The following is a 288,358-nucleotide window of genomic DNA, read 5'->3' as shown; positions in this document are numbered from 1 at the left end:
ATATGAACTTATACCCTGGTAGAGAGGAGATGCTTATCATTAGGTTGGGTTATATGTAAACCTTTAGGCCAGAGGAATTTTCTCTACACAAAAGTCTACTATGTTATAGTGGCAAATGCATAGAAGATAGGATTTGAGGACTAGGTTTTCTGGTGTAAAATATCAGGACAGTTTGGGAGTAAGACCATGGGAGAAATCAAAGGTCAACTATGGTGTGTCTTTATTAGATCAGAGGCTTAGCTGACAGTATGCAGCCTTGAAATCATGAATAATATACTAGACTGGCAGGTTGCAGGCAAACACTCACTCACAAGGCTTAAAATTTGATACACATCATGTTCTGTCTAATTAGGTCATGTCGATTTTGAGAAGCAAGCAGAGGCACAAATAATCACCCCTCTCTTTCTCTCTCTACAAACACACACACACATACATATAATTATATATATATATATATATATATATATATATATATATATATATATATATATATATATATATATATATATATATATATATATATATATATATATATATATATATATATATATATATATATATATATATATATATATATATATATATATATATATTTGGCATTTCCAAAATTTGATGGATTGATCATTGTGATCCTTTTTTCCAGACAATACCTAATGCTAGATGATAAATATGTAATAGAAACTAATTTGAAATGTGTGATTTTTCCTAAAATGGTTGGTGACTCAACTGACAAGGATGAATGATTAGGTTGATCTTTAAACACTGACTAGAACAAACATGATATTTAATCTTCATTGAGCATATCGATACTTTAGAAATGTAATTCTAGCCAGTGCTGCAAATAACTATAAATAAAGAAACATCCAACCAGCTTTATTCATGTTAGAACATTCATAAAGAAGCAAATAAATGTCGCTCTTCCACAGATTTTGTGTTTGATTAACACAGCACACCACTGACGGAGTAGCTGTAATTGGGAAACTGACACTCAGACTTAACCATTAACCTTAACATGTAAACACATTATTAACAGCAGCTCAGAACATAATGATGCATTCTGTCATCTTTCAGAAGGAAAAGCTACAGTCATTTATTAGAGGCCTCTTGCTCACGGCATCTGCAGTGAAAAGAACAAACAGAGAGGTTCACTTTCCACATTAATATATTAAAATGTCAACGGTATATGTTAGAATGTCAACCCTATTAATGGCATTGCCAGTCTGCACAGGTAAAATGTCAGGGAGGAAACAAATGCAGGACACAATGAAAAAGTTAAGGGGGGTAAATGCTGTGTAAAAGTGGCATTATTATCAGAATTATTCAAATGCAAATCGATTTTCTGAAGTGGGTAGTTGAAATAAAGACATGCCTGTAATATCTACGTGTACAAGTATTAAAATTCACTCATTTTAGAAGCTGGACAATAGTGTTTTCACTGTTTATAGTCAATATAATCAGGCTTACAGCTCTGGTTAAATACATTATGTACAACTATAATAAATTCAAAATTCAGTAATAATCAAGAGTCAATTATGATTGAGAGTTAGCATGCCCAAGAAGTCAATACTAAAGGATTTTCAAAGACAAATAATCAACAGTTGTCTTTCTTGTCTCCTGTTGATTCCCACTGAGAGACTTCAATCACACCACAGGAGTTCCCGACACAACAACTCCTCTTTGCTTCCATCAAAGTCACCTTTTGATTAGCTTGTGGGACAAGTACAGATGTATAGAATCAAAACCTTGAGTTCTGTGCATGTATAGTTATTGGTATATTTGTAAGATGCACAAAAACTGAGCAATTACTAAGATGGAATAGAAAATAATGATTTTGTTTTTTTAGAAAATGTTTTTCAACAAAAAAAGTAAGAAGTGGAATATTTTTGATTATTGCCTTAATAAACTGATGTGACCTCAAAGATTAATTTAAACTCAACAAAATCTTCTTAAGTTATGGCTATGGTGGAGGTAAGAAAAAAAATCCTCATTGGCATAATTATCAGATTAGATGTGTACTTTCATTTTTTTATTTCAGCCAGTCTGTTTCCAGGGTGTAAAAATGCAACATATAAGGTTTTATAAAGCAAGATGCAGACACACAAGGGTTTTTTTTATTACTGTACTAAAAAACCCACCTTAGATATTATGAAGATACTATGCATCTTCTTAAAATTGGTTTTACAATGTATTGAATGTTTTATGACATGACAAATACCAGACAAAGAATGGGCTTTTTTCCCATAGTGAAAAGAAAACATCCATCCATCCATCCATCCATCCATCCATCCATCCATCCATCCATCCATCCATCCATCCATCCATCCATCCATCCATCCATCCATCCATCCATCCATCCATCCATCCATCCATCCGTCCATCCATCCATCCATTTTCCGTCACGCTTATCCCAAGTGGGGTTGCGAGGGGTGCTGGTTCCCATTCCATGCTTTCTACAGGTGAGAGGCGGGGTACACCCTGGACAGGTCGCCAGTCCATCACAGGAAAAGAAAACATGATTAAATTAAATAAGAAGTTTTTAAATTAGACAATCCAGAAAAAGACTGCTAAGCACATACTCTGTGGTTTGTTTAAATTGGTCCTTGATCTACATCATAGCAGCCTCACCTTGTCTTTCCCCTTGAACAGAGCCAGCACTCTCACATCTATATTTACCATCTTCACTCTAATATCCTTCAGTTGTGTCTATCCTGTGGACTAGCATCTGCCATATCTTCAGAGGACACCTCTTCAAGTGTTTTTTTCCAATATGGTGAGGAGGTTAAGGTTGACCCACTGCACCCAGTAATGCTTTCCAATTTTCTAGGGTTTGATGAACTTGGCCCACCTAATTCAGACCCTGGCCCTGAGTTCCTTAAGGAGGCTTGAGGCCAACCATCCAATGACTGTTTTTTATTTATTCTGATTAGATTGAGGTCTGCCTACATCATCTAGAGTTTTCTAAAGAAGTCAAGGTTGGTCCTGTGAGCACTGACACTTTCTCCTAGCTTTATTATACACTGTTCCCATGACTTTTGAGGTACATTCCCTGCCCGCTTAGATCATCCAAAATGTGCTCTTAGTGGTTCATTTCTGTCCCGGTTCAATCGACTTTTAATTACCAGGCTTCCCTGTTTTCTTTGTGGTTGATTTAGTGCCTTAGCACCAGATGCTTCCCATTCATTCCAAGAATAAAGACACACCTGTGACTTTCTTCGTTAAAGACTGCTCAATGATAATTAATTCTCTGTTGTTTTTTTGTTTATTTTTTGTATCATGTTAGCACACTATAGATCCATTTTAGTTCTTCCTATGTTCTCTGGATTTATTTATTTTTTTTTCAGTTCTTTACTAACTTACTTCTAAACCATTCTTCTTGCCTCCTGCCTGCATTTGGGACCTCACCAACAGGGAAAAGATTTGTTTCTTTAAAGTATAGATTTTTTTTTTTAGTACAGCCATTTCACTCTCAAAGAAAGCTGATCAAATAAACCATTTGAAATCCCAAGTTATTGTGAATTATTCCTGTAATTACTGTTTGGAAACGTCTGTAAAGAATTGTTTGGTTAAGATTATATCAAAAACTGTGACAAATTAAGTGAATAATTAAATTAAAAAGCAATAATAGTAAGTTATGACTTGGAAGTTTAGTTTTTTCTGTTCTTGTTCTTTAACATCATCTGTAAAAGAATCATGTTGAGCTTAAATGAAGAGAGATGAGGTCAGAGACAGTAGGGGTGGAAGATGAATGTATCCTGCTTTCTGTGTTGGTTTGAAATGTGGTTGTTGTTAAGACTAAACCAACGGAAGAAAGCGAAGAGAGATAGAAATAAAGAAAGGCAGTTGCATGAAAGTGCGTCTATGCTCCTCCTGATGGACCCACCCAGGCCATTCATTACTCCCCGAACGCCAGCCAGTGTCAGTTATATTACTGCAAAGGCGTCCCTGACTGACGGCCATGAGTGGGGGGAGAAAAATGGCAGCAAAATACTCTTAGATGCGCTGGAAGAAAACAAGGGAGGGGCTGTTGATGGATGGGTCTGTTTGACCCAGGCGGGTTACTTCCAGATGAGACAGCGAGTCAGCTGAGCTTTTGGCCCCCTGCTCACAGCATGCCATCCTTGTCAGCATAAGAGGCATCAAGCTAAGTTGCCCCCATTGGCGCCTCCGTCACTTGTGTCAAAACAGACGGCCTCCATATTCAACAGATAAAACTAGATGTGATGAGAATACAGAAGCTTCAGTGAGTTTATGACAGCCCTTATGTCAGGGCGAGGGCAAATATCATCCCCTCTCCATAACATCCCAAAACAACCCGGTTGATACAGGACAGCTCTGGGCAGATTTCCTTAACATGAACTGTGACTGAAAAATTACAACTTTGAAATAAATATTTAGGGCTTTTCTCAGTGTCTCATATTTCATGACAGTGCATGCTTCATATTTTCCTTCTCATGTGTTTTATGTGGCAGCTATGACAACAATGTCAATTGATATTCGACTATTTTTTTTCTCCTAAAACTTCATATAAGAAAATACATTTTCATCTCAGAGAAAATTATAATTGGGTTACCTTTTCAAACAAAAAAGAGTTTTTATGAAAAGTTATTGACTCTTATACTAATCGTGCCTTCATCTATGAAAACACCTGACATTTTCAGTAACTGCTGATCACTCTTTTGCATTGCTGTGGAGAACTTTCAGTCAAATTATTTGTTAATTTTTTTTATTTACTTTCAGGGGTGGTGAGTAGAATGTTTATTATTTAGTCAAAACAGAGGGTTTAAAGGCAGATTTTAGACCACGCCAACATATGAACTCCAATTTAGGGAATAATTACCTTAATGTCAAAGCAGTATTATCGGTAGTGGTTCTAGACCAACAGGGAATAGGATTGGCTGATATTTTTTCATGGAGGTACAGAACAAAATTAATAACAAACACACAATAAAAACACTAGGACAAAAGAGCGCATCTCTTAGTATATTGAGTGAGCCATGAAGTCGATGTGGCTGAAGCTTCCTAAAGATTAAAATATGATATCAAATAATTTATGAAGAAAATTGTCCAGCCACTGTATTAAATTGGTTCAAGGGATGAATCAGTAACAATCTCGTCTGACATTGCATATCATCATAACGAATTAATTTAGAGTTACACAGCAAAAATCCATCAAAAAAAATGAAAAATATTCTTTTAAAAGTTCATGTGGCCTTAATTTGAGCAGGTGAATAAACACATCTGCCAAAGGAATGATGCTCTTAAAATAATGTAAATAGATATAATGCACCTGAAATAACCAAGTCCATGCATTTGTTACTTCAAGGCTGGACTAAAAAACCTGGAATTTAGGAACCTGGAAAAACTTCCATTCTACTTTCTAAAAGTAGAATGGAAGGCAGATCTTTTAGTTATCAGGCTCCTCTCCTGTGAAACCAACTACCAGTTTTAGTCCATGAGGCAGACACCCTGTCTACTTTTAAGAGTAGACTTAAAACTTTCCTTTTTGATAAAGTTTATAATTAGAGAGGCTCAGGTTATCCTGAGATATCTCTATAGTTATGCTGCTATAGGTTTAGACTTCTGGAGGACATAGGGACCCCTTTTTCATCATCCTTCTTCATTCTATCTCTATTCTCCTACTCTACAGAATCTGTTAGTTCAATCTCTAACGTTATGATCTCTCTGCTTTTTCTCATAGTAGCTTCATCTGGTCTGTTCCTGTTTGGCTGTGACTCCATCCTGGAGAGAAATATCAGCTGTGCTGCTGCCATCAACACCTTTGTTTATAGATGCTGGAGATCAGCCTGTTTTTCAGTGTAGTCCTGTTTCTCTGACTGTGACTGGCTGGATGTGCTCTCTTCATCCTCTGACATGGGAGCTGGCTCGGAGCTCATCCACCTGGCTGTGTGTTTCCTGGACGGGGCCACATGTGCCTTGTTCTGCTGGAGGTTTCTTCCTGTTAAAATTTGAGTTTTTCCTCTCCACTGTCGCTACAAACATAGTTAGTGTGAAAGATTGCCTTTGAGTCAATGAGTCGATGCAGTCAACTGGTTTTCATTAGATAGAAATTTTTAAATCAATTGGACTGTATGATCTGGTGGACTGTAAAGTGCCTTGAGATGATATGTTGTGAATTGGTGCTATATAGATAATCTGAACTGAATTGAAGATTTTTTTTTCTTAATATGGACACAAATGAACTTATTCCAATCTGAAAAAAATCCTTATCCCCTTTAATCAAGGGGAAATAACCCCAACCTACTTAGACTATATTTTTTTATTATTTTAAATTCATTAATGTCCCCATGCATCTCATTCACTGCTCAACTTTCTCGAATCCCTTTCATAAAACAAATAACTGCGCCAGCTAGAAAATGGGTTGTAATCTTTAACCATTTATATGAATCGCTCACTTTTGCTTGAACACAGCATCTCCTCGGTTTAAACGCGCCGCGTAATTTATTCTGACGTCACTTGGTTGACGATTGCGGAAGTGATTCTTAGCTTTAGCTTAGTATCTCTGAACCAACAAGAATAAAATGTGTCCGTGCTAAATGTCTTCAAAACTGACTGTAATCTCAGATAGAGACTGAAGTGCTCATTGTACCCGCTGTCTCCCTCCGTGACACAGAACTGAGGCGAAGCGGAACAGCCGACTGAGATGGAGGTAAATGTTTACTGTCGAGCAGTTAGCTTTAGCTAAGCTGTCAACTTTGTGTGGAGGATCCTGGTGTTAAAAAGACACCAAAACTCAGAGCTGTTTAAAAGTTTATCTGAAAAGAGACAACTTTGAATAAAAGTGTTTCATGTAAAGTAAACGACGTTCTTTGGTTGATAATAACAGTGTTTATTTTCTGTCTTCCACATCTGTAATATTTAGATCTATACTTCAAATATTACGAATTAATAAGAGGCAACGTTTTATTTTCTACTCTAGATAGATCTATTCGAAAAGTAGGGAGGCATCAAAGGATTATAAATGTTGGCACATGTTATGATTTTAATACCATGTGTGAGATGTTGTAAAAAATATTAATATGTGTTTATATATATATATATATATATATATATATATATATATATATATATATATATATATATAATATTATTTTTATTTATTTATTTATTTTTAAGGATCCTGGTGGTGCTGCAGCTGAGGCTGGGACTCCATCCCAATCAGGGACCCCCAAGTCAAAGGTAGATCACAGCTTTTACTCTGATCATATTTTGAACTTTGGACAATATTTCAGTATATCGGTGATACAACATTTGAACACATTTGAATACTTCAATATACATTACAGACTATCATTACTACAATTGTCACTCACTGACATTCTCTGTCTTATGTAGTTTTATGTGTTTTTGTTTTTCTTAAAGTAATGTAATGTTGGAGGAGATTTAAATACCTCTTAAGTTTATACAGGCATCTATTGCGGGATTTCTTGGTCTTTTTGAGGTTTTATGGTTCTATATCAATATGGAAACCATGTTGTATCAACCGAAATTAAGAAATGTATAAATATAAGATTTTGCCATATCATCCAACTTAATTTTCATTATATTTCACCTCTCATCCAAAGGAGCCCTCCAGTTTTAGGGTTTTTACAAGTGAATAACATTTGCTTTCCTCTTTTTCTTTGCTCCATCTATGCAGCTGGACACATTGTCCAAAGATGACCTCATCAAATATGCCAAAAAACAGATAGCCGCCATGCAAAAGATGAAGACCAAATGTGCAGGTATTTCTTTAACTCATGATTGGTTGGTGCTTTTGAGTCTGTGAGGATCAAAGAGACTCAAATTTGTGACATTGCTCTTTGTGTTTTGCCAGATTTGGAAAAAGAAGTTGAATCCCTCAGGCAACAATCCAAGAATACTGATAAAAGTTCAGAGGATGCCTTGTTGATACAGGTTTGTGTCTATAGTATTATCTCCAGATCTGCTGTAAAAGTAAATATGTTCATATTTAATGATAATATCGTATTTGTTGTTTTAGGAGCTGACTGAAAGAATGGATGTTTTACTCTTGGAGAAAGCTGAAATCCAGCAAAGTCTTACACTCTCACGTAAAGAGCTAGAGAAGACTAAACAGCAAGCCAAGGTGAAAAACTACACAACACATCTGAGAGATTTTCTGCATTGTAATTCTGCTGATGAACGCAGGTCGTCATGTTTATGGTTTTTCTATATTTCCAGGAGGATCTTGCAATGCAGCAGAGCAAACATCAAGGTGTTCTGGAAGACCACCTAGGAAAGATCAAAACTCTAGAATGCAGCATTGAGGAATCCAGACACAAACACCTGAAAGAAGTAACTAATTTCCAGAAGTTACTCCAAGAGCGAGAGGAACGAGACAGAGAAAGGGAGAATGAAAGAGAGAGGGAGCGCAAAGCAGAATATGCAAGTGCTGAAGAGAAAGCAGAAGAAGTCAAACGTTCCTTCGAATCTCAACTGGAAGCCCTTCGAGATGAAATGAAGGCGATCCAAGACAGACAGTCTGAGGAGATGGCTCAGTTGGAGGAGAACTACCAAAAGGAGTTGACAAAGGCCCAGCAGGAGGTGGAGAATCTGAAGGAGGACCTCGCTCAGAAGACTCTTCAGCATGAAGAGGAAATCAGAGCTTTGGAGGAGGATTGTGAGATCGAGAGGGATCGTCTCCTTTTGCTCACAGAGGAGCTGACTGAGCAGCTTGCTTTAAAAGGTAAACCGCAAGTGAAGTTACTTTTTTCTGTTTTAGGTTTAACTTATCTGGTTAGGGCTAAGCTTAAACCCCGTTTTTCTTTATTTAGTGGTTCTTTCCTGGTTTAGAAAAAATAGATAAAACAGAACTTTACATTTCAAACAAAAAAGTCAAAGTAATTTTTGGGCGGCTTACGTGACAGACCAACACAAAGTGGTGGTTAATTCTGAAATTATTTTGTATATGTTTTTTTTTTTTAAACAGTCCTACATCTTAGACTGAACACTGTAGTGTGATTACATAGTTAGTGTCTTAACCCTAAATAAAATCAAGTGTGATCAATACATGTACATGGCCTGTACTTATATAGCTCTTTATCAAGTCAGGAGACTTGACCAAAGCACTTTACACTACATTCAGCCATTCACACACTCACACACTGATGGTAACAAGCTACACTGTAGCCACAGCTGCCCTGGGGCTCACTGACAGAAGCGAGTAGGGGCTTGAAACGTCATTCCTTCGATTTCAGGGCAAACTCCTACACCTGACACCACTGTCGCTCACATGTATTTTAGCAAAAAATAATTGTCCATCTGTATGAAATTTGTATCATCATAAATAAAAATGATTGAATGCTTAAAAGTTTATTAAAGAACATTTACGACAGTAAACATAAATACCAAAGATGACGGCAGACAAGTCAAAGATGAAGGAATAAGAACTGAGTTTTATTTCAAACAGACAGTTCACCAAAAAATTTATTTAACACAGAAAACTGTGGGCCTGTAACATCATTTTTATATCCTTGTGGTGAGGAATTTCTCTTACTTTTTATCCTACCATGGGCTTGTATCTACGCGACACATCAGATTCAAAAGACATTCTTAGCTTCAGTTAATCATTGTAAATGATCCTCGCAAACCTGATGCATCCACATGTTAATAAGTGAGTGCTCGTGCCTGGAAAATATATTTCTGCATATTTACTGCCCCATTCATGCAATATAAGGGTACGACTTTTCATGCTTGCCATTCACAAAACAAACAAAGAAAAAAACAAAGAAATAAAACTTTACTAGTTCAGAGATCATGGTTCTGAGAGCTGAGAGGCTCGATTATAGGGTCAGTGGGGATTAAATCACAAGAGCTGTAAATGACATGGTTCCACTGTTATAGACATAAAAATAGTTGGAGAATTAAAAAACTAAAATAATTAGATCCAAAAACAGTGGATGAAAACCACTGTTGGAGGCAAGAGGTACAGTATGTGTAAATTGGTAATAGTAGTTCACCATCGACCAACAAGACACACAATTCTCCAACATCTCCTTTTAATACTCATGCAAACCTGTACTCTCCAGACTACATCTTTCATCCCTTTATCACATTCCATCTCTTTCATACAACATATAGTAAAAATGTTGATTCAATTCAGTTTATTAATATAGCACTAATTCAAAGCACATGTCATCTCAAGTAAAAAAAAAAACAATCCACTGGACTTGGATTCCAGGTTTGAAGACATTTTGCTTCCCATCCAGGAAGTTTTTTCAATTAAAAATGTCAGAATTATGGTTGACTTGAAGCTTTTATATAGTAGCCCAAAAACATGTGAATTGAACCAGAAGAATGGGTTCGCCTTTTAGGAATGGGGAGTCGTTTTGGGTTCTTTGTTAGCCCCCTTTCAGAGGCAAAGCCCAGTATCGGATATTGCAAGCTTTTTGGAATTACTATGACCTGGATGACTTAATATCTACTAGCATCTCATCTCAAGCACTTTACAGAGACAATTCAACCAGATCAAACAGTCAGATTGACTCAAAGCTTTCTGTCTAAGGAAAACCAGTTGATTGCATCGACTCATTGACTGGAAGGCATTCACTGATGGCAAACCTCTAATTTGACAGAGTCATTCAAACCCTAACATTTCACGTTGGATGTAACAACAAAGCCAAGGTGCAACAACATTAAGTTATATAAATGCGAGTCTATGTGTCTAACTTTCTATCAATTTTCTGTTCCAGATGTTATTTCAACAGTAGCTTGATTTCACATAGAATTCACTGACTGTTCTTTGTTGTCGGTAACTCGGTATGCAGTGTCCCCTGTTATTGACACACCAGCTGCAGGTGTAATGATCGGTAGTTCTGTCATCACCGAATAAATATGTAATTTTTAATTGCAGAGTTGCATAATATATAATGATGTAGCCTAATAAAATGGACAATTGCTTCTAAGTAACAACAAACTAGTTTTGAAGAAAAGCTGACTCCTACTTCAAGCCTGGAGCACCCCACACAATTAAAATACAGATGGCTGTAAATACTCTAACAGAACTGATGCAGAGTTGTTGTAAAATGAATTAATTGGCAGATATAAGATTGTTATTCTGTGTTTTGCAGACAGCCACCTGCAAGATGTTCAGGAGGAAGATGAGAATCCCAACCGTAGTTCTGGGATCGCCAAAATGCTGGAGCTGTCTGGCTGCAAACCGGCTGAAGCTCAGAGTGATGGAGCAGAGAGCGACTCAAGCAGGCTGAGGCTGGCGCTGGATGATCTTCAGTCTCAGAACACCATGCTGCAGGACGAGCTCACACTGCTCCGTAATGTGAAGGGGGAGCTGGAGGCAGAGCTGGAGAAGTTCAAAGAGGAGTTCCAGCTGGAAAAAGAGGAGCTTGAGTTTAAAATCGATGAGCTCCAAATGATTAGAGATAGTCCTTCCACTGAGGTTTTGGTGAAGCTTGAACCTGAGCAACCTGAAGTTCAAGCAGAACTAAAAAACACATTTAGCACATCAGCCGGTGACCAGGAGTCCCTGAATGAGGTGCTGAGAAGCAGATGTGAGGCTTTAACTAGAGAAAGAGACTCTGCCTTAGCGGAGTGCCAGAACATGAGAGACATACTTCAGAATGTGGAGACAGAGCTGGGACAGAAGACCAAAGACTTTGTTCAACAGTACATCGCCATGAAAGAAAAGGGAGCCAACACGGTGCAAGAACTTCAGGAGAGGATCGAGCAGCTGAATCAACAGAGAGATGAGCTACTGATGAGGTTGACTGATGTCACAGAGGAGAAAAACATGCTGAAGAATATGGAGGACCTTCAGCAAAAACTAGAGCACCCCCCTGCTGAAAAACAGACACTTTCTACATCCACAGAAGAAGAAACCTTAAAACAGACGGTGGAGGAGCTGACTACTCAGAACGAAGAGATCTTATCCCAGCTGAAGATGAAGGAGAACATAATTCAAGACCTGGAAGAAATGGTCTCTATGCTGTCGGAAGAACGGGATAAATTGCAAGACCAGCTCAAGCGCAAACAAGATGAAGTGCAAAAATTGATTGATGAGAAAACAAAAGAAATTGAGATGTTGATGGTGGAGAAGGAAAGAGAAGCACTTTTACTTAAAGAGAACAAAAGCAAGCAGGTGGAAGGTTTGAGAACACAAATGGACAATAAGATAAAACATCTAAATGAGGAAAGAGAAAAGCTGGAAGAAAGCCTAAAGGAGAAGATGTCAATTCACGAGGAGACGGTTTCCAATTTGGAGCTGAGAATCAAGCAGCTCTCCACAGAGAAGGATGAGCTCCATCAGAAATGGGAGGAGGCTTTATCAGAAATCTCCAAGCTTCAGAAAGACGGGGAGCTTCTGGCCTCCAAGCTGGCAAACCTGGAGGCTCAGCTGGAGGAGAGAGGAGCTGAAAAGGAACAACTAGAGGAGAGGTTAAGGTCAGTCATGGAGGAGGCAGACAAAGCCAGCGCTTCTGTGAAGCTGCTGGAGGAAGGTCAATCTGAAGCGCTCAACAAGTCTACCGAGGAGCTTGAAGAGCTCCGAGTACGTGTCGATGAGCTCCAAAAGGAGAGAAATATGTTGAAGAGAAACCTTGGAGAGTTGGAAACTGAGAAAAGAGGAGGGGAGATGCAAACAGACTTGGAGGCTCACATCAGAGACCTGGAAAAGGAGCGGAACATGTTGAGAGGGAATCTGGAGGAGGTAGTAAAAGATGTAGAGGGACTGCAGAGAGATCTCCAAGATATGAAGTCAGTTAATGAGAAGATTCATGATGAGAACCAGAAACTCCAGGCTCAAATTTCTCAGGCTCAGGAAGAGAAGGAGCAATGGGAAACCCAGCTGGCAGAGAAGGACTCTCTGGTAGCCCAGCTAAGAAGTGAAATAACCGCCCTCCAGGTGGGTGGAACATCTCATCACAACTGGTTATGAACAACCTTCCTCAGCAAAGATATCGTTCTGGTTTAAGCAAAACATCTGAAACCTTTTTCTCTTTTCGGTTCACAGGAATCTAATTCCCAGTCTGCTACCTCAGAGGAAAACGAAGCCAACGAGACGAGCAAGAAATTAGGTGCGACGACTTCTCCCATCCATTTTCTTTAAATCAATAAGCAGTCCTTCAAAATCTGTTACGTAATCAACCTTCTGTTGAACGCTTCCACTCAGACTTTCTGACTTCATCTTCCCACAGGTCTCCTCGAAAACCAAATCAAAGAAAAGGACGAGAGGATCAACAAAATCAAGGCAGTCGCAGTTAAAGCAAAGAAGGAGCTGGACAACAGCAAGAAGGAGGTAGTCTGATTACTTCTATCACATCTAAAAGCTTGATGTGAGACTTATTATTTTTATTAGGAACATGGATGTGGTGTTTCTTTACAGGAAAGATTATACAGTGTGGAAAGTTCTTCATGGTGGAGTTCCTCAGTTTCTCTGAGAACGAAGTCGATGGTTTCTAATTTTTAGGGTAGTTTTATGCATTTAAAAAAAACAAGGGTTAGAATTTCTACATTCAGGCTGAATTCAGATTTCCTTGGATTGGTTATGTTTACATGTGGAGCACACATTATGCTCAGCCAGTTACAGATCTGCCAGTTCTTAGCCTCGCTATGGGCCTGATCTTCAAAGACTCCAAACAAGAAGCACTCCAGGGCAAATTGTGGGCATATTGAGGTGATCTGCAAAGATAGACATGTAAATAGGTTCCATTTTGGCGCTCAATTTAAATGAGAGATCGCATGTTCTTCTGGCAGTTTGAGGGGCATGTAGTTGGAGGTAATAATGATAATGACTATCGTGAAGTTGAGGAGAAACTGAGACTCTTGCAAGAGGATGTTCAAATTTATTTAACGTCCTCAGACGGAGAGAGCTCCGACTGGGGCAACCTCAGTACATACATTTATACCTTACAAAATCCCAACACTCTCTCTCCCATGGAACCACCCCTGCATAAAGAACTTTCTCACACACGAACATTTGGAGGAAAAACAACTTCAGTTCATCAATGCCATTCCCAGTTAGGTTAATTTATCTTTCATTGGCCAGAAAACAGCAGTCCTCCCCTTCATGCCATGAAGGAGGCTGTGTCAACTCATTATTATCTCTCATGATCTTCGTATGGAGCCTGTGAAGCTAAGAACAGACATAGCTCAACATTTTTACTCCACACTATTAAACTATAATAGTAATAATAATGGTCAATATTATTTATAGTGAAAATACCTCAAATGGCTGCAAACAAAAGTAAAAAAATAAACCTAAATTAAATTTAAAACTTCAAAATTTCAGCATTTGATACAGTGGATCATTATACCCTTTTATCTTGATTTTAGTGCATTGGGTGGGAATTTAACGAACAGCTCTGCAGTGATTCAGGTCCTACCTGAGTGATCGAACATTTTATGTCAGTCTGGGAGATTCTGTGTCCTCCACTGCTCCATTTTTATATGGGTTCCTCAGGGTTCTGTCTTCTTTTAACTCTTTATCTGCTCCCTCTTGGATCCATTCTTAGGAAGCTTTGGGTCACTTTTCACCATTATGCAGACAATAGTCTATGTCCCAATGAGGCGATTCAACAAAAACTGTTGAATCGCAAAGGAAATTTTGAGATAGTGATATGTTGTAGATCTTTAGTTGCCAATCTGCAGACTGTTTAAAATGCTACTGCATGAATTTTAACTGGGACACATACGTTTGAACATATATCCCCAGTTTAAGGTTCACTTCTTTTTAGTTTCTAGTCTTTAAATGGCCTTACTTTAGTTCAGCCTACCAATTACTCCTGTCAGTACATACAACAAGGTGTAAACTCAGAGGGGACCCGGCCTTCTTTGTAGCCGGTCCCATACTCTGGAAGGGTTTGCCATTGCATGTCAGGGTTCCTCTTTGAACCTTTTTAAATATCTTTTAAAGTCTCATCTTTTCTTTCTGGCATTTAATCCTCAAAAGAAGGTTGTTGTTCGTTGATTTTATGTGTTTTTCTTTTTTCTTTTTTCCATATTGGCATTATACTTATTTAGTGGATTTTTTTTTTTTTTATTAATTTTAGTTGATTTATTTTTTTATTTTTTTTATTTCTGCTTTTGTGCAGCATTTTGGTCCTATTGGCTTTTTGAAGTGCTATATAAAAAAAGTTGGATTGGATTGGATATTTTCACCATATTCATGAGTGAATTAATTGAAATCTTGGCCTCTGATACTATTGCCAGTGAGCATCTGTTCATTTTGATGTTTATATTGGGGAGAAAATGCAGCCTCTGGCACTTTAGTTCGAACATTTGGCTTTTGGACATCAATTCTCTGATAAGGAAAATTAAGGGCCCTTTACATTAAGATTCTAGTGGACAGGCCTGGTCTATGAACTCTTAATATCTCAGAGTCATTAAAGAGAACATTTACCCAAAAATGGAGGGATTTGAGTTCAGAGATGGAACTGTAAAGTCCTGAGGTCCAGTGTCCTGCAGCTCTTGGACGTGTCCCCAGTCAAACATTTCTTATTTAAATGACTGAACCTCTCGGCCACCTAAGATTTCCATAGAGGGACGTCATGTTTGAAGCTAAAAATAGTTTTAATTTTTACATGAAACACAGGGCGACATACAGGTGCTGGTCATAAAATTAGAATATCATGAAAAAGTAGATTGATTTCAGTAATTCCATTTAAAAAGTGAAACTTGTATATTATATTCATACATTACATACAAACTCATATATTTCAGATGTTTATTTTGTTTAATTTTGATGATTACAAATGACAACAAATGAAAATCTCAAATTCATCATATCAGAAAATTAGAATATTACTGAAGACCAATAAAAACAAAGGATTTATAGAAATGTTGGCCAACTGAAAAGTATGAACATGAAAAGTATGAGCATGTACAGCACTCAGTATTTAGTTGGGCCTCCTTTGGCCTGTATTACTGCAGCAATGCGGCGTGGCATGGAGTCGATCAGTCTGTGGCACTGCTCAGGTGTTATGATAGCCCAGGTTGCTCTAATAGTGGCTTTTAGCTCTTCTGAATTGTTGGGTCTGGTGTATTGCATCTTCTTCTTCACAATACCCCATAGATTTTCTATGGGGTTAAGGTCAGGAGAGTTTGCTGGCCAATTAAGAACAGGGATACCATGGTCCTTCAACCAGGTACTGGTAGCTTTGGCACTGTGTGCAGGTGCCAAGTCCTGTTGGAAAATGAAATCTGCATCTCCAAAAAGTTGGTCAGCTGCAGGAAGCATGAAGTGCTCTAAAACTTCCTGGTATGTGGCTGCGTTGACCCTGGACCTCAGAAAACACAATGGACCAACACAGCAGATGACATGGCACCCCAAACCAGAGAACATGACGTTGGACCACTCACCAGCAGTCCAGTCCTGTTTCTCTTTAGCCCAGGCAAGACGCTTCTGACGCTGTCTGTGGTTCAAGAGTGGCTTGACACAAGGAATGCGACAGCAGAAACCCATGTCTTTCATACGTCTGTGTGTGGTGGTTCTTGAAGCACTCACTCCAGCTGCAGTCCACTCTTTGTGAATCTCCCCCACATTTTTGAATGGGTTTTGTTTCACAATCCTCTCCAGGGTGCGGTTATCTCTCTTGCTTGTACACTTTTTTCGACCACATCTTTTCCTTCCCTTCGCCTCTCTATTAATGTGCTTGGACACTGAGCTCTGTGAACAGCCAGCCTCTTTAGCGATGACCTTTTGTGTCTTGCCCTCCTTGTGCAAGGTGTCGATGGTCGTCTTTTGGACAACTGTCAAGTCAGCAGTCTTCCCCATGATTGTGTAGCCTATAGAACTAGACTGAAAGACCATTTAAAGGCTTTTGCAGGTGGTTTGAGTTAATTAGCTGATTAGAGTGTGGCACCAGGGGCCATCAATTTTGAACCTTTTCACAATATTCTAATTTTCTGATATGATGAATTTGAGATTTTCATTTGTTGTCATTTGTAATCATCAAAATTAAACAAAATAAACATCTGAAATATATGAGTTTGTATGTAATGTATGAATATAATATACAAGTTTCACTTTTTAAATGGAATTACTGAAATCAATCTACTTTTTCATGATATTCTAATTTTATGACCAGCACCTGTAGGTGTAAAGCTTTTTTTTATGCATTTTTTATTTCCAAATTGATCTCTCTCTGTTTCCATTTGGATTGTCGGACTTATAATTTCTTTGTTACTGGCTTAGAAAATCATTTTAAAAGTAATTAACAAAATCTGCAGGGGGTCAAAAAAATATTTTTCTCCCTGCAATAAAGGAACTTCTGAATCATAAAAGGCATTTATTTTTCACTCTAAAATGTTTTTGTATTATAAGCCTAGCTTTATTATTTACTTTACACAGTAACTCCACTTTGTGGTGCAACTCTCTTTTTTTTTTTTTTTTTTTTTTACGTTTCCCTTCCGTTCTCTTTAAAGCTTTCTCACAACTATTCAATTAAGCCGAGGGGAATTTTGTTTTTATATTAAGACGTATGCACTGATTATCCCCCCACTTATATATATATATATATATATATATATATATATATATATATATATATATATATATATATATATATATATATATATATATATATATATATATATATATATTCTTTCTGTTAATTGATTTAATGAATTACTTAGGTACCACATAGAGTATTCTCTTTGGCTCCCACTAACCATTAGTGCCCATATAGTCCCCATTCTCAGGCGAAGTCATGCTACTGTAGTGTTAAACAAAATAAAAAGGATAAACACATTAATAAAAAGGCATCAGCTGAGAACTCAATATAAAACTGAGAGCAACAATGACTAAATGTGTATCTATCTCTTTAATAATAAGTATGAAGCTACATGCACCCTAATTCATTACATTGAGACTCTTTTTTTATCATCATTTCTGCTAGATATTTAGCTTTTCTTAAAGTAAATCTTTCCAAAGTGGTTCATCTTGGAGCAGTTAGTGAGATTTCTCCTTTTGGTTTACAGTGTTTCGCTGAAGTCGGATGTGGATGTCTTTATTCTAACTCTTCATACTTTGATCTTGGTTCGGCAGCTATTTGTTGCATGAGTTACAATCAGCTTAGCATACTTTCCTCAGCAGTGAGATTCTTAATAATTATAAAACCTTTAATTAAATTCCTGTCTCTAAAAAATCCCAGCCTTAAGTTAATTTTAGAACCATCAACAGGGAATGAACATATTTAGTTTTATTTAGTTTTAGGGCTCCAAAATAATCTGTGAACTGTCTCTTGTTATGGATGCGTCAATCTTTCTGAGGTTTTTATGTTTTCAACTATCTAATAAATGTTCAATACTAAAGTTACAACTTATTGCATTTTCTTTTTTGTAGATCGTTACCCTCAAGGAGGAAGTAGCATCACTAAAAGCTGAGCGAGAAAAAAACAACAGTTCAATGAAAGATATCATTCATGGAGCTGAAGGATATAAGGTAGGATGTACTGAATTTGATCCTAATCCTTTTATGTTTGATCAATCGGTGCACTCCTAATGGTGCTGGAGACGCCTTTAAAACACTCCAAGGAAAATGTCTGTGTTCATTAGAACCAATTTACAAAGGTTCCTATATTTGACAGGTTACAAAACTTGGCTTCTCTCAAGGTTCTGGATTTGCTTTTTTCCCCCTTACTCTGATACCCCACAGCAGATCACGTTTAAGAGCAGCTTAATGGGGGTAAAGTTCAGACGTAGAGCTAATTGAGAAAGAAACAAACCTCAACTAATCTTATTAAGCTGAAAGTATTTAAATAAAACAGAATTAGCAAAACTGTGAATCTATAGATTTGCAAAAGCAGACCTAAAGCCACCTTTTTTTTTTTTCTTTTTTTTTAAAGCGAATCGGCTTAAAATAAAACCAACAAATTTGATTCATTTCCTTTTCTCATGCCTTCTAAACACAGTTTGTAGCTAATTGGAAAGCAGAGGCAGAGAAAAGGTGATATGACTCCCAGCGGTGTCCATAAACGCCCTCCAGCGTGCAGCTCCCTTTACAGCTGTGTCTCTGTTAAAGAGGGAAGCGCTCTGTTGTGTCTAATGAAAGTTTTGTCCCACAGCCAAACGTAAATGCATCTGATATGTGTGATGCATAGTGTTTGCCTTCACCGACTTGTTCAACCGACCTCCGGTAATGAATATTGAAGACGTGTGCGTGTGTTTAGAACCTGCAGATAGATTACGACAGGCAGACCGAGCTACTGGATAAGGAGAGGGAGAAGGTGGAGGCTGCAGAGAGACAGATTGCTGAGCTGACCAAGCGACTCAGCAGTGCTGTCACACAGGTAACTGGGATACACACTCAATCACTTACACACGTATGCAACAAACAAAATGCTTTCAGCCTGCTGTAAATCTTAGCTGGGAGACGGTGTCCGGCAATACTGGGAGCATAACTCAGTTTCCATATGATTTACAGAGTCATTTTAGCCGGCTACATGTTTCCCAGATATATCTGGAGCCCGGCACCCACAAATAGGCCATCAGTTGTGACTGGGTGAGCAAGGGAGAAATTGTTTTTGTATATATATACTCTTCTGCCCCCCCTCAAAAGCTCATAACTGTCTCTTTCCAATGAGAGAACAGGCAGGTAAATGGAGCGAGGTATAGCTTCCATCTGTTGTGTTCTGGTGCGTCGCCGTTTCCTGAGGTTTCTTATGAGCCCAAGGTTCTCAGTGGGCTCGCGCGCGGCGAAGCTAGTTAGTGATCTCTGCGTACGTCTCCGTTTACCCATCATTGATTTAGTGTTTGGCTGACAGCTGCCTGGAGACGTTTGCAGCCGCTGCTTGTTGAGGATCCTGTCTGGAGAAAACCCCCACAGAGCTCACTCATGTCAGATTCGCATGGATGGTTTTTCAGAAACACCTTGGTTTGGTGTGTTTGACTACAAGCACGTCTCCCAAAAAGAAAAACTCAACACTAAAGGAAGATAAACTCCTCTTTTATGTCTGTTTTTATTTTATTATTCTTTTTAAGAGATGGTCTGTTGATCTCATAAAAAAAGAAAAACTGTATATGATAGTGGGAATTACTGATTTTTTGTCAGAGAAGAGAATCAACAATGGCTGTTATGATTACTTTGTTTTATTTCTCATCCAGACCTGGAAAAGGTTCAATCTCAGACCTTTCCAGGTATAAATAACTTGCAAAAGCAGAGTTTTCTCTTTCTAGACTGTATTACCTTTCTAGTGGTGTGCAAAATATGAAATCAGAATCTCTAAAATTCAGAATCCATCACCTAAATTGATTCCGTTTATCCATTTGTTCCTATATTGAGCCATTCTTCTATAAAACCTCTGTCCATCTATTACTCATCCATCAATCCATCACTCATCTACCTTTCTTTTATCCATCCATCAGTTGTCTGTCCTCCTGTATTTCATCCATCCATCAATCCATATGTTTTCTGTCCATATTTTGTTCATATATCCATCAGGCATCTGTCTGTATTTATTTCATCCTTCCAGCTGCCTTCCATCTATCCTTCCATCTCTATCCACGTCTTTGAACATCTGTGTTTTGCAGGTTAAGTATTTGATTCAATATTTGCAGTAAATTGATGGAAAACTTTGGTCTATCCATACTTTAGAGCAAAATCAAAATCGGCTTACAATACTGAAAAAAATGGCCTAAATGTCTGGATTTAAAAACTATGATAGATAGAAGTATGAGTGTTATCCTTTTTGCAGAAGGAAACGCTGAGCAGTGAGAAGGAGGATCTCCTGGCCGGGGTGGAGACCATGAGGAGCACAGTGAAGCAGCTGGAGGCCAAGAATCAGGAGCTGCAGAAACAGCTAGCAAGCCTGGATAGAGACCTGCTGGCTGAAAGAGCCATGAAAGAACAGAAGCTGAAGGTAAAGATTAAAAGAGATGGAAGTTCAAATGTATTTAATAATCTTATACATTTTTAGGCCAGCTTTAAATGTATGTCCAATTCAATCAGAAATGCTTCTTTCATAGTTAATAACATATATTTTCAGCTCATAAATCACCAGAATTAGATCATATAAGTCAATAATTTAATCTGATTGAATCTAGCGGGGTAGTGGTATGGTTTACTGACATGCTGAAAGTGATTGCTTACCCCTCCAGGACCTGTCATCTGCCACGAAGGAAGTGGAGGAGCTGACAGCTCAGCTCCACAAGCAGCAGCAGCAGTCTCAGCAGACCGCCCAGGAGCTGGAACAGCTACGCAAAGTACGCAAAAACACAAGTGTTTGTCAGGCCGAGTGTGTCTCGGGTCAGCTCTAACAACTGAGCTAGAGATGGCCGGCCTGAAGCTATGGTGGCACCCTGAGAAAAAGCTTTAGCCTGCAGGAGAAGGAGCTGCTGTTTCTTTTCCATTAGTGGAGACCTACATAGTACAGCAGAATACATGAAAGCTGCCTGGAGCTCTGACTTTGTCTTTGTTGATTCATCCAGTGAAACTGAATTTCTCCTGGTAATGCACTTTTATTTTAAGAAAAAGCGTGATATGTGCTCTTGTCATGTTTGTTCCAAAATTATATTTAAGAGTCCTTGCATTGTGCAGGATAAATTAATTTAATTAATTTACTTTTTTCAGTTTATTTACATGGTGGATAGTATTTCTAAGCATTTAATGAGTAAAAAGCATCTTATCTTTTTAGGGATTCACAGATCAATCAACTAGGGATGCACAATATAATCGGCCCCCTATCGGTATCAGCCTGTATCGGCCTTAAAACTGAATATCGGACATCGGCCACCCCACCAATATTTAACCCGATATTTCATCAGCTTCTGAGTTTCTAAAGTCTAAAAAAAAAAAAAATAATACTACTTCTTCTTCTTCCTCAAAATCTTCTTTTTTACAGGCTTAAAAACTTCTAAAGACGAGGGAAAAAATATTGATACATTAAAATATCACAATATCTTCATATGCTGATATATTGCCATTTAAAAACACCATATCAATCTCTTTTACTAATGAAATATTGCTATATGTCATCGTTATGCTACGAAATCCCCCGAAAATTCACAAAATTTGGCCATATTTTTATATGTTGATATATTGACGCGGTATGGATCTATTTTACCAACAAAATTTCACAAGAATTTGCAAAATATCGCGAGAGTTTGTAACAAAACGATGAAATTTCACGAGATTTTGAAAGTAAAATAGATCGATACCGCGTTTTTAAAAATCAATTTGATATCAGCATATGAAAATATATTTGAGTATATTATTTTTCAAAGTGTCAGAAATGGATAACAAAACTGCTATTTTCAATGACTACTTATTTTTGTCCAGCTTTAACATCGGTATCAATATCGGTTATCGGCTACATGAGTTTTAAAATATCGGCATATCGGATATCGGCCAAAATCCCAATATCGTGCATCCCTAGAATCAACCAATTTTCTCCTGACTGGCTCTGACCAATGACAGGGATTTTATATTTCTCCATTTTAATAATCAAAATTAACAAATTTTCCTTCTTAATTTGGTCTGTAAACACAAAAAAAAACATGTTCTAGTTTAATGTTATCAGGTGAAGGTAGCAGACTGTTGGTTGGCATTAGATTCTCCCAGTCTGATTTATTTAGGTATAACTAAAAGGATTTTACAGTGAAATCGGTATTCAGCTAAAAATTTAAAATAAAAATAAAAAATTAGCTCTTTTAAAATTGAAAAAAAATTTCCCTAAAGTTTATTAATTGATGATTCTTTTTGTAGACTTAAGCAAATATGTTTACGGTAATAAACCTCAGCTGAAGTTAGTTGTACTTTTTGATCCTGCATTTTAATAATTCTTTTATCATAGACTAACAGTGGGAGTCTAATAAGCAGTTATCTATTTGCATTTTATTCTGACATTAAAAATAAACCAAAGGTTTTTTTAAGGTCAAGTACCATATTGTTCTGAGTCTATACTAGAAACCTTGCATGTCCTTGTAGATCTAGGTAACAACCATGTTCCTCTATTCCCAATACAATCAGACAGTATCTCCAGAACATGATTAAATGGTACTCTCTTCAAACAGACTATAGGAATGTAAAATTTAAATTCTGTTAAGATAAATATTTGTAAGTAAAAATGCATCTTTTTATTATGTCTTCTTAGTCATGATGTAGTGTGTTGACTTTGCCACTAGGAGGCACAGCAGAGCTCCCTGCTGGACATGGAGATGGCCGACTACGAACGTCTGGTGAAAGAACTAAATGGAAAACTGACAGAGAAAGATGAGTGTGTGGAGGAGCTGAAAGCCCAGATTAACACCCTCAGCCAGACGCAGGAGACCCACAAACAGGAGATTGGTATGAGATGCATGTTCAGGTTTTAAAATCTCAAATGATGAATGTATTTTTTTCATTAACAGGTTCTGAGTAGTCGTCTGGTTGCCTTTACACTGTCAGGTCAGATTTGGTTTAGAGAAAGGGAAATGTTCCTCCTGCTGCTGAATAGACTTAATTTACTCACTGGATGACAGGAGGTGTCCAGCTCAGGTCACAACAGTTATAAAGATGGACGGATGGAGCCAGGGAAATAACAGCCATAACGGTGGCAAGCAAAAAAATAATAATAATACAATAAATATAGGAGAAAAAAAAAATCTTTATTCAATGTTTATTGAGGTAAATAATAAACAATAAAACCCAAAATGATTGGACTTTAATCGCAAATTAACATGGGAACATGCTGATAGATAAGAATATATTCCCAAAGCTTTACTCTATTTCAGCAAAAGCATTTTTATTTTTTTTTATTAAACCAACCTGTAGGCTTGAAAGGATTGTAAGGAAACACCTCTCAAAGAGTTTGAAAAAGGTCCATGTTTCAAACCTTATCAAAACATCATTATCAAACTGAAGCCACTATTCAAACGTATAGCTCTTTGTGTCATCAGTCTATGTGAGTTTGACTTTGTCAAATGGATTTCTGAAGTAAATGACATTTAGATAAAGTTCTAATTGTTTAGGATGCACCCATTTATTAAATGTAGCAGTCAGAAGCCCTGAGACCTAAAGGTATTGTGGAGGATATATTTTTTGATCAAAATAGGTGGTCCTCCTAGTTGTAAGGCCATCCTAGGTGTTCGTCCCCATTTTTACTTACCGCTGGTGAGTCTGACATAGTGGAAAATTGCAAATCTTTTTGAAAGTAAGCTTGTATGAGCGATGCAAACAGCAACTTTTAAACAGAGCGCGCATGAGGAGAAATGGGCTTGTGCACGCTCTCGCATACGTTTAATAGGCATTCCCTCTCAGGAGTGGGTACAGGGTTGTGCATGTGCTTTTTTTTTAAGTGGAGAGTGCGGCTCCTTTAAAATTTCACGAAAATCCTCCACTGTACCTTTAATATTTAGTGAGAGAAGATTGACCTGAGACTTTAGGATGTTTAGGTTGACAATATTATCTTCTGTTAAAACTGGCCTGTTGCTGTTTTGGCGTTCTGATGTCTCATGTCTCATGTCTGCACATGTCTGATATGATTTTATGCGTCTCCAGAGAGTTTGAAGTCTCAGCTGGACCAGGAGGAAGAGAAAACTATGAAGATAAAGCAGCTGCTGGTGAAAACCAAGAAAGATTTGGCAGATGCCAAAAAACAGGTCTGTGTTTCTGTTATTTTAGACAAACTTTATTGAAATTTTGTTTTGTACAGCTCTCATGACATTTCCATTTGTCAAAGTGCAGCAGTGATCAAATGTAAACATGCAAATAACAAAGGCCTTGATATAGTCAGTTTAATGCAGAGACCGTGACATGATTTAGAGTCACTGTTAGTGTATCCCTAAGGATTTGCTGTTACTGTGCCGCTCTGATGAAAGCAAAAGTAAGGGTGACTGGAGAAGGCCTTGGAAGATATTGAGAATAGTTACTAATATTATACCTGCGTGTATTCATGCATGCAGGAGAGCTCCCTCATGATGCAGCAGGCGTCTCTGAAAGGAGAGCTGGAAGCGAACCAACAGCAGCTCGAAAGCTCCAAGGTAAAAAAAATAAAAAATTCTCTACCTATTTTGTTCAAAGTCTTGTTCCGTTCTATAATTTTTCTCTTTTTTTTGCTTAGATTGAGATGTGTGAGCTGACAGCCGAGCGCCACCGCCTGCAGGAGCAGCTGAAGTCTGCTTTGGAGCAGCAGCAGAGAACCAGCAGCTCCCTGCAGCAGCGCATCCAAAGCCTGCAGCAGGAAAGGGACACTGCAAAGGTGCAAATGTTGAACGCTCTCATTTTTAGTTTTGTTCTCAGCTTTTTTTTACCTAAATGTGGTGTAAAAAAAAAATAAAAAGTCATAATGTCACAGAGCAAAAGCATGACAAATTAACTCAGCTCCTGCTCACGAGAAACAATTGATAAATGAGGCGAAAAGTAATGAATGACTTTTTTCATAATTTATCTCCCAATTGGTTTTAATTACCTATGAACACAGTGTCAGCCGTGTTTCAGTCAGACATTCATCATGTTTTGAGTGCTTAAAATGATAGCTGCTAACAGCCCATTTGTTTGACCCCTAATGTGAAAAGAAAATGATTTAAATACGACCTGAAGGTAATAGTTTAGATTTAAGGGGCTTGTTTGGTGTTCTGATTTAAGTCTGTCTTTTTAATGCAACAGTTATGATTCTTGCCAGTGGCAGCAAATTCAATCAGACTCTAAATTGGGACTTTTATTATAAGAATATGTTTTTGAGTGAGTCTTGTTTATAGTATTTTATTTAACTATAAACACTTATTATTCTCTCTAAAGTTCTTTAAGCTGTAACCCACTGAAGGTAGGATATTGACAACTCTTAAGAATTTCAGTCGAGTTTTTTGCAACACAGTTCTACAGATAAATGAGATCCATTTAGAAAATGTACTTATTCCCTGTATTTAACTAAGGTTTTTATTAGAAAGATTGACAGATTATATTTTAAGCTTCAAGTGTCCATTAGCCTTCTTTATAAATGTTTACAGTACGGATGGTTAACTGCCGACATGTCTGCTGCTCAGTATTGCAGTGAACTCAGGATTAACCCTTTAATGACAGGCAGTTCCGAAGAAACAATATTTAAATGCATAGAAAATGATCAGTTGCCGCCACCCCCCAAAGAAATGTATGAGTAGTGAGGAGATGAGGTCCTTCTAAGAATAGTGACGTTAATTTCTACTCAAAGTGGCCCCATTCACATCCATCGAGATACTTTCTACCACTTAATCCTTGTCAGGGTCATGGTGGGACCGGTGCCTATCTACGGCAGTCTATGGGCGAGAGGCGATGGACAAGTCGCCAGTCTGTCACAGGGCAACACAGAGATGCATAAAGACACACAACCATGCACACGCGCACACACACACGCACACACACACCTAAGGACAATTTAGAGAAGCCAATTAACTTAACAGTCATGTTTTTTGACTGGAGAACCTGGAGAGAATCCACACATGCACAGGGAGAACATGCAAACCCCATGCAGAAAGACCCCGAGAGGGGAATCAAACCCAGAACGTTCTAGCTGCAAGGCAATGTGCAGCCCGCATTATTAACACATACGAAACATTTTTAGAGTTCGTTTTTTTTTTTTTGCTAATCTCAGGTGAATTAATTTGTCTATTTCAGGCTGAGCTTGTGGCCACGACCAGTGAGTTTGAGGGTTACAAGGTGCGAGTCCACAACGTGCTCAAACAACAGAAGAGTAAAAGCAGCACCCAGCCAGAAGGAGACTCTGGCAAACTGGAGAGGTGAGAGCAAACTGACCAGAAGATGAAGGGAAGCAATCAGAACACGATTGTGGACTTCTTCTTGTTTGTTGCACATAACTAACAGTCAGTGATGATGTATGATTAACTCCAGCTCAGTGGTTGGAAATGAAACGGTGAGTCAGGTAGTGGTGTACAATCTTTCATCCTACGTTTTAATAGGTATAGATTAGAGAAGAGAACAGGTTATTAAATTGGTGTTCATGATGCAGTCAGCACTGATTAGTATGTGTCAGACAGAAGTAATAGAAGTGTGTCCTGCAGGGAGCAGTTGGCCTCTCAGGTTGAGCAGCTGAGGAGCAGACTGTCTGAGAGCCAGCAGAGCCTCCAGAGCAGCATCGCCGAGCTGCAGCAGCTCCAGAATGAACATGACACCCTCCTGGAGCGACACAACAAAATTCTGCAGGAAAACGTTACCAAAGAGGCCGAGCTCCGTGAAAGGTGAAGTGTCTGGGTTTGACTTTTTGTTTTGCTTCCTCATTTTATCTGTCATGCTTCACTAGATTCGCTGTCATTTGAAATGAAGGGACATACTCCAAAAGTATTCATATTCTTGGAGTGCTTGTGTGATTGTGTCACATTGTGATCACAAAGTCAAATGTACTTTGTAGGGATATATGCAACAGAACGAAACAAAGAAATATGTAATGGTGAAGTGGAGAGTGAAAGAGTGGAAAATAGATTTCTTTGAAATCAAAATCTGAAAAGTCTGTTGTGCACATGCTTATTAAATCTAATAGCATCAGCTCTGATTGTATAAACACATGATTGCAATGTTGAAAAATAGAAAATAAAGATCCCAAAACGTAAAAAGAAAAAAAAAATAGCAAATCTGAGAGAAGTTGGCCATCCACCTGAGCTAACAGGCCGGATGACAACAGCAATGATCAAAGCAGCTGCTAACAGACCTGTGTTAAGTCCTGAGGAGCTACAGCTCAAGTGGTTAAATCTGTCAAAGATGCCTATTAGTTTTGCTCTTCACATAGCTTGGACACTGCAAAAATGAAATGAAATTTTTTAAAGCAAGTGTATTTACCCTTACTTTTAGCAGGTAAGTGGGATGATTTGCCAATTGAATTGGTATTTTTACTCTTAATATAAGATAATTGGATAATATGCACTCGTAACAATAAAGTTGCTTTTTCTTATTTTAAATGTAAATTGTGTTGTTCCATTGGCAAAAGGTCTTACTTACCTACTTAATTCAAGATCAAATGTACTTAGTTTAAGAATAATTTACTTATATAGATTTCCATTTTTTGCAGTGAAAGAAAATAGCCTTAAAGTGTTAGAAATCCTGTTTTTTAGTAAGCCATGCAGTGGATGCAGCTAAAGTTTTTAAAGTTTTTGTCGTATAAAACAAACACAATTATTGAACTGCTTGGACAACTTGCAAAAGGGCATTTTTTTTTATATTTTCATTCTTTAAATCATTGTCGATATCCCCAGTGTGAAACATGGCAGCATCGTGCTGATGAAATGCTTGACTGATCATAGTTGAAAGGAGGTCAGTGGAGCTAAAATGAAGACAAGGTTCCTCTTCAACCAGGATAATGACCCTGAACAAAATTAGTAATGTTTAGAAGCAGTGTATATTGCTGAGTAAAAGGTCTGGACCTAGATCTAATTCAGATGCTCCTGCAAGGCTTGATAATTCCTCGCCATCCAGTCTGGCTCAGCGTTTTAGTTCAAATTGGAATAGGGAGAAATCCCAGTCTCTAGATCTGCAAAGCCAGTTAATCCAGACCCTAGAAGACTTTCAGCTATAATCGAAAGTCTTCTAAGAGTTCTGGTTCTGTTGAACAAATACGGGAAATTAATGACAATTAGGGCTGAAAGGATTAATCATGATTAATCGACTATTGAAATAATTGTCAACTATTTTAGTAATCGATTAATCCTTAAATTGAGTACAGAGACTGTATAGCATGCCTTTAGCTAACAGAACAGCTCACTTAGAGCAGCAATTATATCAAAATTCTTATTAAAAAAATTATTTCTAAATGCACATTTTGTATTTAAGTTAAAAAAATGTATACAGGTGCTGGTCATAAAATTAGAATATCATGAAAAAGTAGATTGATTTCAGTAATTCCATTTAAAAAGTGAAACTTGTATATTATATTCATACATTACATACAAACTCATATATTTCAGATGTTTATTTTGTTTAATTTTGATGATTACAAATGACAACAAATGAAAATCTCAAATTCATCATATCAGAAAATTAGAATATTACTGAAGACCAATAAAAACAAAGGATTTATAGAAATGTTGGCCAACTGAAAAGTATGAACATGAAAAGTATGAGCATGTACAGCACTCAGTATTTAGTTGGGCCTCCTTTGGCCTGTATTACTGCAGCAATGCGGCGTGGCATGGAGTCGATCAGTCTGTGGCACTGCTCAGGTGTTATGATAGCCCAGGTTGCTCTAATAGTGGCTTTTAGCTCTTCTGAATTGTTGGGTCTGGTGTATTGCATCTTCTTCTTCACAATACCCCATAGATTTTCTATGGGGTTAAGGTCAGGAGAGTTTGCTGGCCAATTAAGAACAGGGATACCATGGTCCTTCAACCAGGTACTGGTAGCTTTGGCACTGTGTGCAGGTGCCAAGTCCTGTTGGAAAATGAAATCTGCATCTCCAAAAAGTTGGTCAGCTGCAGGAAGCATGAAGTGCTCTAAAACTTCCTGGTATGTGGCTGCGTTGACCCTGGACCTCAGAAAACACAATGGACCAACACCAGCAGATGACATGGCACCCCAAACCATCACTGACTGTGGAAACTTTACACTGGACTTCAAGCAACGTGGATGAAGTGCCTCTCTTCTTTTCCTCCAGACTCTGGGACCTTGATTTCCAAAGGAAATGCAAAATTTACTTTCATCAGAGAACATGACTTTGGACCACTCACCAGCAGTCCAGTCCTGTTTCTCTTTAGCCCAGGCAAGACGCTTCTGACGCTGTCTGTGGTTCAAGAGTGGCTTGACACAAGGAATGCGACAGCAGAAACCCATGTCTTTCATACGTCTGTGTGTGGTGGTTCTTGAAGCACTCACTCCAGCTGCAGTCCACTCTTTGTGAATCTCCCCCACATTTTTGAATGGGTTTTGTTTCACAATCCTCTCCAGGGTGCAGTTATCTCTCTTGCTTGTACACTTTTTTCGACCACATCTTTTCCTTCCCTTCGCCTCTCTATTAATGTGCTTGGACACTGAGCTCTGTGAACAGCCAGCCTCTTTAGCGATGACCTTTTGTGTCTTGCCCTCCTTGTGCAAGGTGTCGATGGTCGTCTTTTGGACAACTGTCAAGTCAGCAGTCTTCCCCATGATTGTGTAGCCTATAGAACTAGACTGAAAGACCATTTAAAGGCTTTTGCAGGTGGTTTGAGTTAATTAGCTGATTAGAGTGTGGCACCAGGGGCCATCAATTTTGAACCTTTTCACAATATTCTAATTTTCTGATATGATGAATTTGAGATTTTCATTTGTTGTCATTTGTAATCATCAAAATTAAACAAAATAAACATCTGAAATATATGAGTTTGTATGTAATGTATGAATATAATATACAAGTTTCACTTTTTAAATGGAATTACTGAAATCAATCTACTTTTTCATGATATTCTAATTTTATGACCAGCACCTGTATTTTTCATCTGGCAATGTGCTCTAGGTAGAGCTCCTAAAGTGGAAAGATTTTAGTTACACCTGGTTTAATTTAATAAAAAATCTTCTTTAAGGAAACTTTGGCTATCCGATTATTAATTTAAAAAATAATCGACAGATTCATCGAGTTGCAAAATAATCATTAGTTGAAGCCCTAATGGCAATGTTTTCAGGTACTTATTTATAGAAACAGGGTTGGGGTTTTCGAACCAGGTAGTTTTTGCTTTACAGTTATTAACTACTTTGTATCGATTTATCAAATAAAGTCCATTTAATACTAATTACTGTAGACCTCTCTTACCCTCTACAGGAAGCTGGCCATCAGCTTAAAGAAACAGAGTCTAACTCCTTGTCTCTGACCCCGTCTCCAGGGTTTTGACTTTGCAGTCAGAGAATGTGTCCTTAAGGTCAGACCTGTCCCAGGCTCAGGCTGACCTGTCGTCCCAAGTTGAGACCCAGCGGCAAACTTACCGGGAGCAGCTGAGGAAGCTACAGGATGACCACCGGGCCACCGTGGAGATGCTTCAGGGACAGCTGAGCCGTGTGGAGGAGCAGCTTTTCAACCTGCAGAGCCAAAACGGTAAGAGAAGAAAAAGAAGATCTAACACATAGGAATTATACTGTTAAAATCCTACATTGACATTTCTTGATGTTTGCTGTTTAAGGATGAAGTGAAAGTATCAGTTTATTCATAGTCGAAGGTTTCTGTCTTATTTACTCTTCCTCTCCATGAGAGGCGTGATGAGACACTACAGGGGTGAGGATATCAGTATGTTTATCAGCAGAGAAGCAACAGGAGCTCATTCATCACCTCCCACACAGCTGCCCTCTGGAGCCAAACACCAAATACACAAAGTAATGACTTGGAAAGGCAAGTGTGTGTGGGCTCCTTCTCACTTCAGCTTGGCCAGGTGTTGGCAAGGATCCTCCGCTCTGTTCCCCGCCTCACAGTGTGGCAAACACGTCCGGGTGGCATCTGGAGAGACTCCTCATTAGTGTCACACACATAAAAGCCAATATCTGCCAATTACATGGAGCCAGTACTCGCGTATTTAAGGGAATATTAGTTTATTTCATCACATTTTTTGATTTAATTGCAGCTTGATTTTAGCTTATTTCTATATAGTCCACATAAATCTGATGTAAAGCAGAGCAAACACTGATATTTTCTTTCAACTCTTAGCTATGATTATGCTTCAAAGTGACTCCTAGTTTACCACTTGAACTGAATCCATCCATCCTGTATTGGTATTGCCTTACACAAAAGTTAACAATTATTCTTAGTTAAGGATATTTAATTTGAATTAATTGTATATATTTTCAGCAGCAGAATAACTATGGATGGTCAATAACCTTTTTTTTTGCAATTAAAGGTCTTTATAAAATCTGGGTTGCAGTAATGAGTCTGCTCCTCCGTCTCAATGAGACCCTCTGCTGGTCAACATCTGTTTAACTGTTGAGGTGGGCATACTGAAGGTTGGAAAGTGAAAGGAATGATTTAGTCTTCATGAATCACAGCCTTTTAGTTTGTCCTCCCACTGTCTCAGGTGCACCATCCCTCTTCCTCATCATTGTCCACACATTTATGCTGTGAACCAACTGGATGCTACAGTTTAGCAGGATGAGTTGCTGGTGTTAAATAACATAGAGCTCATAAAAGCTTTTTGGAGGACCATAGAATAGACATCGTTTTCTTAATTTTATCTTAACTTATTGGTATTTATTATACAGGCTTAGGCACTTTGTTTTGCTAAATGTTATTATTTTAATGTGGTTGCAGTGAGAAATTTAAGAATTGTTTTTTTTGTCTTTTATAAAGTGTCGGCTCAGTCCAGCCGTAAGGCCCTGGCATCAGAACTTCAGCGGAGAAACACTGATCAGAACCAAGCAGGGTCAACAATGGCTTTCAATGAGCTTCAATCAATGGCCAGGGAGGAGGGAGAAGGCATGGAGACCACTGAGACGGAGAGATCTTCCCCTAAACTCCCCCCTCTGCCCTCTTTGGAGCAGCTACTCACTTCCCCAGATCCTAAACAAGGTTTGTTACCCTAATGCCCTTCTAGATATCTTGTCATGGTATAATTCCTACTTAAAGCTAATCATATTAGGACTTAATGTAATAGAACACAAGTTAAGGAAGGAAGGAAAGGTTGGTGGATAAAAAAAACGTTCATAGAAAATCTTTCTATATCATATTTACACACCTAGAGACAAATTCCGGTACCTTCTGTGAAAACAGTGATTCAATCCTGCTACATATAAAAAAATAGTGGACTTTAACTAGTCCGTCCTAACACCTCCATTCTGTACATGTCTGGATATTTATACAGAGCCAGACATACTGCCTGTGTAGTTTCCGATTAAAGTTTTTTATCTTCCCATCAACAGGCCTAATAGTTTGGTGTTGGTATCTCTAATCAAAGGATCTTCTTCCACATGCTTCCTGCATCATATGCCACTAGCACTGAACTGCATTCAGAGCTTCTGGCTTCCCCTAACAATAGCTTTCTTCTCCTCATTCTTTTAATAAGATGAGATATAAAAACTGTACAAATAAAAGTAATATGAATAGATGAACCACAGATCGTTTTACCATGAGCATATCAGCCATTTTATTTTTTTGCAAGGTTTGCAGTGAAGCCATACTGTTTTAAATAAAGGCTAGAAACGTTTTGATAAACCTGAGCAATAAGCAATCCTGTTAGCAATGTTTAAGCTGGTGGACCTAGTTTTTTAACTGAATGGCACACATTCACGCAGAACCTTTTAAGTTCCTTATTACACTGGTTCTATCTCTAGAGCCGTTTGTGTGGACGGTGGAGCCGACCAAAGAAGAGCTGATTGAGAAGCTGAGCACTGTCACCCGCAGCATGGAGCACATGAACGGCCTGCTGCATGAAACTGAGGCCACTAACGCCGTCCTCATGGAGCAGATCACTGTATGTATGAATGTCTTTGTTCATGGTAAATATCTGACATTGGGGTGTAAATAATAATCGAGTATCGATTCCGTTTTTTTGTTGGTTTTTTCCTCCGGTCTATTTTTATCTATTTTCTTCTGGACCTAACATGACACCTCTGCTACAATGCCGCTAAACCTATTTTATCCTCCTACCTCGCTTCCTTTAGCCGCTACAACCTTTCCGCTTGCACACACACACTCGCATAAACAGCAGGCAAGCCAGACATGGCAGATTCATGAGTATCGAAAATAATCAAATCGTTGGGTCAGGAAATTGATATCGAATCGCCATGATGGGTTTGATTTACACCCCTAATGTGACAGTGTATGCATGGTCATCTTTAACACAAACTAAATATTTATGAGCCAGCATCTTATTTCGAATACTTTATTTACTTTGACAATAAGGAAAAACCCAAAACCACATAAGAGCTGTAGAGTCAATAAAGAGTCTGATGGCTCAGTAATCTCATCTTAAACTGGTCTGTAAGCGCCAACAGTGATATCAAACAGCCTGGCGTTGTTTAAAGTCCCTTCTTTGTCCAGAAGAAAGTAGAGCCTGTGTCCCTTGATTCTGAGGGGGATGAAGGAGGTGGACTCCTGTCTGTGGGCGTGGCAGGCTACCTGGCTTAGCGGCACAGTTATGGTCCTGCCTCGGCTCGGTCCCAGAGGGGACTGTGTGCATACAGTCACCATCCTCCCGCCTTGATGCAGAACCACTTTACTGACTGATCGCAAGCAGAACAGAGCTCCGAGCCCGACTATCCCGGCTCCTATGGACAGACATACCAGTGTAAACCCGAACCTCCAGGCGTTGGAACCCAGGTTCATCTCAAAGCTCCACATCCCGGCAAGCCCCGTGGTGGTGGGCGCCTTGGCTCCGCCTTTCTCTCCCTTCCCGCGGGTGTCTCTGAGCTCGGTAAAGGCGAACTGAGCCAGGTATGTCCAGAACACGAACTGGCCGCCACAGAAGATCGTCAGGAGCCGGAAGAAGCGGGTTCTGTCATGCTCGAACAAGGTGACGTCTCTGGCTGGCTGGGCGGAGGTGCAATAACCTTGACGGGCTGCCAGTCGGCGGCCAGTTTGGGCGAGAGTCCCTCCGTTCAGTCCGAACAAAGTAAACAATCGTGTGGAAACGCCACTGTAGGAAGTCTCCGACGACTTTGAAGCATCTTGAAATAATCGAGCTTTCCGTTTGACATTACCGAGTAGAAACTGCCTGGAGTATCGCTCCAGAGCGCCGCACAGTATTCGCTCATATCCCATATCTTACTATAGCAGCTTTTTTATGAAATTTTCATGGAAAACAGCGCAGTCTATATCAACAACTACCGTTTTATTTTGCCTTGCTCCTACATCAGGCAGCTCTCTGCAGGCGCCGCCATACTTGTTGTTTCCTCACCTCTCGCGAGAGTATGACGTGTCATTATGAAAACCTCCAAATGTGAAAGAACTGATTAGCAAAAGAGAAATGCAACAAATCCGCCTTGAAATGGCTCTAAGCGAAATTTTTAATAACGTTTGAAGCTTTTCACATTTTTTAAATTAACATAGAAAAAATGTCATACAAGGAAATATTCAGGCTCTTAATTGTGATACTTCTAAAAAAATAGAGGGACTACTTTAAATGTGTAAAGCTGTTTGTTCCTCTGGAGGACTTCAGATGGCTTTTAAAATAAACTTGTTCTACGAAAGGGCAATGGGTGGACTGATAAAATATGGAAGAGAATGAGTTTCATTTGAATCTGCCATTTTTTTGTACACCGAATTATAAACACTAAAAATTTTTTACACATTGAATTCATTTATATCTGGTAAAAATTAGCCTGCAAAAAACTCTACAGCAAAATGTGTTGACCTTGTCACTACCCAATCATTATTTTATATATTTATCATAGAAGCATGAACCGTCCTGCACATGTGCAAACAGATGTACATCTATGTGTCCATATATACTGTAATTATGGTACTAAAACTACTTATTTCTATCCTTAACTCACTAAAGAATGCTAATGCAAATATTTAAAAAATTTTTTTATGAATTTTGTGAGACAATTTTATGCTTTTTATATTTTTTTCGTTAAACTGCTTCTCTGACGTCATCATCAGACATGCTCAGAGCAGTACGGCAAAATATGGTCAAACCATGTTTATCTGCATTTTAGTTGTTTCTTTCTTTAGATTACGCACTATATAGCATAAGGTTAACACAAAATAAAAAAATAAAGCGCAAAAAGACTAGATTTATGGTTAAAACCAAAGCCAAAAAAGTTAGCCACCGGAAGGAGCGTAGGATTGCATTTCCGGTGCAGATCGGGCAGAGAAGAGTGATAAAACAGAAAGGATTTTAAGGCATTTATTTTCTCAGGAAATACATTATTAACTTTTAACACATTATATTTGAATATGTTTACTATTTTTGGGGAGGGAAAACATCATTTAGGTATTTTTAAGAAAATAAAATCGAGGATGACCCGGATGGATATCTGGATGCACATGCACAAATTAGCTGATAGCGCATGCGCAGAACAGATAATGCTTCCGGGACGGATCAGGTAGTGACAGACCTTTTGGTGAACTCAAGCCAAGCAATCTAGACTCAATGCAGTCGAGCAGCTTCTAGCCAATGAAATTAGCTCATTTGGTCACGTGACGCAACAGTTGGGCATAGATGTGTTCCAGGCTCAATGAAGCGGATGAGTTTCTCTTGTTAAAAAAAAAAAGTTATTTACAAAACGTCAGGTAGCTAGTAATAGACAGCCATTAGAATTTTTCATCTTATCGGACTGGGTGACATAATTGAGCCGATCACAGGTAGTGCAGCACCCCTTTCTGCCAAGGCTCTTGGTTTGAACCGGGAGAAGCGGCCAGTGGCGAACTTCCTTTTTTTTCTGACCAAATGAGCTAATCGAGCGTAGGTTCCTTTGGCTTGAGTTCACCAAAAGGTCAACAGATTTGCAGCTGAATTGTTTGCAGGCAAATTTTTTGCAGCTGAATTTTCACCAGATAAAAATTCAGAGTGAGGAATTCGATGTGTAAAAAAATTCAGTGTACAAAAAAGGCAGATTTCAATTAGACTGTTTTACTACCCTAATAAAACATATAAGAGAGATTTTAATGTTTAAACAAAAAAAAAAAAATCTAATTGTTTTCTAGTTCACATCTATCCAGTCTTTTGTGTTGGACATTCCAGTAAAGTCCCAATAAAGCACATTGAATTTTGCATTTGTAGATGACAAAATCTGAAAAAATTCAGGATTTATAAATACTTTTGCAAGGCATTGCATTTTAGCCCCACTGCTTATCAGTGGATGTTCCACACAGACGGGTGTATTGACATACCAGGATCATGGAATAAGCTTAAAAACAAGATGGGTACAGTAAGTTAGAAACTAGCACTGTTGTGTCTCTCATCATTTCTGCTTTAATAATTTGTTAAAAATGAATTAAAATAAAGAATATGACCTTATTTGGTCAGCTGAGCCTAACAGAGACACATTTCCTATCCGAAAAAACAACATAACTAACAGGAGACATTATATTTAGCTGTTTGAAACTTAAATGAAAAAGTTAAAGGAGAAGTTCGGTGTTTTACACTTTAAGCCCATTTTCTGTAGTGTCCAGGATGAAATCGAATGATCGACACCAAAAGTTTGACAATTGCTCCTGTCTCTGCTTTTTGGCTCATTTAGAATCACCCCCTGGCTGCTTTAGAATGGCTAGCATAGAGCATGTCCGATAATGTCCTTAAAACAACCTTAAACGTTCTTTTTTTAAAATATGCTACTCACCGTGTCGTCAGCGCTGTTCAATGACGTTCCAAAAAAAGTTTCGTGAAGAAAAAACGTTCCTGTAGTGTTTTATTTAGCATTTTGTAAATCCCATTGAGTTCTGTAGGAATAGTCAATATTCCGCTGCCACCGGAAACGGAAATGGAGCCTGTTTACACAGTTGTAGTCTTTTCGCTTCACTCTGTGTACTCCGACGTCGAGAATCAAGAATCCACCTTTCGTATTCCATTTTCAGAGTTTTTTAAAGTGTCTAACAGAGACGTTAGCACCTCGACGTCGGAGTACACAGAGTGAAGCGAAAAGACTACAACTGTGTAAACAGGCCCCATTTCCGTTTCCGGTGGCAGCGGAATATTGACTATTCCTACAGAACTCAATGGGATTTACAAAATGCTAAATAAAACACTACAGGAACGTTTTTTCTTTACGAAACTTTTTTTGGAACGTCATTGAACAGCGCTGACGACACGGTGAGTAGCATATTTAAAAAAAAGAACGTTTAAGGTTGTTTTAAGGACATTATCGGACATGCTCTATGCTAGCCATTCTAAAGCAGCCAGAGGGTGATTCTAAATGAGCCAAAAAGCAGAGACAGGAGCAATTGTCAATCTTTTGGTGTCGATCATTCGATTTCATCCTGGACACTACAGAAAATGGGCTTAAAGTGTAAAAAACCGAACTTCTCCTTTAAGCATTTATAATATTACTGATTGCCTTTAATACTCATGTGAATGTGTTTTTTCCTGCCTATTTACATCCATCAGCTGTTGAAGAGCGAAGTCAGGCGACTTGAGCGAAACCAGGAGAGGGAGAAGAGTGTGGCCAATCTGGAGTATCTGAAGAACGTCCTGCTGCAGTTCATCTTCCTGCGCTCTGGCAGCGAGAGGCAGGCGCTGCTGCCTGTCATTCACACCATGTTGCAGCTCAGTCCAGAGGAGAAGAGCAAACTGGCTGCTATCGCTCAAGGTACCTAATAGATAAGCAGTCAGTGTAATATGTCCTGAACCCAAATAAGAAAAGTTGCCTTACACTAGTTATATCACAGCAACCTGTCCACTGCTTAATAACGAGCCACTGGATTATCTAATGCATCTGATGCCTCGTGTCTTCAATATTAACCAGATATTATTATTTTCTGCAGGTGAGGAGGAGGGAGCCGCTTCCCGGGGCTCAGGGTGGACCTCCTACCTACACAGCTGGTCTGGGATCAGATAGACTTGGTGACCAGCCATCCATTAAAAAAAACCAAAAGAAAAAACAGTGGCAGCCCACTTTAGTAACATTACTGAGCTCTTCTCTTCCCAAGAACCTGAAACAATGACGCTGCACAATTAAAATGGTTTTAAACTGGGGCATTAAAGCGTCATTGGGATGCAACAGGCAGGACCAAAGAATGTATAAAAAATGTTTGGTTTTTCTGTCAGCAAACAGTGAGAAGTATTAAACTTATTGAAATTGTCATTGCAGTAGGTAAATATGGTGCATCTTACAGATGTATGCTGCTTTGTTCAACTGGCTGTCTTCTCTGACAAAAGAAAAACAAGTTTGGGACCATTTCAAAGCTTTTTCTGCATGTAATCAAACCTTTATCCTGCACAATTTAACAAAAACACAGTTAAATATTCTGTTAAAACACATTTTAATTCAGATACAATATGCAGACTTCTATGGTAACTGTGCCCCTCTCAGTTATTTGGTCTATTTGCTTATTTTACCTTTGAAAAAGTCTCCAGATCCACTGGATTATAGGGATATCTCTGATCCATAACCCTGGAGATTTTCCTCATAAATTAAGATTAAACCCAGAATTGTGATTTTCCTCTTATGAAGCAAATCTTTAATTTTGATCTAAGCTTTGGCTCTGTGACGCTACATGATGAATATTAATCCTCAGCAGGTAATTAAACCTTTGATGTTTAGAAAAGTAGAGGTTGTTTCCCACTTCAACAAAATCTCCAGTTCCATCTATAGAAGTGCAACCCCAGATCATGATGCTGCCACCACCATGTTTTATTCTGGGCCTGACGATCTCACTTGAAATGTCCAGGTGTTGGTGAGAGATCTACCTTACTGAATAGGTGATTTTACCCATTTGCTGTACGTTTCTGTTGAATTGGGCGGGATAAAGTTGACGTACATTTGGAAGAAATGTATGAGATTAGCTAACGGTGGTGTCATGTTTATTTTATTGTTTTTTTGTTTGTTTTCTTTTATCTGGGCTTGTGTTCACTTTTTGGAACTGAGGTACCAAATTAACTGTGATAAATTTCCTTTTTATTAATTGATAAGCATAGATGCAGCATCTGTTCAGGCAGTTTCATGCGAGGGTTAAAGTGTTTCATAAGCTTAATGCCTGTTTTAAATTATTCCCTGGTTTCTGAATAAAAAAAAGGCAATGATTATATGTAGCTTAGCATAATGTGACCTAAATGTCAGATAAAGGTTTATTTGTGTATAGGTTTAGGTTAGCATAAAACTTTACTCCCTTTGTTACAAATCAGATTTCTATTTGCAGTTTATTTTAAGGACTGTTCTGGAACATGTTGACCTTTGAATGTCTTCCTCCCTTATAGCCTGTGACATCCATCATCATCTCTTGCAGTACAAAAAAAAAGCAACATGTTGGGAAACTGTTTATCTCCACCAGATGTTAGTTTTGTTGTTTGAGAATAAAAAAGCCTTAATTATTATATATGTTATTGTTAAAATAATCAACATTTAGATTCTTTAGGTTTTTACTTTACGTAGAGCTAAAGCGATGAGTTATCAGTGCAGCTCATTTAAATCTGGTAGGTTAATCAGAATGGTGTCATATTCATACTTTTCTCTAACGTGTGTTTCATTCTGAACTCAGGTGCAGGTATCTGTATGAACTGAAGTGTTTGTTGGTTTGTAACAGTGCCTGTAGAAACAGGCCCGTCTGTCCTGCTGAGCCGTCACTCTGTAAATGTTATTGTTTTCTCATTGCAGACTGGATTTAAACTTTCCATCAGATTTGGTTCTGAAACATTAACACTCATGTATTTCCTCCGTTTTAATGTTCTAGAAATCAGCTTGTTTTTTCCCCACTCCAGTGGCAGCTCTTTGGGTGTTGGTCTACCACAACTGAATGTAGTTTTATTTAAGCTTTTATATCGATATGAAGGTTCCTGTAATCAGAAGCTATGAGAGATTATCATTCTACTCAGAACATCTTATAACATCCTGTCATGTTTATTTGGATTAAAAACTATGATTGTAAACAGATTAAAAGCAAACAGATGTGAGTGATGACAATTCTGTTTTTTCAGTCGTGTTTGTTTATTATAAAGGCTACATTTAAATTGCAGGAAGTATTCATGCATTACAAACTAATGTCACATCAGAGCTGCTAACCTTTAGGTATTTTACTTGGATTGTATGATTAGTCATGTTTACTGGGTGGAAAAACGAAGTGAGGGGAAGTTATTTGGTTTTCATCTTTTCCTAAAGACAAAACAGAAGTCTCATAATGCGCTCAAAGTCAGTACTTAGTTGAACCACTTTTTTCCATATCTGGAAATTGAACTATTTCCTCCGGAGACAGATTAAAAGTCCTACTGTTGAACTTGACTTTTGACTAGTACATTTAGATCCATGTTGTGACAAACAGGACTTCCTCTGACTTTTTTTTTTGAACAAGGAATCTTTTCTGTCCACTCAAATGGCGGATTTGTCATTTAGGGACAGCAGCCTTCCTTCTGTCAGCAGCTGTAGCTACAACGTAGTTTTCCACCATCAGTGTATGAATGGGTGAATGACAGGAATGTAGTGTAAAGCGCCCTGGTAAAGTCTCCTGACTTGCAAAAAAGCTCTATTGAAGTAAAGGACATTTACTATTTTTTGGATAACCTTCCACCAGAGTCACAGATCTCCGCTGCTCCTCCAAAGTTACCATGATCCTCTGAGCTGTTTCTCACTGAACGCCTGTTTGGTTATTATGTCAATTTAGGTGGACGTTTATGGATTGGAAGCTTTCCCATTTGTTTAAAACTTCATATTTGGATGAGTGATTGAAGAGTGATGCATGAGATTTTCAAAGCTTGATTGATTGATTGACTTTATTAATCTCTCAGTGGAGAAATGTACTCGTTACATCAGCTCAAATAGTCAAAAGAGGAGAAGAACCTGCCCAAGGAAGAAAAGGTGCATGGAATATATACAGTATTCACACTGCGTCAACATATTTTTTACATCGGGTTATTGCACATGGTATTTATATACCGTAGATGGATATTTATATATATATTATTGCACTGGATGTCAAATATAAACAGGTAATTTCACAGGGTATTAAATAGTAATTGCACATTATACATGATATTGTGATATTGTTTCCAACCTAACTCTTTTTCTAGACTTTTCTTCACTTTAAACCCAAACCTTTCAGCTTTAGATGATTCTATTTGTTCACTAATGTTCTCTGACAAACCTTTGATGGTTTCACAGAACAGCTGGTTTTCCCTGAAATTAAATTAAACTCTCATTTTATTAGAGTAGTTTAAATCTGAAGTCTTGATTGACAAGGATTTTCTGGTGGGCTGATAAAAGGTAAAATCTATTTTGTTTTGACTTATCGCATGAAGTAGAAATCAAATGTATAGAAGCTTGCGAGAAAATATGAAAATAATAATTAGGGTGGTATCAATTATTTATAAATGCAATGTATTGAATATTTGAAGCTAAAAATACATATAAGTTAAGTTGAGGGCTTGATTTAAATCCTTGATTTCATGTTATGGAGGAGAGCCATCTCTCCTGAAGGAGGGGAAATGTGAGAGAGGCCTGCCTTATAAGGAAATAAATGCCTTCCTGTAAGCGTGACGCAGCAATAGGAGGAAATGATGAATAATAGCCACTGGATATCAATGAGGTTAAACTAAACGAGCTTTTTTTATTCCAGATGTGTGCAGCAGCTGCAGCATCATTATCCCCAAACATCTTTGCTGAGGGAAGTTGGGTTTCAGTATTTTTTTTTTTTCATCCTGTTTTTTTTTTCACACTTGTAGTTTTAAACACAGCCTGACATGCATGTGTCTCTTTGAATTTACATTTAATATAATTTTCAAGGATGTTAAGATGTTTCTGCAAGGCGCACAGCCGCCATGTTGAATTTCTTGTTCAGGAAAAGGGAAAAGTCAGATTTTCCCTGCTTCCCCTGCAGAGCAGGAGGCTGGATGAAGAGCAAAGATGCAGAATCAGCTAAACAACCATGGATGTTTTAACACACATCAGTCCTGCAGATGCGAATTTAACTTCCAGCCTGTAAAACCTGTAAAGTAAAGTCAGTGGAAGCGCTCAGGCTCAGCCAGGATAGATTTAAAGTTAATACAAAAGCATAAAAACTGCTTCTGGTTTTCAAAATAAAAGACCACCTTTGCATGACATTCAGACTCGATGGAAAACAGCAAACCCTGCTGCAATGGTTGAACTTTAAAATATATATTTTTAGTAAACTGTTCAAATTTACAGAGTACTTCCAACTCGATAAAATCAGATGTTTTGTTTTATTTTCCTTTGCCGATGTTAAACTTTATATATCCTGAGTGCAAGGGTGTAACTTTGTGATGAAAGTTGGTGGGGGCACTCTAAGGGTGGGGGCTGATGGACCTACAGTTACTCCACCCAAATGCTTTCATTAGGTTTTTGTATTTTCCAAAAATGAGCTTAAACATATATTTATTGAATGCTTTCCTATTGTTGAGAACACACTGATATTGATTTTTATAGATAGTTAGACGGATGCCTTTTAGTGTAATATATATATTGGGCCCAAAAACATGAATGTATTAAAAAATAATGAATAACAGCCGATTCTGATGCAAAAATTGATATATGATATATCATGCATCCCTAAAAGAACAATTTCAATTCCATCCATCCAGAAAAATATGGATATGCTGCATTTTAAATATAGCATAGCATTTTTTGTTTTGTAAACTTGGGGATACATTTTATTGCTTGTTTCATATCCCAGTAAATCTGTTTCACCTTTAAATCTGCAGCTCTCCCTACTTCTCTCTTAGCTCTGTTTAGAAATATTTATGAACCTCTTTTCGAAAATAATGTTGCCAGAAACAAAATTTCAAGATGTAGAAGCTCTGCAGTCTGATTCTATCTGTACAATAATAAAACATGTTAATTTTAACCTGCAAAGTCATGGTCCTCTGAAAGATTTTTTTAACTAATAAAGAAGAACATTAAACTTTGTTTTTTCAAGCTTCTTGCATTATAATACAAACTTGTATAAACTTACAATCTGTTGCCATTTTTTGCTGAAAAAGCTCCAGATGTCTAATAAACAGATTTTTCGGTGGAATCTCTAGTATTTTTAACTACTAACTTTTTTAACTAATTACTGTTAACTTTTTCTCAAGCATCTATCGAAGTAGTTCCTGTTTAATGCTGCTGTGTGTCTCTCCTCCTCCACGTAGTTACTATGTGCACAGTGAAATGTGACCGCAAATCAGATGTCTCAAAGCGGCAGCAGGAGAGAGGAAGGAAAAACAGCTCTGGTACCTTTGGCTAAAGTAAATTAGCATAAAAGGGGAAAAAAGTGGAGATTATTGGTGGGGACATGTCCCCACCAGGCCTTCACAAAGTTACTCCTGTGCCTGAGTGAGTTTTAACACCTTTTTCAGTATATCACATCTTTATAGTTCAGTTAAGAAGAGCCAATAAGTCTTTTTTGGTGTTTTGGTTTATGTCAGGATTTAATGACATATTAAACCAAAAATAAAGCCAGTTTTAGTACCAATTCACAGCCCATGTAATCCCAACCTCTTTACAGAGTTAATTCAGTCAAAATACACAGATTAGTGAAAATTCTCTTAAAGCCCAGCAGGTTGCATCCAGTCACTGACTTGCAGAATTCACTCTTTGATGAGTGTGCATTATCAGTTGGCAGTAGGCTTAATTGAGTTGTTAACTTTGCAGCAATTCCTCACACTGAGAAATGCATCCAGAAACAGTGGAGAGGAAAAATCCCCTTTAACAAGAACAACACCTGCAACAGAAAAAGGCTCGGGGTGAACAGCCTTCCACTGCATCTGAGTCTGATCGAACACAGCATCACAAAGGTAATGTAAACACACTGGACTTCCTGACAGTAAAGAATTACATAAGTCTGGCCTTGAAGTAAAAACTTCATGGACCCTTTTTTTGTTAGCATCAGTCCTACACACACTATTTCTCTTTTTTGAAATTTTCTTGGAGATAAAAGCGAAAAAAATCTCCGGAAACCATCTTTTATTTGGGATTTAAATGACACCCTGGGAGAACATAACACAAATGATTTTGTTATTGGAAATACATTTACTGCAATTTACTACAATTTACTAATCCAGATGAAGTGACAGATTTGCTGCAGATTTTTCAAAGACTCCAGTTTAAAAACAACATTTTATTTGTCTTATCAAATAATACCCTTTTAATGTTGATTGAAATAGTTTCTTTTCATGCAATTAAAAGCCACAGAGGTCAAACCTGACTGGTAACATTAAATAGGCTAAACAATCATCTTGCCTCAAGTAAAAGAAATTCAAAGTTACCAACCGCTGGAAATGCTCATAAAGCCAAAACAAGGGCTGTTGTGAACAGGAATGTAAACCATTTCGAACAAGAAGATAAAATATGCAGATGTTTTTAACCTGCCCAAAGTGGTCAAATGATGACCAAGGACAGCAGCTACAGTGCTGCAAATACAACTTTAAGTTCTTATGCAGACTGTTGAATATAAAAATGAGAATAGTCAAAGTCTAAACTTAAATCAGATTGAGATCCAGCTGTTTACAGAAAGAACACACAACAGGTTTAGGAGGCAACTTCATTGCAAAGTGGATTTCAATAGATTTTTTTCTTTTAATAATATAACTATGTGAAAACTGGATCTTTTAAGATTAAATGCTTAAATTTGGAGTAGTGGTTAGAGCAGTGTGCTTGTGTTCTGAGAAGGTTCTGGTTCGATCCCCACAGACGGCACCCTGGGTCCCTGAGGAAGACCCTCAACCCCACACTGCTCCCTGGGAGCCACACAATGGCAGCCCACTGCCCCCCAAGGGTCAAATGCAGAGGTAAATTTCTCCTGTGTGAGATCAATAAAGTTAAATTATTATTAAATTATTCCTGATACTTTGTAATATTTATATAAGACTTACAGATTCAGGCACACATGTGATTTTTTTCATGATACATTTTTCCTGCAGGTTTTTCCTCAAACTGATCCAGCCCGTTTTAATCAAATGCCAAATACTGTGTTGATGCTTTTATGTTAAAAGTCATAGAAAGGAAGTAGAGTCCTCTGCGTTTCAGAGGAGGTGGAGATGGGCGGGGCCCCTCCTGATTTTTCGCCATTCTATTTATGAGTAGAAAACAGCAGCTCTCAGTAATAGAGCAGTAAATACAAGAGAGGAGCACATCTGGAAAACACATCTGGTCCGAGAGAGCCAAGAGAAGCGATGTTAGGACTCACCGAGATGACAAACGGGTAAGTGAGATGTTTATTCTGTTATTTTCTGAACTATTTAGATCTAAAAGTTATGAAGTTTGCTTTTTTTTTTTTTATCTTACGCTGGAGGGAAATAAAAAGTTTTCAATTTGTCTGGTTAATTAAATCATCACCGAACGACTCTGGATGTCTTTCCTCGCAAAAAAAGACCAAAAAAATAATATTTATTCGCGCAACAGAAAAATATTTAATAACAAACCCTTAAATCCTTTTAATTAATTCATCTTTAATCTGAACTTGACACTGGCGCCATCTACTGTTGTATCAAGGAAACAACCACTTTTTTTTTTACGCTGGAGGGAAATACATTGTTTTCCATTTGTTCGGTAAATTTTACCATCAAAGACCGACTCTGGATGTGTATCCATTAAAATAACGAATCTATATGTGCATTAGAATTTTTTTTTTAATAACAAACCCTAAAAATATTTATGTTAATGAATTCATTAGTGTTAATCTGAACTTGACTTTGGCGCCATCTACTGTTGTATTGAGGGAACAACCACTGTTTGCAACAGGAGTGAGATGTTAAATACACACACATATATATTTATATATTCCTTTATGAAATTAATTAATTATAGCAGATAAAGCATTGCTGAGAATAGCGATGAAAGTTAGATTTTTATTCTTTTTTATATCTGTTCTGTTTTTATCCCCGATGAAGGTTGAAATTGAGGAGTGAAAGACACCAAGATTATAAAAACCAAAAAATTAGGAAAATCTAATAGTGATTGATGCTAAATATTTTAGCTGCAAAATTATCAGATCAGATATAATGTGATATGTGTGAACTCTAACCTACTGAGTTTTCTCTTCTGGCTCCTGGCTCAGCATCAAATCTGATGCTTTCATTTCTAAATACTGGTTTAAACTGAAGTTAATTTGGGGTTTTTTTTACTTATACTTGAAAAACTAAACAAGTCTCTAAGGAAAAACTCCATAGTTTGCAGTTAGTTAATCACCTTTGATATTTAGGCTTTCTGCATTTATTTAAAGACACAGATACCCTTAAAACGTGCACTTTATATAATTGTTTGTTTTTGTCTTAACATGTTAATCAAAACTTAAAGTCTCCTTCTCATAAATGTAGCTGTATTTTTTATGCTGCTGATATTGAATTAGCTTAGCTCTTTAGCATCTATCTGTGAAGAAAGACTGGTGATGAGCTGAAGTATCCTAGTTACAGTCTTTGACCTGGTTGTTCTACATATAGTGTTTCTCTGAAGCATTTTCTCTAAAGAAAAACTCAAATTATAATAAAGAAATGGTTTTAAATATTCTATTTTAAGCTGCAGTTCTAGACCACAAACATAAAATTTAACCTTTTCCCTCTTTTTTAAGAAAATCAGATCCTCCTCCCTGCTAAGGAATGTCCTCTAAAAGTAACTGGACAGCAGTCAGTGTTTTCCAAACCACTTCCTGACGGTCGATCTCTTGGGACGGCCACTAAAAAAAAGCGTTTTCCTTTTAGTTAGTGCTGATTAGTGAGTGCTTTCATTCACCTACAAATTGTAGGAAGGAGAGTCTGTATAAGCCCAAAGATGGCCGCATTCTGTCTCCTTGGATTACATTTTAATCAGATCCTGCACCGTGTTGAAACAACCACAGCTTAAACGGACGTCTCTGCCTCCAGCACAGACTTGTCCTTGTTTGGAAGTTAGGAGATGAGGGATTTCCCTGTGAGCCCTGACTGAATGCATAAAGCCTTAACCCAGACATGGTGCAGCTGATTCACACGCTGAATGTTTTCTTTTATCACCTAGGACAAAAAAAAATAATTTAATGATTAAAATTTTACTATAAAATTTATGTCCCTCTTTTTAATTGATTCAGTTTATATATTTCCCAATTCTAATTACCTTAGTGTTCTAATGTTGCAAAAAAAAAAAAAAATGAAAACCATTTTAGGACCTCTGGAAACCACACAGAAGCTTTGCTCAAGAAAACTTGGAGAGATTATATTGCAGCAACTTCAGGAAACAAAAACAAAAAAGCTGCTGAGAGGCTGAGGTCGGACCGTTCCCTGTCTGACGCGCTCGTTCAAAAAAGGAATCTGCTGAAATCAATACGGTGCTGATGTGAACTTTATTCACATCAAAGGTATAAACAACTTGTCAAACGTCGATTACAACAATTTGCTTTGTGGCCTACAAAAAAAATCCAACAGCCCACTCAACCTCTCTCTACCAGTGACACACAGGTCACTGTGTGACTCCTCCCAAATCTAATTGATCCATTCCGCTACAAACAAACAACCAAACCAACAAATAAAAACAAAACCATAACAGCTATAAACTCAGACAAACAAACATCAAAGCATCTTTATATTTATGGCTCCCACTGATTAAATCTGGCTCCTTAAAAGCAAAGATTAAATAGATTATGCACACAGATTGGATCATTGATTGCAGCATAACTGTCTAGCGGTTCATTCAGATGCAGCTCAGTCAGTTAAAATATCATGATGTAATATAACAGTTATTATAGTAGAAAGAACTTGGTTTTAGTGCAGAAAATCTAACCAACTGAAAATGAGGTCTACTTTATAGATTATCCAGGCTGTTTTTGTATAGATTTTCAGCACGGATGCAGTGGGGTATGGAGCACATCAGCCTGTGGCTCTGCCCAGGTGTAATCTAAACCCTTTTTGCTTTGATAGCAGCTGTCAGCTCATTGTCCACATTGTTAGCGCTGGTTTCTCTCCTCTCCTTCTTAACAAACCTCCATAGAATCCAATGAGGGTTCTGGCTCAGAGACCACATGGTCATTGCAGCAGGTACTGGATCCTCTGGTTGTCTGGGAAGGAGCTGAGTCCTTCTGGTAGAGCAAACCTGAGGGGTGTTTACATTCTTTGCTTGATGGCACCACTGATTTGGGACTCAGTGGACCAAAACTAAATCACAAGATGCTTCCAGTGATCACTAAATGAAAAATTAAATGGATCTAAAGGGACTTTGGTTCCCCTCTCAATTTTTCCCTCAGAGTCTTGTTTATTGATGTCTAAACAAAATGTAAAAATAAATAAACAACTGGAAGGTTAATTAGCAGCACATATCCAGATATTTTTCACCTAACCAAGGTATGCTGCTGGGGAAGCTCTCTGGTTCAGGTGTGGTCATTAGTCGAGTTGTAAAAAAAAAAGAAGGGGGATGGAGGATTTTTTATTTTTATTTTTTATTTTTTTTGGAAACATTATGCATGGTATGATTGTTACATGTCAGACCTTACATGACCTTGACCAAGTTACCTTACAGTAGAACTGCAGTCAGTCCCTGGACTGGCATGTAATCAGCTTCATAGTCATGGTAGGACACTTCTTTCATTTTACTTTGGATAATCTTTAAGTAATGAATCTATTAAGATTTGGAACAAAACCTCACAAAACATTGTAAATTAATATCTGAATCCTTTCAAGTCATTTATTAAAATCAAATTCAATTAATTAAATTGAAACAGCTGAAATAATTTTCAAAATCTAAAAAAAAACTGCTTACAAATTCAAATACATTAGAATTAGCCTGAAAATGAAAAAAGCCTCTATAAAATATAATAATTTTACTCACCTTTCAAATGTTAATTTAGAGTATTTATTTTATAAATTAGACAGTTTATTAGAAAATCAGTATTGCTTCTATTGGCCATTTTAAAGTAAGCTAGGCTACCTGCTGACAATGAATGAGTTAAAACTACTCTAACAGGTCCGTCGAACCATATTTACCACTGATGGGACGACAGGCATTCTGCAAGTCACACAAGGGACCTTGCAGTCTGATGTCAACATTCAATTCATTTATGACCATTGGCCGGACATTAGCATCATATTTCTGTATCTCTATAATGGGTCTGTATTATGAGTTGTCTTCTCAATTCAGAGGGCCCCATGCCTGTCTTTGCCTAGGGCCCAAAATTTCCTAACTCCGCCCCTTCTTTGATTCCCTCCTCTGGGTTTAATCTGTTGTGCAGAGATTTACCTCCCCTGTCGCTGGAGCGCGGATCACCCTAAACTCACGCCCATTGATGAGAAAACTGATAGAAATGTGAATGAAAAGGGAAATTTTAAACATATTTTTAATTTTTTTGGTATTTTTTATACATGGATGCCTTAAAATTGATAGTTTTGGTGGACAGATACGTTTAGATTAATAGGGTTTTACTACTACACGTAAGAGTAGCCTGCCAAATGTTCAAAAGGGAACTATTATTGCCATTAATGTTGATATGTAATAGAAATTTACACATTCAGTGACAAAATGTTACAGGGGATGGTATGGAGGGGTGGTCATTTAAGAAGGGGGATTCCATCCCCCCCTCATCCCCCCTAAACTTTGGTACTGGGTGTGGTTCTTATCAGAGTGATTGCTATGATTAGGGCTGGGCAATTAATTGGATTTACAATATAATGCATTTTAGCAAAATGCTATTTTTTCAAATCACAGAGGAACTCAGTTTTATTCCGTTTTAGCAGGAGTAAGATAAATTAGGTTATTAAATTTCTATGTTCAGCCTTATAGGTCGCAGTAAAATGCTTAAAATTGCTTTGCCGCTACACAAAAGGGAAGAGACAGTTGCAGGAAGTAGAAACTTATTTACACAAGTTTACAGGACAGTTCTGCAACAGCGTCCGGAAAAAACTGAAACCCTCAAGCAAAATGTTGTTTTGCATACACTCTGTGCATACAAAATGACAATAAATGTTGTCTAAGTCTGAGAAATATCTACATTTTTGTGCTTAATGTAAAGGGGAATTGCAATAAAAAAAACAAAAAAAACAATATTGGTTGAAATTAATTCAGCTCAATTCGGTTTATTTAATTCACAACCCATGTCATCTCAAGACACTTTACAGTTCAACCAGATCATACAGTATAATTAATTTAAAGTTTTCTATATAAGGAAAAGCAGTTGATTGCATCGACTCATTGACTTGAAGGCAATCCCTCACGCTGAGAAAGCTTGTAGTGACAGTGGAGAGGAAAAACTCCCTTTTAACAGGAAGAAACCTCCAGCAGAACCAGGCTCAGTGTGAGCGGCCATCTGCTGAGGCCAACTGGGGTTCAAGGAGACAGAAGCAGAGATACAAAAGGCAGCTGTAAAAGGCGGCCCCGTCCAGGAAACACGCAGCCAGACAGACGAGCTCTGAGCCAGCTCCCATGCCAGAGGATGAAGAGAGCACATCCAGCCAGTCAGTCAGAGAAACAGGACTACACTGGAAAACAGCCCGATCTCCAGCATCTATAAACAGAGGTGTTGATGGCAGCAGCACAGCGGATATTTCTCTCCAGGGGGGTGTCACAGCCAAATGGGAACAGACCAGATGAAGCTACTATGAGAAAAAGCAGAGAGAGCATAACATATTATATTTAACATACATTTGTAATTTAGATTTGTAAAATCCTTCAGCCCTAGTTATTACACAGGACTCCAGCTGCTGTACATTCCTTTTATTCTTTACTTTGGTCATCCATGTTACTTTTGCTCCTTTTTCAGTTCTTTTTCTTCCACTAAATCTTCCATAAAGGTGTTCTGCACTCTTTAAAAAGCCATCTGCTTTATTAGTCATGGAGAGCATCAACATCTGTCTGCTGGACAACACTAACATCAGCAGCTTTCCTCATCCCCGTTCATATGACCTCTGTATTTTAAATACAATACTTTTTCTTTGCGAGTTTTAAAGAAAAAAGTTTTAATTTGAACACAATGTGCTGTCTAGAAATCTATTTAAATATTTCTATTAATTAATAACGAATTCAGAACAATTTAGTTCACTAATCTCTATTGCAAACATACCGGTATCTAAATGTAAGATTGTCCTACAACAGTGGAGGAATGACTTGAATAAATATTATTTTATGTTTTTTGATAAATTCTCTAACTAAAAACAGTTTCACTTCAATTAATTAGACTTAAATGCGGTAGTTTTGTGATTTAGAGAATATCATACAAAGTTATTTTCTTTGCAGTGTTATTTACTGCATTTACTGAACTAATGTCCTAAAGCAGAGCTCCTCAACAGCAGGTCCGCGGCCCCTAGGGGGTCCACTGGGGTACTGCATGGGGGTCACGAAAGTTTTGGTACATTACTTTTTTTTTTTTATTCCCTCTTTAAATGTCTTTAAATCCACATTAACATGAATTCAACACACTGTAGTAAACAGATAAATGGAGGCAGAAGATGTCTTTCAGTCGTCAATGCAGATCTGTGTTTCTAAGTATAAAATAAGTCAAATATCAGACAAAAGAGTGGAAATGAGAACATTAAAAAAAACTTTTTTTTGTCATTTTTGTTCCAATAAGTTAAATAGTAAAAACAGAAACATAGACTGTAGATTGTTTAGTTCTTCAAAAAGTCAGAGAAAGAATATCAAGATTTGATGCATAAAATGTCTAATCTTAAAAGTTTTTTCTCTCTTCTTGGATGTATGAATTAACACTATAACCTTGTTTGAAATTATAAAACATGATTTATATATATATATGAGATAGTCTTCAGCATAAATGACAAATTACCAGAGAAAAGAGGTCAAACAGGTATAGCATAGCTGTAACCTTAACCTTTTGTTTTTTTATATTCCCCCACTGCAATTTTTTCCACTAATTGAAATGTCTTTAAATCCACATTAACATGAATTCAACACACTGTAGTAAACAGGTAAATTGATGCAGAAGATATCTTTCAGTTATCAATGCACACATTCAGAGACACACAGGAGCTCTTTCAAGCTGGGCACCGTTTTATTCACAACACCTGTCCCATCAACCAGGAATCAGAATCAGAAATACTTTAGTAATCCCAGGGAGAAATTATTTTCGTTATATTACTCCATCTGTAATAAAGTGACTATAGGACCAGTTTGATAGAACACAATTTGATACAATATTATGGGGGTTGCACTCCATCTCACCGTCAGTTTTATGGTCCTTAGCCTGGAAAATGTTGAAGACCCCTGTCATAAAGAGAATAAAAGCTTATTTTATGTTTTATCAGCAGAATTAAGGATTCATAAATTCTGAATAATGATAAAACATTTAAAGATTGTCAAATTAACTTTGGCCAGATACCAAGTTTAATCTACCGTAGCAGCCATGTTTTCTTACTGTGCTTACCCAGATCTACCCACAGGGGGCGCCCATTCTCACTGACTGGATATGCAAACAGACCACGAAAAAGAAAACAAAAAAGGGAAACCCATTAAACTGGGATTAAGATGTGAGATTACCAGCTGTTTCTGGCAAAATATTTCCTCTTGAAAGACAAATATCTGGTCATGAAGTTAAATTGTTGGTCTTTGGTCATTCAGGGTAAAAGAATTTAAGTCGCACAGCCCAGCAGGATTTTCTGGTTGTGTGTGGCTGTAGCTGATGCTGTGACCTGCATTCGATTCTTTCCCTCTTTTCTGCAGCCATCAAGTCTTCTAATGCAGTCTCATTTCCTTTCTCCCCCTCCTTCCTTTCTCCAACCAGATCTTAATTGATAAATTGAAATGTCATCTGCATCTGTCAGTTGGAATAGTGCTGCAGTAAGGAGCTGGGCAGTCTGGTATTTTTAGTCGTGTATTCTCACATGAGTTACTGTCTTACGGTCTTTATAATTTTTCACCAACAGCAGTCACAGAGGTCAGCTCCCAGGGGGTGTGAGACCACAGAGTTTCTAAAGCATGATGGCATATGATAAATAAGAGGAAGTTGACATTTATCTGATGTGGTACATTTAGAATCTTGCATCTACGACCAGCCTGAGCTGTTATCTAATCCTCAGTAACTGAGTTAGGTTGCTCTGCTTTCTCTCCTATATCAATATAAACATCGCCTGCGAATCCTAGAGCATATTAAGACATCAGTAAATGTTTCTCTCTTTTTTTTTTTTTAATCTAAGAGGAAGAGTTGTGTCACACACTGAAGAAACACCAATGACTAATGTGTTCATCATCATCCCTAAACTCTTTGTTCCTTTCCAAACATAGCTTTTTGAGAGTCACATTTTAGTTTTTTTTTCTGCTCCTCCTCATCCAAACATTTTCCACTTTCAGCTCCATTTAGCTCCCCGTCTGCAAACCAAATGGACAACAAAAGCTCATGAGTATTAGACATCTTTGTCTGGCTTTCCTTTCCTTTCTTAGTCAAAAATGTTTGGACAAATGTTGCTCACCAACTTTACACACACACCGCTGCAAACAGGAAGTGATGTGGCCATGCAGACCAAGATAAATGCAGTGGGAGTGTTGTCGTTGGTGACAGCAAAGAGGACTATAGAAACAAATGAAACATCCTCCCTTCTGACGGCGGACACTGTAGGTAAGAAGAGCATTTCAACGCTATCACTCGTCTGAAGCATATTTAGCTGCATCATTGGATGCCTTTCAAATTTGCATCATGCTTATTAAAGTGTTTAAGGTCCATCTTTATGACCTTTGGTGGTTTAGCTCAGCATTTGGGCTGTTTTATATACTTCCTCTTGTATGTAGCTGCATGGTTGACTCGAATGTTAGTGGTAAGGGGCTGCAGCAGATGACTGGCGACACAATTTAGGATAAAAAATTATTATAAATTGTGACTCAGTTTGTACAGAGAGTAAAAAATATGTATAATTTGTTGGTTGCAGAATAATTAAGTAGGAAAAAATGGCGTCTTTTGACTAAATACTTTGCTTTTTTTATCTAAAAGAATCAAAATAGCTTCATTTTTTCAATTTTGCCAAGAGATCAAATATTTATTTGGATACAGTAGCTGTTATACCAGTATTGTCCAGATAGTGGCAGTAAACCCCCAGAGGTGGTCTAAGTCTGTTTGAGAAATGTATTTTTATTAATTTTTTTGAAGAATTAGGTCTTATTAGTCTAAAACAGGAGAGCTTTCTCCTCCGATTCATCACAGAATAAAACTTCAATTCAAATTTCCTCCTAAGTCCTTTTATTTGGCTAGTTTTGTTTTTATATTTTCACATTGAAATATTCTGCAGAAAACATATTGGTTGTTTGAAGCCTCAAGGTGGTTGTTAAAGCTAGAGGTGAGACCTGCTGAGCAGAGCGCTGCTTGGACACACGGCCAGGTGAGGATGTCCAAACTCCCAGACCACGTGTCTAAGACTCTCTGTAAAGGTGTTTCCTTGAGCTAGAACTTTGTTGTTTTTTTGTTTTGTTTTTACAGAACGGGAAAAAAGATTAATCTGCAGTGTTTTGACAAATTGGGACATGTCAGCGGCTAGAGCAGCAGATGTAACAGTTCAGTCTTTACACCGAGTGGAATCCTGAGCAGGTCAAGGCAGGCAGATGAAAGGCAGCGTGCTAATTGGCTGCATTCCTGTCTGCGCATACCAAGGTGATGCTTGGTAAAACCTATGAACTTCTGTAGAAGAGCTTTACTTCCATCCTCCCATCCTCCCATCCATCCATCCATCCATCCATCCACCCATCCAACTAACCATCCATCCATCCATCCATCTAACTTTCCATCCATCCATCCACCCATCCAACTTTCCATCCATCCATCCATCTAACTTTCCATCCATCCATCCATCCATCCATCCATCCATCCATCCATCCATCCACCCATCCAACAAACCATCCATCCATCCATCCATCCATCTAACTTTCCATCCATCCATCCATCCACCCATCCAACTTTCCATCCATCCATCCATCCAACTTTCCATCCATCCATCCATCCATCCATCCATCCATCCATCCATCCATCTAACTTTCCATCCATCCATCCATCCATCTAACTTTCCATCCATCCATCCATCCATCCACCCATCCAACTAACCATCCATCCATCCATCCATCTAACTTTCCATCCATCCATCCATCCATCCATCCATCCATCCATCCATCTATCCATCCATCTAACTTTCCATCCATCCATCCATCCATCCATCCATCCATCCATCCATCCATCTAACTTTCCATCCATCCATCCATCTAACTTTCCATCCATCCATCCATCCACCCATCCAACTTTCCATCCATCCATCCATCCAACTTTCCATCCATCCATCCATCCATCCATCCATCCATCCATCCATCCATCCAACTAACCATCCATCCATCCATCTAACTTTCCATCCATCCATCCACCCATCCAACTTTCCATCCATCCATCCATCTAACTTTCCATCCATCCATCCATCCATCCATCCATCCATCCATCCACCCATCCAACTAACCATCCATCCATCCATCCATCTAACTTTCCATCCATCCATCCATCCACCCATCCAACTTTCCATCCATCCATCCATCCAACTTTCCATCCATCCATCCATCCATCCATCCATCCATCTAACTTTCCATCCATCCATCCATCCATCTAACTTTCCATCCATCCATCCATCCATCCACCCATCCAACTAACCATCCATCCATCCATCCATCTAACTTTCCATCCATCCATCCATCCATCCATCCATCCATCCATCCATCTATCCATCCATCTAACTTTCCATCCATCCATCCATCCATCCATCCATCCATCTAACTTTCCATCCATCCATCCATCCATCCATCCATCCATCCATCCATCTAACTTTCCATCCATCCATCCATCCATCCATCCATCCATCCATCTATCCATCCATCTAACTTTCCATCCATCCATCCATCCATCCATCCATCCATCTAACTTTCCATCCATCCATCCATCCATCCATCTAACTTTCCATCCATCCATCCATCCATCCATCTAACTTTCCATCCATCCATCCATCCATCCATCCATCTAACTTTCCATCCATCCATCCATCCATCCATCCATCCATCCATCCATCCATCCATCCATCCATCCATCCATCCATCCATCCATCCATCCACACCCTGTTGGACAAAGTTTTTCATATAAGTTCCTGCTTCAGCAAATATTTATTTAAAGGGTTAAACTATAATGTTTTTCTCATACCTGCTAATGCAGAATGTAACACCACTGCCTCTTTTGAGCCATTTTCCCTTTAGTTTTATCACATGTTTTTGTTAAAGGATGAAACAATGATTCACATTAGTCTCGTGAAAACCAATTAGTGTTATTGCTATATATCCAGAACTCCTCAAGGGACCAAGTTTTAGCTTCACTTGGTTCAAATTCTGTAAAAAAAAACAAAAAACAAAAAAAGATTTCCTGTTAAGCACTTTTTGCTATTTGATTACAAATCAGTTGTAGTCCACGGATTAATTTAAGCAGCTAATAACGAGTTGAAGCCTTTCTTATGTTTCGACTGATGCTGATTATTAAGAAGGGGGGAAAAAAGCTAAATATAGCTTCAAGCCATTCATTTAAGCCACCTCTTCTCTGTAAAGACTTTATTTATATCTTTTATTTTTAAATACTTTGTTTCCACATTACCAATTGAAAGGAAGTCTTAGGTTTTAACTAAGATAATTTAAGCCCTGTTTATTATATCATAGCAAAAAATCTCCAATCTCCTTCAACTGATTGTTTTGTGGTTGTAACTTTTTTAGCCGATTAGAACCAAGCTTTTTGATTCGCTGGGATTTTATGCAATAGAGGGAGGAGCAAAAAAGAGATTGTTTGGCAAAGATAAAAAATAAAAATGTGTTTGGAAGTTTGTTTATCTCCCAAATAAAACCAGGTTTAACCAAAGACCCTGGAAGCTAAACCAGTTAGTCGATAATATAAAAAGGTTAAACTGCCTGCTTATCCTTTTGGAAAGGTTTCCGTTACTTTTCTTCCCATCCTGCTTTCTTTCATGTTGCCTGGTCCATCTTTTCAATACTAAAGCTACTTTTAACTATCTTTGCAAAAAAGATGCAGGTTTGCTTCCTGGTTACATCAGGAATGGAATCCGATGTGTGAAGTTTAGCAAATCTTTGTGCCATTTGTTCTGACTGGCTCTGCAGATCCCTGAAGAAGGGAGCAAATATAACCAACTCCTCCTCATCATCATCATCATCATCATGTCCATAAAACAGCTGTCCAGGCTTTGGAAAAGTGAATGTATTGTGTTCACTGTGAGCGAAAGAGAAGCACTTGTTCTTGTTAAATGCTGTGATGAATTATTCATAAATTGACATTTTGGATCGCAGTGGTTCGCTGTTTCTGATGAGGGGTCTTCTTAGTTTACAGACGGGGAGGAAACTGAAGATAATTCACTTGATAAATGTGTAAACACTAGATAGTGAGCTTTCTCCTTAGACTTGATGCATTTATCTGCTGCCTCTGTTAAAAAAAACAATAATTACATAGTTACTATCATTTTAACTTAATCTTTTATCTTAAATTTTTAATTTACTTTTTCTGCAATTGAAAGAATAACAGATGTAAAAAAATGAGCAAAGTAAAAAAAAAAAAGATTAATATTCAGTTTAGTAAAGAGGATTGTGAAAAACGGCCCTTAATGTTTAAAGACTCCTAGAAAGTTTGAATATATGATTTAGAAACTAGGGTCCTTAGATTTTAAAATAAAGAAATGAGAGGCCATACTTTTTCCAAACAACTTCTGTTCAGTTTTGAAAACATCTCTTTCTGCGTGTATTTTTTTAATGAGAACAACGCACCAGAGAGAGAAGGAGGCTGAGCGCAGCCAGAAAAGAAGCAACAATCTCTTTCTTTGTCTCCTTTCCTGCGATGCCTTTCCCTCTTCTACCTGCTCCAGGTGGGGGGTGGAGGAGGCGGAGCCAGAAGTAGCTGATAGGTCTCTGCGCTGTGAGTCCACACCTCAGTCTACACTGTCCCTTAAAGGTGTGAGCCCTGGGGGGTGTATTTGAAGGAGAGCAAGAGAGCAGCCTTGTCCTTTAGAGCTCTGACTCGGTTGTGTTAGAACAGACAGGAGGTGGGGTGGGGGGGTTCATTTGAGGAAGGAAGGGAGGGAGAGGCAGAGCGACGAAGAGGAGATGAAGTCTCTGAGGCTGAAAGAGTTGTCCAACTCAGACTTGTACAGGCGAAGGCAGGAGAGACCAGACAGCTATGGAGGTCTGGGGAGGGACAGTCTCAGGTGAGTGGGGGCTTGATTTTCTGTCAGTGGCTGAGATCCAGTCAGAAATGCTGCCTTTTCTTTGTTTTTATTGTCAATATTTGTGTATCTTTACAGTTTGATTCCCAGTGAATCGTCTCTTTAACATCTGTTTTAAAATGAAAAGTCAGTGTAAAACATTTGAACCCGGTGGAGTCGATCGGCCAGGCATCACATGATATTATCACAGTATCACATTTTATGGTATTTAAACCAATAAGTTAAACAGAAATACATTAATTTCCTTAACTGAATCCATTTTTGAAAAATAAGTTGGTAATTCATCTAAAACTGCACTGATATCTGCAACTATAGGGATATTGTTAACATGATTTATTTGCTGTAAAACAGCAAATCAGACCGTTTTAATCAGCCTTCGCCCCAAAAGAGTGATGGGCGGCGCTCTTTTAACTTTCACAATGAGGCTGTCTCTGGTTTTTGTTAGAAATATAACATTGTAGCAATCATCTTACAGCAACAGGTGGGGCAGGGGCAGCTAGATGCTGTTTTATTCTCCATCCAGCCATAGAAAGAACTTCAACTTTTCCTCCTACCAACACTCTAAAAATTAATTGGTTGGAAAAACAACCAATCTAGTTGGTTAAATCAATTTGGTTTAATCAACCAATATATTGGTCAGAAACTGATCAAGCCGCTGGTTTCAGATCAACCAATTTATTTGGTTAACCAAACAACCAATAAAAATAGTAACTGATGGTTTACTAATCTGACTGTAGCCGTAGTCAAGTGTAGTTTTTAATAGTTATGGACCTAGAGAACAATTACAGTGATGTGTACATGTGCAGCATGCAGAGCTTTAACCTTGGTTTTACGATTAGTTTTAATTATTAATAGATTCCTAAAAGTATTAGGATAGCAGTGGTGTTGGATGCAGGAGTGTTGGCCTAGTGGTTAGAGCAATGTGCCTGTGCTCTTAGAAGGTTGCAAGTACCCGGTCGATTCCCACAGCCTGCACTCTGGGTCTCTGAGCAAGACCCTTAACCCTGCACTGCTCCCCAGGCGCCACACAATGGCAGCCCACTGCTCCCCAAGGGGGTGGGTTAAAATGCAGAGAGTGAATTTCCCCATTGTGGGACAATAAAAGGAGTTTACCGTGCAACCAAAGGGTTGTTGGTTGAAGCTCTGGTTCAGGCTTCCAATACTGTTGCACTAATTAATCAATATTTTGGTCAAAATGACCAATCTATATTGGTTACATTACCAAAATTAGATTGGTTCTTTTAACCAGAAGTGAAATGAAAGCAAACTTTTTTTAGAGCCTGGTTGTTCTTGTTACTGGGTACTGACCAGTTCAGATTGAAGTGGTGTTTTCTTTGTTTTGTTTTTCTCTTAGTTTCCCCCAAATGTCAGATAAATCTCTGTTCTACTCTGATTTGACCTCTTAATCATCACCTTTCTTGTGATTAGTTTGAGCATGTTTCACTCTGCAAATAAGTCTAATTATTTTTATTTTATTTTTTTTACGCTGTCATGTCTGGCAATGTGGAAATAAGAATAAATGTCTTGATGCCAAAAAGAGCCCAACAGATTTTGCTATCACAAGTGGAGTAGTACGGCTTTCGCCATAGTGTTCCGCTTGATTTATGCATAGAATTTGCTTTATTATGATTCATTAAGTGAGCATTGCAGATTATATGGACACTGCAATGTAGGTAGAACAGGAAAGGAGAAACAAAAAAAGGAGAAAAGATGAAAGAAGGAGAAAATAAAATGGAGATAACGATAAAGCACCTTCAGTCTGCTTCATCACCTGTAATGAGATGTAAAAAGAACAACACAACCAACGGATATAGTATAAGAGATACAATAAAGTAACTCTTTGTTACTATTACTAATGTATAAGCAGTTTTATTTAATCTGACATGTATGCTGTGGTAGCTGAGGATAAAGAAATAGGCTTTCTGTGTGGAAGTGAATCTAAGTACCTGGAACCAAGCAAGTATTTTTGTTTTCATCGCTGACTCATCTTTGAAGAGAAGTCTTAACCTTTAGCATCTAATGTTGATCAGAGCGGTTGATACCTGGGTGGGTTGATCAGTAAACACTCCTGATGGATGAGCTCTCCCCAGTGGAGCTGAACCGAGTCAGCAGGATTTTGCAATGTTTGTTTCACAACATGATAAGATCAGCCTCTCACTGATGTTCTCTACTTTGTGAATACCCCCCACCCCACCCCACACCTTTCACCACACCTATTTATCCCTCTGTGAGCGAGAGATCCTGAAGGCTTGAGGAATGTTGTAATGTCAGGAATGTGAGCAGAAAGGAGCTCCTTCTCCAGAGGTGTCCCCGGTTCACCCCTGAATAATTCTTTAATGATCACTCTTGCATTCGCTTCGTATGCAACGATAAGCTGTGTGTTTTCTTTTAAAGATAGCGTGAGAAAGCTGTTAGGAATGCTAAGATTATCAAAAGTAGGGTTTTAACATCTACAATCAAAATATCTTTTAAAAATAGTATGCAGCCTGTTAAAGGGAAGAGCTTTTGGTGTGGACTGGTTAATGGTATCAAGATACAAAGATGTTTTAAACTGTTGCAAAGTAATATCTAATATTTGCCAAAATAGGCAAACTGTGCCTCTGTGACAGGCTGGTAATAACAATATGCACAGAGATCCCGTCAAATGGTTTATTTGCCCATTTTTATTTTGCATTAACACATCTTTATTTTTGGTCCATCTGTTGAGTTTAGGAAATATGTCACCAATCAGACGAAGAACAAAACAACTTTACTCGTCATTAAAGATAAACTATTTATCTTGGACATCTAAAAGATATATTAGTATATTTTGAAATATTTCAGTTTTATAATTTGATTTTTATTTATTTATTTACTTCTAAATCAAGGCGCCCTCTACTGGCCCTTGATCCCTTTCAACTTTTCACATCTAAAAGCTAAAAAGTCATCTTTTCAAAACAGCCCACTCTCCGTCACATTATAGGGGAGCATGTTTGATGATAGATTTCCAATTCTTGCCACAGTTTTTCCCTTAGATTTATTTAACGCTGTTGTCAGGATAGATTATACTTTGGTCCAAACTATTTTGTTGGAGCTGCACTGCAAAAACAATCTGGAAATATAAGATAATTAGATAATATGCACTTGTAATAAGACAATGCAGTTGTTTTTTTCTTATTTTAAATGTAAATTGTCTTGTTCCATCGGCAAAGTGTCTCACTTACCTCCTCAATTCAAGACAAAATGCACTTATTTTAAGAGAAAATTACTTATTAAGATTCAAAATTTTTGCAGTGTGTTCCTGTAAGAGGCTGTTCTGCTAGATTTTTCTTTAGGGAATGATCTTTAAGATTTTATTCTAAAATTTGCAATGCATAAGAGTGTAGTATTATTAGAAGATGCCATGTTTGAATAAATACCTCATGCCTGTAAGAGCTCAGAAATGAAATTGTCAGTACACATTTGAATTTCTTCTTTGGGAGTAAATATCAATCTATATAACTGTGGTAGTTGGTTAGATGATATTGCATCCTATCAATCACAAACTTGATAATTGAACTGAGGAAAATCGTATTGTGAAAAACTTTCTGATATAGGCTAACACCATATCAGCATCCTAACAAGTTGATATGACATCATGTTGTGATAAAGCTGGTGATTCACTCCCTTAGGGAAGAGCTGTCAACCCTACGATTTCAGGGCAAACTCCTACACCCGACGCCATCAAGTCGCCATCATGGCTGCCTGGTCTATCAGCTGTGTAGAAATGTGTTGGTAGGTATGCAGTGGTGCCAAGCTGTGCTCCATTTTCTCAATGATTTTCTCCCCAACTCGTCTGCTGTGTTGATTGGCCTTAAAGAAGACTTTTCTTTACTCATTTTCTCTAAAAAAAAAAAACAATTTTTCCTCCATAAAATATCTGGTTATATATGAGATATAAAAGTTGAGGACTCACTTTTGACGGAAACCAGCTGCACTTGTTTTTTTTTTTTTAGGGTATCTGAGACTGAAAACAATTGCACACTTTTTCATTTCTAACATTTTATAATGATGCAATGCTTTAAGACTGTTTTGTTAATTCTTAATAAAATCTGTGACTTAAATGGTACAGAAATCTCCAATTTAAAGGTATATGAACGTTTTTAAAAGCACTATTTGTCCAGGATTTAAAAATACACCATTTCACACTCTAGTTTAAGGCATTTCTGATTTGAAGTAGGTTTAAAAAACAAAGGTTAAAAAGATCCTTAACAGGGATGAAAACAATCCAAAATGAGACATGCTGTTATCCTTTTTCCTTCCCTGGAAATGAAGTGGAGTTGGACCGTTGAGTGCAGGTCAAAATGTCCCCTGAGTCTAATTGTGCAGAACAATAGAAACCTTAGTCATGTGTTCTGTTTGCCCATGCAGACTCTGCTTCAGTGTGACTCAGTTTTATACGGTTGTGTAGCTGCGTTTCCCTGCATTCGTGTTAATGCACTTGATGCTCTGCCAAAGGAAGAAAACGTTTTTCCCCAGCGGCTCTCATGTCTGCGTTGCCATGGTTGTTGTTGACTCTGTAAGAACAGGTGTGTGACTTGGGTGTGTTTGATTTGTGTGCCTTTAGCTGAGAGGGCTGTGGATCTTTGCTGTAACCACAAACAAATCCACAAAGATCATAAGACAGTTTAATAAGAGCTTCTTTCTGACATATTTCAGCTGGTTTGTTTTGAGACGATTGTTGCGCTGTGATAGGAAATTGTTCAATGACTCCAATGTATACTCTTCTATGAAATTAGAGCATATACGTGTAAAGATGTTTTGATGAGATCGATTTTCTGTAGTAGAAAAACAATATTAAGTCTTGAATTATTTATAAATAGCTTCAGTACAATTTATTCATTATTCCCTGGTTTACATTTTTGGCATTTAGCTGAAGTTTTGCTTATATATTTAGGGAAATATACTCAGTGACCTGAAACTTGGACAATACATAAAGTTTCATTAAAGTCATTTTCATTTAATAAAGAAAAAATGTTCACATTTCATATATAATGATTTTTTAAGACACCTGACATCTTGATAAAATAGTTTAATTTTGTTTTAATATATATTTCTCTCAATTGAAATGAAAAACTAAAAAGTGCGGCATATTAAAACATATTAAAAACACAAGATTTCATATAAGAACTGAGTATAGACTTATTCAGAGCCCGGTATTATACATTAATACTTGAAAATAACTTGAGATACATGTTTAAAATGTTGTTATTTTACAGAGTTTCAATAGATAGAAGTTTAATTTGCTTTGCATGAAACTAGGACTGAAAAAATTAATCATGATTAATCGATTGTTGAAATATTCGTCAGCTAATTGGTTAATCTTTAACTGGAGTGTAGAAAGTTTAAAACGTGCCTTTAGCCACTTAGAGCAGTAATTATACCAAAATTGTAAAATAGATTTTTACAATTTCAGCTGTTTGTCTAAGGAATGTTTGCCTTGATTTAGATGCAGGCTGTATAAGAGTTCAAACTTTATAGGCTTTGTATCCTAAATCATGAATGTTTGAAGAAGTATTGGCTTCTTTCCAAAGTACTAAAAGTTTTATTGTCTCTACATTTTTTAGCAACTTTGCAGGCCTGAAGTTCAGAAAAAGTTAACAAGACAAAACATGAAATATCCTGGAGTCAAACTTGCTTTAGTGAAATCAAACCAGTAGATTTACAGACTAATCATATTTCTTCAACTTTTTCTTCTTTTACCGTGCGTGTGCAGCTGATAAATACCAAAAAATATATATTACCAAACTCATTTCCAAAATGCGGTATAGATGACCTCACCTTTGACCTCTGCTGACTATTAAGGATTGCATAAGGAAGTCTCAAAAGCCTACCCTTAAAGCTATTGTGGAGGATTTTCGCATTTTTTTAAAAGACCCACCCTCTCCACTTTAAAAAAAAAGGCACATGCACAACCGTGTACCCACTCCCAAGAGGGAACACCTAATAAACGCATGCGAGAGCATGCATGAGGCCATTTCTCCTCGTGCACGCTCTGTTTAAAAGTTGCTGTTCTCGTAGCTCATGCAAACCTTAGGCTGATTTATACTCAGAAACCAGGTTGTCTGCGTGTGTGTCGCAAATAATGCAAATATGCCCCCACCCCTTCTGCACAGACTCTGGTACACCTCTCCCAAGTTGTAGGTGACCGCAGACAGTTCCACAGTCAGTAGGCCTCTGATTGGTCAAATCTACATCCTTTCTACACTATCTGTATTTCCTGTTTGGTACTTTACTGTCTTGTTTTGTTTGTATTACCACAATTGTGTAAAATGACTCATGAAGATTGATCATCTAGAAGAGCGAGGTGTGTGAGAACGCTGGGACCCTTTTTCCATCTGGATCCGCACTCTTTTTTGCCCTCATGTCCCTCCGTTGTCGCGTAAACTTGCCCCTACTTCCTCACCGCCTCAGCACTGTCTAGACCCACAGCTAGTTCGTGATTGTCCCTAATAACATAGTGCAGACCACGCTTCAGTAACTCAGTGCAACACACTGCTGCTGGAGTATAACCAGCCGTTTACTGTGCCCGAACATCCGCTCTAACCACTAAATCCCTCAAGCACTATATATAGAGTGTTGGTCACGTAACTCCTTCTCCACCACGCGGTACCTGCGCCATCCTTGTAATTAAACGCCACCGTCGGATAGTGAGAGCCTATGGCAACAGCGGGTCATAATCCTATAATGCTTTGCGAGGATAGCTCCCGTGCAAAGCATTCTGGGATATATCTGCCCCTTCTGAGGCCTTTCTTTTCTTCTCATACACTTGCAAGACACTTTCTCTTACGACCCTCTGCCATTTTCAAACAAACCTGGGTGAGAAAGGTGAGCTTCAATGACTGTCTGAAACCGTCGCTCATCACAGATATACGAGAGAGAAAGAGATAATTAACGAGATGAGCAAGCAGAACGGCCTTAGTAAATATATCACCAGAATGATTGACAATTGGGAGGAACACTTATTTAGATGATCCACTCGGAACCAGTGGGCTGTCCTGTATGTCAATTTCGGGGCGTGACAAAAGTACTGGCCAGAACCATATAAGGCAACATCTCCGAGTTGAGGCCAGTGCTTCTTTTGGATGCGCCCACTTTATGGTGGAAGTTTAGAATTGTGAGATTTGCGGAGACACGATTTGTTGATGGGGTTTGAACTTCTCTGTACGTCCGTTTTACCCACTGAGCTATCGTTATTCATCTATCACAATGTAAACTTGGTTTTGCATTCTATGACCCCTTTAAGAGGGAACTCCCAAAAAGGCGTTTCTGCTAGTTGCTGGAGCTTTTTTTGAAGCCAAAGTTGAACAACATATCTCTCTGTATCTCCATATCACACACGTATGGCGTCTCATTGTTTGCCTTAAGCTCTATGGAGTGTTTATTAGATATCCAAGACACAAACAAGTGTTTCAAACAACCCGCAAAGCAGGGAAACTTAGTGAGCTTTGAGTAACCCCATGTAGGACGTCACAAAGATGTGCAATCCATTTGATGGCCTGCATGCCTCAGACCCAAACACTAATATGGATTTCTTCAGTTCAGCTCACCATCAAACTGCATTGTCTTGTGCGTGTTTCTTAATTCCTCTAAACAGTTATTTTAGTAATGACCACATCTGTGTGGGGAATACCTTCAGCGAGCCTCTGGTTGATGTGACTGCTGATTCAGCCTTTCAGAATGGGGCTGTTTAAAGTTATTTTACACTCTATCGTAAACAGGGCTGGCACTGATGTGAGAAAATCCACACGAACAACACGGTTTATCGACTCAGGATGGACATTAGTGAACGGAGTGCTTCTGGAGCTTTGGAGATTTCAGGGTGGAGCGCTGTACTCTGTCACTCTACAGTAATCAAGAGGAGAACTTCCTGTTGAGCCCCCACCCTCTTTCCATTGTATCCTCATCACTCAACTTGTTCTCAGTTACAAACCATTTTGACTTTTAGTGGAGTCTGTGTTTGTTACATAGTGAGAAGATGGCTGTCGAGGTTTGCATACACTTATCCATAGTGTAAATCTGGTATTTGTTTTGGGGTTTTAACAAACCAGATGGGTTTTTGTTAAGGATAGTGATGGAATGACACTTTAGTTATTCTTCAATTCTTTCATTCAAAAAACAAGTTAATGGAGCCTATTTTTATTAGATTTATTCGACGTTTCAGTGGCAGAAGAGTGCAGCAGATGTGAAAATAGTACAGCGGAGTGATAAAGGAACCAAAAATGATAAAAGAGGATAAAAATGCCTGATTAGAAATATGATTTTATATCATAATAATATAATAAAATAAGATTGTATTTATATTATGAATTTATTTTGGAGAGAACCCACGCATGCACAGGGAGAATTTCATCTGAGTTTATTTTGAGAATATATTTAGAGAAACTTCAACTTCTATATAACAATGCTGAAAAACTTTAACACGATGCTGCTATTACCGAGCTTTAAAGTGCCACCTTGATTCCTCCAAACATCCTTTTTATCATTTTGGTCAAACAGATCAAACTTGAAAGCGCTTTGATTGTCCATTTGGGCCAGTTTCATATCAGCATCTTTCTGGTGTCACAGGATTTTTTAGATATTATTATTTTTGCGGTCTGAACATCCAGAGAGGATTTAATCTTTAACACGACTTAGAGTAAAGCTTAAGCTGCTGATGTCCCCCTGCTAAAAATAAAACAAATATTGAATGTATTAAAAGTTATGAGAAGCTGGGTCTGTGCCTTCAAACAGGCTGATTTAAGTAAGTAATTCTAAATAACGTTATGCAGGATTCTAGCTCACTGTTACAGCTGTGGTTTCTCTACATCATGCTCTGTATAATTTACCTAAGTAGTAGATTAGTGGATGTATATGTTTGAGTCTCCATATATGTTTCAGGATGTTTTAGTCAGCCGGGCTCTCAACTCTTTATGATTTTTTTTACTTTTTTCGTATCATCATTCTGACCTCAAAGTAAAGGACAAATCAAATCATTATGGAAGGGATAATGTGGAAGGATTACTGTCATCTAGTGGTGAAATAGGGGTATTTCACTCAAACCAAGACTAAACCCCAGGATAAGAGAGTTCTAACAGCTCCACTGGCTACAATGGGCAACATTTCAAAGAGCAAAGGCAAGGCACAGAGCTTCAGTAGTTCGACGGAAGTTAGTTATGCATGCTGGCATTGCCATCGAAAAAAAAATCTTACACCGAACTACTGGACGCCCTAGCAACCTAACTTTCTTGGTCTTCCGCTGGTAAAACCCAACTATTCAACGGCTCTGCTATACCCAGGGCCGGATCTATCAAAGGTTTGCGTGTATAAAAACGTGAGCTATTTCACTGCGCACGCTAAAAAATGTACAAACTGATCTATCAACAGCGTGCTAAAAGGATTTGGTCTTTAAAACGTGCTAAATAGCGCCTCTTATCCATTTAGTACTTTTTCTGCAATGAATATGCAATATGGGGCGTTTACACGCAAAAGTGCGTCTTGTGGGAGGAGAACATGTAAATATATTAATTTAGCACTCGCAAAGTGATTTATCAAACCTGAAAGCAATTTTGCTAACGGTATCTGACTCTATATTTAACACGTTTCAAAAGAAGGTGCAAATGGTCTGTATGCGTAATTGCGCACACATGGCAGCGGTTATTGTCGCAAGAAGGAGACATCGAAATGAAGCAAGGAGACGCAGAGAACGCATTTTTTCACTCCGACTGAATATTTTTGGAATGAACGAGAAAACGATCATCAAAACATATCGTTTATCCAGCATTGCCATTTTGGAGCTGCAAATCCAGTGATTTGCTCCTCACAGAGCGTCAGCTGTACTTGTTCCTCAATGCTGGTCAGAGGCATCTCATCTACTGTGCCCCCTCCTGTTTTGTTCGCAGATGTTTTGTTATATGCCAGTTTTTCTTTGGTTCGCCTTCTAATATCCTGGTATCTTCTTTTTACTTCATCCACTGTTCGCAAGGTTTCACCAACAGCGTTTACTTTATTACAGATTTGTTCACATATAGCGTTCCTCTGTGTGACAGTCACACTTTTTTGCTGTAGCTCACTTAAATGTTTGTTGGCTTCATCCACCAACACCTCCATTTCCATGGGGTCGAATTTTCTTTTGCGCCTTCTGCTGTCCAAACTCACCATGCCGCAAACCACAAAACGCGCAAAACCATCATTTAAATAGGGTTTCTCCAACAGTTTTGCACCTGCCACCAGTTACGCAATCGCTCTTGTTAAATCACCCGCAAACCATGGTTCAGCCCCTTGCGCAAAATTCCAGTTTGCGAGTGCAAATTACTGCACGCAAAATTGGATCTTGATAAATCCGGCCCCCAGTGTTTCACTGCCTTAAACATGTATTGCAGCAAGGGTAACTTCTGAAAGCCTCAACAACGCAGAGAAAACCATTTCAAACAGAGATAAGTGAAGTCTCTACAAACTGGCGGCATTCACTGCCGCTTTGAAAGTTAATAAAAATACAGCTACCAATATGATTGGTGTGATAGGCATAAATTTGCTATGGTAACAAGCAACACTGTCCAATTAAACAGAATGGAAAAGGTTAGCTTTATGCCGATTTAGGCAATTCAGTTAACTTACTAGTCAAGGAGAAATCCTTTTAAAATCTTCATACTTCATCAGCTCAATCTGGAAAAAGCTTGCCTGAATTTCATCTTTTTTTTTTTTTTAAGTCTCTGGTTTTGTTGTCATTTAACTTCCTTTTTTTCTCTTCCTTGGAGATGGTGAAACCATTTTGTACAGTCCTTGTTATCGAAATCTCTGTGTTTACACCTTGAAGCTTTGTCTCTCTGGTGCTTTTCCTGAAAAGAGATCACTCGGGACAAACTCATTAAATAACACTTCATAATGTATATGAACTAAATAACCATGAGACATGACAACAGATTTTGACAGAAATTGTCACTTTACTCAGATCAGAGGAGTTGCTTTGAGTTACAGAAGGCAGCTGCTTACCAACCCAACCAGGCTCACCTCTCATGAAGTGGCCTCAAATCACAGTTAGAGAAGCATTTTATACATCTCAAGTATGCCACATTATCACATCATTTCATCATACACATTTGCAGATAAGAAGACATCCATGGCTCCAGCCTATATTAAATATTACTCTTTGTTCTTAGATCAAGGACACCGCTCTCATTGCATTCCCAAATCTTTACCACATACATAATGAAGCTGACCTTTTATCCTGACAGAACAACTGGCCTAATCACATAAACTCACAACTTGGGGAAACATTAGTTCTGTCACACAACAGGCAGGTAATATGAGGGTTTAATAGACGCGCACAGTGGCTGCTCAGTGGCGGAGTTGGTAGCATTGCTGCCTTGCAGCAAGAAGGATCGGGGTTGGTTTCCCGGCCCAAGGTCTTTCTGCATGGAGCAGGTACACATGACTGTTAATTGGCAGTAAAGGTAAATTGTCTTTCAAATTTTCTTGTAAAGGTTAATTGGCTTCTCTAAATTCTCTGTGAGTGTGTGTGTGAATGGTTGTTTGTCCTGTTTGTCTCTGTGTTGCCCTGCACCCTGACCTGTCCAGGTTGTACCCCGCCTCCCGCCAATAGACAGCTGGAGATATCGCGACCCCACTCGGGTTAAAGTGTGTCAGATAATGGATGGATAGACTCATACATCATCAATAACAGTCTAACAGTTTCAGTTGTTGGGTTAACATCTCCTAATGATCTTCGTCACTGCCAGCAGGGGCAGTATTCTGAACGTAAGTAGTTCTTATCCCTTGCTGGCATCTATACTTTGAAGATGGCAGACGGGTGACCAGCTTTACGTATAAACTGAAATAAAGGAAAATGTCTCTGATTAATAGTGGAGGTAATGATACGCCAATAATCACACATTTAAATGCAGTCATTGATTTTAGAAAAGAGAAAATGCTGCACGATGTCCCTATAACCGACCAAAATTGGCATGACCGTAAGGCATTAAGGCAGACCATGAGCTCATGTACGTTTTATTTTTTTTTTTTTTTAAACATCCCTACTCTGAATAGAGAACAATGACATCTCTGATTATGTTCAAAAAAACAATAATATCCCCAAGATTGGAAATATTTATGTTTAAAAAGAAGTAGAAAAATAGATCTTTAGGTGCAGTTAAGTGGCTCCATTCAAAGAAGACAGAGATGTCTCTCTCTCTTTCTGTATACAAACTTCCACACACACAGAGACACATATATACACAAACTAGCAGCTGCAATCACCTAGTTTGGAGTTGAGGCTCCAATGAACATCTATTTGTAGAGTGGAGTCAGGAAGACTACTTCATAGAGACATGGCTCAGCTGGACAGACACACACAGGGCTTGCACACCATGACGTAGACTCCCACACTCATTAATAAATCCTTCGTTCTGCTGTAATAAAGCAGCAGCTGCTTCGCCGTTTGATTGTCAAAGTTGTTTGTCTCACTAGAGATTATTTCCGGATCTGGCCTGGTGGCTGAATTTTGGAGCCAGTTTGAGTGCAACCACATTAGGAGCTATCCACCCCCCCCCCCCCCCCCCCCCCCCCCCCCCCATAAACGAGGCAGAATTAGGGTTTGGAGGAATGTCCATACTAAGGCCATTGAGGGATTTTGAGGGATTAGAATATTTTATAATTGATCCAAATAGTTTTACTGTTTAGGTTTAAGACTTGCATTCAAGTTAAACTTGTGTCCAAGGGTCAGCCTCGCTCCTTACAAGCTGGAAATAAATAGCTCCTAACTAAGCACATTAAGGGAATTCTTAGCATTGGTTTCAGTTATTAAAAAAGGTGAACATAAAGTTCAAATTTTCAGTATTTTTCTTAACCAAGCCTGTTGACTGAATTCGTCTCGCATTGCTCAACCACTTTCAGCAGTTTTTGGTTTGTTGAAAATGGACGGATGATGTCACAAATGTAGTTTTTGGTTTGCTCTACTTTCTTTTTTTGTCAGTTTCTGAATTATGGACATTGTGTTTATTATTCTGCATGACTTCTTCAAGAGAGCTCAAACGCCTAAAAGCCACAATAAAAACAGTTGAAGCCTTTCAAGGTGTAAATCATAGGAAGAAATAATTAAAAAGTTGAACTAGGACATGTGTTTGTGTACATCAATATGACACGGTGACCTCTGTCTCCACAGGCGTCAGGGTGGGCTCTTTATTTCAGTATCCTGTTCAAGAATAGATAGCGGGTTTGACAGGACGGGAGGCTGGGAGTGTAACTGAATAAGAGAGTAATAAGGGCAACAGAGGAAGGAGGGAGTGTTGAGTCCATCAGTGACGGAGTCAGTGTTTTTGAAAGAAAGAGAGAGCGAAGGAGGGAGGGAGGGAGAGATTTCCCAGCACAGTTTGATCTGCGTCTCTTTCTCCCTCCTGCTATGTGAGAAGCAGCTCCAACACTTAAAACAATCACAGAGGATTTTAACTGGAGCACAGGAAGAGCTGACAGCAGTCGCTCAGACCTCAGAGTCCCCGGGGTTGTCTCCTGGAATAAGTCGGCTGGAGATGAACGTGGAAATGAACGGTCGCGCCCTGCCACCTTCAATACCTGAGGATGGCGAAGCCCTGGACCACATCCACCACAGAGAGATGAACGGATACCACCAGAGGCTTCAGGATGGGGACGGGGGAGAGGCTGAAGTCCCAGTGTCCAAGTCTCAGAGGCGGAAAAGCGACGTCAAAGTCTATAAAGAATTTTGTGACTTTTATGCTCGCTTGTAAGTAGTTTCATATTTAGAACGTCAACAAATCTGATAGATAAAACTGTGTTTTAAAGCACATATTAGGAGTAATGAGAAGTATGTTGATGAGCGGGGTGAAGGACACATCTACAGTAATACCTCTTAGATGGTATCATAGTAGAGGATTTCTGAGACAATTTTCTGTTTGTTTTGTGGTGATTGCTTCCCAGAAAAGTCCTATGGAATTTCAATAAATTGAACCTTTTTTCATATATTCGCTAGTTATTGTAATGTTAAAGAAAAATGTTACAAAGGGGGGTTGGTGGTTGGGAATTTGGTGCTGTTAGCATGTTAAGTTCGAACTGACTCCGATGTTACAGAATGTGAGGAATTCTTTCAGGCTTGAAGCCGGGCTTAACTGGACAGTTTTATTAACTCAAGCTGCTGTTTGTGCAGAGATATGAGTGAACGCTACAGGAGGGAACACACAGGAGGGCTATTTTCGTGCCAAGGAGGTAGGGGATGGGGGGGAGTTGTTATGCAAAATGGAATATGCCATCCGGCATGTAAAATATGTGAGCTTAAGAGATATTAGGGCTAAATATACACACATAGTGTATTTCTGACTGGTCTGTTTGTCATCTGCTGGAGAGCTGGACATTAGGTCATCTGCAGGTTTTAGATTAAATCGTTTTAAGGGGGGAAAAAATGAAAAACTGGGTTGAGGTGGCTTGGCCATAGATGGTCTGGTAAAAAAGCAACCACCACTCTATGGTACAGTGGTAGGATTTGACCTTCAGTCATTCATCTATGGCAGCGGTCGGTCTCTAACTCCAGTCCTTGGGATCTACTTCCCTGTAACTTTTAGGAACATCCCTACTCCAACAAATTGAACCAAATGACTGATTATCTCCTCGGCATGCCATTTGATTCTGGTTGGCTGAATCAGGGATGCATCTATGAAGTGAAGGGCAGGAGATCTTGTGGACTGGAGTTGTAATTCACCGATCTATGTAATAGTAGTTGGTTATTTAAGATTGTCTCTATCAGTTCCCCATATTTGCATAATACAAAGTATTAGTAAAGTTATTAAAATCAATGCCATGTCTATTGATGAGACCTTGGTAGGACAGTAGATTTTCTGAAGTGATTTTGTTGACCATATTCCTGTCTGACTTCAGAGATCCTATTGTTCATTATGCAATCTATTTTGTAAGGTGGACCACATCCTCCTGCAGCAAAGCACCCCCATGTTATGATCCTCCCAGCCCGATGTGTCACAGTTAGGATGGAGGGCTAAAGCTTGCAGGCTTCCCACTTTGTTCTCCAAATGTACCAATGGTTATTGTAGCGAACACTTGAATGTTGGCTTTATCCAAATATCAGTCCAAGCAACAGAGCTCCTCCCCCTATTTCTAAGGCAGAGCCCAGCCGCTGCAGGGGAAATGTCATTTCATCTGCTTATATCCAGGATCTCATTCTTTCGGGTCATGATCCAGATTTTAAAACCATAGGTGAGGATAGGAAAGTAGACCAGCCAGTAAATGGAGAGCTTTGCCTTTTCGCTCGGCTCTGTCTTTACCACAATAGCCTGGTGTATTGTCCGCATTATAGCAGCACCCACATCCATCCCTCTATCGACCTCCCGCTCTTTTCTCCCCTCACTCGTGAACAGGACCCCAAGATACTTAAACTAGAGGCAGGAACACTCCTCCGACCTGAAGGAGACAAGCCACCTAAGCATAGTCTCAGACTTGGATGAGCTGATTCCCATCCTTTCCCCTTCACACTTGGCTGTGAACCCCCCAGTGTATGCTGTAGATCTTGGCAAGTCCTGCTGGCTCATGAGCTACAGTTCATAAATGTGTAATAAATACTTCCAGAAATACACACACTTCTAGGTTGATGGGTGATGACTAAACTGCTTTCTTTTCTTTTGGTTTTAAATATTTCTAGTCCTTACCCATGTTAGCGTCTCAGTGGACTATGATGTTTGCAGATGACATTATGATCTGTGTGAGAATGAGAGGATCCAAAGTGGAGCAAACGGCGGTAAATGTGGAAAATAGGTAAAGAAGTGTTTCTAAGCTGGCTGGAATGGTTGGAGAAAGGAATCAGACATTCTGTCTGATAGGAGAATATCTGCAAGGAAGAAAGGAAATGTGTACAAGCCTGTGATGAGACCAGCAATGATGAACGGTTTAGGTAGCAGAGATGAGAATGTTGAGTTTCTCTTTATGATGGATAGGATCAGAGGATGTTTTGAAAATATACCTGAAGAGAAAAAGATGCTGAAGATAGGGTCAGATGAAGACAAAGAAGAAGGACACATAATAATAATTGAATTTTATTGATCTCACATTGGAGAAATTTATCTCTGCATTTAACCCATCCCCTTGGGGTGCAGTGGGCTGCCATTGTACAGCGCACGGGGAGCAATGTGGGGTTAAAGGTGTTGCACAGAGACCCAGAGTGTCAGTCTGTGGGAATGGGGCTCGAAGATGCATCCCTGTTCCAGCCAGCCAGAATCAGGTGACTGCCGCATTACCAGGCAGGGGGAGCCATGTCAGCAAATGAAGTAAAATAAAAAACAGTTTGACCACAGTTTTCGAAACTGAAGTGCATCCTGCTGCTCTGATACAGTTCCTTTAGAAATGCTTTAATAGACACTTTGACCCAATGACCCTCAGGGAAATATTTACTTTTTACATTTGTTGGTGGTGCTGATGATGTAAAGATTGCATACTCTGCTTCTGCAGAGCAGGAAAATAAACCTATGCTTGTGATTTTTTTAATCTAAGCTATATTCAGCTGAATGTTTAAATTTCAAATTACCAATGGATATTTTTTCTAGTCAGTGCAACTCTGTGTAAAGAAAAAGCAAACTTCCAGAGGTCCATGGTTTCTCCTAAAGCAGGTTTATTTGTTTTAAATAGTATGTATACATAAACCACAGTAATTAACAGCAGTTAAATTATAAAAAATAAAACAGGAATTTTCCTTTATCAGTCCCTCTGATATATTCCAAATGTTCTTATTGTCAATATTTCTATTTTCCTAAGTAGGATCATGAAAAATATCCATGCTCCAAAAAGTATTGATATTCAAACGCTGTATCTGGATACAGCGCTAATTTTGGTATGGTATCGATATTAAAAACAATTGTTAACATAATTATATTTTGGTTTATTTTAGATATCTATATTATTTGAACAATAAAAGAATAATGCTTCAAACAACTTTAGAATATTGTCATAGATTAGTTATTTCTTTTATACTTATTTGCACATTTATTTAACTAACTTCTATGATTCTGTTGAAAATTATTTCACGTGGAACATATTAATGAAAATATTTTTTATGCCCTTATTTGTCTTTTTTTACCCATACAGTATTAAAAAAGGTATATTTTTCTGGGTATTGAGTTTGACTTTCTAGTATCATGATAACCCTTGTAAAAAGTAGAGGATATTGGCTTAGTGTGGTTTAGTTTGTGCTTAAATTAGGTTAAACAATTGTTGCCATAAGAACTTTTTAATTTTTCTACATGTGTGAAAGCTATTTGGTCTATATATTTTTTACATCATTGTTTAAAATACGTTACAGTTGAAGAGTGAGAATCTGGTAGCACATAATTCCCTAATGGCACTAAATCTATGTGTAAGCAGAGTTACCTCATTGATTATAACTGGATAATGTGCTGACTTTACTGCTAATTAAAAGTTCAAAGCGTAACGGATCCCATGCTGCTGCCACATGGGAATTTATGCTGAACCAATGTGTTCTCCATGAGGATGCATCTTTCTGACTTTTTCTTGCTGGCTTTGTCTTTTTCCCCTGTTGTAACAGCAAACACTGCAGTGGAAATTTCTCTTTAAAAACTAGAGAGGCCAAACCTCCATCTATTTTTAGCAAAATAATTGGTAAAATATGCATTGTCAAATTCATAAATGTAGTCATTAAGCTACATTAAAAATGTGCTAAAATTAACTTTATTGCATAAGCGTATGAACTCACCTGTTTCAGAGATCAGCAGCTGACACTCATATATATGTATATACAATCAATGTGGAGCAAAACAGAAAACATGTTGAAAAGATGTCAGAAATAAAACTCTTAAGCTGCCTTGTTGCGTTTTCTTGTTCAGTACTCATGTTTGACAATAAACCACACTTCTTTTGTTGGATAGCTGTGTTCACTTTATTGCTAGCGTTCCAGTTATCAACGTCTTCACTTCTTCTATTTTATTAGAACAATGCAGCCTACACACAAACTTGCTCTCACTGCCCCCAGTGGACAACAGCAGTACAACATGCACATAAACAGAAAGTGACAGGATGCAGAACTTACAACTGTACCTTTCAATGTAAATTAGAATGCATGAACACATAACACAAAATAACTCAAAGACAAGTTAAGATGAGAACATATTCTAACACCCTCCCTTGTTCTCATCTTCTTTACTTTCAAATACTTAATGTCCAAAAAACCATCCTTTGAATTTCAGGAATTTTGCTTTTGGTGCGGGTTTGGTTAAGATATCAGCAACCATATTTTCAGATGGGCAGTACACCACATTTATTTTCCCTTCTCTCAATGCATCACGTATAAAATTATACTTCACATCAATGTGTTTGGATTTCTGTCTGTTCACAGGGTTCCTACACAATGCAATGGCCCCTTGGTTATCACCATGAAGCGTTGTACAGCTGTACTTTTTGCTATCCATACCATTTAAGAGTTGACTTAAATGTAGACTTTCTTGTGTAGCAGCTGTTAACCCAATGTATTCAGCCTCACAGGTGGAAAGAGCCACAGTTGGTTGTTTCTTGGATTTCCAGGAAATGGCTGGACCTTGTGACGTTAAACTAAAACAATAACCTGTGGTGCTGCGTCTGTCCTCTACTGAGGATGCCCAGTCAGAGTCACTGTAGGCTATGAGGTTCAAGTCTTCATTGCTTTTCTTGAAACTAAGTTCATAGTCACAAGTACCTTTCAGATACCTCAAAACATGTTTAGCATTCACTAAATCCTCTGTCATAGGTTTAGCTAAAGTCTGGGAAAGTTTGCTCACTATCCAACTGATGTCTGGTCTGGTGCAGGTCATGGCATAAATCAGACTACCTACTATCTCACGATAGTCTGTAGGATTCATTATTTTTGTTTCATCGCACTCACGATTTTCTTTGTGATCAAGTTTTAGTTCGCATGGGGTGGATCTTGGTTTGCAGTCCAACATTCCATATTTTTCCAACATTTTTAGGATGTACTTCTTTTGGCTCATTTTTATTTCATCTTCTTTTTGTTCAAAATGTATGCCTAAAAAATGCGATATTTTGCCTAAGTCCTTCATGTTGAACTTTGATTTCATTGTTTCTTTGAAACTGTCCAAAACATCAATGCTGTTGGCAGCAATGATCAAGTCATCCACCCAAATGAGCACAATAACCGTGTCATTTTCTGTTTGTTTTCTATACACACAATGATCAACTAGGTTCCTTTCAAAGTTGTTTTGTTCAAGATGATCATTCAGGAGTTTGTACCAGTTTCTTCCAGATTGTTTTAATCCATACAGAGATTTCTTTAATTTATACACACATTTCTGTCCTGTTTTTGTTTGTTTTTCAAATCCCTCGGGCTGTTCCAAGTAAATTTCTTCGTCAATTGGGGCATGCAAATAAGCTGTTTTGACATCCATCTGATGTACTTTAAGGTTGTTCTGAACTGCTATCTGCATTAATGCTCGCACTGATGTTATGTTAGCTGTTGGAGCAAAGGTTTCATGATAGTCTATACCTTCTGTTTGGCTGTAGCCTTTTGCTACATACCTAGCTTTGAAAATCTCTTTTCCTTCCTTTTCTTTGAGTGTATATACCCACTTCCCTCCAACTGTGTTCCTACCCTCTGGTAGAACGCTCAGTTCAAATGCTTCGTTTTCTTTAAGAGAGTCAATTTCGTCTCTCATTGCCTGTCTCCATCTGTCTGCCTGTGGTGACTTCTGAGCTTCACTGAATGTTTGAGGGATACCAAGCACAGCCCTGTAACAATGATCAACAGTTATTTGTGTTGCATCTTTAGTCTTAGGATCTAATTGGTAATCTTCAAGGTATTTTGGGGGTCTTTTCTCTCTTTTTGGATAACGATCTCTTTGCTTTGTTTGAGTTTGATCATCATCAATTTCACTCCCAGTGAGATCATCTGAAAATTCTGCATTTTGAGTTCCTTGAAGAGTGAGTTCCTCTTTGTCACTTAGGGTGACATTTTGGGTAACATCCTGGGTTAAGGGTGTTACATCATGTCTGTATGCCTGCATCGGGTATCTATGATCCTGGATCCCTTCATCCCAAATATCTGTCTGTATCTGTTGGTCAACACCACTTTCTTTGATGAACCTTACTAGTCTGTGTCTGGAAACTTTTCTCGCCTGTGGGTGGTACACCAAATAAGCTGGGCTGTTCTTGCTGTACCCTAAAAACAGTCCCTTTTCCCCTCTTGAGTCTAATTCCTTGTGGTGGTTGTTGTATGAGTAACACTCTGATCCAAATACCCACATGTTTGAAAGATTGGGCTTTCTTCCTGTCATCAAGAAATATGGGGTGTTTTTGGTTCTGTTACTATAACATCTGTTGCGAATGTGGGCAGCACACTGAATAGCATATGGCCACAGTTCTTTAGGTAAGCCCTTTTCTGATAACATACACCTTCCCATTTCAAAGAGCGTTCTCCACTGTCTCTCTGCTTTTCCGTTTTGGTGTGGTGAATATGGTGACGACGTTTCATGTCTAATGCCTTTATCTCTGAGTAGTGTTTGAAAATCATTACATGTGTACTCGGTACCATTGTCTGACCTAAGACATTTAACATTACCATAGGGTGCACAGTCTGCCAGAAACTGCTTTGTTGCCTTAGTCACATCACTTTTGTTTTTCAGAAAATAGACTGCAATAGATCCTGAGAAGTCATCAGTAAAGGAAATCGCATATCTGTGTCCTTCTAAGCCTGTAGGGTCAATGGGTCCTGATAGATCAGTATGAACCAACTCTAGTGGCTTGCTCGTTTTAACATCTGACTCTTTGTTTCTGCTGTTGATAAATTTCCCTACTGTACAGATGTTACACTCCATTTTACTGTTGTCAGTGACTTTCATTCCCTCCACCACATTTTGTAATTTCATAACATCAGCCATGTTACAATGTCCTAATATTTCATGCCATGTTTTCAGATCACAAGCTAGCTTCACTTTATCTCTGCTCATCATGTCATTTAAGTTTTCCTCAATGCATCCTTCATTATTGCTTTTCATTCTGAGGTAATACAGTTTCTCATGTGCCTCAATAGGGAACACAGTACCATCTTTACTCAGCAGTTCATTCTGCCCATCTGTGAATTTTACACTGGCTCCATTGGCTGTAGCTGATATCACAGAAAATATGCTCTGTGGGTAGGATGGGATGAATAAAGCATTTTTCAGAGCAACTTTAACATACCTCCCCTTTGAGTTCAACAGTTCAATCTGTGCATCACCACGCTTCAGTGCAACATTGTTCATCTTCTTTCCATCTGCCAGTTCCATGTAGTGTCTACTTGGGTCAAAAGTCTTATCAATTCTTGTGAACAGCTCTTCATCAGTGATAATGTGTGATGTGGCTCCACAGTCCACCATTATTCCATTAAGCCTGATGTTGTCAGACGGAAGATTCTGGCTGACTTTGAATACCATGGTCTGGTCCTCCTCATGATTGTCCTGCATGTCTGAAGTCTGCTTGGCATCATCTTTCCGTTTCGATCTTCTTCTGCATGTCTCGTCACTGTGGGTTGTACTTCTGTGGTAGCTGCACCATTTTGGCGCGGTCTTTTGGTGGCAGTCTCTCGCCATGTGCCCGCGCTGTCCACAGTTGTAGCAGTTTATTGTTGTCATGTCCACTTTCATTACATTATCTGACTTCGGTTTGCTTTCAAACTTTTCTGTCTCTTCATAGCTTCGAAGTCTGCTCTTAAACTGAGTGAACATCAAATCTTCACTGCTCTGTGTTGTGTGAATAGTAAAAGGCTTGTATGATTCTGGGAGTCCCTTCAGAATCATTGCTATTATTAGTCCGTCACTAATAACCTCTTTTGCATTTCTCAGAGACGTTATCGCTTTTTCAGCACGTAAAACATAATCTGTCACTGTTTCGCCGGGTTCCTTTAGTAGGGACGTGAGCTCTGTGTAAAGGGCGATGATCCTGGGCTTACCCTGGCTGGCGTAATGCCCGCGTAGTATCTGCAGAGCTTTCTTCCCATCGTCGGCGGCATCTCTCATCACCAACGACAGGCTCTTATCATCGAGGACCTGGATTAGTTCCACGTAACATTCCGCGTTTTTCTCTTCGTCTGGCTCCGCCGTAGATAGGATGGTGTCTTTTAGGCCTAGCGTTCTTAAGTAAGCGAGGAATTTTACCTCCCAAAGTTCGTAGTTGTTTTCGTCTCCGTTGAAAACTAGTCTGTCCCATCGTCCTCCCGTGCGGTGCCTGGGCCCATAACCTGTTGCGTTTTCTTGTTCAGTACTCATGTTTGACAATAAACCACACTTCTTTTGTTGGATAGCTGTGTTCACTTTATTGCTAGCGTTCCAGTTATCAACGTCTTCACTTCTTCTATTTTATTAGAACAATGCAGCCTTCACACAAACTTGCTCTCACTGCCCCCAGTGGACAACAGCAGTACAACATGCACATAAACAGAAAGTGACAGGATGCAGAACTTACAACTGTACCTTTCAATGTAAATTAGAATGCATGACCACATAACACAAAATAACTCAAAGACAAGTTAAGATGAGAACATATTCTAACATGCCTTTTTAATTTAAATCCCTTTATTGTCCCACAATTGGGAAATTCCATCTCTGCATTTAACCCATCCCCTTGGGGAGCAGTGGGCTGCCATTGTGTGGCGCCCAGTTAGCAGTGTGGGGTTAAGGGTCTTGCTCAGGAACCCAGAGTGGAGGCTGTTGGGTTTGAACCCATTACTTTAGATTACATTAGAGCACAAGTGCACATGTACAGGCTTTTCCTTCCCCGTCTGATGCTAGTAAGGTACATTTATCATCCAGACCATGTTAAATCCAAGAGGTTAGATGAAGGACGACATACTTTTTATCAATGATTGAACCTCAGATCTTTTTGTTTTTAACCTTTTTTGGAGTTTCTTATCTCATGTAGTTTTAATTCATTTGTATAAAACATGTTTTTAAGCTGCTTCCAACAAAAACAAGATACAAGGGATTAGTGTTGCACCAGTACCGATACCAGTATCGGACAGGGCCCTGATACTGCACTAAAATGGTGCTATCGGTATTCAACTATTGTCACCCATTCGAGATAGGCAAAAAGAAGTTCTGGATTAACTTTGTATTAGTCTTTTTCCTGCTTTACAAAGGCAGGCGGCAGCTTGACAAAGCCATGATGACAATTAATTTAAATCCAAGTAGTATGCAGTTCTTCATATATACACCACACTTCAATTTCAAACAGATGGTATCGGTATGGTATCCGTATCGGCCGATACTGGACAGCCAGGTATTGGGTATCGTATCGGGGCCAAAAAATGGCATTGGGGCAACACTACATGGAATGTTGGAATAGGTTTAAAAGCTTTTTTTTTTTTTTTCTTTGGGTGCTAAAGGCAGATAGGAGGGTGGAAATGCCTGAGGGATGTATCACTTCCTCACACAAATCCTTTGGACAGGGCAGGGCTGTCAGTGTGTTTGATAGCAGTCCAGACAGGGTATAGGAAAAATGTGTATTCAATAATCCTGCCAGAGACTGGACACATCTTGCTTCAATGTGGTATTTTCTCAGAGCATGCCAGCTAAACACACATTTTTATAAGGTGCTTGATATAATACATTCTAAATAAAGCAGAATTTTTGAGTTGTGTTTGTTGCTTTTTTTTTTTAGGGAGTTCTTTGAGATGAGGTCGGCATTATAGATTTAAAAATCAACAGGTGGTTTCACTTTATAATAATCCTCCGTGGCCTTGTGTGTTTATGTGTGTTGCTTTTGCACGCCGTATTAACCCGACCTTTTTAAAAAGCTGACGACCCAGAATTTTTCCACATCTTTCTTTGTTTTTCATATCAACATTACTGCCTGTTTCGTATTTCCTCCCGCATCCATTTTGTCAGCTTTTGCAGGGCCGGGACATCATCCATGGATCGTATATTCTTATTTCAAGTCTTTTAGTATTTACACTCATTGTCCCCATTTTTTAGATCTTCTTGTTTAGATTTGATTCCCATTAAGTTTGATGCTGATGATTGATATTCCACTTGCATGCCCAAATGGAAAAGCAAATAACTAAGGAACTGTAAGCCTAAATTACATGAGTGATACATCATTTGAAAGCTAACACCTTCTAGTTTTGGAAAATATAAATGCAAATAATGTGACTAAAGTAAAGCCTAAACTGCATCAGTTAAACATAAATAATGATTGAAAATGATTCTAAGCCTTGTTTGAATAGCAATAACAAATAAATGCTTCACAATAGGTGTGTGGCATAGTATTACATTAATTCTGCATCATGTCAACCACAACTGCAGAAAATTTCAGACCTCCAGGTATTATAGTTTCAGAGCTACGGGACTTTTAACTTCTGCTTTCACCAGCGTCTACTAACCTCTCCAGATGTCCATAAAATGAACTAAGCTTTCTAAGGACATGTCACTATTGGTAAAAGTTTGACCGGTATTATTTTCAAACGTACTGCTGTGTTTAATGTAAATATACATTAAACTGGTGGATGGTAAGACTTTTAGTGTTATTTTAAGCAGAGTTTAATTAAAAGTATGCAGAGTTCTACTAATAACTTGCACAAGACTTTTTCTTTAAATTTCAGATTTCTTTTTTTAAAGCTTTTTTTTAACATTATTATGTTATAGTCATCTTTATATCTAAATTTCAGTAAATATTAGACTCCTCCCTGTTTATATATCACCTAATATATTTTACTCCGATATAAAATTTTTATCAATTTAATATTCTACTTCACAGAATTAATCTTTTCAGTGTCACAGAAAGTCAACCTCAGTATTTTAATTTAAAATCTGATTAATCAATGTTTTTTCCCATTTGTATTGAATCAGCTGCGCCCTCAGTCTGTGCCAGAGAGGCGACCATGCAGGTCTAACTCCTCCCTGACCCTTCCATCCTGACCAACCGACGCCAAAATAAACCTGGAAACTCTTACATCACATGCTCCCTCTCTGCTATCTCCGGCTTGATTTAATCTTCCAGCTGTTATCATGCTGTGGGAAATTTGGCTACAACTTTTTTATGTTTTATGTGTTCTGACATGACCCAGGTTATTGTCTATCTGAGCTCTTTCCATACTCTGTTTTTCAATGACTTGAAAGGAAGATGAAACGAATCACATGGTTATGTTGCGTTCACAATCGAATCCAAAGCGATAGGTTTTGATTTTTCTCAGAGATCTGTTGTGAAATATAACCATTGACACTTCTGCTGAAACACATCTGAGTGTAATAATATGATGTTCAAATAAAGCTGGCCGAGTTTATGCCTGGAAGAAATCAGTTTGCATTACATTTCCATGAACTGGGATTTATTCATTTATTTTTATTTTAACTGTGTCCTTTCTTTGCGATTTGCCCTGATTTTCCCCTGTTTGTGTTTGTCCCCAGCAACATGGCCAACGCCCTGGCCAACGCCATGTGTGAGCGCTGCAAGAGCCGCTTCGCCCCGGCGGAAAAGATAGTGAACAGCAACGGGGAGCTTTACCACGAGCAGTGCTTCGTCTGTGCGCAGTGTTTCCAGCAGTTCCCAGAGGGGCTCTTCTATGAGGTAAGTCTCTGTGCCTTAAAGACACATTTAGTTATTTTTTTGCTGAAAAACATCTTTACAATAGCCTTTTTATTTGACCCTTTACGACTAAAGCATTGTTTCATGAGTGTTGATGTCGGACACAGATGTTGCACGAAACGTTCTGCTGCAAATATGAACCAATATTTGGTTTTCACTTTACAGACTGTAAATAAAGACACAGTTTTCCATCTCAAATTAAAACCAAGCTGATAACAACCTTTAAATGGTATTTTATCATTAGAAGCCTTTTCCATTTAATGGTCCCTACATAGATTGTGAAACAGGCCCGGACGTTTCCCACATTCCCTAAAGCGTCCAAGGCCTCAGCTGTTTACCACACATCCTGATGCCTCTTATCGGCAGACACCAAACACAGAGAGATCAATATTTAACTCCTTTATTATTCAGAATGCTATAATTACACTGTAAGCTGAAAATAACCCAGCATTAATGTGTTTGAACAATGGCAGGATGCAGTTGATTTAATGATGTAGTAGGAAAAAAAGTCCAAAAGGACAGAAATAGTTTCTCTCTTTTTTTCCAGATATATTTATATATTTGCCTGTTAGTTTCAGTGATAAAATCAGCCTCACATTTTGTACTTTTATGTCTTTTTATATCTGTGTGGACTAATACATACACACGGGGAAAGGTCATGGTACCCCTCATTTAACGAAAGAAAAATCTGCAATGGTCACAGATGTAACTTTAATCTGATAAATTAAAATTCTTTGAATTTAAACAAATGAAAGTCTGACATGTCCTTTCAAATATGCTTTAATAGAATAATTTAAAAAATAAAGTTGTGAAACAGGCTGAGACAAAAATGGTGGTACCATTTACTTGGATGTTTTGTTGCACAACCTTTAGAGGCAAACATTGCAATCAAAAGATTCCTGAAGACTTCTGCTTCTCTCAGCAGGTATTTTGTCCCACATCTTAGGTGTTTTTAGCTGTTTTTTTCTGTCATTATCCAATCACTTGCAACTGTTACCAAGCTTTCTGACACTGGGCTGGACATTTCTCTCTAGAATTCTTTGATAGTCTTTAGATTTCATTCCATCCTTCAGAGACACCCGGTGCCAGATGAAGCAAAGCAGCCCCAGAACATATCAGAGTTTCCTCTGTGTTTCATACTTCCAAATCTGCTTCATTTTTCCATCTCTGTAAACAAAGAGCTTATGTCTGGGCAAAATAATTCAAATTTTGTCTCATCTGTCCATAGGACATTCTCCCAGAACGCTTGTTAACATGTAGTTTGGCAAGATTCCAGTCTGGCTTCTTCATCGTTTGTTTTCAGCATTGGTGCTCTCCTTGCTTGTCTCCCATTATGTCCACTTTGGATCAAACAACAACAAATGATGCGCTCTGACACTGATGTTTCTTGACCTTGAAGTTCACCTTTAATCTCTTTAGAAGTTTTTCTGGGCTCTTTTGGTACCATTCATATTATCCATCTCTGGTTTGTCATCAATTTTCCTCCTGTGGCCACAACCAGGGAGGTTGACTATAGTCCTATGGAACTTAAATATCTGAATAATATGTCCAACTGTAGTCATAGTAACATCAAGCTGTTTGGACTTGGTCTTATGGCCTTTACCTTTGCCATGCTTGTGTATATTTTGAATCTCCTGATACAACGCTTTCCTTCGCTTCCTCTGGTCCGTGTTGAGTGTGGTACACACCATGTCACCAAACAGCATATATATCTATATATAGGCCCACTGACTGAGTTCAAGATTGTAGACAGCTGTGATTCTCATTGTTTGAGTGATTGATTCCAGTTTAAAATTACACCCATCATCCAAAACATCATGACCACTTTACATGGTGTATTGATAACCATTTTGATTCTAAAACATCCCAGACCTGTGGAGTCATGGACTCCAACAGACGGACAACGCATTTGGTGGCAGACGCTTCACATTTAGCAGAATTGGGGGTCTTTATGATTAATCTTATTTCTGCAGCAGATAGAGATGATAAACCAAGAGATTTTAAACCTGAGTCTAATTTTAAACTAAGTTTGCTCCTCAAACCCCTATCTCATTGCCTTTGTGACTTTGGTAAAACTGGGTTTAAGTTTAAGTAGTTTCTCTAGACAAACTTGATCTTGAATTGTGGGATTCCTTTTGATGATCAGATGGTCAGATTAAAAGTTAATTTCAAATGTAACATAATTAATTTGAGTTAATAGAATAAATTAACTTAATAGTTTACTTTATTGAATGGATCATCACATCTGTGCTGGGCTCAGCTATCAATTGATTTTAGTAAACAGATAGTCTAGTAATTATTTCTTGAAATACTGTATATAAATTTAAAATGTACTATAAATGTTAAAATAAATATCAGTAAACAAGTTTTTTGACTCATATTGTAAACTTTAAATACATTGCAAATAGTGCTTAAACATGTTAGAATTACTATTTTAAAATGACGGTGTGACCAGAAATGAATGGATAGAACATATTTACAGACAATACCTTTTTTTATTGTAACTGCAAAATATATATATAATTTAACAGTTTTAGTTTAATTACTGCTTTGAGTTGGTTCTTTCAGTGGTTTGAATACTTCCGCCTGTTTGTAATGAAACTATATAATGTGTTTAGTTTAAATTTAATTACCAGAATAAGAAGAAAAATCTGAATATTTTCAACTTTATTGAATAATCCAAATAATCTAATGTGAAAATATCATGTAACTCTGTTTGTTGCTTGTCTGTGAAGGGAGTTAGAAGGGGAACAATCTTCAAGTGAAACAATCTGTTTGTTTTGACAGTTTGAAGGCAGGAAGTACTGCGAACATGACTTCCAGATGCTGTTCGCTCCCTGCTGCCATCAGTGTGGTGAGTTTATCTTTCTTCTTTAGCCAGTAAGAGCCAAGTGAGAGTGTATGCTGAATTCTTACTGCTCAAAACCCAAATTAATTTGTAGGCATTTGCTCATGATCCAATTTCTGGAAACCTTTATTCTCCCCTCAGGTGAGTTCATCATTGGCCGCGTGATCAAGGCGATGAACAACAGCTGGCACCCCGAGTGTTTCTGCTGTGTCCTCTGCCAGGCTGTACTAGCAGATGTTGGATTTGTTAAAAATGCTGGACGGTGAGTGCTGGTTCTGTCATTAGCTATCAGAATCATGTTAGGTTGAGCAATGGAATAATTCCCTGTGTGTGAAAACCTTGTAGAAAAATACAACTTACGCAAAAATTATTCCTCCTTCTTCATAAACCCTTATTATGTCTTTCGTCACAAATTTCAGGACCAATATTAGCGTTTGTATTTCTTTTGTACCCGGCACCAGCCAACAGTATTCAGGTAGTATTCTGCGAAAAGTCCACACATGCAATAAATACTCCTATGAGCAGCTTTACTTCATACAAACGCTCATTAAAGGTCTAGTGGAGGATTTTCGCGAATTTTTAAATAGACCCGCCCTCTCCACTTTAATAAAAAAAAATGCACATGTAAAACCCTGTACCCACTCCCGAGAGGGAACATTAAACACCTATTAAACATGTGCGAGAGCATGCATGAGCTCATTTCTCCTCGTGCACGCACTGTTTAAAATTTGCTCTATGCATCACTCTTACTAGCTTTCTTTCCAAAAGAAGATTTGCAATTTTTCCACTATGTCAAACTCACCACCGGTAAGTAAAAATGGGGACGAGCATGTAGGACCACCTTACGTAAACATATCACCAGAATTATTGACAATTAGGAGGTCCACTTATTTTGATGATCCACCTGGATAAAGAACATCCTCCTTATATACCTTTAAGTCTTCCTCATGCCTCCCTCCTCTCCGCGTTTCTGTCTACTCCTGTCAATTTTTTTCGCTTTGAAGGTGTTACCCACTAGACAAAGCAACCTGCCTGTGATTGGCTGCTTTTCAGGAAATCCCGCCCCTTAAGACTGTACTCTTCTTACTAGCATATGCTGGTGAATATTCTCAGTCATTTTTTTGAATTACTTCTAGCAAAGCAACTTCAGGTTAGCCGCTTCTCTTCAAGAGTTGGAAGTTGGTAAGCAAAGTCATCATTGGATATACCATGGTCTGGATGAATACTGGATTCTGACTGGTATAGGGAGTCTGTTAAACAGGGTTAAAGGCCATCAACAAAAAGAAGTTAGGGTTATTTAGTAGTGTTGCACCGATATCAGTATCGGACGGGGTCCCGATTCAGCACTAAAATGGTGTTATCGGTATTGGCGAGTACCAACAAATAGGGCACTGATACCATTTGAAGAGCCAAATGTTTATTCAGCTATTGTCACCTATTCCAAGTAGGAAATAAAAAGTTATATTGGATTCACTTTGTATTAGTCTTTTTCCTGCTTCACAAAGGTAGGCAGCAGCTTGACAAAGCCATGATGGCAATTATTTTACATCCAAGTAGCATGTAGTTCTTCATATATAGACATACATAACATTAGAATCTCTTATTGATTTGCTTTATTTGCTGTTCAGCTCTTTATAGACTAACCAAAGAGCATTTTAAGATAATATTGGCTGGTTAATTGACCAACTTCTCCGCTCAAGCAGAGATTTCAGTCAGCAGATGTGATCAAAGCAAAATTGCAGTCTTGTTCATTTCATAAGAGACAGAGTTTATAATCCAATTCCGTTTCCTCTCTCCCATCAGGCACTTGTGTCGTCCCTGTCACAACAAGGAGAAAGCCCGCGGACTGGGAAAATACGTCTGTCAGAAGTGTCATGCCATCATCGAAGACCAGCCGCTTCTGTTCAAGAACGATCCCTATCACCCGGATCACTTCAACTGTAACAACTGCGGGTAAACACACAGCCACAAAAAAACCTGCATAACATTCAGAGCAAAAATAAGTGAGACTGAAGACGCCAATGAGGATAAATGTGACCGAGATTATCATTTCTACTCCATGCTTGCATTTTAGTCATTTATTTAGATATTACTGGGATATGGACAAAGAGTTTGGCATTTCCATTTTAAATATTCACATTGTTTTCCTAAAAACATGCAAAAATATGCAAAAAGGAGACCTATAGCCCAGTAATGCCATCTAGTGGATAAATTGGGGAACTGTTCATGTAGATATAAAGCTGAGAAAATACCAGCTAATAGTTATAAAGCTTTAGAAATATTTTAACATTCTACTTTTTGGGAAAGGAAGGTTACTCTTCTTTAAAACCCATATATCTGCATGCTTGAAAACATATTACATCTTTATGTCAGTGCAGCTGTTCCAAATGGCCGCCTGTTTTCACTCACCTGCTAAATCTCTGCAGTAAGGAGCTGACAGCTGATGCCAGGGAGCTGAAAGGGGAGCTCTACTGTTTACCCTGCCATGACAAGATGGGGGTCCCAATCTGCGGTGCCTGCAGGAGACCCATCGAGGGCCGTGTGGTCAACGCCATGGGAAAACAGTGGCACGTTGAGGTGCGACTTCTACCCTAATGAGTCAGCTTAAATTCATCAATCACAGGAATCTTTTGGTAAAGCTGCAGATGCCATATTTTATTTCCCAAACACTGCTATATATGTCAGGAGATTTAACCATGTGACCTGATTAATGAATCAAAATCATTCTTGTTTTCCTGACTTTGTAATTCAGTCAGTTTCTTTCTTTCGCTTCAATGTTTAGCACCATGTGTGTACTGTATGTGAGCGGCCGTTTCAGGGCCACCCATATTACGAACGAGGCGGCCGTGCCTATTGTGAGAGGCACTTTGACATGGTGAGGGGGGGGTTATGGATCAGTGTGTGTGATGGGTGCTGCCCTGATCCCTGCCTGACTGAAACTGACCAGCATCCATACAGGGAATACTACCGTTTAAAGTAAACCTGCAGCCTGATGTTTCTGATGTATCTAAAAAAAAAAAACAGTTTATACCAAACTACTGTTCATAGAGCTGATTTTAAAAACCACTATTTGTTCATTAACCCTTAAATACTTTTTACAGTATCGAATTTTTATTTATTATCACAATATTTTTTATTTTATTGTTAAAAACTCTCATCTTTCAATTAGTCATCAGAAAAAGAAAAAATTAAAATGTCGTTGATTTTCCGATTTTTCTATGATTTGCAGTTTATATTGTAATATAATTTTATATATGTTAAAATCTGTCCCTATTTGGCGATCCTGTCCAGTGTCTCTAGTCCCTGTTTGGATGCATCTAATGAAAAAGGGCTGATCTGTTTGGTGTTTTGCCCTCATAATGTCTTGTATAAAGCAGAGCACTGTTGAGTATGATGATGATGATGTTACTGACTGACTCCGTGTGCTAACAGTGTGTGCTTTGGGCCTTGGGTTGTGCTTGCAGCATTTTGTGTGTGCTAAGTGTGAGAAACCCTTCCTGGGACACCGCCACTATGAGCGCAAGGGCCTGGCTTACTGTGAGACGCACTACAACCAGGTAACACTGAAGGCACAGTCTGTTTCGCTCATATATGGTTTTCGCGGGTCTATGTGAGGATAATTGCTTTCCTACAAAGTGTAGATAAGCCTTTAGATTTAAATGTTTTTCCAATGTTTATAAGTGGTATAAGGTTGTATCAGCAGATTTTATTTTCTGTCCGCTTCCCCTAGTGATTACTTCATTAATTTGTTTATCTTTCCATCTCTTTGTCCAACCGTCATCCAACCGGTTGCTCAACCTTCCATCTGTGCCCCCTAGATCCCCTTTTCCCTCCCTTTCTTGACTTGTGTTCCCCTTTGGGGCATTTTGTCTTACTCATCAGTACTGTTCTCAGTCAGACGTATTGATGATTGTCCAAAAGTGGAACATACAATAAAAGAAATAAAGACTATTTTATTTAATCTTTTGTTTTTAACATTTAATTTTTATAGTTTTTTGCTTTACATCCCAAATAAAAAAATAACATAAGTACCGGTATGTTGCCTGGAAGTTTGTAAGGAATCAAAATAAATAGAAAATAAAATCTTATTATGAACACCATAAAAATTACTCTTTTCAGATAAATTTTTGCCATAACTCCGAAAGAGTGAACTTTTAAACACTTAACAGATTACAATATCAAGGCTCCTTACCAAACCGATTTCAACTCTGAATATTTTCACCAACACTGCCATACATAATGAGGCATTTTACACTCACTGTTGTTGGAATGACTCTTATAGGGTTGACAGATTCTGACACTAACAATTTGACTCTCTGAATTTTACTGTGAAGGGCAGTCTAGTCATCCATCAGTGTCTTTATCCCATCTTGTGTCCTGTCCCATATCTAAAACCTAACCAGACTTAATATCTCAGATGGAAAATGTCAAGTCTCACAGTGAGGGAGGTCTTAAATCAGAAAACCAGAATAATACCTATATGAATATAGATGGGCTTTAGTCCCGGCCCCATAATTTATAGTAAAATAACACTACATGTGTTTCATCAGTCATTCAAGGCAAGTTTATTTATATAGCACAATTCAGAACAAAGACAATTTAAAATGCTTTACATGAATTGAACAATAAAATAGAAGAAAATTATATGCAGAATAAAAGCAAGTAAAGAAAAGAACATGATAAACCAAAGAAAACATTTGTCAAAGGCAAGGCAAGGCAAATTTATTTGTATAGCACAATTCAGTACAAAGACAATGCAAAGTGCTTTACGTGATTAAAATATAGGAAAATAAAACATAACCAAAGCAGGTAGGGGAAAAATGAATAAATAAAATAAAATAAAAAATGCTGAAACAAAAAAGAACATTAAAAACAGTTGGACTAAAGAAAATAAAAAAAAGTTGAACTAATGATGTTTCAGTTTAACTGTTTAACAGTTGAAGGCAATCCTAAACAAATGTGTTTTTAGTCTTGATTTAAAGGAACTCAGGCTTTCCGCACTTTTACAGTTTTCTGGAAATTTGTTCCAGATAAGTGAAGCATAGGAACTAAATGCTGCTTCTCCATGTTTAGTTCTAGTTCTAGGTAGAGCAGGCTTAAAGCTTCACTATTGATGTTCAGTGTTCTGTGCTTTCAGCTATCAAACTTTAATGACAGTGACTTTTATTTTATCCCAGTCAAAGTTTCTCTGACTCAGCCTCAATTGGCTAAAGAAATCTATAAGACAGTGTCAGTGACAGTTATTGAGAGCTTATTTTGATACTAAAAGACACCATTTAGATTAGCAGCGCTTATTAAAACTGATGTTTAAGAGTCTATGCAGACGGATAGGCTTTTAATCCTGCAGCTTGATTGTTTCCAAGTTTTTTTTTTTTTTTGTGACTTTCTAACAACAGCATGTTGCCTTAACCGCGACAATGTAAAAAAAAATATTTAGCATCATTGCTAATGTAATGTTTCTCTGCCCCAGCTGTTTGGAGATGTTTGCTACCACTGCAATCGTGTTATCGAAGGCGATGGTGAGGAAGTTTGCTTACATAACATTTTAAAATAGTGCAGCACTTTTATCCATTTATCATGGATTAAACTATAAGGGTTTGACCAGTGAGTCTGAATTATGTTTTTATAACCTGCTATATTTGGCTGTTTTCAGTTGTTTCCGCCCTCAATAAGGCCTGGTGCGTCAACTGCTTTGCCTGCTCCACCTGCAACACCAAGCTCACCCTCAAGTAAGTAACAGCCTTATATGTTAAAGACTTAACCTTTTTAGACTTGTAGACCCCTTTGGGCATTTTATATGACCATCAGTACCCCCATCAGTCCAAAGTATTAATGATTGTCCAAAAGTGGAACGTAAAATAACTGATTAAAAAAACAAAAAAAAAGTTGTCCTTTTAATTTGAGCATTTAATTCTTAGGCATTTTATGTTTGCATCTCAAATAAAACAAACATAAATATGTTGCCTGGAAGTTAGTGAGGAATCGAAATAAATACAAAATAAAATCAGAATATAAACCTGTATTTATAAAACTGGAGCTCTTCTGAGTAACTCCATTATAGTCACATTTAAACTCGATTAATTGGGAACAAAATGCAGAAAAAAAATTATTATCAGACTCACTTAATAATTAGTTTTACTTAGTTTTCATCAAGACACCTGAGCTTTTTTGGTGAGCTTTGATAGCTCAGTGTGAAAACAGCTGGTATCAGGCTGCTCTTTACTTCCAGTCTGTTCCTCTGCTTGGTTTTTATGTGTGTAAAAGCTGAAGGTGAACTCAGACATATAAGAGATCTTTTTTGCTTTGGTTCCTCACAAAGCAAAACTGATCCCAGCCCTATTTAATTTTACTACCTAACAAACCAAATATTTTCATGTACCCCTTGCAATACACTTGGGGACCACTAGGGGTACTCGTACCCCCAGTTGGGAATCACTGATGTAGACAAAAGCTCTGTTCTGTGACTCTTTCTGGGGAGGTTTTTAAAGCTTTTCAGCTTTCAGCTCACAGTAGGAGCAGATCGGTGGCCGATACAGATGGACATTTCTTCCCAGCTTGAACAATAGAATTAAGCCAATTCTGAAAGAAATTGAAATTGCTATCAAAGTTGTGCACAAGGTGATTCATTTAGAGCATATTTCTTTGTTTCACTCATTATGGCTTGCTTATAAGATAAGATTTCACCTTAACAGAAAACAAATATATAACTTGGGACTAATAAAGAGTCAGAATTTGTAAAAAATGTGTTTATGTACTGTGAAAATATTCATTTAATCATTAATCAGAGCTTCTTTGCATTGCGTAACAATGGATTATGACTTGGAGCCAATCAGCCTTGTAAAAGAAACTATTTTAATTTTTTTTTTGTTTTTTTTATATGTTTGTTGGATTAGATGTCCTATATATTTGTATTTTACCTCATTTGCTCTTTAAGTTTCAGTACAGGTGGGTTCACTGGTTTTTAAACCAGGGGTTCTGTACTTTTGGCAGAGTGGACAGGTACACTAGTCAATCTCTGCTTCACAAAACTTTGTATATGTTGTTTTTAAAAATAGATTTTCTAGATTTTATTTTGATTTAGGTTTTATTTATTTAAACATGTACAGAATACAAATAAATATAACAGTTATAACTTATCACATTTCAAAGATAAGGGAATGGGAAGATGTGTAAACTTTTGTGAACTTTCCTTCCATTTAACTTTACATTAACTTACTTGGATACAACCCAAAAAAAACCTTGCTTAGTAATGATCTTTAGTAGTCTTTCTTATGATTTTATAGACCATAACATTTCTCTTTTTAAAATAGATGTTACTTTTTCTTAAATAACAATTATATTTTCTAAGAAGTAAAATTTCATGTTTTCTCTATTTGTAAGCTAAGATCATCAAAATAAACAGGAATAAGGTGTTTTGATTGGTAAATAGGCTGTATAATTGAATGGACTTTCTTAATTTTTAAGACTTTTCCTCTAAACTACTGAGATTCTCCTTTAATTACATCAAATTTATTACTATGGTTTGGATTTCTTACAACAAATAGTAGAAATGCTGTTAAGCTTGCATTTCCTTTATTAATTTGAGCCTTTAGCCTCGTCTTTTAAACCCTACACTTCCTGTCTCTAATGCCGCTCTGATGTTTCAGCCTGTCCTTTGGAAACTATTGTTAATAAATCTGATTATTTTCCCTGACTGCCTTGCTGCTCTTATTTTTTTCTCTACATATAAATTCACACTTTACGGCCGAGGTTTTCTTTGCTTGCTCTGCTTTCCGGTTTCTTAACTTTCATCTTATTCCTGTCTTTTTTTTCTTCTCCTCTTTGTCCTTTCTGCCATCTCTTCACCATTCCTGTTTCTCCTCCTCCTGTCCTGCTACCATCCCCTCTCTCCACCATCCCTGCTCCATCAGGGATAAATTTGTGGAGGTGGATCTGAAGCCCGTGTGCAAACGCTGCTTTGAAAGGCTTCCGGATGACATGAGGCGTCAGCTGGCCAAGCGTGAACGTGACTCTAAAGACAAGAAGAGGAAACTGTTGATACCCATGTGTCTCTGATTCCTTTTTCTTTTTCCCACTTTGGTCAGTTCTGATTCTCCCTTTTCTTTGTTTCAAGTTTTCAGGCCACATTTTACCCTGAAACCTTTTTTTTATATATATATATTTAGCATGCAATGATATGGATTTGGCTTTGGGCATTTAGAGTAATATCTAGCATGAATTATTTATCTTTGTCAGCAAAATATTTTCATATATAAGAGTTTTGTTATATAATTAACACTGCTTCATGCCTAGAACTTTGTATCATCTTACCCGATTATTGAAAATTCACGATTTGCTGTAGTTTCCATACAGTTGTTAGTGAGACTGATTGACCTTTGAAACCATGAAGTCTTAAAAGGGAGACAGACATTTATTTATTTTTTATTTACTGTTGGTTGTTTTCTAAATAGCCCTAGATATCTATTGGAGCCACTCAGTACACTTATTTTTAAAAGATAAATGCATTAAGTTATTAAATGACAATAGATTTTCCATTTTATTTAAAAGATATTTGATTGTTTTATAGTTTTCCATGGAATGAATGCCATCTTCACTTAACCTAACTATGAGTCAAAAGGAAAAAAATGACAAAACAATCGATATTTGTAAAATATTGCACTTTGGCTTAGTGTTGCTCATGAACGACACAGCATTTGCAAAGACCTTCAATGGTAGACCCAAAGTTACACCATTGGATGTACAGTTTGGAGTGATGTAATGCGGTTAGTGTTTTCCCCTGCATGTGACGACCTCTGAGCAGGAAATGAAGATCAGGATTTGGACCGGCACTTGCTATGCAAACAGCAGAATCAGATCAGGTGCAGGCTGAAGGGAAAGCTTTGTGTTCTGGCTCCTTTAGTCTGGTCTAAGGAGTAAAGCCATAATCGCATCCGGCAGCTTTCTGGCCTCCGCTGAGAAAATCCAAAGTTTCCTCCTGGCGCTACGCGTGACCCAGTCCTGGTAGAGAGAAACGTCATTAAGAAACAGCAGTTTAGAGGAGTTCGAATTAATTAGCCGACAGTATGCTGGTGAAGATTCTCAGTCATCCATATTGTAGTCATTCCAAAAAAAGTTAAAAAACAAACAGCTGGACTTTGTTTTCCAAGTTTGAAGGCAATTAGTTTCCCATCCAGGAAGCTTTTTCAATTCAAAATGTCTGGAATAGTGTTGAGTTTCAAGCTTTATAGAGTAGCCCAACAAAACCTTGTTATGGCTGAGAAAACATGCAAATTGAACCGAAAGAACAGGTCCACCTCTTAGGAATGGGGAGTCGTTGAGGTAATTGTTGGCCTGCAATACCCAACACTGGTCTATGCCTCTGAATAACTCAACAACGACCTGTTCTTCCTGCTCAAATTGCATGTTTTCTAAGCCATAACAAGGCTTTCTTGTGCATCTCTACAAGGCTTGGAACTCAACGCTAATCCAGACATTTTGAATTGAAAAAAACAACTCCTGGATATGAAACAAAATGTCTTCAAACTTTGAAAATAAAGTCCAGTAGATTGTTTTTTTACTTTTTATTTTTTTATTTTTCTTCAAAGAAGAAACGTTTATCCTTCTGTAGGCCTGTGCTGTGATGCTTGTTGTCATAAAATGAATAAATCGTTGATTTTATCAGTTCATCAGTTTAGTTTTTCACCTTATAGGAGAAATTCACATCAAAACAAACAGGATCCATAACATTACAATCACACATAAACACAGAGCTGACATCCATTAAATAAAAAGCACATATAGAGCTATATCAAGTTAGAATGTAACAACTCCTCCTTTAACAGGATAATATTCGTGTTCTTACAATCTAGATATGTCGCACTAACAGTACAATATGAAAACCATATCATGTGAGCAATAGATTTTACTTTTAAACATCACTCCCTCTGTTATTACTCAAGTGTTTACCTTATGACATCATGGAGTTAATGAAGGTGCAGATAAGATGAATTCCTCACGTATACTAGAACATAAGTTTTAGTTGATGCTTTGATTGAATCATGGAGAAAACTTGATCAGTATTGATAGTCATGCATCCACTGGCAGGGGACTGAAATCCTGTGAAACTTCACTGGAGGAAGAACAGATCTGATCTGATTGAGGTGATAGCGTTTCTCCATGGATCCAAACCGTTTGTCACACAGAAGGATTAACAGACACATCTGGATGTTTGCATGGCTGAGCAAAGGCCAAATTGGCCCAAGAGGATCCTAAATTAACTTGGCATGTTTACTCTTATGACATTTCTTAACATATTTTAGTTACTTACAAGAACACAAATTCTTCTAACCAAATCTTGATGTTTGGATGATAGATCATCATGGTGTCATATATAATATAGGAAAGTGGAAATTATTTGTATAAAATGGGATATAAAATTGTAACAGCAGGAGTTAAAGGCTTCCATACAGCTCTGTTTAACCCTAATTACTCTAAAGATCAGTCATCCAGGTTTACTTTCTGTTATAAAAAATAACAAAAGTACAGTTTAAAGGTCCACCATAATGCGCCACTTTGCCCCAGTGATGAGGCATCTAACGACAGAAGGGTGGAGCCAGAAAACCAAAGCAGCTATCAAAATATTATGGCAGCAATAGCTTCTGTGACTCAGTTCAGGAAATATAATCAGCTGAACATAGAAACTCCAGCTAAAAGTCCCTTCCTTGGAAAAGTAAAACAGGTAGATCTATTCTGGTGCTGAAGCAATAACTGCTAACAATGCATACAGGCAGAGGAGCCAGAATGACTCGCTAAGTGAGGAAATGTAGTCGGTTTGTTCTTCACAGTGTTACCCTGAAAGCATTAAAACTAGCCCAGAATAACCTTGGACATGAAAAATACAAATATTTTACATTTCAAAACCATATTTGAGCCCACATTGTATTAGGCTATGTACTCCAGATGAACTAATATTAGCATTTTGTCACTAAAGTATAAGAGAAAGTGAAAGATTTTCACATATGATCAGGAAGAGAGATATATTTGGAAAAACAAAAGCATCCATCTCTGATTTATAAATTTTTCACTATAGAGCAGCAATTCCTATACCTTTTACTGTCTGTAGAGAGGTCTTAACATCTGGACTGCAACTTCTTATCCCCCCACCCCAATAGGAACAAGTTTGTTGAGTTCGACATGAAGCCGGTGTGTAAGAAGTGCTACGAGAAGTTCCCCTTGGAGCTCAAGAAGAGGCTGAAGAAGCTGTCTGAAGCTGCTGCACGGAAGTGAACAGAGTCAAGCAGCAGGAGGAGAAACCCTGAGGTGGCCAGGATTGAGTCCACACCAGAGTCCTCACTGGTAGCCCCACACTCACAGTGTGCTGGCCCTTGATTTCATACTTTAGCTTTGCTATTTAAGTGCTTTTTTGCATCAATTTTGCATTATATACTATTTCATATTTTTGCTTGTTTTCACTTTTCATTTTTAATATTCATTCTATATTTAATATCCTGTAAGAGATGTGGAAATATAATGAAACGCTGTGCTGACAGCTTGTTTTCTGTGTTATCTGATGCCAAAAGTGACTCCTTTTAGAATACTAATACTAATGGCTATTGAAAACAATCCAAAAATGTATTTTTGCCTACATGTCCTACAGAGGTCTAATGATGGAGGCTTTTCTTATGCTTGTTGTGGCACTAGCAGTTTTTACTGCAAGTGTTCAGACAAGAAATGGCTAAGGAGAGAGAAGAAGGGAAGACATGCCTTAAAAGATCCCACAAGCCAATGCCAAACACAGGAAGGCCGCTCAGGGACTGAAGGCCTCCATATAAGGGTCTATCTCTCCACAACTTGATGCCCCTCCTCATCCCAGACTGTTAATCATTTCAGGTCTAAATAAATATGTACTTAGTTTAACAAAGTAAAATCCACATTTCATTAGAATTTCATGCACAAATTAGCAAAACTGTAAAACCAGCATAAAGAATGATCACAGTATTTATCATCTAATTTCAGATAGAATGCAATATAAATATAAGCAGGTGTCATCTGAGATTAATCAGCAGCTTTTAAATGTATGTTCTCAATCACATAACTGTTGTTATTATAGGATAGACTAGCAGTTGCTTAGGTTTTAATAAATAAATATTGAAATCATATTTATTTTTTTTCTACTCAAAAGTGCTTAGTATTAAGTGTGACTATTAGAAGTGATGCATGATGAACATTCATTACGCCGATGAAAATAACATAAAAGTAAAACAGGCATTACAATTTTTTTATTCAATCTTATTTAGTTGATACATCATTTAAAAAGAAACTTTTTTTGCAGTCTCCACAATTATTTGAATGTCTACTTTTAAAAATCAGCTCCGTTAAGCAACAAACAAGCTCTAAACAGATTTATAGCAGCTGTTTAAATTCACAGCACCTGTTACCACGTGTGTGTGTGTGTGTGTGTGTGTGTGATTGTTAGAGCCTGTGCCATGTGCAGAAACCGGATGTAAGAGTCTAACATGCTCGGTGTTAAGATTGCCTCTGTTGATTGTAAATCCATTGAAAACGATCATCTTAAGGAGCTTACAAACTTCCTGATTCACTTCAGCAAAGAAAGCAGCTGCCCTGTTTCACAATAGTTATTTTGAGTTGTATTTTATCTTTTATTGTTTGTTCTTCGGATTTCAATTCCATCGAAGGAAAAACACATTCCACAATTTACGCTTAGACAAAAGTTTCTGTTTTCCATTTTCTGTCAAGCAGCCACATTTCTTTTGCAGAAGCACCAAACGGACTGGTTGTTGCTGGGCAAAATTTGAGTAGCACTATGAATGCTCCAGGGTTTAGTTTTATCTGTCATGTCACAGCAAGTGTTGAATATATCCCTTTCAAAAGCTTTCCCTGTTGTACTTCACTGTATTACTGCTTTATTGCTGTCAGACTGTCTGAATAAACACTATATACAAGCTTGAAAAATGTACAAAGTGGTGATATTTTAGGTAAAGGAATTTACATGTATATTTATTTCAATTTAGATTCATGGTTAGAAAAAGCATTGCTGGTAGAGGATTAGAGCCACTGAAAAAAACACTCGTAAAATCAAAAAAGGCTATTTATGACTTTCATCTCAAAATTCTGATTTATTCTGATTGTAATTGTAGAATTTTTACTTATTCTGAATAATTTCACAATTCTGATTTTGATCTCAGCATTATTTCAACAGAATAATGGCTAGTTGTAATAGTCCTATATCAAAGTGATAATCCTGGGCTTTGGTGATAGACTCCTAAGTAATCTGGCTTTGAATTCTGAGATTAAAAGTCAGAATTCTGGGAATAAAGTCAGAATTCAATCGATTTTTTTTTATTGTCAGTTATCAAAATCCAACGTGAGATAAAGAAACCAGATGCTTCAGTGAAGATAATTCGAGATTCATGCTTAGTCCAGTATTTTTGGTTATGAACATTTACAAACACAAGAAAAGATTTATTGCATCCATCTTCTCCCACTAATTCCATCAGGTTCTCAGTGGGGCCGGTTCCTATCTCTGGCTGTCTAAAGGCAAGAAGCGGGTACACCCTGGACAGGTCGCCTGTCTGTCTCAGAGCATTACAGAGATGCAAAGCATGCACACACTCACAGCAAAGTACAATTTAGAAAAGCCACTTAACAGTCATGCTTTTGAAATGCAGGAGGAAGCTGGAGTACCGGGAGAGAACCCAAACATGCATGGAGAGAACATGCAAACTCCACTCAGAAAGAACCTGGCCTGAGGATGTAAGGCAACAGTACTACAAACTGCACCACCGTGTAGCCTGATATATTCCTTTATCTGAAAAAAAATCTGTTTCCTTTCAAAACCGCACACTGAAATAAAAGGATCTTGTTGTATTTTCTGTGTTTACTGTTGTTGCCATGGCACCTTTATGGGTTTCTGAACGGTAGACCGTCTCATCCAAAGTACTGCTGCCGAAATCCTGAACAAGCATTATTTTTCAGATCACACTGTTTTTTAAAAACACTGCACTGTCTTATGAAAAAAACAACATGTTGACTCCTTTAAGAATGAAAACATTGATCAAAGACTTTAAACAATGAAGAGTTGATCTTATCATTGATAGGTGATTCAATCATTTGATTGAAGATTCAATTTACTTTTTGACCATTCCTACTTCAGCTCTTAAAGGGTTTTAAAAGTAATTTAAGACCCACAAGGGGATTCCAAAAGAATCAGAGGGATGATGCATCACTGTATTTGTTTCCTTATTTCTTAAAGAGAGGGAAGGTTGAAGAATCAATGTGATCTAATTAGAGGAAGCCACATTTCATATTCTATTTGCCTTATATGTGAAAAATATAGTAGAAAACAAACTCCTTACAACCCCTGGAGGATTTCCATGGTAAAACAGCAGCATTTCAGCACTGGTTTCACTTAATGGTAAGATAAGTGGAGCTAAATATAGAAAACTGTTGGATGCTGCAACAAATTAGAGGCTTGGTTTATCATGCAGCAGCTCAGTAACCTTGAACATGGAGCTTAAATTACAACAAAATAGTTCTGATCAATACATGTGTGTCAGATTGGCATAGTTAAATCCATGACATAAACTCCGTTAGTCTCTTTGAACCCCAGTCGGCCTCGGCAGATGGCCGCTCACACTGAGCCTGGTTCTACTGGAGGTTCCTTCCTGTTAAAAGGGATTTTTTTCTCTCCACTGTCGCTACAAGCATTCTTAGTGTGACGAATTGAATTCGAGTCAATGAGTCGACTGGTTTTCCTTAGATAGAAAACTTTGAATCAATTTGACTGTATGATCTGGTTAACTGTATATTGCCTTGAGATGACATGGGCACAATATAAATAAACTTAATTGAATTAATAATTTTCCGAGACTTAAACAATAAATGAAAAGGTAATGCATGATAAGGAAAAGAAAAAACATTTTCAACTATAGTTAAAATATTCACATTAATTTTGTAGACTTTATATGAATCTCCCAACAAACAAACATTCTGTGCAGAGTGTAAGAAAATTAGCTCAAGTAAAAAAAATGATTTTATGAGAAATCTTTAGAGTCTAAAACTCAATAAAAAAACCCAATAACCTTCTGTTCCTGTTAGTCTAAGCTACAGATTTGTCATAATCTCGTAGCGCGTGTTATAGAAATATCTACTTCTGCAGGTTCGTTCTCTGATCTCTTTCCGGATTTTAAAATCTGCCAGTGACCCTACGTCAAACAATCCTGAGCTCTGATTGGTCCGGAAGTCTGTTTCATTTTGACGAAGGACGACGTAAGGCGCTCTGCCATTTGCTTACGCATTATCACTATGGGGAAATAACGTGAGCTTAATGTCAGTGTTTTTTTCCTTCACATTTCGCGAACTTTTAGGCTAATCTTCGCTCAGCTCGCATAGAGGTCCCAGACCTTTGAAGCCATGAGGCGGAGTAAGGCTGAAGTGGACCGCTACGTTTCCACCGTACAGAGTTCTTCTCCTTCACTCAAAGAGGTAGGATAGTACCCTCGGTTAGCACGTTAGCCTCCCTCAGCGGCTAACTTCTAGCCACATGTGACATTTTGTTGGCTTGTAGATTCAAATGTGGCTGTATTTCGTCAGAACAACAGTCGGAATTTGAACTAAAAGATATCGTCATAAGTTGGTTTGGATATGTCTGCTCGCTCTGTTAGCTTTGTCCTGCTAGCTCTGCACATGCCACCGGCAAATAAGTTAGCTTCCGAATCATAGCATCTCAGGATAGGGCAAACAGTATGCTTATATCAACCAAGCCAGGAAAAGGCTTTTATCTGCTGTATTACAGAAATCTAAAACCCTCTAAATTCAAACGGTTGACTGATTAATCTGCTCATATTAAATCCAACTTGACTAAATAAGCAATGCTATTAACGTTTAACGGTTAACTAACTGCAATAAAGTTGTATTAGTTTAATACAGTTAGTGAACTGTATAGAAAACTCACTTCACTTTTTGATATTTCCATGTATGTTTTTTTTTTTTTATAAAATCTGATAAACTAGTGTTTAAACTATACATACGGTGCCCATTTATGAAAGCCCCGCGCCTGGAAATGCGCGGTTGCATTACGTTTCATAAACCAACCCGAGCTAGTCACCCAAACACACACACACACACACACACACACACATATATATATATATATATATATATATATATATATATATATATATATATATATATATATATATATATATATATATATATATATATATATATATATACCAGAGAATGTAAGTATGCAGATTGAAAGCTTGTTTTTATGGGTTAAGGAGGACAACTGTATTAAACTGAGTCGGTTGATTCTCCAAACACTGTACCAGGTTAAAATGCAAAGTATGTAATTTAAAGTCTTATGAAAACGACTAAAATAGACCCGCGGATCCTGAATTATACATTTAGCTCTATAATTGGAAGAAAAAATCATGTTTTCAATGTTTTCTGTTCGTTCTGGATGTGACACAGGGACAGGCTATTTTAAAACAAGACAAAATGATTAAAGGTTTTAATTTTTAAATGATCTATAGTAGCTGACTAAAAAAATGCTAACAAAACGACTTTCCTGGACCATATTTTTCAAATGTTTTCATTTGGATAGAAAACCAAATAAAGTCTTGACAGTAATATGTTTCGTTTCTCTTGTTCAGAAAATGCCCAGACAGACCTTTAAACAGCATTAACCAAATCTGCCAGAATACGCATATCCTTAGATACAGCTGCTTTAGTGAACCCTAGTGAAGGATAGATAAATGTGGATTATTTATTTTGCTAGATTTTAAGAAATTACTCAGAAATGGTTTAACCACATATTATTACTCCCCCCCCCCCCTTTTTTTTATTACAATTTTTTTTCCTTCATTTTTAAGCATTAAAGGTCAACATCCCATGGTTGACAGTAGTTCTTTGTGAAAGTATAGCACTGATCAGTGTGGCTTCCGTTGCATAAGGAGATTAAAATCTAGAGAAATAAAACTGATATGTCATCTGATAAATCCAGATGAACTCTTTTATTATGCAGAAAGAAATGCAAGGCAACACATTGATTCTGTAAATGAAGCTGTAGGTGTCCCACTTTTGTTTGTGAATCAGGGAATATATATGGTAAAGCTGTTTTCATGACTTATGCTCAGCACTTATAAACCCCCAATGTCTAGCTGCTGGACTTGACGTCTTCTAACTCTATGTTAATGTCTTGTTTAATAAATATGGTTATAATGGCCAGATGAAAAGATTGTAAACACATAGCATTCTTATTTATAAATATTATTTTTCTTCTCACGCAGAAGCCAGTCAAAGGATTTTTGTTTGCAAAGCTCTACTATGAAGCAAAAGAATATGAACTTGCAAAAAGGTGCGTATAGAAGTGTTTGCATAAGGAGCTGATTTGCCTTTGCAGTATTGACTGTAATTGATACACGTCATATATGCCCCTCCTAGGCATGTATCTGAGTATCTCAAAGTGCAGGAGAGGGATCCCAAAGCACACAAATTCCTTGGACAGCTCTATGAAAGAGAAGGAGAGATCAATAAAGCCGTTGGTTGCTACAAGGTAGGATGGTTATGCTGAGTGTAAAGGGTGAAGAACCCTTGATGGTTAATGCATTAATCTAGGGTTAATATGTGCCACAAATTGTTGTTGTTTTTTTTTTACATGAATAATTTCTGTCGGCTTTTTTTTGTTTTGTATAGAGGCTCTATCAAAATACAGCATGCATAAAAATGAATTTAAACATAGGTTTTCCACTTAACTTTAGGCTAAAATAACTGTATTGTTTTCAAATACAAGTTTGAAACTATTTGCAAATAAAACATTCTTTACAACTTAAAAAAAATTACCCCAGAAGTGTATCTCTTGTGGCTCTTAAACATAATGTAATATGAACAAATCCATATTTTCCCCTGTGGAAGCCTCTTTAATTTTGAGGACATCTGTAGTAATTCGCAGTGTGACTCTTCATGTGCAAATGTTCCTGCTTTAAATCTTGTGTTTTTATGCAGCGATCGGTGGACTTGAACCCACTGCAACGAGACCTGGTGCTGAGGATTGCTGAGTTACTAATCAGTAAGGAGGACTGCGACAGCAGAGCAGAGTTCTGGGTTGATAAAGCTGCAAAGCTCATGCCTGGAAACCCTCAAGTCTTCAACCTAAAGGTAAGATCTCCTCTACTAAGTTATACTTTGGCGTTTTTAGGCCATCTGTGATGCAGCTACCCCTCTAGCCTGTTCTTCTGAACAGCTTCCTTGTTCTCAGCTCTTTGCTGCACATCTGTTTGTATGTTCAGGAACGGCTGTTGAGTCGCCAGGGCCAGAAGGGCTGGAACCAGTTGTTCGATCTCCTCCAAGCAGAGCTGGCTGCGCGACCGGCTGACGCTTACGTGAATGTAAAGTTGGTTCAGCTGTTTTGTGAGGACGGTCAGAAGGATGAGGCCGTAAAGCATTGCCTGGCTACAGAGAAAAAAGGTCTGCTACGCAACAGTGCAGAGTGGTACAATGTGCAGTTGAACACTTTACAGGTGAGGACTCACCCTCATTTTTTGGGCCAAATGCATCTTTAATTAGCCGGGAGCATATTTAATTTAATTAGGTGTTTCATGTTGTTTTTCCGAGCATCATTAAAAACTGAAGCTATTAAACTTGATGTCTTCCAGGATTATCTGGCTCAGCCCAGCGTTTCAAGCAATGAGAAGATGTGTCGACGTCTCCAGAGAGAAGTACTGCTGGCACACTGCAACCTGCTGCGCATCAGGCTGTCTGAGAGCAGCGTGCAGCCGAGCCTCGATGCATTCAGAGGGTAGGTCAGCTACAGGAGCGTTTCTATTGTTGAAATAACCTTTGTATGTAAAATTAAATCCAAAATACTTGGTTAGAACCTCGTTCATTATTGCAACACCTCATAGAACATTTTTTATTCAATGTTTGAATTATTTTAGCGGTTTTGAAAAATGGAGAGTCTTGTTTCATTTTTTCCTCTTGCAAATCATGTGCTGTTTGTCTCCTAAAGAGCAGTAAGGTTGTGGGTGTGAATACTTTTGCACTCAGACCTATAAAGCCAATTTAATATCCTTCTGTTTTAGTCACTGTTCCTCTGTTTTCAGTGATTCCTAAATAAGACATGTCCTAAGGATCTGTAATGTCCATAGAGCGCTGAATTAGAACATGTTGGATTACATTACTGTTTCTCTTATTACGTGTGAACCCTTTAAACTCCCTCAGGTGTTCAGAGAACGTCCTACTCTATGTTCCCAAAACTATGACTGAAAAACTGAGACCTGATTTGGGTCCGGTGCTTCTCAGCTGTGAAGCAACTCCGTGAAGTCCTAAGATTTCAATCAGAGCTGAAAATATTGTTTACCGCAACTTCTGATCAGCTGGTCCCATGATTAAGCTGTTTATCCGTTAATCAAATGATACAGCTGAGAATGAGTATTGGATTTGCTTTTCAATACGCGTTTGCATTTAGACAGCCGTCCCTGGTGTTTGACATAATAATGTCCCTCTTTAAACTAAGCTTAAAGGTTTTTACTCTGTTGTCTTTCTTTGATGCTTATAGAAAAATCTTGTTTTGTACAGTTTTGATAAAGCCATGCAGGAACTGACCAGCGTTGCCGGTCGGTTCACCGATGATCTTCTTGAGGTGTTTTGGGAGATGAGAGCTCACCTCTACCTGCATGCTGCCACGCTGCTGCTGAAAATGGCTCAAGATCGGCAGGAGACGTGGAGATCCGTTGTTGACCTGGCCGCGCTGTGCTACCTGCTGGCATACCAGGTACTGAAGATAAATCAAACACTAGGACACTTCTCCTTTCCAGTTTATGTTTTCTTTCTGAAAATATCTCCTGTAATTTGCCAGATGCCCATTCTAACTATTTCCTTTTTTTCACCAGTCTCCCAGACCAAAGGCAAAAGTGACCAAAAGGGACCAGTCTGCTCCGCAGCTCCTGGAGCTGCTGGCCAATGACCGGCAGAGTCAGGCTGGGCACATGCTGTTCAATCTGAGCAAAGATGTGTTCACTTTGATCAAAGAGGTCAGCTTGCTTTTGCTCTGGTTTATCATAAAATGTAGATGTAGTTCACATAGATTTTGTGCCGAATTTAAAGAACAGATGGCGGTTAGACCCTCACTTTTATCAATGTTTAGAAAAATATGTCAGGATTTTTATATATTTTTTGAAATGAGGGTACTAGAAGTGAGGTAATGTCGGGGAGTCCACTTAGCTTTACAGCTGTAAACGATGGATACCAATGCTAATTCAGACAATGTTTTTTAATTTTTTTTTATTTTTAGATAATTTCATTTTCAAAGCTGTATAAATGAAAATGTGATAAAGTATTTAACAAAAAAAAACAAAAAAACATTCGAAATGCTGATTTTTCTGTTTTTTTAAGATGAGGTTTGGATGCCTCATGTGGTCCCTTACTAGATGTGCTGTTGAAAAAGAATACACTAAAGCATTTCATGAGTTTTAAGAATGATTAGCTGTTTATTATATAGCTGTCTAAAACTTCTTTCTAGTAACAAATGTGAAATATTTTTTCTTGATGTAGGTGGTGGAGGCATTTGGAAACCGTAGTGGTCAGGAGTCTCTGTTTGAACTCCTATGGGGTCAGCAGGCTTCCCCTGCATCCTCTTTTATCGCCAACGATGACATTCGCTCTCTCAGCCCTTTGGCTCCAGAGCTCTCCCAACTGGCTAAATGGGACACGGGTAGGAAACTTAAAAACTACCCATGCATCAACCGTTCCCTTTTTAATGACTTTCTCTTAACTGTAATAACTAAAAAATATATATATTTTTAGGCTCCATCTTGTTGCACAGTGGTGAACTGCAGCATTTGAGCTGGTTGGGGCTCCAATGGACTCTTCTAGAGCAGAGGCCACCCATGCGGGACTGGCTGCAGCAGCTGTTTCCAAGGCTTACACTGGAAACGTCCAAGTTGGACACCAATGCACCAGAGTCCATCTGTCTGCTAGACCTTGAGGTGAGCTTCCATGATAAGGGGATGTTGGATGGAGCAAAAGGATCAATAAACCAAGATTAGCCCCAAAAGAATCTCGGTGAATTAATCAATCTTTACCTAAAGAAGAGTAGCAGGAAAAAAGCTTGGGTAGCAGCAGCTGTGCTTAATGACAGCACAACTTTAAGCAGCTTTCTCATTGGTGTGGAGATATTTTCCAATCAACAGAGCTGACGAAGCATCCTTGAAGACGTTCTTGTTGAAGTTAGGTTTTTCCAGAGTAATAAATATCTGGTGGGTATGAAGTTATAGTTGAAAACTATAGGCAAACTATAGGGGGCAGTGGTTGATGCCTGCGACTATAGCCTGGATGTAGGGACAGCAAATGGTGCCACCATCTACGTTCTTAGCAATAACTGCTTTTTGTCCTACATAGCATCCTGCTAACACCATTACTACCTTCCCAAGCTTCATAGATTTGCCCATTGGGATGCTGCTCTATGGCCACCGCTGACACGAAAAGGAAATCTAGGGCACAAAGAATTTCCCTAAAATTTGCTTAACTTTTATGCAGCATTCAGATCAACACATGGTATAACTTTGTATACGAAATAGTTAAATCTCAGTAAATATATGTGGGCTGAAAAAAAATCACAAGCATCCCTAATTAAACTAACTGGACTGTCTGCAAGAAACTGAATCTTAAAGGTTTTCTCCTGGGATTGCCCTGCATTCACAGAAATAAAGCTTCCCTTCAGGATGATACTCCCTCTACTTAAACAATAGTTAATTTTTTTTTTTTAATAGCTTATATGCAAAAAACAAGATTTTTGATTATATATGAAAAAGTGTCAAATACGAACACTACATTTATGGCTGAAAAATAACAATCAAATCACTTTAAAGTGAATTTGAGCTATTCATCTCTTTCTTTGTAGACGCCATCCTTCAAAATGGTCCTGTTAAAGCGCAAACTGTGCTTTTTTTATTTTAGTATAGCTCAAAGAGTAGTAGATAAAAAAAAAAAATATATATATATCTATATATATATATATAGCACCATGAGAGGGTTGATTTTAAAATTGAATTAGGGACAGGGCAGCTAAATGCAGACAGAAGGTCTTTCACTGCTAAATATTAGAAACTGCTTTAGGGCAGCACAGATCAAAACCTTGATGGAGAAATGTAATCCAGGCCGCAGAGCAAGGTGGAAGGAAGACTCGTATCGAATATCAAGTCATCCTCTATTACAGTCTGTAATGGACGACATAACCTTTTCCTCAGATCTTAATGGATACAAACTTTTCTGCAGACTCAGCCTGAAATGTTGTTTATGTTCTTTTTCTTACGTAATGCATATATTATTCTTTATGTCCCTGAAACACACAGAAACTAAGTTAGTTTCTTTGTTTTGCTGCATTCAGGTGTTTCTATACGGGGTGGTTTTCTGCAGCCACTGTCAGCTTCAGGACACGGCAAAGATCAGCCGCAGCCTGAGCCCACAGAAGCAGCAGCAACTGTTCGAGCCCCGCTGCCTTCCTCTTCCTCTGCTTCGCCTCCTGACCACAGACAGGCAGAGGGAGTGGTGGGACGCCATCTACAGCCTCATTCACAAACGAGCCGCGTGAGTATCAGAAGAAAATACAGCAGATGTGGCACCAAAGACTTAAAGATCAGGTTTATATTATCAAACCAGTGGATGGAGAAACTCAGCAGTGTTTGACCCATTTCCTGTTTAAATCCTTATTTTTATCATTATTTATTATCTAAAGTTGATTTATCTTACTGATTAATTGGAAAGAAGCAATTTTCTTAAAAACTGTGATTTTTCATAATATGAAAGGCTAAAGTTTTTACTTGTCCCAGCTGTATCAAATAGTGATGAAACAAAAATGTGTGGTTTAATCGCAGTCCTGGTACATCAGCCAAGCTGCGAATGGTTATTCAACATGGAATGAACACTCTGAGAGCTGGAGAGAAACACGGGCTTCAACCGGTGCTGGTGATCCACTGGGCGCAGAGGCTCAGCCAGACGGTACGTCAAACACTCGCATTAATAGAAAGGTACCTCCACTGAATCTCAAATCACCGGGGGAACGCATTAGTCTCCACTTTTATAAATTGAGATGCAAAAGTATTTTGACATCTTTATCTTTGATGTATTAGCTTTGATGTATTTAAAACTTGTTTAATGCTGATTTAAAGTTTTTAAGACAACAAAGTAGAAGGAAAATGATGCATGGTTAAACTGAGGAGTTGAGAATCCACCACTTTTACTCTGATTCTCCTAAATCAAATGTAGTGTCTTTAGTTAACAAGGCAGGTAAGGAGTTAAAGGCAGTTTTTGTCTTTTTAAAAACTGGGAAAATGGATTTTCCTTCAGTTTTGTGCAACTTTGTCTCTGACATCCTACTGAGAAATATTAAAGTTTAGTTTTAAGCTAACAAAGTATTAAAATGTTCATGTGTTGAAAGACAAGGATCTGTAATCCTAACAACTTAAATTCTTCATATTGAATCTAGTTAAACTCAAACCTGCTGAAAAACATCATGTTTAGTGTCTGTAGATGCTCACATCATCACACCTGCTCCTCTCCCTTCCTTTTCTCCTCAGCTGCTCAGCAGGATTAAGTCCAAAGGACTGAAACAGCCTCATATGTTTTTTGTTTTTTTTCTTTTTTCCATTACTCGTCTCCTGATTTTTGTTTGTTAATGTAAATGTTTATGCTTTGATACACAGGGTGATGGAATAAACTCATATTACGACCAGAAGGAGTACGTTGGCCGCAGCGTCCACTACTGGCGAGTCGTTATGCCTCTGTTGGAGAAAATAAAAAACAGACGGGGTATACCAGAACCCCTGGACCCTCTCTTTATACACTTTACTTCTAAGGATATTCAGGTAACTATTAAACTGAAAACAAGCTTCAGATCCTTACTCGGAGTCGCACCTTATTGCTTTACTGACGTCTGTTCGCTTTATGTTCAGATTTCTTCTGTGAAAGCTTATGAAGAAGAAGCCGAAATAGCTTATGCTGTTCTTCTGGACATTGAAGGCAGAACAGAGGAGGCTATTGCGACTTTGGAAAGCATCAATAACATGTCATCCATCTGGCATTTAGCACAGGTAAAGGACCTACTGTTCTGCAGGCACAGGATGCGACAAGATTCTTACTGTGTGAGAAGTAAAAATGATAGTCGCTCTTTTTTTGGTTGTTACCAAACATGATTGCTAGCCTACAGTCAGCTGCTAAACAGACATGAGTTAATTTTTTAAACTGAGTTTTAGTGATCAGATGGATTAGGAAAAGCACCAGTTAGACCTTTTGTTGCTTCTGACATTTCTTTTTAGGTCTGATCCACATACTGACTAGTAATTTGTTCACATTTTCATATTTTGAGGTCTATAACTCATTTTATTTTTGTATTTGTCAATATTGGAAAACTGTGATTAATACATGCATCCATCTTTAATAATGGATGAGCTCTAATTCTCTCCTTCAAACAGGGATAGAGACAAAAAGTAAATTTAAGTACTTCAAATTGTAGACATTTTGTAGAACAAAATCTTTAATTAATTTTGGTTTTAAAACAAGAAATATTGATTTTACTTTGAATTTGACAATAAGCCCTTTGTCATGGGGTATCTGCTTTTATCAAAGGTTAATTGAATCTCTTTCTTTATGGTTTGATTCTACAACTTTTGGGCAAAATTGTACCTATTGTCAAAATGAAATGGTAATTCTGTTTATTTTCCAACAAATCACTTTTTTGTCTCTATATTGGGTTTCACACCATACTGTAGGTTCTGACACCCATTGAGTTTGTTGTCTTAGAGCCGAGGCACAAACTAATAATCTGCAGTTGTCTGTTGAGATATTTTTCAATAATTTTGTATTTCCTTACCTCTTTAAACAGCTTATAATTGTATGTATTCTTTAGCTGAACATGTTGAAACTGTTGTTAAGGAATAGGTCTATTATTTACTCTTCGGGGGGAAGAAACAGCGCTTCCTGTTACTGTAACACCAGTACTATCTTTGGATCAGGGATGGTGAAGCAGAGCCAATTCAGGAGATGAGAAATTTTTTGAACTCACTTATGTTTCTTTTTATTAGGGTCGTAATGAGAACTGGCCAAATTTCTTTACCAAAAGAGACCGAACCCTGAGGTTTATCTGTTATGTCTGCAGGGATTAATCATTTTGCATTTTCTGCTCTTCATTATAGGCTTGCTTTAAAAAGCTTGTGTGGTGCTCACCATGAAGTTGGCTTATGGTTTTGTAATTTATTTGGCAGATATATCAGCGACTTGCAGAGGAGGCCAGCAATGGTTTGGAGGAGACCCAAGACAGGTGTATCACTTTTCTAAGGAAGTTCAGGAACTATCTGTCTAAGATCTACAATGCCAATACAGAGGACATTGAAAAGGTGTGTGGCAAGTTTAAAGCATGAAAATAGCAATAGTTTCATACTTGGGTGTTGATAATATGTTAACACCTGAAACCAGGACTTGACATTTTAACCTATGAATCTTGTCATCTTTGCTAACCTGGTGCAGCTGCCGGTGTCCATGGAGGAAGTGTTGGACCTCCTGAACGACGTCAATCAGCAGCTTGGGGAAACTGGGGAGGTCATGGAAGAGGAGGAACAGCAGGAGCTGGAGCTTCGGCGAGGACCACTTCACTCTAGCCCTGCTCGTCTCACAGACACCAGTGCAGGCGTATCACATGTTAAGTTTGCTTCTCCCTCTCCAAGCAAAAGCATTGTTTCTCCCTCCAAACGACTGGTTAGTCCATACCTCCAGTTTTAGTATTTGTCAATCATTTCCATTAAATGATTATTGATAGAAAATTATTTTTCTCTTATTATGTACCCTTTTTTTCCATTCAGATTTCACCAAAGACGCCACCTCACTGGGTTGAAGACCAGAAAAGTCTCCTTCAGATGTTATGTCAGCAGGTGGAAGCCCTCAAGGTCAGAACTAAAGATGTAGAACATTGTTTAGCCACAAGCACACAAAAAGCAATAGTATTAACTAGTGCTGTCAAAATTATCGCGTTATTAACGCGTTAACGCGAGGCCATTTTAACGGCGATAATTTTTTTAACGTGAGATTAACGCTATGTGGTTTTATGGTACAATTTTCCAAGTACATCCCGCAGCAGCCTGCGAGAAGGCGGGGCGTTTTTCCCCCAGTGTATGCATTTCTCATAGGCTTCGAGAGCGGAGCTCCTAAAGGGAAAAAGACGCTCATACACTGGGTGACGCTAGTGCCTTTTCTTTAAGCCCCACCACCAACAAACAAGTTGAGTGTCTGGTAACTAGTAGCAACCTGAAATACGCTGAGAAAACAGATTCCTGAGGTGAAATGGAATCTGCTACGGCACTCTTGCCGTCTGTGTACGCCACAGGTCAGTATTGCGTGTGTGTGTGTGTGTGGGTGGGTGGGTGCTTGTGTGTGTGTTCTCATTTTTGTTAAGAGTCTGAAAAGTAACTTTCTAGAGCATAGACTACCTCCATCTAGTGATGTCGGTCTATTGATTTTGATGTATTGATTGAAAATTGTTCATTATTATCTTGGTTAATTAACATCTAATGTTAACTGTACTGCATTTTATAGCAGTAGGGTAAAATGCTTGTCTTTGTTCAAAAGACTGTATTAACTGTAAAGACTGTCTTTTACATCAGCCTGTTTTCAGGGCCTTTTTTTTGCCTACATATTTGTTATTTTTTGCTACATGCCTCCCCATCTTCTTGCCATATGTTTCTATGGCATAAATCAGTATCTGTGACCTGTTGGCAACATTGGCACAAACCTAGCCTGTATGTATTTTTTTGTATGTCATCGAGAGTATTTAAATGATTTTCAATCAGGAAAAAAATGTGCGATTAAAATGCGATTAATCGCGAGTTAACTTAGGCATTGGTGCGATTAATCGCGATTAAAAAAAATTAATCGATTGACAGCACTAGTATTAACATAAGGATTGTTTTAACAACAAATCCTTTTAAACATTTTTATAAATGTCACTACAGTTTATATTTTAATTGCTCTGAAATTAATTTGTTTACTAACTTTACCTTTTCCCCTCCAGAATGAAGTCCATGATCTAAAACACAATGCATCAGTAAACTCTGGTTCTCCGCACCATAAACTGTATGGAGAGAACTACAGGGCTGACAGCTTACAGGAGCCATTTACCCCAGTCCAGTCCTACCATGGAGCCCCTCTAACTGGTCTGTATTCTACATAGATTTACAACATTTTTAAAAGGTTTTCAAACTCCTGGAATGTTTCAGATTTTGTCAATAACGCCACAAAAGTAATTGGTTTTATTAAAGTTATAATCAAGACCCACACCAAGAATTGCTTTTGTTTTGTTTTTTTTCTTAACTGCGACACCTCTAACACAATCTAGTCACTCAAATTGTGTTTAGAAACCAATCAATTAGTAAATGGGGGTAACGTGTGAACAAGATGTGAAGATGATGGAACATATCTGATTGAAGGTCCTATATTTTGCATTTGTACGGTTTTCAAAGTTTACTATATATGTGATGAAATATTGCCTTTGGAACTAAATGGTAAATTACATTTTCAAGTTGGAGGCTCCAAAGCGCTTTATTACATTCAGTCATTCTAAGTCATTCTAAGTCAGTCATTGTAAACTGATGGTGTGGAGCTAAAACATAGCCACAGCTTCCCTGGGGTCATTGATAAAAACCAGGCCCTCTGACCACCAGAGGTAGGCAACAGAGGTGTTAACTGAGAGCAACTGGCAACCCTTCTGTTGATCATATATGGTGGATTTTGTGTGTTTTTTGTTTTTTTTTATGTAACTAATTAAATCTAAATAATATTGTTTAAGGAAGTTCAGATCCTACTGAAATAATTTTCATTCTATCAATATTATTGCAGGTACATCATTACAGAAAGAAGTTTGTTTCCTTCAGTTTTTTAACTTTTTTCTCTCTTTCAAGTTGCTACCACAGGCCCTCCTGTTTATTACAACCAGTCCCCTCAGTATCTACTGCGGACAGCTGCGAATGTAACTCCCACCAAGGTGATTGTCGTGTAACACATTATTTATTGAAGTACACTTTCGCAGACTGTTAAGTATTTATCTATTTTCTGGGTTGTCTTTACACAGGGTCCAATGTATGGTGTGAACTGTATGCCACCCCAGCAGCATATGTATGCCTACCAGCCGCCCACTCACACACCCCCACTGCAGACAGCCCCGCCCTGCATCTACCCTCCCCAAGAACAAGTTTTTAGTTCCCCTCTTCGGTTTGAGTCTCAGGCCACAGGTCTTCTTTCTCCATATAGTGAAGAATATTATGGGCAGAATGTTCCTCAGCAGACCACCAACCCAACTCTGCCTGAACCTGGCTACTTCACCAAACCATCTGTACTCCCTGTTCAACCACCAAAGAATATGGAAGGGAAGCCCATGGACTTTGGGAAGCTTTCCTTCAGCCAGCAGGCTTCAGATGATGTCCACAGAGTACCCAGTTTCGGAGCAGGGGCAGCAGCTCAGTCTACACCCCAACCTCCCTTCAGTTTCAACTCCTACCTGAAATCCAATGAAAGAGATTTAAGTTTATCTACATCCCAAACCAAACAAAGCGAGAGTTTGCTCGGCCTCCTCACGTCAGACCTCCCAGCAAAAACTGACACAGTTCCAGAGAAGCCCTCCGCGCAGCAGCAGCCCCCTAGCAACCAGAGCATCTTTACGTTTGGAAATAAAAACATAAGCAGCTTCTCTTTTGCAGATTCCACTTCCAAAACAGCGGCTGGAGGCGTCTTTGGGAAGGTGGAACAGCCGTTTAAGTTTGGTGAAGTCACCCTCCCAGCGTTTGGCATTGGCAAGACATCAGAGCCGGAGAAGTTGGCAGAGAGTGACAATGAGAGCACCCATGCTGAGGAGGATGAGGACGGTCCTCACTTTGAACCCATTGTCCCCCTTCCTGATAAGGTGGATGTGAAAACGGGTGAGGAAGAAGAGGAGGAGATGTTTTGCAACAGGGCGAAGCTCTACCGATTTGACACGGAGACAAAAGAATGGAAAGAGAGAGGAATCGGCAATGTTAAAATCCTCAGACACAACACTAAAGGGAAGGTGCGCCTCTTGATGAGAAGAGAGCAGGTCCTTAAGATTTGTGCAAATCACTACATTACTGCAGACATGCTACTGAAACCGAATGCTGGCTCAGACAAATCATGGGTGTGGAACGCCATTGACTATGCAGATGAAGAGCCTAAACCTGAGCAGCTGGCCATTCGCTTCAAAACTGTAGATGAGGCGGCTCTATTCAAAGCAAAGTTTGAGGAAGCCCAGAAAGTGGTGCCGGAATCTCCAGAAAAGAAAGAGAAGAAAGAGGAAACCTCCAAGGAGTTTGACTCTCTAGCAGCTCGATTTGCCCCTAAAGAGGGCGAGTGGGAGTGCGGTGTGTGCTGTGTCAGAAATACAGCAACGGCTACGCAGTGTGCCGCATGCTACACTGCCAATCCACAGTCCTCATCAAAACAAGAAAATCAGGTTACAGGTGAATCCAGTCCGTTCACCTTTAAATTTGGTACAGATTCATCAAAGCCAACCGGTTCAAGCTCCACGTTTGCTGGATTCAGTGCTTCATCAAAGCCAACCGGTTCAAGCTCCACGTTTGCTGGATTCGGTGCTTCATCAAAGCCAACCGGTTCAAGCTCCACGTTTGCTGGATTCGGTGCTTCATCAAAGCCAACTGGTTCAAGCTCCACGTTTGCTGGATTCGGTGCTTTTGGAACTTCTGTGCCCTCCTCCTTTACATTTGGGGGCAGCGCTACCAAGTCTGCTGACCAAACAGATAGTCCATTAGGTTTTAGCTTTAATTCACAATTTGTCACAAAGCCAGAGCAGTGGGACTGTGCCAAGTGTTCTGCAAAGAACGAGGCCTCAACAAACAGTTGTGTCTCTTGTAAAGCTCCTAAAACTACAGTGAAAACATCCGCAGTGGCACAAATAGCTCCAGCAACAGAACCTCTTCCTGCAGAGGCCCCCATATCGGCACCTGACGCTGGATTTGCCGTACGCTTCAGCAAGAAGCCTGGACAGTGGGATTGTAATGTTTGCGAAGTAAGAAATGAAGCATCTGCTGATAAATGTGTTGCTTGCCAAAGTCCAAACACAGCCTCTAAATTATCCAGTGGAGCTCCAGCTGCATCAAATGCTCAAGCAGTGTCAGGATTTCGGGCTGAATCTGCCAATAATTTTGGCACAGATTCATCAAAGCCACCGGGTTCAAGCTCCACGTTTGCTGGATTCGGCGCTTTTGGAACTTCAGTGCCCCCCTCCTTCACATTTGGGAGCAGTGCTGCAAAGTCTGCTGACCAAACGGGTAGTCCATTTGGTTTTAGCTTTAATTCACCATTTGCCACAAAGCCAGAGCAGTGGGATTGTGCCAAGTGTTCTGCAAAGAACGAGGCCTCGACAAACAGTTGTGTCTCTTGTAAAGCTCCTAAAACTACAGTGAAAACATCCGCAGTGGCACAAATAGCTCCAGCAACAGAACCTCTTCCTGCAGAGGCCCCCATATCGGCACCTGACGCTGGATTTGCCGTACGCTTCAGCAAGAAGCCTGGACAGTGGGATTGTAATGTTTGTGAAGTAAGAAATGAAGCATCTGCCGATAAATGCGTTGCCTGCCAAAGTCCAAACGCAGCCTCCAAATTATCCAGTGGAGCTCCAGCTGCATCAAATGCTCAAGCAGTGTCAGGATTTCGGGCTGAGTCTGCCAAGAAGGACGGAATGTGGGACTGCAACTCCTGTTTGGTCAGAAATGAAGCCTCAGCAGCTCAGTGTGCCTCCTGCAAATCTCCAAATCCAAACCCTTCTTTAGAGACCATGTTTGGCAAGAAAGAAGGAGAGTGGGACTGCGACGTCTGCCTCGTGAGAAATAAGGCCTCTTCTAATGAATGTGCGGCCTGTAAAACCCAAAACCCAAATGCGAAATGCTCAGTTACAGCAGTCCCCTCTGCCTCTTCTTTCAGTTTTAACTTTGCAAACAAGAGCTCATCAAGCCAGCCTGCTGGAGGTGCATTTACTTTTGGGAGCGGTGGGACTAAAGAAAAGAAATCATCTGCTGCAATAGAGTTTGAAGCTCCTCAGGCTGTTCCAACCACCACAAGCTCCTCTGGCTTTTCCTTTACAATGCCCATCCCAGCTGGTGGCTTCAAGTTTGGAGTTCAGGACTCTGTGGCAGATTCTGCCTCATCTGATAAAGCACCTCCACCTGGGTCAGCCTCCACTGTCCTGAAAAACATGGCTGACAAACACAAACAGAAAGAAACTGTGTCCACGCCTTCAGTGGACCAAAAGGAAAAGGATCTCAATCCATTAATAGCTGGAAACACCAATACCTTCAGTTTTGCAGACTTGGCCCAGTCCTCAGATGAAACCTTCCAGTTTGGCCAGAAAGATCCAAATTTCAAAGGTTTCTCTAGGGCAGGGGAGCAGGTATTCTCATTCTCACAGACGACCCCCACGAAGGCAGACACCTCAAATGACCTGGAAGACGAAGGCATGTATAAAACGGAAGAGCATGACGACATCCAGTTTGAACCAGTGATCCAGATGCCTGAGAAGGTGGACCTGGTGACGGGTGAGGAAGACGAACAGGTCCTCTACTCCCAAAGAGTCAAACTGTTTCGATTCGACACCGCCACCAGTCAGTGGAAAGAACGTGGCGTTGGGGTCCTGAAGTTCCTGAAGAACAACACAAACGGCCGACTGAGGGTGCTCATGAGAAGGGAACAAGTGCTGAAGGTTTGCGCCAACCACTGGATCACCACCACTACTAACCTGAAGCCCCTGGCTGGCTCAGACAAGGCCTGGATGTGGCTGGCCAATGACTTCTCAGATGGAGACGCTAAACTGGAACAGTTGGCTGCCAAATTTAAAACCACGGAGATGGCAAAGGAGTTCAAAGAGAAGTTTGATGAGTGTCAGCGACTTCTTTTGGATATACCCCTGCAGACTCCCCATAAGCTTGTGGACACTGGCCGAACAGCTCACCTCATCAAGAAAGCTGAAGAGATGAAGTCAGGTTTGAAAGACTTGAAGTCCTTTTTGACCGACGAGAAGACGAAGATCCAAGATGACGATATGCAGAGGGACGTCTCTGCCACAGGCGAAATGTCCGGTCTGGGGATAAGAACTCACGGGGAAACCACAGGCCCTACATTGGAGTGGGATAATTATGACCTACGAGAGGAAGCTTTGGATGATACTGCTGACTCCTCCATCTACACCACCCCTGTAGCCAGCAGCCCCCTGAGAAAGAACCTCTTCCGCTTTGGAGAATCCACAGGTGGGTTCAGCTTCAGTTTCCAACCTGGAATCAGCCCTTCCAAGTCTCCTGCAAAGCTCAACCTGAGCAGAGCCTCAGTGGGTACCGATGAGGAGCAGGACACGACTCAGGACGAGGAGCGAGACGGACAGTACTTTGAACCAGTGGTGCCTTTGCCTGACTTGGTGGAGATTTCTACGGGGGAGGAAAATGAGCAGGTGGTCTTTAGCCATAGAGCCAAACTGTATCGCTATGACAAAGAGATTAAACAGTGGAAGGAGAGGGGCATTGGAGACCTCAAGATTCTGCAGAATTATGACACCAAACGAGTCAGGTTGATAATGAGGAGAGACCAGGTACTGAAGCTCTGTGCCAACCACTGGATCTCTGCCGCCATGAAGCTGGAGCCCATGAAGGGAGCAGAGAAGGCCTGGGTCTGGAGTGCCTTGGACTTTGCTGAAGAAGGGGACGGTAAAGTTGAGCAGCTGGCTGTAAGGTTTAAGACACAAGAGTCAGCGAGCACATTCAAACAGGTCTTTGAAGAGGCCAAGGTGTCCCATGAAAAAGCAGAACTAATGACTCCTGTGACGGCAAGAGTCCCTACAACACTAGAAAGCGGTCCGGCAGCGCCATCTGAATGCACTACTGCGTCTCTCTGTGGGCCTGCAGCAATTGCTGTTCTGGAGGAGACGACGCGGGAGCGAACAGCAACTCCCCCTGTTACCAAGCCAACTGCAGCCGGATCCCCAAGTCCAATCAATCCCACGAAGACCGTGGTGTCCCCACCAAAGTTTGTCTTCGGCACTGATTCTGTTCAGAAGATCTTTGGTTCTCCTAAATCAGAGTCCCAAGCATCTGCATCTGTGACGAGTTTGACGGCCAAAGAAGGTGGAAGCTCCTCCAAGCCTGTTACTGCTCCAGCATTCAAAATGCACACAGGTCAGAAGAAGTTATTGCACATTTTAATTTTGGTTGATGGTGAAAGCTAGCTTTTTATTCCCTTTGTTTAGTCATCAAAGCTGACATTTGACCCATCACTAGAAATATTCTTTATAAAACCTTTTTTTTTTTGTGCTCGATGTTACTATTTAATATTTTTAAAGTGTCATATTTTGTTAGATTAATCTGTGCAAACAGAACCACTGCTGTCTGAAGATGCCCTCCTGTGTAGAAGCTAACATTCACTCAGCTTTGGCATGAAAGCCATATTAACTTTGGTCAGTTTCAGGGTTGATTTTTAAAATGTATTTTTTGTAAGTTGCAGCTTTTGGTTCTTGTTTTTGAACAGTACACACTTAAACTTGTCCACCTCAAACGCTTCAAAAAGCACTAAACAATAAGAGGTTTTACATGCTAAAGATGAACCTCTACCCAGAGCTGTTAGGGAAATATTTAAGACCAGGTTGTTGCACTGTTACGCTTTCGCGCATATGAACAATCTAGGCTTTTTTTCCTGATCATACCAGCCTTGTAATTGGTGTTTCTTCACCAACAACAACCCATCATCCTTTAGGGCTGGATTTTAGGCTTTTCAAAGATAACCCAATGGCCTTTTGGACCAGCACAGCCACCATCCAATTTGAAACCCCAGGTACCCTAAACATTGCAGTGTGTGTTAGAACCTCTCAGCTGTCACCCAGCTGACCCCGACTAGAACAAACAATAACCTGTTTGCACGGAGTGGACAAAGAAACCAAACTGAAGCTAACATGCTGCATGTTGAGTGTGTTTTAGTTCAGTCCTTCATATCTAATTTCGTAATCACATTACAAGATGTAAGCATCTTGTGTGCAAGCAAGCTTTAAAACTAATGTCATTGTCTGTGTCACGGGGAGCGTATGCTTTCATGGCGAAAAGCGTTTGTACCGCTAGGGTTATTTTCCCCAGAAAATAAAGCATTCCATACATTGTCAAATCTATTGTAGCGTTATTGTGTGTTGGAACATCAGAAAGCCAAATTTAACTTCATCTTTTGCAAAACTCTAAAATCTGGGTTCGGAGTTTTGCTGATGAGTCTTCCAACAGGACGAGGACCCCAACTAATCTCAGAAAGAGGTGGAAAACAGCACTTGACAGTTTTGAAGTCGCCAGCTGGACATACAGAACTGAATCCCCTTTAACACCTGTGCAGAGATCTCAAAACTGCTGCTGGGAGAGGACACCCTTTAAATATCAAATAGCTGGAGCAAAAGAAGTGGTCCAAGACAGTGTTTGTTTTCCAGAGGTGCAATGACCTTTTAAGTAGTTTCTTTGGCCCGTTATTATAGTTTTGCAAGAAATAGTATAAAATTAGCTTCTTCTTTTCATGCTTTTCTGGTGTTCCAATACAAAATAAATACATTTTTTTTAAAGGAAACTCTTTGCTTTCTGTGAGGGAAAAAAAATAGAGGTGCCATCACTTTTAGCCATGACTGTATACATATGAACAGTTGGACGATTTTTTGTTATTGATTTACTTTAAACCCAAATAATTGAGGCTGCTCATATATCCTATGCATGCAATCTTCCTCAAACGAGCCAAGATTAAGCTAAATATCCCTTTACTGTTATGTTTTATAAATATTACTGTTATTTGGCATGACTCAAAGTAGAAATTTGAACCGCAGCAGGAGGCACATCAGTAAAACTGAAATGTTTCCTGAAAGGTGATCTGAGAGCAGAGGATGTTCCCTGAGAGAGACATGCGCTGTGCCAGCGTCACAGCGCCATTTTTAGTGCTGGATGTATAGCAACAGCATGAAATGTAATTTGCTGCCTGGTGAGACATTTGCAGATGTTGTGTACCTCAGCAGAGGCTAATTAGGGAGACGGCTTTGAATGGTTTAATGTAGTTCTACCATATCTCCAGTTTTAAGTGGTAGACTTCAACACGGCATTAGAACTGTCGTTTCTCACCACAGTAAATCACATGCATGCTTTTCATTGTTGTGCATGTGATTTTATGTTACTGTGTGGATGTATCTAACCCTGGCACTTAAAACGGCGATAAATATGTTTGTTTTGTCATTGTCAAAGCTGTTTTCTTAATGTCTACCTATCTGGTATGTGCATAACAGGCTCTCCTCAGGCTGCAGCTTCCAGCTCAGGGTCCGGTGACGACTCTGATGTGGAGATCGTGTTTGTCAGAGAGCCCACTGCTGAACAGGCCGCCTTAGCCAGGAAACTCATGCTGCCTCTCACCTTCTTCTGCTACAAGAATGAGCCAGGCTACACCAGTGACGATGAACCTGATGGTGAGGCAGAGTTGATATACTAGAAAGTAATAAGGAATGCTGGGTAAAATGCATCAAAAATGCTCCAAGTATGCGATCAAACATAATTTCTGTATTAGTTCGGTTACTTCTAATATTCAAACGATATTATCAGGGTAGAAGAAGCAAACAGTGAATCTGTATTAGTTAGAAACACAAATACTGAGTAAGATTTTATTCACTAAAATAATTAAACATAGTTGGGTTTTACTAAATTTATTTTTTGTTTTTAGACGAGGATTTCGAGTCGGCTGTTAGAGCCCTGAATGGAAAGCTTTACCCCGACCCTCCTGAAGCTGCAGCAGCGGCTTGTTCTGAGGGTAAATCGCCAACATCATCACATTAATTAAAGTAGTTTTTTTTCAGTACAGCTGTGGTTTAAACCTCTGTGTGCTGCTTTCAGAGTCAGACTGTCAGTTTGTTTGGGAAAAGAAACCAACCCCAGAGGAAGAGGTGAAGGCAAAGAGCCTCCAGCTTCCACCCACCTTCTTCTGTGGCCTGAGCACCACGGACAGCGACCCAGACGCCGATGAGCCTGAAGACTTCGAGACAGAAATTCGTAAAGCCCACCGAGACCTGGTAATGACCCACAAGGCTCAGAATCTGTTCCAGATTTCACAGCAGATTCTGCATTGATATTTATTTCATTACACGTCCATAAACGTCACTAAATGGTGAGAAAGTTTTTTTAGGTTTAAAACATTCACAATATTTTCTAGTTTTGTTTGGCAACTAAATCTGATGTAATGATTTACATGAAGATTGTCAATTTTTACATTATTTACAATCACAGACTTCCCTGGATTTCCTTTGGAATCTACATGGTAGAGTGCTACAAAATGGTGCATAATTTTGATCTGAAAAGGTGTTGAATGCATTTCAAATGCTTTTGTGATCCAAAGAAGAATTTGCATTAGTATATAAAGTCCCCTTTACTTTACGGAAAAAACTAAATCAGGGTTGGGACTTCAGTGTGTTATTTAACACTTTAAACATTTAAAGAATTAACCTATTTCATTGAATTTTCTAATATAGATACTGTATTCCCAAGCGAGAACCTTGTATTCGCTGTTTCTTGTACACCCTTAAATCTGATGCACAAGCAGCATCACAGTTGGCCATTTCTCAATTCACTAGAACGTGAGTACGTATTCGTTTCCTCGCCAAGTATGTTGTTGAGAAGAACACAAAAAAGTATGGACTTGGTGAGAACATGAGCACGCAGCATACATATGGGTCAATTGAAGCAGACTCATGACGTCACCACACGCCCGACTCGTCTGAAGCTGTATTTCTCCTGTTATTATTAGTCTCTAGATAATAACATCTTACTTTTTTCATTTAGTGGGGGAATAATAATTAAGACAGTCAGATAAACACAAATCAAATGAACATTTTGCCAAATAAAACAAAAGTCAATATCATAGCCAGCGGTCCTTCACTCACGGCTATTCAGAGAGGGCTGCTGCAGACGGGCAGACAGTTTAGACCTGGCTACTGTTTTTTTTTTTTTTATTGCGTATTAAATCATTAAATGGGCCATATAGTGTCACTTATAATGTTCTCACCTCAAATGATCTTTAAACATACTTTTAATGAACAACAGAAAAGGGAACTTTTAACTTAATCCTCTTGAGCTCTGTGAGCGCTACATTGACAGCTGCTGCTGCTGCAGTGCATGCTGGGGCAGCTGTCAATTTACTTTACTCAGTAAAGAGGGAGGGGCGAGAACAACATCCGGGGACTTTGTCCATTCTCTGTCTGCTGTTCTTGTGAATTGGAACAGTACTAGGGCTGAGGCTGATGACGTTTCACAAGTACACGAGCACATGAGAATGCACAAGTACACATATTGAGAAACGGCCATTGTTCCATTTGGGATATTTAAGCTTAAAAGCATCATGGATCAAACTGCATAAGAGTTATGCTGCGAGGTGTTATTACGGAATCCTGAAATCTGTATGGACATCTAAGCTATGGCGCAGCTGCCTCCGCGGTCACCATGATAATCGCTATATATCTAAATAGTGGTGGCAGTAAGGAAGGCGCTATGTGTGCGTGTATATATATATTCTTTTATATAAATTTGATGAGTAGAAATACTTTTGGAAAGTTGAGACCCATTTTAAGTCTCACAGCCACAAAAATATTTTTGTCCTGTGATGGAAGGTCGAAATGCATTAAGAATATCATAAAATAAATTAAACTAACATTTCTTTCAGGCTGCCCAGTTAAGCAGAGCTGAGCCTGCCTCAAGTGGTCCTGCAGAATCCTCACAGACCTCTACCTCCATCCCATCGCCCAGCTATGCAGAAGCTGCAGAGGCCAAACCCTCTGCAAAAGAGCAACCAGCAGAAAAGCTCAGTGAGACTCTGAGTGAAACCCCCAGTAGCAGCAGCAGCGCTCCTATTGACCTTTCTACAAAGAAGAGTCCAGAACCAGAGTCTAAAACCGAGACGGGACCTATAGCAACACCTGCCACTACAGCCGCTCAAGGTGCAGACTTTTTTTTCTGGATACAAACTAGTGTTCACTGTCAGTGCTACTGATTAAGGGAATAAAAGTGTAAGCTTGTTGTTTAATATTAGTGTTTTACAGTGTTTAATATTAGAAATGTGCTTCTTTGATCACAGACTCTTCTGCCTTTGGCTTCAACTCGCTCGGTGGTGGATTTTCTTTTGCTGACCTTGCCAAAAATACAGAAGGATTTGCATTTGGATCTCAAGGTTTGCTCAAACAAAACCTCTTCTTATTTTCACTTTTCTTTATACGTGTTCTCAAAAAAATCGATCATGTTTCCTACTCCACCCTAATCTAGATGCCAATTTCTCCTGGGCAAATGCTGGAGCGACTGTATTTGGGGCTACAGTGTCCTCTGAGGTTAAAAATGCTGACGGTGAGGAGGGAAGTGATGAAGAGGAGGCTTCCAACAACGCGGACATCCACTTTGAGCCAATCGTTTCCCTACCTGAGGTGCTTCAAATGATCTAGAATGTTTTTACGGTTAAAATATTTAAACACGCTGATCTTGTTTTTTTTTTTTTTTTCGGTTCTCAGGTGGAAACAAAGTCTGGAGAGGAGGACGAGGAAATCCTGTTCAAAGAGCGAGCCAAGTTGTACCGATGGGACCGTGACCTTGGGCAGTGGAAGGAGCGCGGCATCGGCGACCTGAAGATCCTCTTCCACCCGACCAAACACTTCTATCGTATCCTCATGCGAAGAGAGCAAGTGCTGAGGGTTTGTGCCAATCACACCATCTTGCAGTCGATGGAGCTCAAACCCATGAACACATCAGCCAACGCGCTTGTCTGGACCGCCACTGACTACTCAGGTACTGACACTAGTTATACAGCAAGATCTTACGTTTTGTTACGGGAGTATAAGGTTTATTTTCACACCAGTTTCCTAAAAGGAAACCTTGCTCAGATATTCTTTTATAGTTTTGCTGAATAAAAAAAGCCTGTATGGGGTTGTCAGCTAGCATTATAATTAGAAAATGTAAGAGATGGATTAACATCTTTGCCAAGTTCAGATCTGGGTTGAGGAATTTTCACAGGAGCGTTGGTTATGAAGTTGGAAGATCCTAAAATATGACTGGAAAAGCTTTTTTTTTTTTTTTTTTTTTAGCACAATTGACCAAAAGATCAACCCGTCATACTATCACGCTTTAAAATTCAAAACCATATGTTCTCTGCAGGCTTGTAGGCCTTTATGCACTGGGTATTCCTTGCTCACCATTGGCGTCAATCAGTATCCATCCACAACCCATCTCAGATGCTTTCATTGGCTGCGTTTTCATTACAAGTGTGAGCAAAACTGTCAATATTCTGTCAATTCTGAGAATGCACATGATCACAATTGCTGTATTTCCTTTAATTAAGAAATGCAACTAAAATTGCATGCGAATATGTTTGGTCACATAACTCTGGCAGTGGCAGATATAAACGCATAAAAATGTTTCCCCCATGGCTCTACTGCTCATCAAGAACTAAATAGAAAAAATTATCTCTTTATAAATCCAAATAGGCTGCACCATCATCCTCCAGCCAGCTTTAGTCTTTTTTTTATTTTTACGAAGCAGGAAGGTCTGGGTGCAGAAAACGTGTCTCCATTTAGCAGATATATTTTTGTGATTACAAACTCATGGGAATGCAGCTACTATCTTCTAGACTAAAATTCTGCTCTATTTTTATTTTTTTTCCCAGACGGTGAAGGTGTGGTGGAGCAGCTGGCAGCCAAGTTCAAAACAGCCGAGATAGCAGAGTCTTTTAAGAAGACCTTCTGTGAATGTCAGAACCGCCTCGAGCAAACCGGTGACGACGCTTCATCCTCCTCAGTGCCACACATGTCCAGAGTCCAGGAGCACTCCAAAGACACTAACCCGCTGGTGTTCCTCAAAGTGGCCGCTGATGATGAACCACTGGGCAACATCACCATTGAGCTGTTCTCACATATTGTTCCCAAGACTGCAGAGAACTTCAGGGCTCTGTGCACTGGAGAGAAAGGTTTCGGACTGAAAAACTCCATCTTCCATAGGATCATACCAGACTTCATGTGTCAGGTGAGAGAACAGAATACAAAGTGTATATAAAAAGCGTGGAGAACACGTCCCATGGTGTCATTCTAAATTAGTATGATCTGCAGTTTACTTACTGGGGACTTCTAAAGATCACCCATAGTTCCCTTTGCTTCTTGCATTTAGGTAGAATTGTTCTGAATCTTTATGTAGGAAGTGTATATTTATCAAATGACCAATATGCTGCTTTCTGCTTTTAGGGAGGGGACATCACCAAGAGTGATGGCACTGGTGGCAAATCCATCTATGGTGCCGCTTTTGAGGACGAAAACTTCGACGTTCGGCACACTGGACCCGGCATCCTGTCCATGGCAAACCGCGGACGGGACACCAACAACTCGCAGTTCTTCATAACGCTGAAGAAAGCAGAACATTTGGACTTCAAACACGTAGCGTTTGGTTTTGTTCGGGACGGGATGAATGTGGTACAGCAGATGGGACAGTTGGGCTCCAAGGGAGGACCTCCCACTAAGAAGTTGGTTATCACAGAGTGCGGCCAGCTGTAGCTGCTCCCAATGGAAGACTCTGATTTGCAGCTTTGGTGATGTTCAAAGGAAGTTGGCACACCCCTGGAAAAACACACTTTCTGGATCATAAGACTGTAATTCCAAGTAAAATCTACTAGATTTTTGAAATTGGGAAATTTCTCTACCAAGGAGTCATAGATTGTTGGGAGTAACCTTTTGGAGTGAATTTGGATTGTCACTGCTGTTTGCATTTCACAGATGTTTATTTTTTGTGTGTAATATTGTAAATGTTATTCTTCTATTTTTTTGTTATTTGTCTGTTGTACCATGTTTTAATTTTTTTTTTTTTTACTTGAGTTTACTTTACAGTCCCCCACTGCTCCTAAATGTACCATTTTCTATAGGACACCCTGTTTATTGTTCTTGGTGTAAGTTAACTTCACAATGCAAGTAATTGGTTTCAAAAATGTTTCCCCTTTAAGCAAATGGTATCCAATAGTTTTATTTTCCAGGGAGATTGAGCATCTGTATAGATGCTGAATTGAGATGACCAATAAAAGTTGCTTGTTGTAATGAAGTAATTTGCTGATAACTGAAATAAATTTGCTTTACAAAGAATGTGTGGGTCTTGCATGGCATTTATAAATGGTATTGATAAATTCATCTTGTCATGGCAAGCTGATCATTCAAAAGCATGTCTATTTAACGTTAGCCTTTAATTTGTCCATTAGTTGCCCTGGGGATTCCTTTAAGAGTAACAAACATCATGTGGCTACCTCATGAAACTTGTTTAGACGACACAATCGAAAAGGAGAGGTAGTGCATTCTCAATCTAAAAATATACAATGGTTGATGGATCTAGAAAATAACTAAAATCCAATAAATGACAAAGGTGTCCAAGCTTTCAGCTGATAAATTGACCAAACACATGGGAACAATCAGTTGTGAAATGGAACAGAGGACATGGTTATACAAAGTAACAAATAAAACAAGCTTTTCTGTCCTGCTTCCATTCATCTAGTGCCCCTAAATGAAATCCAGTCTAACCAATAGCCTGCAGATAATAATTAGTGAGTTTGTGTCCAATCTATTTAGAGTAGGCATCCCCAAAGTCAGCCCTCGAGGGCTGCTGTCCTGCAGGTTTTATTGGTTTTGTTTCTTTAGCTCAGCTGATACTGATGATTGCAGCTCAGTGAAATCCTGTTAATCAGCAATCAATGAAAATCAGCTGTGCAGAACCAGGGAAACTTTTAAAACCTGCAGGACAGTGGCCCTCGAGGACTGACTTTGTGGATGCCTCGTTTGGAGCATGAATTTACAGCTCATATTTGAGGCCATTTAATCTTTGTTAGAAACCATTACCTAACCCACTGCATTAGTGATAGGGATCTCTGATGCAGTGGGTTAGGTAATAGAGGTGGGGGGCATTATTTTCTCTTAAGCAGGGACAGTAAAGCTGGTCTGAGTTTGGAGCTGGACATGTCTAACTACATTCTGATCATAAAACTAAAATGTTAGAGGCAGGAAAGGGCCACCCCAAGTCCAAGTAATAAATAATGAATAAATGATGTTTACAGAAACTCACCATGATTGCACTTATAAAAGGCAATATTTCAGTCTTTAAATGTGCAAAGGTTTGGAGACATGTAAAGATTTGCAGCTCAAATTTCAGTAAAATATGATGCAAAATAGTGCCTGGTGATAAAATACTTTTTAGTAAAAAAATCTCAATAGTAAAACTTTTCTTTCCAATTCCTATTTTTTTCACCTTATTAAATTCTAACATGATCCAAAAAGTATGCAGGATTTGAAGGGGTATGGATTATTTTGAAAAATAAACTTTAATTGCTTAAATTCCAACTTCAGAGCTTCTGTCTTGAAAAAGGGGAAATTGCAATTTAAAATTTTAACTCTGACTGTTAAAGAAAATAATTTTGACTTCACTTTCCTATTTTTATCTGTTTTGATGCCATTAAAAAAACAAAACAATTTGGAACAGTTTAGATCTCAAGTGCTAGAACATTCGCAGGAATGAACACCGTTGCAGTACTATTGTTGGCCACCGCTCCGGAGTGGCAGTAGAGCAAGTGGCCGGAGTTGAGTCATGGTGACGTCGGCAGGATGTAAGTGCTGCGGCTCGCGGCCTGATCGTTCTTTTTACTCTGCCGTGCTGTAGAAGCGGTCGGCCTTCTCTCTTTCTCTGAACCTTTTAACATCCCAACAGCAAAAATGATCATCTACAATGACATAATCACCGGTAAGTGGTCGCCAATGAAGCGTTTTCTAAGTATTTAGGTCAGGTTGCGGTTGGTGAAGTTTTATTCAGTTCCCTTTAGATTGTGTAGTTAGCTAAGCTAGCCGGCTAACTCGTGTGTATCGTGATTGAGAAGTTAGCGCAAAAAAGGAAGGAGGGAAAAAAAATCACCGGCTATTTAAAGGGTTACTCCCTGTATTGTTCAGTTGGTTCAGATAGGTGATTTAACTACACCCATGGTTATTTCTCAAAGTTACAAGTTTGTTAGTTTTTGTAACAATGCGTCGGAAACTGTTAGCTGGACAACTTTAAACTAAACGGTTAAATTAGACGTGATCGTGGGTGCAAGTTTCAGTGAATGTGGCCTTTCAGGCTCATGTAGCTGCCTGTCTTAGCCACCAGCAGGATGGATGACTCTTAAACACAGTATGAAACCAGACGGGCTGTGTTTCAATGCTGATGGATGACGCACCCAATTGGTCTTTGCTTTGTGTTAAATGCCTCCTTTCCCAACAGGTGATGAGATGTTCTCGGACATCTACAAAATCAAAGAATCTGAAAACGGAATCTTCTACGAAGTTGAAGGAAAGGTGAGTTAAAAAAAACAAACTAAATATATATATTTATATTTGACTATAGACCTTTAAGTTTGTTGTTTTAAAGCAGAGAAGCAACGTGCAGGGCGGAGGGTTTGTCTGCTCATAGGACTCCACCCTATAGGTTAAAGATATGTTTTGTGTAAAAAAATAATAAATAAGAATTACCAGGACAAGAGTCTTCAAGGTTTTCCAGGCCAATGATATAAAAAAGTCTAACCAACCAAAACTTTAGCAACCCCCATGCAGTACCTCTGTGGACCCCTAGGGTTTGTGTACCCCCTTTTGGAGACCTCTGCCATAGGGCATTGGATCCCAAAGTTTGGGTCCTTGATCAACCAGAATGAGGTCTTGATACCACCATAGAAGTTAACAAGGACAAACATTAATGTTAAAGTGATTACCCATATATAAGCAACTGTTTTGTGGCTTTTTTTTTTTTTTTTTGTAATTACATCTTTCACTAATTTATTTTTGTGGGAGGGGTTGAATACAAGCATCTGGTTTGATCCCCACAGCCTCCACTCTGGGTTCCTGAGCAAGACCATTAACCCCTGATTGCTCCCCAGATGGTGAACAATGGCAGCCCACTGCTCTCCAAAGGGATGGGTTAAAATGCGAAGAACAAATTTCCTCATTGTCGGACAATAAAGGGATTTGCATTTAAAACTTGATTGCAATGGATTATCGCCCTGTCGTACCCTATCTTTAGCTTTGATCACAAGATCAAAGATTTCCTATCCTTCATAAACAATCTTTGAGTAAGATTAACGCCATACTATATAGAAATAAAACATTTGTAGAAGCTAATTGAGATCTTGGGCCTAGATCATGAAGATTGTAGAGTCTGAGCAATGCAAAGACTTCTCCAGCTCATCCCAAAGAGTCTCAGTGGGGTAAAGGTTGATGCCATTGTTGGCATAACAATCAATATGGGACGCAGTACCAACTGGACCCTAAACATTGACCCTCTGTTTCTGTGCTCCCGTGGGGTGTCCGTCACGCTAAAGGGCCCTCTCAAACCATAGTGGTAGGGTGAGTGGACAATTGAGCTCTTGAAGTCATATCCTGGCTTAAACATGTATATAAATGTATTCTTTTTTTCCAACTATATTGTGCCAAAATTTAGAAAATTTCTATTTAAGACAAAATCTTAAAAGTCTTAAAATCGGTTTTCATTCATCTTATGCGGGCCAGTTAATTATAAGTCAGCTTGTACATCTAAATTCAGCCAATCGTATATCAATAGCCATCTGTCAATAAATTTTTTTCAGTCATAGCATCTTGAGTCATATGTCGCAGCTGATGTATGCAACGGTTGGAATAAGAAATAGGAATCAATTCCTTTCCCATTGAGTTCCGCCCCAGTGTTCACATGGATGGATGTCAGTAGCTACGTTTACATGGACACAACTAATCGGATTGAAGGCCTGATCAGATCAAAAATGTTTAATGTAAACATGTCAGACTGAAGATTCTAATCCGATTCGGTCCGATCGGATCTAAATTTAATTCCGAATGAGAGACGTGGTTTTTGCCGATCGCCATTCCGATTGGCGTCCATGTAAACACCCATTCGGATCTTAAGAGTAAAATAATCTTCACTGCGCATGTGTGCGACGTCAGCGTGACGTTTTTCTGCCTTGTCAACAACAGGAAACCACCGGTCGCTCTCGCTTTGAACAACATGGCGGGAGGAGTCTAGGAACGCCGACTTCTACACTCAAGTTCATTTAAAGCTGCAGGAAGCAGGAATTTATCCTCTTCCTCTTTTCTCTCTCCACAGCCCACTCGCTCTCCCACGCCGGTTCAATCGCTCATTCTCTACATTTTCTCTCGTACATTTCGATGCCAAGCGCTTTTTTCCTCCTCTCTCCTTTTTTCTTTCCGCTCGCTCCGAGCGCATCGTTTGTCAGGCCTCTCAAAAACCAGACGCAGACAGAACTGCCAAGTTTGGCAGGAAGTTCTGCGCATGCTTAAAAGATTTAATCTGATCCAACGCTTGGTACATGTATACACACGTCATGATCGGATCATTTCATTTAGTGTCCATGTAAACGGAGATTTTGAATTTCAGATCAACCAAGGTTTGGATCGGATCGGGGAAATTTTGTGCATGTAAACGTAGCTTGTGTCTTCGGCAGGCGTGGAGCTAACAGAACTGGCAGCGTTGTGAGGCAAGGGCTCAAACATGCACGGCTGTAAGCCTTCACCAACCCGCTGTCCATAGCGTTCCTTAACAGTGTTGTTTCTAAGTCACGATTTAGTGCTACTTGGTCCCAATGGAATTTCCCATTGGGAACCTACTGCTAACTGGTTAGCAAGAGGCTTCAAACAAACTGGCCACAACCAAACTTGCTTGCAAACCTCCGCCACAACAATCCAGCCTCCTTGATAATCAACCAATCAGATTAACTTTATTCACTCTTATAAAGAGTGAATAAAGTGCACCACTTGGGAGAATTTGGAAATGCAACATTTGGAACAGCTGCTTACCTACGTTTTTAAATGGTGAGTCTAATATCCTGGAGTTCTGCAGCTGGTGTAACAGCGAACTAGTAAGTTCTGCTTGTTTGCTGCATCTTTGTCACACTGACAGAAAACCACAAGTTAATAAGAATGGGAAAAAAATCCCTAAACTGAAGTTAGTTTTATTTGACCATATACATTTATTTTTTAGCAGGGGACAAATGTTTGTCGTTTCAACCTGCCCCAGCCATGCACATGTGATGGCACTGTGTTGCCATGGTAACATCTGCTTTCCTTTTCCAGTGAAGCAAAGAGTCTCTTTAGTACAGGAATCTCCACTTTTTGCATTGGAGGTTGATAAAGTTTTAATTGTGGAGGAAAAAATGGAATCCGACTGCAGGCCACCTCCTCAGCGTTGCTTTCTGAGAAAGGATGACCTCTGACCCTAGTTGGCCTTTCAGTTTTTGTTCGCTTCTGTCAGTGAGCCCCAAAGCAGCTGTGGCTACAATGTAGCTTGCCACCATCAGTGTGTGTGGATGGATGAATCACTGAATGTAGTGTAAAGCGCTTTGGTCAAGTCTCCTGACTTGAAAAAGCGCTATATAAGTACAGGCCATTTATCATTTTGTTCCTCGGGTTTAATGTCATTTTTTCTAACCTTGATTGGTTCCACCTTTTCCCAGACCGTGTCGAGGAAAGAGGGGTTCGATGACGCTTTGATCGGAGCCAACGCCTCAGCTGAGGAGGTGACCGAAGGCACAGAGGATTGTGTAATCTCTGGTGTGGATATTGTTCTCAACCACCATCTGCAGGAGACCAGCTTTGATAAGAAGAGCTACATGGCTTACATCAAGGATTACGTGAAGGCGTGAGTATCCCAGTGTTTCTCCTGTAATTCATCTAAATGTGAGCCCTGTATAGCTTTTAAAGTGCTGATTGCTGGAAGATGCCGTTTGCATGTCTAGGATCAAGGCCAAGCTGCAAGAGTCCAACCCTTCAAGAGTGGACCAGTTCATGGCTGATGTCCAACCAGAAGTTAAGAAGATCCTGGGAAACATTAAGAACTACCAGGTAGCAACAGATGAATTAAGAACAAACTTTTTATTGACATACTGTCTTGGTTATGCTTCACTGAGGCTTTTTATTTTTTTTTTTAAGTTTTACACAGGAGAGTCCATGAACCCAGAGGGCATGATTGGCCTGCTGGACTACCGTGAGGATGGAGTGACACCATTCATGCTTTTCTTCAAGGATGGCCTGGTGGCTGAGAAATGCGTAAGTTTTTAGTCCTAATGCTTCACTAACACGTCTCATTAACTGGACAGAAACTGACCCGCCTCCTTTTTTTCCTTTTCTACAGTAACTACCCGGATGTATATCTGCTGTTCAATTGACTGCTGATCCCCCAAAACGCAGACTTGAAGGAGCGTTCTTTTTTTGCATCGTGCCTGGATGGACATTTGGGCTGAAGCACCAGTTATCTACGGGGAATCTTCTGCCATTCTCACCAAATACAATTTTTAACTTTTTTTTTTTCTTTCTGCAGTATTCGGTTTTCTTTTCAGGACAGGGCTCATGTTAAAAAGGACAGAAAGAGAAGCTTGTGAGACTGACTGCAAAGCAGTTGTTTTAGCAGCAATCCATACGGTTGAACATCCACAGCCGTCATCGTGCTTGGGTTTATGGTTGTTAAACTAGTCCATCTTCAATGCAAAGACTTCAGGTTCAATTTGAAAATAAAGTACCTCTACTTTAAGTTTCTCTTCTGCTTGTTTTGTTTAATGGGGAAAAATAAACTTGGTTTACTGTAAACCTGCTTTGTGAAACAGACCCAAGTTTTCTAAACTTGAAAACTGAGTTTTCCTCAAATCAGTCTCCCACAATATGATAGATTGATCCACTACTGTTCAAGCAGTAAACTAGTTTTGCCCCTTTAATGTTATCATGGTTAAAAGAATATGGCAGGCTGTTTAGGTATTAGTCTGAAATGTGTTTCTCAACCAAAAAAAACATTCTGGATGTGGAGAGATCCCCATATTCCTATAGTTACTGGTTGTAATTTGTATTTGGATCAGAAAAAACTTAAAACTCAGTTTGCAAACTTGGGTTAGTTCAATTCCATGTAGGATTTCAGTCGGAATTTATTAAACCTCCTTTGTGAAACGGGCCTTATGATTTTTGTTAAGGTTTATTTAAAAAAAACAACTTCAGTTTCTGTCAACATTTTAATTCTCCATGATTTGATAAATGAAAAGAAAAACTTATCCTGGATCTTGGAGGCTGTCCAGAGGATAAGGAGCTGAAGGGTGTTCAAGCTGACCTGCCTCAATGCCACACTGCATTATATGTAGGGCCAGAAACTGAACTCTACATTGAAACCTTTGAGTAGTTTAAAAAAAAATCCTTTAAGCTGCTCAAACTGGGAAGATACATTTTAGACTAAGACTTGATCAAAATTGCTGAGCTTATGTATATTTAATGCATGATAGCAGGGGAAATCCAAGCTGATGGAAAAATATCTTCAGGTTTAAGTTCTTAAATCTGTAGTTATCCATATGGTAAATGGAGGTGAAAATGCAGGTCTGAGTTCATATATAATATATACATACAGCAGATCCTACAGCTACATCTTCTGCCAACCGAAGCTTTAAGTTTTGGAGTCAGAAATCCTAAAAATCTGCAAAGTAAAAGAATCTCAAAGCGAGTCACAAAGCTGCCTTATTACCATAAGCGTACATGAACCCAATGAGTGGAAATCAAATTTCCTAAAGATGTGATTGGATCAAGTAAGATGCTATTCTTTATATGTTCTAAAACCACTTTCTAACTCCACTGTGTTTTGGCCAACAATCACATGTTCAGTTTTCCTGTTTTGTTTTTTTTTGTGTAGCATTAACTTTTAAATCAAAGGCACACAATTAACTGCAACCATAGATCTCAAGACTGTAGAACCAACACTTGATCTGCAAAGCTTAGCTCTGAGTTGGGTAGTAACCAGTTACGTTAAATATTTTGAAAAGGAAAAGTTTAAAGCTATATTTTTGTGAAGTTTCACAACTTGTATTCAAGTAACATTTTTTGGCTGCTCTGATTAACCTTTTTTTTTTTTTTTTTTTTAAAGTCATATGCATTCACACTACATAACTACATAATTTCTAAACTTAAGTTTTTACCAAGTACTCTTTATATTTTTAATATTGAGTCATTTTTTTGGATGACTACAAGAATAAATAAATTTTAGGCAGTGCTACTTTAATTTGAGTACAATTTTTGGGCTCTAACCGCCTCACATGAATCTGATGGATAATTCTGTAGGGAACTGAAGATATGGGTGATTACATAAGGCATTCCAAATTGCAAACGATCCATGAACAAGGATCAGAGATAAGACATGTTTAAGTTGCTGAAACAACCGAGAAAATATTTAATAGTGATGGGTTAATGAGGCATCTTGAAGCGTTTGGACACATTGCCAAACTATTGATACTGTCTCAGAGAATACTGACACCTGCTGGACATTTAAAGACACTACAGGCAGTTCATTTGACACTAAACTGAATTGATTTGATGACCTAGTACACTGATATAATTTTAAGTTATTGTAGGTTATATTATATATCTATGTTTGAATTGAAAATATCTTTGATATTTTTAGATTCACTCAATAAATGTAAATATATATCATAATGTGGACATTTAGGGTAAAATGAATGATACTTGTGGACAAGGTTTTGAAATCATGTTTTTGAAACAATAAGTACAGTAACAACAGTAAGTAACTAAGTGTAAATTTGAAATTAACTTTACTTCAGATAAGTTGAGTGATAAGAGGAAAAGGATGACACGAGAAATATAAAGCAACAGCTGAAATGTTCCTATCCTTTTAGGCTGCTCTAAAATTCTTGATAATTTTAATGATAAACCCCAAAAAAGATGAGACATTTTTTTAACAGATGCATTATGTTAACAGAAACGTTTTAAAGCACAGTTTAGTGAGGCAGTCAGTTAGAAACATCTGTCACATTTCTTGAAACGACCGAAAGTGTTTTTGTCTATGGGCTCCACACATGCAATGAAACATCACTATTATTTTATGATGGGAAGGTCATGGATGTCGGCCATGGCACTTTTCCTTTTATTTAAATGTAAATAAATCGGAGAAAAAATTCTTAGCATTTAATAGCTAAGATTAAAAAATTTAACCTTTCAAAAAAAGTCTTTTTTTTACAGGACTAGATTCGTCTACATGAGGATTATCCAAATGGGTTGATCTCATCCTGATCAAATTTGTACTATTTGCAGCTGAAAAACCCCATTGATGAGGGGTTCAGATGTATCTGCTCCGCCTGACTAAATGCAAATATTTTTAAAGCTGTAATCAATGTCATAAAATGAGTTTCCAGCCATTCTGCTCCTTAATCTTTGACTGAAAATGCAGCATCTGCTTTATGGTAAGGGCTAAAACCTGGAAAAGAAGGAGATTTTAATCACCGGAGACATTTTAACATGTTGATCGAAGTAAAAATTACTAATAGCTGCACTGCTTCCTGATAACAGCTGGAACAGATTTTCTTTCCCATCAGCTCCAGCTGAGCCTCGTCTGCGGTGTGAAACACCTGCCTGACTCAACCTGGCGGCTGCATGAGATTCAACAAGTTCAAGAGACACAGATGGTCGTCGCATTGCTGTTCTCTAACAGGTTTAATCCAGAATACAAATAATATTCACAACAAAGCAGCAAAAGAAATATTACATCAATCCAAATAGTAAATTAATCATGTTAAACATTAGACATGATTTTAACAGATAAGAAAAAACACAAATAACTCAAAGTCTCGACCCGTATAATTGAATGAATCCTCTAAATGAACAGGCATGCTGATGAAGCTAGGGGCTCTTCTCCTCTTCCTCGCCCGGCTGGTAGTGTCGGTACTCTGGCTTCAGCTCCCAGGTGCTTTTATGCGCTCCTTTGCGATTGCATGTACCGATTTCCCTCATGATTTCTTTCAGGTAGGTCTGCATGGGACAGAGGAAAACACTTAATGCTGCCATCTTTAATGGAGCCACAGACCAATATATTAACCTCGTTATAAAAAGGACTTGACATTAATCCATCTTTGTCAGTTTTTGCTCATTAACAGATCAAAGAAATTTCTCTCCAATTAAATTAGAACAAATATTTTTGCTTCAGGTTTACTTTTCAAACCTGACTGATAAAGTAATCTTTATCCTTTGGATTGCATTTAATTGGCCTCCAATTAAATGCAATATCAAATGACAGTAGGGTGACAAAAAGTTAGTTTGAAGGCGTTGGGTCTCTGCTGAATCATGGCCCATGACTTTATTTACAGGAGGAAAACATGGACTATGGTTAAAATGCAACGGTCGTCTATCCAAAAGGTATTGAAAGGAACCAAGAAAATTTTTCTAAAACATATCTTAAAAACATGTAGATGATCTACAAGGCTGTCTGGGAGAATATCGTGAGCTCTGATAAGGCAAACCAATTCTGAGAGTGAAACATAGTGGAGTTGATGCTCTGGTATATCATTACATATTACATAGTAATAACATATTTAAAACAAACATTTTTAAAGCTTGTTATTAGATACAAAAAATATAGAACAAAAAAAAAAACTAATTTGCTTAAGTAAAAGGACCACTCTCTAATGGTACCCCCTGTTACTATTGATAGGGCGGAACTATTGAATAGTAATACTAGGGGCAGGGTAGCTCAAGTCATTCGTCCTGCAGACAGGAAGCTTGGGTTCGTATCCCAGCTGGGGGGAATGAGCTGCTAGTGTGGGTCCTTAGGCAAGACTCTTCATGCTAATGCCTGCTTTGGGGGAGTGATGGCTAGTGGTTAGGGCATTACGCTTGGAAACCTGAGGTTCTGAGTTCAAGCCCCACTCCCACAGGCTGCCACTCTGGGTTCCTGAGCAAAAGCGCTTAACTATCACACTGCTCCCCAGGCAAACAATGGCAGCCCACTGCAGAGAGTTCATTTTATTGCTCTGTACTTGTGACAACAAAACAATAAAACGCTGGAAAAAATTATACCTCAAACCTCTGTTTGGAAAATCAAATATAAATCCTGTCCATCAAGAGTGGAGTGCAGAGAAGAAGAAAGGAACGAGTCAGAGATAGGACGGGTTGAATGAAAAATCCAGCTCCACAATAACGTAATTTCCTTTTAAATGGCAGAAATCACATCTAATGCTGGATTTATCAACAGGCTTCTGTATTTTTGGTAATTCCTCTGCCTCCTATATAAGTCCTGTTATCATCACACCAGCAGCACATTATGTTGATTCCTAGTTCCACATTTTATTCCCTGTTGTTGCTTTTTATTTATTTACTTTGATTCCTTATTTTAATTCCTTTAAAATGTTTCTTCTGGCCATGCAAATGATTGCAACCGCCCTATAGTACCAGTATACATATACAGGCGTGCAGCAGGATGATCTATAAAAGCTCAGTTTTGACCTTAAATGTGTAATTTACACATTAAAACACACCAATGTGGCACAATTAGAGTCGATTTACAGTGATGCAAAAAACACTCATTACCAGAATTCTTTTTTGCATAAACATTAAAACTAGTTTCATCTGAAATATCCAAATGTGAGAACAAAGGCAAAAAAAAAAGATGTAAGAAGCAAATATCTTAAAGCAGCAAAAATGTGCGAATTATTCATAGAGCCACAGAGCATAACACAGAATAAAGAAAAGAAAATGTTTGAAAAAGATTGAAGAACTGGTCATCTGTCAAGTTTAAGCAAAAAATAAATAAAAGTTGTCCTCATATTCTCTAACCAATGTAGCAGTGATCCCTACTTATATGAAGGCTCTTTAAAATGAGGCTTTATGTCACGGTGAGATTTACCTGTAAAATGAAATCAGCGCTTTTTAAATTTATTTCCAAAATGAAACCTGTTGAATCAAGATCTGGGTAACAGCACTCAGACACATTAGGCCTTAATAAATTAAACATGTCAGCAGCTCAAAGGGACATTTATAATGCTGGCTCTGTTAAATTATAATATTCAAGAGTTTTTGCTTTGATCTTTGCAGCCTAACTCTAAAATCAGACTAATGTTAATCTGATTCTTCAGCAAAACACATCCAAAGTGTTTAGTAAATAAAAAGAACTAAACATTACATTATTCATAATTCAAATTATGAATTTAAGCACCTTACTATTGCCTCATTTAAATCCATCTCCTCCATTTCTGTGTGATATTTCAGACCATGTCTTAATGCAAGTGTCACTCAGGGCCAATTCACAGGTGATGAGTGACTGGAAGGGCTACCGATACTGACCTATGAACTGGAGGGGTCAGAGTTCACCTAAACGTCATACACATATATATTTTTTTTTCATTTCTAATGTCCTTTTAAAATCTCCTTAAATGCTTAAAGACTGTGTATCTTTGGATCTGTAACTGCTGGTTTTTACTTCTAAAAATCAGAAATAACAAAGATATTACAAATAAAGATATATACTGTACTGTATATACTTACCAGTCTAATAATAAAGTTGAGAAAAGAGAATCGGTTTTACATCTGGCTTCTTCTTTCGGCCTGCTCCAACGATCAAACTAATTTCCATGATTGACTCTTATTTTCCCTCAATCCCTTTCATGTTTTCTCTTTTTATCCTCCTCAGAAGGTTTAAACTTTTTCCTTTCCTCAGCCATGACCAAAAGTCGAGCAGTTGGAAAAACCGTAGAGCAAAAGCCTTAGCTCCATGACTATATAAGAGCCTGTGTCCGTAAAACGATACATTCTTCCAGGTCCCATGACCTGGCCAACGACGGTGCGTCTTCTCCCAACTTACATAGGTGGTATTTCTAGAGGGGATAGTGTCGGGCACTGTATATTGGCATGAAGAATCATTTAAAATAACTCATATGCATCAAATAAAAACATCTTTAAACTGTGGATGTTATACCCCAGAATGACCACAAGATGTCTCTGCCGAGCTGATAACCCTTCAGCCTCTCCACTCATGGTCAACAGTGATGTGCTTCAAAACTTCTCATAATGGACATTTTGGTTACTTTAGTTCAGTCAATTTGAGTGTTGGCCAAGTGCTTTGGGAGGGAAACGGTGGAGTGGAGTGTATCGGGGCGTTTGACTCCTACTCAGCTGATGGTTATGCAATCAGTGGCAATCAGAGGGAGAGGAGGACCTTGAGGTCTCATCTGCACCTACACGTTGCTGTTCACTGAGAGCTGGATCGAGTCCAGAGCGCTGTATCGATTTGTCCTGTGTGTGTCTACGTGTGCACACTCCGGTCCAAATTTCCGCCACAACACATTGTGTGATTAGGCACGGACGTCATGCTGTGGGCGACTGGTTCGGATTTAACAATGCAAGGTGGAAAGTGGGCAGGTGTGTGTGTCTTTTTTGTGGTCTCTTCAGTGATAATGTGAAGTGTAGTTTGAATGCTTTTATATGCGTGCTGCTCACCACAGGCTGTTTGGTGATGTCCACCAGGTCCTTGAAGCTGTAATACTGATGCTTCTCAAAGGCAGAGAACAGCATGTCCAGAACCACCTGTCGATCAGCCCTCACCATCTTCCCCTCTGACTTCTTCTTCTTCTCAAACTCCAGCTGAAAAACAAACAAAAAAAAAAATTACCTTTTTTCTTTAAACATTAATGTACGACAACATGTAATCCATAAACTTCAGTAATCTTTCAATGAGGTTTTATGTGGCAGACACTAGTAGTGACATAACTTCAATTATACTTAATTTTCAGATAATCTTCAATTTCATCATTTTAATTACACACTAGTAGTGTTTAATTGAAAAGTGGAAGTAATTCAGAAAAGTGCAGCACATCTTCCAAATTTAGAAAACTTTGAAATCCTCTTTTTCATTTGCATTAGTTTTACTAAAACTTGTCTAAATCTGCAAAACATGAACGAAGCTCCAAATCATCAGACTTGATCCACCATTATAAAATTTGCTTTCGTTGCATAATTGTAAACTTTAGGACAGAAAAAGATAACATTTCAGAACATTTTCTGGAAATAAAAGTGTTAGAAAAATGTATAAAATAATGCTTTAATAATAACCAAGAAAAAACATTTAACTTTAAAACCATAATTGTTATTGCAATAAAACTTACAGTACTAGCATTTATTTTATTACCTGCATTAAAAAAAACAAAAAAACTGCTCAGTTATGTCATTTCTACCTAACTTTAGACCCACAGGCTGTAAACTGAGAGCCAATCAGTTGGATCACTAATCAGAGACGCAGCAGAAAGGTCCAGAAGCTGCATGGATCTGCAGCAGAGGTTAGAAAACATGTAACCAGGTCAACTAATGCATCTTACACTAAGGCTGAGACTAACGATTATTTTGCAAATCGACTAATCTGTCGAATTATTTTTTGGGTTAATCAATTACTAATCGAATAACTGAAGGTTCCTTAAAGAACATGTTTCATAATTTTAGACCAGGTGAAATTAAATCTTTTTCACTTCTGGATAGAGCATATTGACAGACGAAAATATTTCTGTCATCTTAAATTAAAAATTTTTAAACAATTTTGTTATAATTCCTGCTCTAAGTGGATAGCTCTGTCAGCTAAAGGCATATTTTAGAGTCTCCATACTCCAGTTAATGATTAAGCGATTACTAAATTATTTGATTATTTCAATAATCAATTAATTACGATTAATCAGATTAATTATTTCAGCCCTAGTTGACACAAAACATGTAGCAAATATTAGAGAATATGCTCTGGCGAGTGTAAGTCAAAACCATTTGATCTACTGTAACATACAGTTCCAATGGTTTAACATGGTGCTGAAAGCATTATGCTGTGGGGTCAGAATAGGGAAAATCTAGATATATATGCAGACAATCTACATGCAATCGTAAAGAATTTGTGGTATTTTCTCCAAAAAATAAGTTTTTTCGTTAAAAACTTCATCAAATATTGGAAAAGCTGCTTCTACAAAAATGTATCGATTGAATCAGCAGAGTTGAAAACATATTCAGTCCAAAGACAAATTCAAAGTGTTTTGAATTAATTAAATAATTAAATATAAGGAAAATAAAAGCAGGTTAAATGGGAGTCAAGATAAAAGCAGGTAATGAAACAAATAAAACTAAACTAATAACACCTCAGTTGAACTTTAACAGTCAAAGACAGCTTTAAAAAAATGGTTTAACTTAGAATTAAAAGAACTCAGGCTTTCAGCTGTTTTAGTCTTCTGGGAGTTTGTTCCAGATAAGTGGATCACAGGAACTAAATCTAAACACTTCACACTTTCTCTTATGTATTTCTTATCAAGGCACTATATGTGGAGGATAAACTTATCTCATCTGAAAGTGGTTTGCTGCATGTTCTGAATTATCTGAAGTAGTTTTTTTTTCACTTTTTTCCCTCAACCTGAGGCAGATTAAAGTAGACTTAAGAGCATTTCTAAAAGCCACCGTCAGTGACGGCACTGAGAACACTTCACCCAAAAGGTCACGGCGTTCTGGTTTATGCAGCTCTAATGAATCACACCACAGAGCAAAACAAGGCAAAGCGTTCTATTTAAATATACTTAACATGCAGACGGTATGACATGCTCCCAGGGTCATTCTTTATGATCATAACCAGAGGGCTCTTCAGATGTTTTTTTTAAAGAAATATTATACCTAGATGTCAGAGAAACAATAAACCATGCTGCATTTATTGACTTCAAACCTCCACACTGAGCAGAAGGTCACAAGTTGAAAAAAATAATTATAAATCTGTAACTCTGCTTTTTCATTCATTTCATTCATTTACTATAAAGATTATGTGTAGCCTTTTTAACCCTCTGTCAAACAGACTGTTAAAGTTTTTCCTAAACCAATACAATATACCAAAAGAACTTAATCTAAAAAGCATTTTCTACTTCTTGTCCTGCTTAATCTACCAATGGAATAGTTTTATTTACATAGATTCAGAAAGATTTGCATTCTGACAAATAAAGCACCTTTTCTTTAATTCAGATGTAAAATATTAACACCATTTTATATAATTAATAGAATATTAGTAGATATAACTACTTTACTATTTGCACAGGTGCTAAAAATGAACTAGAAGCTGATCATAAAAAAATATTCTCCTTGTTGCAGTTCTTCAACATCAACTGATATATATTACCGTATTTTCACGACCATAAGGCGCACCGTACTAAAAGCGCAGTCTCAGTTATGTGTGACATTACTGTATTTAACACACACATAAGGCGCACCGGACTATAGGGCGCGGGTTTTATATACCGGTAAATATCCTCTACTACGTTTAAATACCTCTACTGTGTATTTAAAAATAGAGCGGGAGCAAAACTGAGTATGTTTGTGCTTTATTCATGTATTTATTACAAAGTATTAATCAGACCCATCAAAGTCCTCATCCTCTGTTTCTGAATTAAACAGCTGCGCTAAATCAGACATGCCAATTTCCCCTTCTTCGCTGTCAGAGTCACTTTCCGTGCCGTGCGGCTCCTCGGTAATGATGCCGGCTTTTGCGAAAGCTCGAACAACAGAGCCAGCAGACGCGTTAGTCCACTGTGGCGTAACTTGCCCGCTGCTGCCTTCCACTTTTCGTGAAACTGTGGTCTCCGTCTGTCATCCATCGCTCCCACGCCGCTCGCAGCCTTACTTTGAACAGCCGGTTCACACCGATGTCGTGCGGTTGAAGTTCCTTTGTCAGACCCCCGGGATAACGGCGAGCACAGCGTTCATTTGATTGACCTTGCTTTTCACATCGGCTGTGAGATGGGCACGCATGGAGTCACAGATTAACTGCGATGGTGATGCGTAGAAAAAACCACCTGGTCTCCTCACATACACCTCCCTCAGCCACGCTTTCATCATCTCCTCATCCATCCAGCCCTTTTCATTTGCCTTAATAACAACTCCAGCTGGAAAAGTCTCTTTAGGCAAAGTCTTTCTCTTAAAAATCACCATAGGCAGCAGTTTCTGTCCACGCCCACACTTCCCCCTTTAAAGTTCTCATGGAGGTCTCAACAACGTCGCAGTAACAACACATATAGGGCGCGCCGCACATTTTGAGGGGAAAAAAAGACGTTTATATGCGCCTTATAGTCGCGAAAATACAGTACTTTAACTGTGCACATATAGTCAACAACTGTTGTCTTATTGTCATTTAATAACTATTTGGTTGGAGGTTAGTCACTTGCCTCTTGAACAGTCATTGGCGTTTGGTGTATATGCACTTTAAAGGTATAGAGGACTATATTTTCCGGGTGGATCATCTAAATAAGTGGTCCTCCTCTGTAAATCATTCCGGTGATGTTTACGTAAGGCCATCCTAGGTGCTCGTCCGCAGTTGGCTATGTTTTCTTCGCATGCTCACTTTCAGGTGTATATCTGTGGTGAGTCATTGAAGCTCACCTTACTCACCGCAATTCTTTGAAAATGGCCGAGGGTCGTAAGAGAAAAAGTGTCGACGAAGTGTATGAGAAGAAAAGGTGTATTCATTTACACAAATTTTTTAATTGGTGTCTTGTGTGTCTGGTTATAAGACTCACAGCCATGATGTTTGAAAAAAGTAAGAGAGACATAAGAGACTGCTTTAAAATTCAAAGTTTAAGTTACATTTAAAGAACTGTGTAACACTCCTCAATGAGCAGTTGATCCACTTCAAAAATCCTCCACTGTATTTTAAAGCTTTCAAAAATCTTGTAAAGCATATTTGTTGTATTTAAAGTGCCGATAAATCAAATGTATTATTGTTTTATATTATCATCATCAGAAAAGGAAAAAAAATACATATAATTTTATATATTGCACCTCTTAATAATTTTAAAACTAGGAGTTTTTAATCTAAGTAGATTGTTTCACCCAAATTGTCCAATTCTTCAAGTCATGCATCCATACATTTTGTCAGGAGAGGGATAGCAGGGATGCAAGAGAAAGGGGAAAAAACAAACATAGAAGAACTGTGAGAAAACGCATTGAACTTATATATAACAGACTTCTGTCCCCCACACTTCTGAAATCTCTTCTGAAAATGGCATCCATGGCATCATATCGCCACCACACACTTCAGTTCTGAACCAAACTGGTGACACAAACGCACATTCAGCTGGTGCTATGGCTTACATTGAAGTCGTGGTTGGCCACAGGCTTGAAGATGGTAGTGACAGCTCTATCCAGCTGCTGCGCCAAACGTTGAGGCTTGGCGGACTCAATCTGCAGCCTGACAAACAGACACCGAAAAAAAGAGAGAAAGGAGCAAAATGAGAAAGGCTGTGTCTCTGTGGATTAACTGATGTCAGGACTGACAGATGTGCCTGGTGGCAGGAAGGGCAACTGTCAGCATCTTCAGGTTCAACTCATCAAATGTATCTTGGCAGCTTCTTGCCTTAGAGATCCACTGGTTTCTATGATTCTGGTAACATTTTCACCCATTGGGCTTTATGTAATCCCTGTAGGGTGATTTCCAGTGAAATGGCTGCAGATTGTTTATGTACACACTATTTGACAGGGCAAGAAAAAACAAACAAAAAACTGTGATATTTGTATTTGTTCGTAAATATAAAACACTAAAGAGAAACAAAAAAAAAGTGTAAAATACATAAATATGTCAACAGCATAGTTGTCAGAGCCGATGACCAAACAGCTGCAGGACGCCTTCTCCACGCTTCCATCCCTGAAGTCTTTCCCTTTAAATTGCAGCGCTCCTCACTGATCTGAAGGCTGACACTGATACCAACCACCCGTTTGCCTCGGGTCGTACTGTAGCCGTACATCTCCCACAGAGATGCTGTTGCTATAGCAATGCCATCCACTAACTGTGGCTGGAAAAACATATTTCAGTTAAAAGGACACAGAGCAGTTCAGAAAATACCCAGAGTGGATTGTAGAGTTGTGTTGTACACAAACTAACATAATTAATCCTTTTAACACATAGGTTCATGTCTTGTTTTGGTGACACTTGAGCATCAAAAGAAGCAGCTTTGGCTACACGACAGACCTGCTTTCTCACTGTGATTAATATACAGGTGCTGGTCATAAAATTAGAATATCATGAAAAAGTAGATTGATTTCAGTAATTCCATTTAAAAAGTGAAACTTGTATATTATATTCATACATTACATACAAACTCATATATTTCAGATGTTTATTTTGTTTAATTTTGATGATTACAAATGACAACAAATGAAAATCTCAAATTCATCATATCAGAAAATTAGAATATTGTTAAAAGGTTCAAAATTGATGGCCCCTGGTGCCACACTCTAATCAGCTAATTAACTCAAACCACCTGCAAAAGCCTTTAAATGGTCTTTCAGTCTAGTTCTATAGGCTACACAATCATGGGGAAGACTGCTGACTTGACAGTTGTCCAAAAGACGACCATCGACACCTTGCACAAGGAGGGCAAGACACAAAAGGTCATCGCTAAAGAGGCTGGCTGTTCACAGAGCTCAGTGTCCAAGCACATTAATAGAGAGGCGAAGGGAAGGAAAAGATGTGGTCGAAAAAAGTGTACAAGCAAGAGAGATAACCGCACCCTGGAGAGGATTGTGAAACAAAACCCCTTCAAAAATGTGGGGGAGATTCACAAAGAGTGGACTGCAGCTGGAGTGAGTGCTTCAAGAACCACCACACACAGACGTATGAAAGACATGGGTTTCTGCTGTCGCATTCCTTGTGTCAAGCCACTCTTGAACCACAGACAGCGTCAGAAGCGTCTTGCCTGGGCTAAAGAGAAACAGGACTGGACTGCTGGTGAGTGGTCCAAAGTCATGTTCTCTGATGAAAGTAAATTTTGCATTTCCTTTGGAAATCAAGGTCCCAGAGTCTGGAGGAAAAGAAGAGAGGCACTTCATCCACGTTGCTTGAAGTCCAGTGTAAAGTTTCCACAGTCAGTGATGGTTTGGGGTGCCATGTCATCTGCTGGTGTTGGTCCATTGTGTTTTCTGAGGTCCAGGGTCAACGCAGCCACATACCAGGAAGTTTTAGAGCACTTCATGCTTCCTGCAGCTGACCAACTTTTTGGAGATGCAGATTTCATTTTCCAACAGGACTTGGCACCTGCACACAGTGCCAAAGCTACCAGTACCTGGTTGAAGGACCATGGTATCCCTGTTCTTAATTGGCCAGCAAACTCTCCTGACCTTAACCCCATAGAAAATCTATGGGGTATTGTGAAGAAGAAGATGCAATACACCAGACCCAACAATTCAGAAGAGCTAAAAGCCACTATTAGAGCAACCTGGGCTATCATAACACCTGAGCAGTGCCACAGACTGATCGACTCCATGCCACGCCGCATTGCTGCAGTAATACAGGCCAAAGGAGGCCCAACTAAATACTGAGTGCTGTACATGCTCATACTTTTCATGTTCATACTTTTCAGTTGGCCAACATTTCTATAAATCCTTTGTTTTTATTGGTCTTCAGTAATATTCTAATTTTCTGATATGATGAATTTGAGATTTTCATTTGTTGTCATTTGTAATCATCAAAATTAAACAAAATAAACATCTGAAATATATGAGTTTGTATGTAATGTATGAATATAATATACAAGTTTCACTTTTTAAATGGAATTACTGAAATCAATCTACTTTTTCATGATATTCTAATTTTATGACCAGCACCTGTATGTTTGAAGATAAGCCACATGCCAGTTTGTAGAACTTTTTTCGCAAGAGTTATGGAAGTTTATTATATTCTTAGAAAAACACATCTTGTGATTTCATGCAACTCTGCACTGATATTATTTCTCTTATTGTACATCCAAACCATCTTCGGTGGTTCTTGGATTTAGGTCTTTGAACAGTTTTAGATTTTATTCTTTTTATATATTTCCGATATTTAATTTTTATGATTTCACCAATCAATACATTTTTTTGATTGATTCTTTTTTTTCCACAGAGCAAAAAATTGAGTTTAGAGCAAAATATTATTGAAAAACATTGATCGTTGCTCTTTCCATAAAACTGCTGAATTGCTCATTCTTTTAATGCAGAAATCGAATTTCATTTTAATCAAAAACTGTAAAATATTGCCCCCCTATCAACACATTTCTTTTCATGGCTGCATTTTTTTTGCACAGTGCATCTCTAAAGTGACCCCATTCAAATTTGATGACATAAAAAAGTAAACACTGATCTTATATCCTTTACATTCAAGTTTTCATTCTTGAATTTGAGGGGGAAAAATCCAAAGTAAAAGCTGCAATATCCTGGTTGCATAATGAAGGTACTGGTTCAGCATCAAACCTTTAATTTATACCTCTTGACCATCTGTTTGTAACATTTTCCTGAAACTGTTTCCTTTCTATGCATTGGCTGAAGTTTGCAGAGGTCCTACAAGCCTCTGGGCTTCACTCACCTTTTCACCTTCATGTAGCTGTCAGAGACGACCGGTCGACATTCAGCTCTGTGCACCACCATCCCCTCCAGACTGATTTCATCTACAACAGAAACTGTGACTCAGCTGCTTCATCATGATTCAGACACACAGATTGATTCTGTTTAAGAAAAAAAAACACACTTCTTTTTTTGGCTTACAAGAACGATAAGAAAAGAAGAAATACTAAAATTCTAAAAGATTTCTATGAAAAAAGAGGTTTAAATGGCATTTAATGCATGTATGGTGTCCCCTCTTACTACTACTCTCTCCAGTAGTTGAGCATCAACATTTTCTACAAAATTCTTCTAATAGCATTAGTCTGCTTGGCTTCAAAACATCTAAGCATGCTCTGATCAAAGATAATGTAGAGATACTTTCTTATTATTTTTTTCAAGCTTGTATTTTTTCTGCTTAATTCAAACATTATGCTATAGTGAAAAATTATCTGAGATTTCATAGAGTATCTAATTTAATCTAATCCAATCTAATGTAACTATGGTGAAATGTAAAACCTGCTAAATAGTAAGTTTGGCATCAGGCTTTTTTACTTTTCGCTTCAATTTCATAAGGTTTTAACTGTAAAGGCCCTTTTACTAGCTTCATCCATGAATCAGTTACGCTACCCATATTTATCTATATCTATATATATATCTATATATCTATATATCTATATATATATATATATATATATCTATATATCTATATATCTATATATATAGATATATATATATATCTATATCTATATATATCTATATATATATATAGATATATATCTATATTTCTATATATATATATATATATATATATATATATCTATATATATCTATATATATATATATATATATATATATATATATATATATATATATATATATATTTCTGAATATCTATCTATATATCTATAAATATCTATATATAGATATATCTATATATAGACATGTATATATTTAAACAGATTGAAATCTGTTTAAATATCAAATTTGAAATGACTTTATTCATCTAACAGGGATTTCTTCAATGTGCTGTAGATGCTGTTTGCATTACTTAGGAAGGACCTCCTGCAGTGGCAGAATTGGAGAAGCCTCTGATTAAAGACACTCTTGCTTAGGGTTGAAAGATGTTTTTTCATATGATAAAAAACAAACAAAATATATGAAAAAGCTGCCATCTAAACGAGAATTCACTGGCAAGGACAGTAAAGAAAAAAAAAAAAGAGAGCATTAGGATTTAAATCGCCACCAGATTATAGTTTGTCGGTAACAGCAGGCAGACCTTAAATTTTTATCATATTATCTTTACAAAGGATTTTTTCAAACTGCTGCCTATATGTGGTCCTTTGTCTGCTGATAATTTAAATGTCATTTCAATATTTCCTGATCAAAAACATTAAACAAACCCCAGAAAAACAACATTAAAAGCTCAATTTGGAGGTATAGTATTGGAACTAATTTTATGGAACACGATCTGAGGGCTGCATGACTTGTATCTAAATCTGAAAGATGTATTGTTAAAAAAAACTGTCTTCCAACAATAAAAAAAGCAGCATGCTTTATATTGTTTGACGCAGTAGTACCACAAACCATGGTTAGCTTGCTCCTCTGTGAATCAAGCTTTTTAATGTTTGACAGGAAATAACAGGTCTGAATGACATGACAAAACCTATCCATCAAGTTACTGTTTAGGTAAAGTGGACAAACAATAAATAAAATATGGAATATGTCTGGATACAGAGGAGTTTATAGCCATTTGCCAGCAAAACAGGCCGACATCCTGATCCCTCTGACACTGTGTTCCGTAAAAATTCAAAAAATATCCACTGGACTTGGTGAGTTGCTGTACACCCTCGGAGAGGGTGTACAGCAATGACTATAATATGAATAGATTACCCATAAATAACCTCCAAAGGAAATTTTAAAACTCAAACAGAGGATGGCTCAAACCAAAGACATTCCTTTAATTGAGTCATATTGGGGTTTCATTTTTTGCTTAGCAAGAGATTGAGTGAGTACACATGTTTGCACCATCAGGAACCAGTCGGTTCCTACTCTACATTTGGCGTTTGTGGCATCTCTATATTCTATATGCAGATCGATCCCATAATAAGATACCTGGCAAATGGCAAATACATATTTTTGCTAATATCCAAGTTTTGATAAACCTCAACAGCATGACATTCATGTCAGACATATGCTCCTCTCTACCAACAAACCCTTTATAGGAGCGATTCCAGCCACATTTTTAAGCATCTGATTAAACAATTCATGTTTAAAGGCCCGTCATGTGTTTTTGTGTTGTGCTGCTTCAGAAGCTTGCAACATGGGTGCCTTTTCTAAATGAAGACGCAGACTGTAAAAGTAAAAAAATCAGCAATGATCAGTGAGGCATTTATTCCTAATCTTTAAACCTTTTCACCATACTAGAAGATTAGTGATTTCTGGATAAAGCTTATCCCAAAATAAATAATTGACATACCAATAACTGGTCTGGAAACATCTCCAAATTTAGGTGATTCATCCTGGGTGCTCATGCATAAAGCTCTAATAAGATACAGCCATTTTTCACTTTTAAAACCAAAATTACCAATTCTGAAGTTGAATAACCTGTTTGACACCTTACCATTTATCCACTACAAAAGGATGAAGTCATTGTTTTTTCCCAGCTTGGACCATTAATGGTTCAAAACAGCCTGCTATAAAACCATCAAAAAACCCACATCCTGACATTTTCTGTCACTTCTGAATCACCTTGAAAAATTAAACATTTTCCACTCTGTGCTTCGGCCGATTATTCAACCGTTCAGCCCACAAACCTTATCCCAAACCCTCTGGTGTCTCTTCTGCTTCTCTCTGATATTCAGCTTTTCAGTTTTTTTTCATTTTCTTTTTCAATAAACTAGCCAGGAAACAGTGGAGTCCAGTTGGTGAGCGTCGGCGTTACTTTGGCAACAGTGTAGCCCATTGTGCATTGTTGGGGGATTTGGCACCCTATTTTATCCTTTATGTGGATAAATAAAGGGCACAGATTCCACATTCAGCATCTAATAAAATCAGAAGAGAAAGTGGTGAAAGGGGTGAAGGGGCATAAAGCGAGAGCGATCCTACAGACGGCGATAAGACAACAAAAAAGCTGACCGACTCAAATAACACCATGAAGTAGAGACACTGGGTGCTGAATTCATTTTAACAGTCTGAGAAACACTTCAGTTGTGAATTCATAAATCAAAGTCCATTTTGTCTTTGACCATAATGATATTTTCCTTCTTTCTGATGTTTTTTATGTGGGAGAACAGAGTGAAATCCAGTGAAAAGAAATCTCAGCATCTCTCGTCACCCCGGGCGACGTCAGCATCTGACGGCGGAGCCACAGCAGGATCACCTGTCATTCGGCTTCCGCTCCTCCGTAGCATCTTTTGTTGCCTGGACGATGTGCTGTATTGTCCACATAATAACAAGGCTGAGTATCGCAGCTGCTGAGGCACTTATTGCTTTACAGATGTCCGCCCACATGTCAAAACAATGTAAAAAAATATTTGTGGCAGCCCGCTGGCCCTGAGAAGCATCCGCACATACACTGCTGACCTGATTCATTCTGTATACAACTACTAAATTTATCCACTTCACTGCTCGAGGAATACTTCCATTAAGAAAAAGGTTTGGTCTTTACTTTAAAAACAATCATTGTTGCTAATATTATATATAAGAAAAATCTAAATATATGAAAACTATTGAGTAACCTTTTAAAGGTATGCTTCTAGAGGTTCGCTATCACTGATGATTGACCCTAAGAAAATTCATAAATTTTTTCCAATTAATAAATGCACCATATTTAAATGCTACCAGTTCTAAATAACAACAAATTATGTACTTATGCAGATGCTAATATGGAGTTAAGAAGACACAAAACTCCCACATACTGTGTATTGCAGAGTCTGCGTACTCCCATCACGGATGTTTTAGACTTCATAGTCGAGTGTACCATTTTCATAGATTTCTTGTGTTAGTATCTATGTTTTGCATGCTTTCTGACAGTTGCACTAAAATAAATGAATAGCAGCAGGTTTGATAAACTACTGGAGTGCCCAGTGCTGTTTCTTCTCCACTATGAACCCCCTGTACACCCGTCAGTACGACGCAGAGAGTGGATGTGACGCTGCGCAGCTTCGCTACAGCCTGCTTGGAACACACTGTTGCCAACTCTTCAGTGAGGATATTTGCTATTGGCTGGCCTAAAAGTCGGCAGATTTCATCACCACCTAATTTGCAAATTTGGTAAGGCTTTGATTAGGCCGTTTGAGAGGAATGTCGATATAGGCAAGACAAAAATTACTTTAAAAAAAACTGCAATTATGTTTAAAACTATAAACGAACTCCGTAAATTACTGTAACAATTCAAAAATATTTTCCTTACACTAAAACTACATTAATCAATGTTTTTATTTGATCAAATTTAACTTAAAGACAGCTGGCAGATGCAAACATGGTGGGTGACGTTGAGAATAAAGTAAATATAAAAGATCAATTATTATGCAAATTTCAAAGAAAAATGAATGGGGGAACCAGTGGAAACTGCAGGTTTGACTAATTTGCAGTGCAAAAACATTGGAATTGCTCTTCTCTCCCTGACATCAGGTACGGTTTTCTGCTGAGGCTTACTGCCTGTCAATGCTTTGAAGAAGTAGAGAGCTCACAGCAGCACTCGATGCTCGTTGAAGACATTAACTGAGCGATCTGTGCTTTCAAATTGTCACCATATTTTCAAAATAGCACTGAAAAAAGTTGCCAGATTTAGTTACTGTTTGCTTTTTTTAGAGAAAGTCAACAAAGCTGCTATAAAACAAGGTAGCTTGGTGTAAATAATGAGATGTGTTTTTGGTTTATTCAGGCTGTGAGACTGAGAAGACTTTAAGCAGATAACAGGAAGGCTGAATAAGCTAGAAAGACTTACATCTTATGATCTTTTTGCATTTTCAGTTTTATTTTTATTTTTATAATGAACAGGCTTGATCACGAGATGTTTACAGTCCATTGAGAATCTCAGAATCTAACTATGAAAATTGCAAACAACTTTTAAAAGACATTTTTTCTATATATATATATTTTAATATATATATATATAATAGTACAACTTAGGGAATCATCATGTTTCAACCATTGAACATGTCTATATTTTGATGATGGCTGCAGTTTAATATAGTGTGCAGCTGGATGTGATTGCAATAAAAAAGCTTTAGTCGAATTATATTTACTATAGTGGCATTACACACTGTGAAAAAGACTTTAATTGGACAGATATGAGATTAAAAAATGTAGAAAAACAAATTTATAAGTATGTAAGGAGAGATGTTGTGGATGGGATATAAATGGTCAGTATAAAACAGCATCTATATCTGAGGGCTTCACCTTTGGAGGAGAAAGAAAAGGATCCTTACAAGCTGATGTAATTTAGCAGCAAATATTGTCATCCAATATTGTGTGGATGTGTGGCAGACTTGACAACTCATCAGTAAGTCGTATAAAATCCTTCCGTCTAAAAATGTAACATGTTTTTTTTCTGCACATTAAGCAAAATGTAAATTTAAAACGTAATGATGTGTGTGCTTGTGACAACGTGTGTGTTTGTGCACGCATATGTTGTATGTGCACAGTATTGAAATTTTGGCTAACATGCAATATTTTACAACTAAATTGGCCAATAACCTATAATAGAAATAAAGTGATACATGTTTTCTTTTAGGCCAATGCCAATTATTTTCAGTCTTTTAGATGCATCTCTTCTCTAACATTCCTAACTCTAAAGGCTCAGTCCCCTCATTTAGGTTAAAATCCTCTGATTTGAATCAGGTGCATTAAAAATGGATTACATTAAAAAGTTGCTGGATAGTAGCTCTTGAGGACTTAAGCACCCCTCTGCTTTTTAACCTTGACTTATAATAACTCAGGCTTTGAGCACTTTTACATTCTTCAGGCCATTTTTACATGTATTCGTTTGACTGAAATGCAAATTCAGTCACACTCACATATCAAAACGGCCTGTCATATTTTGTTGTAACCATGATAAAATTACAGGGAAAATGAATTAATTGCTCAAATTGTAGTGGATCAATATATTCTATTTAGGTACAAGCATCTGGCAGAATAAGAAGATGAGGTCCTGTGCATCATCTCATGGGGTTCCTCCTCATTTACACAGTAAATACTAAGTGGCTGTTTGCCACTGAGTCAGATGTTATAATCCCAATAAATGGGCGTCATTATCATTTATCAGTCGCATAGAATGGCTTCAGATTGTGCCTCCTACCTCCCAGTAGAATCAGTATGTTAGCATAATTGAATGAATCCTAATCCTAAAGTAATTCCATTTTCCCCTGTGGAATCAATTAATCTATTTATGTGTAATCTGAAAACTATGTCAGTAGTTTTTCATGCATTGCAAAAAAATAAAATAAGATCCACATATCACTTATATTAAACACAGCAAAAAACATTCCAGTTATTGATCCTGCTGGCATATAATTTGTTTTTAATCTATTTTTCCCTCAGATTTTGCTCAGTATGATTTTGCTCAGTATTTACAAGAACAACACTGCTTGACCAGAGGTACGATACTGTGCAATGTAAGTAGGAGGTTACAATGTAGGTCATGGGCTGAGCAAGTTAGCACCTCCCAGAAAAAAAATAAATAAAAAAAATGCAATAATACAAAAAAATAAGTTTTTGTAAGAGGGATAAGTCTAGAATAGCAAAAGGGTATGAACAATGATGTTGGCTGAAGAGGAGCTAAAGATAAATGCATTCAGATGTTGCTGTTAAGCTGATGGATGTATGAGTAAAACGTCCTAATTTATACTTATACTAAAGATAGCGACACCATTTTAGTCTCTACCATCTAAGTAAAAACAACATAAAAAGATTGATTGAAATAGAGCTAAGCGGTGGGGTTGGGAGGCTCCTGTACCAAAGACAGCATAAATTTATGATAAATAACTATATGCACAGAAACAAACTCCCAAATTCCCTTGAACTACCTTATTTATTTACATATTTTCACAGTTTTAGTTTAATGATGAGTTTAAAATTACATTGTTGCACTTTAAGCGTCTATCATACTGAGATAAAATACAGGTGCTGGTCATAAAATTAGAATATCATGAAAAAGTAGATTGATTTCAGTAATTCCATTTAAAAAGTGAAACTTGTATATTATATTCATACATTACATACAAACTCATATATTTCAGATGTTTATTTTGTTTAATTTTGATGATTACAAATGACAACAAATGAAAATCTCAAATTCATCATATCAGAAAATTAGAATATTGTGAAAAGGTTCAAAATTGATGGCCCCTGGTGCCACACTCTAATCAGCTAATTAACTCAAACCACCTGCAAAAGCCTTTAAATGGTCTTTCAGTCTAGTTCTATAGGCTACACAATCATGGGGAAGACTGCTGACTTGACAGTTGTCCAAAAGACGACCATCGACACCTTGCACAAGGAGGGCAAGACACAAAAGGTCATCGCTAAAGAGGCTGGCTGTTCACAGAGCTCAGTGTCCAAGCACATTAATAGAGAGGCGAAGGGAAGGAAAAGATGTGGTCGAAAAAAGTGTACAAGCAAGAGAGATAACCGCACCCTGGAGAGGATTGTGAAACAAAACCCCTTCAAAAATGTGGGGGAGATTCACAAAGAGTGGACTGCAGCTGGAGTGAGTGCTTCAAGAACCACCACACACAGACGTATGAAAGACATGGGTTTCTGCTGTCGCATTCCTTGTGTCAAGCCACTCTTGAACCACAGACAGCGTCAGAAGCGTCTTGCCTGGGCTAAAGAGAAACAGGACTGGACTGCTGGTGAGTGGTCCAAAGTCATGTTCTCTGATGAAAGTAAATTTTGCATTTCCTTTGGAAATCAAGGTCCCAGAGTCTGGAGGAAAAGAAGAGAGGCACTTCATCCACGTTGCTTGAAGTCCAGTGTAAAGTTTCCACAGTCAGTGATGGTTTGGGGTGCCATGTCATCTGCTGGTGTTGGTCCATTGTGTTTTCTGAGGTCCAGGGTCAACGCAGCCACATACCAGGAAGTTTTAGAGCACTTCATGCTTCCTGCAGCTGACCAACTTTTTGGAGATGCAGATTTCATTTTCCAACAGGACTTGGCACCTGCACACAGTGCCAAAGCTACCAGTACCTGGTTGAAGGACCATGGTATCCCTGTTCTTAATTGGCCAGCAAACTCTCCTGACCTTAACCCCATAGAAAATCTATGGGGTATTGTGAAGAAGAAGATGCAATACACCAGACCCAACAATTCAGAAGAGCTAAAAGCCACTATTAGAGCAACCTGGGCTATCATAACACCTGAGCAGTGCCACAGACTGATCGACTCCATGCCACGCCGCATTGCTGCAGTAATACAGGCCAAAGGAGGCCCAACTAAATACTGAGTGCTGTACATGCTCATACTTTTCATGTTCATACTTTTCAGTTGGCCAACATTTCTATAAATCCTTTGTTTTTATTGGTCTTCAGTAATATTCTAATTTTCTGATATGATGAATTTGAGATTTTCATTTGTTGTCATTTGTAATCATCAAAATTAAACAAAATAAACATCTGAAATATATGAGTTTGTATGTAATGTATGAATATAATATACAAGTTTCACTTTTTAAATGGAATTACTGAAATCAATCTACTTTTTCATGATATTCTAATTTTATGACCAGCACCTGTAAATGTCTACTCAATCTGGGGTTTTTAGAGCCACAGATATCTCTTTGTTTCACTTGATATATGAAACGATGGACTTTTGCCCTGTTTTGTTTCCTGCCTTTGTCAGTGTCCCCATAAAAAAACACAAAAACACTGGGCCCACCCTGGCCCCCCTGGTAAATATGGTCTAGAACCGCCACTGGAAGGGTTTATGGATTTAATTTGGGTTCATTCCATTGAAAAGGTGTAAGCTTATGACTTTTATTTTTAATATTTCTCAACTTGATGCCGTATTGAACACCCCCACAGACAGAAACTAAAGAAAAGCACTTTTAATTTGTTTTTAATAAACTCTTTTGGATAACCAACCGACTCCCCGTTCATGCTCTCAGCTATTGTGACACAGGATACTTGATAGAAGGACAAATTAGTCTACATTAACTGAAGGTATTTAGTGCTAATACCAGGTGCAATGGCCTTAGTCACCATAGTAACCACCTGACATCATGTGTACCACAACGTTTCATCGACCGCCTGCGACTCTTTTAAAGGCAGCAAACACTTCGTAGTACATGTCACTGATCTCACTAATGTTCATCTTTGCCTTTTCCCACGAATGGATGCAATTATGTGCAATTATTGGCTGGCAAGTGCCAGAGCCCAAAAAACAAAGAAGAAAAAAAATACAACCCCCACAGAAGCAACATGTATGTAGAGATGCAATGAATGTCTTAACCCTTCGTTCTAGCAGTCAGCACAAAGGGTCAAGGAGAAGAGACCCTCTTCCTCCGTTTCCAGTCAAGCTGGTTCCTTTTCAAAGCTTGGATGGAGATGGTATCTGGGAGTTTTTTTTTTTTTTTTTTTCTAAACACACAAATAAAGAAAAGAGAGAAAAGACAGAGAACAGCCAAGAGCAGCTCAAGGCTGCTGTGTGTGGGAGGAACACTTGAGAGAAACAGTTGACTGGCTTCAAATTGAAACTCTTAAATACTACATCAATGTTTTGGTCAACACCTTCAGCAGACATTCAATATCCTAATTCTCCTACACACTCATCACTCAGGACTTCTTGAGTCTCTTCTGCTGGTTTTGCAGGTGTGCCGTCGGTGAGATCAAACACAATGACCCCCATCAAAAAGCACCAACATGAATTATTCATCGTTTACAGCGTTTTCTTAGATTTGTTGTGGTATTCTACTCACTATTGGACATGAACATGGACCGTATTGAACTACTTTTACAGGTACATCCTAAAGAATACTGTAAAAAAGCTCAATAGTTATTGCCAGTCATTTCAGTCTGTTTTACAGATTTAATACATTTACTTTAACATCTACTTTATCTTGTGTGACTTTGATCATTATGGCTTACAAATAAAAATATTTTTTTTCAATTCAATTAGAATAAAAAAATCATGCTGTCACACTCAATTAGCTAAAAAAACAGCACATTTTCTGAGTCACTAAATAGTAGAACACCTATGTTTCTTGATAACCATATTGTTTTCTCTTAAAAGAAGAGACTTCAGTTTGTTTGCTGAAAAAACCCAGAAAATAAAGAAAAATTAAACTTGACCTGAGAAATATGTGGCTGAAAATGAAACAAGGAAGGAAGAGAAAATCATATCAATGACCTTTTCTGTCCAAAGAAAGAGATTTTACCAAACACCCCATCAAAGAACTGAACTGGTGTAAGAGGCGACTGAGCTCACCACTAAAGTATCACATCTAATCAGTACAGTTATCCAGGTGTCTTTTTAAGTAACGTTTTAGAAACAATGGTCAGTTAAACTCTAATTACTGTGGATCCATATCAAATTATGGAAATCTATTATTTTTTAATCATGTTATTACTCTGATGCTTTATATTGAAGAGAATCTGCAAGGAAAGCGTCATCAGACAGTAGATGTTAAAAGAAGCCTTACTCCCCACGTAATCTACCAACACTAAAGATATAGTGGAGGATGTTCTTTTTCTTTGAAAATGGCTGAGGCTCCTAAGAGAAAAAGTGTTTTCAAAGTGTATGAGAAGAAGATAAATCCTCAGAAGAGAGAAACAAGACCAAAGTGTTTTTGGGAGATTCAAAATCAAAGCACAGGTGAGGCTTCCCACTGATGCCTTGGTTGCAAAGTTTCTACCCAACAGGTAAAGTTTGGAATACTATTTGGAGAAATCCTTTTTACTTCACTGCTAGTAAAAGTTATCTACCTATATATTATAACTTTCCAGGAAAAACAAGTTTATTTTGTAATTTGCACAATTAGTAGTTATATGGTAACCTGGGATCCTTATTTACCCACCAACATTTTTAATTTTTCACTGCAGCACAAACAGATATTAGCATGTCATGATTCTACTAGCGTAGAAACTCTTTATATATAAATATGGGTGAGATGAGATCCATGTGAGCGACCGTCTTCTCATAGTGAACCTGCACCTCCTTAAGGAGAAATGGGCTCGTGCATTCTCTGGCACGTGTTTAATAGACGTTCCCTCTCAGGAGCGGGTACAGGGTTGTGCATGTGCCTTTTTTTTTTAAGTGTAGAGGGCGGGTCTTTCGTGAAAATCTTCCACAATACCTTTAACTTTTCAACTGAGCAGGAGATCGATGTAATGGGAGCCCCTGCTATTCAGCGTGTTATATCATTGCAAATGTGATTGCACACACAGGATGTGATAACTTCCGAAGGAAAGGTAAGCAAAATAAAAATGGCTATTGCAAAGCGCCCGATAATATGGCTCCGAAAAGTGATGCAGATATCCTTTGTTTTAATATGGATGTTGGTGTTAAGATGAGTGTGCAAAGAGCAGTCCTCGCTCCATGTCACAAATCCATCTAACATCAGTACCTTTTTCTTCCAATCTATACACTTTGCCATCTTACAAAAACAAAAACACGCATTGAGACTTACAGTCTTTAACTTTAAGAAAGATATTTGGTTATAATTGTGCAAAGTGTGACACAACAAGAGCCACACAGGTTCCACATGAAACTGGATCATAGATGTGAATTTAATGTCCATTTAAGTGCTTCATGCCAGTTAACTCACTTGCAAAGAGCAGAACCATCAAGTGCATTTAATGGTGGTTTGATATCTTTTTAAACATACTTTTTTTCACATGGTTACATAATTTTAGGCACATACCGACTTTCTGCCTGTCCATTAAGTCATGTTTTGAATCACAGAGCCTCAACATTAAAAATAGGACCTACCGGTGCAGACACACGCCAGTTAAACCCTATTAGGTAAAAGATCAACTGATTTGTGCTGTAAGTTTTGTCTTAAATGTGACACTAGACATCTTTCACTGCTGTGTTTGAGCTAATGACTGCAGATCTTCTAAAAGGAAGGGTTCAACAGAAACACAAAGCTTCAGCCAAAGGGCATCGAAAGGCTTATGAGCTGGGTGGACCATTAAAAGATTTCACTGAAATTGTGGGCAGCAGCTTAAAAGGTCAAGCACACTGTAAACGGCCCAATTATCAGACAAAGCTGACTTAAAGAGTCACAGCGGGGAGCTCGGCCTTCATATTGCAGATGCTGATATATACACATTTGAACTTTTTTGTTCAGATATTAGACTAATAAAAGTGCAATTTAAACCACATATATGTATTAGAAAGCCTAAAACATAACCTGATAATAAAATACAAGAGCCAAAAAAAAGTTTTTATTGAACCAATCTGATGGAGGATAGAAAATGTTCTTATTTAATTCCTCTTAGCCTTGTACTGATGTACATTTCATCCTTAAACGGGTTCTAAGCAGATCCTCTAGATTGCTGAAGTAGCTCCCAGGAAAAGAAACACATAGAGCTGCAAAATACAGATGAACAATCACTAAGAAAATTATGCAAAGAAACTACACACATTCAACCAACTTGTTGATTAAAATAGAAATAAAACATGCTGAGCTACTGCTGTGAAAAAAAGAGTTGGCCCATAAAGGTTTTATTGAATTTTGCTCATTTGTGGTTATCTATGCAATTCAGATCAAACACATTTTGACATTAGTCAAATCTGCAGTTTTATCTTGTTTCCATGCCTGTTTTGAAATGTGAAAGGTGCTATTTGAATAAAGAGTATTTGCTACCATAACAGGAGCAAATGTCGTGAATCATGTTTTCCTTTTTTTTTTTTAGCGAAAAAAGCTTTCCAAATGAACCTGGCCCAACGTGCAAATATATCTGCTCCCTGTGTTAAATAACCATATCTCTTAAAAAGAGCAGAAGTGGACTAAGGACCTCAAAAGGCAACATATCAAACAAACTTCCTAATATCTGGAAAGTATGACAAAGCCATTTCAAAGTCTTTGAGGTACAGAGACGGAGCAAAAGCAATTAGGCACTAATGGAGAGAACATGAAACAGGTAAACCATCCCAACAGCAGACCTAAAAAGGAAACTTCAGCAACTCATTCTAGAGGTTGAAAACATCTGAAGCACTGCAGGCCTCGCTTTCCTCAGCTAAGGTCAGTGTTTATCGATTAGAAAGAAAGAGAAAAAGATGAAAACTGAAGAGTTCCAAACCACTGCTGATCAAAATCAACAAAAAAAAATTGTTTTCTATAAAAACACCTTCTGGGTCAGCATTCCTTCCACTGAATTCCAAGAAATAAAGAGCAACTTTTAGTGGTAAAACAACTACACTATATCAAAATAAAATCATAGCTTGACTCAATCACTGTTGTAGAAAAGTTTTGATGCAAAGCTTGATTTCTACTTTAGCAGCTGGACTATCTGCTCAATTCAATTCAGTTTATTTATATAGCAGCAATTCACAGCACATGTCAACTTAAGGCATTTTACAGTTCAACTAGATAACATAGTCAAATTGATTTAAAGTTTTCTATCTAAGGGAAACCAGTTGTTTGCATCGATTCATTGATTTAAAGGCGATCCCTCACACCAAGCATGCTTGTAACGACAGTGGAGAGGAAAAACTCCCTTTTAACAGGAAGAAACCTCCAGCAGAACCAGGCTCAGTGTGAGCTTTGCATTAAGTATGCATTAAAGCTCAGCTTTGCATGCGCTTTTATGCATACATACATACCCTTTGACCCTTTCAGGACATTTTAAACAAAGGTATTTTGGCCTCTGTGAGTAAGAGTGAAAGCAGACTCACTTTTAGTTATATGCTGGTGAAAATTCTCAGTCATCCAGGTCGTAGTCATTCCAAAAAAAAAAGTAAAAAAAACAATCCACTGGACTTTGTTTCCAAGTTTGAAGACATTTCATTTCCCATCTAGGGAGCTTGTCCATATCTCTTAGGGTAAGAGGGATTTGTTATATAATTTCATTACAAAGAAAAAAAAGCACCTTTTTAAAAGTATTCAGGGTCAGATTATGTAAAATTTAAAGACGTATACCTGACTTTAACACAGCTAGCAATAGCTGTAAAGACAGCTCTACATTTAGGAAACATATAAGGATTTTTCCTTTTATAAAAACTAAAAAATTAAACCATAACCATGATACAGATTCACATAAAATTATAGCATGAATGGGGGGGGGGGGGGGGGGGGGGGGGCAGTGGAGGGATTTTAAAATGGCTCAGTGAGGACAGAAGGATGTTACAGAAGGAAAACCTTTAATGCAGCACTTTATATTAGTGTTTCATCAGAAACCAGGATTTTAGAAAACACAAAAATGAAGCTAAATCATTAGTGAAACTGTGGTCATCCTCCTCCTAGATCACAATACTCAAAGAATCTCTTTCTAAAAGCAGTCTGGTGCTTGTGTCCTTTAACTAATTTCAGTTAAATTCAAGGTAACGGTTGTTTTACTTGTGTCTCTTACCAATTCACCCTTTAACTGCAATGCTGTATTAAATCAAACAATATTTCCTATAAATAAATCCTGCTTTTATTCTGCTCTTTTATGCCACACATATTGCATTTTCATTGACCTCAGCAGGAACAGTTCTTTTGTGCCACGTACAGCTATTCAAACAAATCGCATTTCAGAGACAGAGCAATGATTTAGAAGCTATACAAAGTGGCAGAGAGAAAAGAAAAGCTGTCTGTGATCAGGAGACACATTTGCTTTTATATTATCACTACTGTATGACTAGCATGGCTACATTTATCAGAAGTAAAATGGGTGGGTTTTATTCTCCTTTTATTTAAAAACTAAAAGTAAAAAAAGTAAGAAACGCAGCATGGAAAAATTCAGGCCATAGTAAGTTTAGCCCTTGATTTCTAAACAATTTTAAATCATCTTGCTAAATAATTTCATTAAAGAATAAAGAAGCTCTTGTTGCTATATTGATTCAGTGAAATGAGCCCTGGATTACAATACTACTACCGCATTAAAAGCTGGTTAATCACCATTAAATCGAGGGGTTGTGAGTAAACACACCAATAAAAAAGCAATCTGAGCCACAAACACAAGTAATTTACATTTCTTAAGGAGCGTGGAAGTGAAAGCAGCCGAAGAACAGAGAGGCGAATGAGAGGCTGAGCAGGTCAGTCATCCACCCACTCGTGCTCATCTCTTACCTCTATCTGCTTCGAAGTCCTTTTCCTCAAAGCTCTGACCTCCCTAATGTTAAAACAACAAACAGCTCGCCGCCCACCAGGCCTCCAATCAGCCATCACTGTCTCCAGCTGTCAGTCCCTGTTCACCCTGCATGTCTGTGCATCATACAATAATCACATTGTTCGTTTATTTAGGTGAATTTTCCTTTTTTTTTTTTTTTTTTTTTTTTTTTTTTTTTTTTTTTTACTGAAACACCAGTCTGTATCTTTTAAATATCTAACATTTGCACCTTTGTCACCTTTTTCTAGTGAGCCTCAGGCAGGACATATAGTCTCTGTTTACTTTTTATACTATTTTATGATCTTTCCGATACAAAAAGGTTCAAGTTGCTTATAAAATGAACTATCTCAGAAAATTTCCCTGAAAAAAAAAAAAAATGATAATTTCTCCTTCAGTAGTTTATTATTTGCTTAAAACTAAATTTATTTAAAGTTAGGGTATATTTTAGACTAGTAAACATAGAAGGTTGTTATAAATTACAAATGCACTTTTAAATGTTTTTCTTTTCTGAAGCAGAAAAGTTTAATTTAAATTTAAAACATTGTTTTAAAGCATTTCAGAGCTATGCATCTCCATAACAGGAAGATGTTAATATGTAAGGAGGATGATGTGGCAAACATATGCAGCAAAGTAAAAAAGAAATGCTTGGATTTCTTAACAACAATGACATTTAACAGGAGAATATGTAAAACGGATGAATAGCCACTTTATCTTTTCAACTGAGTGATCTCTCTTTTCCTAAAGATCCTCTATGCAGGAAAAGTGGGTGAGATCGATACAGTGAAGAGTGCAAGTTTCTCATGATTGAGTAAATCTCTGTTATAAAAACATTTTGCTCCAAGGTCATGAAATCGAAATCTTGGCTTCAATTGACAAGGCGACACAGTTCATGTCAAAAGGATGATTGATATACAGATAGCAGCCAGACCATAGAGACAGTTATTAATGTTTTTCTGTCGGTCGGTACAAAATATCAGCCAATAACCAGTTTTCTTAGTCTTCTTCCTACTCGTCTCTTAAGACACATTTCATGCAATAAAAACTTCATTTTGTTTGCTTTTAAATCAGCTTGTACATCAGTATTTCATCCTTCTTTCCGACCACAAGTGCAGCATTAGTATGAAGTGACTGTTACATCAAAAAATATGTAAAAATATGAGAGCCTCATGTTTTTACAGATTTCTTCCTCATGTAGTAAAGCAAGTGGGTTGTTTTACTAAATATAAAACTATCTAGGTGACATGGTTATAGACAAAATTATGAAACTCATAATTTAGCAGAGAACCAACATCCGTCTAAATGCTGGTAGAGTTTTGTTTTCCTGTTAGTCCAGAGTGGAAAATTACAGGTAAGTTGGGACCTATAAAGATATTGGCAGAGGGCCATCCTATTGCTTCAGTTGGAGAAGATTTCTCCCTCTCCTCTTCCTTTTTGGATAAATACTGTTATAAATAATCAATGTATGAATCCAGATTGGAGCTGGAGACCTTGGGATCAACGCTATGGTATTATACACAATATGCATGCATGCATGCATGCATGCATACATGCATACATACATGCATACATGCATACATGCATGCATACATGCATACATGCATACATGCATACATGCATGCATACATGCATACATGCATACATGCATGCATACATGCATACATGCATACATACATACATACATACAAACACAGTTCAGTACAAAGATAATTTGAAGTGCTTTACATGAATTAAACACTAAAATATAAGAATAATAAAATAAAGATAAAAACATGATAAAAACAGGTAATATCCAAGTTTGTTGGGCTAAACCTACCTTTGTATTTGCAGAAAGGACAAATGTGTCCTTTCAGAATAAGTCTTTCTCCAACCATTTAGTTGGGGTTTTCCTCCACATTTCTAACATTGAAGCTCTTATTCCTTTTTATGATAAAGCATTGGCACAGTCACATTTTTCCAACCTAAGTCATTTTAAGGTGCTTTTTGGAACTCAAGTCAAGGGAAAAAAATTCTAAAAATGTAATTTCACCTGTGTGAAATATTCTTTCAGCGTCTGTCGTCTGTTCTTTGGATCGTTATCCTGCTGAAAGATCCACTTCTTCACATCTTTCACTGTGAGTTCTGTGTGACCACACCTGCTGCTTCCAAATGTCCTTCACATGCAGCAGTCAATGAATCCATCAAAAATAAAATCAGAAGTTTAAGGTAAAAAATTTTTAAGTAACAGTAAAAAATATACGGTGGGGCCAAAAAGCTGTTGCCCAGCGACAGCCCTGAAACATCATTGTTCTAGAGAAGATCTGCATGGAGGAATAGGTGAATAAGCCAGCCACAGTGTGTGCAAACGTTTGACCTCCGTCATTACCAACAAAGGTTATGTTACAAAGTATTGAGTTGGACTTTAGTTATTGACCAAATACAAATTTTCCACCATAATTTACAAATAAATTATTTTGAAAAAGTTCTAAAATGTCTGGATTTTTTTTCTCATTTTGTCTCTCATAGTTAAAGTGCATCTATGGTAAAAATTACAGACCCCTCTCATTATTCCATGTAGGATAACTTGGACAATCCGTGGCTGACTAAACACTTTTTTGGCCTACTGTATATCTATAGGTTTCTGTAAACTCCATCCCCGAGTATTTTTTAGGTTTTCATTTAGTGTGACGTCCCTTTGAAATCTGAACAGCTGATTATGGTTTACCGTGCTCTCTGACGAGTTAATGAGGCTGCAGCTATAAAAAGCCAGGGCTGTTCACATAATGACTGCAGCTCCAGGCTTGTCGGATCATTTTGACTAATACAACTAAACTACATAACTGCTTTATAAATAACTGTGTCCATGTGCACCCGGTTCAACAATTATTGAGATTCGTACAAACTGATGAACACAGGTGCAGTTCTCCGTGTTAAAGCCCATTATTCATCAAGCTTCTAAAAACATCTTTCATTAGACAACACTATTTGCTCCTACTTTTTGCATTCCTTCTCCAATATCCTCATGATATTGGTTTGCCTCCACATGATGACAACAAGGAAGCAATGTAGATGGCGGGGAGTCATGCTGATCGGATCTACAAATATAATTTTCCATTAGAGCTCATCCTTTCCTGCATCATTAAGAAAATTTAATGATCCCCCTCATTAACCATGTAGTGATTTTCCGACCTCTGTAGCCGTATTCCACCCACTCGTTTTGCCGCATCCATATGCATCAAAATATCCTTTGATGCGTAGCTAATAAAGAGGGAGCTGGTGGGCAGTTTAAATACTGATGTAAGTCAGTACTTCCTCATCAGTCCATCGATAAAAAAAAAATATTTTCATTGATATCTTGTCATTTTGGGCTAACAAGATGAAGCAGATCCTTTCCAGACAGAGACTGTTTCAAATTAAAAAATAATTTAGCATAAAAGTTGAATGAGGAGTTAAAACCTCTGAGGAGGTTATTTCCTTTCCAAATACTAATTATAAAAACACACAGACATGGTGCTACATCCTTTTCACCTACTGTATAGAAGAAGATATCTAATTTCATTTGCATATCGATTCAATGCTAAAAAAAAAATATATAATATATATATATATATATATATATATATATATATATATATATATATATATATATATATATATATATATATATATATATACACACACACCCTGTCTACTTTAAGGCAAGGCCTAAAATAGTCCTTTTTGATAGAGCCAATAGTTGTAGTAGTGACTAAAGTTATCCTGAGCTATCTCTATAGTTATGCTGTTATAGGCTTAGACCACTGGAAGATAAAGGGAACACTTTACATCTTTCTGCTTCAATCTACCTCTATTTTCCCACTGTGTAATTTTTGTTAGCTTGACCCTTAACTTTATGCTCTCTCTGCTTTAATCATCATAGCTTAATCTGTACTTTTCCTGTTTGGCTGTGACACCATCCTGGAGGGAAATATCTGCTGGTCCACTGCTTTCAACACCTTAGATTATAAAGGAAAAGGTTAGGCCTATTTTTCTGTGCTCAGTCTTGTTTCTCTCCTGGTCAAAGTTATGGGCTCAGGTTTTAGTGTGATTAACTGTTTGTGTCTTCTTTCTTCCTTTTGAGATAAAAACTGGCTCAGCGCTGCTAAATTATTTTTTTCCACAGATAGAGTCACTATGGAGCTAGTTTACTGTAACATTTTTTAACAGAAAATATTTATATATCAGTGCTTCTACCATTGTTTTGTATGTCTGATTCTCTCTCCTTAAACCCCAGTCGGCCTAAGCAGATAGCCGCTCACACTGAGCCTGGTTCTGCTGGAGGATTCCTCTTTTTTTCCCACTCCACTGTCGCCGCATGCATGTTCAGAGTGAGGGGTGCTGTGTAGTCAATGAGCTGATGCAACAAACTGGCTTTCCTTAGATAGAAAACGCTGAACCAATCTGTATGTATGATCTGCTTGAATTGTCTCTGTAAAGTGCCTTAAGATGACACGTGTTATGAATTGGCAAATATATAAAAAACTGAATTGAAATTGGAAAGTGACGGTATCTAAAAAAAAAACACACAAAACATCAGGAAGAAGAACAACATGGTGAGATAATGCCTAAAGTTTTGTTCTTTCCCACCTTCATGAAGAGTGACTTGACAGCAGACATCATTGCAGGTCACAAAGTATGTCATTTGCTTTTTAAATGGCACCTTCTAAATGGTAACATCTCCATGCTTCCTCTGACATCATTTAAACACCCCCATCATGCTGAAAAGCGGGATAAATATCCTCTCTGTAATAGAATCCAGGCTGAACATTATTGCTCATCTGATAGCTCTTAGGTTCTGATTAAAAAGCGGCAGACTCTTGGGTTCTTAAAGACAGACTCACTCAAATCACAACATTTTAAACCTGAAGGGGAATAATTGGAAATCAACAGACTTTTGGTTAATTTTTTTGTAACACAAGTTTTTTTTTAGGTCATATAATCATGTTAATCTCCTCCTAGATGTGCTTAAAAGTTTAAAATCAAACCACACTTATAATGAGTGTATGTATATATCCGACTGCAGCTGTAAGCACCGTTAATAATTAAAAAATTCTGTCAAGATGGGGTGCTGAAATTGAAAAACATTTTTAACAACAGTTTTACTAACTTTCAGCTGAAATACGTCTGCTTCTAATGATTTTCCAAAACAGCGCAATTCCTGAACTTGAGCTATTGAGACACAATTTCTATAGATCACATAGAGCCCCATAATAAATGAAGCATCAGACTGACAGCTCGGAGCTCATGCAACGCTCTATTTAAGTGGTTGCCATGCCAGCTCCACAGCAGTCAGTGACACCATGTTAAAACACAAGCTCTTAAAGCCCTGCTATGAATAATTCACTACTGTTAACAAGAGAGAAGAGTCCTCATCCCCACAACATTTCAGGAAATCTGATGATCGAGCAGCAAACCTGTCTATAAGAAATTGAGATAAAACCCATTCTTGTAGATAAACGAAGACCGCAATCATCCTCAGGGAAATGGTTCTAATTAACAGGAGGCAGAAGTCGGTTCGAACCTCCTACATCCCCTATCCTGCTCGCACTGCGATTCCGTCTGAGTGCTTTTAAAGACGATACAACTAATCACCTACTATTAAAAAAACCTACGCAGAGATTCAAGAGGCTTTACTCTGGAAGGTAAAAGCTGTAACTGGAGGTAATTCATGCCGCACATGTTTAAACTTAGGGCTGCAGTTCAAGTGATCTATTAGTCCTTAAATTATTGCAGCGACTGTGAGGAATGAATCGGGTCTATAATGCGTTGGATCAGTGCAACACCTGTTACTCTGATTCATATGGGGGGTGGGGGTGATCAGGCTTGGATCAAATTAAATTTGAATGATGTTTTGCTTTGATACAAGCAGAAACATCCGTTCCCAGATCCTTGCCTCAAGTTATTAAACTGCCAGTGAAAGAAACAATTCTTGAAAAATAAAATCATCTCTAATAAAAGAAAACAACAAAAGCTTTTTTTTTAATATCTCCTTGTTAAAATCTTGCAGCACTGGCCTCCCAGCTAATGCACCCAAAATCACAAACCCAAACAAGCCTTTCACATCATTTAGATCCATGAATATAAGGTATATATCCATGACAATGCCAGTGTTTGCAGTAGTGTAAGAACTAAGGACTGATTGGATTCAATACAATTTAATTTCCTCATATGTTAAATATTTGACTGATGGCACAGAAGCTCACTGCCCAGGGCAGCGTTAAAATGGGGGCGACACAAGCTCCATTTAAAAACACCCACGCCTGAAACCCCGGTGGCTTGAAACTGTATTTAGGTTTCAGTGAGCGTCTTTGGTTGCGGATCAATTATTTCCTCACAAAAGCTAAGAAATAAATTCTGCATGAACTATTACCTCTTTTGGGAAAATGAAATGAGAAATCATAACCAGATCTCAATACTGTTAACTATACTTACTTATTATTCTTATAATAACATTTCTAGTTTTCGAACTAGATCTCACAACCTATTGATTAATGGCTGCTTAGCTTACAGAAGGAAGGACGCAGCACTCTTTCCTTCCCTCACAGCATCACATTTTTATTTTAAAACAGGGATTTATTCATGAAAAAGTTGAATTTAAAGAGCAGCATCATCTTTCCAATTACAGTTAATGCTGTTTTAAAACTACAGTTTGCAAACTGTGAGGGGGATGTGAGCTCACTGCAACTGCAGCCTTTACCTGAGCAAATTACACCTAATTATCCAAACGATGCTCCCTTGTTTTATTCTAAGAAAAGCAGATGGAAGATCTCTTACATTCTGCACAATAGGAACAGTTAGAGGATTTCTCTACAACTAGAGACGAGTAGATCAGCATCCTTAATGTTCCCCTAAGCGTTGTGTCATGAAGTCGTCTCATGACCTCTCCTCCTTCTCCTTGTCAGCTGAGGGACACACCTCCAGCCACAGAGACAGCCTACCTTTTGGTTCACTTACAAACTTCCTTACTTCTGATACCCATTAATGGTTGTGCTGCTTCTAACGATCTAAACAAACGTTACCACCAGGAAGGTCCTCATTTCAGATAATTTCCTCCTAGGCTCACTCACTGTTAAGGCTGTCACATCACCTTATTCTTGGATCATACTTGAAAATAATTAAAAAAATAAAAAGTGGTAAGGACTAAATTATTATTATAGAAATAATTTGGATGATTCTTGTAGCAGTAGGATTTATTATTATTTATTACTAAAAGTAAATCTTAGTGATTTGATTCAAGGGAAAAAAAACAGTAAAGGTTTTTTCTTAGAATTTAACCTTTAAAATATATAGTTATCGTGAAAGTACTTTAACTACAAAATGTACTTTCTGTTTTTGTTTCAGGAGGGAATCAGTCATGTGGTATTTAATGCTCCTGAGACAGAAACTGTGAGGCAGCTTAGGATTTAGTGTTTAGCTGAAGCAGAGAAGAAATGTCAGCACTGATTGTTGGTCTTTAATGGTGTCAAAAGAATAAGGAACAATATTATATCTAATATCTGTAAATATTGATATTGGCCTAGATTTTTGGGGAAAAAAGTGGGAAATGGAAAAAAGTCAGAAAAAAACATCTATACATATACTCCTACTAGTAAAGGTAAAGAAATATACACTCTATATACATTGAGAGTAGAAGTAAAAGAGGTGAGAGACTATTTACTGTATTCTACATGATGTCGTATCAATCCACTGAATTTTCGTTTACAAAAAGTGGCTTATGTGACAATAATTACTCCTGGCTTTTTTGAATAGCTGCACATACTGCTTCTTATTTTCCAGGCTGGTGTTAAAAGCTGTTGAGGGATTGTTCCTTCAGAAAATATTTACTGTTGCTTTAAGATACTCTTCAATGTTTAAGCAGGAAGAAACAGGAAAAGATTGATCTGCTCGGAAATGCAACTCTCAGTCCCCCTCTTCGCATCCTGATTCCTGGACCAATTTAGCTTTCAAAGCTCCTCTATTCTCCTCCCAGAGCTGTGCCAAAAGCAGCCGCTGTTCAGTCCAGTTCGCTTTTCTAAAACATTTGTTTTTTTCATTGAATATTGGTTGTTTTCCCAAATCAAGCTGCTTTAAACAAGCAGGCAATAACAGAAAAATGACAGCAGGTGATTCATTAACATTAATACCAAATAGATGATGTAGCACAATGACCAATATGAGGAGTAAACGTAACATTAAACAAATAAAAAAAATGAAGATCTAAATAAAGTAGCTTCAAACATTTTTATCCCTTTAACTCCGCTAAGATTGATCATAATGAGACACATTTCTTAATCTGAATTTTATAATCGGTAAGTTGCTCATGTTTGATTATTATGTTAAGGTTTGTTAGATACAGAAATAAGTTCATCGTATGTATGCGTGTTTCTGTTTAAATACCAAATAAAATCATTTTTTTTAGTTTCCAAGTATCATATCAGCAGATGTCCATCCCTTTCCCCAAGATGTTTTCATTTCAACTGGTAATGAAAACATATGAATAAAGAAACATTTACAATGCAATAATAGTGAGTTTTAGAAAAAGAAAAGGAGTTGCAATTTTATATGTATATTATAAATACAAACATTTATATACAAAGAAGAGACTCCCTGCTGATGAGGTAATAAGTCAATGATCTACGCCTCCTTTATGGACACTCTAACCCATTGAAGAAAATAGGACAACTTTTCTAACTGCTGATAAACTATACAAACCAATGCGAGCTGCCTCTTTGGTGTAAAATCAACATCAAAGAAAGTCATTGGAATATTCCAGCAGAAAAACTAGCACATGCCTTTAAAATTTGGGTTTTTTGCATACTTTCTTCTCTACAGCCTTTTTTAACTGGAACCCGTAAGATTGAACATATAACCCCAGGATTGGCTGTTTATTCTTGGATTGATTTTAAAAAACTTTTAATTGATTTTTTAAGTTTTAAATGTCTTACCTCCACCTACCTTCAAGATCTTCAGCAGGACCACTCCATTTCTGGAACTATACGATCAAACAAACTACTCCTACAAGTTCACACAACCAGATTCTAAGGCACAGGAGTTCCTACAATTTTCTGTTGCTGCAGCAAATATGTCGTCCCTCAACCTAAGATCTGCCCAAACTTTGCATCATTTTAAATCATTCCTAAAAGGTAATTTATATTAGGATAGGCATACACTGTACCATTTTTTACCCTTTTCTCCAGTCTTGTGTCGAGTGTAGTGTAGTATATAGGCGGTAACGAGGGGCGATTAGCCTCTAAACCGCCTCCATCAGGAATCGTAAGATTGGGAGAAAATCAAACATGTTTGATATTCAGTCGGCCTTCGTGAGGTGTTCCTGGGTATATCCTGCTGTGGAAGCTGAGCTGCAAGTGTCTATGAGCAGATTTATTGGAAGCTTGCACACTGCACATGTGCAAACAAGGGAGTTTTCTTCTTCTTTTTCAAGATTGAATAGTCCGATCAGCACCATCTCTTGGCGCTGAGTCAGACGTGGTGATTTGACAAGCAGTGTGAGGAATTACATCACATCAGAGCATCAGGTTGTACTGTGTAAGTACATACATCGTGAGCGGGGAACTTTTAAACCCTGCAATTTTTGTCAGGACTCCTGTTTTGTGTCTGTGTTTCTGTGTTTGTCTCCCTTCATCCACCAAGAGGCGCCTGGTTCTGGTCCGCTTCCTGACACACCTGCGGATGGTTTCCTCGTTAAACGGAGAGTTCTTTAGATGCTGACTGCCACTACTTGGACACCAGAGTGTTTGCCAGTTTAGGGTACTCTAGCCAAGCTGAGTTTGCTGAGTCAAGCTGAGTTTTTGTCAACCTGAGTTTAACTTTGTTTTGTCTTTGCTTCTTGGCAGGAAGTTGTCCTGCTAACTGGATCTCTCGGACCTTCACACCCTGGAAGGATCAACTGAGCTTCAAACTGAGCTGGGATTGGATCCACTTTCCCCAAGAGATCGTTTGAGCTTTCCACTGAGAAAGGGATTATTCTCCACTACGACCCGTTCAAGTACCACAGGAAATCTGAGTGGCAGTCAGTTTCTCCGTTCTTCAACAATCAACCGCATTCTGGGTAAAACCTGTTCCGCCCTACACCGAATCGGACAAACACTGGAACCACGGCACACAGACATGAGTCAAGGATACAACAACTTCTCTGGAAACGTGAGTCGGCAACCAAAACCTCTTCTCCAAGTTCCCTGAGTCAAATTCCCCACAGAGCCTGAACTAACCACTGTGTCTTCCCCTCACTTTGCAGTTCCGGTTGAGCAGTGTTCAGAGCAACACTTCTCCCCTTGTTTTACTTCTTCAATAAAACCCGTTAAACCTTTCCCCTGGTCTCTCTGTTCCGTTTTCTGCATTTTTGGGTCAGTACTTTGTAACATCATGACAATTTTATCATACAGATATTTGATCTGTAGCCGAATAAAACGATCTAAATATCATGCATTGCATGCCCAGCCTGACTTGGCATTTAAATAAGGTCAGACTCTGTAAACTAACTTTCCTAATTGTTTTTATTATTGTGTATTTTATTCTTACATGTTTTATTCCAATGTGATTAATTCATGGGTGTTATTTTGAAAACAGCACTTGGGTGAAGTTACAAGCTGTTCAAGTGCTTTATAAAAAAAATCAACACTGACATTGCTCTCAGTGTTGATGATGATATTCCTCAAAAGGTTTCAGACAATTAGAAGGAAAATAAATCAACTAAGATAAAATTAACAACACTTTGCTCATTACAGTAGTTTGGTTAATATAATCCGATTTCAGAGGCTTCTTGGAACATTGAACCATATTATATTTCTGCTTGTGTCACAGAGATAGGACAAGACGAGACCTCCCCAACATGTTCCCAATCTGCCTCTATTAGCATGATTTAATGGGACTTTCTGCTTCAGATTGCCTCCGATACTCTCAGTCCACTACTAAAGGATTCCCAGGGTGTGTCGATGTGTGTTGTTGGTAATGTTAGTGATGTTAAAAAGTAGAAATGATTGCTTTCAGTGCTGCACAGCAGTAAACAGCACCGGAATGATTACGTCACATATTTGTTTGTGTATTATTAATATTTAATGACTCACCATTTCAATAATTTAAAAGACCAAATAAGAAAATGAGGCTTTCTAAGATGGATTATTGGTCAAATAAAGGAATCATTACCCGACACGTAGCCACTGAGGCATGCAGTCAGTACGCATTGATTGTTAGTCAAACAGTCTCTAATGACCCAAGATTTACACTTTCTCTGGAAATAAAGGCAGACTCAGCTGCTACCGCAAACACTAAACTATAGTCCTGCAATACAATGAGCAACACTCAGCCATTTACTTAATCTCTTCCCTTAACGTTTTTTTTTTAACTATAAAAATAAACTTGCCACTTGGTTCACAACAAAAACAATTTCCTGCAGGGTAACCGTGCAATTTATTTGGTCCGTCACCAATTTCTGCCATTCTGGAAGCAAAATCATTAAACACGCGCACAGCGCTGCCGGACCCTCTGTGTGTTCCCTCACGTTTCATATGAAGTGTGATTTTTGCAGTCGCACTGGGAGACTGAAACACGCGTGTAATCACAAAGACCAGAGGGGTGCTGTGTGAGCCTTTGGCAGCAAAAGGCCAGTCTTCTGTATTTCTCCTAACAAAGAGCAACCAGCCAAATAAAAACACCCAACAAGCATGGGCTCTAATCTAAACACACAGGGAGCATGCACTGATACAGAGAACTGTATCAGTGCGTTACCAGGTTACCAAGTGAGAGTAAAAAGCTGCATATTTACATAAATCTATCTGTGGTTGCTCTCACTTACTTATGCAAAACTACAAGAGGAGTTCTGCCTGTCAGCGCCGAAGGTGTCAAACCTTTTCATGTTAAACTGGCATTCCTCTCAAACAGATTCAAGTTCACGTAGTAATGTGTGGTAAACAGATGGATTCTTCTCTAAAAAGGAGATTTTTTATTCAGGCTCCTACAAGTCTGGCAGTTTCACACCTCAAAAATTATAGAAGCCCCCTCGCCATCTGGTGAAAGGAGATGGGTTTTGTTTTCCACAGCCCAAAAAAAGATCGTTTAGGACTGATGAGAAGAAAAAAAAGAAAGCTTCCAATGTTCACACTCCTCTGTTATTTGCTCGCATATTCCCTGTTTCTCCTCCCCGAAGATGACGCTGTCTGCACACCCACTCTTAAAGAGAGACATTGGGAAGGAGGAGGGATTTGGAGCGGCACACAGAGCCTCTCTGTTCTCAGCTCTCACTTCGCCGTAGCTCCTCTGCTTAAGCAGCGCCGACCCGATCCCTCTCACTGCACAAGAGCTGAAAAGACCCTCTTGTTGTATTCAAGCGGCACACTGGACCTCTCAGTCTGAACGAAACCGGGTGAGAGCTGACGTCTTGCAGAAAAAGGCAGGGAGACCAGCTTTCAGAGGGGGAGAAGCTGGGTCGAGGCTGGAGGGACTGACTGAAGAATGGAATGGAACCTCAGAAGGATGGAAAGTGAACTGAGGCACATCAACCCAGACCTGCTGCAGCCCAGCAAGAGCTTCAAGAAGCCCTCCTCAGGCACCATCACCCTCAATGTAGGGGGGTTTTTGTACACCGCCCACAGGACAACCCTTTCCAAACACCTGGGGTCTTTTCTGGAAGAGCTGGCCAATGGGAAAAAGGCTGTCCAGCACACCGACTCTATGGGCAACCCGTTCATCGACAGGGACGGCCCCGTTTTCCGCCATGTGCTCAACTATCTCAGAACCGGAGAGCTCCAGCTGCCTGACGACTTCAGGGAGGCGGGGCTCCTTCGACGGGAGGCAGATTTTTACCGACTCAGCGAACTGGTGGAGGCCGTGACCGAGTGGGAAAACCAGAGGGCGGCTCAGCGAGAACCCGCCTTCCTGGAGGTGACGGACAGCCACGAGAGATCGCAGGGCCTCAAGGTGTACTGCAGCGACTCAGGCTTCATTGAGAAGGTCAAAACGCGGCTGGTGCAGATTTCCAAGAGTCGGCTCGACGGCTTTCCGGAGGAGTTTGTGGTGTCCTCGAACGTGATCCAGTTCAGGCACTTCATCAAATCAGAGCCCGGCTCGCGACTCGTCCTGAAGGAGGACAGCACGTTCCTGTGCACGCTGGACAGTCTGAAACTGGAAACAGTGATGCTGGCACTGAAATCGGGCTTCAAGCTGGTCACCGCCCTAGACAGCAGCAAGGGCTCGGTGGTGGCAGCTGAGGCCCTGCACTTCGTGAAATAGGAGGAGGGAAAATAAGACGGGGAGGGGTTAGGTGTGTTGTCCAACAACCATGAGGTATTGGTTTGAAAGTCTTATAAGTCGATGTTCTTTGTAGTTTGATAGAAGACAGAGAAATATTGGCGTGCCGCTGGGTGGGAAGTGTTTATATATTCACTACACAGCAGGTGTGGCCTGGTATGTGATTCTCCTGATGACTACAGAGTGAAAACACATTGGTTTTAAGGTAATTTCCCAAATATTTAACTGTTACAAAAAAAATCCTCCCAAAAAACTGCAAAAATTATCAATAAAAGGAAAAATAATGTCAGCTATAACTTTGATAATTAAAAACAGGCTTAAATCAAAATATTGTCCCTTTTGCTTTAAACAAACTGATACTAGCTGGTTAAATCATTGGGCTATCTAATCAATTAGGCACCTGACAGCCAGCTGCTTATCAGGTGTTCCTCATAGTTTAAATGTTTCCCTAATCATTGGTGGTGCTCCATCCCAGGACTGTTTGTGTTATCAGGGTGGAAACTTTTTTAAACATTAAATAACTTTCTCTTACTTGCAGAGAAAGGATCAGTTTCTAAGCCTTTAATCAGACAGCTAACTGTTTTTAACTGAGAAAAAGCCACTTTCACTTTAGCACGTTCTCTGGCATGTCTTTAAAGGACGTTAACAGAGTGTTGTTGGATGAAATATTTTGAAATATTAATATAACACCTTGAAACCTGTAACCAGCCCATGCCCACAGCACACAGGTGGCTTATAAACAAAGTTTACAGCAGAGTTGCATTTCCATATTTACATTTGCACTCCTCATTCCAGCATCTCCATCATCCTTTCAGGAAAGAGTCGCAGAGAGTCCTTTCTGAACACCAAAAGCTTTACCAGTGGATCCGTTTCTGCTCATCAACGGCTGCAAAAGCCTCCACAACCAGCCGTGGTGTGCAATGTTGTGCCATTCAGCTTTTATAACAGTCTCTGTGTGAGTGTGTGTGAGTGGAAGTGTGTGTGCTGTGCTTCGCTGGTGTAATAGCTTGTGTTCAGTTTATTAGCTTCTCTGGAGCCTAAAGGGGGGGGGGGGGAGCACAGCTCATTAAGGTTCATCAGGACTGAGAAAACGAAACTCCCCCAAACGTTTAAGTGCAAAAAGAACTGAGATGAATGTAAGGGCTTTGAATCCAGCATGATGCATGTGCACTGAATAAACCGTGTGTTTGTCAGCGCTGTGAGCCTCTGTGAAAGCCAATGTCACAACTATGACTTTTAAATGTGAATATTTTACCAATAAAAACAAGTTTTGAAAAAAAACGTCTCTGATGTCTCTGCAGCCATTATATTCAAACCATTTAACACTGACAGTAAGCAGCAATTCCAATAAATATATGCACCATAAATTATCTATAACCAGCAATGGAGATGCTTAAGTATTGAAATTATATATTCCTTCAAAATGGTCATATCTCATTAAATGAGAAGAGCTTATTTTTCGAAGTGTGCCTGTTCTTGTTTACATTTAAAAAAAACAACAACTTTGTATCACAGAAATTACCAATACCTTTTCAGTCTCACAGTAATATTTAAGTATTTTAACATCAAACAGCAGTTGATTCATAAGTAATCTTTTGTACACAATTCTGCAGCAATCTAGATTTGAGAACCAAAACAGACCAAAGTGTCATCTAAGGACTAAATGCCATAAAATCTTATTTCATTTCCCTTTAGTATCAATGAACTATTTTTGAATTGAATCAAAAGAAGTTATTATCTATTGTCGTAATTTATTTCAACTGCACTAGTTTGATTCAAGTACAGAGGTATTTACAACAATTACTCCAATATTTTGTTTTCTTGTTTTATTTTTTTGTTGTTTTTTTCAAAAACAAGAAGTATGTACAAAAGATTAACGTTTACGTATTTGTTCTGTTATTGGCACAAAATCTAAATCATACATTCATGCTCAGTTATGAACATAAAAGCCCTCTAATTGGTCAAATGTTTTTAACGGGAAGTTCAATGCATATAATGAAATCAGTTTCATTTACTCCACCATCTCCTGACAGCTTTTACAGAATGAAACTTTTTTATTCTGTGAGGCACACTGTGCTGAAATTTTAATTTAAAATGGTCAATAAAAGTTAAGAAAGCATTCTAGATAGATCTGTCAAACAGCTGAGATCAGTTTATTATTTCCTCTGCTCATCCAGTGTCGAACCTGGTTTAATGTGAGGGCGAATCACTGTACATTTGGAACACTTAAATACAACCATCTTCAGTATAGAAGACTAAGACTGAGATTTAGACAGATTTTATTTGTCATTTTGTTTACACAAGTGTAAAACAAAAATAAATTTCATTGGAACAGCTCTCTGGGCAATTTTATCTTTTTTTAAAGTGCAGCCATGAAAAATAATAAAAATGACTGTAAATTTACAGTATATATATATATATATATATATATATATATATATATATATATATATATATATATATATATATATATATATATATATATATATATATATATATATATATATATATATATAATGATAAAATAAAATAAAGTATTAATATAATATAGCATTAGATATATAATATAGAACCATCTTTTATTATTGTTTTAGACTTTATAATTTCCAATCATCATTTCTATTTAACTAAAGTAAAAATAGCTTGATTTCATCGTATTAAAGCCAGTATTTAAAAACAAAATAAATACTGCATTAAAATTGTTTGTTTTTTTACAATGAGAAATATTTCTTTATGTCCTAATACACTTTTTTTTTTTTAAAGCAATGAATCATCTAATGACCTTGGTTCAGCCAGCTATTCAGCAGTGTGCAGCAATAATTTGGGGAGACACAGCTAGAAAAGATCTTTAGTCAGTCTGGAACTTTCTTTAGCATTTCAATAAAGTGTAGGAACAGTATGATGGCAAGCTGTACTTTATGACATAATTTAATCTTGATATATTCTTTATAACGGTACCCAGCCAATGCCTTTAACAGGAATTCCTCTTTGCTTTACTTTTCCAATCTCCTGAAACATGCTGCATCAATGTTGGGGTCTTATTCTGCTTTCAGATGCAGTCCGTTCACAGATTCTTTGCTGCGACTGTCAGGGCAGCAGTTTCACCTTTGGGAGCCTTTAGGGAAGCTACTTCTTTAAATCCAACCAGATTTTGTGAACATTTTTGGCATTTCCAAAGTGGGTCAGTCTGTAAGATAACTACTGCCCTTTTCCCTCAAGGAGGATTTCTTTTTATATCTCTCCACAGCTCCCCGATGTGTGTCATGATAAATGGCAGGAGTTACAGTCGATTTCCCTTACTTATGAGAGGCAAAGCTGCGATTAGATCTAATTTTACTATTATTAAACTAAAGCTTCCCTTTAATTTAACCTAAATAATTTTTAAGGACATGCTTAATCTTCTGTTTGTGCTACGAGCAGAATTTAAACAACATACCAACATTTTATTTCTGCATCTCTTTGAATGAGAGGTTGAATTTCTAGTCTAAAGTTGCACTTTCCTGACCTATAGGCTGCGATGATCATCCAAAGAAGAATAAGGCATTTAGGTGTGCAGAGAATCCAATCAAACCAAAACATTTGTTCCAGTTCCAAAGATTTTCATCATTGCCGTCAACATGTACTTCAGATTTGGCTGCACTGTAGCTTCCAACATAGCTAGAGCATTATCAGAGCCAAACTCTAAAAAGCTAAATTCAACACCTTTGCAAGATTAGCACAAGATTTTGTTTGAAAATCCTTTAACTCCTAATCAAAGTTGTCTTTGAAGAAAACTTTGGACAATTCACATTAAAAGCATTTAGAATTTGCAAAGACATGAACTGAACCTAATGTGATGAAACTGACATAAACACGCATATTTCAAAATTAGATGTTTTTTTTTTTTAAATATCTTTTAAAAGACTTAAGAAAAAACAAAAAAACTGAAGAGCACTTTATAGGAGGCTACATTTCTTTGAAGTCCTGCACGGGACAAACGGTAGGACCACACAGAAACCGAACTTTAAGGATGATGGTTGTAACCAGAACATTGGGGAAAAACATCCAAATGGTCTGAATACTTTTGACTCGGCTCTCTAGTAATTTCTGGTATATTTAATTCCTGAAAAGATTGAAACCACAGAGGAAGGAGACTCATTGTAAACATCAAGCACTCAGGAATATTTCACAGCATTAAACACCCCCCATTTACAGTGTTACCACGGTAACATGCCAATTTAGTGCAATATTACTAATAGAAAAGGTTTGATTTTGCCCTGAGTAAAAACTTTAACTCAAACCTTTAGAGTTGATCATTAAAGCCTGATAGCAAAGCCTTTTAGCCGGAGAACATTAACTCCAAACCACCTGTATCCCAAAACAGAACCCTGATTAAAAGAGAACAGTTTTATGTTGCTTAAGATGATAACAAAACTTTTAGCTTTAACTGACCGTTGAAGAAAAAAATAAATAAATAAAAGAGGATCAATCAAACTTGAGGCTTTGAAAAAGGTTCACCAACAAACAACAGCTCCAGCCGTTGTTTATTTATAGTTATTAGCAGAACAATCAACAGGCATAACAACAGCTTTTAGCTGGTTACATAAAACTCCTCAAATGTCATTATGTTAAATTTCTGCAACTCGCTTTTAAACACTCATAACCATGCCATGGAAAACATTACCTAAATAGCAGCTTTAGGGTATTATATAAACAAAAATGCAATGCTGTGGAAAAATATTTAATCCTTTATAATTAAAAATAGTTTAGAAAGGAAATTAGAAACTAAACAATTGAAAAATATTTCAGTTTTAAAGGATGATTTTATTCACTGAGAAAAAAAAACACAACCTAATTGGCTCTATGTGAAAAAGCACATCTCTCCAAACATAAACAGGCCTAGAAATCACTGTACAGAAATCCAGCCAATCCTTTTTTTCCCAAACGGATTTATTTTATGCAAATTGGAGCCTTTCTGCAGCATCAATGGTTAATTTAATCTTAATTGGATCAAAATCTAGTCTTTGATTTTATCCATGTCTAAACCATTAACATGCTTCTTTGAGCCATTTGGAGCAATTTTTTCTGGGATGTTTTGGCTCATTGTCCAGTTTTCTCTAATCAATTCACAAAAGTTTGATCAAAACCTTTTTTAACCATGAAGATATAAACATGGGCCGACTCGTGGATGACATGGGCATGTACTTATATAGAGCCTTTATTCAAGTTAGGAGACTTGACCAAGGCGCTTTACACTACATTCATTCACCCATTCACGCACACACTCACACACTGATAGTGGCAAGCTACATTGTAACCACAGCTGCCCTGGGGCTCACTGACAGAAGCGGGGCTGCCGTACACTGGCGCCACCGGGCCCTCTGACCACCAGAGGTGGACAATGCAGGTGAAGTGTCTTGCCCAAGGACACAACGACACTGAAAGTCGGAGTCTGGGCTTGAACCGTCAACCCTTCGATTTCAGGGCAAACTCCTACATCCAACGCCACTGTCACTGACATCTTTACCCTGGGTTTCCTTCTGGAGACATGGAGACTTAAAGGTATAGTGGAGGATGCTGGAGAAGATTCTCAGTCATCCAGGTTATAGTCATTCCAAAAAAAGTAAAAAAAAAAATCCACTGGACTTTGTTTCTAAGTTTGAAGACGTTTTGCTTTCTATCCAGGAAACTTTTTCAATTCAAAATTAATTGAATTGAAATTTTGAATTGAAATCGCTTCCTGGAAGGGAAGCGAAACATCTTCAAACTTGGAAACGAAGTCTAGTGGAGTTTTCTTTTTTACTTTTTTGGAATATAGGGGAAGATTTTTGCAAATTCTTGAAAGACCCGCCCTCTCCAATAAAAAAAAAAAAAAAAAAAGTGCACAAGCACAACCCTGTACCCGCTCCTGAGATGGAACATCTATTAAATGCATGCAAGAGCGTGCACGAGCGCACTCTGTTTATAAGTTGCTGTTTGCATCGCTCAATCAAACTTGCTTTCCCAAAGAAGATTTGCAATTTTCCACTATGTCAGACTCACCACCGGTAAGTGAAAATGGGGATGAGCACATAGGATGGCCTTACGTAAACATATTACCAGAATGATTGACAATGATGACGATCCATCCGGAAAAGAACATCCTCCACTACACCTTTAAGCTTAAGGTGGGAGGTGAGATCTGCAGAACTTCAGATGCTGTTTCAAATCTACTGCGATCTCCTGGAGGAGCCTTCGGAGAAATCTTGGATGGCTGGCCATCCTTTTAAAGCTTCACCATCATCCTGTGTTTTCTTAATTGGTGAATAATTGCTCCTACAGAGAACACCTCAGATTTATATTTGTAATCATTTTCAGTCCAAATTTCCAGCGGAAACATGAATTACTAAAACGTGAAGTTATAGTTTCATGTTGGTTTTTTTTTTTATTTTCCCTCAATAAATGAAATGATTATAGAACTGAACAGAATTATAGAAAAAAAACATTTGTGCTAATTTGTTTGGATGGAGGGAGGGAATACTTCTTAAAAGCACTTTATCTAACAATAAAGAAATAATAATAAAGAAGGGAACAATACTGCTGAATATTTGTAGCATACAATTTGGAGCTCAGGCCTCGCTTGCTGCTGTCTGTGTCAGAGCAAATGAGAAAACATGTCTAGTCTGGCTTATTCTCAAACAATGTGCAGCAAGGATGTGTCATGATCCATTTATGGAAGGCTTGTGGGAGTGGAAACCTTTACATCTATCTATCAGAGCATTGAAAAGGACTGATCTCTTTTCTCTGGTTGAAAGAAAAAAAAAAGAAAAAGGAAAACGTTTATGAAAGAAGTTACATTTCTCCTCGCTGCCAGTTTGAACTTTTTAATTGCAGAGCTTATCCCCGCGGGGAGCAGCCATCCGCCGGCTGGAAATTAGCTGCATCACTCATTTTTACCGCTAACTGTGCTTTCTCTGCACGCTGGCTGAAACGGTCTGCTCTGGCGGGTGATGTCGTCAAACCAACAGCGCAGCCACCACTGCCCCCCTCCTTTATGACTCATGCGGCCACTTTCATGTCTAAAAACTGTTAAACTAAACGCACGCGTCACTCCACAAAAACATAGGCTAAAAACAGACATTGCACCATAAAAATCACGAGAAGCAACCAGATGAGGAAAGATAAAAGGCCCCAGCAGGAAACTGTCAGCAACATCCGACCTATTGCATTTTTTATGACTGTGACTGATTCACTAATTACCTGCACCTCATCAGAAGCAATCAAACGGGCTTCTAAGGGCATCAAGGCATGCAGACAAAACCCACACTACACTTGACGAGCCTGTCTCAATCTTTCCACCTGTTGCCAGACAAACAACTCCCCCTTATCGCGTGGCCTCAGCCGCGTGGCATCGCTGAGCCAGAAAATGACTAACATAGCCCCGATTTTTATCTGTCAACTGCCCCCCAAAAAAAGGAGAAGCAGCAGAGGTGAGATGATAAGAGGGGAAGAAATGCCAAGCTCCTCACCTTCACTTTGAGGCTCAGAAAACAGAGGCAGGAACCACTCATAACACTTATAGTCGACAAATAAAGCAACCTTGGAAAGATATCCTTTATAGAAAATTAATGATACATATAAAAGGAACATGTATAGTTAAAAAATCAGATAAAAACAAGAGAGGGTGTAAAGACAAAACGGGAAGGAGGCGGTAAAAAGAAAAGAGGGAGGCTTTAAAATAGATCCTAGAGGTAAGTGCAGAGGTAGAGACCAACCTGTCCTACACCTTTCTGTTGGATGTTCACCCTATAAAAACATAAAGGCTGCAGCTGACAACTGTGTGTGTCTGTGGGCATATACATCTAAATGTGTGTGTGGCTTTCGCTCTATAGTAGGAGCCAAAATTACAGCCTTTGCAGAAACGTTGCTATTTGAACACCATCATTTGTGCTTTGAATCCTTTGGGAATGAGAGCAAAGAAAGGAGGTGAAGATTTCTCTGAGCTTAGATATGAATACCATGCAATCCAAGACCAGGCATTCATCTATTGCTGTCTTATTATGTAAGGTTGGTTCATGGCGGTAATCGGTCCAAGAGGGAAATAGAGATATCGCTCTGGAAGGAAATGATACCTATTTATTATCTATTAATGATAAAATCCAAAAAGCAGTTCCACTGTAGCTCAAACTGAATGTTTAATATCTTAGTCCTGATGGCAAGTTAACCCACCCAGCTGCTGTCCCCATTAAAGAATAACATTCCCACAGCATGATGATGCCACCACTAGGTTTCAATGCTGGGTTGGTGTCCGTTCTCTGCCATACATGTAAAAACATCTGCCTTCCTCCATCAAATAGAAGAAGCTTTAGCTGCCTGAAGCTGACACCCCACTGACGTGAAAAAAACAACCATTAAGCCAATAGACTGAATGGTTGGTGCTTCATTAGTTCAGGTTCATGCACTTAAAACAGTCCTTTGTAAAATAAAAATTTAAAAAGATAATGTATCAGAGTTTCAGTTTCTCCCTCTGCTTCAGAGATATTAAAGATACATTTTTAGGTCATCCAGAGGTCAACCATCTATGTGGTGCCACTGTTTGACACCTTAGTTCTATTGAGTTGCATGAGGTGAGAGCAGAGCAGTGACCGCCCTCACCTTGGGGAATTCACAAGGCCACCCTGCCCCAACCCCTACTTTGTGAATCCACAGCCTTACTCTCATCAACCCTGGAGGACGACAGGTGGGATGGAGGAACGTATATGATGCTTAAAAATATCAGCGCTTCAACTGCAGGTTGTTGTGGCGCAAGCCAACAGACTTGACAAACCCTTCTGGTTTGAAATGTTTTCAGAAAAAAGTAAAATTCCAGTTGCCTATGATTTACACTTTTTTTTTGTGTTTAACTGCAGTTCCATCAAATCCCCAAAAACCTCACTGAAAATTTTTGAAAGTAGAAACTCACAGGGTACGAATACTTTTGTAAGAATCTGTTAAAGTTATAAAAAAACTCCATTACGAACTTCGGTTTCCATTAAGCTAGTCTTCTGGTTTAAAACTAATCTAACATCTTATTGAAACATCCATCTGAATGAGTCGCTGCAAAGGGCTCTAACAGTTTAAAAGTACAACAGCTGGAGGTTTGTCAGGAAGCTTTACTGAGATATTAGATTAGAACGCATAAGAAAGGAGGATTACACAATTTCTAGGTGAAATTAATTTTCTTTTACCAAAACGAGTTGAGGAAAAAAAGACGAAGCTTAGCACAATAAAAACACTTTTATCACATCAGAAACTTCAAGCCTCATAGGAAACATGAGTTTTTTTGTTACTAAAAATGCTCCTAACCTCTCAGCACCTGTCTGACAGAGTCACACCGTGTTGCCACTGACAACGGAGCCTCGCATTTAATCCTCGTTCCCTTCCCATCCTTATACAGCCCGCCACGTGTTCACAGTGATTTAGAAGTTCATTAAATAAATAAAAAATAAAGAAGTCAAGCATATTTTTTTTTCAATTAGTGTCAACCCATGCAAAATGTTTTTTCCGTTCTTTTTTTCTCTAAAATCTACCGAGTTGTGGGTTTATGTTCAGGAAGGATCCATCTGCCTGCTCTCTTCACACTGACGCACATGCTTTCTGGCGCAGGTTACATGCTCCCGTTTCTCACCTTCAGGGATAAACATTTCAACAAGATGTGTCGCACTGGAAAGCTTTTAGGCAGCATTTCACACATTTTAGCTCTATAGTAACACAGTTGCTCTTGGCTTCACTTCCCTGAATCAATTTAACTACATTCATCACGAAAAATGTTCAAAATCCTTCTATCCTTTCTCAACCTGTTATTTCACTTCCCTTTTGGATGCTTTTAGGACCATTGTTAAAAATGTTTATTTGAAGCCAACCTTGATTAGTATTGTTTTGGTTTTAGGGGATTTTTCTTTGCCAATGATTATTCAATCCAAACCTCAAGTGCAAAAAGAAACAACAACAATATTTTCTAAACCAAAATGGTGTTACTACAACCAAAGAATATAGAATGTAAAACTGTACTTTTCAATGAAGATAACTTTAAACTAGTCTTAACTTTAAAGAAATAAACTCTATACATTGCTAATGTGGTAAATGACTATTCTAGCTGCAAATGTCTGGTTTTTGGTGCAATATCTACATGTACATAGGTATATAGAGGCCCATTTCCAGCAACTATCACTCCAGTGTTCTAATGGAACAGAAGGCTAATTGATGATTAGAAAACCCTTGTGCAATCATTTTCACACATCTGAAAACAGTTAAGCTCATTGCAGAAGCGACAAAACTGACCTTCCTTTGAGCAGTTTGAGTTTCTGGAGCATCACATTTGTGGGGTCAATTAAACTTTCAAAATGGCCAGAAAAAGAGAACTTTCATCTGAAATTTGACAGTCTATTCTTGTTCTTAGAAATGAAGGCTATTCCATGCGAGAAATTGCTAAGAAATTAAAGATTTCCTACAACGGTGTGTACTACTCCCTTCAGAGGACAGCACAAACAAGCTCTAACCAGAGTAGAAAAAGAAGTGGGAGGCCGCGTTGCACAACTGAACGAGAAGATAAGTACATTAGAGTCTCTAGTTTGAGAAACAGACGCCTCAGGAGATGCCACAGGTCCCAAACTGGCATCTTCATTAAATAGTACCCACAGTAGTCTGTTTGTGCATCAAACGTGTGTCTTTCCAGCTCACTCCGCCGCTTGTTCCACATTTTCATCTGTTAGCAGTTTGTTTCTTTTTTGTTTGCAGCATTGCACCTGTTGGCCATCGTAAAGTCAAGGCATCTACTGTAGGTATATATCAAGTGAGACTTAATGCAGAAAATGTGCTCTAACAAAGCATAAGTTTGGTTACCACTCCAGATCCAGGTTATTACAACTCTTTCTTTTGTATATTTGTATTTATTAAAGCAACACGGCCAAACTTTCAGCCACTAAGGGGAGATGTACCTGTAATGTGCAGGTTTAGCTCCCCTGAATTAAGATGAAATGAACCAGTCTCCCTTTGCGTTTTGGAAGGCGATAGCAGAAGCAAAATCATGTCTGATCAGGTATGTTTCATATCTGTTTTGCTGGCTAACAACAGCTTTTAGCTTGGTTCGCTCTCATGTTTAAGGCAGCTCAGGCTGCCGAAGAGTGGCGGGCCACGTGACTCATTTAGCGACGGATCCGACCTTCTCAAGTAACAGAGGCAAGTTTTTTAGAAGTGCTGAATATTGATCCAAAATATAATTTAATGCATCTCAAATTAAGCTTATATTTGGGTCAAAAGTTACACTAGGTTGCTTTAAAATGTTTTCACTTTAATTATACAGGATATATTTCATGCTGATATGTGACATATTTTGATTTATTTATTATGCTGTTATTTCACCTTATAACAGGGCTGTTTGTTTCAGCCAATTATGCCTGTATGTTTAAAATAAAAATTATTTGATATTTATCTTTTTTTAAGTTTAAGGTCCTTTTTTTGACTGGTTTCTGAATATGCTCAGTGTTTGTTGGTTTTTCAATCATAGCTTTAGCTTGTCCCCAACATTTCACATGCTTTTGTCTCAACAGATGTACCACTGTATGGGTGGAAGAGAGAGAACACGACTTAAAAAAAAAAAGGTCTTTCAGCGACTTTATTCAAAGAGCATCTTAAACAGGATCCATTTCAACACCGTCGGAATCAGATGAAAAGGAGAAACTGAAGAAATGATGAAAGAGAGGGTAAGTTATAGGTGTGGTGGAGCATACAAAGTTCAAAACATGCCAACGCCTCTTGCAGGGGACCTTCAGGAGTACGGTAAGCAAATGACACGTTATCATTTCATCATCAGGGCTTTGACTAATCCAGTATAATGATGATTAAAATATAATTTTTTTAACAAGTTGCAGGATAATTTATATTCAGTGTCAGCTCTCAGACATCTTTGGATTTTCCATCATCTTTTGTCTTCAGAACCCAAACCCACTTCTTCCTACTTAATCCTGTCAAATCCTTCTTGCTCAAATGCATTGAAGCACTCTTATAATACCACCATGCTTTATGGCTATTTAGGGTTCTCTTGCAAAAAAAAAAAAAAAGCTCTCTTCTTTTGTGCTATTCTTTAAGAAAACATGTTTCAAAAAGCTTTCTAGCTGTATACAAATGAAAAATGCTATCTTTGAAGAAGGGTTGCTTCCACCCTACAGCTCTGGTAAGAAAAAAAAAGTGCTTGGCTTTAGAAACCACATGCTGACATCCAAGCATCATAAAAACCTTTTCCAAAGCTGCATAAAACCTACTCTGCCACATATATCTGGTGAGATGTGATGATAGAATAGTCAAAAATAGAAAAATGATAAAGGTACCTTTCTGTGCAGATTTACTGATGAAACTAGATAATATTTGGAACCATTAGATACTGATAGTGCTTTTTACTTTTTTTTTTTTTTTGTAAATCCTATGAAAGTGCTCTCAGAAAAAGGAGCGTATGGTATCCGATTTTCTCCCCAATGCTCCTCCTCTTCTGCAGCAGATAAAGGCAGGATATGTTGCCCAACTACAAAACATCAGTTCAATGATCATATAACTTTAATTAATACTTAATTGGCTCACATTTTCAGACTCTGGAGTTTTTCTCTTTCATAAGCCTGAACAAAAACCTCTGTTACATGTAATTTCAGACATTTCTAGATATGCACAGTTGTTTGTAGATAAATCATGATCATGAATTTAACCTATTTCTTTATATCTGTTTTATCCTCCATCAAAGAAACAGAGATCTACCAACTTAACTCCCAACACACGTTACCCACAGTACACCGAGTAAAGCAAATGACATTTCATTTAGAGGGACCAACCACTTATGGACACTATCATGAACAGTACAATTGAAAAATATACCCAGGTTAACCTAATGTACCCTCTAAATCAGTAGATGAGCTGGTTGATGATTTCTGTTCTAAAGTTTAAGACATAATTTATTCCACTGTTTAAGTTGAAGTTAAAGTTGATGAGATCTCTATGATGAAATGCTCCATCAGTGAGAAAAGAAAAAAAGGAAGTCCTGAAAGCCAAAAAAAGGTGGCAAAAGAATGGACTATATGCTCACTATGAAATTTATAATGAGAGAGTTCAGATATAAAATGACAGCTAAAAGATGCAGGAGAGTCTTCACTGAGATGATCAACAACAACAAAAAATCAACAATGCTCGCACCTCATTTGCTACAGTTGACAGGTTACAAATCCTCCTATCTCTGTGGCTGATGAACTCCAACTTAAAAAGGCCTGTGATGACTTTGCAAAGTTCTTTACTGAGAAAATCAACTCCTGTAACAATGCCGTCACCAGTTAGAATAAACCTTTAAAAAGCACCAATTCTGCACAATAAACTGCAAAAGTTTAGAAGAAACTGTTCAGCAGCTAAGCTCCTCTTTCTGCTGTCTGGGTGCTTTACCCAAAGGCTTTATTACGACGGTTTTATATGTTTTAGAGTCTGATTTGTTTCAAATTATAAACACATCACTTCTGTTGGGTATTTTCCCCAGGGCTTTAAAAACAGCAATTATCAAACCATTGTTGAAAAAGAGAAGCTTGGACAAATTTGACCTGCAGAACTACAGACCCATCTCAAACCTCCCCTTCATCAATAAGATTATTTAAAAAGTTGTGTTCCAACAGTTAAATGCCTTCCTAACAATGACCAGTTGCTTTGATATCTTCCAATCAGGTGTTCATGCAAACCACAGTACTGAAACAGCCCTGATTAAGGGGTTCAGTGGCATCCATCTAAATTCAGAAGAACCATTGGACTTCAGTGCAGCACTTGATTTATGAGAGCATCTGAAACTGGGTCAGCCTTTCTGGTACAACACTGGACTGGTTTACACTCTACGAGGACAGGGACTTCTATGTGTCAGTAGACACCAGACTAAAATCACATGTGAGGTTCCACGAGACTCCATTCTTGGGCTCCTCCTATTCAACCTCTATATGCTCCCTTTAGCTCAGATTATAGCAAACAACCAGATCAGTAAATTTAATTATGCAGATGACACACAGCTTTATATCAAATATAGGATCTAGGAAAACTCATTAATGCATTTATATTTAGTAGAATTGATCATTTCAACAGTGTCTTCACATTTTGCATAAAAAGTTCATCTGACAGCTGCAGCTGATTCAAAATGCTGCTGCCCGTGTTCTCACTGGAATTAAGAATGTAGAGCACATCAGCCCATTTCTGAAGTCCTTCCACTGGCTGGTTGTGTTCCAACTGTTTTGCTTGTTTCACTTCTGGCTTTTATTATGTTTTTATCTTCATTTGGTTTTATTATGCATTTTTTCCCCCTATTTTATTGTTCTACTCAGATAAAGCACTTTGAATTATCCTTGTGCTGAATTGTGCAATACAAATTGCCTTGTGAGAGCATATAAGTGACTTTATGGGATTTTGTTTCAAGGTCCTAAATCATGCAAAATCTACTATGAACTTAAATCTATTTCATAATGGAATTTCTTTATAAAAATCATGACTTCAGTGGCATTTCTGTCCATATATTCTGCTCTATAAGCATCAGCTCCTCCTTGTCTTTGAAAAAGGAGGATCCATGACAGTTTTATGCAGAGCAGTTATTAGCAACCCCTACAGGAAGCACCTACTTTGATCACGCTGCACCATCCTATTAAACAGCAAGCCCGCTTTCTAACATCAGCAAATGTAAGGCACAAAAAGACCATTTCTGCAAGTTGAGATGAAATAAAGTAAACTTCCCGAGACCAGCAGCTGCTGTCTTTTTTTTAGCTAATGCCTAAGTCTCGAAAATGTGTTTGTTTTTGGGCGAGAGGTCTCAAACTCAGCAAAATCACAAGAAATGGCAGCTAAATCACCAGAAATGGCAGGGTACAGAGGCATTGTCAAATAAGTGGCACCCACATAGGTGTCCTAGTTTAGCCTTTCTTCTGGACAGAAAGAAAATGATGTTTCATAACAAGTAAATACTCTGCAGCACCAAAGGCAATATTTCATCATATATATATGCCTTTAGCTGACTCTGGACTCTTAGTTGACATGGCCAAAAAAAACTACAAAAAAAGAAAAGAGTAGACTAAACCAATATCTAAAGTGCTCGACACCAAATTAATGCAAGAAAGGCTGATGTCAATGCTGTTCAGATGATTAAGGCCTCGGCTGCCTATTTTGAACAGTAAGCAGGTGTCCAGTTACTCATATTTCCACAGTCGAAGGAACGATTTAGTTCTAATAGAGATGAAAGGTTTATAGGCTTTTCACACGCACTCACAATTTATTTTTCTGTATTTGTTTTGTGAAGGCTATTTTCTGTATAAAAGAAGTTGAAAAAATTAGTACCAAGGCATTTGGAAATTAGTTTTCTGCATTTAAAAAAAAACCTGCATGCAACACTGACATGAAAACCAGAGAAATATACTCCCATACTTTATAGGTTATAAATTAAAAGTATTCATAAATCCACCCAAAAAAAAAACACAAAACAACAACACAGTTAACTCATGGTGTTCTATAGCAGCTGTGCATGTGAAAAAGATGAAGCTGTGTGGTCAGGATTCAGTGCAGGTATCGGGTGCAGTGGAGCAAAGGGGAGGCTTTAAAAACAATGCTGTGGACTGAAAAATAGCTCCTACTCATGATGGTTTGAGCATGACCCAAATAAATGAGAAAAAAGGTTTGAATAACCACAAATTATTTAATTTAGTTCCTAATGGTGTGGTAAAAGCATTCGACTGTGCAGCAGGAAGGAAAGACAACTTCAAGCAAATCTGACAACCAGGTACCCAAGAGGTTTAAGCTGAACGCATGAAGTGAAGCCTCCATATGAATCAACAGAAGCAGAACGCAGCCTGAACAGTGCCAACAAAACACACATGGTTCTTTCATTTACCCAACCAACACTATTACAGAGCTTTGAATCAAATGATAAGAAAGCCATACGGTTCTATAGTTAAAACATAGGAGAAATCAGTGAGAAAGGTACAGGATGTTTCACCTACAAAACAGCCTCAAACAATCAACAAGTGTTATAGAGATTGATAAACCCCTGCAAAAGAACAGAAAGCATTTCAGGGGGAAAAAAAACTGTCATTTTAGAGGTCTTATTTCCTACAATCCCAGCTTCTGTTAGCAGCTCCTATTAAGATCTGATATATTTGTCACAAGTAAAAAAAACAAAATGTAATCTTTCCATAAAGGGCGTACACTGTGCAATTTTTTCAATCGTTGCACGCAGCAACAACTCACACTATACAACGAAACCGCATGACTTTGTCCTACAGTGTGAGTTCACAGCTCACGATGTCTGTGCAGCACGACGCTCTGATGCAATGCGATAAAAACCATGTCGGACTCAGCTCCGCAGTGAGATGGCGCCACTTGGACTGGTCTATCCGGAAGTCAAATGAGTAGAAGAGGAAAATAAAGCTCGCTAGTGTGTAACGATTCTCTATAGTTATGCTGCTATAGACTTAGACTTCTGGAAGACATAGGGACCCCTATTTTATAATTTTGCTTCATTCTATCTCAATCCTCCCACTTTGCAGAATCTGTTAGTTTAATCTCTAACGTTCTGCTCTCTCTGTTTTTTTTTTCATAGTAGCTTCGCCTCGTCTGTTCCTGTTTGGCTGTGACTCCATCCTGGAGAGAAATATCAGCTGTGCTGCTGCCATTAACACCTTTGTTTATAGTCATTGTAGATCGGCCTGTTTTTCAGTGTAGTCCTGTTTCTCTGACTGTGACTAACTGGATGTGCTCTCCTCATCCTCTGACATGGGAGCTGGCTCAGAGCTCGTCTGCCTGGTTGTGTGTTTCCTGGAGGGGCCGCCTTTTACAGCAGCTTTTTGTCTTTCTGCTTCTGTCTCCTTGAACCCCAGTCGGCCTCAGCAGATGGCAGCTCACAATGAGCCTGGTTCTGTTGGAGGTTTCTTCCTGTTAAAAGGGAGTTTTTTTCTCTCCATTGTCGCTACAAGCATACTTGTGAGAGGGATTTCCTTCGAGTCAATGACTCAATGCAATCAACTGGTTTTCCTTAGATAGAAAACTTTGAATCAGTTTCACTGTATAATCTGGTGAACTGTTAAGTACCTTGTGATGACATGTGTTGTGAATTGGCGCTATAGAAATAAAACGAATTGAACTGAACTGGAGTGAAACGCGCTGCCTTGGCAATTTCTGCAGTTTTGTGTGCTGAAAGCCCTAAAAAGAAAAGGCGATGACGTATTTGGACAAAGAAATGGCTGACCAAACGTGGCTACTACGCTCTGTCAATTTTACAGTAAGAATTCAATTTTGCCCGCACCCACGGCATTGTTTTGTATTTTCATCTGAGAGGAAGAAGAAGAAGAATCCTTGTTTGCCTACTGAGCAATTTGCCCATGAAGGTCGACTGACAATCAAACATGTTTGATTTTCTCCCGACCTCACCATTCCTGATCGGGAGGTGGTCGTGAGAGGCTAATCGCCCGTCGTAACCCCCTGTACACTACACGATGCACGATCAGGCTGAAAGTCAACCTGATCGGAAAATTTTTGCATGAAATTCTTGCTTAAAGGAGCATCCTGCAACACCAAGTACTGACAGAAAAAGATAGATTAGCATAAATCTAATCACCAGAGTAATTATATGATTTATAAAAAAACTATGTCAATTTGTAGTGCTGAATATGCAGTGTTTTCCTAAATTTTACACTTTTTTCCCTTTCTATGATGTTACAAACATTTGATGGATTTTTTGATTTCCCTTTACTCATAACAAAATTAAACACTATCAAGACAGATTTCTTTAGTAGGTCCTCCAAAAAGCTGATTTAGGCTATACTGTATATCATTCAATATCAACTCAGGTAGCAAAATGCAAATCAAAAAACATTAAGTTTTGGCTAAATGCACCTTTTCAGGAAATGCAAACATCCTATTGCACATCATATACACAAAATATTAAAATATTCCATTAAAAGGCATAAGCAGGATACGAAAAACCCTAATCCATCTCCTCATCAGCTCTCACTGAATTCCCTGTTCCTACTAGATAAAAGCATCCATTAGTTGACTTCTTGTGGCTTTCTTCTAAGAAATATGTTGTGGTTCTTCCATGAATACCAGCTTTGTAGAGTGCTAGCATAGTAGCTGCCCTGTCCACAAATCCTACCATCTAAACCTCAACTCCCTAGATCCTCTAGTTACTGCAGGCCTGTGGGTTGCTACTCCAATTGACGCTTTAATCACCTGGTGTGTGATTGGCTGTGCGTCTTAGTAGGTTTGAAGTCTGGTCATACTCTTCCCATTTAAGATAATGAATCAAAGTGCCTTATTAGATGTTCTCCACAAGTTTTTACCATAGACTGAAATCGGTGCACAAATCAAAAAGATAAAAGGGTAGATAGTAGAAACCATGTATCCGTTCTTCCAAAAAATATGAAATAAATCTAAACCACAGCACTTTTTTTTCCATTAAGAAAGCTTTCTCAATTAATAATGTCTGGAGGAGTGTTGAGCTCCAGGCTTTATAGAATTACCAAACAAAAGCCTTTTTATGGTTTAGAACAGGGGTCTTCAACGTTTTCCAGGTCTAGGACCCCCAAACTGATGTTGAGATGGAGCAGGGACCCCCTAATTATATATATTGTATGAAATTGTGTTATATCAAACTGGTCCTATAGTCACTCTATTACAGATGGACTAATGCAACGAAAGTAATTTCTCGCTGGGATTATTAAAGTATTTCTGATTCGGATTCCTGGTTGATGGGAGAGGTGTTGTGAATGAAATGGTGCCCATCTTTGAAAGAGCTCCTGTGTGTCGCTGAATGTGTGCATTGATGACTGAAAGACGTCTTCTGCCTCCATTTATCTATTGTTAAATTCATGTCAATGTGTATTTGAAGACACTTCGATTAGTGGAAAAAATTTTATTTGCCAATGGAATGAGTGTTTTTAACCCTAAAAATAAGATAATTAGATATTATACAATTATGCAATATCAAACCGCAGTTTTTTTTTCTTATTTCAAATGTAAATTGTCTTATTCAATTGGCAGTGTTTCATTTACATGCTCAATACAAGAAAAACAACACTTATTTTAAGAAAATATGACTTTTTTTGTGGTGTATCCACATAAACTGTCATAATTTTTAAACTAAATTATTACTAATTCTGGTTTAAGGTGTTACATAAGTAACGAGCTACACTAATGCATTACGTTCAGGGTGTAATGGAGTAATATAATGTGTTATAAAGTAAATTTCTGTAATATGACAGTTCCTAAGGCAGATAACGCTTTAAAATCAAAGCTTTCTGTTTCAAACAGCTTAATAAAAGAAAAGCAGATTTTTTTTTTTTCCTGGAAGGCTTGCCAAAGTTTCTCATTAAGAAAGCTTTCTTAATTCAAAATGTCTGGAGTAGTGTTGAGCTCCAGGCTTTATAGAATTGCAAAACAAAATCCTTTTTATAACTCAGAACAGGGGTCTTCAACGTTTTCCAGGTCTAGGACCCCCAAACTGATGTCGAGATGGAGCAGGGACCCCCTAATTATATATATTGTATGAAATTGTGTTATATCAAACTGGTCCTATAGTCACTCTATTACAGATGGACTAATGCAACGAAAGCAATTTCTCCCTGGGAATATTAAAGTGTTGCTGATTCTGATTCCTGGTTGATGGGACAGGTGTTGTGAATGAAACGGTGCCCAGCTTGAAAGAGCTCCTGTGTGTCGCTGAATGTGTGCATTGATGAGTGAAAGACATCTGTGTTGAATTCATGTTAATGTGTATTTGAAGACACTTCGATTAGTGGAAAAAATTGCAGGAGGGAATATTTAAAAAAAAAGTCTAATCAACCAAAACTTCCGCGACCCCCATGCAGTACCCCGGACCGCCGTTGAAGACCTTAGAAGACGTGCAAATTGATGCGAAACAGGTGCATCCCTTTGTAATGGGGAGTTGTTAGGGTCGTTATTGGCCTGGCTTACTGGAGCGATGTTTTGATCACCTACATGGCGACGAGGATTGAGGTGGTAATGGGAAGGAATAAATGCTGTGTTATAGGTTTTCGAGAGTTGAAACCTGAGTCCACACCTTCTGTTTAAGGTTGTTTTTTCTGTCTTAATGGCTTCCTTCACACCCCTTTCAAACCACCTGTCTTCTTTGTTAGCCCACAAAAGACTGTAATTTGTCCTTAAGGTGTAAGTGGACAGCAGAGTCTTGTCCAGAGGAGGTTGCTCTCCTATGTTGAGCCATGCATCTGTGGAGAGGTTGTTTGGATATTCCAACATAATATAATTAAAAAAAAAAATTTTTTGGAATGACTATGACCTGGATGACTGAGAATCTTTACCAGCATGTATCCCTTTCCATTTGCTTTATGATTACTTTAAGCTTTTTGGTGACACCTTACAAAATGTACATAAGTTAGTGAGGTAGGAACACTTCTGCACAGCCTTTATTACGCTGAGATAAACAGTGTGTTTTCAAATGACAGATATTCTTTATCAAAGTTTCAGACACAGTAAATACTATCTGACCACTGAGTGCATCAGACAGTGTTTACTCCAAAAGTCGTGACTAACAAGAGACTCAAAATGCTGCCACAGGGGAGAGTGCTTTAGATGTATCCAGTAATGAATCAGCTTGTGAAAGGGCATTTGTATGTCAACAGAACATTTAGCAAAAACATAAATAACAGCAAACATTAGACACAAACTCACAGAGTTGTTTGTCATAATTAAAGTAGTTTTACAAAATGCCAACATTTTGTATTAAGGTTTGTTCTGCTTTAAATAATTTGAGTTTCTATACTTTACTGCAAAAACATTCTGATAATGAGTAATAATGTCTTAAATTAAGTGTATTTGAGTAGGAAAATAAGATGATTTGCCAATGGAATGAGTATTTTTAACCCTAAAAATAAGATAATTAGATATTATGCAATATCAAACCGCAGTTTTTTTTTCTTATTTCAAATGTAAATTGTCTTATTCAATTGGCAGTGTTTCATTTACATGCTCAATACAAGAAAAAAGACACTTATTTTAGGAAAATATGACTTTTTTGCAGTGTATCCACATAAACTGTCATAATTTTTAAACTAAATTATTACTAATTCTGGTTTAAGGTGTTATATAAGTAACGAGCTACACTAATGCATTAGGTTCAGGGTGTAATGGAGTAATATAATGTGTTATAAAGTAAATTTCTGTAATATGACAGTTCCTAAGGCAGATAACGCTTTAAAATCAAAGCTTTCTGTTTCAAACAAACAACAGCTTAATAAAAGAAAAGTAGACTTTTTCTTTTCCTGGAAGGCTTGTTTTGTGTCAGAAGATCATTTTAAAATAGCAGAAGAAGATGGCACAATGGCTACACATTAGTTCAATGTTTCCTAAGTGGCTAAACTCACACTACTTAATGTACTTTACTCAGGAGCTAATAAATCAGGCATAGAAAGACCGCTTGTTTCATGTCATGTAAAGATTTCTGTTGTTTAATTATTCTATATCATCATATTTTTGTGATTCAGTTATTCAAGACAATTTATTGTGCATCTTCATTTTGTAACACATTGTCTAAAATGCTTGTTTTAGAGGAAATAACAAAAAAGGTCATCAGGTTATTACTTTAGACAGATTATAATATTTTAACGAGACGTATTACTTTCTAACGAGGGATACATTGTATTATGAAATGCATTACATTTTGGAAGCAACTTGTCCAACACAAAAAATATTTCACAGTGCAACAGAGCTAGGTGCTACAGGAAGGTAGAAAATCCAACAGAGTTTTTGCTCTGCAAGTATTTCTGTGATACGTTTTTCCATTTTTAGCTAAATTTCGGTTCATTAAGAGTATTTACAGTGGTTTTTAGGATACTTGTTTCCCATGTTTCCCTAACTGGAAAAAGAATAGCTTTAAAGTTTGGTCCCGTGGAAACAAAAGAAAGAATTAGCACTTTATTTCAGAGTTAAAATCAGGAAAATGGGGATTTTTATGTTATTTTTTTGTTTGTTTTTTTGACAGAAAAGCCATTCCAGACTCATACAACAAGTGTTAAAAATGTAAATAAAATACTTTAACACTGGCAGAGGAGTAAGGATAGCAGGGAGGGTAAGAAGATTAACAAAAACATTTTTACTGTAACTTTTTCTAATGAATTGTTGGTATAGCGACTATGCTGGATTTAAAACCTGCTTTTTAAGATTGGATTCCAACATAGAACTAAGACGTCGGGCTGCTTTGAGGATCAATAAATCAGAACCGAAGGGCATGGTTTACTCTTGTCATAAACCAAACAACTTAAGATTTAAGTTGAATGAATAACCATTTTTTTAATCTGAGATATGACAGCTGGAATTAGACCAAGAAAGTCCTTTCTGCTACAGCACTTCCAGAAAGTTTTTCAACCGACTTAAAATTACACGGAGCGCTTTACTCACTGGATAACGAAAGCATATTTCAACCTTCACATAACAGACATCTCTGTCTTCTAAGTGACAGTTGGCAACTCCAAAGAGCTACAATAATAAAGTTTTTTTTCCAGCAGTGACTCATGCAGTGGGCTGCCAGTCTTCATGAGACAGTCAGGCTGTAAAAGCAAACTGAAAAAGAGAGCCCTGTTATTAAAGTATGCAGAGCCAGTAGGAAACATGGTGTAAAAGATTAGTACAGAGGGAGAAAAAGTGTTTGGCTACAAAACTTTGGACAAGGACCCTTTTTTGAGGTTTTAAATCAGTGTGATGTCATTTTTTTTGTTGTTCTTACTAATTTTCTCTCCAGATTTATTTTTTTAAACACTTGTTCTTTTAGATTTTGTTACATTTTATTGCAAAAAAAGTTAAAAGCACAAACTTTAATGTCTTTTTATGAAGAAAACCTAAAAAGTTAGGATTGCAGAGGTGTTCAGAGTTTGCCCACTTCACTCTGACTCCCTAAAACCGTCTCAGTGATGGTTTCAGAAGTTTTTCAGGGAACATCAGTAAACAAACGGCACCTTTATGACCGAAGAGCAAAGCAGATAGGTCAGGGAGAATTTAAAGCAAATTAAAGGGGAATATCTTTTTGGATGCATTATCCTAAAAAATAAAAATTTTCCAGGTTGATAAAGATGGCTTCTTAAACCCCTCGCTCAAACCATCTTTCTTCCTCTGGCAGAATATAGACGTTGTCCTCAAATGAGTGTCCTTTAGCTTTCAGGTGTAGGGCTGAGTCCTGAGGAGTTGGCGCTCCTGTGTTGAGCCATGGGCTTATAAAGCGGTTGCTTTGTCTCTCCAATGTAAAGGTCTGTGCACTCTTCACTACACTGAACGAGGTAAAACATGTTGTCGGTTTTGTTTCTGGGGTCTTATATTCCCGGCGAACCAGTTTTTGTTTGTGGATGTTGCCGGGTTTAAAGTGCACAGGGATCTGGTGCTGGTTGAAAATCCTCCAGAGTTTTTCAGAGACTCCAGCAGCACAGAGAATGACTATGTTCCTTCTTCTGTTTTCTTCCCTCTCCTTTGTTTTTAACCCCAACTTCTTTTGTTAGACCTACAGTATGTTAATCTTAGTGCTGCCCACCACTAGTTAGAACTGAGGAAGCCTCTTGGATCAGAGGTGAAACGTCTTCTAGAAAACTTCACATCCAGTTGCCCAAAATGAACTTTTCAACCATGACCTGGATGACGGAGAATCTTCACAGATAAATAGCCACTAATGAAATACATAAATAAATGACTTACTGGCTTGCTTGTTCATATATTTACTTAAACTGGATTTCTAACCAAAAGGGATGTACTCTTAAACAAGTGAATCCCAAGGAAATATGTTTTCTACCGCTGTCTTAAGAATTCTGACAATCTGTGTAATTTTTATGCTGGTATTTTTACCAACTAAAGAATCTTGCTTCATGCATTTTTGATCTATAAAACCGGTGCTACAATACAACCATAGAAGAACTGATTCCATCTGCTCCAGGTATGTCAAAGTCGATCCTGAAGGTCCTGGATGTTTTAGAGATTTTATCTGCTTCAGCACAGCTGATTTCAATTGATATCTGATTAATAGGCATTTGTTGAACTGCAAACATCAGAATCAGTGATGCTGAAGGCGAAAAACATTGTAAAGCTGTGAGATCGCAGCCCCAGGGATTAAAGCAAAAACAATCCTGAGCTTCAACTTTTTCGACCCAGGCAAGTAACTCATATAATATATAAATGTGTGTGCGTTTTTTTCAAGCCATGCTAGGAGGGTGTGGGGGCATGGGATCAGATATTGTATGAATGACTAAAGACTAAATTTGACTTTTGAAAATCCGGTACCAAAAACGTCCAGAAGATGGCAAAAGTGCATCTATGTCTAGTGTGAATGAGAGGTCGTTATCGGCAAGGAAAGCACAAACCCTTATTTCTAACTCGCATACATGGTCAGTTATTGACACAGGTACATCAGCTGTTGCCGTAGCTACCCGCCCCTTTCTTCTTCTGTTTGGCTAATACTGTTAGTGTCAGAGTGCTCCTTTGCTACCATTGGATAACAAATGCAAGAATGATTTATTTACCGTCAATTTATTTTCAAGCGATCTTTTTTACCCACAGGCAATCTCTATGAGCCTGAAATCCGGCCTGGGGCCGGAATACTTTAATCCCTGCAGCCTTCGACTTCGGACATGCCTGATCTATGCAATATAAAGCAATGTTATATCTTCCTTTTTTTTTACTTCTCAGAGGAATGTCCATCAGACTAAAATGGAAACAGTTTGGTAGCTACCTCTGTAATCCTACCAAGACCTGGACGCCCACCTGGGCTAGGAGAACATTTTTCAGGGAAGCAGCCAATAGGCCCATGCAACTCTGGAGGAGTTGGCTAGATCAACCTCTCAGGTAGGAGAATCTGTAAACCAGACAACTATTAGTCATGCATTTCCGAGAGATGTCAATTATAGAAGAGCACAAGAAAAAAAAAAAGTCAAGTGTTGAAAGAAAGGAAAGTAAAATCCTTTCCAATACATAAACTGAGATTATAATAAATAAGAAAAACAAACAGCTTGAGAGAGTAGCTGATTATTCTGCTGGATTAAACATGATTAAGATTTTAAACCTAATGAAAATGTGGGGCAAGAGCAGAAAAAATCTTTTGAGAGTTGGTCAAGAAGAACACTTAAGACAAAACGAGTTACAAGAACTTTTATAAGACTAAAACTTATAACTTTTCTTTATTTGACTGTTTAACTCAGCCACACAGTAAGGCAAACAGTGCTGCCCAGACTGAAATGTCATCTTCAGAAAGAAATAATTCATGAGTTAAAAAGAGTAATGCAAAGTCGTGAACAGCCAAAGTAACTTAATCAAACTTTGGGTTTTTCATTTCAATGCATTCCAGGATTTTAAAGTTTCAGTAAAAAGCCTAACAGACAGCAAAGAAAAAATCAAAAAAACAAATAAAAATAAAAATCTAAACTGTAAAAAAGGCAGAACATTAAATCTTCCTTACTGTTCTCTTCTGCAGGCTTCTGTGGATGCCCAGCCTGTTCCTTAGCAACCTCTTAATCAATACCTGATGCTTATCCGGAACAATGCAGAGCCACGGGAGAGGAAATAACGGAGGAATATTCAGCTAGCGGCCTCGGAACACAAAAGCCAAGCCAGACGTTATGCGTGTTCGTATCACGCACCGGCGGTATCCATTAGCAACCTCTTGTTGCTGTTGGCTCATTTCAAACTTGCACGACAGGGAGGAAAGAAATGCACAGAATTTGTTTGGATTATAGGGATTAACCACTGGAGGCAACAGCTAAATCATGCATTTCCTTACTAGTGGCCAAAGATGGAGCTGCTAGCTTAGTCGGAAAGGAAACTCCAACTGGGGTTCATTTTTGAAAGCATTGCAACAAGCAAAAGTTATTTAGTGTATTTTCAAAAGCATTCACAGAAAATAATGTGATTTTATAAGAGTTTCCCTTTTCTAATTTATCTAACAAACTTCTCTGTTTTTTGCAACAACAAAAAAAGAAATCTTCTTATCTTTGGGCTTCTGGAGCAAATAAAAGGAAATTATTTTTTTCTTCCATATCTTTTATTAATCAAGGCATAACGGTACTTTTCTGTGTGCTGATTGATACAAGAGCAGATGTTACTTTCGGATACAAGCAGTAAATCTGGATACCAAAGAAAGCCCATCACCCTTCTCCCTTCCAAAGCAATGCATTAATTCTCATTTTTTAGCTTGAAAACCACCAGCTTGTTCATTAATAGAGAAAGTTTTTCCAGGTTCCAGGTGATGCACCAGCAGTAAAGTGGCCTAAACCTCTGTTCTCCTAATGTCCATTGTATTATACCACATTTAAACACATTTTGGCCAATATCAGATTTTAATAAAGTTTTGATGAGACATTATTGACAGTTTTTGCAGACAAAACATTAATAATTAATAAACCTGCATAGAACAGTTAAAAAAATTCTCTCATGAAGTTTTCAAGGAATAAGATACAGCTATACCTTTAGGTTGTATCTCAGCTTTTGCTTCAACCCCATGAGGATGGTGTCGGGCTATTTAAGTCTCCTACGTATTCCTGAGTGGTGTTTAAAGTGATACTCTTTTCAAGCAGGTCAGACAAGATCGCGGAAAGTTGGAGCATTCCTCCACATTGTTATTTTGGATTGGAAACAGGCAGATCTGACAACCCTGGCAGTGAAGGATAGGTGGAGTCGCTAGCTATACGTTTAACAATATAGTAGATAATTTCTTGTGACAGCAGTGGAGGATTTAATTGAAAAAATAAATCTTCTGGAGGACATGGGGACCCATTTTTTTTAATCATTCTGCTTCAATCTATCTCAATTCTCCCACTCTGCAGAATCTGTTAGTTCAATCTCTAACGTTCTGCTCTCTCTGCTTTTTCTCATAGTAGCTTCATCTGCTCTGTTACTGTTTGGCTGTGACTCCATCCTGGAGAGAAATAACAGCTGTGCTGCTGCCATCAACACCTTTGTTTATAGATGTTGGAGATTGGCCTGTTTTTCCAGTGTAGTCCTGTTTCTCTGACTGTGACTGCCTGGATGTGCTCTCTTCATCCTCTGACATGGGAGCTGGTTCATAGCTCATCTGCCTGGCTGTGCGTTTCCTGGACCGGGCCGCCTTTTATAGTTGCTTTTTGTATCTCTACTTCTGTATCCTTGAACCTCAGTCGGCCTCAGCAGATGGCCGCTCACACTGAGCCTGGTTCTGATGGAGGTTTCTTCCTGTTAAAAAGGAGTTTTTCCTCTCCACTGTCACTACAAACATGCTTAGTGTGAGGGATTGCAAATGTCTCGATGCAATCAACTGGTTTTCCTTAGACAGATCAATTTAACTGAATGATCTGTCTGCAAAATGAAATTAGACTCATCAATTATTATTAACTTAAATAAAAAAGTTGATAAGAAAACATTTTTTCATGCAGCACGTGGGTATATTAATCATAATTTCCCTGAATTCTGGTCAAAATGGAAGCGCTTCAGCACTAAATAAATGTCCCCATTTGTTTCAAACTTTGACGGCGAATCTTAATAAACGTGTGAGGGAAAGGTCACATGTAACTCAGAGGAACCAGAGGATCTGACAGAAAGATTGTCTCATTAAACAGTAGAGAGGCTTGCTTAGATAACATACTACCCTGCATCCAGAACCACTGTTAATAAAATAACACTCATCAAACCTCTTCTGTTAGATAAAAAAAAAAAAAAACATAATTCAGGATGAACCAAAACAAAATGTTCACCTTTGTCATGATATGACCCCCAGAGCTGCAAAGGGTAAAGAGGCCAACTCAATGTGTTACAGACAACACAATGCATTTTAACAGCTCACGGAGAAAACATATTTTTGTCACAAAGCTAATGCACCGGTCCCTTTAAAGCAGTCAAAGTCAACAAAATGTGTTAAAATGTGTTGTTTCGACACAGATATAGAAAAATTGCACGTTTAAAGCCCCTGTAACACCTTAACGATTTAGACAGCGTATGCCTGAAGATGAAAAATCTGCCAAAAAACGCTGGCATATGTTGGATAAGTATGAGTCAATTTTGTATACGGTAAGTTATGAGCTCGCTGAAGTATGCTGGCACACATCGACATACGTCAAATATGCTCATAGGTCCATCTGCATAAGTGTTTCTTTCCAAGTCACCTATGGAGCTAAGTTACATTTACCTTTTCCAATAGAGAGTGTTTATGGATCAGCGCTTCCATGCTACTTTTGTATGTCTGCTTCTCTCACCTTAAACATCCAGTCGGCCTCGGCAGAATGCCACTCAAACTGGTTCTGCTTCAAACCGATCTGACTGTATGATCCGATTGAGCTGTCTCTATAAAGTACCTTGAGATGACTTGCAGTGAATAGATGCTATATAAATAAATTGAATTGAAGTTAGAGCTTTATACTGGTGTTAAGCAAAAATACATGTTTTTGGTTTTCTAAAAACATGCATGTTTGGTATTATATAATGTAATACAGAGAGGGAAAATAGTTAAAATGGTTTTAATTGTGGCTTTTCTGTAACAAGATTCATAAAAGTGCAAGGGCACATCAAACCAACTCTGAGTATTCAGGTACGGATGTGACACAGCTGCTTGTTTTTTAAAACATGCATGTGTGTCAAAGAGCAGCACTGTGTGGGAGACCGGTGCACCTTCCTGTAGGCGAACGGGGGGAGGAGCTGGTCAGGTAAATACCAGATTACACACCACCGCATCTCAGAGGACTTTATCCCACTTCTTGTTTCCAGCTTTTTGAGCCCTTTATCTGCAGCATTTACACCTTTGAGCAGAAAAAAACTAAGAACTTCATACCTCCTGGCTCCTGCGTTTACCGCATTCACATACAGGAGGTTCTAACATGGCAAACATCTGTAACACTTCCACCCACCCACTGCTTCAAGATTTACTTCAGACTAAAAACATGTTAACTCCAGTAAATATCCTCAACATAGAACACGGTAAAATGTGTCTAATAAAAACGAAAATAACAGATAAGAGCCATGGAAAAAGGAGAAAAATCCATTATCACATGTAGGAGGCATTAACGCACTTGCAAGTGTGGGAGCATCGAAAGGGTAGGAGGGCGGCGGTAGAATAAAGCTGGATGAGCAAAAAAAAAAAAAAATGAATTACAATTGAGGCTCAGATTTCTGAAAGTAGCAGTCAACAGGTAGAGTCAGCACCACTTTATGGTAAAGAGGCGTAAAAATAATTAAAATATATATGATTCCTTTTATTGAACAGCAATTTCCCATTAAAAATCTGGAAACATACAGTACTGTGACATTTTGGACACTGCTAACGAGCCATTAAAAATAAATACACAACAACTTTAAAGTATACTTTTTTCTGATCTGGCTTCTTAGAGATTTTTAATTGGGAATCCTGCTCTCTGCTCTATCCTGAGATAAAAATACAGTACAATGTGTCACAGATGCCCCTTTCTTTTAATAACAAGCTACAAGGCTGGATAAGGACCTATATCTCTTTACCTCACACCCACTGCTAAGAATAGGGGAGGACCTGTCCCTTTTTGACCAGTTTCTTTTTCACAGGCTCTGGATAGCTTGTTAAAGTGCTGTGGATCATGAACTCAGAATTTTTAAGCTATTTCCTGGAAAACTGTGCTAGAAAGAAAATGAAATGGCTTAATTCCCTCATCAGAATGTCAATGAGTTGTGCAGCGGAACGGTAAGAGCCATTTATCTGAGTCAGGTGTGTTGAAGAAGGGTTGCAGGATAGCAGTTTCTGAGGACTGGACTTTGGGACCCCTGCTGTAAATCATGACTAATGATTCTGAAATTGATTCAAAGCTTCACATTCAGAAGCTAAAATTATCATTTACAGTTTAGTTGTAAAGACAATGAAATTGCTCTGTCTGAAATTAAGCTTTATTCTAAATATTAACTCCAAACAATTCCTCTTTGACATTAGGACCAACTTTAGATGAGCCAAAATGAAAACAAATGCATAAAGGATGGTTTAAATCTGGACTGAATTGACAGTATTTCAGTACATTTAAAAAAAAAAGAAAGAGAAGAAATAAGGGCAAAATTTGTTTGCTTTTAACTATTGTTTAAATATATTTATACTCTCACAAGCTTCATAGATTTCCCTAAAAAAAGAAAGATATACATCATTTATATAAAATTTGTTCATTATAATTTATATTTCCCCCATTCTTGTTGATTTATATTTTCTATCAGTATCCAAGCTGCAATAAAACATGGTAGTGAAAGTATCATGCTGTTGGTTTTGCTTTTAAAAAGTAGCTATATATTTGTTTAGAACATAGGAAAATATAAAATTTTTCAGGAAAGGTTTAAAAAATAAAACTTAAAAAGAAATCCACAAAACCAGAACAGGGTAATTTTCCCTTTTTTCTGCACTGAAGCAAAATTTCAAACATGCACAAAATTATTTGATTACAACAGAATGAAACTACCATATAAACCATCAGCTGGTGGTGGTCCAGAAATAACTGCTGAGTCACCTTTTGATAATATTACTTGTTATCGTTTGCTTCATTACCGTATAAAAACTAATCTGGAACAGCTGTCACTCTCTTACAAAAGTTTGATTTTTTTCAGCTGGTTTCAGAGTTTGTCTTTTACCACAGTGCAGTTACTGGGGATTTTTTTTTAAGTGGCTTATTTTAGTATAACAACATCTCTAATGTAAAACATGATAATGCTGGCATCATGCAGTGGGTTGGTTTAAAAGATCACAAATCCATAATTACTACTTGTAAATTTGAAATTAAAAATAAAGAAATTAATAGTTTTGATAGAAACACTTTTTCTAAAGAACAACTAACATTTTAATCTGAAAAAAAATTAAGGGATGAATGTACTGATGGCATGAATACATACTTGAGTTACACACTGCTGCACCTTAAATGCACCAGGGAGTGTTATCACAGATCCTTCCTCCCAATAGCTCTTAGACTTTATAACCATCACTGTTCCCAACAACATCAATAAGTTTTTACATTCATGCTGATTTTTGCATGATTTTTTTTGTCAGTTAACCCTTTAGCCCAGAGGGTTTAAGGAGCAAATTCCACCTTGAAGTAACATATGTGAATTAAAGCAAGTACAGCTCCCAAACTATAAATTGGAAATACAATTCTTTGTAATTGTACGACAGAAAGGCATTGAGGAATTTTTTCAGTTGGAACCACTATTGTAAATATCACCATGCCTGATTTATAGGTGATTAAACAAATGAAAATCTTAAAATATTTAGCCTAACCAAAAAAAAAAAAAAAAAAAAAAAATCAAAACAAACACTTCAAAACACCATGAAAACTCATTTAAATCATTGGATCAACCTTCAGACTTTATAGATCCACATCTTGACTTAACTCGAGCAAATCTGGACTAAATAAGCTGAGGCATGTTTCTTCCTTAAAGGTTTGGTTAGCAGTGTTGTAAGCGGAAATGTAATTTTGGTACAGTGGTGCCAAACTGGCCAAATTATGCCAAATGCATTTTTCCACTCATAGAGGGGAATCTGGCCAGACAAATATGCCGAATTACATTATTGGAGGCCTTCTGCATAAGACAAAGCCTTTGATCCTAAGATTTAGCATTTTTTTTATTGAAATTTACCAAAGAACACACAATAATATCACCAAACTATGCTAGTAGTTTTCACACACAGAGCAAGCTTATGTAACGCATGCTAGTTACATCACCTGAAATGGTCTCACAATTACCTACGACCGCTCTTTGGAAAGGTCTGAGCCTCTAGCTTCCAATGATGCTGGCCATTAAGGGGTGGGGCTAAAAATTAATACGTACTGTTACATTAATCAGGCAGAGTACGAGATGTCAGATGGAATTTTAAATCTCTTTTTATTTGTTTACACAGCTATAAAACAAAAAGTAAAAAAAAATAATAATAATAATTCCGAAACATGTTTTAGAAATTTTAAAGCCTCATTTTGAAAGGCGTGTGGATGAAACACCATGTGACTGTGTTTGGTCCATGTAGTATCAGGCTATCTGTGCATAGGAACCTTTGTACTGTATTGTGTTGGGCGGGGGGAACAAATAAAGAGTGTACCTGCTAAGTTGAAGAGTGGTCACGCGTGCTTCTGTGTCGCCTCAACATATTGTTATATATACATATCGGAGAACAGAACATGGTGTCAGAAGTATAGACTACTCAGCGAAGAGAAAACTGACGGCTGAACATAATAATAATAATTCAACGTCATGAACCAGTTTCAAGTCGCCCCGCCGGAAAAATTCACGTTCAGAGCAGAAGACTGGACGAAATGGATAAAGCGTTTCGAGAGGTTTCGCATCGCGTCTGGTTTGGAGACACAAGCGGACGAAAACCAAGTAAATACGCTGATATACACCATGGGGGACGAGGCAGAAGATATACTGGTTTCCCTGCATCTGACTCCACAAGAAGCGAGTGAGTACGACACAGTTAAGGGACGGCTGGATGCTCACTTCGTAGCCCGCAGGAACGTTATATTTGAGCGGGCGAAATTTAATCAGCGACAACAGGAGACGGGTGAGTCCATTGACGGCTTTCACACCGCGTTACACTGTCTGGCTGAATACTGTGGATACGGGACGCTGCATGATGAGATGGTGCGGGACAGATTCGTCGTGGGTCTGAGAGATAAAAGACTATCAGAACAGTTACAAATGGACCCTGATATGACGCTAGAGAAAGCGTTAAACAGAGCCCGTCAGAGCGAGCTAGTGAAAAAGCAACAGGAGATGCTTCATGCTAACTTTAAGTCAGACGTAGCTGGCGCGCAGTTGGACCGCGTTCACGCGAGCGGGAGTGTGCGGCCTAGACAGCCGAAGGCGCCGCCCAAATATGTCGTCACAAAAGCAAGACAGGATAAAAAGGCACAGTGCAGAAGATGCGGTGACACGAAAGGACACAGTATGCAGCAATGCCCTGCTAGAGAAGCAGCCTGCAATTATTGTGGGAAAAAGGGACATTTTGCTAGGGTCTGCAGAAATAAAAAAATATGTGAAGTGAATGCTGGGTTTGCCACAGAAAGCACAGAGACAAATAATGATGTTGCTTTCCTGGGATCACTTTCTGCAGAAGTTAAAGACAATCCATGGATGACGGACATTCTGGTGGACAAACATAAGACTGTATTTAAAATTGACACAGGAGCTGATGTCACTGCTGTCCCAGAAACACTGTATTCTCAGCGCCAATTTGGTAAGTTAGAGAAACCAAAGAAAATCCTGCAGGGACCAGGAGGTACTGGATTAAAGGTGAAAGGCATGTTTACAGCAACACTCAGCAACAACAGTGTTAGTACTGAGGAGGACATTTATGTTGTGAAGGATTTATGTACATCATTGCTGAGTGGGCGTGCTGCAATGGCATTAAAATTAGTTGCCAGGGTGAACCAAATAAGTTTGGACTCCATTGATGCTGTGAAGCAGGAGTTTCCTAAACTTTTCAGAGGACTAGGACTGATGGAGGGCGAGTATAACATTGTTCTGTCACCTGATGCGCAGCCTTTCTCCCTCTCAACGCCGAGGCGCATATCCCTCCCCCTACTGCCGAAGGTTAAAGAGGAGCTCAACCGTATGCAGCAGGAAGGGGTCATCACCAAAGTGGAGGAGCCAACAGACTGGTGTGCACCTATGGTGGTTGTCCCTAAGAGCTCTGGCAAGGTGAGGATATGCATTGATCTCACAGAACTGAATAAATATGTCATGAGAGAAAAACACCCACTGCCATCAGTTGAGCACACGCTCGGACAGCTAGCAGGAGCAAAAGTGTTCTCCAAATTGGATGCCAATGCTGGATTCTGGCAGATTCCACTGTCAAGGGAGTCTTCCCTGCTCACCACCTTCATTACACCTTTTGGGCGCTATTGCTACAATCGGCTCTGCTTTGGGATTTCATCAGCACCAGAGCACTTCCAGAAACGCATGACACGGATTCTAGAGGGCCTGGATGGAGTCCTTTGTCAGATGGATGATGTCCTCATCTGGGGGACGACACAGCAGGAGCACGATGAAAGACTGAGGAAGGCACTGTTTCGACTCCAGGAAGCGAAAGTAACACTGAATGACAAATGTGAGTTTTCTAAACGCAGCATAAAGTTCTTGGGACAAATTATTGATGCATCAGGAGTGAGTCCAGACCCTGATAAAGTGAGTGCTATAAGAGCCATGGAGGAGCCCAAAAATATAAGCGAGGTGAGACGCTTCCTGGGTATGGTGAACCATCTTGGGGAAGTTCCTCCCACACCTGGCAGAGAAAACCCGACCGTTGAGAGATCTTCTGAAGAAGTCAAACATGTGGTTATGGGGTCCACCACAGCAACGAGCTTTCGACGCCATTAAAACAGATCTGACGACACCACCAGGACTAGCGTTGTATGACCCGAATGCAGAGACATGCGTTTCAGCAGATGCATCATCGTATGGACTCGGTGCAGTTCTTCTCCAGAAACACCCTGATACAGGATGGAGGCCAGTGGCATATGCATCACGGTCTCTCAGCGAGACAGAGCAGAGGTATGCTCAGATTGAGAAAGAGGCTCTCGCTTCAACATGGGCCTGTGAGAGGTTCGCAGAGTTTCTGATCGGGAAGAGGTTCCACATTGAAACCGATCATAAGCCGTTAGTCCCGCTGCTGGGGTCGAAGAGTCTAAATGAGCTTCCTCCTCGCATACAGCGACTGCGAATGAGACTAATGAGATTTTCCTACAGTATTTCCCATGTGGCTGGCAAAAATATCGCTACAGCTGATGTCTTGTCTAGAGCTCCAATCCTCAACGAGTTGGGAGGACTGCAAGAAGAGGAGGTCAACTTGTACGTTGACTCAGTCGTTGCATGTTTACCTGCCACGGAACCACGACTGAGGGAAATCCAGAGACATCAGGATGGCGACAGTGTACTCCAACAGCTGAAAAAGTTCTGTGTGGACGGATGGCCAGATAAATACTCTATTGAAAAAGGTTTCCAGCCTTATCTGCCGTTTTCAGGGGAACTTACTGTCCAAAATGGTCTGCTTCTGTATGGTAGCAGAATAGTGATTCCAGCTTCTCTCAGGAAGGACATTCTATCGAAGCTGCATGAGGGTCACTTGGGGATAACTAAATGTAGAGAAAGGGCCAAACATTCAGTGTGGTGGCCAGGTCTCAGCAGTGAGCTGATTAAGCTGTTGGAGACCTGTGACACATGTTGTCGGGAGAGAACTAAACACAAAGAGCCACTACTGTCCACTGAATTTCCACAAAGACCATGGGTCATGGTGGGAGCTGATCTATTCCAGTTTAAGGACAAACAATACTTGATTGTTGTGGATTATTTTTCCAGATTCTTTGAAGTTGTAAAACTTACATCCACAACATCTGAGGGAGTGATCGAACACTGTAAGTCCATCTTTGCACGCCATGGCATACCAGAACGTCTCCGTTCTGATAATGGGCCACAGTTTGCTTCGGATTCCTTCAAAAGATTTGCACAAGAATGGGGTTTCAGTCATGAAACATCCAGCCCAAATTTCCCTCAAAGCAACGGGGAGGCTGAGAGAGCTGTCAGAACTGTCAAGAATCTCCTTAAAAAGGCGGGAGATCCGTATCTTGCTCTTATGGCCTACCGTTCAGCTCCATTAGCGAATGGATTCAGTCCAACTGAGCTTCTCATGGGAAGGAGGATAAGGACAACTGTTCCTGTTACTCAGTCGCAGCTAACGCCAAAGACGATTGATGTGGAAAAGCTGAGGACTGCGGAGAACAACTACAGGCAGAAACAAACACAAAACTACAACCGGAGGCACCGGGCACGCAACATGTCACTCCTACGTCCAGGGGCGAATGTGTGGGTGACAGATCTGCAAACCAGAGGAACAGTGGTGTCTGGAGCAGGGTCGCCTCGATCCTACATCATCGAGACACCCAGAGGCAAGCTGAGAAGGAATAGCTACCATCTTTCACACACTCCGGGAGCAGCCAAAACATCTGTTGTTACACCTGAGACTTCTGCTGTTCCACACGAGACATTACCTGAAGAAAATCTTAACAATTCTTCACACACACCGGTTCCAGATGAAGACCAGCAGGAGGATAGCCATCAGACTCCACCACATGAGAGTCGAGTTTCACTGAGGAACAGGAGACCTCCAGCCTATCTGGATGATTATATTTGTTCATAGGAACTGAGTGAGTTTTCTGCATGGGGCAGAATAATCCCCACACTCAGATAGAGGATTTGGGTAGTCCACCCCTCCCTCTTAGTAGCTAAAGTTAAATGTTATAGAGATTGCTCTGATGTTCTGAGATTGATCTATATCTTTGTTCTAATGCTGGGTCTGTGACTGGAAAGACATTTAAGTTTGTGCAATGTTAGTGTAAACTAAATAAGCAGTAATAAGTTAGTGTTCTAGCACATTCTGCTGTGGAGAAGTATTAGTAAGATACTGAGTTAATCTTGGTTATTTCACAGGATGCATCTTTCTGGTGTGTAATTTAAGTTTACATTTCTACATGTTCTTACGTAGACCCTCATAACAAATCCTATTCAGAAAGGGGGATGTAGTATCAGGCTATCTGTGCATAGGAACCTTTGTACTGTATTGTGTTGGGCGGGGGGAACAAATAAAGAGTGTACCTGCTAAGTTGAAGAGTGGTCACGCGTGCTTCTGTGTCGCCTCAACATATTGTTATATATACATATCGGAGAACAGAACAGTCCATTTCTATAAAAAGATCAACATACGCAGGAATCGGACCCGCCAGGCTCAAGAGGTTAAATAACATGCTGCTTTATTTTTTGCACATTGGTTTTGCTGCTATTTTTCACATATCCATTACAATAAAAAAAAAATTTCTGTTATTTTTATACACTTTTGTTAAGGTCCACATTTGTGTAACCACTTGGGCTATAATCTTTTGCTGCTACTGTAACAGTTTCCCCATTGTAATTAAAATACAGGGCCTATGTAGTCAGCTGGTTAAATTATCAGGATGTTGCAGGTTTTAGCTCATATTTACTTGAACTAAACACAACCATTTGGTATTTTTTTAACAAAAAAACCCTGACAGATGATTTCACAGGATTGTTTCTGTGCAGCATCACCTTAAAAATCTCATCTTCACTGCCTAATAAAGTGTACCAGAAATCTGTGCACTGCTCCATTTTCACACGCTCCCCTCTGGAGCGAGCTGGTGTGCAGTCAAAAATGCACGCTTTAAACTAATTCTGTCCCGCCTTGGGAGACGCCCAAAATATGCTTTTTTTGTTTTAAAGCCAACCTCAGCCGATTATGCATGAGAAGAAATCACTCATGTCTCACAGAGGGCCGGCACCCTGGCAGGTAGTGCACTGCTCTTGATCCGCCAGTCTCCTGTGATTTATTTATTTTTAATAGAGCGATGACTGAATACAGAAATATATCAACCTTTAATTTAATTTTACGTTTTAGAAGAATAATTCCTGTAATCAAACAGAATTGAAGCATTACTCTGGTCACACAGTAACAAGCAACACAACAATACAGTGGCAGCTATTTATAAGCTCTTGATCTGATGCAAAATCCTTCTGGCTCAGAAAGGACGTATGACACATTATGCCTGGCAGCAAAATGTCCTCCACAAATAAGAAGCTGGGCTGATTCTTCTCATGAATTTTACAGTGCAAACAGAGGAGAATTATATGAGAAAAGACCTGAAGAATCTGCTGGAATATTTTGCCTGAACAAAATGCTATCTATTCCTGTTTCTATATGTTGGAATGGGAAAATAATGTTTACAACAAATAATGTACATTAACTGCTGTGGAGCATTATAATCTAATGTCTGCTCCGTAAAGTCAGAGGGGAAAAGGCGAGCAGGTATTTGCACCATGAGTATTTCACCGACCTGCTTCGCTTTGGCTGAAGACGGCCATGGTCTGCGCGCCCACTGTGTGCATTGTGAAGGGATATTCCCTCGGTATCTGCAGGGACTCATCCTTCTCCCCTGCTGCAGTCATGGAGGCCAGCTCCTCGTTAAGACTGAAACATACCTGAGAAGGACCCAAAAAATTAAATAAAAAAACGAAACAAACAGCTCAGTCAATACACAACTGACAAGTCGTATTATCGGCTGTCTTCCTGCTTAATCAGGTCAGACATGATGCGATGAAACTTTATTGATTCCTGTGAGGAAGTTGAGTCATGAAAGAGAAAACAGAGATGGGGTGCAACATAGTGAAGAGAGGATATCAGCAGAAAACCAAAATAACAGAGCTCCACTCAGAGCCGTGCAAAAGCATTCACCCCCGTGGAAACTTACACCACATTGCATCCACAAACTTCAGTGTGTTTTATTTGATTTGATTTGCCTTCAGAAGCAGTTTTATGAGCAGATCACACTGAGAATAAATCTGGCTGTTCCATGAAGGCATCAGAGGTTGGTCAGAAATGTTGGTGAATACTCAGAACCATAACGTCAATCAGGTTGAAGTTATAAAGTAATATTTGAGGCTTGAAACATCTCACAGAGCTCTGTTCCATGCAGCATCATGAAACAGAAAGTGTATCACTAAACACCGAAGATATGCAAGTTCATCCAATCAGGTACAAACACATGTAAAAAAAACTGTTAACAGGAAAATTCTTAGTTGTTCTGATCACACAATATTAGTATGAGAAGTTTCAGTAAAACAGCAATCCAAAAGATAGAGCCAGGGCTGCATGTACATCACTAAAAATGTCCTAGTCAAAGCCTGGATCGAAATCCGAGTGAATAGATTTGTATAAAAATGTTAATAGAAGCTCTCTATCCAGTCTGCCTGTGCTTAATCTATTTATCAAAAACGTGCAAAGCTGGTCGGTCTACACCCTAAAGACTTCTAGATGTCATGGGAATCTTCACATTAGTAAGGTGGAGAGATTAGAGACAGTTAATTGTTAATTTAACCAACAGGCATTTAGCTAGACTGATGATAATCCAACAGCACATGCTCAGTTACCCCCTCCTGTACCTACAACACAGCAGACACATACCATAATTCCTTCATTGAGAACTGAATGGATATATATATAAAAAGTTATATTTCTAATGATTGCTTTTTATGTGATTGCACCACACCGTCTGTATGAACAACCTAACAGTTTTGTAATTTAAATCATCAGTTACTCTGCTTTTAACAGGCATAGACGTCATAGTGCAAAAATATTGTTTTATGGAAGCATTGCTAGTTTAATGATGGTATTAGGGTGAAGGATCATTGCAATGCACAGCTGTAACTGTCTACTTATTGATCACATTCATCTCCAAAGGCTTTATCCAAGTTGCAGAATATCCTACATTTTCTGTTTTGTTTCCTAGAATTCTACAAGACAAGAAAAGGAGAAATAGTCAAGTAAAATATTTAAATAAGCCAATAGGTTAAAAAAATGTGATGAAAAATTAGTTTTATGTGTCAATAAATTGCTGTAGCAACTGTCCCCATAGATATGGACAATCTCACTTCAACCACGTTACTTGCTTTATATCAGGATCCCAAATTATGCACCTAATGGGCTTGTAGAGCAACAACGTGAGTTAACTATGCTAAAATATGGTCATTCACAAAAAGCCAGTGAGAAATTGAGGGAAAAGTGAAAACTTTTGCAGCTGTCCCCACTCTCCCCTTCTTTTTTGTTGGTCTTTTACAAAAAGATGTATTGAAGTTTGTGGCTGTAATGTAGCTGGGAGCCAAAGACAGCAGTTCAAAAACATGTTCTGATGGTAGAAAGAAATATGAACATTTTTTAAGAAGTCTCACCTCCGTTTTACCGTGTTTTCTGTTAAAAGAGAAAAAGGATATGGATCAATGATTCTAGAATAAATTAACATGTCTGCCTTGTTCAGCAGAAGTTTGAGACAAATTAAAGGAAAACACTGAAATATTGCAATGATTGATCATCTAAATGTCTGCAGGTTTAACAGATAACGAGAAAGTAAAAGTTTTTTGATACATACTTTTCTATTGAGATCTTCCCAACTTCTCCCTTTTCTGTAGCTTTGTCCCATTGCTGAGATAAATACTTTGGAACCTAATTTAAAAAAAAACATATGTGAAAATATATTACAGTTAGTTAATTGATTTACAAATTAAGGACAATTAATCAAAAATACTTATTTAAAATTCTTAAAATTATGAATAAACACTGAAAGGGATTTTCCTTTCAGCCTTTGTGCAACAATCAAAGAAGAAACACGCATTTTTTAGCACTTCTTTGGACCTTATGTCTACTAATAGTTATCCTGCATGTGTTTAAACAAACCTTAACCAGCCACACGCCTTTACTCTGCTGGACTCCTGTTAAATTCACCTCCTTTTTGTCAGACATTGCTGTTTGTTTGATTTGCAAAGCAGCGACCTGGAAACCAGAACCAAAAGCTTCCTGCCTTTCAAATTAAAAACATTTGCTGCTAATGAGCTTAAACAGATTTAAGTGTTTGCAGTCTTAGATCACGTTCATCTCTAAAAGCAACGACAAAAAAGAGGAAATCTACAGAAAATTAGGCCATTAAAATAATGGTCACTCAAAAAAAAAAAAAAAATCAAAAATAAAATACATTTTTGAAAAATTAAAAAATTCTGAATGTATTCTCTGAATTCTAGATTTAATCTCAGAATAATGGACAGTTTTAGAATTCTGACTAATTCATTTTAGAAGTCTGACTTTGATCTCAGAAAATTCTGATTTTAATCTAAGAATTCAAAATTTAATCTTATAATTTTTAATTAATTTTAGAAGTCTGACTTTTTACCTAAGAATATACCGACTTTATTCCAAGAATTCTGAATTTAATCTCAGAATTTTTAATTCATTATAAAATTCAGATTTTTATATTAGAATATTCTACCTTTATCCCAAGAATTCTGGATTTGATCTTAGAATTCTAAATTTATTTTATAAGTCTGACTTTTCTCTCAGAATATGTAGACTTTATTCTATAAATTCTGAAATTAACTTTAGAATTCTGGATTCCTTTTAGAATTCTGACTTTTATATTGAAATATTCTGCCTTTGCTCTCAGAATTTTGTATTTAGTCTCAGAAGTCTGAATTCATTTTAAAAGTCTGACTTTTATCTCAGAATATGTTGAGCTTATTCTATGAATTCTGAATTTAATCTCAGAATTCTGAATTCATTTTAAAATTCTGACTTTTATATTGAAATATTCTGCCTTTGCTATCAGAATTCTGTATTTAGTCTCAGAATTCTAAATTCATTTTAGAAGTCTGACTTTTACCTCAAAATATGTTGACTTTATTCTATAAATTCTGAATTTGATTTCAGAATTCTGAGTTCCTTTTAGAATTCTGACTTTTATCTCAGAATATGTTGACATTAATTTAAGAATTCTGAATTTGATTACAGAATTCTGAATTCATTTTAAAATTCTGACTTTTATATTAGAATATTCTACCTTTAGTCTCAGAATTCTGCATTTAGTCTCAGAATTCTAAATTAAATTTAGAAGTCTGATTTTTATCTCAGAATATGTTGACCTTTTTCTAAGAATGCTGAATTTAATATCAGAATTCACAATTCTTTTAGAACTCTGTCTTTTATATTAGAATATTCTGCATTAATTCTAAGAATTCTGAATTTCATCTTAGATTTCTGAATTCATTTTAGAAGTCTGACTTTTACCTCAAAATATGTTGACTTTATTCTATAAATTCTGAATTTGATTTCAGAATTCTGAGTTCCTTTTAGAATTCTGACTTTTATCTCAGAATATGTTGACATTAATTTAAGAATTCTGAATTTGATTACAGAATTCTGAATTCATTTTAAAATTCTGACTTTTATATTAGAATATTCTACCTTTAGTCTCAGAATTCTGCATTTAGTCTCAGAATTCTAAATTAAATTTAGAAGTCTGATTTTTATCTCAGAATATGTTGACCTTTTTCTAAGAATGCTGAATTTAATATCAGAATTCACAATTCTTTTAGAACTCTGTCTTTTATATTAGAATATTCTGCATTAATTCTAAGAATTCTGAATTTCATCTTAGATTTCTGAATTCATTTTAAAAGTCTGACTTTTATCTTAGAATATGTTGACCTTATTGTAAGAATTCTGAATTTAACCTCAGAATTCTGAATTCATTTTAAAATTCGGACTTTTATATTAGAATATTCTGCCTTTACTCTCAGGATTTTGCATTTAGTCTCAGGAATTAATTTTAGAAGTCTGATTTTTATCTCATAATAATTCTCATGACTGTTTGTATTATTCCCTCTTAACTGAAGTGATACCCCTGGGATTTAGCGGTAAAGTAATTTGACTTTTTATTCTGACATTAAAAGTCAGATTTTGTTGTTGTTTGTTGGCCCTTATACTCTTGAATCGTTAAAATTAGAGCATAATCAAGGACAAACATAATATCATCAGACTACAGGCCAACAACTACAAATAAAATGTTTTATCCTAGTAAAACTAAGTCAATTAACTTTTTTAAATAAAAGGCTGTGGAATTAGAAACAACCCTCATAGCTTTAAATCTCTTGCCATATTAACACCCACAGTTAACAAAATAAAACATTGATTTTAGACTCAGCCACAGTAGTGCATCGTCTCTTAAGTCTCTGAAGACCTCTGAATCACAGCTTCACTCTCAGGTTGGTTCTTAAGAGCCAAAAGAAGCTGTTGACTATGATTGCAAGGCTGCTGAAGCCCAGAGTCCAGCAATGCTTTTAGAATTGGTACAGTTTGTGGGTGGCTCTCTTTGGCCCATCATTTTCCTCATCATCATGTTTTATCACTTTCAGTTATAATAAAACACTAAAGTTTGGCTGGAAAGGAGTGTAAAAACCTTTAAAACAAGGAATGCATTTGCAAGCTCTGAGCTCTATTTGATGCAAACTATGAAAAGTTTGATGCTAGTGAGTCTAAATATGTTTTTAGAACATATCTCTATTGTTGCTCCTGCACCCACCATTCCTACTCAGATGATATCCATTTTGGCCTGGAGATCAACCTAGCTTTGCAGTCATTTACAACATTGATGTGAGGGTGGCTTGAATATAATCACTGCAAATTCCAGTCAAACAAATTAAAGATGAATGCAGGGAGAGTCGTTGGCGTGTGCATTAGCATTTTGACCTATGATGCATACACTGATTGATTTGTTTTGTTGTGTCTGGATTCTTCTGGAGCAGTTTTTATATTTGTCATAACTATTGAGTAAAACATTTAACCAAGTATTGGTGCAGACAGACAGATGGGAAAAGGGAAAAGCTTTTGAGAATTTAAATCGGGACAGTGAAGCCCAGAAAGCAGATGAAAGATAATAAAGACAGGAACACACCAAGTAAGAAATAGACATATTGCATTGTAGACTCAAAGATTTCATTGCCTTTTTATTCTCATTTACTCTGCAATGCAAAGAAGAGAGGTAATGGTGACAGTTATAAGAAAACAATTTTACCTCAGACTAAGGCATTCTGTTGGGACAATAAAGAGCTTTATAGAATAACTCATAACATAATAAATCTTAACTTTGCCTTTCAAAGCCTTATTTGCAGGATTTTTTTAACTGTAAATCTGGGATTTAAAGAATGCAAGTAAAGAGCAGTTGAAATTGAAGGCATGGCATATTTATTTTACGGTCAGCAGAACACTTTTCTGGGAATTTTAAAGTATCCTAGTAGAGAAGATTTGGAAAAGGAAACTGGGCAACCTTTTTCTATAATAGAGGGGTCACACATGTCAGAGTACTTAATTCTAAGGTGATGGAAAGGCTGATCTCACCATCTAACCTCTGATTCAGAAGGAGCAGGGCAGCTTTGTTCTTGGACATGGATGGGTAAACCAGGGCCTGCATCCTCAGACTACAAGTAGCTCCTCAGTGATGTGACGTTACAGACAATCGTAGAATCCCTGAAACTCTAAAATCATGTATACTTTCTTTAACAGTCATACAATGATTAATATAGAGATTAACTCTTTTCTCCCCACTGAGGGAACATTTAATATTGGATTCTTAATGAAAAACATAAAGCAAAAAAAAACAGAAAAGGTAGGAAACAAATACAATAAGAAAATAAACATCTAGACAAGAAAAAGTACATTTCAATTTGGATAAAATGCATGGCTTAGTCAGAATCTGGTCCAAAGACTATAATGTATGTCTTATCTGAATTGAAAAGCAAAAAATAGATGTGTTAACTATAAAATACAAGCCTTTAATCTGTCTAAGTGGTTAGATTTGCTAGGAAATATGGACAAAGAGAATCAGCCCTAACACTGAACCTTGTGGAACTCCAAAGGTAACCATGAAGTTTGAGATTCGTCATAAAAATGAACAAGCTGAAATCTGTCAGATTAATTAACTAGAAAAGCACTCAGAGAGCACAGACCTCTGCCAAATAGCTGATTTCCCCAAACGTATTGTCACTTCAACCTTAAATAATTATCTGTATTCACAGAATCTTTCATAACATTCCTGCATCCAGATTATGATATGGATTATCACCTAAATGTAATGGAATGTGCATTGGATTGAGGTGCACCTTTGCTAAAAAAATCATAAAAATATAATTTTGGGGTTATCCTGTACACAGAAAGACAAACAAACTCTCATAAAAACATATTCTCCTTGGTGAAGGTAACAAGCTTGCACACAAGACTCAGCTTCTGCAGTATAGGCTCAATTAAGACAGACTAAAATATGCTAGAACAGAATGGAGATTATAAACATGTTCTTCTGTCAGATAAAAAAAAAAGGATTAACTAATGTAAAAAAAAAACTAATAAGATAAACTACACCTCTTTGAACGTTTTGTTTAAATGGCAGAAAAAGGGGGAGAGTTATAAAAGTTGTATCAATAAAATGGATCAGGAATAATAATAATAAATAATTTTAAAACAGACATTGCAGAGGGAAACTAATAATTCAGATCTTGATTCATCTGTGACATTAATCCTACCTGTTTAATAACCAAGCCTAATGAAATGTAAAATATTTCATAACAGGTGTGACTCAGGTGAATCCTGAGCATTATGTGTGAAAAATGATAAAGATCGGGTCACTGAATGTATTCATGAGCTTTATTTTATTCTATTTTTTGACAGAAACCTTCATTGCGCAGCTCACAGCCGGCTTTTTGACGCCGCTGACGTAGAGGTGGTGGGAAACCAGCTATATGTGGGAGGCATTAGGATGCCAGGTGTTAACACATGGACTGAGAGCCGTCCACATGGACACATAATTACATCAGTGTTTGAAAGACACTTCTAAACCAAAAGGTTTTATTTCAGTTCTTAGCACAAAACCCCCTTAAAACTCAAAACAAAGCAACATATGAGCATGTTAGATGTTTTAGTACAATAGGAACTGGTTAGCTATGAAATATATTAAGCAATGAAGGGAAAGCAGTTTGTTCACTGGAAAAATTTTAATTTAAGTAAGTCATTCTTTCTTAAATTAAATGCATTTTTCCTGATTTGAGCAGTTAAGTAAAGCACTTTGCCAAGGAAATATGGCAATTTACATTTCAAATAAAGTAAAATTATATCTAATTATCTTATTTTAAGGATAAACATACTTATTTCATTGGCAGACCATCTTTGCCTACTAAAATTAATTATTTTAAATTTAAATTCTCATTTTAAGATAGTTCTTGTGTTATTTCAGCTCTTAAGAAGTCCTGTAGGTTTGAGATAAAAGCTGGTAATTAAAATTAAACGATGTTGGTCAATTCTCAAAGGTCCTGGATATAATTTAGTGACGATCAGAAAGATGCTGAATGTTTCACACTCATACAGAGCTGTGAAAACATTCAGATTTGCTTTTGCTCTTTTTGTATCACTTAAATGCCTCGAATCAAACATATTTTCATTCAGACTAGGCCGTTCTTAAACATTTGTTTTATTTATTTATTTATTTCAAAGGTGGATTTGCTTCTGATCCTTCTTGTCCTACAGCAGAACATTTCCCAGCAAGCCATCCTGGTCCAGAAGAAGAGAAGCAGCAGCTGACGGTCTCACTGCCATCAACATGATTTGTTTTTTGTTTTTTTGCTGAAATGAAATGCTCTGTAAGCTTTGCACCAGATTTATGAGGTTTCAGAAAATCGTCTTTTGTCTCATTTGTCAGAATTAGAATCAGCTTTAATGCTCTGGATGTGCAGATATTTTGTATATAAGTTTATTTTGCATCTTAGAGGATTTTCTGCTTATAGCTTATGAAAAATCACATCAGACAATTAAAGAAAAAATTTTATGACAGACATTTAGGCCTAGTTAAAAAAAAAAACTCAAGTATCTCTTTAGATGTTACTTGAAAAGGTAATTTTTATAAACGAATATCAAAAGGACGAATTCCTATTTTCAATTACTGAATATGATTCTTTTAATTTACAAAAGAAGAGACAAGGTTGACCAGAGTCCTACCCTCTTAGAAAAACCCCTTTTTTCCTCAAATAAATTTCTTCTTAAGAAACGTTTTTTTTTTTCTTATTCCTTATTATTTTAAGTTTAGGGCAGCAAAGTTTTACTTGATGAGATCCTTTCCCCTACTTCATGCTGTCAGACCGGTTCTATTTAGGGATTTCTGGACGGTTTTGCCTGTTAGATTGAAGCAGAATAAAATGCATAATAACATCTGATTCATGATTTAACAAATGCAAGGGATGCACTTATATTTTTACAGAGGAAAAGTTAGTTTTACACAGATCTTATGTATTTTTTTAACTGCTTACTGCATTAATTCAGCTTCTCTTTGAAATATGTGTTTGATTAATTCAAACTTTTAAATTTGAGACAAAAAAAACAACTTCATAGGACTGGTCAAATAAATGTCAAATGAATTGGATCCAAATATATTTCTGACTGTTATCTGCAGCGTCAAAGGATATTTTAGCTTCAAATTCTTCTTATTGAAGGAGCTTTTTTCATTTTCTACCTTTTTTTTTTTATCCAATGAATATCTTCTTTTCTCAAAGGGAAAAATTACAGTTTTTACTTACAAAGATTGTGCGTCACAGTCAGCAAGATAAAAATGTGTTTGAAGGTTATGTAGCTTTTAGTAGGTACATGGCTTCAAAGAACAAAATATTCAATAAGTTCATTTTTATACATGCTTCCTTTGAAAGACATTTCTGTTGATGGAAAAGGATATTTCTTTTCTGAAATTCATTGCATTGTTAGTGGAAAAAACAAAGAAAGATTTTTTTTCTTTAAAGAAAAGAAAATGTTTTCTTTTACATTTCTTGATGAAGTTTAGAAGGCTGCCTGCCTCAGCAGCTCGTTTGTGCATACTGCCATCTTGTGGACAACCATGATACTGCTTCGATTAACAACTGAACAAATGAATGAAATGTTTTTGATCTTTACTCTGCAGCCCTATTAGATTGTGTTTACTGAAAAAATATCACAAAATTTTTGGCTTCTAATATACTGTGTATACAGCCAGTACAGATGATTCTGTCACCAAAACTCCACATTCAAGGACTTACATGATTGATTATTTAGGTTTCATGCACCATGGTGCTAAGCCCATACCAGGGCTTATAAGACAAAGAACAGTACAAGTTTTCCACACAGATCATAAGCTCCACATCTATATATTTATGTTATTTAAAAATGTAAACAGGGTACAACAATTATTTTCAGTTTTTCTAAGTTTTACAGATTCACAAGCGTAAATGTTGTACAAAGAGAGGTAAAAAAAAAAACAAGAAAACCACTGTGTATTGAATCATAGATCACAAGCCGTACCTTTTCTTTTCTTTTTGCTGGTGATACAAATGATTAAAAGGAAATAGGAAAAAAAAAAAAACTAGTTTTGAACTAAATACCAGCTCTAATGTTAGTAGTGTTTCACCGATGCCATTTTTTGGCCCTGGGTGGTGTATATATGAAGAAGTGGATACTGCTTGGATGTGAAATAATTGCCATCATGGCTTCTGCCTGCCTTTATGAAGCAGGAAAAAGACTAATACAAAGTGAATCTAGTAGAACTTTTTATTGCCTACCTGAAATGGGTGACAATAGTTGAATAAACTTTTGGCTCTCCAAATGGTATCGATGCCCTATTTGTTGGTACTCACCGATACAAATACCACCATTTTAGTGCTGGATCGGGACCCCGCCCCATACTGCACTGGAAAAACGATCTAGAAATAAGTAAAAAATCCCTTAAATGAAATGTATTTACCCTTAATTTAAGTAGGTATATTAGATAGTTTGCCAATGGAATTAGTGTTTTTATGTTTTTAAAACAATGCAATTGGGTATTCTCATATTAAGTTTAAATTGTCTTGTTCCATTGGCAAAATGTCTCTTTTACCTCCTCAATCCAAGAACAAATGCATTTATTTTAAGAAAAAAAATGACCTATATAGATTTCGATTTTTTCCAGTGTGGAATCGGTACAATGCTAATTGTTAGTTTAAGGTAAAACGATTAATGTAATACAAAGTGAATCTAGTAGAACTTTTTATTGCCTACCTGAAATGGGTGACAATAGTTGAATAAACTTTTGGCTCTCCAAATGGTATCGATGCCCTATTTGTTGGTACTCACCGATACAAATACCACCATTTTAGTGCTGGATCGGGACCCCGCCCCATACTGCACTGGAAAAACGATCTAGAAATAAGTAAAAAATCCCTTAAATGAAATGTATTTACCCTTAATTTAAGTAGGTATATTAGATAGTTTGCCAATGGAATTAGTGTTTTTATGTTTTTAAAACAATGCAATTGGGTATTCTCATATTAAGTTTAAATTGTCTTGTTCCATTGGCAAAATGTCTCTTTTACCTCCTCAATCCAAGAACAAATGCATTTATTTTAAGAAAAAAAATGACCTATATAGATTTCGATTTTTTCCAGTGTGGAATCGGTACAATGCTAATTGTTAGTTTAAGGTAAAACGATTAATGTTTAGGAACAACCCAGGAACCAGTTTCATGGTTTCCAATGATGAACCAAGAATAGCTAGAAGAGCAGGTGCTCTAAAATGTACACACTGCCAAATACTAAGAGAGAAATAAGGAAATATTGCTCATAATAAGTGTATTTGCCTTCAATTTGGTCAGGTAAACAAGACAAGCAGCCAATGGAATGAGTATTTTTGACCTTAAAGGAAAATAATATTAGTCCCTTAAAATAACCCAATGGAGCTGTTTTATTTATTTATTTTTTATTTATTTTAAATGGAAGTCATTATTGCATCGCCAGGCTGTCTAAATTAACTATTAAAATAAAGATGCATTTATTTTAAGAAAAATTTGCTTGCAAAAATTTGCAGGACACCTACACTGCAAACAATTTAAATCTTAATAAGTCATTTTTTCTCAAAATAAGTGCATTTTTTTCTTGGATTTAGGAGGTAAGAGAGACACTTTGCCAATGGAACAAGACAATTTACATTTAAAATAAGAAAAACAATTGCATTGTCTTATTTCAAGTGTATATTATTTAATCATCTTATTTTAAGAGTAAAAATACTCAAAACGCTTAAATTAGGCGTAAAATATATTTAATTTAACAAATCTTCCATTTAAGATTGTTTTTGCAGTGTACAAACTCCAAGACTAAGATCTGCAGGTGCTCACATGAATAAAGCCAAACAGTTTCTGCTGAAAAGTCATATTTTGATAGAGGAGAAACTTTAGTGAAGTGAATGTGAGGTCAGACTTTCATTAAAAAAAAACTATACTGATTTCGAAGCATGCAGTGCTGACATCATAATGCCCACAGTTATTCTAATAGCTAAACTGCTGCAATGCAAAAAGCAGATGCAAAAATAAAGAACTGCACATGGGGGGAAAAAAGTCTGAGTTGTCATTGCAGTCATATGTGTTATGTAATGTAATAATCATTCCCCTATGAAAGGAGAACCGGATGTTTTTTTACGCATAAGAGTTTGTAAACTTTCTGGAACTCTTGAGCTTTTTAAAGTTTCACTTTCACACTGTTAATATATGTTCTGTGCTTTTCTCAGCTTAAATAAGCTTATTACTGACAAGCGCTCTACTTCATTTTTGTGCCTTATGTATTTTATTGAAAAGCTTACATTGATTTTTTTTCTGTAATAGTGCAAAAATAACAAAGAATTTTAACTCTGAGAGGCTGGAGAGATGATAGATATTATTGATCTGTTAAAAAATTAAAGAAAAAATGCAATACCTTTGATGGATGTTTACAAACAAGCAGCTAGTGTTCTGGACTGCAACAGTTTTAGCAAAGCAACTTCCTGTTTCCACTGAGTATCTTTCAACGCAGAGAGGGGGGACATCTTTGTAACACAGAGACCCACTCATGGTTACTGTGGTCGGCTTGTCAGCCATCAACACATTCACATCAACCTTTCTGCTGGAAGGTCACAACTTTCAGAAACCGTTTCTAAAGTTTCCAAATGTGCTTCTCGTAGTTTATCAGCATCAGCGGGTTTGAAGAAAGACTGCTGTGTGATAAACTTAGTGAGACAATGAAGGTAAAGTCTGCCTTTACCTGGTTAAATCTCCTGTCGTCTAACAGACCATGGATACAGGAATCCCTTTTCATCAGGGATAAAATGAGCTTGGCAAAATTCGTGCTCCTGGTTTCTTCTTTCTCCATCAAGGTCATTCCCACTTAGGGATGTTTGAACCACAAATCACAGCCTCCTTACAGACTCCTCCCGTCTGCTTTAATCTATATATATATATATAAAAAAAAAAACACATTCTTCAATAAATTCATTCTATAAGTTCCCATCTTGACTTATCCTTCAACTCCTAATAAGATCTCAACAGGTTTTGGAATTAAAAAGTAATAGAAAAGACTGATTTTGCCTCTTAGAGGCTGATTCAAAAGTTGTTACCATGGCAGCGTATAAGATGAAGCCTTAAACAAAGCTATTTGGAAAAAGCTCTCAGTAGAAGCTGTCTTTACCAGCTAAAAATCAAAAAATCTTTTTTTTTTTATGATTTTTATCTAAACATTCTAAAAAGCTATTCGTTTACAATTAATATCTAAAATGATTCTAATAAGAAATGCATCGGATTTTAACACTTCTGTTAAACATCTACCTAAAATTCTTCTTTTTTTCTTTTTTTTAACGTTGTCCTGTCTGGCAATGTGACAATAAAAATAATTGTCTTGATTCCAAAAAAGAGCCCAAAAGATTTTACTTTCACAAGTGGAGCAGTACGGCTATTGCCATGGTGTTCCGCCTGATTTATGCACATAAATAGCTTTATTATAATTCATGCAGGGAGTATTACAGATTATAGGGAAACTGCAATGTAAGCAGTACAGGAAAAGGAAAAACAGAAAAAAGGAGAAAAGATGAAAGAAAGAGGAAAAAAAAAGAAATAATTAAAAAATGTGTTCAGTCTGCTTCATCGCCTGCAAAGAGATGTAAAAATAACAACACAACCAACAGATACAGTATAACAGATACAATAAAATAGCAGCTTGATACTATCGCTAAAGTATAAGTAGTATTATCTAATCTGATATCTATAACTAAACTTCTTAACTTCTTATCTACGTGACTTTTTACAAGCACTAAATCCAGTCAGAGCTCTTCAGTCTGCTGACCAACATCTTCTGGAAGTCCCCGGGTTAAAGTCCAAACAGTGGGGTGACCGTTCATTTGCTGTAGCAGCTCCAAAAAAAGCACAATTCATTACCTTTCAAATGGCAGACCATTAATCATTAACATCCGCTTAAAGCAAAGCTTAAAACAATTGTTCAAAACTTTTATTACTAGTGTTGCAAATCATTGCTTTTCTTTTATGGATTGTTTTTCTTGGTTTCGCTTTGGCTCAGTAATGACTTTTATTAGGATCCAGTTTTACACAGTTCTCTTGTAATGACTTTAATCAATTATTATGAAAATATGAATTATAATAATTGCCAAATCATTCTTCTATCAGATTTCTCTATAAAACCTGAATGTAATTGTTATGAATTATGCTGCCAGAAGCTAATCATCCTGCCTGTGTTCATATCTAATGATGCAATCCTGAATGAGAACCTCATTAATATTATTTGATCACATAATTTGTATTCATACCGTCTCCATTTTAGAAAATATGTTAACGCACAAATATGAAAGATTTATGCAAATGAAACCTATGGACCTGATGAGGGTGCTGTATTCAAAGTTCCTATCTGTAGTATTTATGTTTGGAAATGCTATTATTAATTAAGAAATGGTGTAACCTTTGATCTGTTTATTACACACTGATTTATTATTTAATATTTTTGAGTCTGATGTGAGTTTAACAAGTATAAAACTTAATAAGCATAGAATTCATTTGAAGCCATCTTAAAAAAGGATTGATTCACTTGGCCTAATTCTAAAAGTTATTAATGAGCTGAATATTTATCTATAAACTATTTAATTTCTTCTAGCGGATCATAAATGCTCTTCATCCTCTCCATAAACTTGGCTCTATGTCGCTGCCATCTTAGACTCTCTCCTTCATTATTAAATGCAGTATTTCTGCAAGCATTTCTCAGGTTTCCCTTTCACTAACCCCCCCTGCCAGGCATTAACGTCTAATGTTACTTCTTTGTTTAATTGATCGAGCTGACTGCATGCTTCTTTATCAGCACAGTTGTTTAATGACTCAGTTTTTAAAATTTTAAAACCTTAATCCAGATTATTGTCAGCCCTTATTTACATTCAAGGCAGGTTAATAGGGAGTGGTTTATGTCTGCACACCATAATTCCATTTTTTTATTTTTTTTTACCAGCAATGAAAAGAAAGGGTTTGAGTTCAGTCACAAACTGTTTTATTGAATATATAACTGACTACTGCGCCCATGTGAATAGCTGGCAAAAATGAGAAAAGTTTGAATTGATTTATGAAGCTGCAAGAGAAACACGTCCTTGGGCCTCTGCCCGTATTAATCTTAAAGGAGAAAAAACAACAACAACAAACATGGAGCAGTTATGCGTAAAACCGCATGTTCTGGAGCACGTGTGACTCCATGTAATATTTTGCCTGCAGATTCAAACAGATGAACAACATGACTAAAACTGCTAGAGGCCAGTGTTTAGTCTAACAGCTGGAACCTATAGAACAGAGCTTTAAAAAAAAAAGGTGGAAGTTATTTAGATAAGCTTCAGAAATCAAATTAAATAATATAAATTATAAAATATAAACATTTCTATAAATAGAAGTATTCGCTGTGTTACAGATGTGTTGTGTTTTTGGTTATTCCTTGCAGTTTTAAAAAATATATACTTTTTATTATTTACTAAAGGGAACAAATTTATCCAAACTTACTTACTGTCCTTTATTTGAGTAACCAAATATTTTTATTTGGCTGGTTTCATTTGCATCATCTCGGCCTCATTAATGCTAGAACTGTACAATCAAGAAGTAGATTATTACTACTTTCTTAAAGAAAACTTCATAAAGAAACATATCATACCCCAATCTTAATGAATTGAGCAATAGATTACAAGCAAAGTTGACATCTTTCATAATAAGCAATTTTACAAAGCAATTTCTTTTGGATCGGGAAGTAATCTAATGACAGTGGGAAAATTATTCACAGAAAAAATGGCGTCTCCTTTTCAAATTTGTCATAAGCAATCCTAAAAGTTTTTAAAATGTATTCTGTAGGAGGGTGTCACTGAAGTGAAACTCCTTGGAAAATTTTAAGCTTTTATATTCAACACCATATGCAGGCCCTGAGCTCTGTAGTAATATCTGCCAGGTTTTTATATGTATTGTGTTAATGGCTAATTTACAGCTAAAAAGGATAGAAAGCTATGGAACAGAACCTTACATGAATGCAATGTTTCTCCCACTATAAAGGGAATCTCTGAGAAATAAGAATTTAGATTTATACCCCAGGAAAACAGGTCATGGATTACTTAAAAAAAAAATCACTGCTGTTGGATTAACTTTGAATAAAATATTAAAAACTAAATGAAATAAAGTTGGATATGTTTAAAGTTTTCACTGTTAAAGTAAATGGGAACAAAATGAATTTTATCTTTAGGTTTTTGAATAAACGTAAAGACCACTTTGTGAACCACTTTTTTATTACAATATTATATTAGCATTATGAAAAGAAACAAGGTGCATGCTTGCTCTTAGTGCTTTTGATTTCTGAAAACTGTGATAAATGTAAGATGCTGTTGATATGAGAAAATAAAAATGTAAGTATAGCACTTTTAAAGGGACAATCCCTCTAAAGGAGAGGATGATTTTAAAGAATTTATTAATAGAAATAGAGTTTCTGAGACGTTCAGAGACATTGATGGCTTTCTGTTAATTTAATATTTGTACATAATGTGTTTGATTTTTTTATTTTATAGCAGGCAGGAACAGAAATCGTGACAAAGAGGTAACCTAGGAGTCTGACCCTGCTAATCTGTCCTTTGTTCAAAAATAATATCAAAGCATGGTAGTTTCTTAAAGCAAATCTCAGGCTTTTAAAATTCTGTTTGTTTGGGAAAATGTAAAAAAAAACCTTCTTCTATCTTGAATAATATTCTTTTTTCTTTCTTTGCTCTGAGTTTTTTTTTTTTTTTTAGTAGGAACATCTTTCAAACATATGTAACTGTTTTTGTAACTTTCATATGGAAGTTAATATTGGGCGTTTTCCCAATTCAGACCCTTCGGTTTGCTCCTGCTAACACAGGTATCCCCAACCTCGGTCTCCGAGGTCCACTTTCCTGCAGGTTTTAGAGCTTTCCCTGCTTTAGCACAGCTGATTATAATGATTGCAATAGACCAAAAGCCTGTTAATCAGCTTTCAATTAAATTAAATTCAGCTGTGCTGAAGCAAGGAAACCTCTAAAACCTGCAGGACAGCGGGCCTCAATGGCCGAGGTTGGGGATGAACGCTACAGTCCAACCAAATGAGGGTGCGGTACACATGCTCAGGAACCTGTTGACAGAATTAGCCTGAGGTTGATCTGCTATTCTGAATTCAATGACCAGCCCAGCTTCCACCTATGCTGCAGCCTCATTGGTTTCTTGTGCACCAAACTGGGGCCACGTTCCAAAGCCTGACATCATCTATAAGGATCATCATGCACTTACATTTTTATCACTTTAAATAGAGTAATATCCTTGGAATACGGGTATTTAGTGTATAAATTGATCATCATTAGCGGATGGATGTCATAGAGCTGCTGACAGAACCATCTGACCCACACATCTGCCTGTTTAACTGTAGGAATATCTGCTCACGTTACTCTGAAAAGCATGCGCTCTGGATGCATTAGTGCAGCTCTGGCTTTCTTTCTGTAAAACAGTTAGCAGACATTTTCATGTTTCTTAAAACATTTCACACTTTGTTGCATATTTCGCCTCAAAAGTCCCTGTATAATTATGATTTTATGTAACAGACCAGAGACCAACAAAAAGAGAATGATGTGAACAGATGCAATACATGGGGTTCTATTTTTGGTAAGGTAAAGTTTTTTTAAAAAGATCAATAACTTTGTACTCAGCATTTTTCCTCTAACACTCGAAAAAAAAAACAAAAAAACAAAAGAGAAGTTACTCATAAGCCCTCAAAATAGTAAACAGTGACTACCAGTGTGTAACTCATCTGTTCTGTCAAGGCATACATTTTGTTAGAGAATATTAATAAAACAATAATGAATGATGGAGACTAAAGAACACCACAGACAACAAGTTTGTCTGTTTTAAAAACATAATATTTTATTTTTTTAAAAGGTCCATGGTAGCTCTGGAGGAGCTGCAGAGAGACGCAGCTCAGGTGGGACTATGATGTGTTCTGCTCTGATGAGACCATCACGGAACCTTTTTCTTCTTCATGCAAAATGCTTTGCATGGTAGAAAACTTGCCCTGTTCATTATCTTGAACACAACATTCTTAAGTGAAACACGGTAGCGGCAGAATTATACTGTGGAGAAGACTTTGTGAAGCAGGGAGCAGCTTAAAGATAACAGGAAGAGGGATGGTGCTAAATTTAGAACCATCTCAGAGTTAAACATATTAGAGGCTGTAAAACAAACAAACCAAACAAATTAGAGGCTGCTGCAAAGGTTCATCATCCAACAGAGCAGCAACCCCAAACATACAGCCAGAGCTAAAGCAAATTAAAAAAACATGTGCAGCAGCCCTGGGTAATAAACACTATCTAAAACCAATTACTCTTTTCCTTCCACTACCCAATTATGCAGTACTTTGTGTTGTTGTATCCCCGCTTTAAAAAAAACACTGCTTTAGTTTTATTCGTGTAGTGATAAAATGTCTAAAGTAAAAAGAGCATTGATGCTCTTGCAACAGAAACTAGTCCTGCAGAGAAACTAAAACCACATCTAAGGGTTTGTCCTCTGAATTAAACAACAAAAAATGCCAAAATGAAAACTGGATCCGAATATCCAGAGATGATCAGAAAGCCCCAGAGCACAGACGACATGAACATGCTTGACTGGTTCAACACTGGAGTTCATTGACCTGCAGCAGCAGCACGGCTGTCCAACAAATTTGGACATTTCTCCCACCCAGGAGGGAGACAGAGGCCTGAAAAGCTACCTGTGTGTAGAATAATCCTTCACTGTGGTCAACACCTGTGTCTGCAGAGAGATCCAGCAGCTCTCTGTCTACCTTTGTTTGGCCAGCTCTGTTGTGGTGATGATGTTTTGCTCAGCCTGCCACAAATGTTTATTTTTAGTCTATTGTATCTGTCCACATTACAACCAGCGACCAGCGTGTGAATCTGTCCTAGAACCAATTTATGCCCTTACCTTATCATTTATTGAATAAATTAATCTGGATTTATTTGATGCATTTCACCCCAAATATGTTGTTTTACTGTAAATGTAGTTAACAATTATAACAATAATGATATAGTGTATTGCTATAACATAAATATGTTGTAATTTTCTAAGAATGGTGAGTTAATTCTGTAATTTCCATAAATCTTTGCTCTGATTTCATTCCACTCTGTGGTGTCGACGCTGAGCTCGGCCCCCATTTTATCAGGACAGGCTTTAAATGTAAAACCTTTCATGATGTTACTGGAATGACAAAAATGTGAATAATTTATGAATGGGGTAAAAGAAAAGTATTTCAAATATTGAAAATGGCCAATTCCACCAAAAGTAAAAGAAGTACAATATAAAACTATGAATAGTTATTATCCAACAGCAGAAAATCTGAAGAAAAGATTTGGAATTGAGGTTGATGCCTGCGTTTTTGCCTTAATGAACCTAAACTATTGAACATCTGTTTTACTCGAGTAACAGGTCATTTTTGATATACATCAAATATTACCATATTACATTGCAAAGGATATATCTGACATGGTCGATACAGTCATGGGTATCGTAAAATATCACATACATGTATGCAAATGGAAAATCTAAAACTTTCATAAATAGGTTTCAAGAACAAACTCAAAATCTTCTATTCATCTTTATCTCTGTAAACTGACAAATATGGACATAAACAGAACATTTGTGGTGACATGTCACAATTTCTAGTGCTTTGACTCGACAAAATGCTGAAATTAACATGATGCAAGGAATTGTCTCGTTGCTGAAATGGGTCTGTCTCTGCTAATTGTTGATTTAAAAACCTCCATGTGTTATATGTTTTTTATACTTTTGGAGACTGGTTTTGCATGCTTCCATTGGAATTAATGTAAATGCCTGTTTATTTATTTCCCTTTGCCTTGCACAAGTTAAGTTTATCTTCTGTATATAACTGTTCTTTTCTTTTCTTTTCTTTTTTGTATGACTGCAACGTGGTATGGAAGAGGATTTGGGCCACTAAAAACATTTGGAATTCTGACTTTAATCTCAGAATTCTGACTTTTTCCTCGGAATACTGAGATTTTTCTCCGAATTCTGACTTTATTCTCAGAATTTTGGATCTTAATTTAGATGGGCACCGTGAAGGAAGAGATGTGGGAGCACTCAGCTTCACTGACAAAGATGTGAGTTGTTTGGGAGGAACAGTAACACATTGGTAGGGTGACCAAACGTCCGTATTTCCCAGGACATGTTCGTATTTCACGTCCTGTCCTGGGCGTCCCGGGTTTTTTTTAGAAAGTGAGGAAATGTCCTGTTTTTTTAAATTACCTTCATTGGACCATTAAATTTACAGACGCTAGGGCACTGCGCACGACGCTGCGTGTGACATCACCCCTGATCCGCGCCAGTGCGGGCAGCCCTGTTCTTAATCAGAATATAGATAACGTGGCTGTCAGTACGCCAACAACATGCAAAGGCACAAATGTATGTTTACCAAAGATTTACAAAAGAGTTTCCCCGCTTTCAGACCGGGTCGAGACAAATGGGAGGCCTTGTGCACAGTGTGCAAAGCAGGCACATATGTCTCGGTGTCCAATGGAGGTGCAAGGGATCTGAAAAGCCACCTGGACACCAAAAGTAAAGATAGTCTATTGATATGTTTGTTCGTTTTTGGTACATTTTGGAGTTATTTTTGCTAAAAAATTGGTATTTTTTGTTAATTAGCTCATTTGTTTATTTTTTCCAATAACCTACAGAACAGACATTATTTCGTTCATTGCTGAGGCTGAGTAACATCATATTGGGAGTTGAGAGTTATTGTTAACTTTTATTGTTAAGTGAGGGATGTTTAGATGAGACATTATTTGTTTCATTGTGCTATTCATTCATTACAGGAATTGTTAAGCATTTTTAATAAATACATTTTGAATAAAATTATCATTTGTTATTAGAGTTATTGCTGTTGACTTTTACTGAAAAGCATTTTTAATAAATCAACTGTTAATATCATGTTATTGTAGGATTACGTAGGCCTATGCATGGGAACAGAGATCCCCCCCCCCCCCCCCCCCCCCCCGCTCCAAGGTGTCCTGGTTTTTCAAAATGAAAATATGGTCACCCTACACATTGGTGGAAATAATGGAATCAGGTGACTTTTTACATGGCTACGGGTTAATGCTAACATGTTTGATAGCTGGCAGAATTCAGTCAGATTTCTAGGATTAAAGTCAGAATTCTGACTTTTTTTCTCATATTATAGCGAATAAAATTTGAAAAGCAGATAACTTTTTTTTTGTCAGTGGCCCTAATCGTGTTCCTTAAGTAGATATTCTTGAAAATGTAAATTAATATCCTTATCAATAAAGTTGAAAAAAAAAAAAACAGAAAAAAAACTGTTGAGCTCGGCCCTCTCCGTCAGCCTTCGTGCCTTTCGCGCATCCGTTCTTTTTTAGCTCGGCGCTTTCCGTCGCCTCTCGTCCCCTTTCGTCGGTGTTGATGTTGAGCTCGGCGCCTCACCCAGACTGCTTTATGTCTGGCAGCAGGGACCATGCGCGGTCGCCATATTACTGAGAGCACCCCTCCTCTCCGGTCCCGTCACAGCAGCCAGAGCAGGAGACGCTACCGCTGGGGGAGAGGACCGGTGATACAGCAAAACTAAAAACGTGGACTAGCTGGCATGGAGGAAACCTTTGCACTCCGTTGTTAAGTGATCACACCGCTTTTACATCAACGTCATCCGATTGAAAAGAGTGGATTTGTTCATTTTGGATTCCTCCGAGTTAATTCAGCAGTTAAAGACTCGCTCACTGTAGACTGCTAACCGGTGATGGAGACTGGCAGCTAGCTGCAGCTAAATTATCAATAACTTACTCTGCTTCTGCTTCGCTGCGGGTGATTGTTTCCACCGAGAGACAACATATCCTATAAAAAACCACCGGGGATGTTTTGTGTTTAACAAAGACGCAGTCTGACGAATCAACCGGCGAAGTACGACTGGCATCAGCTGACGTTAGCTCGCTAGCTGCTAGCTTCAGTCGGCTCGCTAACTGACTCTGGGGGGGAAACGCATCAGAGGCGGTTGATATCACAACTGCTTTGCTTTGGAAATATAATTAATCATTTAGATTTGTTAATTTTTTTAATTGGGTTGTCTGTTAACTGTAGTCTCGGCAAAACGGCGCCGCTAACGAGCCTTATAACCCACTGTCAGAGAGCAACTACCGCCCGGATTCAGCCGGAATGCATCATCCGGAGCCTGCAGGAGACTCCGGCAGCGTCAGAAAGATGCCGCATCCGACTGTCTTCCACAGGAGGGGCAGCAACACGAGCAGCGGGAGCGGCTCCACGCTGTCAGCCACCGTCAACAACAGCCACGTTTCAGCCGAGGACTACCAGCCCTCCCTGTTGATCCAGCCTCCCGCTGCCTCGTCCTCCCCGGGCCCCCATCACCCTCCTCCGCACAGCTTGAACCTCCAGCCTCAGCCCTCCCAGCAGACTGGAGCTCAGATTAAAAAGAAGAGTGGTTTTCAGATCACAAGCGTGACTCCAGCTACGATAGTTAGTACCAATAACAGCATTGCTGAGGACACAGAGAGTTATGATGACTTGGATGAGTCTCATACAGAGGATCTGTCATCTTCTGAGATCTTGGATGTATCCCTCTCACGAGCTAACGATGCAGTCGGAGCGGAGAGGAGCTCTTCGGAGGAGACTTTGAATAACTTCCAGGAGGCTGAGACCCCCGGAGCCGTGTCCCCCAACCAGCCTTCTCATCCTGGTACCTTGACCCAGGCCCAGCAGCGTGGCGGGGCCATTGTAAACGGCACTATGCATCATCATCACCACCTGAACCCTAATCAGACATACCCTCTGACCGGAGCTTTACCTTCTCTCACCCAGAAAATGCCTTCTAACGTGGGTGGCCCTCAAGAGAATGTTTCCCATGCTGCCCCTCAAACTATAGTCCCCCAGTCAGCGGGGATCGTGGCCCCGGGATCGGCCCCTGGAATGCACAGCTCTGCAACAGGCACTACAGTTAGTGTTGTTAATCCCCCGACCAGCAGCAGTGTTAATAATGTGAATATGTCGGACTCTGCCAATGTGCCTGTCAGAGGGGGGATCGGCACGAGTGCAAGCAGCAGCGGCGGCGGTAGCTTCCCCCCCAATGTGATGAGCAGCGCTGGTGGCGGGGGTCTAACTGGAGCCAGCCACGTGTCTGCTGCTAATATCAACCCCATCCAACAACAGCAAAACATCAACTCCATAACTACTGCAAGCGCTGCTTCTGTTAGTGCCTCTGGAGGCGGGGGAGTTCCCAGCGGGATCCAGGGGAGAGTTGGATCAGCTGCGAGCCTTCCCGCAGCGGCTGTGCCTTCAGCTGTCCCTGCTCCTGCAGTCACCGCCACCACCTCCCGTTTCCGGGTCGTGAAGCTGGACTCCAGCTCCGAACCGTTCAAGAAGGGCAGATGGATGTGCACAGAGTTCTACGACAAGGACGCACCGACGCCTGCCCCCTCCGCTTCTGTGTCTGAAGCCGCATCTCTCAGCTCGCGTCAGTTCATGACGGAGAGCCTTGCGGGGGCCTCTGAGAGGGAAAGCACAAGTGGAAGTTCTGTGAGCAGCACTATTAGTACACTGAGCCATTACATCGAGAACATGGGCAGTGGTGAGGCTAGCGGGTCCCCTGGACCCCAGCATGCCCAGGATTATGCCTCCCCTCCTCAGGGCTATCAAGGAATCCACAGTGGCCTAAGCGTTGGAGTACCTCAATCCCAAGCTCACATGCATATCCAGGATATGAACCACCCTCATGGGAAAGCGCCTGCAGCCCCTTCAGCTCCTGCAAACATCCATCAACCTGCAGCCATGCCCGGTCAGCAGGCCGCCGTCGGTGCTGTTCCGCCGCAGCAGCTCACCTACGCCCAGGCAGTGGCTAATCAAGCCCCAAACTCCTCGCAGGGCTTAGTGAATATCCAGCAGCAAAAGATTAGCTACCCCAACCTTCAGCAGCAGTCGGCCACATCCCCTCCAGCACCCCCGGTGTCGGTTAGACCACCAGAGTACAACCAATCACAGCAAGGCGTACCCCAAGCCGCTGCCTCTCAACCTCTTTCTAACCAAGCGGGTACAGTACCAGCTGGCCAAGCTAACGGTGTTACGCCGATGATGGGTGGACCTCAGCAAACCCAGGGGCTCCTTCACACGCAGCCCCCCGCCTCCAGTATGCCTCCGCATGTTGGGTTAACCGGTCTGGGACAGCCGCAGAACCTCCAAGGCCACGTCGACGTTCAGCAGAAGCCGCAGTCCCTTCCAACTCAAATACAGAACACAGGGCCTAACACCCAGCTTCCCGCCGCAGCGCATCAGAACCAAGCATCGGCTTCCAGCGTCCCTCCACCCAGTGCTCATAACGATCACCTGGCTCAGCCTCAGGCCGCCAACGTCGCCCGGATGCCCCCCCAGCCATCTTCCATCAGCCTGACGCAGGACTCCAGCAGCGCCCAGGCCCTGGCTCACGCCGCCCAGGCCAACGCCCTGTACGCCAGTCTGCCCAGCTTCACCACCACGCAGCTGCAGGACGCCCAGAGGCTGCTCCTCCAGCATCAGTCCTTTCTCAAGTTGCCCGGCGGGGACGCTGGATCAAACACCGGCCCAGGTCAGGAAACCGAGGGCAACACCAACACCGCCAATGCCTTAACCGCACCAGCCGGCCTGAAGCCTGCAGACGGAGAGGATGATGGGTAAGAGGCATTCACTCACTTTTCTTCCTAAATCATTAGAATTAAGTCATCTGCTGGCATTTTTTCCATGAGAGCGGATCAATTGTTTGGGATGTGAGGAAAGATGATTATCTGCTAGCTGTCTGATGAGGCGCCTCTCATCTTTATCAAATGTCTACGGCGATCCGACATTTATTTATTTATTTTCCTGCCTGCACATTTCTACAAAATCCCAGCTGGGATTTAGGCTGAGCAGGGCAGTTTGTCTTGTACGATTTCAGTTTCATTTTTAGAAAGTCGGAAGTGGGGAAGCAGTTGTGTGATGACAGATTATTGGCTGGATGCACACCTGATGGATACAGCGGTTTCTTTGGTAGAAATGTTTCTCTCCCACTTTAATCCCAGTAGAAAAGTGTTTTCCCCTTGTAAATGAACTCACAACTTGGAGTTTGAATTTGATAGTTATTTTTCTTCTTTCCTGTAAAAAGAAAAAAGAAGAAACTTACTTTGAAAGTTACTTTGTTATGTAAATCCCTTTATTGTCCCACAGGAACCCACGGCTCTTTAGCGCCCCCCTTGCAGCTCCCTGGAGCTTTTTCAAAAATGTATGAAAATCGATTTTTTTTTTTTTTAATATATATATATGGTCTGCAGGAGGTCAAATAAACAATAATTATGTTTTCTAATGCTGTAAATATTTGTATAATATATAAAGGTAAACAATAATTTGCATCATAGCCATAGAGCTCAGTGGTCATAACTTGTAACCGGCGTGGCGTGGTGCCAGGCAAAGAAAGCCGCAGGCGTGTCTCGGACCATGGATTCCAAAGGGGAAAAAGGAAGATAGCTTTTGAGAAAAAAGGATTCAAATAGACCGAATCATTTGCTTTCATTATCAATGCTGAAGGATTGCCTGCTTTTTTGCTTTGTAATGAGAGGTTGGCCAAAAATAAAAAGAAAAATTTGGAAAAGCATTTCCAGGGAAGGCTAAATATGCAGCCAACCACCAAGTTGGGAGGGAGAGAAAAAGTGCGATTGCAGAACTTCTGGATAAATTAGAGGAGAGCAAAGGAATATTAAAAAAGTGGATTGCATCTCCAAACTCCACTACTGCTGCTGCAGGTAGCGCTCTGAGGCAGGGATGGGAACTTTCTTCCATTTTTATCCCCAAATCCTAAAAATACAAACATCACCAAGGACCGACGGTGACGAAGGATGTGGGATTTCAGGGTTAGAGAGCTCTGCTCTGATGGATGTCAGTTCCTGCTGGATCCTCATGACTCAATCAACTCCTCCCAACAGAAACACATCCACCATAGAAAGATTTATTTATTGTGTTTCTATAATTTCATCAATGCAACAAAACTTAAACCGCGCGCGGTGAGAGCGTTCACTGCTCCTCCCTGACCTCATGCTGCTGTGTGACAGTTGCTCCAGGATAAACATTTAATCATGAATGTTTATTATACATTTAAGCCCACATTGTCCTTTTCTACACTTAGAGTCCATGTTGCCATACGAGTTATATATAGGACTTTAACATTTTTTGCCGCTCCAGACAGATTTATTTTTTGTTTTTTTTGGTCCAAATGGCTCTTTGAGCAGTTTGGGTTGCCGACCCCTGCTCCAGGCTAAACCTTTAGGTTTTAAGAAGTGATTTCCGAGGTTAATCAGGAATTTTAATCACCCTCAGCCTGTCTAAAAGGCTCCAAATGCGACCTGCTCCAACAATGCTAACCCTCTTTCTGTAAACCTTATTTCTACATTACATATTTCAAATAGTTTAGAATATGTTGATTAAATCCAAGCAGGTTAAAATACTACATTAGGTCGGTTTCTTTGGATGGTCAGGGTTTTTCCCCCCAGCTTTCTCTTTATTATTGAGAGGAATTGATGGTGATGGACGGCTTCTGTTATCACATGATTCTTAGATCTGGGGATTGTGGAACCTGTGCGGTGCTGTGGGGGGGTTGGGCGGATTATTTCCTTTCATGATCACGAGATTTTTTTTTTGGCCAAACCAAAGGAGCATTGTTTTGGTGCAGGGTGCAGTCCAGCCATCCCTGCTCCGCGCCATCAACTTATCCATATGTACACTTTGATGGTTTGTTTTGGCAAAAATCATTTTAAGTTCAGTCTGTGATTCAGTTCTGTGCTAAATTTAAACACATTGAGATTCTCTCAGCGTTAAGAGCAAGATGTCTCACTATTTACACTCTTTTAAGACAAAAAAAATTAAAAAAATTCTAATTACTTCACTGAAAATTAGACATAAGTCCTGCTTATAACTGAATTAAGTTTTGAATTGTGCGTTTTGAACAGAATATTATACCTGTTTTCATCATCTTGTTTTAATAGTGACAGTTGGTGTATAAGAAGCTGAATTTATTGCTTGTTCATTGACTTCATCTTCTCTGGTAGCTGGTGTGCAGTCGGCTGTTCAGGCCTTAGCCTGCCAGCTGCAGTTTTCAACCAGCGTGACCTTTTATTAGAGTGATGGATGTGGCTCCTTTAATTTCTGCGCCATGACTCCTTAGGTGATTTCATGTGACCAGAAATATGTCCAAACAAAGCTGTCAGTCTTGTAACACCAGGAAGTGGAGTGCAGTAGCTTTCCGATGCAAATCACAGTATTCACACAACTGTTTAGAGTTAAGCTAATCCAGTTTTTAGCTGGGGAACCAGACTTTTTAAAGGTTTCTGTAATATTGAGCCTGTTTGATGATTGTGGCATCAGCTGGCTGATACTTTAGACAATATCAGTGTTGTTTTTTCTTCCTTTGCCCAATACATCTATGCATTTGCTGATTCATTGGTGCATTTAGCAGCCGTGCATTAGATCACATGCATTCATTCCTGCTCCCTTATTTGTTTTACATTGTGTATATTTTTTGTGTTCAATTTGTTTAGCATTTGTTCTCACTGTGTCCTTTTTATTATGTAAACTGAGGAAGATAAAACTTATCAGCTCCTTAAAAAAAATCAGCAATTATCAGGGATCAGCTACCCTGATGTCAAAACCATCTGTAACGGCCTTAAAACAAGCTGAATAAAATAATGTTTAGCTTCAGGAACATAAACGATCCAGGATGTTTCTCATTTATTAAACTTGCATCTAACTGGTTTGGTTCAAAGCAATGATGATCTGTTAGCCATTCTTGGTTAGCTGCGTTTTAAAATCCAAAATATGAGAAGGTCATTTGGAGTGATTTGCTTTAGTTTATATAAGGAATGCACGGATCTGTCTATACCCAATCCGATTTGTCCTATTAGTTCTGATAAAAAACGGTTTATAAAATGTGTCTCTGAGGTTGATGATCCGTAAGAGGAACAAAATGTGCAGCCGCTTGTTTGAAAAAGAGTTTTTGAATTCTATGAAAATTAAGAGAGTATTGAAATTATTTTATAATAACTAGAAATGATGATGCTTGATGGCGATAATATCAAATAAAAGATTAAGAGCTTATTTGCAGTTCAGCCACTTATTGTCCAGATGAGATGAAAACAGACAAGGCTGATGGTGATCTCTGAGATGAACTGCTCGTTTTAAGCTTTTTTTTTTTTTTCTACTTCCTCCTGTTCCAGCTGATTCATCTCTAACCAGTTTGTTCTGTGGGTTGAGGCACAGGTGCTTCCCTCTAGCAGTGATTCAAACTGTTTTCAGGTTAACCATAGCCGGCTAACTCTGCACTCTCTAGAGTTTCTTTGACTCTATGCACCGACTGTCATGCGGTACAAACAATAATGTCGTTTGAACTTGAATTTGAATACTTCCGAGCACCAAAGAAGAATTCCCATTCGATGTGTCTTTCAAACTGGGAATTCATGGAATGTAACAGACTTCTGGTGACTCCCTTTATGAGGTTTTGTTTTCAGCTGCTGCAGAGTTGCTGTCGATGTTTCACTTTCACCTTTGATTAATCTCCTTTCTTCATCCTAAATCCTCACTTAAACCCAACTATTGTAGAAACACAGTAACAAAATAAATAAATAACACTTATTTATTTTTTCCTTTTTATAGTTGAGAGAAGTGTGTTGACAGACCAGTCATCCAGGGAATAATTTAGTTGGTGTAGTACTCCGTTTCTGCTCCTGTTAAGTGATCATCCAGAGACTTTCTTTGTTGTTTTTCATCTTTTTTATTTCGTATTACAGAGAAATCTGCATCTTTCAACCTTATTCTCTGTATTAATCTCCAAGCATGATCTGCATGTTAATAAGATCAGCAGTTCAGCAGAGGCTGTGGTCTACCATGTGGCTCCTGTCGACATATTGTCTGCCTTTCATAGTGTTTGCCCTCAATTATCACACCCCCCTAAGGTACAGCTGTAAAACTCTGGGGTGGAAGGGGGGTCCTTTCATGTGCTTGTGTGTCACATAAGTGCTGACGAGGCATTAATGGGACGACTTCAGATGGGCTGGTTGTCTGTCTGTTGGTGCGACTCGGCCGTTTATTAGCTTTTAAAAGGGATTCGGAATGAAGGGAATCATATTTGATGTAGGTCTGCAACCGGGGATGGGGGGGATTTACCATTAGGCAGTTGCCTAGGGCCCCAAGTTCCTGAGGGCCCCATAAAACTCTGTTTACATGTATGGTTAATACAACTATTCCTTATTTGTGCACATTATGTTTTTGATAAAAATCCTTTCACTAAAATGCTATCAGAACGCTTATAATAAGTGTTTCGCCCCCCCCTTCAATTTGATCAGTCCATTTCCTTCATATGTTTAGAAAGGTCCAAACAGACAGCAGCAAACCATTTGAAAACAAAAATACGAAGAGCAGTGTTGCAGCTTGGTGCTTTTTTGTTGCTATATTTAGCAACTTTTCAGACCCCTCTAGCACTATTGGTTTTATTTAAAGAAAGCGCCTAGTGTTAAATCTAGCGACTTTTCTGCTACTGGAGTCTTTGGCAACATACATATAAAAGCAGCGAAGTCTGCTCTTCAGAGCAAGTAGATTGGTAACCCCGCCTCCTGAGGCAGCATGAAAAGCCAGCTGAGTACAAAACATAGAGAGGAAAACAACAAGAAGAGAGGGACAAAACGTAGAACTAGAATAATGTATGTCTATTCTATAAAAGTTTCTGTTTTATGTGTTGTCTTATCAAATCAGAGGCCCCCAGGCCTGTCTTTGCCTAGGGCCCCAAATGTCCTAAATCCGCCCCTGGCTGCAACTAACGATGTTGTAGTTAATTAATTAATCTGTCTATTAGTTTTCAATTAATCGATTAATAATAGACCTTTTTCACGACAACCGGAAGCTGCGTCTGAAAGGGCTGGAGCACTTCCTGTTTTACTCTGAAAAATGTCTCTCCTCCGGTGCTTTTCGTCATCCTTACTTAGTTTGCCAACACTTTCGCGGATGCGGAGGAAATCGCTGCGGCGAATTCCCCCACCAACAAATCTGTGAAAGGATACAAGTTCTTCCACGAAGAATATATCCACAGCTATCAAGGCAAGAAAAGACGTAGCTTAGCGAGCTAACTGCTAGCTGCAAGATATGAGCTACACAAACATCGTAATGAAGCCTAACTTAGTATCTAAATTATGTGGAATATTGGAGACGGACATAGTTTAAACTTTTCAGTTATATTTTGACATTCTGAAATTTGTTTGCCACTACAGTTTGTGAAAAACAGCATGCTAGAATATTATGTTAGTTCTGAGATTCTAGATGATGCTTGATGTTGAAACTATGCTTTACTTCTGCATGCCTGTAGTGTCAAATATTGTCAAGGGACAGGTAGTTGTCAGAGCTAGATGCTTCAGATCCATGAAGAAAAATGAGGAACCGCACAAGCTGCAGGTTTGAAACAGTCAGAAAGCCGGGTGGCTCTTGCTTGGTTCGAGTTCCTGTTCATGTTTGACGGCTGAAGAACTTTCACGTACGACTTCTGGACTACTTAGAGCTTATTCTAACATTTTCCTGTTCAGTTGTTACTATTTGTTTTATGTTTCTGTTGCGGTTGCAACATAATCTGTGGGAATGCATGATAGGACAGATATGGCTGTTTTCTTGCCCTACATGAACAACCAGGTACAGAACAAAAACAACTGCGCCGAGACTGAGCCATTTTCTTAGACTTTTATGCTAACGCTATAGCCACCGGAAGTTGTCAAACCCCACATCCGCTTTAAAACCCGGAAGTGTGAAAAAGGTCTATTGTATAGAAAAAGGTTCCTTAAAGAATTTTTTTACAGAATAAAATCAGGTGAAACTAAAGTTTTCCACTTGTGGAGTTCTGGCTGAGCACTTTGATGGATGAGAACGTTTTTATCTTGAAAATATGTTTTTTTTTTTTTTATCATTTTGGTCTAATTTCTGCTCTATGTGGGTTGCTCTGTCCGCTAAAGCCATATTTTAGTATCTCTATTCTCCAGTTAAGGATTCATTGATTACCTAATTAGTTGACTGTTATTTTAATTATCAACTAATCATGATTAATCCAGTTAATTGTTTCTGCCCTAATTTGATGAATCCAAAATTACATAATTCATAGCTAAACTAATGCTTTCGATGTGAATTCTTTTGATATATTTAAGTATTCATTAAAGTGATAATTTGGTCCTATAGATGGATTCTTTGTGGTTTTATTTAATTTCCTATTAATGCTTCATCACTCTGAGTTCGTCTCTTCATTCTTGTGCAACCTCAGTACAGCTGACATAATGCACTGTATAAAACATAAAACATTCATCTAGCTGCTCTTGCTGTTGGACGTTTGTCGTTTCATCTTTAAAATAACAATTGTTAAATAAAAAAACTCTTCTTATAATTCATGGGATCATAGTTTATTCTATTCTGAAGTACTGTGGTGTGATGGAGGAAAACTAGGGTCCAGGATGGCTGTAAAAAAGCGATCAGGGCCCCCCACCGGTCAGTTAGTGCTGAAAAATTGATGAGTTTGTGAACAAACCGTGCTGCTGGTGATAATTCAGTGACATTTTCTCTTTGTGCTTTAACTAGTAATAATAAAGCTGCCAGTGTAACCTTTTCTTTGTGCATTTGGTGCAAGAGGACCAGTCAAAAACGATAGCAAAGCTTTATTTGAGGTCTGAGAATTTCACCGAGCGCTGTTGTTGTCTTTGAGAAATGTTCATCTTCAAAGTGAAACCCTATGCAACAGTCTTCTAAACATCCTTATTATATCAATATGCCTTGTGGTATTTTGTTTGTGGAAGCTGGCTGCATAGGCTGTGGTGATCATCGTAGCCCGTCTGCAGTAAGTGTTCATTCTGACAAGAAATGAAACTGTAGGAGAGAAACAAACGAAGATGATCAGGTCTTATGGATGTGAGGGCTTAAATGACAAGATTCCCGGTATCTACTTACCTTTAGAAAACAACCACAGCATGCAGTATATATTTAAAATGAACAAAACTGTCATTGTTTAATTAAAAACACATGGCAATTTTTTTCTTGGGCTCCTAAAATATTTATTAGTTCTGATAATTTTACCTGTAAAACTAGTTAGTAGGAACCGGAGCTTAAGGAGTAAGAGTTCAAATCCAAAAGTTGCAGTGATTTTTAAACGCTAATTGTCTGGAATATTACACCATATTAATGTTTTCTTCTAATAGATGACCACAAGTATTGCAAGCTCATATTAGCTTGCTAATTAGCAGTTCTACCAGCCATAACTGATAGGCTGCTCAAGGCTTGTTGGTTCTAGTTTGTAAACAGCAGTCCTTCTAAAGGAGGTGTGGCTCTTTAGTTCGTCTGTGATTTATGCAGCTGGAAGTTTTCAAATGGCAAAATCTGTCTTTCTTGTAAGAAAAGATTCTGGAAGCCTCTTTTTCAGACGTTTTTGAAAATGGATCGCATACATGCATTATACGCTATTAACTTATTTGCAATAGGATGCAAAGTTACCTTTTTTATTTTAGTCTAGTAAAATAAAATAATAATTAAATAGGAAACGCGGGGCAACATGAATGGAGCAAGGTGCTACGTTTACAGCTGGGAAACGGTACGATAATTTACCAGCCAGTTAAATAAGACAATACAGATGTATCGGTCACATCATTAAATCAAACGCCGTGTGTGTGTCAGAGATGTCAGAAAATGCCTTCTCCTGAAAATTTGAGTGAGCGTGGAGCAATTTCGCCTGAGCGGCAGGAAGATTAAGGTGAGCGCAGAGCGGATTTTGAGCAGAGCTTCCTGGCGCAACTTTAAGCGGTGGAGCGAATGAGCAAACATCCTCCTGAGCGGGGAGCGCGAATTGCGCGGCGCTCTGTTCACATGCTCTGGTGTGATCAGGTAGATTGCATCAGGCCGCACAGTGTGAGAACATACACTCACCGGCCACTTTATTAGGTACACCCGTCCAACTGCTCGTTAACTCTTAATTTCTAAGCAGCCAATCACATGGCGGCAACTCAGTGCATTTAGGCATGTAGACACGGTCAAGACAATCTCCTGCAGTTCAAAGCGAGCATCAGTATGGGGAAGAAAGGTGATTTGAGTGACTTTGAACGTGGCATGATTGTTGGTGCCAGAAGGGCTGGTCTGAGTATTTCAGAAACTGCTGATCTACTGGGATTTTCACGCACAACCATCTCTAGGGTTTACAGAGAATGGTCCGAAAAAGAAAAAACATCCAGTGAGCGGCAGTTCTGTGGGTGGGAATGCCTTGTTGATGCCAGAGGTCAGAGGAGAATGGCCAGACTGGTTCGAGCTGATAGAAGGGCAACAGTGACTCAAATAACCCGTTACAACCAAGGTGGGCAGAAGAGCATATCTGAACGCACAGTACGTCGAACTTTGAGGCAGATGGGCTACAGCAGCAGAAGACCACACCGGGTGCCACTCCTTTCAGCTAAGAACAGGAAACTGAGGCTACAATTTGCACAAGCTCATCGAAATTGGACAATAGAAGATTGGAAAAACGTTGCCTGGTCTGATGAGTCTCGATTTCGGCTGCGACATTCGGATGGTAGGGTCAGAATTTGGCGTCTACAACATGAAAGCATGGATCCATCCTGCCTTGTATCAACGGTTCAGGCTGGTGGTGGTGGTGTCATGGTGTGGGGAATATTTTCTTGGCACTCTTTGGGCCCCTTGGTACCAATTGAGCATCGTTGCAACGCCACAGCCTACCTGAGTATTGTTGCTGACCATGTCCATCCCTTTATGACCACAATGTACCCAACTTCTGATGGCTACTTTCAGCAGGATAATGCGCCATGTCATAAAGCTGGAATCATCTCAGACTGGTTTCTTGAACATGACAATGAGTTCACTGTACTCAAATGGCCTCCACAGTCACCAGATCTCAATCCAATAGAGCATCTTTGGGATGTGGTGGAACGGGAGATTCGCATCATGGATGTGCAGCCGACAAATCTGTGGCAACTGTGTGATGCCATCATGTCAATATGGACCAAACTCCCTGAGGAATGCTTCCAGCACCTTGTTGAATCTATGCCACGAAGAATTGAGGCAGTTCTGAAGGCAAAAGGGGGCCCAACCCGTTACTAGCATGGGGTACCTAATAAAGTGGCCGGTGAGTGTACATCGTGAGCTGTGAACTTTTAAACCCTGCGGTTTTGGCGTACAGTGTGAGCTGTAGCTGCGTGCAACTATTGAGCAAATCGTACAGTGTACGCCTGGCTTTACAGTTGTGTTTGTTCTGTTGTGTGTTTGACAGAGGGAGGTTTGGTAGATTCCCAAAGGTCTCAATTGTCACCCAAAGTATGTCTGTGAGAAGCCGCCATCTTGGATCGGGGCAACATGTCTCTTGATCCGTGTCACTACCCGATCCGTCCTGTGCGAACAGATATACATCCGGGTGGCCATAAATAATGTAATTGTGGTACTAAAACTGCTTATTTCTATCCTTAACTCACTAAATAATGCTGATACGCATCTTTAAAAAATGTTCATGCTCAGAGCAGTCCGGAAAAATATGATTAAATCATGTTTATCTGCATTTTAGTTACCTCTTTCTTTAGAATACGCATTATATAGCATAAGGTTGAAACAAAATGAAAACATAAAACTCAAAAAGATTAGATTTATGTTTCAATCCAAAGCCAAAAAAGTTAGCCACTGGAAGTAGCGTATTCTCTCAGGAAATACATTATTAACATTTAACACATTATATTTTAGTACGTTTACTGTTTTTGGGGAGGGAAAACGTCATTTAGGTATTCTTAACAAAAGAAAGTCAAGCACGACCCGGGTGGATATCTGGATGCGCAAATGAGCTGATGGGGCATGCGCGGGATGGGTCGTGCTTCCAGGACGGATCGGGTAGCGACAATCCGTCAGACATTTTACATATTGAGGGGAGATATGAACAGCCCCTCCCAATATGAACATGGAGAAGGGAAAGAAATAGAAGTGGGATGAATTAGCAACGATGCTAGAAAAGAAGGAGAAAGACGTGGGTGGACTAAAGGAGAATATTTGAGTTTTAAATCATTTTTCCTTGGAAAATTAACTTCTTTAGAAAAATGTTGACTTTAGAGTAAAGAAAACCAGGAAGATGTCTCATCTCACTCAGTGAGAAGCAGCCAATCAGACTGCAGGCTTTCTATGGAAGCAGCCCTTGTCCCGCCTCCTTGACTTTGATGTACAGTTTAAGACCGTTTAACAGATATTTATGATGTGCTTCAGCACAGAAACATGAAATAACTTAACAAATCATGAAATGATTGTATTCTGTTCTTAAAATAAGATCAGTGTATTTATTTTAGGCTCGTATAATAAATTATTTATTGAATAAATGCTGTATTTATTTCTAGTTTAAATAAATGTACACATTTCAATAATTATTTGTTATTTATTTAACGTATTTATTGCCTTTTAATATATTTTAAAGTTTTTAGGCAGAAATGTAATAATTCCAACCAAATTGGGAATTTTCATCCCAGAATCTCATTAGTTTTGTGCCCTTCAGACTGTTGTAGTTATTTCTGGATGACGGTACAACATTACTACCTTTTTTTTCAAATAATTACCTGAAAATGTCCTCTGTTGCTTTAAATACTTTTGGAAGTTAGTTGCATTTTCTTTAGCAACAGTTCTCCATTTGCTAAAATCACAGCTGAACACCATTTCTTTTTCTTTCCGGAAGGAACGAACAAACCACAGTTTTTTTCCTTCTCTGTAAATGCAGAGCCATTGTTGTGATGGACACTGTGTGGATGGGGCTGTGAGATAGCTCAGAGGAATGTGGTCTGGCTGGTGGTGTGATGACTATCTGTCCCGCTGGCCGTTCTAAAGTAATCTTTCCCCCCCCACCGGTGCTGCTGGGAGTCGGTGTGTCCTGGGTCTGTTGCTGATTGTGTGGAGATCAGCGAGATCCCCAAAATTCCCAACGCGCTGCGGAAGTGACCTGACCTGACCCATCCTAGTCAGGTCTGCTGAGGACACGAATGGTCAGGGCCAGATGGAATCACTCCAACATGGCGAATAGTTTCTTCATTACTGCCCTCTGTGTAGTCCACTTTTATTAATGCTTGAAAATATTTCTACCTTAGCTGCTAATCATATCCAGATGTTGCAGTTGCTGATTCTACAGCAGAATAAAAAAAAAACCTAAAACATTTTTCAGTTTTGGTCTTGCCATATTTTGTGTTGATTAGCAGAACTGTAGGGAGATCTGTTGGTTTAATAATGATGCTGTGTTAAAACTTGGTCGTATTTCTCAACAAGAGGAAGTCTGTCCTTATTAGAACCTGCTGTCTGGTGGCTTTCAGCATGACTTTGAGTTATCATCAAAGACACAAGTTTTTGTGTTTGCTTGTTTTTTAATGGTGTGCTGCTGAAATTGGGATAAAACGATATATTTATTTAATTGCACTACTATAAATTGTAATGTGAAAACACAAATTATATAATCTTTACTGCTTGATTTAAGAAAAAAGCTCCTGCTTAAAAAACTGGACAACCTAGAATTATTTATTCTATGCTGATACAGATTTAGTTCAGACCTGTTATTTTAGGGATGATAGCGTCTGAATTATGGGACTCATTAAATGTATTTTCACGCAATCCTTATCAAAAGCCCCCTTCCTTCAATCTGTAGCTGGTGTCAGAAACACCCATAGTTAGCCAGAGATGGGAGGGATCCTTTTTTTTTTTGAGTGGTCGTTTTTGCATGTATATAGTGTAGGGGTGGAACGGTTCATAAAATCCACGGTTCGGTTCGGTTCACGGTTTCGTGGTCATGGTTTTCGGTTCGGTTCGGTATATGCTGATTGTTAGGAAAATCTATTGTGTTTTGTATAGTACAAAATAGGGGTGGGTATTGCCAAAGAAGTCACGATTCGATTAGAATCACCATTCACAGGCCACGATGCGATTCTATCAAGATGCATCATGATACTTAAATTATTGCGATGCATTGCAATATTTTCTCCTCCATGTTTTGTTTTTGAATGACTCGGCGCAGTATCCCGCGGCCGGAAATGCTTGTGACACAAGGCAGCGTGCGTCAATACATCCGCAGCGACATCTACTGGACTGGAAGTTGTATTACACTTGTTTTTTGGCTGATGTTCGCCAACCATTCATGGAATTTTATTTATAAAATTTTTTTAATTAATAATCGATACTTGGCATCAAGAATCGATGCAGTAGATCACGAAAATTAGAATCACGATGCATCATCATGACGATTATTTTGCACACCCCTAGTACAAAACGTGTTGCACAAAGCTTGCACACTGTTTTTATCCACAACTTTCTTTGCGCCGTCATCGTAGGTCACTCCAAATGCAAAGCGCTCCCTTACAGCAGACCTATAAAGTGCTGCTGGCGCGTCTTCCAACTCCTGTCCTTTCCCACTCGCCGTACCCACACAATTCTCCACAACAACTGATTTTTTTCTGCTACACCCGGCTACGCTGCTTCGCTTCTTCTTGTTTACTGCTGGTGGTTGGCTTTGGTCTCATTACCGCCACCTTCTGCTCTGGAGTGTACACGCTTCGCCTATGAGAAAAAGGAGCTGCGCATGAACCGAACGCAACACACGCGAATCGAACCGAGACAGTCGAACCGAACGGTTCAGACGGTTTTCATAAACCGCTCCATCCCTAATATAGTGGTAAAAAATGTAATTTTGTCTCATTCTTGTTGATCTAACTATGCTTGTTTCGCAAATATTCTGGTGGCTTTCCGATGACATTCACAGTAAACAAACTGGCTACTGCAGATTCCTTCCGCCAAAGTAGATTGCCAAGCAGCTTGCAACTAAAATGTCTGTCAACTTAATTAACAATAGTAAAAACAAAAATGATGTTTTTCCATAGAGAATATCTGGGGCTGACATAAAAGATGGGATGATTTAAGCCTCTACTGGCTTATATGTTTGGGAAGTTAGGACATTTTTTTGTTAAAATCTCCCCTGTTGTTGTTTAGCTTAGTCCTGCCTCAGTCTTAAACTGTCCTCTTGATTCTCCATCAGGTCATCATTTTGACATCCACAGCTCATTAATAGAGGCCACAGACCAGAATGCTTCTAGTTATTATAGCTCTATGTTGTTGTTTTTTTGTTTTTCCATAAGAATTTCCCAGTGGAAGTAAAGTGGATTGTTTAATATTATTCTTCATAAAAGAAATAATTATTTGTTAACTGCTTGCCCTTAAAATCAAACAGTATTTGTTATGCTACTGAGCACCCCCACCCCCCTCCAACGCCTGTTTACCAGGCACAAGCTGAGCCAGAGAGCACCAGAACACAGCAGAGCGTCAGCATGATGTGCTTTTATTTGTGGAGGTGGTGATACTACCTACGACTGAATATTTAACTTCTTTTATTTCCTGCAGTCATAAACTGTCTGGCTTTTTCTTTTCTTTCAATGAGCTAATAGAGCTAAACACAATCTCCCCTCTTCCAGCTCCTGTAGTTTCCTGCAGTGTAATATACCTGTTTGTGTTTCACTGATGCCTCATTGATTTGTGTTTGTGCCCCCCTCGCGCTGATTGCTCCTTTTTTCCATCAATAAGCAGGAATGTTTCACTTCAGAGAGCTGTGGGAAAACTAATAGTCTGTAATGGACAGTAATGGATCGTGTTTAGTGTCGCTTTCATCTTTTTGAAAATGACCCTACGAAACACTAAACACACTTGTGCTATAAAAGCAGAACCTGGATGAGAAATGTTTTTATAGAGTTTTTATATCTTTTTTTTGCATTGTTTTATGTTCAGCATGGGCTCTCTTCTAAAAAAACAAAAAAAAACCTGTGCTGATTTTTCTAATTCAACATTATGCTTCTGAAAAAAAACACAATGATGACCCAATTCCCACTTCCTGCCAGATTTAGTTTAAACAGTTTACGGTGTCTGGCACTTTAACAAGGTTCCCCGGATTTTAGGATGAGATAGATGCTAAATATTGAATATTAGGTAGTTTTGCACATATTATTGACTTAAAGCTAAAGCTTACTCCTATCTGACCAGATCTTCAGCCCAGTGTAAAAAAACAAACAAACATTGCAGTAGTCCCTGATACTACCGCTAAGCTAACCAGTGAAATCCCTGATAAACAAGCTTGATGTCGCCCTCTTTCACTTACAGAATAATGCAACACTGCTGACAAAGATCCACAGCAGTCTGGGAGCTTAAAGTCATGCCATCATCAAGCATAGCTAGCACTGCTACCACAGCTACTTCTACATGTGGCTTGTCTTCATGACATGATGCATTACCGCTATTTAATGGACAGGGGAAACTGAGCGCTAACTAATACTAGCTGCTAGAAGGACAATGACATGAGTATCTGGTCCTTTGTTTACATTCAGGTAACAGTAACTTCACTTGGTATTGGGTTTACTATTATCAGGCGATGGTGGTTCTCATATTAGCCATTAATAGACCTTTGATGTGTGCCTTAACATCTTATTCACAGTAAAAGGTAATAGTGTCCATTTTTATAAACTTGAAAAGAAAGAAATGCTTCAGTATGATCTGTTTGATCTCTCCAATGGCGTTGCCGTTGCCTCTGACTCCTTTCAGTGTTTTAATTACAAATGACCACACACATTCTCTTTGTTGCATTAAGTCAAATAATATTTAATAATGTTTAATTTTTATATACTTATTAAAATGTAAAAAAAAAAAAAAAAGTGTAATTTGTTTAGATTTTAACACTGCGGTCGAAACTGGCCCCAAAGAGCATGGATAGAAACATAAAGCTAACACTACTGGAAGGCAGTGGCAGCTGGTGGAGTTTTCTCCATGGGGGGCTAAAACTTCAAAATCGCGTCAAAAATCAATCAAATGTACATTAAGGTATTAGACCAGTATATTTACATGAATGCAAACAACAAATAAACTTTTCTGAAAAGTGATTTAAATCAGTCATACCCGCCGTGATCTATGCTGGGTTGGTTCCTGATATTTGAAAAAGGAGGCAGGGAAAGCAAAATAAAGCGCTAGCCTCGCTGCGTGCAGTTAGCCAAACCTTGTAAATTAAAAATTCTATTAACCTGTCAATCAATTGCAATTTATAATGGATAACTGTGACACCAGTGCTGTGGTGGTACGTGGTGTGCAATAAAGATGCTTTCAGCTCTGGGTGCAGGAGAGCTGCGTCCCAGGATGGTTTTGCATTGCATAGTGCATAAACAACTTTTAACGAAAGATTTTTGTCTGACGACAAACAAAAAAGCTTTACTCATTATTAAAGATTAATCTTTCACCTCTATAAAATATATTAATATATTGTGAAATATTTTAATTTTATAATTTAATTTGTACTTGTTTTCTTTTTTCTTTTGTTTCTTGGGCCCACTATTGGCCATCCTGCTGGTAGGTTAAAAACATTATAGTTGTCCAGACTAAATAAAAGCACACATATATCACCTTTATCAGAAGGACAGCTCTATTTTCTCTGATTTAATTATTGGAAACATTAGAATTGACCAAGAAAACTTTACATCAGTGTTCAGCAATGTGACTGGCTAAAGTCGTAGGGAAATCATACTTAAGTCAAATCATTCTGGCTTAAACATGTATATAAATGTACTCTTTATCAGACTATATTGTCCCAAAATTGAGAAAATTTCTAATAAAAAAAAAAAATCCTGTCTTAAAATCCTGCAGGCCAGTTAGTTATACTTCAGCTTGAACACCTAAATTCAGACAATCATAAATCAGCGGTCATCTGTCAATAAAATTTTTTGGCTTGATTCATACATCGCAGCTAATATACGCAACGGTTGAAATGAGAATCAATTACTTTACCATTGAGTTCCGTCCCAGTGTTCACAGGGATCGACGTCTGTATCTTCGGCAGTCGTAGAGCTAATGAAACTGGCAGCGTTGCTGCTCAAACGGCTGTAAGCCTTCTACACCAAACCAAGCTTCGTGGTCCCAAAGTAATTTCCCATTGGGAACCTACTAGCACTAAGTTGCTAACTGGTTAGCAAGATGCTTCCGACATTCTGGCCACAATCAGAGTTACTTGCGAACCTTCCACCACCATCCCGCCCCCTTGATAATCGACCAATCACATTAACTTTATTCACTCATGTAAAGTCGTGCACCACTCTGGAGTTCGGTAATGCAGCTTTTGGAACAGCCGTTTCCCTACAACTTTAAAACAAGTGTCAAACGCTGGTGCTGACAGCGTCCCAAAATAATTCTATTTTGGAGACTCAAGCTGTCACTGAGAGCTGTTGGTAACCAAATTATCATAATAGCTCTATTCAAGATTCTTCGCCTTTCACAATAGTGTTAATGGTTCCATCTTTGGTATGAAGTTTTGAAAAAAATGCTTCTGGGGTTTTTGAGGGCTGCTTGTATCCTTGTCCCCAAACATGCAGGCAATGTGCTGAATCATGGCCAGCATTTCTGTGGCCAGAGGAGTGTCCAGTCAGCTCAGGGGACATTACACATAGAGCAGAGAATGCAATGAATGACTTTGCGTTTGCTCAAAACGATGCTGAAGGGAGTCTTTCCCCCCAACTGTTTAAAGTCATGCACGTCAATGTTATCAATTAGTTATTGAATTTTTTCATTTTGCAGTATTCGCACATAAAAGTAGAGCAATAAAAAAGTTAAAATTATATAATCAACTAAAGAAACAGAGTCCATCTGTGTGCTAACATTTCCTAAAACTGTGAAGCACAAAGATGCTTCATACCATCAGATATCCTTATAATGCACTGCCTTATTTCTGTTTAACCCATCCAAATAAACAACAATAAGGAAAGTCTGATCATCTGCCTGCTGGTTACCGTGAACAGTTGTCTGTTCAGTCCTGCTTGTGTTTCAGTTCTCCTTGCATCAACTAAGAACCTACTTCCATCTTGCCACAGTAGCCCACCTAGGTTAGACGTCTTCAGACTCTAATACAGCATATGAAAATCACAGTAAATGTGGTTACTTATTAGGCAAACATGTCGTACAATCCCCCCTATTGGCCTCTATTTACATTGAAACAGGAGTCCAATGTAAACCTCAAGCGTGTTTAGCTTTAGCCGCTCTGCACAGTGCTGCACTACCCCCTGCTGTTCGGCAAGCTGCAGTCTACCTTCATATATCAAGCTCCTCTCTATGCATGCCGGGCTTTTAAATGCATATTTTTTTTAGCATATTCTTTTTTTTCTTCCCCTTTTTCTTAGTTTTTTTGGCTGCTCTTTTTCCACGTTTTAGGGTGTTTGCTCAGAAGGCTCCAAGTCTTTTAGCCTTTTTTTTTATTTGTGCTAAGGCATTTTTCACTCCATTTTTTTAGTTTTTATTTTTATAAACGCATAACTATGACATTCTGTTTTTCTTTGGCCGCTTTTAAGCTTCAACATCTAAGATTTGTGGATTAGTCATGTGAGAGCTTTTGAGGGCAACGGGAAGCTGCAGCAGTCTTGCGTCACATACCTATAGGTTTCATTTGCTGCAGAAAGAGAGGATTAAAAACCCAAGATAAAATCTGTTCCATGAAGCAGACGATGTCTGAAATTGAAAAAGTAAAGAGGAGCAAAACTAAAGGTAGTACATATGGATGAAAGAGATTCTTTTAACACTGTTCTATGAGGTGTAACGCCTCAGACTGCAGATAAGGGTCTATTGTGGTTGTATGTTCTGTTAACATCAGTTAGCAGGCCCGCCATGAGTAGAATTCACAGGTGATTAAGTATGGGTTTATTTTAACAAGCTAATAATCATCCTATGAGACCACAGAGTGGTTTAAGCCTTGAACTTCACTCTCTATAATGATGCAGAAATCTAAATGAAGGCAGATTCTAACTCCTAAAGTTCTGCATATATCTAAATTATCATCTTAATACATTCCCCTAACTCTTTTAACTTCTGGGTATGAAACCAGAATATTACAGCAACTAATCATATGAATGTAGAAAAGGTATCTGCTTGGATCTGCCAGTAGATGGCAGTGTGCACAAACCCAGAGGTTTGGATGTCAGGTTAAGCTACATCAGCTTCAGGGTGAAGAGCTTTGTGGTTGAGCCATCAGTGTTGATGTGATCTGTGGTTCCTGATTTGTTCATCGTATCTACAGTTTTATTTTCAGATTGTTCAAAGGTGAAGATGCATTGCTCTAGAGTTGCGCATTAGTGGGGCTTATTGAACGCTAAATACAGTCAGAATAGAGTGAGGTTTTATGAAAGAAACATAAAATGGACCATTGAATAACCTGCTGATCTGCTCTTTTCCTGTTTACGGTGAATTTCATCCTTGTTGTGGTTAAATTCATAAACTCTTTTGAAAAAACGTAAATTTACTGCACCTTATCTCTTCTGCAGTTGTTTAATTTCTAAAATCAATATTTAAATGTCTTAAGGATCAATGCCTTGGAAACATGATACTGTGATAATGGTTACTTAAATTATGCTATAATCTAAAATAAATAGTTAACAAAAAAATACAAATACAAGCATTTGGCTTGTTACCCATCATTGCTTCAACCAGTTCAGTATGTTGTTTTTTAACTAAACAACTACTTTTAAGAGTGCTTCTCTTTGGGGCTCTATAACCTAATTTTCTTTTGTGTGAGGAATCTGTGAGGATTTGTTTCCTTTGCTCTGTCATTCATAACTCTCTGTTGGACATGTTTCAGCCTGCAGCCTTCAGAGGGAAATATTAGGACACAAATGAAAGTGTTGCCAGAGTCGTCGCCTCAGTAGATGTTCCCCATTCTATGTGAAGTTGTGCCAGAAACCTTTAGGGCTTTGTTTTGTAGAAACAGTCTTTACTCGCCAGATTAAAAGACTCTACCTTCTGTAAATGTCCTTTTGGTTTACATTTCCATCATTTCCTGACACCTCTAGTTGTGCTTTAGCATTTTTGTTCCGTTTTATCGGCCCCTCTGAAGATGACTTATTTTGTTTAACATTAAAGCCCAATTAAATAGTTTATTATTTGCTTTATCTGTTTGGGATGATGTAAGAAAAAAAGAAAACATTACTTAAAAAAATATTAGAAGTGATTTCATTACAGTATTTTTCCAAATCTTTTAAGGACTCAATTCTTTACCACTGATTCCCAGCACCTTCATTGAACACTGTATTTACCTCAGTCCTTGTTTTAGTGCATAAATGCTGCTTTAAATTAGGATTTTTTACCGTTAAAATAAATATAAGAAACAATGAAGCAGCACTGAAACCATCTTTTTCTGTTTTCTACTGTAACTTTTTCCATGGGTTGGTTCATTTGTGGCCGACCAGAAGATGGCGTCACGCAGCAGGCTCCATCCTTTTCCCCTTAAGCACATCATCATCGTTTCCTTCCAGTTTGAAGCAGCTGCAGAGTTCATCAGTCATTTATCACGTACAGATGTCTCATCACTGTTTGGGGGCACTGAACAGTGAAACCACAACTTTGGATATCGATAGAAGATACAAGAACAAAAAATGCAGATTTTCATCAGAAAAGCAGCATTAGTGAAGACGTTGGCCTTGTGGAATAAATCCCCTGAACCAAACAGTCCTGCAGTGTAGGACGGTTTGGTAATATGCTTGTTACTAAGCCGTACCCATGATAGCCCTGTTTTCCTTCCAGATTTAGGCCTGGAGACGCGGGGCTGTTACTAATCCACAGCTCTGTCCTGTAATCCGACATGAGCTCAGGAATCGTCACCGCCTTAATGGTCTCACATATTGATTGGATGGACCTTATTTGACTTGAAACAGCTAATGGAAATAAGATCAAAACCGGTGTTATTCAGAAATAAGAAAAAACAACTTTATTTCAATTCAGTTTATTTATATAGCGCCAATTCACAACACACGTCATCTCAAGGCACTTTACAATTCAACCAGATCATACAGTCAAATTGATTCAAAATTTTCTATCTAAGGAAAACCATCTGATTGCATTGACTCGAAGGCGATCTCACACCAAGCATATCTTTTTTAGAGCATAATGTCTAATGATGTTTTTTTAAAGGAAAAAAACCCACAACTTTACTGCTCAAATTAAGAGAAAATTCATTTATTTAAAGAAATTCTCACCTATTATAGATCAGTTCTTTCACTGTTGAAAGACATTTTTGTTTTCCTTGATATAAACAGTCAAAGGCGAAGCTAATGTATAGGATTAGATTATGTAATGTGTTTGTGACAAGTTGTGGCCCTCCACTGCCTCCCTTCAGCCTCTCTTGCTCTTGTCTTCTATTGCTGCGGTTGGCATTATTTCTGCCTTGCACTGACTGAGCTGGAACGTGGTGTTTTCTTTGTCCTCTAATCCTTTTAAGGCCAAGTTTCACCCCATATTATTCAAACCTGCTGCTCACTTACCCGTCAAAACCTCTGAATAACTCCTCTACACCCAGTTATCTTCTGGATCAGGTGGCTCCTCATTTTCTCTGCCTTCTTAACAAATACAGAAAAAAAAACCCATCAAGGTTTGTTCTGTTTCTACGTATTGGAAGAGTTTCAACTCCATGAGCTTGTATCATGCTGAAGGGACGGACCAAGGCTTTTAGCCTGTAGATGTTGCTTCCTTTCCCACACTCCTACCTGACTGAGGATTTGCTGCTGTCAGCCCAAATGCTTCAATAGCACTCCTCTTTCCTACATGTGGAGGCCAAATTGGCCACTCATCAGTCCTCCCTGCCTCTCTGACTGACTCACCGAGTAGCTCTGTGGAATTCTCCACAGTCAGGGTGTGACTATGGAAAATCCACTGCCAGGACTTGCTGGTAAAGTCGGTATAGATGTGCCCTCCTCTATCAAACTACAGCTCAGGCAAAAGCCTCTCCAGTTCAATAGGTCTTCTTTTATTCACGGCTCCAACGCCTCCGGCCCTTTTTTTATTAGCATTGTGAAGCCCTCTACTGGGTGACGCAACAGAACAGAGCCATTCCAAGACACAACGCTAACCCACCTTCAGTACATTGGAAAATAAATTCATTTCAGAACCATAGTTTGAGTTTAGGTATGAAACCACCATTAAAATGATCCATATGCTCTGAATTTTTAATGGTGTACAATTTTCCTGGGTTTACTGAAATCTCTTAGAAGTTCCTTTGTTATATTAATGTTAACATACCGTATTTTCACGACTACAAGGTGTATATAAACGTCTTTTTTCCCCCTCAAAATGTGCGGCGCGCCCTATAGTGCGGACGTTGTTGAGACCACCATGAGAACGTTAAAGGGGGAAGTGTGGGCGTGGATTGTGTATAAAAGAACAGGTATGTGCTTTATGCCGAACATGAAAGAGTGGCTGAGGGAGGTGTTTGTAGGGAGACTAGGTGTTGTTTTTCCACGCATCACCATCGCTGTTAATCTGTGATTCCATGCGTGCCCATCTCACAGCCGATGTGAAAAACATGGTGAAACAAATGAACGCTGTGCTTGCTGTTATTCCGCGAGGTCTGACAAAGGAACTTCAACCGCTCGACATTGGTGTGAAAGTAATGCTACGTTCACGCGTCTGCTGCTTCATTTTTACTGCTTGTACCAGTTAGTTCTGACGTGCGACTGAAGCAGCTTTGCTGCTCTGGCTGCGCGGTGCAAAAGTGTGTCTGACGCGCGTTGGGCGGAGCTACTCTATCCTTTCTTTGCCTTGCAGCTATATTTGCTGTGATCAGTGGGAATAAAGTAGTTTTAATATGTTTTTAAGTGAGAAAGTCCACCTGAAAACTTAATCATTGCAGTCAGTTCATCCAGATTATCATCCTGCCTTCTAATATTTGTTCTGTCGGAGCCGCTCAGACCCCCACATACCAGCGGTGCGCTGTCAGTAGGAATCCCATTCAACAGCGGCCTCTGGCCGGGTCGCCTCCTCGCGGTTCACCGCGGCGGCTGGTAGGTGTTTTTCATCTAAATAATCTAAACTGCAGGCACCAGGATAATAAAAGCAAACATATTCTGCCGGCAGATTTCTGCATTTTAAGTTAATTTATGCGTCAATAAACTGTTTCAGAGGAGTGATCACAGCACTCTGTGTCATCAGCGATGTTTCTGTCTCACGGCCAGCTTCCAGGTTTGATTAATACTTTGTAATAAATACATGAATAAAGCACAATCATACTCAGTTTTGCTCCTGCTCTATTTTTAAATACGCAGTAGAGGTATTTAAATGTAGTAGAGGATATGTACCTGCATATAAAAAACGCGCCCTATAGTCCGGTGCGCCTTATGTGTGTGTTAAATACAGAAATGTCACACATAACTGAGACTGCGCCTTTTAGTCCGGTGCGCCTTATGGTCGTGAAAATACGGTAATTAATAATTGTAAAGATATCCTTAAAGCATACAGGTACAGACAGGATAATATAAAGTACAAAAATCAAGTTAATAGACTGTTTAGTAGACAGGGGAAAAAAAAAAAAAAAAATGGATGATAGATTAAAAGAAAAATGGTGACCTAAAAAAAAAACTATGCAATTAAGCACATGGTTTTATCATTATTCTATTATTTAAATTTTACTAATTTGTTTGTCAAAGGTTGTTTTTGCTGTTAATTTGAAGCAAAGGATGTTGTTTGTTTGTAGCATCAGTGATGAATGCATTTTTAAAGTCTTGATGGAGAACTTTCTTCCCTAAAAAATATTCTTACTCTTACACAATTTCTCAATATTGGAATTCTGTGTGACCAACCAAGGTCAGACTAAAGGAGGTGAAATGGAAAGGAAGATGTTCCTGGTAAGATGTTGGGGAGAAGTTCAAAGCGGATTCAGATCTTAGACGTATGTTTGACATGGCTGAAGAGAAGGAGCAGGAAAGGAGAGACTTAAACAATAAATTGACTCTGAAGGAGCAGCGGAAATTCACAGCTCATGTAGATGAATATGTAAGAGACTAGGTCTGGGATCGGCAACCCGCTGCTCCGGAGCCACACGCAGCTCTTTAGCGTCTCCCTTGCGGCTCCCTGGAGCTTCTTTAAAAATGTATGAAAATCAAATTTTTTATTTTTTTTTTTTGGTTTTAATATGGTGTGCAGCAGGTCAAACAAAAATGCATTATGTTTTACAATGCTGTAAACATTTGTATAATAAATGTAGGCAATAACTGGCATCATAGCCATAGAGATCAGTGGTCATAACTTGTAACCGGCGTGGCGCGGTGCCAGGCAAACAAAGCTGCAGGCGTGTCTCGGACCATGGATCCCAAAGGGAAAAAAGGAAGATAGCTTTTGAGAAAAGAGGATTTAAATAGACCGAATCATTTGCTTTCATTATCAATGCTGAAGGATTGCTTGCTTTTTTGCTTTGTAATGAGAGGTTGGCAAAAAAATATAAATAAAAAAATTTAAAAAGCATATCCAGGGAAGGCTAAATATGCAGCCAATCACCAAGTTGGGAGGGAGAGAAAAAGTGCGATTACAGAACTTCTGGATATATTAGAAGAGCGCAAAGAAAGATTTAAAAAGTGGATTGCATCTCCAAACTCCACTACTGCTGCTAGTTTGGTTGCAAGGATGATAAACCGTCCACAGATCATAAAGGTAGCGCTCTGAGGCAGGGATAGGAACTTTCTCCCAAATTTTTTTCCCCAAATCCTATAAATATCACCAAGGAATGATGGTGATGGAGAATGTGAGATTTCAGGGTTAGAGAGCTCTGCTCTGATGGATGTCAGTTCCTGCTGGTTCCTCATGAACTCAATAAACGAGAATAAGCGAGAATAAAGTCGTGACGTTGCGAGAATAAAGTCGTGACGTTGCGAGAATAAAGTCGTGACGTTGCGAGAATAAAGTCGTGACGTTGCGACAATAAAGTCGTGACGTTGCGACAATAAAGTCGTGACTTTCCATCTTGAATGTCATTATTTTTTCTCTCTTAGCCAGACACTAATACTCCATCGAAGAATGGAGCTATGACATCATCATCTAGAGAAAGTTGTGGCTCGCCTCTCCACACTGAAAAATAAAACCTTTATTTTCCTACTCTGGCACCCGGTTTCATAAATGAACTTTTAAGGTTTCTAAAACTGGGTCTGATTGGATGCACAACCTAGATGACAAAATACCTTTGTGGGTTAACCTAACCTCCCTTTGATTTGGGCGGGTCTATGTCACCTGCATGATAAGGAACTGACAGTCTCAGTGGGAAAGTTTAACTTCTGTAGACTCTGGTAGAATCCATCTGGAGCTCAGAAGTCAGGTATTATTGTGCTGCTCCAACTTTCAGGGGCGTTCTACTTAAAATGTCCTTTTCCCAAAGATCGGAAATTCCTCATTTTGAGTACAAATGGAGCACACCATTAGAAACAAACCGATGCTCTCCATCCAGTATGACCGAACTTGGAAATATTTTTCATCAAAGAATGGGCACAGATTTGCTAAGCTGATGAAAACCTGAACCTAAAGACCTTCCTAGATCTTTTCTGGCAGCGATGATTCACTTTTCAAATGCTTATCTTTTTAAAGCAGTGTTTCCTTTTACTTGACGGCACACAAACTGTGTGTGGAGGGAGTAATCTGGAAAGGCAGCGTCTGAAATTGATTTCATTTAATGAAATTCCTTCCTGAATCTTTCAGAAAAGTTTACCATCCAGTTTTTCTTTTTCTTCTTCAAACATAAGCAGTTGTTGATTTTTTTTGCTGTTGCAGGACGTTAAAGTAGTGTATTTAGGCAGCTGAAAGGTGTTGCTAGAAGAATCTTCGACCTTTTGACCCCTTCCCAGAAATAATGTGCTTTACTGATCCCCACCCAGGATTTCAAGTCTGTTGGGACAAGTAAAATCCCCTGGATGGCTCTGGTCTTTTACCTGTTGTCTCTCTGCCCTGCCAGCTCTAAGCCAGCAGAAGCCCTACGAGTCCATGTTGTGATTTCTGTACGCTGAGGCATCAAGGCCTGTTAAGGCGGCTTTTTGATGAGACCCGGCCGGGTCATTCAGAGAGGTGACAGAAACATCATGAGTCACCTTATAGGCGTCAAACAGTTTGTCTTCAGATCATTTTATCTGCAGATTTTCACAGGCTGGGAATTATTATTTTTTAAACTTATTTGAGGCAGATGAGACATGAACTGCTGCCAATTTCAGTCTCTGCAAAGTTCTCTGTCCCACAGCAGGGAAATCACTGGGCCAAACGCTAATCTTAGCCGATGGTTTACGTAACTCCTCGTATCACATGATCAGACGTCACCTCCTGCACACCAACTGGCTGTATTCAGTTAATTCACTCCACTCACTATTCACACATGCACACATGAATGGCTGGCACAGAAGGAAAGATGGCAGGCACGTTTATATGAGCATCGAAACGCTCTGAATCAGTACAAAGCTCCGTTAGCTGATGCACACCTCGCCGTGACCCGGATCTCCTCGGAGAATAGGAAGGAACAGGAGCCGTAAGGACACAGCAGACAAAAGAAGCTCGGTGGAAGGGATTGTTTCCACCGTAAGGGGACCTAGATGCTCCCTCTGAGAGACGTTTCAATGAGGGTGCAGGGAATACAGCTGCAAGGCCATGAAGAGATGGCAGTGAAGCTTTTGTTCTGGGAGCTGGAGCAGCATCTCAAAAGGTAAAATATAGATGGGAAAGCTTCATCAGCTGCTCACAAGCGGCCTCCTGTTTTTAGATGATCCTCTGTTTAGCCATTGACTGGTTCAGCTAGAAACGAATTAAGCAGCGATGTTAGAACCATATTCCATGGAAGATCCTGTTACCACGCTTCTTATTCTGTAAATAAATCTCTTTATCATTATATTTCCACACAAGTTCATGGTTTTTTTTTTTCAAAGTAGTTTACATCATTGTAATGCAAAGATGAACTTGTGATTTTTCACCAGTCTCTCTAACACGTTACACAACCTCCTGCCAGACAGTATGATCATATAGATAAGGTGACTGAATGGTGTGAATGCCGTGCAAATACAGAAATTAGACAAAAAAATGGGAAGAAACATAGAGCAAACATGGTGCCAATAGATAAATGTGCTGATATGAGACCAGGCATTAAGGAAAGACTGACGAAGTGGTTATAGAGATTAGAAAAAGGACAAATAAAAAGCTATTTATTCTTTCTTTCCTCCAAACGTCCTTAAAGAAGTCAGATTTATCTCTGAGATCCATTTATTTTTAGCAATATCTATGGCCTGGTCCAACAGGATCAAATTCTTTTATTTGGAGCTACTTTGCAGCTTTTTCTATAACTTGGAAATTCTTATTTGTGGCATGTTTTCCTTTACATGTGGGTTTGTTTGCAGTGCTTTTGTGTATTTGCAGAGTTTGCTGCTTCCAGATTTCTGTGATTGTAGCATTTCTTCTGTGTTAGTCTTATTATTATTATTGGATTGATGAGTGGTCTTATCATTTTTGTTGTACTTTTTATATATTTGTTACTCATTTTGGGGTTGTTTTTTTTTTGCACTTTTTGTTCCCCATATATCAGAAAGGAGTTACTAAAGAAAAGACAAACATTTAACTAAGGTAACTTATTCTTATGTGGGGGAAAAAAACATTTTTCTGATTTTTTTTTTTTCCCTCCCCCTGTCAGAAAGCCAATCTTGCTAAACAATTTCAGATCCCACCAATTTCCCGTCAGCTGCACCTTTGAAGATAACCCTGCATTGGTTTGCTTCTTACAGCTTCAGGTGTGCAGGCTATTTGGGTTTAGATAAGTGGCTTATAGCCCCTTCCAGTCAAAGACAAAACCGGAAGAGATAATAGTGGCTTAGAGTTTCTTATTTAAGCGTCTGTTCTCTGGTTACAGTAAGTACTGGGATGTTTGTTGAGGATCAGCAGTGAGCAGAGACTCTCTTTATAGATTACACTATGCGGTGCATTTGGAAAGTTGTGGGTTTGGTTCCGGCTTTCTGCTGCTTGTTAAGCTCTTTATTGTTTTACTTACATATTTATGGTTCTTTATCTGTAAATGTGGCGTTTAGTGGTAGATGGGACTAAAACACTTTCAAAGTTCAGTCTTTTAACCGTTTAGGTTGAACTCTGGACCCTTCTGATCCAAAATAAAATGAGTCCAATGCACATGCAAATTTTTTTAGGCAGAATATTTATTATTTTAGCTTATTAAATAATGGCAAATCTAAACAAAACCAACACACTTCAGTAGAACACAGTTTTTTTTCAGTTTTTATAAAGCTTTAACTGTCCTGTTTTAACAGATTATTTTATCTATTTGAGCCAGAGTACAAATGGCAAACATTGCTTTGTTACTGGAAACAATTCACTTTATTTTTTTTGTCTTTCATCAGTAACAGCATGCTACCAAAAACAAACCGTAAACGGATTATTTTTGTGGTTTACTTTCACCGGTCTGGTTTATTTATGCTGAAAAATGTTTGATTCTGGAGGCTATCTGCTTTCCCAGTTCCTCTCCACCCTGAGTGAAACTTAAGTGCTCAATGCACTTTGATAAACCAGTAATTGGGTTATTGTGGAGTAAATAGGCAAATGAAGTTTAAAGATCATAGATTACGCCTTATATCTAAAATTGCCATTCTATTCTAAACACACCAATGCATCTTTTTCTTTTTTGGGGGGGTAATGCTTATACATTAAGCCAAATGGGAAATGCTAAAAGAGTAAGATTTTGTTTTTAAAGCAAATTAGGCAAACATTTCCTCCCTCAACTTTATTTTATGCTTTTTCTTTTCTCTGTCTTTTTAAAAAATGGGGCTTTTTGAGCAGCAGCCGTTTTTGCATTGTAAAATCAAAGGTTTTTAGAAATAATATCATAGACTCAGTCGTTGGTTAATCTAAAAACTGTGTCAATAAACCCCATTAATATGGGATATGACATCAGTGAGAGCTGGCTCTGTGCATTATGTGGATATGAGCATCATTAAATATCAAGGGCTGATATCAGCAGTTTAGAGGGTTTTAGACCAGCCTGAAATGGGAGAAAATGGTCTTTCAAATTGGAAAAAGAGGATTTTTTTGTGCAAGAGCTTGAGAGTGTTTTGCTTTAGTGAACTTCTGAGATTGGAATTTTGCAGAGGAGGTGTTTGTCACCAAGGTACCGGTACTCCCATCTATGAAGCCCTCAGAGCGTACCTTTAGGGTGTGTGATGTGTGAGTCAGTTTAAACATGGTCTAACCTCAAAGAGACATTTCACATGATATTTGTTGTTACAGTAAAACTGTACCTCTGTGTGAGTTTATGCACTTTGCAATCGTGCTGCTATTATTTTCTCATGCATATCTCTGTGCTAGTAATTGGTAATAGCTGTGATTAGTTCCTGTTCTCAGTCTAAACCTAGTTTATGAAGGTTGTTGAGCAGTACCATAAAGCACCACATGGTGGCAGTGCAAGCCTGTACATCTTTATACTATTTATTATACCTTCTGTTACCAACTTAGTTTGCTTTTAAAAGCTAATTTAATTAGATTTTTCTTTAAATTGTATCATATATGATAAAATGCAATATATTTTTTTTCCATGAACCAACAAAGTAAGGTCCAAATCTACAAAATGGTTAAAGTTAACTGAATGTTTTAGGAAAATTGAATAAAACAGAAATGGTTTTATAAGGCTATAACTGGTTGATATCTTAACTCAGTTTCATAACTATTACTTTACATTTAGTAGGAATCCAAACTAGTTGATTCTAAAGGCTGAGCTTTTTAAGTAACCCTTTAAATATTAACAATTTTTAATACTTTCCTGTAGGTTAGATTGACCAAAAAATTAGTTCTACATGGTCTCCTCTCTGTAAATGATTGGACTGACTTTGCACTTTTTTAAAATTAATGCAAAAATGTTTGCACAGATGTTGATAAATTGGACAGTTTTAAAGCTACTGGTCTTTTTTTATGTACAGGATCCGTTCAGTAAATACTGTCATGTTAAATGATCTTTTATCTTAACAGATAAAATCTGAGTTTAAAAGCATACTCCTCTGAGTGCTCGTTTAATAAGTTTTTCTATTTTCGTAAAAAGCTGTTTGCTTGTCTTCTGTCCACTTTTAACTCATAAGTGTAAAGTTGAATCCTTTGCTAATCCAAAGCATCTTGAAAGCTTTCAAATGTGTGATGCTGTTTGTCATGGCGGCTGGTTTTTCTTGTCTTTCCATCAACACAGATTCAAAGGTATTTATTGAAGCTTTTCATCAGAAATCTATTTTTAATTCCCCAGCTCAGCCCAGCTGTTTTAATGAATATTTAACAGCCTAATATTAAAAACTGTTTACCTCTCATGTTTAATCCATGGAGTAATAAATCAAAACACAGTCATAAAACAGTTTTCCTGGGATTAAGGAGTAACTGCTGTTTCTGCAGCAGTTCTGTCCAATGAGGGGTGGCCAGGCAATAACCAATTTACACTGAGGGGTGGCCAAAGATGGGCACCAAAACCTCAAGGTGGATCTACACTGTTCCAACAGGAAAGTTAACGAGCAAAACATCAATATTTTCTAAATAAAGGCAAACTATACTTCCAACAGCCTTTGCTAACAAATAGGCAAATATATTCAAACATCTGTGCTTTCTAGATAACCCCTTGCTCACACTGAATCCGGTGCAGTTACCGAGCCGACGGAGACCGCAACTCCCGCACACCCCCTCTCACACCGCCCTTTTGACTACGGTGCGGTGCGGCTCTGCGGCTCCGGCAACAGGTCCGGAGATTTAACAGAAGTTCACTTGAGTTCACGTAACTTCACGCGATAACACGGCCCAAATAAAGGATTTTTGCGAGAGCTTGTTGCGGAGGGCTCCGGCACGCCGCAAGGATAGCTTTCTTGCGGAATTTTCTGCAGCGCCGGAGTGTCTCGGTAACCGCAGCCGGACAGCTCAGCAGCCGGTGAGAGAGGTTTACGTCTTTTTAATGACTTGGAATCACTGCGGCGCCGCACCCACCGCACCGCAACGGTAAGACCGGAGTCTGTGTGAGCCTGGGGTAAAAGTGGATCAAATTCCTTCAGGTTTGAGTTTTGGGCAAACATCTTTGCCATTGTCATTACTTACCTATTTTTATCAGTAATCTTTCTGCATAAAATTTATATTTACAATGACGAATATCCACATAAATTGATTATTTAGTAAGTTTTTATTAAAATATGAAGACTCCTAGATGACTTGCAGACACACATCATTATCTTTTTACCCTATAAAAAACAAAATCTATTTCTGCTTGAATTCTGTGCTTAACTTTAATGTCAGTATATTGATGTGCATCATAACCATGGTGTTTTTGTTGTCAAGTAATTAAGATATGAAAAATTACAATGTGTTGATTATTCCACTTGAGAGTATTACTGCTGCCATCGTCTGTAGAGGGGGGAAAAATGATAGGGGTGGCCAATGAATGGCCCCCCATCTAGCACTGCCCCTGCTCTGCAGGATGCAGAGCATCAGCTGAGCACCAGGTGGAGGCGTTCCTGCATAGAGTATTAAAAACAGCCTCCTCCTCCACCAATCAGCGCGCAGCCGCTGGCTCTGCATAAATTATGCAGGATGGTGGAGATCCGCAGTCCTTTTGTGTGCCGCTGAGATGAGCTGACCTTGGACCGCATCCGGAACCGCTGCGGCTCTATTCCGATCCGTTGCGGACTCCCAGGTGCGGATGCGTCTCCCCGAAGCGGCGTGGCGGCGGCGGACTGCGGGCTGTTTGGAAACCATGAGCAGCATGGATGCGTCCTGCTACTCCGTGGCCATGGATTTAGGCGTTTGCCAGCTGAGAAATTTCTCCATGTCGTTTCTGTCGTCGCTGCTGAGCGCAGACGGTTCTCAGCTGAAGCTGGACGGCAGGTAAAAAAAAAAAAAAAAAAAAAAAAAAGCCGCAGGCGGTGAGGCGTTCAAACGCTGCTGGTTTTTTTTTTTATTTATCGACGTTAAACCGAGAGAAATTTCCAGATGCTTCCCGTTCCGACCCACATTCCTCTAAAGGAGGAGAAAGGCAGCGCTTGTCCCTCGCTGCAGCACAGCACGGCTGGACATGTTTTATTTATTCCTCTTTCTTTTTTCTGCAGCTCGTCCGGAGCCAGCGTGGTGGCCATCGACAACAAGATCGAACAAGCAATGGTGAGTTTTTCCCTTTGTCAAGTCTGAACAGGTAGAAACCTCTTTAAATCACTTATTCTAACCAAAGACTAAACATTGAGGTGTAATAAAAATAAACGTTGACATAAAAATATCCTATTTTCCCCGTTTATTTGATTTAAATGATCTTATTTTACGTTTACGCGTGTTTATTTATTAACCGTATCCCCAAATGAAATAATTTTCTAAAAAGAAAAGCCAAACAGGTTTTTCTGTTTCTCTGTCTCCGTTGTCAGGGCTGTTGCTAGGCAAACTGGAAGACACGCCTGGTTATAAATATCTCGGCTTCTGATTGGTGCGCTCTATCTATGGGTGGGCGGAGCTAGACTGAGAGCATCCTGGAAATATTCCCCATCCACTTTTCTTTTGTCACCTTTTTGTGAAGTCTTAAACTAGATTATGGCTCTTATTTCTGTCAGGTTTTAAGAATTATTCTCATTAAATAGATAAAAACAAAACAAAGCTAGATTAAATAAAAAAAGAAAAGGATTTGGAATAAAAACAAGACGAGTCCAAAATATGAGTGAATAACACATGAATATATTTCATTGGACTTACTGACCTATAAAATAAGATGAAAAAAATAATCAAACACAGGATATTATCTCTTATTGATTCCAGTTTGATGCAGTTTAATGTCCGTGAAGCGTGGGTTATACCTAAAGCTTTTATTGTGGTTGTTGACTGAGCTGTCAGTGTTTCCTGATTATCTGAATCCATTTCTGCTTTCTGAGAAACTTCTTTGCTCGGCAGTCATACATGTTTTACCACACCAGTCCAACTCTGCACACCTCTTAATGAAAAGAGAGGATTTGACTTTTTTTTTTTTTTTTCTCTTGATGAATACTAACTCTAAATTTTAAAATGCTGTGGTTAAATATGAACTGGTTGACTCGGTCATAACAGGTTTGATTGGTGGAGACTTTCTATGTGAGGAACAATACTGTGTGCACGTAGACCACCTTTGGTCAGGCGTGGGATCAAAGCTGCAAAAGTTGCTACCTGGATTGATTTGAACAGCAGGGTGTATATTTCTGTAACTTTAAAACTGTTTTAAACAAAATAGCATCATTTATTTCCTATTTTATGAATGGAACCAAACAAAGGTAGTTGTTGTGAAAACATTAGCAAGTATAACTCTTTACGAATTTACAGAACAGGATTAGGGCCACTGGGGAAAAAAAAAAAAAAAAAGAGAACAGATTTTTTAATTTTATTTCAGTATAATATGAGAAAAAAGTCAGAAATCTTGACTTTAGACTTTAATCTCAGAATTCTGACTTTAAACTTAGAGTTTTGGATCTTAATGTAGATGGGCACCATGACGGAAGAGATGTGGGAGCACTCAGCTTCGCTGACAAAGATGTGAGTTGTTTGGGAGGGCCAGTGACACATTGGTGGAAAATGACGGAATTAGGCGACTTTTTACGTGATGCTATTTAACACAAAGATGCTATTTAATTAATGGAAGAGCAGAAGGTGATTAAAACAAGAGAGATAATTTAGTCTTTAAAACAGACATGGCTACCGCTTGATGCTAACATGTTTCTTAGCTGTCAGAATTCTGACCTTTTTTCTCAGATTATAAAAATCTGTTAACTTTTTTAAATTATTATTGTTCCAGTGGCCCCTAATCCTCTTTTGTATGTATTAACCCTTTGTTTATGTAAACCTTAATTGTTTTGAGTTAAAATACTGTAGAGGGAAAATTGGGTTAATTAAATTTCTGTGAAGTTAGGACTTAAATACATTACATTTATAAAGAAACTTATTTCCCAAGAAGTCTTTATTAAAATATCTTTATAAAAAATCTGCATTAAAACACCAGGAGCTTCATAAAATAAAAGGACTGAATAATAGAAATGAGCATTGGTTTTATTCAGTTGTAGGGTTTGATTGGAGATTCTCAAACGGCAATCTTTTCCTGTTTCCTTAACCCTAAAGACCCTAACATAGGGCCAAGGAGCCCCAGATTATAGACCCTTACCCTAACACTGTGTCTGTGTCTGATGTAGGATCTGGTGAAGAGCCACCTGATGTACGCCGTGCGTGAGGAGGTGGAGGTCCTGAAGGAGCAGATCAAGACCCTGATAGAGCAAAACTCCCAGCTGGAGCAGGAGAACACGCTGCTGAAGAAGCTGGCCAGCCCAGAACAGATGGCCCAGTTCCAGGCCAAGGTCCAGACCGGCTCCCCTCCCGCCCCTCAGACAGACGCGCCGACGGGGCCTCCGAGCGCCGCCGGCCTCACCCAGCCCGCCACGCACAGCTCCGGCCCCTCTGCGTAGCCCGACGACACAGACTGAGCATCCTCTAGTTTTAAAGGCCGGCGGCAGCCGCAGAGCCACCCTTGGCCTTCCGCTGCAGGAGGGCCATGCTGTCAAGATGAGAATTTGCACATATTTATCTCTGAAGGATGCAGCCAGCCAGCAGGCCGAGCGGAGCTGAGGCTTCTCCACGCAGTGGACAGTGACAATCCTACTATGCTGTGTGTTCGGGGGGTGGGGGTGGGTAAGTTCAGAAGAGGAATTATCACACATTTGCCAAATAACCCGGGGTCATCAACAAGAATGTTTAACCATGAAGAAACAGTCAGTGACACCATTTATGCTTACCTGTAGATTTAAAATGAAATCACTGTGCCTGTGTCTGGGTTTTAACTTGCGGGTGGGGGCGTTATCCATTTTGCTGAATTATGTAAATAAAAAGTGGTTCTGTACCAAGGCTAGATTCTGACAGAGAGAGAGAAGATCTTCTCGGTGACAGAATACGATTGTGAGCCATTATTATCATGTCATAGCCCCCATCTGGAATGGGGGGGTGGGGGTGGGTGGGCGCCGCTGACGATGTTCCTCAAATTGTGCGTTGGCGAGATGAACAAAACGTGCTTTCTTATGAAGATGATGATAAATCTATTTTCAGTATTTCCCTTTCAGGCTCATTAGTTTGCCCTCGAAGAAGCTCATTGCTGCCGTTCCCTCGGCGCCGTCCCCGCATGTCGCATCTTCTCCATCGACAGGGTGGACGCTTTGGGCGAAGCTGCAGGTTTTTTTTTTTTTTTTTTTTCCCAAAAAGTTCAATGGGCAGAAAACGATGTACATTTCTGTATAGTGTAAGTACAATGTAAAAAAGGAGAGGATGGAAGAACAGATGCTATCTAGGTCACGCTGATTGATGCGGGTCAGTCCGTCATCCATCTTTAATGCTGTAATTTCTGGACTTTGGATCTAAAAGGAGGTTTAGGTTATTTAACTGACAACAACGTTGTCCTACTCTCTCACTGACACATTTAACTCTGACTGTAAACAGTTTCTCATTGCTATTTTTCTTGAAGTATTGCACCTTTTTGGGAGTTTTTTTTTTTTTTGACAGTGAAAAACTTTTGGATTTGAAAATGCATACTTAGGGTAAAAAAAGAAACAAGCTCTGAAGATGTTATTTGTTTTTCATTCTGTGTATCGGTTGTATGCTCATGTTCTGTGCATGTTCCTTCAAAGACCGGATGAGATAACAAAATACCTACAATTGCACTTGACAGCTGCACTTCACAACTTTCAATAAACCTGCTTAAGAGTACCTGGTGTCTGAGTCTTCTCATCGGAGAGATCCCACTAAGTCATGAGCTTCCTCAAACCATCAGCCTCCTTACTGATTTGTTTATTTTCATGTTTCAAATCGGACTCAATGACTGAATACAGGATTCTGTTCTCAAGAAAAAATATTCAGCCCAACCTGTCCCTATGAGGAAAAGTAACAACCTCCTATATCTAAGTGTTTTCTACTTTTAGCAGCAGGAATGTTAACCCTTCTTATTGGCGCTGGTCGCCTTTATTTTGAAGGTGCTCTGACAGGAAATGGGGGTCAATGGTTCAAACCTTTGCACACTGGCTTTACCTGAGATCAGGAGGGTTTTCATCCGTCCCGTTTAGAATCATAACACAGCCCCATATTGCAGTACGGGCTTTGAATAGGCCACCCTAGAACAAGGCCTTTTTGGTCCACTCTATAAAGCCTTTACGCCATTTCTGACATTTTGAACTGAAAAAGCTTCCTTGATGGGAAGCGAAACGTCTTCAAATTTGGAAACAAAGTTCAGTAGATTGTTGTTGTTTTTTTCGAAGGAGCCACCCTAAAACCTTTCTGAACATTCTAAGGAGATTCTCCTTTAAGATCTTCTACTGATGAGCAGATATATAGTGCATACTGGCGCATCCAGCTAAACTAGTCCCGTTAATCACACCACCACCACCGTGTTTGTTCCTATCAACATTGAAGTTGTTTTAAAGGCAACATTGAAGTTGCCAGGCTTCAATCTTGTGTTAAAAGTAAGTCAAACCCAGTTTGAACAATATAGTGTATCTGTAAACAGTAAACACTCGTAACTGCTTCACATTTATTTGAAAAAACAAAAGAAAAAAACTCGATTTTCATACAATAAAGATGAAAACGTACATAGACGGATATGGCACATTATCAGCAGGAATCACTCACACCTCTGCACACGCGAGCCAAGCGATTAATGGAACAGGTTCTCCAGCCGGCGTGGTTTAAGACTGTCCATAGAAAAGCTGTCAGTACCACAGACTGTAACACTGTAAACGCTGATGGAGGGCAGGGGTCCATCCGTAAGTGCTGATGGTCTCTGGAGAGGAGGGGGGCCGATGAGATGTGCAGGCGTCGGCTAGCCAGGCTCAGTGTTGACATGAAGAGGGGGGTGGGGGTCCCTGTCCTCCCCCTGGGTCACATCCCCATACGGATACTTTGGATGATCTGAAATATGGCTGAGTGCCGCAGATGTACAGGTCAGATTATTGTTATAAACATCAAAATATAAAGAAAATGTAAATGTTTGGAGCGTAATGCCAAAGTGAAGATCAAACTGCTGCACTTTTACACTATCATATATAAAAAACAAGAGCTAGAAATCCCTTTTATAGGTTAGGAAAAGAAGTGCCCTCTAAAAATTTCAGCAATTTAAAATTAAAGATTTTAATCTGATGGATGAACACAGAAGGGAAATGGTATGATGTTCTAAGCTTTTTAATTAAAGAAAATTGTAGCATACAGGTGAAAACAAGCCAGTGAGATAAAATGCTTCTAGAAGTCACCAATAATTTGCTGTTATCTAAATTAAACATGCTAAAAGAAAAACACACGATACTTTAAATGCAAAATCCCCAACATGAAACTGTGGAAATAATTTAAATGATTGTTGCAGTGAACAAAATTTTGAAGTTTTAAGACCAAATTTTACGGCTACATGGCCTTCCAGCCTAAACTGAACATTAAATACTGAAGCAGCCGAGGGGTCCTTAACAAATCACAATAGAAGAGCTTGCTTGAAATGGTAAGATTCAAATCAACTTACTAAATTTTGCAAAAAAGTTTACTTGCTCACTTGAGATGGTTTTTGACTTGTTCAAAAGAGTAAATGTGCTAAAGGGGAGAATAAAACATTTGTCAACATGTAACGAACGTTTACTTCAAATGACCAATCAGCTGTTTCCACTGCTGATTTCCTGAATGCAAGTATTTGAATCCCGCTTCTCTCTCAATGTCTCCAGATGGAGACATGTCGCTAATGTTAGCTGACATGGCACGTTCATTAAAACATAAAACTGTCCTGGGATCAAGTTAGCCTCCTAACTCTACTTCATGTCGATTACAGCGTAAGGTAAAAATGTAACAACTTTACGTTTAGTATCGGCCGATTAATTTGCTACAGTGGATTGAAGCAAATCTAATTCGCATTTCTTTTTTTGATTTGCTTTTTTGCTTTCAAATAATGTCTACTTTGTTCCCTTTTCCTCTGAAAATAACAAATTGCAGCAAACCATGTCTTTAGCTGGTGCAGGCTGCTGAACTGAGGGATTTTTTTAAAATAAAAAGATGCGTTAGAAAAATTAATTTGCTAAATGGAAATTCTGTGTTTTGATTAAAAAGTTTTTTTTTTCGGTCATATTGAAATTCTTCTATTCGCAAAACTGCGATGGAAACACTTTCGCATCACATTAGTCATGTGATTTGCAACTGGACCTTACTGCCTCGTAAAAAGACGAAGAAGAAGACTGGAAGTACTTGGAGGACTTATATAATTTTACCAATCCTCTGATTTGCTGGTATATGGATATAGCTCATGTGTTTACATCTGCCGCTGCTATTTCACATGAACAAACGTAGTCACATGCAATTTGAATTTTAATAGTCATTAAATAGAAATGCTGCAATTAGGAACAAAACCGTAATTTTTTTTACATTTGTAATGGAGACGCAGCTCCTGTCTCCGGCTTTAAAGGCAGAAAAGGACATAAAACTGGGGTGGGAGTTCCTAAAGGCAGGGTGACGACAAATATGTTTATAATAATCATCTATTAAAATGGCCTAGTCAAAGTCCAGACCTGTGGCAACAATCTGAAATTGAAGCTCTGCATCCATTCTCTAAAGAAAGGTAAAAAAAAAAAATAAAAAATCTGAAATTTACTCATGCCATGATGCAGGGGGAGTGAATATATATGCATGCATGCCACACTTTTCAGCTTTTAGTTTTTATTTCAAGAATTTAAACCCATGTGTTATTTGTTTGTTCCATTTTCTGTTACTCAAATGGTGGAAAAATGAAGGAGCTTGTGGTAGTAACATGTGGAAAAGGTTCCCCGGCTACGGCTGCACATTTCAGATACACCAGTTTCTTTTCTGCTGGTTTTACCTGATCCACAAACAACGAATACAAAGAGGGCGAGCAGCCAGGGGCCTACAGGGTACTTCTCCTCTTGTGGTCGCTTGGGGAAACAAAGACACACATGGTGGACGTTAGCTCGACTGCCACAAAATAAAGATCTTTGCAGCCACAAAGGAAAAGTGAACCTGTTTGATTAGAAATATGATCAAAGAGTTTTACTATCATTAATCACACCTATATAGCTGTAATATTTTCTCTTTCATTCTGCCTCAATCTACAGCACCCAGAGATGGTTTTAAATCAACGTTATTCGGTATGAGTTTCACAAATGTAACAAAGCTGCTTCTCTATAATCTTCAGAAGCAATGGAGCCCCAGTTGGCCAGAGCTTAAAATCCATGATGTTTCAGCTCCCTGAATACGGAGAACTAGACTGTTTCATTAAAAGCAACAAATTCAAAACACTTATCGCCTTTAAACAGCTACTTTAAAAATGTCATTTTATTCATAGGAACTTTTGAAGTATTTTCCCCTTATAGATGTCTGCTGTTTTGCTCTTTAACACACTTCATGATTTTAGATCTTTGAACTTGTTTTAATATCAAATAAAAACCAGATTTTAGATCATGTTTGTGTGTTTAAGTTAAAAATGTGAAAATAAAGATGCCTGACTTGCTAAATTATGAATCAACTTTAACCAGGATTTTTGGTTAAGTTTTAGCAGCCAGATTGAGGGTTGATTACTGGGACCCCTGTGATCCAAAACAAGAACCATTATCTATAAATGAACAGTGGAAACCTTCCCAAGAGTCGCTGGATGACCCAGAATATTCCAAGAGAACATCGACTCATCCAGGAGGTCGACCAAACTCAGAAAACCATCTAAAGCACAGCCCAGAGGTCATGATTCAGCGATCAGAAGGAAACGAGGAAGAAAGTATCTGGGTGGTGTGTAGCTTGGCTACGTTAGAAATCTGGGCAAAGTGATCATTTTGCTAGATTTAATTTTGTCTATCATCGATAAGTTTAGAATATTCCATCTACTAAACACAGCTTTAACCTGATTTATTAAGTCATCAATTTCAAGAAGCTTACCCATACTTTTTGGTATATATATATATATATATATATATATACTCCCAGGTACTTTACATGTTCGCTTCTATTATCATAGCCTCTGATTTATGTGTATTAAGCTTGTACCCTGAGTGTTGACTATATAGTTGTAGTTCTACCATTTCATTATCCAAGGATTACCTGACCTCCAACATTGACACCATCACATCGTCTGCATACGTCGCTATTTTATAATCAGAACCACCCAGAATAATCCTACTTGTATTCTTATTTTGTCTTATGCTTTCTGCTAAAGGCTCTACACGTGATACATAAACCAGCAGAGAGAGACAGTAGCCCTGGCTTACACCTCAGTGCAGGCAAATCTTCTCCATTTACTTTTACAGCTGCTTGAGGACTCTTTTGCATCACTCTTGGAACAGAAGGAGTCCAGGAAGAAACGGCATCCAGTTGAGGGTTTTATTGAGAAAATCTCTGCTATCCATCACAAAGGCTTCTCTCATTTATGACAAAAATACACAGACAAGAAGCCTGTCATGTATTTTGGTGCTAAGCTATCAAGTGATTTATAGACTAATAGAGATATTTTAAAGTCCAGAGTTTTTTTTTTTTTACATGATAGAAAAATAATAAACAAGCCTCAGTTTAAGCAAACAAATTATTAATTCAAAAACAAAAAAAAACATGAACCATACATACAGGTGCTGGTCATAAAATTAGAATATCATGAAAAAGTAGATTGATTTCAGTAATTCCATTTAAAAAGTGAAACTTGTATATTATATTCATACATTACATACAAACTCATATATTTCAGATGTTTATTTTGTTTAATTTTGATGATTACAAATGACAACAAATGAAAATCTCAAATTCATCATATCAGAAAATTAGAATATTGTGAAAAGGTTCAAAATTGATGGCCCCTGGTGCCACACTCTAATCAGCTAATTAACTCAAACCACCTGCAAAAGCCTTTAAATGGTCTTTCAGTCTAGTTCTATAGGCTACACAATCATGGGGAAGACTGCTGACTTGACAGTTGTCCAAAAGACGACCATCGACACCTTGCACAAGGAGGGCAAGACACAAAAGGTCATCGCTAAAGAGGCTGGCTGTTCACAGAGCTCAGTGTCCAAGCACATTAATAGAGAGGCGAAGGGAAGGAAAAGATGTGGTCGAAAAAAGTGTACAAGCAAGAGAGATAACCGCACCCTGGAGAGGATTGTGAAACAAAACCCCTTCAAAAATGTGGGGGAGATTCACAAAGAGTGGACTGCAGCTGGAGTGAGTGCTTCAAGAACCACCACACACAGACGTATGAAAGACATGGGTTTCTGCTGTCGCATTCCTTGTGTCAAGCCACTCTTGAACCACAGACAGCGTCAGAAGCGTCTTGCCTGGGCTAAAGAGAAACAGGACTGGACTGCTGGTGAGTGGTCCAAAGTCATGTTCTCTGATGAAAGTAAATTTTGCATTTCCTTTGGAAATCAAGGTCCCAGAGTCTGGAGGAAAAGAAGAGAGGCACTTCATCCACGTTGCTTGAAGTCCAGTGTAAAGTTTCCACAGTCAGTGATGGTTTGGGGTGCCATGTCATCTGCTGGTGTTGGTCCATTGTGTTTTCTGAGGTCCAGGGTCAACGCAGCCACATACCAGGAAGTTTTAGAGCACTTCATGCTTCCTGCAGCTGACCAACTTTTTGGAGATGCAGATTTCATTTTCCAACAGGACTTGGCACCTGCACACAGTGCCAAAGCTACCAGTACCTGGTTGAAGGACCATGGTATCCCTGTTCTTAATTGGCCAGCAAACTCTCCTGACCTTAACCCCATAGAAAATCTATGGGGTATTGTGAAGAAGAAGATGCAATACACCAGACCCAACAATTCAGAAGAGCTAAAAGCCACTATTAGAGCAACCTGGGCTATCATAACACCTGAGCAGTGCCACAGACTGATCGACTCCATGCCACGCCGCATTGCTGCAGTAATACAGGCCAAAGGAGGCCCAACTAAATACTGAGTGCTGTACATGCTCATACTTTTCATGTTCATACTTTTCAGTTGGCCAACATTTCTATAAATCCTTTGTTTTTATTGGTCTTCAGTAATATTCTAATTTTCTGATATGATGAATTTGAGATTTTCATTTGTTGTCATTTGTAATCATCAAAATTAAACAAAATAAACATCTGAAATATATGAGTTTGTATGTAATGTATGAATATAATATACAAGTTTCACTTTTTAAATGGAATTACTGAAATCAATCTACTTTTTCATGATATTCTAATTTTATGACCAGCACCTGTAGCAAATGGTGGGAGCGGAAAAGCATGCTCTTTATGTGATCTCATGGCATGGCTGCAAAATGCTCTAATGAATCTGAAATCATGCACGTAAGGACAAATACTGACTCAAGGCATGAAAGTATCTGTCTATCTCTGGGATATGGGGATACAGTAGAAGGTGATGTGCTTCACTTTCTTTGTTTTAGTGAGGATGTTGGCAGCAAAGTTCTGGATCAACTTTTTAGTCAGAACTGTGAAGACACCACCAGGAAACAAATCTATTAAATTCAATGAAAGATGATCGCATTAAAGGAATAGTACACCCAAAACATGATTAGCCTTCATTTTCTACTCACCCCCATGCTGAACAACACTCTGGAGTACTTTTTTGATATCTCAAATGCATCTGGAGATCTGGGAGGCTTCTTGCTGTCTGCTGACATTCAAATAATGGAGGTCTATGGCGCCCCAGACAGAAAGGTCCATAAAAGTCCACAAAAAACGTGTCAATATTCCTCCATACTGCTCGTCCAATGTATTCCAAGTGTCCTGAGTGGGTAGCGTCCATAGATTACTCGAAACGAAGTCATTTAGAATGTTTTTAGAGCATAAACAGTAGTGTATAGGATTTCCTGAAAGCGCGCACCTGCGCGATCACGACGCTACGGAAGCCGGCAGACCAAACCAGATGAAAGTGCGCATTCAGCGTCTGCTCTGCCAATAATGCAAGCGTAGAAGAAGAAATGTGCTGTTTACCTGTGCAAAGAAAGAAACAATGAAAGAAAAATGTCTGAGGACTTCAGTGTTGAGGAAGAGCATGAGTTCTTTGCCGAGCTGAATGCGCACTTTCATCTGGTTTGGTCTTCCGGCTTCCGTAGCGTCGTGAACGCGCTTTCAGGAAATCCTATACACTACTGTTTATACTCTAAAAACATTCTAAATGACTTCGTTTCGAGTAAATTCTGGATGCTACCCACTCAGGACACTTGGAATACATTGGACGAGCAGTATGGAGGAATATTGAAACGTTTTTTGTGGACTTTTATGGACCTTTCTGTCTCGGGCGCCATAGACCTCCATTATTTGAATGTCAGCAGACAGCAAGAAGCCTCCCAGATTTCCAGATGCATTTGAGATATCAAAAAAGTACTCCAGAGTGTTGTTCAGCATGGGGGTGAGTAGAAAATGAAGGCTAATCATGTTTTGGGTGTACTATTCCTTTAAGTAGTTATTGAAGGTCCTGCTGAGATATTAGTCCTTTAATCCTTGACATCTTCCTAAAGTGATAGAAGGCTGATTTTATGTGCTGCTAAAGGTCCAGGTCTGGGTCCATCACTACACTCTGATCTAGAGCCTTACTTCATTTCAAATAAACCAGTAGAAATATATATATATATAAGTGCTTATGTCTGAAAAGGTTTCTAGCTTTATTAACTGAACATGTGAGCTAATTTTTAATCTCTCTTCCTTTTTATAATTACTTTTTATCAGTTACTGTAAAAGTTTGACAGCAGTTGTTGTGGAACATTTACTCTTTAACATGTAGATCAATTTAATGAGTTGAAATCCAACGTTTTAAAAGTTTTTTTGTCTTAAATTTGGTCTTAAGTATTTAAGTGTAACAAAAAGCAAAAAGAAAAAGAAGGCAGATCGTTTAAGAGGTACAACAAACTGGGTTATTTTATAATTCCTTTGCCTTTTGTTTGAGTAAACATTTCACTTCTAGCATGAACCATTTCCTGCATGTTCTTCATGATTGTTACACAAGGTTACCGTAAACAGAGCTGTAGTTTTTCAGCCGAAACATAAAAGTAATTAAGGAAAGAAAAAAAAACCTCATGGGCATGGCTGACTAAACATAAAGATGCCAAATAGTGAAAAGTCTTGGAATGAAACAAAAAGAAGAACTGAATCTTTTACTCCACGCCACACTGTTAGCTCTTATCTTGCTTTTTCCACAAAATCAGAAGAAGAACAAACTCATCAGAACTGGCTGCACCAAACTAACCCCGGCATCTTGTCACGAACTGAAAGGTGCAGACCATATGAGTGCAGGGTTTGCGTTTTCTTTTCACTGTGGGCTAATGATACGCCCAGCGTCATGATGAGGTCATATGTTTGGGCAGGTTGCATGTTTGCGGGGGAAGCTTTTAGTCAGTCATGGATGATATAAACAAAGCTGGAGGAAGAGGGGGAGAGTAGGTGGAAAACAAAAACATTTTCCGATGAGGATTTATTTGCAACGTTGGGTTTCGACTGAAAAAAGCCAAAAGATGATTCATATAAATTGTCTTCTATTTTCCGCTCTAGGAAAGCAGATTAAGAGGTTTAAATAAAGGGCTGTGCTAAAGTCTTAAGTCAACTTTCTGCAGAGGGGATATAGGAGGCTAACAGATGGAACAACATAAGACCTGAGCAGACGAAGAAGAGGAGGTTTTAGATGAGCAGAAGTTAGTCTCATATTTGACAGAGCTACTATGGTTTCAGAGAAACTCCAACTCTGAGACAGCAGGTTGTAATTTAAATTAAAAAAAGTTTAACTGTTCACTTCAGATGGATGTTATTTCTTCATAGTAACAAAAAGTAAAGAGGAAGAGTCGATGCCTAAATAAGAAATATCACAGAGAAGTGAAGGTAGAGAACAAACAGGGTGGATAAAATGAGGTACCGCTAAAAGAAAACTAAATACAGGAAAATAGGGAAAAAAGGAGGCTAAGTGGTGCAGTGGGTAGCACTTCTGCCTTGCAGCAAGAAGGTTCTGGTTTCAATTCCTGCCCTGGGGTCTTTCTGCATGGAGTTTGCATGTTCTCCCTGAGCATGCGTGGGTTCTCTCTGGGTACTCCAGCTTCCTCCCAAAAACATGACTGTTAGGTTAATTGGCTTCTCTAAATTCTCCTTAGGTGTGAGTGTGTGCGTGAATGGTTGTGTGTCTCTGTGTTGCCCTGCGATGGACTGGCGACCTGTCCAGGGTCCTAAAAATAGGACTCAGGAAAGGAAGGAGAAAGGGCAGGAGGGAAGTGAAGGAAGGGCATGTTAGACTGGCAATATAACCTGCCTCCAAACTGCCAACATCTATTCAGACTTAAAAAACAAAAAAAAAGATTAAACTCAAAGCAAAATTTGCAAAGAATATAAAGAAGGAATATTAAAAAAATATATAAATTTCTAAGCTTGTTTTAACCTTTGATGAGACATGCATCTTGTTTATTATACTAAAAACAATTAAATGTGATGGAGAGAAAATATAAAAATAACTGCGGCAACATGCTGCCTGAGGGTGCACCGTTATAACCAATACTCCAGGTACTTAGAGATTTACTTCCATACAGAAAGCCCATATTCTTATCTTCAGGTAATACAGAATAAATGTCAGATTAAATAATACTACTTATACTAGATAGTATCTAGTATCTAGGTGTTACTTTATTGTATGTCTCGTACCATGCCTGTTGGTTGTGTTGTTCTTTTTACATCTTATTGCAGGTGATGAAGCAGACTGAAAATGTTTTATCGTTATCTCCCTTATATCTCCTCTTTCTTTCATCTTTTCTCCTTTTTTTCTGTTTTTCCTTCAATGTTCTACCTGCATTGCAGTGTCCATATAATCTGTAAAACTCCCTGCATAAATATAATAAAGCAATTTATATGCATAAATCAAGCGGAACACTATGGCAATAGCCCTACTGCTCCACTTGTGAAAGTAAAATCTGTTGGGCTCTTTTTGGCATCAAGACAATTATTCTTATTGCAACATTGCCAGACAGGACACTTTAAAAAAAATTAACAGTGTCTTTTTTGTCTTTTAAATATTTCTCTACTGTGATCTAAAGTGTTTTAAAAAGGTGCATTTTAAATAAAATGCAATATAATTAAACTAGCTTTCAATTCAAATTTAGCATCTGTTTTTGGACATCATTTTAACTGAATGTTCCCTCATAACTTTCAAAATACAAGAGTTAAAGAAACCTGAGAAGATGCTTAGAGTGTGAAGCATGAATTGTTGGTCAGGAGAAAGAACATTTCCAGCCATAACAACCACAGAGAAACATGGTGGTGGCAGCATTATTCTGTGGGATTCATTTTTATGGGTAAACTAACTTATAAAAAATGGTTGATAAGATGGTGAACAGCTCTAAATAGAAGACAGATTTTAGCCTAAAAGCTTCAGGTGTTTGAGAGATGGATGGATGGATGGATGGATGGATGGATGGATGGATGGATGGATGGATGGAAGGCGTACATCCGCATCACTAAAAGAACCTTCACCTGAGGGAAATTAGCATTCTGCTACGGCTTAGCAATAATCCATGTCCTTAATCTGTCACCTGAAAAATGCTGTGTACAAAAGCTGCACTAATAATCTGGTAAAGTTGAAGAACGCTGCAAGAAAAGAGTCAAGCAGGATGCTGACTGACTCCTAATGAAAAATGCTGATTGCTGATGCTGATGCTGAAAAAAAAAGGCTTGGATGAAGTGATTATTCCAGCATTTTCATTTCCAACAACATTCTCTGCTTTAGCACAGCTGATTCTGATGATTGCACTTCAGCAAAAGCCTGTTAATCAACTATCAATGTAAATCAGCTGTGCTGGAGCAGCTCTAAAACCTGCAGGACTGCGGCCCTCGAGGACCGACTTTGGGGATGCCTGCTTTAAAGCATCACTATATGGTCCATTTACCGATTTAATGCGTAATTTAAAAAAAATTTAGAAGTTGAGACGAACGCTGCAAACAGCGGACCTCCGAGGCTAACCGCAGCCAGGGCTAACCACACCCTTCTCTGCATAGCCGTGTGTGAAGGGCCTCTGGCTATGATGCCGATTTTTTGGTTTAATTTGGCAAAATGTTCATTTGATTTGTGTTTATCTGACTTCGTTACTTATTATTCCTCCACTAAAAGAAAAAATTAATAATTTATTTTTATCTAGAGACTATTAATTGACCCATATCTATGCTGCATGCTCCCGTTCTCCCCAAGTCCATACTTTTCTGTGTTCTTCTCAGGAATATACTTGACAAGAACACTAGTCCGTACTAATGTTCTAGTTATTTGAGAAACGGCCAGAGTTACTTCTGCCACAACAATCCCCCTTGTTAAATGACCAGTCACATTCAGTTTATTCACTCGTATAAAGTCAGGCACTACTCGGGAGAATTTGGAAACACAACGGTTGGAACGGCTGCTTCCCTTCAACTTTAAAAAAAGGCAATAAATCCTACTAAAATCCTTCCAAAACATATTTGGTTGCTAGTTTTATTTTTAAAACATTTGTTTACAGAGAAATAGGAATTTTATCCTGCAAAGATGACAAAAAAAAAGTTTAATAATGGGCCACAGTGTTCTGTTAGATTTTTAAGCACAATATAACAACCTAAAAAATTAAGACATACATTTCTCAGCCCCAGGACCTCAGAACCTTAGGTGTGCCTCTGCTTTGCAGCACCATGTTCTCATTCATCATTTGGTATTAGTTTATTATAAAAAATAAATTAATAAGCAATATTAGTATTTAAATGAACATAGATCTACCTGTGGTATAATTACCAGAGCGATAACCCGCTCATACCGGGCTGAACGTCCCTATCTGGGCTAATCATGTCCTGTTGGCATCTGGCTGTCACTCTAACGGCTCACCAGCGTCTTGGCTACGTTTCCTCTCTGCGTGATGTTCTTGCTGTGTTTCTCGTTGGCCATCCGGATCCTCTGTTTGGCCACCATCTTCCACAACCAGGGCGGTAATTCACTCTGTTTAGCCTGTTATTTTTCCTCTGATGCTGCAGGCTGACCACAGCACCGCCGCGTCAAGCTAGCATGGCCCAGTTGCTAGGAAACCAGAAACTCCCAATGTGACCTTCAAAATAAGAGCATACGTTATCTTTAAAACAAAAAAAGTCAAATCATGTCAAGAACATTAAAATGAACTAGTAAATTAATCTATTATGTCGAAAGGGTCTTTTCTTATTCAACATAAATTAAGAGTAATGATCTCATCAGAAATGTTATAAATGAGGTGCGGAAGAGGATTAGGGCCACTGAAAAAAGAAAAAATAAGTTAACTGATTTTAAATTGTATTTTAGTTTAATATGAGAAAAAAAAAAATCAGAATTCTGACCTTAATCTGAGAATTCTGACTTAAATCTCAGAATTCTGACTTTAACCTCAGAATTCTGACTTTAACCTCAGAATTCTGACTTTAACCTCAGAATTCTGACTTTAATGTCAAAAGAAAAAAGTCAGAATTCTGACTTTGATATCAGAATTTTGAGAAAAGTCAGAATTCTGACTTTTTTTCTCAGAATTCAAACTTTAACCTCAGAATTCTGACTTTTCTCAAAATTGTGACATCAAAGTCAGAATTGAGGTTACAGTCAGAATTCTGACTTTTTTCTTAGAATTCTGACTTTTCTCAAAATTATGACATCAAAGTCAGAATTAAAGTCAGTTAGAATTCTGAGAAAAAAGTCAGAATTCTGAGAAAAAGGTCAGAATTCTGACTTTTTTCTCATATTATACTGAAATAAAATTTTAAAATCAATTAACTTTTTTCTTTTTTTTTCCAGTGGCCCTAATCCTCAATTAAAGGCACAGCAGCTTTTCAATGTTTTAGCACGTGGTTGCGGGCATGTGCAATTTACAGCAATGTATTTTGTTTTGAAACAAACTCAGCAGAGAGCCTTTTTTATATGTTGAATCGATTTATTTGGTCGGTTTCTTATATAAAAGGTGTATATATTCATATATAATGTGTCTACCATTTAAGTCAAAT

At 38.4% G+C, this 288,358-nt stretch overlaps 9 protein-coding genes across 18 annotated transcripts; 6 read left to right on the top strand and 3 right to left on the bottom strand.

Annotated features, from left to right (window-relative positions):
• Positions 1-6,482: 6,482 nt before the first annotated feature.
• Positions 6,483-38,335, top strand: LOC119777492 (GRIP and coiled-coil domain-containing protein 2). The gene is made up of 24 exons (XM_038276389.1): positions 6,483-6,667; positions 7,135-7,197; positions 7,658-7,742; positions 7,835-7,914; positions 8,000-8,104; positions 8,200-8,704; positions 11,088-12,874; positions 12,983-13,046; positions 13,167-13,267; positions 18,314-18,412; positions 19,140-19,259; positions 20,664-20,828; positions 21,067-21,171; positions 23,092-23,254; positions 24,446-24,546; positions 24,850-24,927; positions 25,008-25,145; positions 26,537-26,658; positions 26,941-27,117; positions 30,718-30,926; positions 32,166-32,384; positions 33,146-33,285; positions 37,864-38,065; positions 38,241-38,335. The coding sequence occupies exons 1-24, from the start codon at positions 6,662-6,664 to the stop codon at positions 38,312-38,314; spliced, it is 4,908 nt and encodes a 1,635-aa protein (XP_038132317.1). The 5' UTR covers positions 6,483-6,661; the 3' UTR covers positions 38,315-38,335.
• On the bottom strand, positions 33,681-34,721 carry tmem223 (transmembrane protein 223). The gene has a single exon (XM_038276390.1). It carries the CDS (start codon positions 34,572-34,574, stop codon positions 33,783-33,785), a length of 792 nt encoding a protein of 263 aa, XP_038132318.1. The 5' UTR covers positions 34,575-34,721; the 3' UTR covers positions 33,681-33,782.
• Positions 38,336-45,451: 7,116 nt separating the features above from the next.
• Positions 45,452-99,943, top strand: LOC119777491 (LIM and senescent cell antigen-like-containing domain protein 1). Of its 6 annotated transcripts, none has more exons than XM_038276388.1 (11): positions 45,452-45,602; positions 83,967-84,126; positions 86,932-86,998; positions 87,134-87,254; positions 88,796-88,945; positions 89,419-89,569; positions 90,457-90,549; positions 92,463-92,511; positions 92,646-92,721; positions 94,903-95,071; positions 98,143-99,943. In XM_038276388.1, the coding sequence occupies exons 1-10, from the start codon at positions 45,574-45,576 to the stop codon at positions 95,045-95,047; spliced, it is 1,041 nt and encodes a 346-aa protein (XP_038132316.1). In that variant the 5' UTR covers positions 45,452-45,573; the 3' UTR covers positions 95,048-95,071; positions 98,143-99,943. The 6 variants fall into 6 exon arrangements, with proteins under 6 accessions (XP_038132316.1, XP_038132315.1, XP_038132311.1 ...); XM_038276387.1 differs by lacking the exon at positions 45,452-45,602 and adding an exon at positions 58,365-58,566; XM_038276383.1 differs by lacking the exons at positions 45,452-45,602; positions 90,457-90,549 and adding exons at positions 71,867-72,316; positions 89,775-89,867.
• Positions 99,944-102,265: 2,322 nt separating this feature from the next.
• ranbp2 (RAN binding protein 2) lies at positions 102,266-128,195 on the top strand. 3 transcript variants are annotated; one of them, XM_038276380.1, is made up of 30 exons: positions 102,266-102,475; positions 104,284-104,351; positions 104,438-104,549; positions 104,999-105,151; positions 105,283-105,513; positions 105,649-105,791; positions 106,571-106,766; positions 106,885-107,025; positions 107,546-107,705; positions 107,798-107,979; positions 109,380-109,579; positions 109,867-109,990; positions 110,695-110,856; positions 110,944-111,081; positions 112,252-112,383; positions 112,514-112,741; positions 112,846-112,929; positions 114,051-114,192; positions 114,949-115,019; positions 115,107-120,222; positions 120,797-120,874; positions 122,340-122,516; positions 122,768-122,854; positions 122,938-123,113; positions 124,757-125,030; positions 125,168-125,260; positions 125,353-125,507; positions 125,592-125,865; positions 126,740-127,095; positions 127,311-128,195. In XM_038276380.1, the coding sequence occupies exons 1-30, from the start codon at positions 102,404-102,406 to the stop codon at positions 127,614-127,616; spliced, it is 9,831 nt and encodes a 3,276-aa protein (XP_038132308.1). In that variant the 5' UTR covers positions 102,266-102,403; the 3' UTR covers positions 127,617-128,195. The 3 variants fall into 3 exon arrangements, with proteins under 3 accessions (XP_038132308.1, XP_038132307.1, XP_038132309.1); XM_038276379.1 differs by having other exon boundaries at positions 114,937-115,019; XM_038276381.1 differs by lacking the exon at positions 120,797-120,874 and having other exon boundaries at positions 114,937-115,019.
• A 1,483-nt stretch (positions 128,196-129,678) lies between these two features.
• Positions 129,679-134,652, top strand: tpt1 (tumor protein, translationally-controlled 1). The gene is made up of 6 exons (XM_038276378.1): positions 129,679-129,834; positions 130,348-130,421; positions 133,580-133,764; positions 133,862-133,967; positions 134,055-134,171; positions 134,257-134,652. Exons 1-6 carry the CDS (start codon positions 129,807-129,809, stop codon positions 134,257-134,259), a joined length of 513 nt encoding a protein of 170 aa, XP_038132306.1. The 5' UTR covers positions 129,679-129,806; the 3' UTR covers positions 134,260-134,652.
• Positions 134,653-137,558: 2,906 nt separating this feature from the next.
• On the bottom strand, positions 137,559-218,096 carry LOC119777427 (general transcription factor IIF subunit 2-like). The gene is made up of 8 exons (XM_038276296.1): positions 218,031-218,096; positions 217,726-217,799; positions 217,529-217,547; positions 215,638-215,782; positions 149,269-149,350; positions 146,025-146,121; positions 141,372-141,515; positions 137,559-137,912 (listed from the first exon to the last, which is right to left on the bottom strand). The coding sequence occupies exons 1-8, from the start codon at positions 218,094-218,096 to the stop codon at positions 137,784-137,786; spliced, it is 756 nt and encodes a 251-aa protein (XP_038132224.1). The 3' UTR covers positions 137,559-137,783.
• Positions 176,739-178,467, top strand: kctd4 (potassium channel tetramerization domain containing 4). Its single transcript, XM_038276377.1, has one exon. The coding sequence runs from the start codon at positions 177,002-177,004 to the stop codon at positions 177,776-177,778; it is 777 nt and encodes a 258-aa protein (XP_038132305.1). The 5' UTR covers positions 176,739-177,001; the 3' UTR covers positions 177,779-178,467.
• An 18,864-nt stretch (positions 218,097-236,960) lies between the features above and the next one.
• LOC119777485 (TSC22 domain family protein 1-like) lies at positions 236,961-275,121 on the top strand. Of its 3 annotated transcripts, none has more exons than XM_038276373.1 (3): positions 236,961-240,206; positions 271,479-271,530; positions 273,564-275,121. In XM_038276373.1, the coding sequence occupies exons 1-3, from the start codon at positions 237,706-237,708 to the stop codon at positions 273,831-273,833; spliced, it is 2,823 nt and encodes a 940-aa protein (XP_038132301.1). In that variant the 5' UTR covers positions 236,961-237,705; the 3' UTR covers positions 273,834-275,121. The 3 variants fall into 3 exon arrangements, with proteins under 3 accessions (XP_038132301.1, XP_038132303.1, XP_038132302.1); XM_038276375.1 differs by lacking the exon at positions 236,961-240,206 and adding an exon at positions 265,731-266,071; XM_038276374.1 differs by lacking the exon at positions 236,961-240,206 and adding an exon at positions 270,940-271,257.
• An 803-nt stretch (positions 275,122-275,924) lies between these two features.
• serp2 (stress-associated endoplasmic reticulum protein family member 2) lies at positions 275,925-287,441 on the bottom strand. The gene is made up of 3 exons (XM_038276376.1): positions 287,226-287,441; positions 278,252-278,324; positions 275,925-276,326 (listed from the first exon to the last, which is right to left on the bottom strand). The coding sequence occupies exons 1-3, from the start codon at positions 287,307-287,309 to the stop codon at positions 276,286-276,288; spliced, it is 198 nt and encodes a 65-aa protein (XP_038132304.1). The 5' UTR covers positions 287,310-287,441; the 3' UTR covers positions 275,925-276,285.
• Between the last annotated feature and the right edge of the window lie 917 nt (positions 287,442-288,358).

The sequence above is a fragment of the Cyprinodon tularosa genome, unplaced genomic scaffold (assembly GCF_016077235.1).
Source record: "Cyprinodon tularosa strain WSP-4 unplaced genomic scaffold, ASM1607723v1 ctg124, whole genome shotgun sequence".
In the NCBI taxonomy this organism is placed as follows: Eukaryota; Metazoa; Chordata; class Actinopteri; order Cyprinodontiformes; family Cyprinodontidae; genus Cyprinodon; species Cyprinodon tularosa.
Note: the sequence above shows the minus strand (reverse complement) of the source record. Positions and strands in the feature narration are given on the sequence as shown.

What these genes read in the sequence shown, in the direction of transcription:
- ranbp2 (XM_038276379.1), top strand. Translation starts at nt 102,404, where the DNA reads ATGAGGCGGAGTAAGGCTGAAGTGGACCGCTACGTTTCCACCGTACAG. An exon ending in TGTTCACTTTGATCAAAGAG is followed by an intron (nt 107,026 to 107,545) that starts GTCAGCTTGCTT and finishes TTCTTGATGTAG; the next exon opens with GTGGTGGAGGCATTTGGAAA. An exon ending in ATTTGCATTTGGATCTCAAG is followed by an intron (nt 125,261 to 125,352) that starts GTTTGCTCAAAC and finishes ACCCTAATCTAG; the next exon opens with ATGCCAATTTCTCCTGGGCA.
- tpt1 (XM_038276378.1), top strand. Translation starts at nt 129,807, where the DNA reads ATGATCATCTACAATGACATAATCACCG. An exon ending in ATCAAGGATTACGTGAAGGC is followed by an intron (nt 133,765 to 133,861) that starts GTGAGTATCCCA and finishes TTGCATGTCTAG; the next exon opens with GATCAAGGCCAAGCTGCAAG. An exon ending in GAAACATTAAGAACTACCAG is followed by an intron (nt 133,968 to 134,054) that starts GTAGCAACAGAT and finishes TTTTTTTTTAAG; the next exon opens with TTTTACACAGGAGAGTCCAT.
- LOC119777427 (XM_038276296.1), bottom strand. Translation starts at nt 218,096, where the DNA reads ATGTCTGACAAAAAGGAGGTGAATTTAACAGGAGTCCAGCAGAGTAAA. An exon ending in AAGGCGTGTGGCTGGTTAAG is followed by an intron (nt 217,800 to 218,030) that starts GTTTGTTTAAAC and finishes TTTTTAAATTAG; the next exon opens with GTTCCAAAGTATTTATCTCA. An exon ending in ACATCACCAAACAGCCTGTG is followed by an intron (nt 137,913 to 141,371) that starts GTGAGCAGCACG and finishes TGTCCCATGCAG; the next exon opens with ACCTACCTGAAAGAAATCAT.
- LOC119777492 (XM_038276389.1), top strand. An exon ending in GACCCACAAACAGGAGATTG is followed by an intron (nt 23,255 to 24,445) that starts GTATGAGATGCA and finishes ATGCGTCTCCAG; the next exon opens with AGAGTTTGAAGTCTCAGCTG. An exon ending in CAACCTGCAGAGCCAAAACG is followed by an intron (nt 30,927 to 32,165) that starts GTAAGAGAAGAA and finishes TCTTTTATAAAG; the next exon opens with TGTCGGCTCAGTCCAGCCGT.
- LOC119777485 (XM_038276373.1), top strand. Translation starts at nt 237,706, where the DNA reads ATGCATCATCCGGAGCCTGCAGGAGACTCCGGCAGCGTCAGAAAGATG. An exon ending in GCAGACGGAGAGGATGATGG is followed by an intron (nt 240,207 to 271,478) that starts GTAAGAGGCATT and finishes TTTTTTCTGCAG; the next exon opens with CTCGTCCGGAGCCAGCGTGG. An exon ending in ACAAGATCGAACAAGCAATG is followed by an intron (nt 271,531 to 273,563) that starts GTGAGTTTTTCC and finishes TGTCTGATGTAG; the next exon opens with GATCTGGTGAAGAGCCACCT.
- tmem223 (XM_038276390.1), bottom strand. Translation starts at nt 34,574, where the DNA reads ATGGGATATGAGCGAATACTGTGCGGCGCTCTGGAGCGATACTCCAGG.
- LOC119777491 (XM_038276383.1), top strand. Translation starts at nt 72,105, where the DNA reads ATGAACGTGGAAATGAACGGTCGCGCCCTGCCACCTTCAATACCTGAG. An exon ending in TCCCTGCTGCCATCAGTGTG is followed by an intron (nt 86,999 to 87,133) that starts GTGAGTTTATCT and finishes TTCTCCCCTCAG; the next exon opens with GTGAGTTCATCATTGGCCGC. An exon ending in AACACCAAGCTCACCCTCAA is followed by an intron (nt 92,722 to 94,902) that starts GTAAGTAACAGC and finishes CTGCTCCATCAG; the next exon opens with GGATAAATTTGTGGAGGTGG.
- kctd4 (XM_038276377.1), top strand. Translation starts at nt 177,002, where the DNA reads ATGGAATGGAACCTCAGAAGGATGGAAAGTGAACTGAGGCACATCAAC.
- serp2 (XM_038276376.1), bottom strand. Translation starts at nt 287,309, where the DNA reads ATGGTGGCCAAACAGAGGATCCGGATGGCCAACGAGAAACACAGCAAG. An exon ending in GAAACGTAGCCAAGACGCTG is followed by an intron (nt 278,325 to 287,225) that starts GTGAGCCGTTAG and finishes TGTTTCCCCAAG; the next exon opens with CGACCACAAGAGGAGAAGTA. An exon ending in ATTCGTTGTTTGTGGATCAG is followed by an intron (nt 276,327 to 278,251) that starts GTAAAACCAGCA and finishes TGCGGCACTCAG; the next exon opens with CCATATTTCAGATCATCCAA.